General features: G+C 38.7%; 4 protein-coding genes across 8 annotated transcripts in view; all 4 read right to left on the bottom strand.

Moving 5' to 3' along the window:
- Tim8 (translocase of inner membrane 8) overlaps nucleotides 1–1,052 on the bottom strand; it is a 15,141-nt gene extending 14,089 nt beyond the window's left edge. Inside the window, exon 1 of the mRNA XM_083126272.1 lies at nucleotides 854–1,052. Within this exon, the coding sequence (XP_082982398.1) occupies nucleotides 854–964 (111 nt within the window). The 5' untranslated portion in view covers nucleotides 965–1,052. The remainder of the gene's footprint in view (nucleotides 1–853) is intronic.
- A 38,723-nt stretch (nucleotides 1,053–39,775) lies between these two features.
- LOC145990761 (LIRP-like) lies at nucleotides 39,776–73,558 on the bottom strand. Of its 2 annotated transcripts, none has more exons than XM_083126273.1 (3): nucleotides 73,499–73,558; nucleotides 45,078–45,252; nucleotides 39,776–41,149 (listed from the first exon to the last, which is right to left on the bottom strand). In XM_083126273.1, exons 2-3 carry the CDS (start codon nucleotides 45,250–45,252, stop codon nucleotides 40,959–40,961), a joined length of 366 nt encoding a protein of 121 aa, XP_082982399.1. In that variant the 5' UTR covers nucleotides 73,499–73,558; the 3' UTR covers nucleotides 39,776–40,958. The 2 variants fall into 2 exon arrangements, with proteins under 2 accessions (XP_082982399.1, XP_082982400.1); XM_083126274.1 differs by lacking the exon at nucleotides 73,499–73,558 and adding an exon at nucleotides 45,781–45,808.
- A 51,255-nt stretch (nucleotides 73,559–124,813) lies between these two features.
- Tmtc3 (Transmembrane O-mannosyltransferase targeting cadherins 3) lies at nucleotides 124,814–199,561 on the bottom strand. Of its 4 annotated transcripts, none has more exons than XM_083144218.1 (16): nucleotides 199,541–199,561; nucleotides 172,569–172,758; nucleotides 169,300–169,436; nucleotides 166,843–166,924; nucleotides 160,015–160,114; nucleotides 159,501–159,616; nucleotides 158,443–158,615; nucleotides 155,465–155,720; nucleotides 154,051–154,199; nucleotides 151,908–152,126; nucleotides 151,510–151,603; nucleotides 150,826–151,043; nucleotides 136,400–136,472; nucleotides 132,737–133,204; nucleotides 131,523–132,008; nucleotides 124,814–126,706 (listed from the first exon to the last, which is right to left on the bottom strand). In XM_083144218.1, the coding sequence occupies exons 2-15, from the start codon at nucleotides 172,752–172,754 to the stop codon at nucleotides 131,574–131,576; spliced, it is 2,706 nt and encodes a 901-aa protein (XP_083000344.1). In that variant the 5' UTR covers nucleotides 172,755–172,758; nucleotides 199,541–199,561; the 3' UTR covers nucleotides 124,814–126,706; nucleotides 131,523–131,573. The 4 variants fall into 4 exon arrangements, with proteins under 4 accessions (XP_083000344.1, XP_083000336.1, XP_083000350.1 ...); XM_083144210.1 differs by lacking the exon at nucleotides 199,541–199,561 and adding an exon at nucleotides 183,566–183,586; XM_083144224.1 differs by lacking the exon at nucleotides 199,541–199,561 and adding an exon at nucleotides 183,270–183,290.
- A 17,969-nt stretch (nucleotides 199,562–217,530) lies between these two features.
- On the bottom strand, nucleotides 217,531–242,145 carry Tsp2A (tetraspanin 2A). The gene is made up of 5 exons (XM_083144234.1): nucleotides 241,982–242,145; nucleotides 240,664–240,861; nucleotides 224,130–224,306; nucleotides 220,415–220,600; nucleotides 217,531–218,397 (listed from the first exon to the last, which is right to left on the bottom strand). Exons 1-5 carry the CDS (start codon nucleotides 242,096–242,098, stop codon nucleotides 218,329–218,331), a joined length of 747 nt encoding a protein of 248 aa, XP_083000360.1. The 5' UTR covers nucleotides 242,099–242,145; the 3' UTR covers nucleotides 217,531–218,328.
- Nucleotides 242,146–243,793: the final 1,648 nt, after the last annotated feature.

The following is a 243,793-nucleotide window of genomic DNA, read 5'->3' on the forward strand; positions in this document are numbered from 1 at the left end:
ATAACATACTATTCTGCGTTGCAGAACATTTCTTTAGGTGAAATAATGGATTTCTAACGAGAATAATGTATATTTCTTACATACGATAGCCCCACGAACCATCACGGGGATGAGGTATGCCTACTAGGTTAGGTTAGGTTCCATTAGCACTCCTTTCGTTCAATTTAGCATATACGGACATCGGATTTACAAATTCCACGGCATCTTCCACACCCGGCAACAACTTCACGACGCATCCTCGACACATCATGTTGTAGCAGCACCAATAGCGCGTATTATGCTCTCGTGCAGAAAGCAAATGGCGGCAGCAGCAATAGCGCATCGGAAATAGATTTTCGTAGAAAACTACATGCATTCGCATTAAAATGGATCAAAACTACATTCCCGAACATCAACAATGCTACAGAAAATGATTTGCGTAAGTACTTTCTCCTGTAAATTTGAAGAAATCCGTCTCCGGTATAGTAAAGTGTTACCTAAACTAGAAACAAACAAACTAAACAGTTACCAGTGAGACACAACTTTAAATTTATTTTACAGCAAAAAATCGGTATAAGTTGTATGAATTATTGACATAACAAAGTACCATAATATTTTTATTACATTCATATTTCACTTTTGTGAATTATAACACTTAATTATACTTGTACCTTTCCTGTCACATTTAATGCGTATCCAAAGAATTCTTCATGTCAACAAAATAATTTGTAACTTTTCTGTCACATCTTAATGTGTATCCAACGAATTCTTCATCTTCGCATTGAACATTGCTGTTATACAAACAAAAATGCAATTAGTGAACTTTTATTGCATCAGACTCTCGGGTATCACACAATGCAACTCATTTAATTACCTGAGCATGAAACTGAGCTTTCTGTTTCTCCAACAGAAGAAACTCTTGAAGTTCCTTATCACCAGCTTTGGGAGATGGAAAAGAGCTGTCACTAGAAAATGTATCTGACATTCTTATTTATCAGTTAACTCAACTCTTTAGAACACGTGAAAATTAAGCAGACCTCGTATAGAGTGTACCCTGTCACGCTGTATAAAAAATACGTGATTGCTCTCCTATGATTGGCATAGCAGTGTTGAGAATCTATCAAGATTCTCCCAATTATTTGTGTTCAAAATCTCACATTGTGCTGCAGTACTTCATTGTACGTACTATATTGTTCCTTTCGCTAATGACATGCTGGCAAACTTGGTGAAATACACTACATGGAAAGTCCAAACAGCGGGGGCGTGCGGGGCAGTTGCCCAACTTCTTGCCATTTTTGGCAACCAAGGTCTTTTAAGTAAACTGTCATGAAATAATGAATATAAATAGGAGAATCCACTTCATAGCACGTCGTCGCCTTGTAATCAACGGTTTTTTGTGATTGATTTATTGGTTGATTTGGAGTTTTAAGCACAATTCATGCACAGCAAGGCTAATTGGGACTGGACCTACAGTTTAAAGTGGAATCCGAACCACTATGTGCCTCCTCCGGGTATCGAACCAGGGACCCCTTAATTACAAGGCGAAGATGCTACCACTGCACCATCGGGAGGCCTCTGTAATCACGGGGTCACGGTTTCGATACCTTGTGAAGGCACATGGCACAGTGCTTCGGATTTAACTTTAAATTGTAGGTCCAGTCCCGATTAGCCTTACTGTTTAAAGTGGACTTAAAACACCAACTCAATCAATCAATCACTTCATAGCAGAAGAGTTGCCAAACATTTTTTTTTGTCAAAACTCAGATTGTGCTTGAAGCACTCTTAACAGACACCTTTTCCTACATTCAAAATACGACACAAAAAAATAAGTAGACTATAATTTACGAGATTCTGTCAATCGGGATTTCTTTACTGTAACTGCTACTTGTAATTATCTTGAACATAAATACACAGGGTGTCGCCATACACCGTTCAGAGGCGCAACCACGAATTTTTGTCTGGATGTGGGGGCAAGTACCAGGATAAACGTACCAATAATAATAATAATAATAATAATAACAATTGCACAGAGGTGCTATCGCCCCTCGATTTCAAATTTAAAAAGACATTCAGTAAAATTTGTTTGCTTAGGCCTGGGAGTCGATCGATCTAATTTATAGAAAGTTGTAAAGAGAGAATGCCATGGCGCCCTGTGAAATTATTTGAGCCCTATTAAAACACATTGCAAAAAATTGGATCTAAAAATATTATCAGAGAAGGAAGACTTCTCATAATTGATTTTCACTTAAATGCATGAAGGGAAGGAGGGAAAGGAGCGTGCACATTTGAGAAACAATTTATGTAATTTTTGCTGTTGGTTTATTATGGGTTTGATTGATTGATTTAGTTTATTTTACTTCGCGTTTTGTGCCTCTTGGGAAGATGGGTATGAGTGATGAAATGATGAAATTGATGAATGGACATTCATAAACAACCAAGCCCGAGCGGGATTCGAACCCGGGACCCTTGGGCGTCGGTTTCTTATGGGATGGATGAATTGATTATGTAATGTATTTAAATAATATATGTTGTATGTACATATGTATAAGTATTAAAGAAGCGTTGAATACGTACACAATTAGTGTTAGAATATTACACATGTATTTTCTTATTTTACTTGTGCGTCCAAGTAATACATGTAATGTGTAAAAAAATATTTATATTCGGAATGCACTTATCATGCATTTTCTGTCTTTCAAAAAAATATAGTTTGTGTGCTTTTCACCATTATTAACGTGAAATTGAATTCAAATCGTTTGTACCAACACAAATGCTATAGCACCGTTTTTTACTCCTTCTTACGTGATTTACGAGGATAATAACGTCTTTGATACTTCTACTGCTGCTTTTACTAAATAATAATAAGAATTCTAACAATGTTGTTGTTGTTATTGTTATTATTATTATTATAAATATTATTCGTACGTTTATCCTGGTATATGCTCCCCCAGGCGTTGCCACAAGCATTTATTTTTACCTCCGGATAAGATTCTGAAAGCGACAGTCTGCTATGGAAACAATCATGCCAGCTGAGGCGCTGTCAGATAATGCATATATCACTGCACGCACATATTCTTTATCGTATTTGGTGCATTTGCATATACATAGGAAAGAATTCATAAGATTTGTAAGAGATATTAACACTTCACAAGATGGCTAGTCTATACCTTGTCTTGCCACAATTTTCGTCAGTGGCAACCGTGATTCTTTATCACGTGGTTATATATGCATGTACAGGGTGTCCCACGAACGGCGCAACTGGGAATTAAGAGTGGTGTTACTTTGTAACCGAAACCTGTACATACATAAGTCATACACCAAATGTTAGCCCTGTCCAAGTAGATATTTTTAAACATAGAAACAACAAACGGGGTGCAGTGTTGTTCATGCAGTGTTGCCAAATGTAAGTGAACGTGTAAATTTATTTTTCCACAAGGCATGGAAAATTGCATGTCAAACATTCGTACGGAAATTTGGACGTCAATTTCCACCTTGGGTAGGTGGACTATTTCGCCATCTATAGTTCAGAGAAGAAAACCGATCGTTTTCGCGTATAGCCAATCCTGAAATGCCTCGTAAAGGCGTACCGGTCCAAATGGGTGTTTTAAAAAAATTATGAGTTACAGTGGCAACACTGTTGATGTTTGAAGGCAACAAAAGGTGTGTTTAGTGATGGTCTATGACATGGAAATACTGGAAACAGGAAAAAAAGAAAATGAAAATTATGGTGAAAAAAGTGTTACTTACCTACTCCTGGCAACCATGCAATGCGTGTAACAGGCAGTGTAGCTTTACAAAAGATGTTGAAAATGACAACCATTTTCCCTGAGGCATTCATCAACACGTTTTATCATGTTGGAAGCAACTTTATGCAAGGTTGATTGGTTTATATTGTTAATGGCTGTGAAAACGTTTATTTTTAGATCATCAAGTGTTCTTGGGTTATTAATGTAAACTGTTTGTTTCAAATAACCCCACAGAAAAAAAATCTGGAGACGTCAGATCCGGGGAGCGACTGGGCCATAAGTTTTTGCTTATAATGTGATCGCCAAAAAGCTCTGCCAACATGTCTAAAGTTTCATTAGACGTGTGACATGTTGCGGAGTCTTGTTGAAACCAACAATCACGTTCCAACAGAGAAATAAACTGTGTGATAAGTTCACGATAAAGTATTCCGTCAACTGTTGTGTTGAAAAAGAATGGACCGATTATTTTTCTGCGCGAAATCGCGCATCACATATCGATCTTTTGTGGATGAAGTCAGGCACGTATCCAGGAATTCCTTTCGGGGGGGGGGGGCTCAACACCATTTTTTAAGGGGTATAGTAAGAACCTCACAATTGTATGTTTAAGACCAGTGGTGGCAATTGGGTTCCAAAACGGGGGGGGGGGGGGAGTACGGTGAAAGGGAAGTTTACTTTGTCTTGGTAGACAAGGCTTAACATTAAGAGGACATCGCCATAATGTTAAGGCAAAAAAATGGGGAGCAACTATCCCTTAAAGCGTCGCCACTGTAAGGCTGTCATTTTAATCAGAAAGTGAATTCGGAACATTTTTTACCACTCGACTCTTCTGTTTCCATGCATTAACATTGTGTGCCGGAACCATCTCAGTACGTGTGTTTGTCCATTTCTTCTCATCAGGCATAAAAACATCTATGGTGTCTTTGAGTGTTTTTACGAAGCTGTTACACATGCATGGGATGGACAATCCACTCGACAACGCGAGATTTAAATTGTGAGCTGCAAACTGGACGCAGACAGCTCTCGAATATGTATCTCTGATTCGAGCCTAAACACCACTAACGTGTCTTGTCCTCCCATGTTTGCAGCTCTTATAAAAGCCGAAACCCACCAAATTGTTCAGATTCAGGCCTTAGCACTCACAAGTGTTCAAAAATGCCTGTCACAGCTTCCACTGTCTTGTCATATATCGGCACGAAACAAAGGAAGTCTTCTCGAATGCAGCTGGATCACGAAACAATTAATGCACAATCAAAACCCTTCCGTTCCCAACACATATAATGTTTCGTCTCCCAGTATGATCAAATGCTTATTCATTTATCTCCAGTGACGTGCCCAAGGAAGGGTTGGTGAGATCATAATCCCATTTGACCCAGTATTCCTTTTTTTTTTTAAAAAAAAAGAAGAAAAAAAAAGAACAACAACATCAAAGACAGGAAAAAAATGGCAAAATCAGGACTGACCACCAAAAATAGTATGCTTATCTCCTCTCCCTTCCGAAAATCCTGGTCACACCACTCTTTATCTTGGACACATTTTTCAAAATCAACTCACCAGAAGTTTTATCATTCCTTATTGGAGATTGAAGTAAGATGCGTTCTTACTGCAGGTTTGGATATAATCCTTTAGGGTGCTGTCGTCTGCCTGCCTTCACACCTAACCTTAACAAGGCCCTAATTTTCCATCCTTGTGACTTGGATTTTCAAGACTTAGGAAGGTTTCAGACCGAAGGGACACGCGATACATATAGATTGGAATGGGCCAATCAACAGCAACGATTTACACCGTAGCGATACAAAAGTCCGCACAAACCTAATTTCGACTTGTGAAATCCTCAGGCAACACGGTTTGAAATCTCCCTTATTAGGCCACTGTCATTGTCACCTCGAAGTAGTAACTCTTGTTGACCACAAGAAAAAAAATCTCCTCAACCGGTGGGAATGCTCCTCAGTTTTCTTCTCTCTCCTATATTTTCTGTGCTTGTTCACTATACAGGCAACACCTTACAATTTGATATACAGGACATGTACTATGCAGACATTTTAACGAAAAATCAGTTGAAGTCAAGGCTGGCTAGGTGGTTCAGTTGGTAGAGCCCTGATTCGGGTCCTGGTAGAGCCTGCGATTTCCGCCTAAAATGTCTACATATGCAACATCTTCTTGCTTTCTCTTCTCGACATTCATAAAATTTTCGGCTGTCTCTTTATGGTATTTAAAGTGTTTGAATGTATTTTGAACCCAGTAGGCTTAAACAAAAGTATTTTTTATAGCATGAAATTCTCGGACTGCATATACGAAATTTAGTTCTGGCAAAACTAAATCATCACTCAAAACTTTGATTTTCAGTTGATCTATGCAGCTTATTTCTGTTTTAATAAACCACTCCAAATTCCAGTACTGCTGAAATATTCACTTTAGAGAGAGAGAGAGGCCTTGATCTCTTCGGCCCTCGACCCGAACTAGCACTACATTGAAGCCCCGGAAGTTCTAATGTCGTCAATGTCTTCATTTTCGAATCACTATATCTTATAAAGCAACCAGAGGACCCTGACTGATCACTAATCGACTGTATGAATTGTCACACTTACCTCTGAAATCTCATTAACCGATTCTTTGTAGAGACGAACCGAAAAATTGAATCCGCGTATTTATATCCTCATTATATTCTAGAACGTTTTACAGATAAAACAATTCGTTAATATTGCCAGTAGTTGACTCTTCTCATTCAAGAACGTACCCTCTCCCGCCTTCCAGGGATTAGACATTACAACGAATCGCCCTACGTGTGGCGCTACCTTTGTTGTGCAGCTTCCAAATGCTGACAAGTCTCTACATAGTGCTCAAGTGCGCTGCGACAACACCGAAAGAGCAAGAAAAGTTTACGTGCAATATTATTAACAACAGGGTTATAGAACATTCTCCATCTTGCCTCGATAATTGTCAATCTCCTTAAATGATCGTCACATTATTCAGAAAGCCAAAAACCTAATTTTATCTAGTGAAAAATAAAAATAAATCCTCGAGGGGGCTCGAGCCACCTCAACCCCACCTTGGACATGTGCTATTAACAATAACAGGGTTATAGAACATTCTCTGTCTTGTCTCGATAATTATTTCTCCCAAATTATCATCACCTTATTCAAGAAGCCAAAATCCTAATTTTATCTAGTGTAAACAGAAACATTTCCTGAAGGGGGGCTCGAGCCTACTGATTCCCACCTTGGATACGTGCTATTGACAATAATAGGGTTATAGAACACTCTTCGTCTTGTCTCGATAATTATTTCTCTCAGATTTATAAATATATTATCTTCACATTATTCAAGATGCCAAAAATCTAATTTTATCTAGCGTAAATTGAAAAATTTCCTGAGGGGGGGGGGCTCGAGCCACCTCATCCCCACCTAGGATACGTGCTATTAACAATAACAGGGTTATAGAACATTCTCTGTCTTGTCTCGATAATTATTTCTCCCAAATTATCATCATCTTATTCAAGAAGCCAAAAACCTAATTTTATCTGACGTAAACTGAAAAATTTCCTGGGGAGAGGGCGAGCCCCCTGTACCCTATCTTGGATCTTGGATACGTGCTATTATCAATAACAGGGTTACGGAACATTCGCGTCTTGCCTCGATAATTATTTCTCTCCTTAAATTATTGTCACATTATTTTATTTCACACCACAAGAAACCAAAAACCTCATTTTATCTAGTGTAAACCTAAAACTTTCGGGGGGGGGTTCGAGCCCCCTAAGCCCCCCCTCTGGATACGTGCCTGGATGAAGTGATTGTTCATGTAACAAATGGGGATTGTTACTTGACCAGTGTCGAGAATTTTGACTGTTGACATTTCCATTTAAGTGGAACCATGCTTCATCCGTGAAAAAAACCTTATCCAAAATATTCACACCATTGTCTCTAATAAAATTTCTAAACCACTGGCAGTATCTTACACGTGCACCTTTGTCTGCTTCCTTCAGTTCTTGCACAGCCTGTACCTTACGCTCGGTGAGTTGTTGTTTTTGATACACCTGACTGTGCAGCAAGTTTACGAACAGATTTCCTGGGAGATTGTGATATTCTCTGCTCCACATCCTGCAGCACACCTTGTGTCAAAACTGGTGGTTGTCTGTGGTAGGGTTTGTCATTAACTAATCCTGTTTCACGAAATCTGGAAACAAGTCGATATATCGTCGAATTTTCTGGAACACTGTTATTCGGATATTTCTCGCGAAACACAGTTTTTACACTAGCGTACGATTTTGAACAAAAATAATGTTCCACAATGAACACCCTCTCTTCCAAAGAGTACTTCATTTCACAGAAGAATTCTAATCTTCCCCTACGAACAATGCGAAATGCACGGCTCAAACAGTTCTGAGTACACAACTAACTGATTCTTTTGTTCTCGTTCGGTGGGCGCTCTTATCGCATTGCATGGTTGCCAGGAGTAGGTAAGTAACACTTTTTTCACCATAATTTTCATTTTCTTTTTTTCCTGTTTCCAGTATTTCCATGTCATAGACCATCACTAAACACACCTTTTGTTGCCTTCAAACATCAACAGTGTTGCCACTGTAACTCATAATTTTTTTAAAACACCCATTTGGACCGGTACGCCTTTACGAGGCATTTCAGGATTGGCTATACGCGAAAACGATCGGTTTTCTTCTCTGAACTATAGATGGCGAAATAGTCCACCTACCCAAGGTGGAAATTGACGTCCAAATTTCCGTACGAATGTTTGACATGCAATTTTCCATGCCTTGTGGAAAAATAAATTTACACGTTCACTTACATTTGGCAACACTGCATGAACAACACTGCACCCCGTTTGTTGTTTCTATGTTTAAAAATATCTACTTGGACAGGGCTAACATTTGGTGTATGACTTATGTATGTACAGGTTTCGGTTACAAAGTAACACCACTCTTAATTCCCAGTTGCGCCGTTCGTGGGACACCCTGTAGTAGGATAGAGAATGTCGTTCCTTGAGGATTCGTAGCATCCAAATGAGCAAATCAAAAAGCCACTTTATGCTCAGATACGATAATCGGGACTGAACCTACAATTTAAAGTGGAATCTATGCCACTGTACAATATGTTTCTGCCTCTGACTGAACCTGTGACCCCTTGATTTACAATGCAAGATGAAGAGCGTCACCATCGGGGAGACCCGAAAAGAGCAAGACATGATAAAAGAAAGTCGTTTGCCTTCATGTTCTCTATACCCCCGAAAGTTTATCAGTGATGTATGGCGACATTCTGTATACACGCGATTTAGCATATAAATGGGTCCAAAGGGTCAGTGGCGTGCCCAGAATCTTCGAAAGGGATTACGTATATGTTTTTAGTAGCCAGTCCTCATTTTGCTATCTTTTCCTGACTTTGACGTTCTTTTTTTAGGAATACTGGGCCAATCCCCCCCTTTTGGCACGCCACTGCAAAGGGTCCGCCCCCGAAAAAGCTACCAAATACTAAAAATTAAACTAACGAAATAATATACTCGTGTGTGCTTTGTTTTATAATATAATGTTTGTTTCTCTCTACTATATTGATAAGAAAATAAGAATTTGAATGGGACGAGCCAGTTTTGACTACGCAGAAATAAACTAGATTATAAATGTTTCGCTTTACATCTTCGTATATGATCGTAATGGAAAACTTTTATTATCATTCGCGCACACAAATTTAGTGGGCCTTTTCAGTCGCAAAACAACAGTCAAAAACAGCTTCCGTGTTGATTTTTGAACTTTTGCCTCCTTGGGCATAGGAGAGTCCTTATGCCTGCTTCATTTCGAGATCATAATAATGCATACATATCACATTCCCTGTTACAAGGGTAGAGATATTTTTTTCTGACCTCTCACTAATTCCAATTTTTTAATTGGAGATTTCATTTAACTCGATCTTGCTTCTGAAGTGGTGTGTGATCAACGCCGGAAGAATTGTCGATTTCTCGGGTCTCCGATATTCTGTCTGACATCATTATTCAATATTAGTTTTAAAGGTTTTCCGGAGTTCGGTTACTTCTGGGCAGTGGTGGAGATGGTTCATCGCGAATGGATTTTCTGCCTCTCTCGAACGGGTGTGTTAGGTCCTTAGGAGGTAACTCTTCCAGCATCAAGAACTCTATCACTGCTCGATACATCAATTGTTGTTTGCCATGATTTGCTCACGTGGCTCATTTCCCACAGCCACAGAAGTAAGTTGTGACCCTTTCCGAAGACACTCAAATGTCAACCTCCCTTCCACGCAGTGATTTATCCACACAACCCCATCCCCACCCCAAATTTCCTGAACACTCCCCTACAATTTTCCACAAAGACCCCATTTTTTTCATATATACTATTACAACCTCCTAAAAACGAAATTACACCACCCAAATAAAACATTCTGGATAAACCTCTGCTTCCACGTAGTACATCCTGAACTGCATTTTGCAAACTAGCGGGGCTCTGGCGTTTGGACTCACAGCCAGAGGCTCGAGTAGTGTAGTCCATACATGTTTGTGATTGTTCCTTCATCCATCCCATCTTATCACCATTCATCCTCATCTCCGCGATTGGCCAAAAGTGGCAGAAAGCGAAGTAAAATAAACCAAGTCAATCAATCATAGCGACAGAGACAGCTCTGGAATGAGATAGCAGACTACAAATAATTGAGTAAATGTGTGACATGTTAACGTTATTCTATCACAATATGACATCTACATAGTCGATTTATATGATATTTTAAATTCGCCATGGACTCCTCTCGTAGATCGATGGAAAAATTTGGATAAACTCCTGTCATAAATGGTCACGTGATTCTTCAGAATCATATTTTGAATATTAATTTGCTACATTTCGCTACCTTAGGTTAAGTCATTGCCTTCCCCCGTCTACATACTTACGTATAAATTGCAATTACGAGAAGCGTGTACGAACGCATAGAGAATTAATGGCAACTGACCAGTCACCAAAATTTAAGGTATGAGGCATAAAAAGCAAGGTGAGACTAACAAGAAATAATGTTTAACAAAGCGCTGGGAGGATATTGCCGAGAAAGAAAAGATATTGTCGGTTGTAACTCATGTTATTTGGTGTGTAAGCCAAAATACTTTTTGTGGTATAGAGTTTCTACTGGAAGGTAAAAAACGAAAGGTTGTGAAAATAATACGTACATAGTTGTATGGGGTTATTTCTGAACATATTATATCAATGATGTCTCTAAATGTAAATGCATATTCTTGGGGTAAAGAAAACAAAAAGACCCCAAATACCTACATGTTGCATCTGCCCGATACCGAAAGTTTCTTTCTCAATTAGGTACACTACGTGTGTTTAGAAAACACGTCCTTGGAATGCATTTATTTTCGTATGTGCATAAAAGTCGATGTTTTTAAACGTCAGTATACATTCTGAGGTGAAGCGAGAGACTAAGGGAGAATTCACACCGAAGCGAGAAGCGACACTTGTCGCTTGACGATTTCACCGAACGAACGCAGTTTTGTCTGGCTAGGGTTACCAGATCGCTATAAGGGAAATGTAGGACATAATGTCCTAAAATGTAGGACATTGAGTCAAAATGTAGGACACAAAACATTCGCAATAAATACAAGGGTTGGATAAAAAGTAATGGCAACACTGGTAGAATTGCTACTTGACTGTATTGGCAGAGGAGCACGTGTTACATTCCTTCAAAGTAATCGCCCCTCATCTCTACGACCTTCTGTCACACGTATGGAAGGCGTCGTACACCGTCAGCGCGTCCATCTCTGTCGATGTCCCGCAGTGACCGCCCTATAGCACGTTATGATGGCTTCGCGCGTGTCGTAGTGCTTCCCGCCCAGTGGTTCCTTCATTTTGACAAAACGGTCGTCATCACACGGTCTCATACCGGTGAATACGGCGGATGTTCCAGTACCTCCCACTACCAGTTATGCAGGAGCGCCGTCACATTGTTCGCAGTGTGACACCTTGCATTGTCAAGCAGGATGATGGGACACCGTGCCGTCGCTTCCTTCTTAATGCGAGACGAAGGTGGTGTTGCAAGAAGGTGCAGAAGTATAGTGGAACCACAAGGAAAGAAACCTGCGCAGACCCCATCGCGCTGGCGGGTGGGGGAAAAGGACAGGAGGAAGGAGCTTTCAGAGCGGCCAACGGCAGTGTTGCCAGACCTATTGATTTCTCGGTAGGATTCCATAATAAACTATTGCTATGGAACCTCCAACGGCCAGCTTAAAAACACGTTTCCTGCTCATCTTACTTGAACATGGAGGGGAGATGTGGAGTGGAACTTCACTCAGCCGTGAAAAGTGCTGTTTGAACTGTGAAATTATGTCAAACGCTACTCACGGGCCTCCCCGATGGCGCAGTGGTATCGTCGTCGCCTTGTAATCAAGGGGTCCCGGGTTCGATACCCGGTGGAGGCACAAGTGGTTCGGATCCCACTTTAAACTGTAGGTCCAGTCCCGATTAGCCTTACTGTGCATAAAGTGGACTCAAAACACCAAATCAAAATCAAATCAAACGCTACTCAATTGTGCTAGGACATTATTTTATTACTTTTACTACATAACTATTTTTAGATGGCTGTATTTTATCCCACCCCAAAACTCTATTTCTATTTTAGTTATTTTACGTCGCTTTTGTGCCTCTACGGGTAAGTACGACAATATGGATGAATGAAATACTGATGAAATGGATGAAATTAGTGACACAAAAGTAGTACAGTGTCCCGGGTTCACAAACCGAAAATGAGGCTCGGTGAGGCTCGCCTTAATGGATTTCTCTCGTAAGGCATGAGCCTCATTTTCTCGCAGTGTTGCCAGCTCACCCCAAGAATATTCCACCATGTGATATTTTACAAGCGAAGCTAACCTACGAATGGGAGTTGGCAACACTGGCAACATCAATTGCGGTTCAGTGTTGCCAACTCACCTCAAGAATATTTCACTATGTGATATTTTACAGGCGAAGCTAATTTATAGTAGTAGGTGGAAGGGGCGATCCTGGGCCAGTCCTTTGACCTACTTTTTATTTTACAGTGTTGCCAACTCACCTCAAGAATATTTCACCATGTGATATTTTACAGGCGAAGCTAACCTACAAATGGGAGTTGGTAACACTGGCAACATCAATTGGCGATCAGTGTTGCCAAATCACCTCAAGAATATTTCACCATGTGATATTTGACAGGCGAAGCTAACCTACGAATGGGTGTTGGCAACACTGACTAGTGGAGGTAGCCGGGTTCACCAGCATCAATTGGCGATCAGTGTTGCCAACTTACCCCAAGAATATTTCACCATGTGATATTTTACAAGCGAAGCTAACCTACGAATGGGAGTTAGCAACACTAGCAACGTCAATTGCGGTTTAGTGTTGCCAACTCACCTCAAGAATATTTCACCATGTGATATTTGACAGGCGAAGCTAACCTACGAATAAGAGTTAGCAACACTGATTAGTGTAATCAGCTCAGTTGAGCGCCATCAATTGGCGATCAGTGTTGCCAACTCACCCCAAGAATATTTCACCATATGATATTTTACAGGCGACCTACGAATGGGAGTTGGCAATATTGACTAGTGGAGGTGCACGGTTTCACCACCATCAATTGCGGTTTAGTGTTGCCAACTCACCCCAAAAATATTCCACCATGTGATATTTTACAGACGAAGCTAACCTACAAATGGGAGTTGGCAACACTGACTAGTGTAATCAACTCGGTTCTGCGCCATCAATTGCGGTTCAGTGTTGCCAACTCACCCCAAGAATATTTTACCATATGATATTTTATTTCCAAGTCCCGGGGACACCAATGTATATCGTGATTTTTGTAAACCTCTCTCGGGAACGATGTGCCACACACACGCGCGCGCGCCTATCGGCAGATTACGTTTCGCGTATTTATTCGTTGCGCTGACACAGCGTGATGAGTAAATAATGCATTTTCTCATTTCTGAAGTACGAATGCACTTTATCGTAATCTTCCAAGTCCCGGGGGACACTAATGTTTGTATATCGCGACTTTTGTAAACCTCTCTCGGGAACGATGTGCCACACGCACGCGCGTGCTGGCGCCTCTTATTATTTTTGTATTGTGACTCAAGCAAACAAACAAATAATTTTTTTTATTTTTTTAGAATTCCTAGCCTCTAACCTCGCCAGGGTGCGTGGTGCCCAACCCAAAAAGGTTCTAACGGCTGTGGTTATGGATAACCACACCTCTGTAGAGTTTTCATGTGTTTTTTTTTTCTCTCAAACTTCCATGAAACTCTACAGAGGACCTTCGTAATGCATGCAACGTGTACTAACGACTCTAGTGTTATTTGATGTTGTAATATTTTTGGATATAGAGTTTTATTGTGAGATATGTTTATTATAATATTTTTTTGATGAAGATGGAGAATGTGTGTGTTATAAAAACTAAAGTTGCATGCTTTTTTTTTCCTAGTGTGTGTGTGTGCTTGATGTTCGACAGCATCTGAAACGATAAAAAAAGAATTTTATTGTTAATTTTCTCATGTAAAAAACAACAAAATTTTGTGCAAATTCTGATTGTCTCGTGCTATAGTGCAAAAAACTAATGAAAAAAAAGATATTGTAACTGATAATTGGTGAAATTGACATTGTAACTGATCTGAACTAGAGAAATTCGTATTATTATTGTGCTAGCACAAAATTTTTATTGTAACTGATTGTGCAAGAAAAAGATGTTAAACCTGTTAAAACTGCTCTGTGACCCTCTCGTTTTTCACGTCGTACGCGAAGGACTTCTCTGCAATCAGGATGACGCTACATACGGTGTCCTCGGGCAATGGACTGTTGAACTCGCAGACGACCTTGATGTTGGTTCGATCGTTGACCACCACCTGTTTTCTTTTTGTGGTGTTGATGACGAACATCGGCCTGCGGATTTTGAATTCGCTGGGAGTGTAGTACATGTCCACGCTTCCCTCGGTCACGCGTTTGAAAGAGGTGTAAGCTTCGTAAAGTTTGAGGTAATCATCTTTGGTCATGTCGAGGTTGTAATTCTCGCGCGGGAAGACTTCGTTGCGTCCATTTTTCAGATAAAAATTCTTGATCTTGCAGTCGTCGAATTTACTGGAATCTTTTTCCTGATTGTTATCGCGCCCGGTCTGAAAGAGCACCACGACGAAATCTGGCATGTCGAACTGTATGTTGTTGAACTGAGTCGTCACCTCGAATTCCATGTGACTTCCCGACGCCACCTTCTGCACGCACTGGTAACCGTGAAAGTGAATCGCCACCTGCGGACTCTTCAAGATCTCCGCTTTGTACTTGAGGGCGTAGTTTGTTTCGTATTCCACGATCGGCATTCTCAATTCCATGCTCCGTATGACGCACTTGGCTGCTTCGGGTAATGTGTTGGCTATCGGCGTGCCGTCGGCGTTCAAGTTGGTGTATCGCATTAGTGCGTCGTTGTCGTTGGCTGCTCTTCGAAAGGTGACGCGCAATCCTCCCTTCCACATGATCTCTTTGTAGTCCGAGAAGAATCCCGGCAGCAGACGCATGGGAAAGAGCGCTGTGTGACTTCTAGTCGATATTTTGGCCCCCGCTTCGAATCCTCCCGCCTGGTAGTATGCTGCGTCAGTTTTGGATAATTTCAATGTTCCCACTGCCGTCGACGTGATGCCTGGATAATCTATTCTGTCTATGACGGTGTTGTGTTTCCGCACCTCCACCTGCGAGAACAGGTGAGGCACGAAGTTGTCCACGAGTATCAAATTTGCATTGGGTGGAAACGCGTCTCCGCTTTCCTTCTTCACCACGTCGAATTGAAGATAGAGGTCCGCTCTGTGAGGATGAACGAACCCGTCGCCTACGTCCACGTTGTATTCGATCTCCCTGTTCGCTTCGTTGAGATTGGCGAACGTGCGACGGTTGGGAGGGAAAGATTGCAATTCGTAACTTTCGATTTGCTCCATTTTTACTATGCGTGTTATTTATTATACGTTGATCTCCACGATGGCAGTGGTCGTTGCACCTGCGAAATCCACCACGTCTCCTTTCTCGTTCGTCACCACCAACTCTATGTCGTCTATGCGGTTGCGGCATACTGGAAAATAGATCGGCGAAGAGGGTGTGTAGATGATCGGTTCCATGAATTCGGAACTGGGTTTGAATGTGGCTATGATTCCTGTCTGCTTGTGACTTCCTAACAATCCGTCCGAGGATTTCGTGATCATGCCTTCCGCCACGTTGCAGTGAACGTTTAGAGTTTCTATGGCTAGAAATTTAGGAATATTGACTGCTGTGTGCTTGATGCCAGCTTCGAGTTTGGTGTTGTTCTCGAAACCTAAAAGTTCTCCCATGGTGCCCAGGTCCACGGTCTCCGTCGCCGATAGGATTTCCACTCTGTGCGTGACCGAATTTTGAGAAAGGTACGTGCCTTTGGGTAACTGAGCTTGCAAAGTGGAAAGATTGTATTGGCCTGGCGTGACGACGATGCGTTCGCTTCCAACACTAATTTTATTATTGTGCTGCGTGACGTTAGGTATGAGGTACATGCTGTAGAATGCACGTAGAGCTACGGATTTAGGATAGACGATGTCGTCGTGCAGCGTGAGTTTCAGGATCGAAGATTCGCTCGTGAGATGGAACACGCCCATCGTGTTTCAGGTTCCACAATGCTTTCTGAAAATGTTCCACCGACGGGTTATTTATTTTAGACATGTATGCGAGAACAGAAAGGCATAGGTGGCCGCAGTTAACATCGGTGAAACCCTGGATGCGTTTGTCATTGTAGTAGAGGTTGGCAACACTGAGATACTTCACCAACCTGGCAGGCGGTGTGCCACCGAACGAATCGAAAACAAATGCATTGTTATCGTCAATTTTGAGGTAGCATATCCAATGTGTACCAGGATTTTTGTAACTGTCCAGGTTGACCACGCCATACTCCTTTTTCTTCACAGCAGAGGGTAGAGAATCGGACATGAAAACACCCCTGAAGTTTTTTATTCCCAACAGTTCGATTAGAGATTCAATATCGAAGTTGGACAGGGCTTCTTCTTTTTTTTATATTTCTTTAAAGCATCGAGGTTGCTTTTTTGTTTTTTGGTTATACCTTTCCCTTTCTTCTCCATGGCCAGGTTGTGACGTTTCTGTTCTTCCAACTCGGCTTTGTTCTTCTTCGAGTCGATGACGGTTTTCGCGATGGCGGCACTTCCGCCGGCCAAACTTCCAACAGCCCCCAATGCTGCCAGGATGGCTGGGATGCTGAATATGAAACCTCCGATTTTTTGCTGTTTCCGCGAACGCTGCAAGCGTCTCAATTGAGGTGTGCTGAGAAGTAATTTCATTCCGTGTCCTTTCATCAAGCAAGAACGTTTCTTCTCGCGTTGTTTTTTGGTGAGTAAACCATCGAGGGTACCTAGATTTTTCAGATTGGAGTAAGGTATCTGGTACACGACACCTTTGGGCTTCATGTTGATGCTCTATATGTTATCTTCACGGTATGTTATTTATATATATGTTTTGAGATTTTTTTTTGTTTTGTGTAATTTTTTTCGGTATGTTATTTATATATAAATGTTCTGAGATTTTTTTTGTTCCGTGTAATTTTTTTTTCAAGAATATACTCCGCGCAGAGCCGTTACACAAATTCTATTACGTGCTTTGTTTTCTTACCAAGAAGTTCCTTTGTACCCTTGTACACGATTTGAGTTTTGTTCTCGATTAAAATAGCTAGCTTCTCGTCGGATAACATGTTAGCGTATCGATCTGGTAAAAATAGACTGTATTGTGCGTTGAGCAACAAACGCGCCTTGGGACCATACTGGGTAGAAACAATTGAACCGGAAGTTATCGTGTAAGGTTTGTCCACTTCCAATTCCTGAATTTTTACATACTCTACTGACAAATTTAGCATTTGTTTTAATGCTTGAAAGTCACTCATTTTTTCAGTCGTCATATTGAAGAGAAATTTTCAGTGTGTGTGTTAGAGAAATTTAATTTTTTTCACAATGTGTGTTATTTATATACACTGAAGATTATTTTTTTTTTACGATGTGTGTTATTTTATATATATTTTTTTCACGAGATTTTTGTATCGAAGATTTTTTTTGTCTGTGTTAGAGGAAGAAAGTTTGTGCTTCGGAAAATGCGATAATGTGCGTGATGATATCTTCCGTCTCTTGTTTCGACTTATGCCAATCATCTGTGAATCGTCTTCTCCCCTGCCTCGCCTCGTGCAGTTCATCTAACCTATTGTTTAATTTTTCCCCTGCGACCGAAAAAAGAGTGTCGAGATCGCCGCACCTCATGCCGCTAATTTCCCGAAGATAATCCTTAACAGCCATTTCACAAGGGATGCGAAATTCCGGCGTTGATCTCGCTATGATCAAAAATTTTCTTATATCCTCACAATCTCCGTTTACTGCATGATGAATATTTTACACAGCAGTTCGTGTGGCAAGTCGGTTATACCAGACATGATGTTTTTTTTTACTGTATGTTATTTATATACCCCACCCAAGTTTTTGTTTCGTGTTCATGGCTATGGTGGTGCCCAGTGCCGCAACTCTTTCTCCCAGCGATGCGTCTCTGCTGACGAATCTTTCGAAAGCTGCGTGCTCTAACTTTCTGTCTGCTTCGTGACGTGCATCCAGATCGGTGCGAGTGGTGTTGTAAGCGATGTCGTGATCTTTGCATGCGGCGTCCAACGGATTCACACCCCTGTCTCCTCTCTTCAATCTTTTCTCGAGTTTGGTACCTGGTCCGCAGTACTGGTAGCCGGGTAAATGCATCTCGAAAGGTAACTTGTTGATGATGTCGTTCACTAGTCCCTTTCCTTCGGCCACGTTCCAGAATCTCGGAGGCAGCGTGTTGATAATTTTAATGAGGTAACCTATGCCCTTGTCGTCGTTCACGATGAAGTTGGAAAATTTTGTGCTGATCATGTCCACAATTCCTACCTTCTCGTTGTAGAAATTACGATTGCCTGCATTCTCCTCTCCTGCAATAACCAACAACCTGTCTATGAGCTTGCGCACGTCGTCCACCCACACAAACTCTTTGGGCAGGGTGTTGTAGAGTTTGACGCCGCTGCCTGTTTTCACCTGGTTCCATATCGGCTTGATGAGATTTCTGTACTTCTCGCCGCTGCTGGATTTGACCCTATTCTGCGAGGCGTCGTTGTTTTGGTACAAGGCATCCGTCATGATCAAAATTTCCTTGTAACTCTGGTAATCTTCGTCGGTGTAATCTTTCGGCTGCTTTTTGGCAACGAGTTCCCACAGTCCCACCGTACCCGGGTACCTGTTCCAACTATCCTTCTCGCCTAAATTAACTTTAATGTCGTTGCCTTCGAAGGTCACCTTCGATTTTCCAATCTTCCAAACCACACCGCCGCCTTCGTTGCTCTCCATGCTCGGATACAATCCGAACACTTCATCCTTGTCGAATTTCCCCGTGCTCAGGTAGTCTCGTGCCAAAGGTCCCAACTCGATCTTATCCAAAGACGACGACGTGCTACCTATGGCTCGACGTCGTGCCGGTACGTCCCTTAGTTCGAACGGCGTCGAAGGAATGCTTGAAATGGGCGTGGGTACGGTGTAACTTTTAGCTGCAAGTGGTACGAGTTCGTTGATCAAATTTTTATTTTGTTCCGTGACGCCTTTAATTTCTTTACCTAGATCGCTGATGGCGTCGATCACAGGTTGATCTTGACGTTTCTTCTCTTCGTAGAATCCGCGATTCTCGGATTTCCAACCTTTGAAGCGTTTCGCGAGGTAATCGCGAAGCTTGAGATTTTCATCTTCGATTTTTCGTTTCGTCACAACGTTATTTATACACGTCGTTTCTCACAACGTTGCAACGTTTAGAAAGTTGTTGATTTTGTTTCTGTATTTTCCGTCGTTGGGTTTCCTCGTCATGTCGATCGTCGCGAATCCGAAATCGTCACTGTTCCAACAGTGGGAGCAGCAGCGTTCCGAAAATTGATTGTAGTTCATGTCTCCGCCTACGTAGTCATCGTACGCGTGCTTGAGGTTGGTGTGATCTTGACGAAACAAACATATGAAATTAGCGTTGTCGCGTACTAACTGTTTTGGAATTTTGGAAAACGTTTGAGCTAGGAAGAAGCAATCTATTCCTTTGTGACGACCTTGCGTGAAAAAATTGCGAATTTCATTTTGATTTTCCAGGATGACATCGTCGAACACAACGACTGAATTTTCACGACAATCGTCGAGTGGCTTTATTTCCGAAGCGAACGTTGCAATGTCCAGACCATCGTACAGTTTCATCAGTTGCTTGTATTTCGCTTGTTCGAGACTTTTCGAAAATACGTAGAGGTGCCTGTTGTTCCAATCTAACCAATTCGGTGCGAGGAGAAAATTGTCCACGAGCAGTGTTGTTTTCCCACACCCCGAAGGACCTACGATCAGACAGCGGATGCTGTCGGGAAGCAACTCACCGTTCTTTTTTCTCGTTTGACTTTCCGAATCCGGTAAACGTTTCACCACGTTCCATGTACTTACAAGATCACTTCGTTCGCGTTGATCCAACTTTTCTCTGGAAGTCCCAGCCATTTGACAAACAGTTTGTTGCCTTTTCTACGCAATACTTTCTCGATGAGGTACGTGTCGGGATGTTTTGTTTTAGAGAGTTCCTCTTCGTAAAATCTTCCTTTCAAAATCTCACCGCTACTATCTTTTATTATATACGTGTGTCGGTTTCCGGGTAAAACTCGAACCACCGTAAAAAGTTCCGTGCTCCAATTTTTTGTGAACCCCTTCTCGAAGGTGCGTTTGAATTTGCTGATCCTCACCTGGTCTCCAATTTTGAATTTTGATTTCTTGGTAGTCGTGGGAGTGTACTTTGGACAGTAAACTGTAGAAATTAAACGCTGCTCGTCAGATTTCGTAACGTCAGCTGGCTTCATGCCTATCGTTCTGTGTACTGTATTATTATAGGTGTCGACGAGTTCCGGCAGTATGTCGACCCATTTGTAATTTCCTCGAAGCGTGAATCGTTTCCACATGTGTGTTTTCAAGGTTCGATTAAATCTTTCCACGATGCTGGCTTTGATGTGACTGAAGGTTGAATAATGTCGAATGTCGTGTTTCCGAATAAACTTTTGGAATACGGCATTGTAAAATTCTTTACCGTTGTCCGTTTGCAAAAACCGCGGTCGTCTGTCGCTTTCGCGAAAAATTGTCTTGAATGCTTCCGTGACGCACGTTCCTGTTTTGGCTTTCAAAGGTAGAGCCCATGCGAATTTCGAAAACGTGTCTATGACGGTGAGGAGGTACTTGTTGCCCTTGTTCAATTTATGCACATTTTTTAGATTGCCGCTACTCATCTCCACGAGGTCACTTTGCCAGAGGTCATCGATTCCCTTGGTTACCACAGCTAAACGTTTGTAGTTGCGGCGTGCAGGTTTATGCAATTCTTCGACGATGGCTTGCCTAGACATTTTTTAGAGATTACGTTTGAAGAGAAGCACCAGCGTGATGGGATTCAAAGAGGGTGGTACTTCGCTCGTGTTTTGAATGATCAGCTTATCGCCGGCACTCACGTCGAAAACGGTGAGATCTTCGTCTTCGTGTATTTCATATATGTTGCGCGTTTCGTTCCAACGTGCCAGAGGAATGTTTCCTGCTTTCTGAACACCACGATTCGATATCAAGGTCATGGTGGGAACGCTAGCTTTTCTGCCGTGAGACCAGTACGAAAATTCGTTTATCTGAATGGCCCCATCGAGGAGAAACTTGTAGTACGGATGATAAGGATGTAACATGTACAGTTTGTTACCTTCGACGAACGTGGAGATTCTCTGTTGATTGGGTACGCTGTTGATTTCGATGGCTTGCAGAGAATGCAGTTTAGCGAATTTAGTATCGACGCTAACGAGGTTGCTGTGAAGCTGTCCCAGTGTATTTTGTACGGGCAACAAATGTTCGACGATGCTATCCGTTACTGTAGAAAATGACGGTTTGATTTTCACTTCCACGTTCAACTGCTTGTAGTTTTCGTTGAGTTCTTGTAACTTGGCACCGAAAGAGGCCAGCGTCGATTCCTGCGTGGATTCCAACACTCCAACTTGATCTCTGATGTTGACGACGATACTCTGAAGGTTCTCGACTTGATTCAATTTCGAACTTTTCTCGGTAAGATCGTTCACGATGCTTCGCATCTCGGTAAACTGCGTGTGAAGGTCGGCGACGCTCTGCGAAGTGGGCAGCGTCGACACCAGCGAAGCAAGTTCGTCTCGAATCTGTTCCACGTTCGCCGTTTCCGTTTCCAGTCGTTTCAGCATACGTGATATGCTCCTTTTCAAAGCGTGCAATTCTTTGGAGGTGGGGAGATTGGCAACCCTACTCTCGAGATCGCTCAACGAACTTTTGATGTCGCTCGAATCGGATAGTGCCGTCACCGCCGTTTTCAATTTTTCCAAATCTTCGCTCGAAGGTACGCTCGTCCGTAACGATTCCAAGTCACCCTGTATGTTGTCCAGTACGTGATGAAAATGAGCAAGGTTCGATTCGGCGTTCAAATTTTCTAAATATTCGATCTTCTGCTGAACCGTGCTCAACGTGTCTTGTATGCTCGTCAACGCACTTGCTTCAGCGTGAATATTTTTAATTTCTTCGTTGATCAACTCCAGAGACGCCTGAAGCGTAGCGATGGTGGTTTGAATGTGTTCGAAATCTTGATAAGCCTCCAATTGAATTTTTATGTTAGCGACGCTTTTGCCGATGACCTGCAGTTCGTCTGACGATGGTAGGTTCGTCATGGTATCTTCCAAAGTCTGTAACTTGGATTTAATTTCTTCCAACGTGCTGGCGAATTCTTCTTGTAATTTGGAAACAACAACATGCAAGCGTTCTACATCAATATCCTTCACGACGGTTTGAAGTTCAGAGAAATTCTTTTCGATTGCGGAAGTTCGTTCTTCGATTTCGAGTTTCAATTTTTCCAAATCTTCATTTTTCGATTGAAATTGTTGTAATTTGGCCAAATCATTTTGAAGCTTATCCACGCTCAACTGTATATTTTGAACGTTGTCGTAAGAAGGTACGTCGACATAATTTTTTATGAGCGTTTTCAGTTCGGAATCGATTTTCAGAATGGGGTCTAGACATTGCGTTTGGAGCGTAGCAATCTCCGACTCTAAACTTTTGTTTAAGGTCTCCTGCAAAGCGATCAAATCGCTCCTCAACTTTTTAATTCTGACGTCCAACATGAGAATCTCTTCTGCGTGGTCTACACGTTTGGTGTGGCCGAAAATATCGTTAGGCATTTTGGTTAACGGTTATTTATAATAGGATAGACGATTCGTAATTCTACGAAGAGAGGAATAAGTTTGTCGTAATCTCCTAGGAGTTCAACGTATAAACAATCTCCTGCAGAAACATCGTACGTAATGTTAGAAAGCATCTTGTCGTGCTTGATTCGAAAAATGTTCTTGCCGGTAGATATTTTGATTTCGCCTACGTTTTCCGGATTCACGGTGATTTGAAGTTTTCCATCGATCGGAATTTTGTAAAAATGTAAATTGTTGTTGAAGACGTAAAACATCTTGCCCACATCGTCATCCAATTTCGTCCAAATGCTGTTAAGGTGAACAATCAGTAGACCGTTGAGTTTAGTTAACATGGAAGGTAGAAATTCATGATCTGTCGTCGCGCGGTGTACAGTCTCCATGTTGGTTTGTTTTCGGAAACCAAAGAGATTCATAGGTATGCTGGTTATTTAAAATACGGTCAAAGTTTTTTTGTAATGACAGTCAGTGTTTTTGTTTTGTAATAACTAACAAAATAATTTTTTTTTTTTTTTTTTTTGTTTTGTTTTATGAATCTTCTGTTGAAGATGGGCATATGTTGCAGGTTTTGCTTTCTGCTAAGCGATAGTGCCCCCACGGCAGTGTGTGGATTCCACACTCGAGGACGCACCTCTTGTCGTCGTTGGGATCCAGGGCAATCTTCCTCACTTTGTTGGTGGTCAACACATGGTCGACGCTCTGGATGCGCTGTTCTGCTCTTAGAACCGACGACCTGGTCTTGAGGCAATCCACGAAGTCCTCGAATGTGAGATGCTCACGAACCACCTGTCTGCCGACACCCTTGGCCTTCTTGGTAACGCTACCCTCGGCTTTGATGGTATAGGCCTTGGCGCGAAGACCTGCAAACTCGAGAATCACGTCTCCGTCCTTCTCGTCTTTGAGTTTGCCAGGCACCTTCTTGTTGCGGGCCAGGATGTCGTACTGGTTCGGCTGGGGATAGCCCGAGGTGTCGAAGAGCTCTTCAAGAGCTGGAACTGTGGCTATATCCCCGTATGCGTCGGCTGTGCGAACGTGGTACACCAAGCTGTCCGTGTCCGTGTAGAGAAGCGAGATGTTGTGGTCGTAGTGTGGACGTAATATGTCGTAGTATGTCTCGAACATGTGGAGCTTGCTCAGATCCAGAACAGTGGCTCCAACGTAGATGGGCTTGGTGAGTTTCACCACACCTTGCCTCATGTGAATCAGAGCCAGCTGCTCGTTATAGATTGTTCGAGACTTGAACAATGGACTCGCGACAAGCTGACGACATTGCTCTTTCCTCGTCACCAATTTTATGTCCACGCGATTCCGTACATTCTCCATGGTCTTGCCAAACACCGCATTATTCATGAGCTTGAAGAAATCCTTATCAAGCTCGGACGTGGCTGCGGTGCGATGTTCAGTGTTGACTTCGATATATGGACGCAACCATGGAGAATGCTCGAACTTGAGGATGCGGTGAACTACGTGGACTGTGACCCCTCGCTGCATCAACCACCGGAGATTCCGGTAGTGAAGGACGTAATTCTTCTTGGGTTCGAAATCCATGACGAGCTTCTTCTGGTTGGAATCGGGTGGACACTTGAACTCGGGTGCAGGGGGAAGATCGCAGAACGAATCCTGCAGCTTCTCGGAGAACTCAAGGTCCACCTCGGCGAAGAACCCATGTTTCGAATCGTCGAAACCTTCAACGTCGAAGTTGGAAGGGTCAGCCCACTCGAACCCTCTAAAGGGGAGTGGCTGCATCATGGAGTGCCCGTACAAGTTATTCACGTCCGTGTGCATGATGTAGCTGGACGGTTGGGTGGAGTCGTAGCCAGTAGCCATGTGATGGTTGTTGGCGCGCGCGTGCCGTTGCGACACCTGGACCATTCCACCCCGCACGGCGCGTTCCACAAACAGCATCATGTCTACGTCTGAAAGAAGCTCCAGCTTGATTTTCGTCACCAGAAACATGGCTGACCACGCCAGTCCGGGGAGACTATAGAAGTAGGCGGGGTCCAGGTGGTAGATGTTCATTGCGGTCGCCCGGAACGTCTGGAACACGTCGGCGAGGAGCGTCACATCAAGTCTGAGGTAGGCGTCGTGGTAGTCTCCGAGAGTTCGACAACCTAGCTCGCGCCACATGGACTGGGCGTGATGATATTCTTCGTCGGTGATGTTCGAGCCTCGTAGCTGACTGTAGAACTTCGCCTGGGGAGGTAGCGACGTCTCCGCAAACTTGGTAGGGTCTGTGATGTATTCGTAGGGGTAGACCCCCTTACGCCTGAAGAGACCGGCGTCCAAGTTCGGAAAATTCGCAGAGGTAATAAGCATTTGTTCGTTGCTCAGCTTCCCTGCAAGAGCATCGAGGCTGGCCGGGAGAAACCTCAGGGAGTCGAGGAAGCGAAGCTCGACGGTAGAGTCTGCTCCCGGGATCGACACTAGTTTGCTCACACTGATGTAACGCTCCTCGTTCTGGGCGAGAACGTTAATTCGCTCGTTGTCGTACCCAAGATGCTTGATCAGGTGGTGAAAATCGTACCCCGAGCCGTTGTGAAAAAACACAGGGATGAAGCGTGGGTCCCGGGCCATACGGTTGCAATCATTGCACCAAGGACCAACGTACCTACCGTTAAAGTGATCGTGGTGTCGGACTTTACGGTTGTTGGCGATGTACTCCTCGTCGCAGACAGGGCAAGTGATGGCCTCGTCGTGTCTACGTTGATCGTCGGGGGACAGTGGGAGCATAGACTTGGGAGCCAGCAGTACCTTCCCTATCTCGATGGCCTCGACAACCATCCTCTCGAGGAAGTGTTTGGCTGCGTCGGGACTACGGTACACGTAGGGCTCGGGGGCGATGTGTTGATCTCGTCGCACCACAATGTATGCGAAACTGGATGCCTCGTGGAGTTGGTAAGGGGTGGTGGAGGAAACTTCGGGATCGGGATCGCAAGTGGACAGGGGTTTGAGGAAGGCCTCGAAATCCGCGATGATGATAGCGGGGTGCTCCACCATGGCACCGTGCATGTGGAAACGCTCCACGACGCCAGGTTTGGGTAAGACTATCACCTCAGGCTTGTTGGCATTACTATAAAATTTGTGGCTAGCGAGCTTCTCGGCAGCGATGTTGCAACCTCTGATGCGCTGGTAATCCTGCCATTCTCGATTACGAAATATAGACAAGCACCTGGGGCAAACTTCTATGTGGGTTTTGTCTTTGCTCAGCTGGCTCGAAACAAGCCGAGAGAGGGAACGGATGAGGGTGTAATGGTGGTGGGTCTCGTCCTTGATGAGCAGAAGATGAATTTCTTGCACACCATCATCGTCTACGTCGCTCACCCGGATGGGGTACACCACATCTTTGTCGGTGAGGCCATAAACGTTGATGGCCAACCGAGGGTTGTGTGTACGGGTCTCGAACTTGCGAATGTCCGAAAGCGCCACCGGGTAGTCGATCCCAGCCATCGCATCTTCCAGCTCTGGCTCGTAGGGTAGGTAGTGGTTAACTCGGCGTGGTTGGTTTTTCCAGTGAACAGGGTGTAATGCTGCAAGCAGCGACCAGAGAAAGCACTTGGCGTCACTGTTCTGAATGTTCAGGACGGCCTTCTTTTCCACAATAGCAGATGGTAAGCGGACGTAGCTGGAGGCGGAGAGAGGCACAAACTTGCAAAGTTTGACGCGCAGTTCGTGAGGCTCACCACACAGCGAACCCCCCGAGCCCTTGGCTTGATGTTCTTCTTGCTTTGCCACCAGCTCCTCGACAAACTTGTTGTAAATAACCTCGAGGTTGTCGACATCCGCCAGATGCAGCGTCTTCGCCTTGGTGTTGTGGCAGAAGCTGTAAATTTCATCCGGCGGCCTTTTGTACCAGCAACGAAGCGATGCGTAGAATTTAGTAGAGGCGTGCGTAGCCAGTGCATTACTAAGAATAGAAACTATCTCTGCTCGCTTCTCCTCTAAAAAGCTACGAACATCGCAAGAGTCATCCGACAATCGGACGTAATCTCCTAATATTCCTCCGAAAGCAGACCGGTCTGCTTTTATCGCAGGCTTGATGCGTTTGGCGAGTGGTGCATTGATGGAGGCTGCTTCTGCCTTCCTCTTGGTGGAGGTCGAAGGCTGGGCCCCAGATGTATTTTCGCTTAGACAAGTAAGCTTATGCTTCTTGACATACGCAATTGTAATATGTTTATTGCATCCGGAACACAGTTCGGTGGCAGTCAAATGCTTGCCTGGCACGCAGGTGCGACAATGTCTTGCAAAATTTTTGCTTGATATGGTTGTTTTGCACACAGGGCAACTTTTCATGGAGCGCATTTTTTTTGGGTATGTTTATTTATATGTGATCTGTTGGTGATAGAGTGTTGTTTTTCTCAAATATGTGTTTTTAATCAACCCTATAAAAAAAAAATTAAAAAAAAATATAAGAAAAAATATGATTGTAGATAGAAAAAGCACAATAAATATTGTATGCATGTGTAATTCGATTTAGCTTATTTTCGCTAGACACGAATCTTCTTCAGATTTTATTACCCACTAGTATATTTTTCTACCAATCTAATAGAGGTCTGAAACTAAGAAAATGTTCTGAGACAATCTTCTCTAGAACATTCTTCCCCAAAGCTAATGTTAACAACCTGTTGTAACCTAAGCATCGTGTGTATTGCATCCGGCAAAGCCACGCTAACGCCCAAGCAGCTCGCTATTATGTACTTGCACGCTCCGGATATGCTGACGATCTTCCATCCCAGCTCGCTGTTGTGTGCCTGCATGCTCCGGTTATCTCGCTCGCTCTGAAATAAAATATAAACAAAACAAATTGTATACACCCAAGCGACCCGCTATTATGTACTTGCACGCTCCAGATGTTGGGGGGTAGGTGTATTGACGAGGCTCACCGTTGTGTAATTTTCGTCGTCCCAAGGCCTACGTATTGTTGATAGCACACGCAGAGAGGAGAGGGAGCAAAATTGTAGTTTTTTCTAGATGTGTTTGCGCCATAATACAGAAATAATAAGAGGCGCCAGCGCGCGCACGCGTGTGTGTGGCACATCGTTCCCGAGAGAGGTTTACAAAAGCCGTGTCCGGATTGGCAAGCGCTCCATCCCATTCTTCCCCGTTGCTCTCGCGTGCACTCGAAGTCGCGTCCAAGTCGTCCGAATCTGCATGTCCCCTTGTAGTACGGCTGTCACTTTTCCCGCCAGGTGTCAGCCCGAACTTCACCCACCGCGCTCTGGGGCGCAAACAAACATGACAATGATTTCCACCTAACTACTCACATTAAAAATATAACACGCTATTTCATCATTTACGTTTTCTGCATTCAGTATTATCGAAAAAATATTAAAATATAACTGAGTTTTACATCCTCTAATCAGTAAATGTTGTCTGTACAAAGTGAAAGTTAGAATATGGCTGCCAAGCGCAGCGTCACAGCGAGTTCAAGCGTGCATCTGTCGCGCCTCTCTGCTCTTCCCTCCGACTCCACGTCTACCGCAAATTCGGACAACAGAGATTGGCTGAGTCCCGGATGGAACAGCGCTCTAGGTGACATCTGCTGCTGATTCGGACGCAACCCTGGCCACTTCTATTAGTCAGTGTTGCCAACTCCCATTTGTAGGTTAGCTTCGCCTGTAAAATATCACATGATGAAATATTCTTCAGGTAAGTTGGCAACATTGAACCGCAATTGATGTTACCAGTGTTGTCAACTTCTATTTGTAGGTTAGCTTCGCCTGTAAAATATCACATGGTGAAATATTCTTCAGGTGAGTTGGCAACATTGAACCGCAATTGATGTTACCAGTGTTGTCAACTTCTATTTGTAGGTTAGCTTCGCCTGTAAAATATCACATGGTGAAATATTCTTGAGGTGAGTTGGTAACACTGAACCGTAATTGATGTTGTTAGTGTTGTTAATTCCTATTTGTAGGTTAGCTTCGCCTGTAAAATAACATGTGGTAAAATATTCTTGGGGTGAGTTGGCAACACTGAATCGCAAATAATAGCGCAGAACCCGTGCACCTCCACTGGTCAGTATTGCCAACTCCCATTTGTAGGTTAGCTTCGCCTGTGAAATATCACATGGTGAAATTTTCTTGGGGTGAGTTGGCAACACTGAATCACAAATAATAGCTCAGAACCCGTGCACCTCCACTAATCAGTGTTGGCAACTCCCATTTGTAGGTTAGCTTCGCCTGTGAAATATCACATGGTGAAATATTCTTGGGGTGAGTTGGCAACACTGATCGCCAATTGATGGCGCTCAACTGAGCTGATTACACTAATCAGTGTTGCTAACTCTTATTCGTAGGTTAGCTTCGCTTGTAAAATATCACATGGTGAAATATTCTTGGGGTGAGTTGGCAACACTGATCGCCAATTGATGCTGGTAAACCCGGCTACCTCCACTAGTCAGTGTTGCCAACTCCCATTCGTAGGTTAGCTTCGCCTGTCAAATATCACATAGTGAAATATTCTTGAGGCGAGTTGGCAACACTGCGAGAAAGCCTCAAGCGTTGCCAGCTCCTTGCTTGAGGTTAGGTTATACCCAAAAACAAAAACCTTGGTGATTTTTTCGAGTAAGGCGTTGGCAACACTGCGAGCCTCACCGAGCCTCATTTTCGGTTTGTCAACCGGCTTGGCTGTACTACTCTGTAGGTTAGCTTCGCCTGTAAAATATCACATGGTGAAATATTCTTGAGGTGAGTTGGCAACACTAAACCGCAATTGATGTTGCCAGTGTTGCCAACTCCCATTTGTAGGTTAGCTTCGCCTGTAAAATATCACATGGTGAAATATTCTTGGGGTGAGCTGGCAACACTGCGAGAAAATGAGGCTCATGCCTTACGAGAGAAATCCATTAAGGCGAGCCTCACCGAGCCTCATTTTCGGTTTGCGAACCCGGCCTCCTGTACTACTCACAAACACAGTGAAATGTACTTGCCTTACGAGGTAGAAACACTGACTTCGTAGCGTGGGCAAATTATGTTATACATGCATGTGTTTGTGGGTGTGTGTGTGTATTTCTAGCAGATGGGGAGGATGGGTGGCACCCTAGCATAAGCGTTGCTATCTTGAATTATTGAGGAACACATGCTGTCTAATTCACCAAATATATTTCACATACGTAATGCATTTTCTCATTATGGTGCAGAACGCGTGGCCACCCCTATCGATAGCTGTACACCGAACACCAGCAGAAGACAAATTGATTTGTTATTGTTAGCATTCGACTTGAAAGATTGTGGAAAATCGCCGACAACGAAAGGCGGCACGTTAGCTTCATCTGTGAACACAACTTTCTACCATTTCCTGTCATAAAAATTCTTCGCGATAATAGAGGCATCGCAAACCCCTTGTGTCGGTGCTGAGAAAGGGCAAATTTGAGGGTGTTTTCCACGCACCCTCTAACCGGAAAATGCAGAAGAGATTAAAGATGTTGGTCAGTTCCCTCGGGCGGTTTACTTTCTTTTGTTTGAAACATGTTCACTCCTGAAATGGAGATCTTCGGTTTATTTTCGCCAAGCAGAGTTCTGGGTTTAGCATCATTGTTACAAAAGTATCTGTGACGTTTACACCGTAAACAATGCGCGCCACTCCAGCAGGGGGCTTTTTCTGTGACCCTTTGCTTGGCGACTTTAGTTTATTCACACCCTATCTCGTCTCTGTCTCGTAGGTGTTGTGAACTTGATATAGTTTTAGTTATTAAATGGCTTCCTGCTCGTCTAGTGCGTCTGGAAGGCCTTTAAGGGGCCAAGCGCGGGAAATAGTTTATAATGTTGCAAAACATTTACGAGAGCAAAAAAATCTCCACAACCTTACGTATAACGTTGTCGTGTCGACCAGTGAAGCGACGGGGATATCTCAGTCGTGTGTGAAGTGTATTTTGGAAGAAGGAAAAAGTGCCATGGTAAGAGGTAAACTTAAATTTTCTACACCAACTGGAAAAAAGACGAGTCACATTAAGAAAATAGTTGTAGACGAATTTACAAAATGTGTTATAAGACGTAAAATTCACGAATGTTACGTTAACAAGAAAACAATACCTTCTCTAAACAAACTTAACAAACTTTTGAAAGATGAAAACATTCTTCATTGTGGTAAAGAATATCTCCGAAAATTATTGAAAGGAATGGGATTTAAGTGGAAAAGGTGTCAATCATCACGTAAGATTTTAATTGAAAGACCGGCAAATGTCGCGTGGAGAGCCAGATATTTGAGAGATATCAGGAAACACAGACAGAATAAAAGAAATATAGTTTACCTTGACGAAACTTATATCCATTCAACGCTATCTGTTGCATCTTGCTGGCAGTCGGCAATAGAAATTGGAAATGTAAAAGCGACTGGAAAGGGCCCAAGATTAATTATAGTACATGCAGGTGGGGAACGTGGGTTCGTTGAAAACAGTCTCTTGATTTTTCAATCAAAAAATAAAACTGGAGATTATCATGATGACATGAACTATGATAATTTTGCAAAATGGGTTCAAAACATGCTACTTCCGAATTTGCCTCCCAATTCTGTAGTTGTTCTTGACAATGCAAGTTACCATAATGTGCAGGATAACAAAAAACCGACCTCATCATCTCTTAAACAAACTATTATGGACTGGCTTAGGCATAACAATGTTGCGTTCCAAGAACCTATAACTAAGGCAGAGCTCATGCTATTAGTTAAGCATGTACCAATAGAACCAACTTACAAGATAAACAAACTGTTCGTTGATGCCGGTCATACAGTTGTGCGTTTGCCACCGTATCATCTGGACTTGTCACCTATCGAACTTGTTTGGGGTGACATAAAAGGTAGAGTCAGTGAGTGCCTATCTGAATCCCTGCAAATTAAACGTCAACTTTGTGAAAAGTTATTTTTAGAATATTCAATGGACAAGTGGAAAAAGTGTTGCGATCATGTAATTAAAATTGAAAATGAGTACTGGAGAAATGACGCTTTAATGGACGACGCTGTTGATGAACTCATTATATCTTTGAACGGGGAATCATCTGATTCGGATTCCAGCAGCTCGGAGTCGGAAACAAGCGATGCAGATATGGTATAAAGGTTACATTAAAGGTACGTAGAATTTATTATTTTATCTTTTAACATCTAAATGTAATCATGAATCTTCAATGAAGATAGTGGAAGACTGACAGCTTTGCAAAGCTTTCCCCACTCTACGCCCACCCCCCCACCCCCCCACCCCCTCATACGCGTGCGCAGACACACTGATTAGGGGAGCAAAAGCTTTGATAAATGTTCAGTCGGTAAAGAAATAACTCATTCCATCTCACTGTTTTATTGTATTGGTGGGTACCAAACGGGCGTAAAGAGTGTCAGGTACCATCGAAAATTCCCTTAGTGTAATTTTAGGCGCGTATATGTGTGTGTGTGTGTGTATAATGTGTATATATATATATTAAATGCAGCAACATAGAGGCAGCATAAATAATGAATAAAACATGTGAGTGTTAATAACAAGAAATTTGCTAGAGAACGAAGCGGCATAGTTCAATTACAATTAGTTGCTTGGAACTTTCATGGGCTTGAAAATACTTAGTTTTCTATCCTTAATATACTATTCTATACTTAAATATTTTAATTTTCTACAAAATTATATAGCCTCATGGACGTCCAGAAGGAAGTGCAAGGATGGTCGCCACCCCCTCCCCTTCTGGAAAATGAATGTTGACACAAAAGTACCCATTATTTCAGACGTATGAGTTGATTTTAGTCACAGTAATTTACATCCATTATTATAATAGGGATGTAGGAACGTGATAATTTCAAACTCAAGTGGTGTTTTCTGAGAGGTCAACATTATTGCGGGGTAATATGCCTCGTTCACCCGCCTGATAAATATACATTGTTTCCCCCTCACTGGAAGAAATCTGTGAACGTCCCCTCCCCCCAGTGCGCACGCCTATGCCGCCCCCAAGAATGTCCTTCATCCGCTACTATTAGATCATCGGATTTTGTAGCAGATCTTCTGGTTTCCCAAGGAACAATCTCCCAAATTTTTCAAATCTGACCTGGCAACACTGCCCCGAAAACCGATAACGGCAGGGAAGTTGCGCGAACGCTTTGGACGGAAGGTTTTTTTCCTTGTGGTCGAGCTTATAGGCAGCGTTGACCGTCTGCCTGAGAGACGTTGTTCTTCTTGCCTAAACATATTGTTAGGGCGCTTGCACTCTCGTCCTCTGCTTCAGAGCACTGCTGTTTTTGACTGAATAACATACAATCGCTCCCACTCACTATACTTCCTCGTCTGACATTCCTTTATCAGCCACGAAACGCTTGTGGCGCTGTAACTCACCCCTTTCACGGGACAGCAGTATTGCCATTACTATTTATCCAACCCTTGTAGTACATATTTCTATAAAAGACGTTAGAGAGTAATTTAAAATTGACACTTCTCAGTTAAAGAAAATATTTCTTAATTAATTCTTTAATGCAAAGCTTCCAAACTTGTAATCGTACTAAACAATGCACCTCTTACTAGATGTTTTAACTGATAACAGGAGCCAATTTTTCTCAAAATTTCAGGTTGAGTCAAAATATATTTATGAGAGATTGAACATTGCAAAGGTTCAACAAGTGTGTATTTTTAAAACAAGGATGGGGTGGAAGAGGTGACCCTTACCGAAAATACACACATGCCAACCTCTCTTCCACGTAGTACACTCTGGACTTTGCAAGTTTGTGAATATACCTTCATCGTTTTCATGTTATCGCCATTCATTCTCATCCTTGTGATTAGCCAAGAGTGGCAGAAACAAATAAAAAAAATAAGATTGGTTTTGGTATTTCGCCACATAGTTCAATACCGTAACTTTATCACCACTTTCTTGGAGTGTAAGACACAATGTATACCATTGGCCTACCAAGCTTTGTTCGTTTCGAATATCCAAACATGTGGTTGTCATGCAAAAATCAAGCAAAAATTAAACAACCTTGGCATAATGTCATTAACGCCTACCAAACGTTGGTTCGCACATGCAAGTTTATGCTATGTTTGTTTTCAACTTAACACCCTCTAAATTTCATTCCGCACCCCCTCAGCACCCCTATATGATTAATCCTGGCGTCGCCACTGGTGAAAGTAGTCTCTCAACATTTGTATTATGTCCTGTAATGGCAAACAAATATTCAGGAATTACCGTTATTGAAATGGTTCCAGAAGTTTCATCTTGCGTAGCTTTTAGTTGAATAACAAAAAATGTTGAGTTTTTCATGCCTTCTTTACTTTTTTTTCTTAACCTTTATTTATTCGACCCCTACATAGGTAAAGTTGGAAATTAGCAATTAAGGAAAATCATATCTATTTAATGAGAGAAAAACACCAAAAGGCCAGTTAAAATTAAAACTGAAGCTGTATAAGAGATTTTGACCTATTGTATCTATTAATAAATACTAGACTGCATTTGGCAGACTAGCGAGTCTCTGGTGTCTGTATTCACAGCCCGTATAAACTTATGTGTGGCTCGTGTTGTCGTCCCTACATGTTTGTGATTGTTCCTTCATCCATCTTATCCCACCATCATTCATCCTCATCTTCGCGATTAGCCAAAGGTGCAGAAAAGTTAAGTAAAATAAACTAAATCATTCTGATAGAAAAAATTCTTGACCACAAGTAAAATTTCTTGACAATTTATTTACATCTGGACCTACTTGTTGATTTATTTACTTTTTCTTGACTTTCATAACATTCTTGACTGGTAGACACCCTAAATAACTTTGTTCTCTAAACCCCTGATTTACAATCTAATAATGAATAAGAATGGGAAACATCTTGTTCCATCAGTATCGACCCCCAGGCAAGAAATTACCTTCATGCATTGAACAGTTACACCATCAATATGTGGCCTCAAAACTTTGTTCATTAATTGCTTCCGTTATTCTTCTAGCATATAATTTTATTCTCTTTTTGGGCAATGATTGAATATAAATATCTTCCACTATTGAGTTTGGGAGCGCAGTCCATGGGCTCGTAACTTGCATGATTTCTTTTTGTTCAACTGAAACACGTATTGTCCTAATTAATATTATGTGACGCTCAAAATGTAGGACATTTATGATACTTTTCAAATTCCTCCCGGACGCTGGACATAAGGCTAAAATGTAGAACATGTCCGGGAAAAACCGGACGTCTGGTAACCCTATGTCTGGCCTCTCATGCCGCTACGTTATGAAACGTTGCTGTTGATTGGCTCGTTTCCAAGTGGCACGTGTCGCTTTGGCCTGAAATCTCCTTTAGGAAGCTCTCAGACCTAAGCGAGAAGCGACAGGAGACAAGCAACACGGGAGTTTCTCACCGAAGGGACAATCGGAACGGAACTGCTAAAGTATACAGGGTGTCATGTAATTAGATGTATTCCTTGAAAGGGGTTAAAGTAGAGTCAAATTTGCAATATATTTGACCATATGATATCCCGTCCGAAAATTAGTAGTTTTCGAGATTATCGAATGTCTATTGTTTTTTTAATTACAATTTTTCACATAAAAATACGAATTGAGAAAAAACAGCTCATTGTACGGCACTTATTTCAGCGTTTTCTGAAAGCTAACAAATAAGTGGTTCGTTGAGAAAAAAAAAGTTTGGTCCAAATAACAATCACATGTAAGTAACGGGTGGGTCTAAACTTACAAGTAGTGATAAAAAATTCCACTCTTAGTTTACTTGCCAACGTATTAATAACAATAATGGTATGACACGAAGCGTACAAATTACTTAAATTACTTCCTTGTGTCATCAGCTATCCAACAAGGTACAAATATTGGTAACATTCACATTTGTGTACAAGAAATAATACTTCGTTCATTTTCATGTGAATGGAATCAATGAACATTACAATTAAAGAACATTACACGTCTTGCTCAAAGTGGCCACCTTCGTTACGAATGCAGGCACCCATGGTTTTTACGGACATTAGTTCTCGTAACTCGTGGTGTGATGGTGTCCTTGATGTGTTGAGCAGCTATTAAGATCCTCTTCCTGAGCTCTTCTTGCGAGTTTACCGGTGTCTTGTAATCTAAGTCTTTCATGTGGCCCCAAATGTAGAAATCGCAAGGCGTTAAATCGGGAGATCGAGCCGGCCAGGGAATTGGCCCTCCTCGGCCAATCCATTTATTTGGCTAATTTTCATCCAGCCACTGTCGCACGCTCAGGCAGAAGTGAGCTGGGCAGCTATCATGCTGGTAAATCATGTCACATGTTGTGGCTAGAGGCACATCCTCCAACAACATTGCTATCGTCGCCGCCTTGTAATCAAAGGGTCCTGGGTTCGATACCCGGTGGAGGCACAAGTGGTTCGGATCCCACTTTAAACTGTAGGTCCAGTCCCGATTAGCCTTCCTGTGCAATAAGTGGACTTAACCACAACAAACTCAACTCAACTCCAACAACATTGCCATCTCGTTCCTCAAAAAATGTTCATAAGTCATACCATTTAAGATTTGGGGCAGGAAAAATGGCCCGATCAAATGATTGTTGATGACGCCCATCCATACATTCAATGAGAATCTCACTTAACTGGCCTTATCTTTGGCTTTTTTCGGGTTCTCGCCCTTTGGCGCCCAATTATGGAAATTGCTTACACCGTTCCGGTCGAACTTTAATTCACCCGTCCATAAAATCTTGCTGAGGTAATCTAGATCTTCGAGATCAGCGTTTATTAGAAAACGACAAAAACCCATCCTCCTGGCAGGGTATGGATATGGTGCCGTATGCAAAGTGAACCAAGCTTTCCACTGACTCATGTTAAGTTGCTTGGCCACAACTCTGGTCGAATTAGTGCCGTCTCTTTGAAAACATTCCAGCATTTCCTCCTCCGCTTCAGGAGCAAACTCGCGAGATCTGCCTGCATCGCCTTGATGTCGTCGAACCGAACCAGTTTCCTGGATGCGCCGGTATGTCGTACAAAACATTCGCGCGTCTGGTAAACGGCGATTAGGGTTGAGTTGGTGTTTTAAGTCCACTTCATGCACAGGAAGGTTCAAATGCAGCCGTTGTTGAACAGCACAACAACAACATTAGCACCTATTATATCAATTATGGATTTCGTTGCGAGGCTACGCAAAGTAGATTTATGGAGATCAGCCACTTCCAACTTGAGGTAGGCTCTTAGGTGCTGCCATCTAGTGAGCGTCATTTCACTGCCATCTACTCAGCTGCATGATTCACATTTGTATCGCTTGTTTACGTGATAAGACGGTTATTGTCCTCTAGTGGGCGTACGATGTAACATGTAACGACCAAAGCTTGAGTAACAGCGGCACAGATATCCCGCTTCTAAGGAAATTAACATGAAAATGAATGAAGTATTATTTCTTGCACACAAAATGTGAATGTTAGCAACATTTATACATTTTTGGATAGTTGATGACAAGGAAGTAATTTAAGTAATTTGTACGCTTCGTGTCATATCATTATTGTTATTAATACGTTGCCAAGTAAACTAAGAGTGCAATTTTTTATCACCACTTGTAAGTTTAGACCCACCCCTTACTTACATGTGATTGTTATTTGGGCCAAACTTTTTTTTTTAACGAACCACTTATTTGTTAGCTATAAGAATACGCTGAAATAAGTGCCATACAATGAGCTGTTTTCCTCAATTCGTATTTTTATGTGGAAAATTGTAATTAAAAGAACAATAGAAATTCGATTATCTCCGAAAACTACTAATTTTCGGACGGGGTATCATATGGTCAAACCCTTTCAGGGAATACATCTAATTACAGGTCACCCTGTATAAGCAAGCACTCACTGTGCATGTGCGAACCACTGAACGAAGCGACACGATGTACGGCATTGAGAAAACTGCCCAATCAGAGTGACATATAAGCGACACGTGTAGCTTGTCGCGTCGTTTCGGTTCGAAATATTGCATTGATTACTGATGGTTCGTTCCAAAGCGACACGTGTCGATCGCTTCGGTCTGAAAACTCCCTTATGGTATGGCCTACGCGTGCCCAGCGATATAACGCATTTCATTCTAATTTCCTGTCATAACTCATTACCAGGGCTCGGAAGTTGAGGAAAAATCCTTTTTTTCCCCCTAGTGTCCAAAGACGAGGCCCAACGTAATATTGTTGATTTTGGGTCATTGTAAGCCAGAAAAAGGTGGGTTTTATTTGTCCTTTTTTGCCTTTTTCGGCGTTTTTTGGCTAATTGGTCCTTTTTTAAGCCTATGTTTAGGTCTTAACTGCCTTTTTTTTTTTTTTTGCAACTTTACCTTCTTTCGACTAGGTTTTTACTTACCATTCTCAATTCGAATCATCATCAGTTCATCACCTCTTAAACATCCTTTCTGTAGTAAAGAAATAATAAAATAAATAAATATATATTTGAACCATCCCTGAAACGAGAGAAAAACATTTTTGGTCGACTGAAGCAGGTACGGTACAAGGTCCTTTAACAGTAACTTGTCTGGAAGGTCGCGCTGTAAGTGGCAACTTTCTCTTGTTTTGAAGCTTTCAGCAAGGTGTATACGACCAGACAGCACGCGCCTGAAATGATCTCAAGTCAGATAAGGGGTGCCGGGCATATTCATTAAATATGTAATTAGAACTGAAGTTATTAATTAATTTGGATCACATTTATACGTCCTTTTTTCAGTTTTTAGGTCCTTTTTTTATATTTTTAGGTCTTTTTTTTTTGGCAATTTATAGGTCTTCAATTTCCGAGCCCTAGTTATAAGCAATAAAGGAGTATTGGATATTACACGTACTGAATTCCATCAACAAATTAATGAACTGCATAGTCGACTTGTTCGCCTGTCTAAATTGCCACAAAGTGAACAACATTCTTTCTTTTCCGTAATTTCGAGGAAAGTTTCATTGTAGGACAGAGAAGGATCTTTCGAAAAGTCGTCACAAGATATTTCAAATCATGGCGTTTCGATGTTACAGCCAACTTAAATTCAAGTTTTCAAAAATGTCGTCTAAAAAGCAGACTTTTTTATAAATTTTGGAATTTTTAAACACACATTAAAACGATTATATATATATATATATATATATATATATATATATATATATATATATATATATATCCGTGAAGAGGACACTCTAATGATTATTACGGAAATGTATAACACGTTAATATCATCTGCGTCGAACGTTAACGACGAAGAGTAATCCAGGGATGAATAATTATAAAATGGACAGTAATTTTACATATCATGCACGTACGTTGATTGAAAATAAAAATGTTGCTATATGTGTGTGTGGATCGAATTATCTATGATGTAAATTAACGTTATAATTAGAATGGTATTATTCTAGTCGGTAGGGTATCTGACTGCCACGTGAGAGTCCCAGGTTGAATTCCCGGGATGTGAGATCCCGTTGTGTGAAATGTTTCAGAAAATGTCCCTGCATAGAGCGACTCTTGGATTCGCCCGTCCTCCAATAAATGCGTACCTGGAAAATGACTGTCGGAGAATGGCGCTGATCACATCACATCCACGATGTCTGAGATCGTGAATGTATGGGGTCTTATCTCCGATAGTCCTGGTATGACATGATCGTGGAAATAATTGCATGATCATGGCAGAATACAAGTAGTTAATGGCCCATTAAAGATGTTTAGGCGCCACTGAACTACTGCAGCTAGTACATCACAATTTTCATTGAGCTTTTCATGAATTTACTTCCTAAAATATTCCAACAAGTTTTTTAATTACACGTTAAAAAAATAAAAAATTCTACTATTTTTTCCCCACTTATACGTGATTGTACAAGAAGGCATTAAGCAACAATATGACAAATAATACAACTAACTTAAGTTAAAATTGTTTAATTATTTTGAAGGCCACAAGATGATAAATAAATAAATAAATGGACAAAACTTCATGAATGATTGTCGAAATTTCACAAAGATGACAGCTACAGATAAGAAAGAAGACTAACGAAGTTCATATTCTATGGTTACCATGACGACAAGAGTTTGTTACATGGTGTAAGGAATGAGGATGAAGGAGTATACGAATGGGTGATTATATTCTTATGTTTGCGCTATATGGTGTTAAGTTTATGTGGAGATGATTAAATCCATGCTGTCACATTCGGAGTTGAATGTGTCTTTATGGTGCGTATAAACAACGCGAAATAGGACGACAAATTTATGGCGGAGTAAAGTGACCAGATGGAATATATGCTGAAAGTAAATGCGGTGGTGAAAGAGTAAAAGTTCACAAACAAGGCAATGTGTTGCAATATTTGTCAAGAAGTTTGAAACATGCAATGTTACGTATCTGAAGCTTTTACTAATGCAAGGTATTTGATTTTTGATAGTGAAGTGTTACTTATGGATAGCCACTTTCCATTTGTAACTTAGAGGCGCATACGAGGAGTGAATTTAAATATACGAACGTGTCTTTTCGTGTTCGCCTGTACTACAATGGGCGATGATGTGTTTGACAAGTCGATTCAAGAAAGAAGATAAATTCTGCGTCAAAGAGAATTCCGAATTACATCATGTTTTCGGAAATGCTGAAAATTCATGACCTCGGCGCTCTTCAATCAATGATTATGGTGTTGATAACTTACGAACCTGGCAAGAGACAGGTCCCAGCGGTTAAGGAAAAGCAATGGCTGATAGTACTGATTTGCTGATACTGGAGCATAGTATGGGACAAGAAACACTTGTTTACACTTACCATAGATATTGTACACATATAGAACAGGTCCTAATGTGACAACACTAATTTAAACACAACGTAAACGTAATATAGCAATCATCCATTCATATACTCCTTCATCCGCATTTCATGTAACAAACTCTTGTCGTCATGGTAACTACAGAATGAAAACTTTGTTAGTCTTCCTTATTATTCTGCAGCTAATAAAAGCTCGCAAACAAAAGTCATTCCTTAAGCACTTTTAAAAATTTTAGAACAGTTTTTGACGACATCGACATTCTTCCAGTGTAAAATGATCAATGGAGTTCACATTGAGTTCTTTCTTATCGTTTCCCACAGTAGCTTGACATTTCTTGAAGTGTACAACTTTTCACACAGCACTCGTAGTATACACCCGGAGACTCTCGTCTGACAATACCCGGAATCAGTTGGGTAGCGCTGGCTCGTGTACGGAATGGGAATCGGGGTGGTTCTTCATAAGTGGGCAGCCAGTAGCCTGCAGAGTTGTCCACGTCTACAAGTAAAACAAGAGGAAATAGTCTGTTAACTAATATACTACGGAGAAGTGCGGCATACTACTGATAATATAAATAATCAGAAGTTTCCCCCAACTCTTTAAATAAAAATATATTCGATATGCACTGATCTTATTAATATGTAAGTTCTTAAACCGGTAGTCATCTAATCTTGTGCATTAAGTTGTGGGTGATGATGGATGGCCATATGAATAACGCAGTAACATTCTCAGGCAGGAGGCCTAGGTTCGAATTCTAAGTAAGTTGTGGATGTTTCTGTGTGTTGGCTTTCATTTATCCTTTTCATCCTCATTCGGCATGGTTGCCCCAGGAAGGTAGATAGTTAAGGCACGTAAAACAACCAAATTACATGTATACAAGTGGTTAAGATGACAAAATATGATCGAAGGCATCATATTTAAAATATTACATAAAGTGCTCTAACACTGCTACAAAGAATATAATTCTTAAAGTCGCAGCTGGGATTTTCCTGCTGTCTTTGAAATGGCAGTCATTTTTTCGCCTAGGCTCCTGCCCCGGAAAATCAAGCGTGTCAACCAACAAAATATATTACATCATTTCTTCCTAAGTTAAAAACGTCCCATTGGCGTTACAATGTTGTATGCTATTGGGTGCTGTCGTGCCTGAAAATCGTGGTATCACATTCACGAACTAAACAATAGAGCACTTTATGCAATTACTTGTGTTTATAATATTCCTATTAATTTCAACGAAATTCTTTGTGAATTACAGTGATTGGTCGAGGTCTCTAGAGGGACCATAATCTATAACGGCAATGCTTCAGTTCACATGTTCCTTGTTTCCATGGCTGTCATCCATGAATTTTGGTTCGATTGCTGGAGCACGCATACTGTATCAGCTCGACCTTGCTCGTGGGACTACCATTTCTTCCCCAACCTGAAAAGAGAGGTGGCTCGGGAGTGTTTTGACTGTACTGATGACTGCTGTGGTTGACTATTTTGACAGCCTTCGGGAAAAAAAAAAAAACTTTTACCAGACAGAGATCAGAGCACTTCCGAAAGTGTGTAGACCTGCAAGGACCTAAAAGGCTAAACATATTTACTTCCATATAGAATGTGGTTGGACTTTTCATCTCACGCTCTTTTTCCTTCATTTTTCTTCTTTCTCCTCTCCTCTTTCTCTCTTGTCCTTTCCACTCTTTCTAACACCTTCTTCCATTCTTTGTTTAACTTCAATCCCCCATTCCAGTTCATTGTGTCTTCTTCTCTATTTCCTTGGACTCCTTCCATTTTCTCACTAGCATTTTCTTCTCCCTTCCTATCTGCTTAGCCTCATTCCACTCTATGTCATGTCCTGTTTCTCTCGTGTGTTTAAATATCGCATTTCTCTCTCCCTTAAGTCGTACATCATCCCTATGTTGTTTCAACCTGTCTTTTAGCCTCTTTTTCGTTTCTCCTATGTACACACTCTGACATTCTTTACATTTCACTTCGTAGATAATCCCTTCCTCTTCTCTCTTCTCCTTTTTCTTGTTTGCATTCTTCGCTATTCCTAAGATGCTTCTCCCTCCCTTCCTGTAAGTTTTAATGCCCGCTTTCCTAAGCACTTTGCATGGTCTTCCCCATACTCCTTATTCCAAATCTTCTCTCTTTTTCTTTCTCTTCCAATTATCCCCTGCTCCTTTTCTTTCTTCTTCTGTTTATGTCCAGTCTATCCTGCTTCTCATAGCCATTCTTTACCAGCTGTTTCCATAGGGTATTTATTTTGCCTTCTTTTTCACATTCATTTGTGCATATTTTCTTTATTCTGTCCTCCATATTCTTTATAAAATTTATTTTTGTCACCTCACTTACATCACTTCTTTTGTGGCAGAATACCCCTGCTGCACACTTCTTCTGATGCCAAGCGGTTTCAATTTCTTATCCTCTCCTCCTTTTCATCAATATATCTAGGTAGCTTAACTTGTCTTCTTCTTCTATTTCAAGTTCCAACAATATCCCTCCTTCTTCATCTTGTATTTCTTTGGCAAAAATGTCGAGCTGCCTCTTCGTTGCCTTCCATATGCCAAAACAATCGTCCACATATCTGCAAAACAGAATTATTTTGTCACCTCCTTTTTCTATCACTTTCTTTTCCCATTCATTCATAACCAATTCAGCCAATGCTGGGCTTAGGCTAGAACCTATATTCAGTTCTTCACTCATTAACATTATTTTATCTCCCATTATACTGTAACCGTTATTCCAAATGGTTTCCAGCGCCTTCACTGTGCCTCTCTCCAAACATTTTCTCAGAAACTTCTCTTGTTCGTCTTTGTGCATTTCTTTCCCCTTCAAGTCCTTCCAGTTCTTAATTTTCCTCATCAGCCTTGGAAAATGTCCAATTATAACACCATTAAGCCTTGTTTCCATGATATGAAAAACTAAATATGCTGACCAGTAAACATAACGTAACGTTTCAACCTTCTAGCAAGGTCTTCTTCAGACTCTGTATCAAGTACAAATGTTAAACGTTACGTTTAGTTTATGTTTTTAATAAAATAAATTACTGCCTTGGTCAGCATATTTATTTTTTCATATCATGGAAACAAGGCTTAATGGTGTTATAATTTCAAAAAATAGGCTAGACATTTGGCTTTATAGGGTTTCCTTCGAGGTGAGGCTCATATCAGGACTTATAGGACGCCCCTCGTATTTAGCCCTGTCCTTCATGTGGTTCACAGGGCTTGTCTCCGTACATCGTAACGGGTGATGAGTCACCTCACATTTTAATTTCAGTAAAAAAATAGCTTTTTATGCTAAATAATGCAACATTTTACTCAAGTTTTAAAACAATGGTCTATTGTTTGTGTTTCTAAACCACCAATAATGCGGAATTTGGTAGGAGAGAAGATGTTACTGTAAAAATACAGATGCATTTGGTGATTTGGATTGGGTTCCATACAAAACAGGAACGAACTGTATTGGCAGAATTTTTCCTACATCCCATAAATTACTTTCAAAAATATAAGTGTCCGCATAGTACTATTAAGAAGAATAAATAGGAATAATGAAAAAGAAATATATTATATTTTAGGAAGCAAGAAAGTATATATTTGGTATTGTACTTTTCAGAGCATTTTCAAATTAAATTAAAAGTGCGAGTGATCTTGGATCAATCCAGGCAAAAACACGGAAGGAATGAGAATGATGAAGAATTTAATATATAATTTTCGAAAAATAAAGTTAAATTTGAACTTGAAATATAGAGTAACTTACTTTATTAAATAATCTTAGAATAAAATAAAACAACACAAATACAAGGCGCATGATAACTTAAAGCAAAAGGGAATTACATGAAACAAGGTTTAATGTAGCGTTTGAGCTACTTATGAAAACTAACATTTTGTAATGCTTAAGTTAGAATTCTTAGAACACCGACCATCTTGAGAATTATACATTCTCGCAAATGCAATGTAATTCAAGACCCAATGTCTCTAACTCTTGCTCCATGACTTGCTGACATCTCCAAAAGCAATGTTCAATAAATTTCCTGTCCACGTTAAAACTTTTTTAACTTTGACAAGATGGCGTTTCTTGTTAGAAGTGCAAACCTTTGGTAAAAACTAAAGGTACTCTTGAATCACAATTACCGTGTAACATCCGAGAAATTTCACCTCCCTTTCCACAGCTCACGCAAACTAGATAAGATAATTGTGTATTTGCCTTATTACTTTAAAATTAATAAAGAAAAGAGGCAAGATGGAGTAATTTAGAGAATAAACAATCATTTGCAGATTTGTGAAGAAAAGAATAAAAAACTAAATAATAGGTTATAACGTACAGAAAATGGAGGAAGTAATTAAAACCAACAAAAGTACTTAAAAATTAATAAGACATTTCTTCCAAAGTAGAACGAAAGTTGAGCTGAACCATTTTGATATTTAAAAATGCTTCATATTCATACCTGGTAGTGACTTTTTGAACGGGCTGTTGTAAACGCCATTGCAGAGTAGGCTAAGGGCATCGGCAAGGTCCTTCCCGCAGTATCTGCCCCTCTTTTCAAGTCCAGAATGAAAGAAGTCGGACTGAGACAGCGCGTGCAGAATGCATAGAGACAAGAGAAGGAGTCGTGCGAACATCTGTACAGAGAAAACAATAAAGTTCAATTTTAATTATGCAAATAACACGCATAGCTGACATCTTATAATATCCTATATAATTTTCATACATTATAACAAAGACATATTTTTGCCATATCATTGCAGAAATAACAACTACTGTATATGAAAGTTAGTTCATTTAGAAATGTTATTTATTTAAAGAAAAGCATTAAAAGTAGTTGTAGATGTCAAGTTATTAAATAAATTATTTAGTAGGCTTTCACGCTTTGTAAATACGATTGGAATATATTTCACCTTAATTAAGAATAGTCCTGTGCGGTCTAAGACGTCAGGCTTTGGTCTGAACCCGCGCTGGTTCAAATCTCCTGGGGGAAACATTACAACTTTTCTCCTGAGATTTCGGCTTGTGTATGGGACCGGTGGCCCGAATTGCCCCTCCCTAGCGCCGGCTCTGGGCTTAACTGAACTTTTGCAATTATGCTGTATAAATGAACGAACTGTCGTAGGTAGTACTGAGGACAGTTTTCAGCCACGCAACGTACTTACCGCAGAGAGATGCTGACGGCTCCTTCTCCAGTGCACTGTGCTTCTGGCGAGAAAGATTTTTTTGAAATATTCATATTGAAAGATCAGACAGGTCAAGCAGGAGTACGGTCCATGATGTAACGAGTGTACCCATTTGACCTTTAGGTCAGTGGCGTTTGATAAGAATTCAGGACATAATAGGCATCCGTTACATTTTTAGACCTCTTGAGGAGTGAGAAATGTACGGATTGGGGTCCAAGTAGTGGTGAGGTTGGCGATTTTTTTTTTAATCAGGGTAGTCAAATTCCTCGGTACGTGACTAAAGCAAATGGAGGGAGGGGATGCTTTCAACGCTACAGAGGTAGTTTATGAATGTGCTCAGTTTCGGTTGAAACCTACATATTGGTTTATGTCATGTTCGCATGAACCTATACTCTGTTCCGAACGAAAGGAAGTCTCTGCGCAAGTAGTGACTCAAGAGAACTCGACTAATGAACTCTTGCGAGGGGGCGGGATTGCGTGGAGGGAGAAGAGCGACTGCAGTTACCAGCCTTTCCAGCAGCGTGTACTGCTTCGCTCGCCCACTCGCTTTCTCCTCTACTCTGCCTTTATGCGCGGTCTTTCTCCACAGATTCCCGGCATAGAGTATAGATCGATGTGCTCCGTTCCGGTTGAGCCCTAAAGAGGTTATTCCTACGTAAACAAACGGACTTATCGACTCTTGCTACAGGGCCAATTGACTTCCAGTTTTTTATGTGCAACAAGGGAACGAGGTGTAGTATGATCATAGCACTTGCCATCTCTTGCTGAATTTACTTTAACAGGCTTAAATATTTAACTTCATTGTTAAAACGAATATATTGGCATGAAAATGAATATGTTCGGACAGTTATTTTAGTGGTAATTATAATAAAAAAAATCTATGGTGTAGTGCCATGCAGACCCTCGATGACATTTTGGATAGCGTTCTTCAACTATAAAGGTTTAATTCAGGTAGGCCTACTCACGTTTTCCCTTCGTGGAAAACGTGAGTACCTGAATTATCTATTACCGCGTCTCTCTTTCCCATAATAAGACATATAAAGGTTTACTTTGAATTTTCTTATCTCTATATTTTCATATCTGAAAATATGAGGTTTATTATAATTTAATGGTACCTTTAGATAGTCATCATTAAAGCAAAGGACAGCCTGTTTGCTTGCTACACGTGACACGATTTATAGCTTATCTACAACGAATGTAATATAACTACTTTTTAAAGTAACGGTAACTGTAACCAGGGACGGCGCTACAGGGGGGCTAGGAGGGGCTGAAGCTCCCCCAATACAGGTCTCAGCCCACCCGAGATTTTTGTAGTATGATAGACCCATTTTGACCGAAAAATTAAAAAGTAGAAATATACGTATTCCATTATAAAACTTCCATTAGGGCTAGTGCAATGTTCAAGAACATTTTCTAGTTCGGTTAGATCGCAAGGCCATTTTATTACGATGTGTTTTAAAATTGGGGGGGGGGTGGCTGCAGCTGTGTCTGGATACCAGTGATCATTTGATAGTTATTGGCCATTCATGAGTCGCAAAACATGATACGAAATCTGCTGCCTGCCTGGTAGGTGGACGTATTCAGTGGCTGTGAGATTGTTCTTTGATTATTGGCATATACAGCTAAATGTGTACAATTTAGCCTCTATAAATCGTATTACTATATCTCGGAATATTTCTTAACAGGTGTGACAAATATTTCTTTTATAAGTAGCGTACATATAAGTATAAGTATAAGAAGCTTTATGCTTCTTTTCTTTTTGTTAGTTACTCATTCGAGTACCTACCGACAATTCTACGAGTGTTAGCCATGTTCCCTCATTGGTTTCATCGTTATATCTATCCTTAATTTCTTATCGGTACAAATATTCAAGAGGAAGATGTTAAAAATACGCAAACTACTTAATTTTTAAATGCTAAAACTTGAAAGGATTAAAATTGAGCTCCCAGCCCCGATAGTATAGCGATAAAACTGCTGCCTTGATATCAAGGTGTCCCAGGTTCGATCTTCAGTGGGGGTAACATTTTATTAAGTGGTTCGGATTCCACTGAAAGCTGTAGCTTTCTGTGCAAATAGTGGGCGTTAATACAAATCCAATCAACTAATATGGTGCTAAAATCAGCCCGCTTGTTCAATTTTATTGCTCGCAGTTCTAGTCTTACATGTTAATTAATTATCATTTGTGAGTTTAGAAAATAATTTCTGCAGTACCGTCATAGTGGTTAAATTTGATTCCGTACAGGAGAATTAACCTTTGAAGCACATCTAATTCTGATAAGTATTTATGCATAATCTATTCTGCAATAAAATTATAATCTTCAGCAGTTATTTTCAGTAATCAAAATGCCCAGTGCAAGAGTTACAACTCTATTCATTCCTTTTATGTCAATGTATTTGTCTCCTAGTGGACGGTATTTCCGCATCCTCCCCAAATTTAGCTGTAAGTTCTGAATTCCAGTCGTAAGTTATTTCATCATGCAGAGGAAAATGTATGATTAACACACTTTCTATTCAAGGGTGGTATTGTTTATTTGATGCGTAATGTATTCTATTTGTGTCGCTTTCCTGAAGCACGAAAAGCTACAATCTTTCGCCGCTCCCTTCTGTTGTGATTTGGACGTTTAGAGTTATGGCACACTATGAGGCAGAAAGACCCTTCACCAGCTGTTTGCAATGGTTGAAAAATTGCCTTTTAAGAATTTTATAAGCCTTGTGTTATTGAAATGTGTATATCCCCATCAACGGCAAATCAATAAATAACCTTCGTAATCGAATTTGTAACGAGATCTATTCTGTCCTTTGGAAAGAGCAAAATCTTTAGATTTAAATAAGTGCTCGTAAAAATAGATATATCTTATCGTAGTTTCTTGTTGTGGTTCATTTTCTTATTTTAGCCAAAAAGTACTCACGCTATTTACATACAAATAATGTTACATGTAGTATTTATACGTATATCCGACGAGTTGATAATAATTATAATAAGTGTAGTTTTTATGATGTATTTTGTACTGTTCATATAAATAGTAAGTTTGTAATATTATGCCACCCAGTAATGGCTCAGTAAAATAAAACAACACAATTATTGCATTATATTTGACATGAAAGATTTGTATCTTTGGTATATGATGGAACAAAATGCAACATCTGTGATTTATCTTTGAATATGACTGTAAAATATGTCACTGGTAAAATTATACGCAGAAAAGTATTAAGTAAATACCTTTTAGCCGGCATTAGTTAGACCCCGAGAATTTGACTCCGAAATCTGTACCCCCCCCCCCCCCCCGCTTATTTTAGGGTGGCTCCGTCACTGACTGTAACCGAGTTGCTGGCAAACTCAGTAACTTTTAAAGTAACTTCCAAATATTGGAAGTAACCAATACTAGCAAGTGAATCTCCCAAACAGGAGTAAGAAATTTTCCAGAAGGTAGATATGGATGACAATGATAAATGAAGCTTTGGTTGAAATTCTGACAGCAAACTATCCACAAGAAAATCGAGGGAGGAGCATTCCGGAAAGAAGAAACAATGCGCAAGGACCTAGTAACATGGCCACGTGACGGACGATAAAACTTCCGTGGTTCCAGATCTCCCGTAATCTTTGCTTGCCGTTTGATTACTGGCGACCTTCACAGTCGCTGCTTCGTTGTTATTCCTTCCACCGTTGCATCCATTAAGGGAGCTGCAGGACGGGCAAACGCTCGCGACAGCGATCAGTGTCATTAGGGCAGCCGGCTTATCCGACGAACTCTCGGAAATAATGCATCTAACCTAACGCTGTCGCCTTGTAATCAAGAGTTCCAGGGTTCGATCCTCAGAACAGCGCTAGGTTTGGTTAGATCCCACTTTAAATTGTAAGTCCAGTCCTAATTGGACTTAAAACAAACGTTGATTGATTTGCCCTTTTCGCTAGCTTATTGGGAACGTAAACACATCTTCATGGCAAAGTTTGTTTAATTATTAACTCTGCATAGATCAAAGTGGAAACAGAAGTCCTAAATGTGTTCCCAACTTAAGAACCCCTGATTTATTATCATGAATTCAGGTTTTAATTATTCGAATTCGAATCTGCAAAGACTGTTTGGCGAAATTTGTTCCAAGCGCACATCATGATCATAGAGTCAAATCAGAACAACATGAAGTTTAAAGCGAGAATTGAAGCACTGCGAAATATGCCTACACTGAAAATTGCACCCGGGACTCCTTGATTAGAAGTTGACTGTCATCATTATGAAAAGACCGAATTCGATTCGGATTGCAAATTTGTCGAGAAAAGTAATGGGCCTATTGATATTTCACAAACCGACACATACCAAAGAGAACATCTTAGATGTTCAATGTTCGCGCATACTTTTTATTAAAGGCAAAACTACTCAGTATATAAATTTGTAATGTTTAATGTCATGTACAGTCAAATTCAAATATTGTATTTTGTATTCTTTCGTTTCGATTTGTTTTTCTGCCTCTTTAGTCCAATTGTGACAATGAGGATGAATGATGATTAGATGGCAATGATTAATTGGAATAAGGAAGAAACCAGGAATATTCTTTCCCAAGTTCAATATACCTAAATCCGTTTCCTTCTATCTGAGAATATGCACTGCCAAGTAATCATTTTCCGTATTCTATCTTAATTTTAAGGTTGAAAAGTGATAATTGTACTACTAAAATGCCATTTTTTTTTTGTTAAAAGTAGAGAAACCCTGTAATTGTAAGTTCTACTTTACAAAATTAGTTTTTTCTTTAAAAAAACGAAATCTTAAATAGTACACTTTGTTGCTATTATTATTTTCATTATACTATTTGAATGTCCCCCACTCTTAAATAGAACATCACAGAGTGCTCAAACCGGGACTCGAACCCAAAAACCTAGGTGGCGTGATCGTGAGGGTACCACTCAACACAGCAGCTACAATGGCAAATATCTTAGTCAAATTGCCCCTATAACCTCGCAGTCCCATTCGATTAAAAAGCACAACATAAAGAGAAGTAAATTAAAATTTTGATGGATAACTTGTAAGTGACCCTTGTCACGTTGTGACAATAGAATTTCACATTAACATTATCTTTAGTTCCCGCTACATATCATAGAAGAGAACAGTCAATGGCTTTTCTTGGAAGCACCATCCCCTTCTAGGCTCACCGCAAAATTCACAAGAAACCCATCACAGCATTGCAAGTCACCACACGTTAGTAGAGAGACAATCACACGCTGCATGCATGACACGCTAATTTTAGTTGGCAATTTTCTTCTTTCCAACGACCCTTCACAATCTATTACTTCTACGTACAAGGTCAAAAAGAATTTCAATATGTAGAGTGCCCAGGAAATTCGTAAAGAAGTGACATAACTTACTTTTTAGGAGTTCAACCGACATTTTATTTTAAGTACAGAATACTGACTGACAATAATAGACCACCTGATAATATTGTGTGCACCTTTTATATCTACGAGATACACTCTGCAGTTCGACTTTTATAGCGAGCAAACAAACAACAACTGCGCGTTGGTTCACTCGTACATTAACAAAGAACACCACAGGCTATCTTCAAGTGCAACAATCACAGACTCGTCTTACACAGAATCGGCGCAGTGTTGCCAATCCACGAACTTTCGGAACAACCCTCGTATCTGAACGAAATTCTCTAGTTACACAGGGTTTGTCAATGTATTTAACTAAAAACCATTGATATGTGCTTTCACTCATCTAATCACACTTCATCTTTTCACACTCACTATGTTGACCAAAACGTTCAATACCAACTGACCACTCACACTTTTGACCGAGGTAACGCGCGACACTCCTGAGTATATAGAATATTCGTCACTGTAGAAGATGACTCCACAAGGAAGAAAGGAACCTACTGCGTGAATGTGAGTTATTTAGCCTTTAATTGAATCCGAATCATTTTTCTTTTTGGTTTGTGAGAAAGTGATTGATTGAATGAGAACCCTTGCTTATTTGAAGCTACTTTTGTTGAGTGTTTAATGTAAGAACTGAGAACCTGTAAAGTTTAATGTGATTATGTTATGACGTAACGGACAGATTAACAAGTCCTCCATCTCCTCACGGCAATATGCAGAGGCGGTTCGGGCGCCGAGTGCTGACGTAGCCCCGGCATTCTGGTCAGTACCCCTTTCCGCACCCCCAGTTTTATCTATAGTAATAATAAAAGTAATGAATGAAACTATAGTACATTTTGCAAAGAAGTAATCTCCTCCTGCAATTTCGATGGCGACAAACATGGCCAAGTACAATCCAGCCTCCATTAGCCTGTGTGCAATGTAATTATTGTGTTTAATTACTCTTCAAAAGCAATCGTTTTAAAATGCATAATATTACTGCTTCATATAGTTAGTCGCACTATAAATTAGTTTCTATAAGGGTTGCCTCAGATTTAGGCTCATTACTCACATCAGTTACTATATACATACTAGGTGTTAAAATAAGGACATTCGCAGTTAGAAACAGTGAAACATTGGGATAAGTGGATTAGTCTAGAGTAGGGATTACATCGAGTGCGTTTTAGGCGATCAGAATTAGATATGAAAGACAATGTCGGACAAATGGACACCGTGGCTACTTTGATATCATGTCACATTTCTGTCTAGATTTCTGATGGTATTTTCACTAATTGCTGTTCAGTCTCGCCAATGGCGAGTCGCATTTCTTCGTTGAGCTCTTTTATGGGTGTTGTCCGATTGGCCTCCACCAGTGACGTGCACTGAGAAGTAGCTAGTCTAGCAGAGATAGATGAATCAATCTCACATCTCTATTTATTTTCAAATCACAATATGTATTATCTTGTTAAAGCCACAGTTCATATGTAACACTTTTTCACGCGCTTCTCCTCCCTCGGTGCGATCCGCGGGTAAAGCTGGCCTAGCTCGCTCTTCCTCCGCCTCACCAGTTCTAGGTAGAGACAGCCGTCCAAAGGGAAAGGTAAGATTTCTGCCTCTACCTCCCTTGCCCCTTCGCCCCCAACTGCAATGATTGAAAGCCCGTGCTTTCAGGTCCCCCAGTCTATCTCCTATAGGACAGATAGGGGATTGGTTTCCCTTCGATTCCTTTGTAAATCCTCTAATGAACTCAGGGGGAAATGTCTGCAGTACTTATGTTCTCTGTATTTACACAACCTTTTAAACGTTGTACAATATGTATGTATAATATGCGATGTAGTTTAATTATTTATGAAATGGGAAAGTGTTATGTGCAGAAAATAATGTTATGCTTTCTTCTTCTTTTTTCAAATATGGAATATATAATGATTAAATTACAAATATGTGCTCAGGCTCTCTTTCACTCTCGTTTTAGGAGTGTTTTATTTAAATATACTAATCTCTTGTACTCTAACAGTCATAAATACGGATGTATTTATTTGGACAAGAGAACGCGCGTTCATATTGTTGTTGGTTTGGCTTATTTTACTTCGCTTTTCTGCCACATTTGATTATCACGAAAATGAGGACGAGTGATGATATGATGAAATTGATGAAGTGACCTCGATACGAACAATATAGGTCAGGATTCGAACCCGTGAAGAGCAGTGAATAATGAAATAATTTGAAATGAAAAATGTATCTCAGAACTCAAAAAGCCAAATGAATATTATTGAAGAAACTACAAAAAAGTGTGTTTTGTTACCCGTTTTGTTTCTGTGCATAAAGTGGACTTAAAACACCAAATCATCCAACCGTGAGGGAGTTCCGGTTCGAACCTCGACCTGGGCATGGGTGTTCTTTGTGTTTGTTCCTTCATTAATTTTATCGTATCATCTTCGCAATTAACCAAATGTGACAAAAAAGCGATACTAAGTAACAAAAATGATATCAAATCATTGATTGATTGCTTGATTTGGTTTATTTTACTCAGTTTTTTCCCGTAACTTTTGGCTAATCGCGAAGATGATACGATAAAATTGATGAAGGGACACACACAAATAATACCCATGGCCAAACCGAGATTCGAACCCAGGATCTCTGGCTTAGTAGTCAAATCAAATCTTTTTTTTTATTTTCGAATGGGGTGGGGATTACGTGTACTTCTTTTTAGTACTCATTCATCATTTTGCAATCTTTTCCTGTTATTGACATCCTTTTTTTAGAAATACTGAGCCCTAAAGGGGGGAGGGGCATGACACCCCCATTGAGCACGCCACTGATTGCTACCCCAAGTGTCGACGTCACTGCACGTCACTGCCTCCATCTTACCTTGCACGTAGAGCCCGCGTAAACAACCTGGCGTTATCAAATTGTGCAGTATTTTGTTTTCTCTGCTGGGAGCTCATGCAGACCGAAATAATCACGTATTTGGTGAAACGTGGTTTTCATAAAACAATAATTACCTGGAAAAGTTTCCACAGTACGCACACGTTTAGTCAATGTGTGTCGCATCATTACAGTTGATGAATCCTATATCGAAACGGTGTTGGCACATAGCAACCATAACCTGAAAACACCCTATACATATCGCATCCATCATTAACAAATCATACATAATAATTGCTGTGAGTAATTAGTCTAAATCTGATGCAAATTTTAGAGAAACATTTTTACTACCAACGGAGAGTGGAAGAAATTATTGACTACATATATTGCAAATCGACAGTAATATTAACATAAGAGACCACCAATATTTTCGTAAGTATTGCAGCGTTTATTCTTTCCCGGTTTATTTTCGTTTTGGTCGTTTCATGCCCTCTTGTTCCGGCGACAAACCCCCAGCTATGATCTGTGTTATTGTTGGTAAAAATATTTTAAATAGCAGAACATTTTTGTTGCCCCCCACCTATTACTCTGCCTCCCCCCACCCCATGGAACATATTCTAGTGTCGCCACTGATCCACACCAATCCATATAGTCAAAAGCAATGATTGAAGCACCGATACAATTCTCTTCGAATCAGATCTCGGGAACTACAGTAGCTGGAAACATGTAACGTGGAACTCCAGACATGTCTCTCTGTGATCAAATTATGTCATAGGCCATTTGCATTGGAACATCTGCATGTGCACCAATTTTAGCAACCGTGGAAAAGTCTGCGGTCTTCTTGAGTTTGCGACTCGACATAAACTCCATTGTTCTTCGCCTTGTTTCGGTCTGCTGTGATGTCATTGAATTTAATGACAGTGTCTGGATCCCACATTAAGCAAAACGAGACATGTATGGGCGTTCTGTGATCACAGTTTATCAACAGTTGCCTTCAAGTTTAGCGAAAGCGTCGCTGATAAACGCAAGCAACACCAACAATGTGTCATTTAACTCTCTGGCAGTAGGGTCAGCACAGTTATGATAAGGAGCAATGGAATTTCGTTAGGGTCTTCCATACTCTAATGATTGTAAAACGGAGGTAATGCCGTCTTTTGTTGCATCTTGAGTTCTTCATCTTCTTTTGAGGGAAACTTTTCTGAGAGAAGAAAGTATATCTTCCATCTTTAGTTGTTAGCGCGTCTGACTACCGTGCGAGGGACACGGGTTCGATCCGGGTTGGGGAGAACCTGGATTTCTTCCATCTGTTCAAGCGGCTTCGGCGCCCACCCAGCGTCGTATAAAGTGGGTACCTGGAGGAAACTCTGGGGAATAATGGCGGCCAGGGGCGTGGTGCTGATCACATCACCCCCACCTTCTGATGTGATTAAGAAAGTGTGGGGCTCTAACTCCACACCCCCTATACGCCTTCATGGCGTGGTGCAAAGCACAGGGGAGCACTTTACTTTTTATATCCTCCCATTTGGCGTCCCAATGAACACTAAAACACTCTTAAAACTTGCTTCTCTTGTAAATTGATGCAAAAATGTATGTATGTATGTATGTATGTATATATACACACGCACACGCACACGCACGCACAAACACACACAAACACACACACACACACACACACACACTACATACACAATAGTTTACATATATAAATATATGTAATATCTGCCTTTCTTGAATAATTTGGGGGCAGAGAGTGCCTTCCCCCCCCCTTCCCAATAAAGGCGGTGCCTGTGATAAAGATTGCATTAATAATGATAATGTAAACATTTAAATCCACACGGAAATCTGAGTAGCAATATTGGCACTTTCTTCAACCAATATTTTTGACACTTTTTTTGGACTTCACGTTCTTTTGCATGTGGTAGAGTGGGATGCATAAGTATTACCAAGCAAATTGTTGATCACTATTCGGTTTGTTTTACTCATCGAGAGCTTCAAGAATTGTAACGCAACGTCAAACAAGCTACTTGTAACATCTGTTCTAATACACATAAGAATACATTCATTAAGAACACGTACGATGCAAGTGAGAAACTACTGAAAATACTCATAGGCAAATTTGTCGATCATTATTTGAGCATTCCACAGTACAGACACCTCACTTCGTAGTGCCGCAATTCGCTTCTTTATACAGCATCAGGCACGTATCCAGAGGGGGGGCTCAGCGGGCTCGAGCCCCCTCCGAAATTTTTCGATTTACACTAGATAAAATGAGGTTTTTGGCTTGTGTGTGTGAAATAAAATATTGTGATTATAATTTAAGTAGAAATATAATTATCGAGGAAAGGCGAAGAATGTTCTAGAACCCTGAAGGATAACCCTGTTTTTGATAATATTGTATGTAAACTTTTCTTGCTCTTTCGGTGTTGTCGCAACGAACTTGAGCATTATTTAAAGATTTGTCAGCATTTGGAAGTTGCACAACAAAGCACTGTTGAAGGTAGCGCCATGAGTCGGGCGATTCGTTGCATTACTAAAAAAAAAAAAAAAAAAAAAAAAAAAGTGCGGAACATTCCAGAATATAATATGGATATAAATACGCGGATTCAATTTCACAGTTGGTCTGTACAACAGAATAATTCAATAAGACTTCACGAGTAAGTGTGACAGTCGATTAGTGATCAGTCAGTGTCCATTGACAGTTTTATAAGATGTAGAGATTCGGGGGGCAGGAGGGGGGGGGGAAGAGGACTAGTGACATATTTTCCTGGAAAGTGCTGAAGTCTACCACTATTAGTACAAGTTCGGGTCCAAAACTGAAGACATTGCCGACAGTGTAGACGCACTAGTTTCGGGTCATTAGCCGAAGAGATCGAAGGTCTCTATAAAGTAAATATTTCAGCAGTAATGGGCATTGGAGAATCATTTTTTTTTTTTAAGGAAAAGCTGCACAGATCGACTGAAAATCAAAGTTTTGAGTGGACGATTTATTAGTGACCGGACCAAGTTTCGTGTATGCAGTCCGAGAGTTTCGTGGGTTAAAAAAGCACTTTTAAGTCAACTGTTTTGGAAAAACACTCAAACACTAACTACCACAAAGGGGCAGCCATGAAGGCCGAAAATTTTATGAATGTCGTGAAGATAAAGCAAGAAGATATTGCATATGTGGAAATTTTAGCGGAAAAGGCAATCTCGACCATGACTCCAAAACCAGGGTCTCTGGCATATACCGTGCCATTTTTTGTTCTACCAAGTGAGCTACCGAGTCACCCTTGGCTTCGCTTGATATTTTGCTGTCTCTGTAGAGCAATGGCACGGTATGCCTGGTGGAGTCAGCATTTTCCGCTAAACTTTCTGCATAGCACATCTCTTGTGTATGCCCAACCGTAAGATGTTGCCTGTTTAATTAACAAGCACGGAAAAAGGAGATAGAATAAAACTAAGAGACATTCCCACCGGTTGACAAGATATTTTTCTTCTGTGGTCAACACGAGCTGCCGTTTCAAGGTGACAATGAGATTGACCCACCAGGTTTCACACCGAAGCTACAAGCTATACGTGTCGCTTGAGGATTTCACAAATCGAACACAGGCCTGTCGTGCCGCTACGGTGTGAAAAGTTTCTGTTGATTGGGTCACTCATTGCAAACGACGTGTGTGTGTGCCTTCGGTCTGAATTCTTCCTAAATCTTGAAGATCCAAGTCACAAGGATGGAAAATTAGGATTTTTGTTAAGGTTACGTTTCGAAGGCAGGCGACAACACCATAAAGGATCATATCCAAACCTGGGAGAACACTTCGAATGGATTGTCCATAACAGCTTCGTGAAGAGGACACACATACTCATACTGAGACCGTTTCGACACAAATACAACGTACGTACATTGCAACAGAGGACTCGAGTGATAAAAAATGTCCCGATATCACGTTCTGAAAGAAGAAAAAAACAGCAGCTTAAACAGTGGCAGATTTAGGAGACAGTTGCTCTCCATTTTTGGCCCCGCACTATGGCTTTTTAATAGTAACCTTTGTCTACCAAGAGAAAGTAAAACGGACATTGGACATACATGCTGGATAAAGAAGAGAATTGCCGCTCTAAATTAAGCAAGTGTACCCGGTGAGGCTGATAAATTAAGTTTAACTAATAAAACATCATCCAACTATTCCAGTCAGAATCATCTACTTTTGAGGTGTTCGATTCAGAGCAAGAACGGGAAAGTTACCTGAAAAGAGATATTTGATCATAATCTAAAGAGGATATTTATAGTTCATATACCTGGTAACATTGGCTAAACGTTTAATTTAGTTTTGACATTATCTTATTTTTACGAATTATCATTGTTTTTCTGTATTGTATTACAACCCAAGAAACAGCAGCCAACAAAAGTAAACATTAACAGCCATTTGTTTATAAATTAATCCGAATTTCTGTAAGAATTTTGTATTTTACAGTAATCGGAGTGTGTGTTTATCGCCTTATACGACACATTGTGTTTATAATTACATAACGATAATTAAGTAAAACTGAAGCATACTTGCAACTTTGGGTATTTGCTATTTATATATTATATCAACATTGTCGCCGACCTCCGAGACAGAGTGGCCTGCGATTCGCTCTATTAAGCCAGATGTGCATCACACATTTCATCAGCTCATCATTCACCCTAATCGTCTCAATTAATAGGAAGACGGGTCAAAAAAGTAAAAACCGAGGCAGGAAGAAAACTAACACATACTCAGGCATCGTACCTTATTCTCTGCGAATATTGCAGTGGCGTCTGCACCAGGTGGGCAAGGGTTGGCTCTAGCCTACCGTAAAATAGTATTTGCCCACACAAATAGATAAGATTTTTGAAAATCACATGTGGTTGAGTTTAATTCCCAAAAAAGCAGGACAAGAAAGAGGTTAAAGGAAAGAGGTACTAAGTTGTAGAGAGCAACAGACGAAGAGAGAAAAAGGAGAGAGAAGAGAGTTAAAAAGGAACATAGAAAGATAGAAGAAAAGAAGGGAGACAGAGAGAAATAAATATAATGAAAAGCAGAGGGAGAAAGACGGTAGCAGGGAAAGAAAGAAAAATATGTAAACAGAGGGAGAAAGATATATAAGGAGCAGAAGAAAGAAGAAATGGAATCTTAGTAGTCAACAATCTATGACAACAGTGACAGACCACACCTGAAAATATTTCGTTCACCCTGTAGCCATGGGCGTCCAGAAAGGGAGGGCAAGGCCCCCATGGAAAATGAATATTACACATATAACTCCACTTCAATCGCTGTAATTTATGTTATTATAAGGTCGTTGCAGGAACATGGTCACTTCAAACTGTAGGAGCGTTTTTTGAGGGAGTGCCTCGTTTGGGAAAAATACCTTGCTTGCTCCTCCATGGAAAATAATCTGTGGACGTCCATGCCTGGAGCCCACACGAATAATAAAAGTCTCGGAGGACGCCACTGAATATGTGTCCTACATTTTTGAACCAGAGGTAAAATTCATGCGTCTGTCAAACAGGAAATAAAATATTATCTGTGGCATTATGCGCAAATGGATGCAAGAGGAAGTTAGATAAGACAGCGCAACCCTTCCGCAATCACCGTGGTTGCATTGACAACAGTTCACTTCGCAATCACATCCTTCGGCGCCAGATAAATATCAAGAGGAAATTCTCGATGCAAACCCCAAATCCTTATCAAACCACTGGAAGATTGTTTTGACTTTCGCTGCTAAATGGTCTCGCTCGATTGATTGACCCTTATCATTGCAATGTAATCTGAGTAGCAAGTTTATACAAGCGAAATGACTGTGCTTCTTTAGATTGTTTTGATGTACTATGTCTAGACAGGCCGATTACTGGTTATTAGCAAGCCGTGAACACATTTTGCTCTAGATTCCAAAGTGCTCCACCGTCAGTCGTAGCAGAATTATTGCCATGCAGTGTGAATTATTATTATTATTATTATTATTATTATTATTATTATTATTATTATTATTATTATTATTATTTATTTTGCTTTTTTGGAGATGAGTATGGGAAATTAGTTGGAAAGCACAAGCACTAAACCAAAGGGGAGGCCCAAAATAAATACATGAATCATCAATATTTCGATTGTATTGAATGGACTAGTATATGGTTCGTATCGTAGGGACTGAAAAAACTTGAGACAAAATTCTCCATTTCGTCACTACGGTGGCCAGTCAGTCACAGGTTCAGATTCTGAAGAGAAGGTGGGTTTGGACGGCTTCCATCTACAAAGAAGCCTCCACTGGAAAATAAATTACTTGAAAAGAACCACATTGTTTTGTAATTTATGAGATATTTGAAATGTAGTACAGGCCTAAACGATATTAGACCAATTAGATAGGAGCCTAATAGTTATATATAATGTTATACCCCCCCCCCCACACACACACACACACACAATGTGGGGGCGCACGATAATAGCCTCCACACACTGGCTCAGTCGGTAACGCGTCTGACTACCATGCTCAAGGTCCCGGGTTCGATCCCCGGCCGGTTCAAATCCGGCAACTTTTCTAACGTTGGAAGCGGCCCCGGTGCCCACCCAGCGTCGAATGACATGAGTACCTGGGGGAAACCCTGGGGGGTAAAGGCGGTCTGGGGCGTGATGCTGATCACATCACCCCCACTCATGACTGGATCAAGAAAGTGTGGGCCGTTACCCCCACACCCCCTATACGCCTTCATGGCGTGGTGCTAAGCACAGGGGAGCACTTTACCTTTTACACACACATACAGGGTGTATTAAAATGCATTTCACAGCTTACAAAATGGATAAATTAGAATTCAGAAAATGTATACAATGCTGTTATGTGCCATAATGTAGCAAAACCCTTCAAGTTTGATGTATATTTCATGAACGTATTTGTATCCAAAATTGCCACTGGTAACGCCATTTATCCCCTTGAGCAGTTGCTGACGTGACGTCCGACGAAGTAGCATCTGCCGCATTTACCAATAGGAGTAACTCATAACCATAACTAGGTAAAACTTGAAATGCTTTGCTAGATTTTGGCACATCACGATGTTGTATATGTTCTCTGAATACATATTTATACCCTGTATAGTATTTACCCTATATAGTAAAGTATTTTTATACACCCTGTATACATGCTTTGGTCAGTCTACAAGACACGTGAGCATGATATCACGTGCGGAGACTGCAGCCAGTATAATCTTCGTTTACGGGCAAACTTATATATAAAAAAAGACCGCGTTCCAGTGTACTCAAAAGTATCCATGTGTTGACACATGAACGGAAAAGTACTGTTTTAAGGCAAGGGGAAGGCTTTTTAAGAGATGATTTGGAAGGAGACACGTTCTTAGACAGTTAATGATACTTCGCCTGACCTCTAACAATAACGTTGTTTTTCTTTTTCGTGGATACAATGGTCGATGGACGATGTTTGTTAAGGCTCCAGTCACGTGTAATGAGTGTGTCTGTAGGAATCTTGTACACGGTTCCTAAATTATCCACGTTATGTAACTAAAAGACACACGAGTAATAATGCTCACTGAACGCGTATTAGGTTATCAAACATGAGGAAATTTCCTGTCCTCTGTTTAACCCGTCTCCAGGGGACTAAAGATTAATATAATGTATGTTCGAAAACACGGATCCTGGGTTTGAAATCCAGGCATAAGTGTCGTTACTTTTGAATTATTTGTGGGACCAATATTTTTGCATACAATACTTTATTTGCGGATTATTTTGGGGACGCGTCCCCTCTGTTCTCCTTCTAACGACACCCATGAGCCCAACTAAGGCACAGACGTTTGTTTTTCTTCTATTCTTGTCAGTCATTCTCGTGACTAGATGATTAACGTAAAAAATGGTTAGGAGAGATACACACAAAATAAATATATCTAATAACAATTCTCATTCGTTACTACATTTTTGCTTAGAATTTCATGGCCGCTGTTTAAAACACATTTGACAAGCACATCGGTGGTTCGGAACCCACTATAAACTATAGCCGGACATGCAAGTGAAAACAAACGGATTTTGATATTCTACGTAACCCTATCCTACACTTTTAATCATCATGCATACTTGTATGTAGCAATTAAAGTAACTGTGACAATTGGTTATGTTTAGTGGAACCACAAAGAAATTATTCTTTGGTGGAACGTTTTTAAAAATTCTCTATTTTCATATTCTCTTAAGTCCGAGAGTTCAATGTTGAAAATATTTCTTGCTTTAACATCTTAGCGTATAACAATGAACATTCGTTAGTGCTGAGTGACATGAAAAGCATAACTTGCAATTTCCTCTATATTCTGAAGGATTGGTGTCGTGTTGAAGAACGCATAGCGTTAGTGGTTCTTGAGGAATTTATTGTAGTATTATTTTTATCTCTTTGGCTTTATGAACAACTAAAGTCATCGGAACATACATACTGTCTAAAAATAAAATTGCGAAATAACAACTATATTGCCCATATTCCATTCTTACAAGTGGATGCATTACAACTTACCAACTGTGCATACGTTTTCAAGGGCAATAATGGATTTGTATTTTTGTTGGTTTTCTGCTACTTTCGACTAATAGCAACCATAAGGATGAGTGATAATGGAGCAACTTTTGGCTAATTGCGAAGATGAGGATGAATGGTGATATGGTGAAATGGATGAAAGGACAATCACAAATGGATAGTACCCGGTGGATGCACAAGTGGTTCGGATCCCACATTAAACTGTAGGTCCAGTCCCGATTAGCCTTACTGTGCATAAAGTGGACTTAAAACACCAAATCAACAACAAGAAATGGATAGCACACATGAGCCCTACAGATGATTATACTGCAGTATAATCATGGCTGTGGGCCCAGACGCCAGAGCCTTGTTAGTCTGTAAAATGTAGTCCAGGATGACCACGTGGAAGGGAGATTGACATTTAGGTGTCTTTTCATAGGGCAGACCCTTACACCCCAGGATGAATGATGATTAGCTGGAATTAATGAAGGGACACTGGCAACGAACATTCATATGTAGACCGAGGGATTCGAAACCGATGACAGATTGAAAATCGAACACTTAGCGCGTTCAGCCACCGAGGCGCCTGAAATAATACAACCGTTGTTTTTACAAGTTATGTTTACAATATTGCTAAGTTTTCAAACCATTACAAAAAAATAAAAAAATATATCAAAATTCTTCATTGCACTCCTCCTTGCATAGGACTTACTTCCTGTTTCCCAAATTGATTACTAATTACTTGGTTAATATCTCAAATTTTCGACATGACCGAAAGACACTTTCGTTCGATTTTGCGTCATGATACGAACACTACATATACACACCCAAAGTCCGTCTTGCCAAAGTCTGCATCAAACTATTCAGTGGACAAGCTAAGCATACAAACGATAATGCAAGCGTCCTTCAAATGTAAACAAAAGCCGAAATACGACACTTCAATGGAATCTACGTATGACAACCCTTCTAACTCAATATTGCACCTCCAGAGGGTAATGTGCAGCAATAAATAATGCGTCTACGGTAATTTAACGGTTAATAAACAGATCCTTACCTTGCATTCTGCAACGTTTCGGCTGGTAGGTGGGTATAAAGCTTCTCTTACACACGCTGTAGTGGTCAGGGAACTCGCGCCTTCTGCTGCATGGCTGCCAACCTCGGGCATATTATCGTGCTCTGTGAGCTTTTATCTGATGTAAACAAGTCTCGGCAGCTGCAGTGCAATTTTTTTTAAGGGAACGTCCCTGGCAATTAAGGGCAATATTAAGGATACGTCCTGCCTTCGCCTGAATAAGCTTTGATTACTACGTTGAATTATTTTTAATTGTACAGGGTGTCCAAAAAGTCACGCAACCGAGATTTTGAACGTACGTACCTTTTGTACAAAAAGCGATAGAGACATGAACCTTGAGTGCACTGGGTATTAACTTTGTTTATGTGAATGTTCTTTAAACATTAAACAAGAAAATTATTTTCTACATGAACGTTCAGTATGGGGGAGAAGCTACTAAGGTGTAAAAAAGAATTTGTACAAAGTGAAAACAAACATGAATAAAATAAAGCTATGGAGTAGCTTGCAATAATTTACTATGTGCATCGATGGTCTCCGTGAGTATTTATCGAAATGATGAAAGAACGATAATTTTTAACGCATTTTATGCATTACAGGACGATTTAAGGGGTTAATTATGACATATTCATATTTTTTTTTTTTTTTTAAATTTCGAGATCTACTGGCAACGTTGGTCGTGGCAGAGGGCAGCACCAAGTGTGCCAGACATCTGGCTATGTTATTCAGTCGATGCCCAGATTAAATAAAATATTTGAAATTTATCGTACATGAGACTAACCTACCTAACCTATCTTTGTGTATTATTTATCGATAAATATGTAGTTCTCTCACTTTTAGTCATTTTTTCTTCCTCGTGGGTTTATTCGGACGAGGATGAAAAATAGATTGATTGGGACAAAACCATACCTTGCTCAGGATTCGAACATGAGACTTCTGACTTCGAAGACCGTTACTCTGACACTCTATCGCGGAGGCCGACGAATTTTCATTACTTACTATGTAACCAGTTATTTTGAACCGGATATTTTCGGGGTTACTTAAAGCTTAGCAATAGGTGATTTGCTCCGGAAATATTCTTTGCTTTAATACCTGTACTCGTAATAGTTATTGGTTACCAATCAATACTGGAGTTACAATTTAAAGTGGCATCGGAACCACCACGGGGATCTAACCCGATATCTCTTGATTGCACGGCGAAGGAGAAAGCAACTACCTTATCGTTGAGGACTATTAAGTGAGCTGTTAAGCATTGATTGATTGATTAATTTAGTGTTTTAAGTCCACTTTATGCACAGTAAGGCTAATTGGGACTGGACCTACAGTTTAAAGTGGGATCCGAACCACTATGTGCCTCCACCGGGTATCGAACCCGGGATCCTTTGATTACAAGGCGATGACGCTACCACTGCGCCATCGGTCAATTTGATATCATGTTACGTTTACGAGGTATTACATTTGTTTAATATAATCATCATCCCTCCTCTTTTTTGCGACACTTATCATATCCCAGTGGTGCTAACTTCATATGCCTTCTGAAAGGAGTTGATATGTTATTGTATTTACACAAATTGACAAAAATTGGATGAAAGCATATGAGTGGATTCAAATATATTCGAATACTAACAGTATAAACGTAGGCGCAAAAAACTGCTTAAAAAGAAATTCTCTGGAAAAAAATGCTTTGTTTAATAATTTCCTTAGAGTACAGATTTGAATCCCGGTCTGGACATGGCTGTTTTCTGTGAGCGTCTTTTCATCAATTCCATCATATCATCACTCATCCTCATCTTCTCGATCACAGAAAAGCGAAGTATAATAAACCAAATTAATCAATCAATCTCGTTTTCGATACGAGACAGAATGGCTCGTGAATGGTCTCATCTCGAAAATGTACAAATAAAATATTTAATCACTTGCAAACACTTTTTTACTTGGAATGAAGCAGTTTCCTTGAACACCAGAGGTGGCGCCAAGGGAGTGTGCAGGGGTGCTTGTATACCTATTAATTTACGTGCACAACATCGCATAGAGTCCTCTCAAAAGAATGACGGAAAATCGGCCACATTTGAGGCACGGAACAAATGAATAAGAGTTCATCTCTAAATCTACTCTTGCCTCGATGTCGCTTTGGTGTGTAACTCCCTTGTCACTTCGGTAGCTTTGAGGCCGAAGCGACGTGTCGCTCGGAAAGGAAGCCTTGCGAACTGAATACGACACAAGCTGAACGAGTCGCTCGGACTGGGCCATTTTCCGAATACTGTTCATCATGTTGCCTCGATCTGTTGTTCGTACATGCGTCACACAGAAGTGACAGACGACAAGCGACACGAAGAATTCACGCCGAAGCGGAAAGCGACGCGAGTATCTTCAGTCTAAAGTAAAACATTCACCGCAAATGAGCGAAAAACAGTCCGATGTGACTCGATGCACGGTACTGAGAAAACGACTCAGTCCGAGCGACACGCAAGCGAGAAGCGTCGTTTCTCTTCGGTTCGTAAGGTTGTATTGATTACTGAGGGTTGGTTTATAAAGAGATACGTTTCGATTATCGCCTGTCGCGTGTCGCTGCGATATGAAAATTGCCTTAGTGCAGGATGGATAATAAGTGGGAGTGGATGGAAGCCAGAAAAACAATGAGGTAAATTCCATAAATTACCTAGATGTCGGTAATCAACATACCGTAATTCAAATATTAACGTCCTTGTGACTAACGAATTTTATTTATTCTCACTATACAGCGATCAAAATGTTTCAATGTTTAAACCACTTTCGGGAATAACATTTTGAGATGTCTCCCACATTTAACTTTTTTCCCCTTTTTTTTTCTTTTAAGGGAATCATATCCTGCATTACTTTTACAGGACGAGACCTGACATACACGAGACGGAACGAACGAATGTTTTCGAGACGAGACGAAAAGAGAGACGGAAAAATGGCAGAGAACATGTGGATTGTATTTTTGTTATTTTACGTTGTTTTTAATTTGATCCGATTAACCGCGACGATGAGGATGAGTGATGATTGGGTAAAATTGATGAAGGACTCGAAATCGGGACCTTCGCTGGAGAGCTCGAAAGTTGACCACTTAGCACGAGAGACATAAGCAAAGTTTGGTTTAAGGCCACTTGATGCTCAGAGAGGCTTATGGGAACAAGCCTTACAGTTTAAGATGGGATTTGAACGACTGTGCAATGTGCCTCCGCTGCGAAACGAACCAGAGTTCCTTCATTACATGATGACTGCGCTAGCCACTAATACTATACACAGAAAGAAAGGCATAAATGGGGAAAAAGGGGAGAAGTTAGGTGTGGCCATGGCCGTAGGCAGGAAAAAAAATGGGGGGGGGGGTTTCATTCATGATTGTTCCCATGTGCGTCGCAAGAAATTTGAATAATAGAAATAATAATAATTATTAAATAATAATAATTAAAATTTCATAATAATGAACTATTTTTCAAATGTATTATTATTATTATTGTCCTTATATCCTTGAAGAGAGTTTTCTACTCGATCCATCAGATGAGTGAATATGCAGCACAACTGTTTTTTCTTGTTTTTTTTTGTACGTACGTTTCATGGAGTGTGTACTGAAATGTACAGTTATTATATTTTGTTATTAAATTTTAGATACCTTCAGGAAAAAGCTTTAAAAGTAAGAGAAACTTTAGTCATAAAGTTTATGCTGTTTGACCATTCACAAAAATTAATTTTTGGAATTTTATAAACTGTGGAACCAGTTATTCTTTGGATTAAATAGTAAAATATAACCTGGTGCTTGTATTGTAACTTCAATTTTCCGATCTAACGCTGTTTTTCTTTGGTTATTCTGTTCGAATACCAACTAACTGGACTTTATTTCCGATATTAACAATAAAACTAACAAGCGTACTGCTATTTTGTAACTTGCAATAAACGATGTCAATTCTGGGAGAGGGGGTTCTTTGGACCAGTTCGATCCCACTTTCCGACGCTCATATTGTTCCTATGCTTACCAAACAGCATTATATGAAACACTATGCACTATACAAGTATGTGTTTTATAGGACCGCATTTAGGTTAAATGTATGTACTATATCGACCGCTGGGTGAAGGATAGTGAATGTAACGCTCTACGAAGCTGGATATCCTAGGTTTGAAATCTTATCAAGGGTTTTTTTTAAAACCATATCGAACAGGGAATTAAAAAATTGGAACGGGAATTTTGGTAAAAAAAAAATAAAACATTCAAATGCTGACCAAGGCAAATTTATTGTATATAAAATATACACTAAAAACGTAACGTTTCCACCCTCTAACAGGGTGTTCTTCAGACAAAGATTCACAATAAATTGAAAGAGATCTTTATTAAAATGGAAACAAGGCTTAACAAGTGTTACCATTGGGAATTTTGGAACAATCACAAGGAAATTTTCAGTATGACACAGGAACAGCACTGGAAAGAGGACAGCAGTGAAAATGAAGGGGTTGAAGGTGAGCTGCAAGAATTAAACCCGTTTCCCTCAAATTTCAGAATTCAAAATGTTTGAAAATTCTAGCTCGATCATTTCTGCATTGTGTCCCTGTTTTATTTTTGTAATACTGAGAATAAATTTTTGAAAATTTCTTACAAATGTTGGTTTCTGAACTTTCATTAATCCAACATGCCAGAAGTTTCGGGGGGGGGGTTTGAACCCTAAACCCCCCTCTAAATACGGCCATGGGTGGGGCCACATACGCTAAAGCAGAGTTTGAAGTACATGAAGACACGTACTTTCCAAATGATAATCATTTCAATAAGGTTGAGAAATGCATCATGAAAATTTCCGGAGCAAAACAAACAACTTTCACTTGTTCAATTCTCTAATAGGGACACGACTCCAGAAAAAGTTACGAAAATAAATACATTATTGTCCTCATGCATGTTCCAACACGCCGGGGCCTTACATTCCATTAACGTTGCCAAACTATGAAACGGTAGTCTAATTTTTCTCACTCGAAATTTGCCCTTCTTTTTCCGTTACTATGCCCGTTCTTCTGCACTCTAATACAGCAATGTCTTATCCTCTTCGCCAGATGTGGTTAGAGACTGAAACACAAATATTAATTTCAGGAAGGAACTTCACTTGCTTCATGTTATGCACGAATCTTACATTTCGAGCAACTAGGAATTTTCCAATTGTCTCAATACCACAGACATCCTTTATATCACGTCAGGATGTTTCTGTCCACCATATTTTATATTTCCATCGCTAATAGTTTCTGAGAAATCGATACGTATAGGTTGGTTTGGATTGTTGACTAGAATGAACAAATAGACGGATCGTTCGGTAGGTGAAGAGATTGGTTGATTGTCACTTTTGGTTTGATTTTTATTTAACGTCGCTGAGGATGAGTGACGATATGATGGAATTGACGAAGTGGCACTTACAAAGAACACACATACCCAGGTCTGGGGATTCGAATAAGGGGCTCCTGGCGTCGTAGTAAGCTGTGATAACCACTCCGGCTTGTCAATTTTGGATAATCGCGAAGATGAGGATGAGTGATCATATGATGAAATGGATGAAGGGTCACTCGTAAAGAACACCTATGTCCAGGCAGGGATTCGAACCCGGGACCCCTGGCGTCGAAGCGTCCTGGACAGGGGAAGATGAATACTGACTGCATCAAGTAGATAATTACAATGAGCAGCATAACTTAGGGGCCTAACTTCTTTCATTTGGGGAGGGGGGTCAGAACATGAACCTCAGGTTCCAGGAGGTTAAAATAAATTTTAATAAACTTAGAAGTTTGCAAATGCCACCCATGCACCCGCAAAGTTACGTCTGTGACTACAAAAGTTTGTATTTTGGTTTCGGACTTATTGCAGCATTAAAAACGTGTCTATTGTTTGACCCCACAGACACCTGACGAAGTCGCGTTAGAATAGCATTTCCCAGGTATTTCCACAAAATTTTGGATCACACTTGCTACTTTCCGTAATACAGTAAAACCTCGTTAATCCGGACCCCGATATGCCGGACTTCGCTTAATCCGGACAGGCAGAAGGCATAAATAAATAAATAAATAAACAGAATGCAAGGTTTTTAATGTGGCTAGAAGTCAACAAGAGAACTTTTCAAAGAAAAGGCAGTCAACCACTGATGAAATTCTGTTTCCAGCAGACTTTGTACTGTACTGTATAGTGTATTTAGGCCTATTCGCTTTAAATACACCATAATAAACGTGTTTTATTGCAATAAACGGAGTTTTAATGCACTTTATACTGTTCTTTAAGGTTATTTCAGTTAATCCGGACTTTCGTTAAACCGGTCAACTTATCCCCCCATTAGTTCGGATTAACGAGGTTGTACTGTATCAAAATACACGTGTACTGTTGCCTCCGACGACCACAGTTCGATTGATTGATTGATTCGGTATCTTAAAATTTTAATTCGTACTTTGCTTTTTTGCCACTCTTGGCTAATCGCGAAGATGAGGATCATTGATGATATGATGAAATTGATGTAGAGACGCTCAGAAAGAATACCCATGCCTATTCCAGGATTCGAACCCAGAACCCTTGGCGTCGTAGCGTGCTGTGCTAACCACTTCGCCATGGAGGCTGGCACGGCCAGCGTTGGTTTATCTTACGTTGAGATATTGGTAGGTCTATAAGCCTACCAAATTTTGTATTAATAACACTTGTAGTTCCTGAGATACCGATAGTTGACAGGATGAACGGTAGACAGACGGACACAGCGTCGCATAAGGGTACTATTTAGTCAATTAAAATCGGGACATATTTTATTTCTATTGTCTAACATTTACAGAAATCTAAGATGCAATTAAACCAATCAAGAAAACAAACGCTGTATCATCTGCATAAGGGCATCTTTTCATAACAATAGTTTCGGACGAGAGTATTATTATATCCTATCCTGGACACAACACTTCCCACAATTGCCCTTGCAAATCTGTTTTTCACATTAGATGAAGCCCTGCCACACAAGGATAGTAGAATTTAACGAAAACAACGAGTGGTCAACACACAGCGTCTGGACTGTACTGCAAACTGGCCATTGAACGTTGGACTCACGTTTCAATCCAGCCAGGGCTTCCCGCGGTGGTTGTGTTTTGGTGGCGTGAGTGAGTAATGGCCCCGAGGGACCTTATCGAGGGAGGTGTAAGGGTGGGGCCGGAGGATCACCACTGCCATTCAGGAAGCGGATGGGGGATGGCATAACCCAACTGCGGGGAGCGCGGCGTGAAAAATGACGCTCGGAATACAGTGAATTGGGGAGAAATTCGATTTCGCACCGCTACCGCTTCTTACAATTGCGGAGCAGGGTTTCCATCGTGTACTTTGTAAATAATCGCACTAGTTCGGAAGAAAATTTTGCGGCGCGAACATGGGCACGCGTAGGGAGGATGAAGGCTTCATCCCCCTTTCACCCTTTCTGTTGTTTTGTATATTCTAGGCCTTGTGCTTCTTTTTCTTGGGTGCCTCCCCGATGGCGCCGTGGTAGCGTCGTCGCCTTGTACTCCAGGGATCCCGGGTTCGATACCCGGTGGAGGCGGATAGTGGTTTGGATCCCACTTTAAACTGTAGGTCCAGTCCCAATTAGCCATACTGTGCATAAAGTGGACTTAAAACACCAAATTAATTAATCTCTCTATGTTTGTCCCGCTTCTATTATCTCTCTCTGTCTCACTTCTGCTTTCCTTTCTCCCTGTGTGTCCTCCTGTTTTCTTTCTCTCTAACGCCCCTGCTTTTGCCCCTCTCTCTGTCTCTGTGTACCTGCCTCGCTTATTTATCTTCCCCTATCTCTCGATGCTTCATCTCCTTTCTTCTCTCCATTTCTATCGATTCTTTCATATCTTATCTCCCTCCTTAAAAACGTTTCTTTCTTATGATGACACGTAAACTTGAAGTGATTATATCGCGCTTGAGATTTCTTGACCCACTCCCACCCTACAAAAAATTTCTGCTGGTGCTCATTGGAGCGGATTTGATGATCATAAACGACTAGCTAATATTTAGGGAACTCACTTTTCTATTTTTTTAAAAAATAGAAGTATCTTTCAGGTTTTGAAGCTATAAAGGTCTTGTGAATGTGAAGGTTGTTGAAATTACTGGGACTTTTAACAAGGCACTGTGCGGCGGGCTCCAATTTGTCACGTCAGGTGTGAATACACGGGAATGATAATGGGGATGTTCGCTCCCCGAACTACCTGGAAACAGGAATGAAAAGGTGAAATATCATTGATAAACCAATGCATTCATTATATGTGTATGCTCTGTCCTGATATTTTGCGAAAAAGAATAAAACATTCCTGGTTGCATTTCTATGGCACGTCCCTATCATATCTTGAGAAGTCGACTCATGACCTCGTCAGCGAAGGTTCTTGGTTAGAGTCCTTGCCTGGGCATGGATGTTTCTTCTGGAATATCCTTTATCTATCTCGTTTAATTTATTATCCTCATAGTGACGTTTAGCTTAAAGAGGCAGAACAGAAAAACAAAGTAACACAATTAAGAGAGTTGCGTTGGTCCAGTTGGTAGCGTGTAGCTATGTGCTGTACGCAACATTCTCAGTGTTCAGTTTCGATTTTTTTAAACACGCCCGGTTCATTTCTTAACTGAGACAGGCAACCTCAATCCGGTGCAGGAATTCTGCAACTGTCTCAACGCTTTTCAGATGAATCCAGACAAAAAACCAAAAGATTGATGTCAGGTGGTCTGGGTGGCCAAGCTACAGGCCCACATCGACCGGTCCATTGATGACCATATTTTCTAATTAGATGCTGTCAGACAGTCACAGCAAAGTGTGCCGATAAACCATCATGCATAAACCACATGAGTGGGTATACTAACAATACATTCATATATTCCCAATTATCTCGAAAATGGTCCATAGCCTATATGGATCCATGTTTACAGATACGATTTTGCTTCTTGCGTACCCGCCCCACTCACAGTTGGGACCATTACTTATGAATCACCCTGTGTGTGTATGTGTGTGTGTGTGTGTGTACATACATACATACATACCTAGGTACATACTGACACTTAAAAATAACAAAAATATGTCTCTTCAGTTCTTTAGTTTTCAAGAAAGGTGGGTAATATTGCTTTTGAAGTGTGTAAGAAAAGTTTAACTGGGAAAGAGCCTAGAGTTTAGAGATTCGAAATCTGAAATGCCCTCATAAGTCGATCGTTTTTTAGCAACTAAACTATCCTGGAAGCTTTCGAGTAAGCGTGAAGCTACGGTTACGGCACCGGGTGCGCAATCACAATACATTCCGAAGATACTACTGTAATATTCATACATGTTGCACGTGTCCCTACAAGATTATCTTCAACGACACATCATGCCTTAAAAATATCGAAGAACGGCAAATTAATTTTGGAAATTTATGAGTTCTTCCTTTAAAAAAGACACTTGCTGTTCGTCGCCATGAATCTCTCTAGCTGTAATTGTTCCTGAGATATCGAGCGTTCATGAGTTGACCGACAGTGACAGACGAACGTTTTCTATAAGATAAATAAGATTAATATACAGTGCCACGAGATAGCATTGGATGAGTCCTTCTGGCGACAGAAAATATTTGTTAATAATTTCGTGTGATATCGGTCTCGTAATCAGGAGATCGCCGGTTGAGAATCCGCGCTCAGTTATTATGATTATGTTTTCTGTATTATTTTACAGTCACTGTGATGATATCTTTAACGAAGACCATGGACCCTCCCTTGCTCCTTTCCTTCCAGCACCCACTCCTACCCGCAAGTCGCGGTTAACGTAATGATACAATGAAGCGACGTTAAACAACAAATCCCGACCACTGACATGATCGAACGAAGCGTTAACAAGCATGCGTACATTAAAACAAGGGGGAAAAGTGACTTGCGAGAATTTACGACAGTGAACGTGTCAAACCAAGCTAACAGACAAATACATGTGACTTACCCTGGGACGGTTTGCGATGTGTCGTTCGTTCCTCGAAGCGTCGCCGGGAATGAATGCGACCACGAGGGATTGCAAGTCTATATAACAAGGCGGAACACTTGACTTCGTACGCGAGCAGACAGCCGGAGATTCGACGTGACGTAAGCACCTTGTGCTCAGTGAACCCGTCCTCATTAGCCATGAATATGCATGCATTCAGGGCTACGATTTTTCCCTCTCCCTCTATAAAATAAAAGTCCTCCACTCCCCCTTAGTTATGCTTGTAAGTGGAACTAGGGAGAATAAGATTTTCTTTCTTGTTTTCAGCTTACACTTTCAACGATACTTCAGCGAGAAAAGCACAGGCATCACACAAGTGACGAACGAAAAGGCAGCAGGAAAACGTAGCGAAAACCTTGGCAAGGGAGCGGTCAGAGTAAAGCACCACGATGCAAGGTCTCACGTTCGAACCGTGGATAATGCTGTATCATTTGAGGACTAAAAGTGGTAAACGTTGTAAGTGCCAAAAGCGAAAGTGTTGGGAAATCGTTTCGTTCCCCACATCAGTCCTCAAGATCGTGCACACTAGTAAACTCTTTACACGCCCTTTGAACTACTTAGAGAGCTACCAGCCACATTTCACGTTTACCACATTATAATGTTGACTTGTAGGTAAAAATTAGAAGGTGTATTTGAAAACGAAACATTACGGAGACAGGATGTTCTCGTCGGTTTGGAATGCAGACCTTACAAATTCCATTACTTGCCTCATCCGTGGAAAGGTACGAGCCTGACAGACGGATATGAATCGACAGGTATTGGAATTTGTATAGCGAAGCAACCGAACCGATCTGAGAAGATCGGAAGGAAATTTCGAGATCAGTTTTGGATTTGGTTTGAGTGAGTCAACATCGTGGAAGAAAGAGCGCAGGTATATACCTGGAGGACGGAAGCGTCACTCCGAACTTATAAAATAAGGGAAGGAGGAAACAATAAAGCATGACACATTTCACAGTTTAACGTGGAAAACGGTGTTTGATTTATTGTGGCACTTACAGCGTTTACCAATTTTAATCATTCTTCATCATTGTCGCGATTTACCCAAGAGTTGAAAATGCGAATTAAAATGATTGATTGATTTGGTTTATTTTACTTCGCTTTTCTGCCACTTTTGGAAAATCGCGAAGATGAGGATGAACGATGATGTGATGAAATTGATGAAGGGACACAAAAAACGCCCAGGCCAGAATTGGAACTCGGGACCCCTGGCGTTGTAGCGAGCTATGCTAACCATTCCGCCACGGAGATGACAAAATAACTGAAACATATAGATTAACAGTAACGTCAAGCCTTATAACTAATCTCAAATTTTAGGTTTCTATCCTATTTTTTTCATTTGCAGGCGCCCACCCAGCGTGGGTACCTGGGGGAAACCCTGAGGGGTAAAGGCGGTCAGGGGCGTGATGCTGATCACATCACTCCCACTCACAACCGGATCAAGAAAGTGTGGGGCGTTACCCCCACACCCCCTATACGCCTTCATGGCGTGGTGCTAAGCACAGGGGAGCACTTTACCTTTTTTATATGAAATAACAAGTTACGTCTGCGTTTCATTAAAAGCCAAAACTGATGTAGTTTTATAATGCTTAAAAAGAGCCTTGTTAGAACCTATTTTAGGTTTATGCGCCTAAATCAAACCTTTTTCTTTAGGTTCTTATAATTTCTTTTAGGTTTTGTAGGATTTTTACATCACGCAGAGGTATTGCTACGTTTGGTGACGAAAAATTCAATAACTAACGTGATTGAAACATGCTCTCTGTCGATTTACCTTCCCCCAAGTCCTTGATGTTTTTTTCAAAGTTCTAAACAAAATGTCTGGCACTACTGCTACCTGCACAGTCAAAAGTGCATAATTTCAGATTTTTTTTTTTTTAAAAAAATCAAATTTTCGCCACTGACAATCCTTCTGTTGAAAGATCATTTTCAGCATATAAGATAATCCTTACAGAAAAAAGGCAGAGTTTGACTATGGACAACAAGAAATATATAGTTAAGTAGTCGTGATGGCAGATACAAGCAGATGTTTTTTGTATTTCAACCTTTTGTTTTACCACCCGCACACAGACACACAAATACTATATATTAACAATATAAAGGGTCCGTGTGATTACAATGCATCCAAAATTTCTAATTCAATTCAATTAAACGGTATATTTAATTTAAGGTGTGGAGTTTTCATTTGGCATTTCACATACTCAGGCTCGAAATACATCTACAAACACGTCACAAATGTTATGGGATATACTATTCTAAGAATAGTTGTTAATTGTAATAGAATTTCAAACTCAAATTTACCTAATCAATTTCAATACATCCTATTTTGCAATAATCTTCCATCTGCAGAAAAGACAATACGTAACAAAGTAAACAGATTGAGAGAATTCTGTTTTATTTTCCACGCAGCTTTTTTACACGTATCCTTCCTCGTGAAAAACTTGCCTCGGCGTTTAAAAATATGTATAAATTCAATGGGATTTAGATTAATAGAAGTTGCAATTTTTCACATGTACGGAGAAAAATTCACGCATAATTACCAGAGCCAATAATTCACTCATAATTCCCGGAATTCAAGGGATTCCCAGTGAGTACCCGCCCTGGCATTGTGCAGAAAATTATACATACCGTAACGATCCGTAGTATCTTTTAATTATTATGGACAACGAACTCCAACTTCCAGTCATTCAACCATCGTTTTCCAATCAGGAAATATTCAGAAACATCACAGGGATGCAGTGTCAGACAGCACTGAAGCTCTTCCTGGTCATCAGCGGTATAAACATGCAAACGGACGAAATCCAGGGAGAGGCTACAGTCCTGACTGTGCATTTGTTTAATAAATTGAATTGCAAATAAATGTCTGGGAGGCAGAGAGTTCGGGGTCAGTTCGAATTCAGTTATTGAGGAGCAAGTTACGATTGAATAGAGAGAGAGAGGAGGAGGTTCTAGGGGAGTGTGTTAACGCTAGTCGCAAGTCAGACTCTACGTACAGTCACAGGCATAACCTCTCACGGCAGATCTTCAGTTGCAGTACAGAGACAGGTATATCCTTACATTAGCCATGCTGATCCAGTCTTTAGGGGTGTGAAACTCAAGTGTCATGTGTTGCCATTCAAGTGTGTAAATTTAGTACCTCTAGCGCCTTACCACCAAGCTCACCACGAGCAGAGAGTGCTTTACCATCAAGGATGAATGATGATTAGTGAGCTACATACCCAGCATCTCCACCACGTCTCATACCCTCTGGTATGGGGGGGGGGGGATCTTTTGGGAATGTAGCTCACTAATCATTTTATTTTGCTTTCCTCAACTATTCGGTGTTATTGTAAAACGAAAACTTAATGTTCACGTCCCTAGTTATAAAACATCGAGAGTTCAAAGAGTAAATCAACAATACTTCTTGATTCTTATAGACATTTTATCAGTTTGCGATTATAGAGATTGTGGGTTCGAATCTCGACTTAACACTTTAACTGCCATGTGTATCAAACTGATACACAGAGGTCTATTGTCGCAGAGTATGTGTATGAGATTGAAGCACAACTTGTAGGCAGTGTGTATAGTTCTCATACACACACAGCTCCCTTGAAAACAAATGTGTGTATGAATCTACTTTCTTACTATAGAGTGTGTAGAATTGTTATGCACACGGCGCAGGAAAGCAGAAATATTAACAAGTGTATTACACAGGCTACGTGCATAATAATTGTACACACCAAAATGATAATACTAATAATAATTATAATAATAATAAATCCGACATCCCACAAGAAAATGTAACATTTGGCCTTGCAGTTAGTGAGTGTTAAGCAAAACGTGGATTCCCTATTAGCATATCAACATTTCATCATCACCCAATCCTCTCGATCACTGGTTGAGCCACACTCCAATGCTCCCGTAACACCTTTCGCACACTGAAATGTTTCACGAAAGCTTCGCTTTCGGTCAGAATCGCAGTGGTCCATCCAGTAGAGCGTCTAACTGCTCCTCAGGAGACTCGGGTTTGATGTCCGAAATGGAAATTTTTCTAACAATGTTCCTGCACAAAGCAGCGGTAGGGCTCACTTAGTCTAATTTCAACGTGTACCAGAGGGTTAAAAGCGGCCGGAGCGTGGTACTGATCACACCGCCTTCATTTGTAGCTGAGATCGAGAATGCATGGGACCGCTACCTCCACATTATTATGTATCTTCATTGCATGGTACAGTCACGGACACTTCTGGGTTGTAACGACCCTATTGAAGAAGCACTGAAGCAAGCCATCCATGTCTGACCACCAAGCGCCTTGTGACTAGACAACCCAACCAGCATTCCAATTCTGCGGCTTGTATACCAATCACGGGTATACATCTCTGTAAATTGAGTAGTGATGCCAAAGAGAAATACGAGATGAAGATTGTCGATCGTAATGTCTCATGTTCTCGACATGGAATAATACTCGGTCCACATTACGTTCCATTATTTAATGTTGTTTGGAAACGAACCTGACGGACTGGGTTTATATTTTCACTCCTTGCATTACAGTAAATTCCATATTGTTCAATTACATTAATGCTTTGAACGAAAATAATGCCCAGAAAAACATCGAACACACGTTCACACCATTCTTCTCAAACACATGCACGTGAAAACAAACACACAAAGCTAAGTTTTTAACTTCCAAATGAATGTCCAAATAACAGTAAATGGAGAAGCACGTTGTGCGAAACATGTGATTTTTCACAGAAAGAATGCGTCTATTTGTGACATACGTGGTCTCTATTAATAGACAATGAAACAATTATGAGAGAAATTAACATGCTTTTTCGTCTTCAGGTGCTGAGGAAGGAAACAGACTGACTGGAAAAGAGAAGACATGGTGCTATTGATAGAGTGTTGGTTAGCGTACAGAGCTTTCATCAGCGGGGTCTAGGTTCGATCCCCACCAATGACAATTTTTTTATTCTTTTCTATTAGTGAAGAAGTATGTAATATTGTTTTCTAGGCATTTTGACGAAAGGATACGCATCAAATTTGTTCGTTTAATCTGTATTTTCATTCTTCTAATAAGTTCTCTATCGCAATGGGATATAGAGATTCTCTATCTAGGCGATGGATATCTTCTCAATGGTTACGTAGCTGCGATTCTCCAGTCCCTTCCACCCACTTGTCTTATTTATTTACTTCATTTCATATATAACGAAAACACACAGATATAGTTAGAACAAGAAACACACCTCGCGTCGAAGGTTCCAGATTCGAGTTCTGGCTTTTTTTTGCGAGGGTGATTATTCTTGTGTGTCTGTTTATCATCTTTGTCAAAAAAATATTCCTCATTATTGCCGTGATTAACCTAGGGAGAGACCAAAGCAACTGAAATAACAAAAGTACAGAAAATGCAAGACACATCTGCCTAGGCATGTTATACCTTGGCAATTAGCAATCTGAAAATTAACTTGCGTTTCAGTCGACTACTTGCGAATGAGTTTCGTGTTGTCTCGTTTGGAGTGTTGGTTATCGTGTCGGACTAGCATGCGGAGCAACCCGAGTTCGAGCCCAGCGGAAGGAAAGGTTTTTTTTTTTGTCTAATTTCATCCAACCTTATTTATAAAACTGAGGTTTCTGCAAAACCTTTTGAATTGCATGCCACTTCGTATGTTGGTAATCTGAAAGCAGCAAAGATGAAAATTTGATGTTCCGAGGCGACGATATATTTGTGTATATGTTAAAAAAAATGCAGTTATTTATTAGTGAAAAACATGCAGCCACGTGATCATTGAGAACGCTTCCTAGTTGTCAATGCTAAGATGGCAGTAGCTACAGTCTGTCAACACACACCAACTTTCACGTTTCCCGTAAAATGATTACCTTTCCACGTTTCAAAATCATGAGTGCTGTCTAAAGCAATACTTTGATACTTGCGTTTGCATGTTCGAATCTAAAGTAATACGAAACTTTTTTTCCCAACAAATGACATTGAAACCATTAATAACTGTTTGCAATGTGATATTGATATCATATATGGAAAGAATAAAAATGGAGAATTTCGCTTAATACAACTTATAAATAGGGAGCGGAAGTTGATGAAATGTCATCTTTTTTCTGACATCTCGGACACGATGCCCATTAAATATACACAATATTACACTTCATCTAGAACCCAAAAAAGGTAATTTTAAAGTGCATTTTTTTTTTGCATTTGTTGCCATTTCCCGGATTTTCGGCATTTACCCGTCATTTTTTGCAATATTCGGTATATTGTTTCATCATATTTTGGCACTTCTTTAATTTTGATAATATTCTTGAATCTTTTCACCAAGGTATATATATCTCGCAGGATTGCAATTTACGAGCAAAAGAAATGCTGAACTGGTGACAGTCTTTGTTGTGTCGGGGGAAACCACCAGGTGCCCATCTGGAGCAAACTCAGATTTAAGATCAGATAAGGAGAGGCTTGAAATACCATAGCTAGACCCCGTTTGCACTGAAAATCCTCGTTGCATATTTTAATTGAATGTGCATGTGCTATCATTTGGTGCCCTTTTTTTTAAAGCAAGATTGCATTTTGTTTAATTTCATTTTCATTTCAATTTTTAAACTGAAACTAACAAATTTAATGGTCATTTCTTGCATTTTACGTCATTTTTCCCCCATTTTTTAGGATATTCTATAGGTCATATACCTATATTTTTAGGTCATCAACTTCCGCTCCCTACTTATAAATATATTAAATTATGTGGATACCTGATGTGAAACGTACGATGCACGATCAGAGAGCCTGAATGTTGCATTGAAAACTGCAGAGAACAATGACTGACTTATGAACAGTGAAAGGTTTTTCCATGCTCCAATGGGATTTTATTTTTAACTATAAATAAACAAAGGGAGAAGGACACAGGTAGGTATGATGAACTAAATTGTAATCTAAAAGTTTTAATTGAAGAAACAAAACACGTTCGCGGTTAAAAATAAGACAAGTGGGTGTAAAGGACTGGAGAATCGCAACTACTTAACCATTGAGAAGATATCCATCGCCTAGATAGAGAATCTCTATATCCCATTGCGATAGAGAACTTATTAGAAGAATGAAAATACAGATTAAACGAACAAATTTGATGCGTATCCTTTCGTCAAAATGCCTAGAAAACAATATTACATACTTCTTCACTAATAGAAAAGAATAAAAAAATTGTCATTGGTGGGGATCGAACCTAGACCTCGCTGATGAAAGCTCTGTACGCTAACCAACACTCTATCAATAGCACCATGTCTTCTTTTTTCCAGTCAGTCTGTTTCCTTCCTCAGCACCTGAAGACGAAAAAGCATGTTAATTTCTCTCATAATTGTTTCATTGTCTATTAATAGAGACCACGTATGTCACAAATAGACGCATTCTTTCTGTGAAAAATCACATGTTTCGCACATCGTGCTTCTCCATTTACTGTTATTTGGACATTCATTTGGAAGTTAAAAACTTAGCTTTGTGTGTTTGTTTTCACGTGCATGTGTTTGAGAAGAATGGTGTGAACGTGTGTTCGATGTTTTTCTGGGCATTATTTTCGTTCAAAGCATTAATGTAATTGTACAATATGGAATTTACTGTAATGCAAGGAGTGAAAATATAAACCCAGTCCGTCAGGTTCGTTTCCAAACAACATTAAATAATGGAACATAATGTGGACCGAGTATTATTCCATGTCGAGAACATGAGACATTACGATCGACAATCTTCATCTCGTATTTCTCTTTGGCATCACTACTCAATTTACAGAGATGTATACCCGTGATTGGTATACAAGCCGCAGAATTGGAATGCTGGTTGGGTTGTCTAGTCACAAGGCGCTTGGTGGTCAGACATGGATGGCTTGCTTCAGTGCTTCTTCAATAGGGTCGTTACAACCCAGAAGTGTCCGTGACTGTACCATGCATAGGTACCTATCTACCAGCTACTTTCTACTTTCGTTTATGGTCATTTTGATAAAGTCCTTTTACATATTGTTTCAGATGTTCAAGGGAAAAGGCAATGAAGGTGGGAGAAGGTGGGATGTCCAACAAATGGAAAGGGCGATTGACGCAGTTAGGATATTGGTAGTCTATATTATATTACTTTTGTACATCTATATTCTTTATGCAAGTTCAATAAGTGTAATTCATGTACTACATATCATATATTTACATTTCTTTTCGTCTTTTCCAATTTTTGGAACTTGTCAAATGAGGGGTCCGACTTTGACCACTTTTTCTCCGTTGTTACTTTTCGTCCCTTTTTACAGAAATGCTTACTGGCAAAGCATCATGCGCTTTAAGGTGGATTAAGTTATTCAAAACGTTAGCACACATATCAAAGAACCCATTTTATTAAATTTCTAATAGAAATAATATGCCATAATGACACCAGGGATGAAAAACAAAACGGGGTCCTACTTTGGTCACTTTCCTCTACTCATGATGTTGATTGAGCATTCACAATGATACACCCTTGCCTTAACCAAGTTTGTAACCTGGGACCTTTGGTTTCGTAGCACGTTACGCTGATCACAATGCTGCGCAGACCTGGTGCGGTGTGTTTGTCTCTGCGGTAAACAATGTTCCAAGTGAAGTAGACGGGGTGGGACTAAAGGTGGGTGCCAAAAATTGGCAACTAAAGGGGGATGCAGAAACCAAACCGGAGGATTGCCCTCATCTCCCTTCAAATAACACCCTGGCTTTAACTATTACCTGGGATACCTTTTCGTTTCCACTGCGAAAATGCACTTGAATAACTACATGCGCAAATTTACTGCACCGCTTATTATTATTCCTTACTTGAGTAAATCTCAAAGAATGAATAATGCTGGAAGACAAAGAAATAAAACTAAGTTGCATAATAGGCATTGCAAAGTAGGCTCTTCTATTTGGTGGAGGAACTCCATATTTTGTATAGATCGACTTTGAGTGGCGTTAGGGCCATAAGAGTTAGAATTAGCACCCCAACTTTACATTAAAACCAGAAGGCGCATTCAAAAATATTATTCTAAGATAGTAAAATCGAGACTTGACCTACAGTTTAAATCTGGATCCGAATCTCTGTGCAATGTACCGAATACGGGAAGCCTTCATTTCAAGGTGACAGCATTATCACTTTGCCATGGGGGAGGTCCTAAGAAGTAGCATTCGTTCGCACCACTTCTGAATATGTGCAACACAACACCATATTTAGTATAATTTTTACGGTGTATTGAATGTGCTAGATCTATAGCCACTAATGAGATACTTTATTATCTTAAAACAAAATGTTTTCGCAACACTAAGTTTTGATGCTGGTTACAATAGGCTAATCTTAGCACATGGCAATTTCCAAGTCGGAAATGTTGTCATTGCTTGCTCTGTGTTAAGTTCCTTTGTGAATGTCCCTTCATTACTTATCATCTAATCTCCATTCATTTCATCATCAGCGTTGCGATTAACCTGAAGAGGAAAAAAGATGAAAAAGAGACAAAAATAAAAATAACTTTTAAGAATAAAAACATTTTCATTACAAAGTGAATACAACATATTTTAAAGATAAGAGGGGCGAATTCATTCCTAGCTGGATTGGTTGAGTGGAAACTCTTTGTCTTTAAAGAAAGGGGAAGGGGGCTCCCTAGCATGGCATTTATGCAAGTGAAATATCTATGTCTTTTTATTTTTAGCTTCACAATTGTTCAAGCAACTCGCAGTTGTAAAAAGAACAAACAGCAGGAAAAAAGAAGCAAAAAACTGTCTTGAGGACCTCCATCTTGTATCCAAGTATAAGTCCTTGCCCTCTGCTAAGGCTGAATAATCCCATACATCAACTTCAAAGAGTGCATGTCCGCCAACGCTTATAGAGCTAATTTTATCATGGTTTCTAATTGCGGCGAAGGCGTTCAGACAAAATTCCCTGTACAGCTCTCAAAGTGGTCCCCTGTGTTGAAGAAGGGAGGTGGAAAAAGCAAGATTTTTGCATTTGCTGCGCATCTGCCTCCGTTTCTGCGATCTCCGAAGCCATCCATCTCTTCGCAGGAAAACCAAGTGTCATTGACTTGTAAGGCAGCATGTGGTGGCGTACGTGTAAATGGGTCTTTGAAGGGTTGAAACCTAATTCCTCCACTTGTTCTCTTTTTAAAAAATGAAGAGCATTTGAATCCGAATTCAAAGAAACGTTCCACTTTTTTTCTATTTCTGTGAACACATGATGCGATTTCCGCTTTTTATCGTCATTACATGCCGGCAGCAATCGCGTTAACCCACTTACTCCCCAAATGTAGGTTTATTTCTAGGCGTTGCCAAATTTATCTGTATCGGTACGTTCTGCCTTGTTTTCAAGAAATTGAGGTTCTTTATGGCTGTTTGATACGAGTAGGTATTAACAGTGTGCAAATTAGACTTATTTCTCTTTGTGGCGGATACATTCATGCATAAATTCATTTAATATAATCATAAAATGCACTACTAACTGAATTAGAGCTAAGTTACAGTTACAGTTAGTATTTTTGAAATGTAACTTAGTCACGGTTAGTTAAGTTAGAAAGTAACTAGTAGCGGTGATTGAGTGTCAAACCTGGGGAGCAAAAACAGTTTACTTTGTCCTGGTAGACAAGGCTTAGCATTAAGATGCTATAGTACAAGGGCAAGAAGGGGGGGGGGCACTCCATCGCTCACCTAATTGCCGCCACTGAAATTAACTCTAAGTTATTTCTACAGTTACTTTATTCTAGACGGTTACCTAAACTCGTAGAACATATTACATGAATGAAATGGAAGCCTTTTGTCTTTTCTTTACTGATTAACTAAAATTAACATCAAATTTAATTATTTCTTCGTAATAAACCTTATATAATAAGCATGGTGTTTAGTTGGTAGGGTGTCTGACTACCACGTGGGAGACCCAGATTCTATTCGTGGGGTGTGAGATCAAAGGCAGGATTTTTTCTGAACTTCTCCCTTCTGGGAGTTAATTCACACTCAAATAAATAGTTATCTGTGAACAAAGGCGGCCGGAGGGTGGTGCTGATCACATCGACTCCAAAATGTACTTTCGGACACGGTGCAATATGCATAGGAAACTTTACCTTTTCCTTAAATCTCATATATTTAAGTATGAACATCTGTAGAAATATGAAAGTTCAAAGTTAACATTTTTATAGGCCTACATCAGAAACACTTGATGTAAAACATTTGCTCGCAAGACATTATATATGAAAACAAACGTTTTTTAAACAAACTATAATTTTGTTCATTACTGTCGAAACCTTGAGAAAAGCATCTGTAAAAGTAACTATTAATTTCGCTAATAGTTAACTGAAAAGTAACTAGTTGCAATTACTCGTAAAAGTAACTATAGTTTTTTCCAAACACTAACTGCTACATATTCGATCGTTTAGAGGGTGGCTAATATTATATTATGGGAAAATAACGCAATCTATCAATAATTACATTAAAATAATATATAATAGAGAGAGTGAGAGAGAGAGTGGTGTGTGCGTGTGTGCGTGTGTGTGTGTGAGCGCGCGCATAAAATAAGCGTACTCCCTAGAGTGGAGTGAGGATAACTCATTCAAAGGGAGGAAAAACACACCCCAGGCTAGGGTGAGTTAAACTCACCCCACTATGGGGATTATATATTTCCTCCTTTTGGGGACGTCTATTTGTGACAAGCCAAACTCACCCCAAAAGGTGAGTTTCCACACCTTTATTTTTTACAGTGTAGCACAAGAAAAGATACAACATTTCAAATGCCGCTTTGAAATGAAGCTCCGACTCACATCAATCACATTAAGATCTTTCATATTACATTGAAAAATGGAACGCTTGGTAATCAGACACTTGATACATTTGATGTTCCTTTATCCCGATGCAACATAAGCGACTCTTGTCTGATTTAATTGCTAAAGGGAGCAAAATAAAACACAAAGGCAGTTGAGAATATAAAAAGAAAGAAAGAAAGGCCTAAAGAAAAAATTTCCCCTGCGAAAGAGGAGAACCCCAGAGATTTTTGTGTTTCTTGGTCGACTCCATAGGGCTTGGGGTGCTCGAGCCCCCCCAATGTTATCGATGTGCAGACAGGCCCAAAATAATTTTGCTTAAGAGAATCTAATGTATTATTTTCTTCTCTTGTAAAGTTTCCTCTGAATTGGGCCACATGAACTTAACTTTAAATACACATTTGAAAAGTTTCTTGACCATGAACTTTGGGGAGCTGAGACCGCTAAACCATCAACTTTGGGGGGGCTATGACCAGAGACAGCAAAACACATGGCTTATTACTATATACTAAGTATATAATTATGAGTATTGTTAACATTTTTACTAAAAAGAGTTTCAAAAGAAGATGTGCATGAACTAGGAGAGTGGATGGGACATTCGGGCTACAAATGGCTCTCGCTTGACATTCAGAACGAGATCATTGATATATTAGGGAGATCTGTTTTGCGCTCCGTGGTAGCAGATATTAAAGGTCGGGAATATTTTGCTATTATGGTTGACGAAACTTGACATATCCATCCGTGAACAATTGACATTTTGCAATTTTGCCTTTACGAGATTCTGAACACTGAGGCCAAAACTTAAAAAAGGGAGTGAGTGAGTCATTCATTAATTTATTTCAGTGATCAGAGCCCCCCCCCCAATAATTTTGACAAGTCGGCGCCCCTGTTCTTGGTACAAATTAGAGCGAGCACTCCCGTTCCTTTGCCAGTAGTATAAAAGTATATATAACCAGGACCACTTACAAGTGTAGAAAAGAAGAGGCTATTTGATTGAACAATCCGATTTGCCCACACTTAAAACAATGCCAAGAGGGGCTTATACCCCAATTCTTCTAGTGTGATATGCTCTGAATTTTTAAGAATTTTGAATTCTAGTGTAGAAAAGATGAAGCCCCTCAGACAGATTTGCCCACACTTAAAACTATGCCAAGTTCCCATATCATCTTATTGTTTATAGTGTGTTTTTCTGTCAAAATCCCAGGAGGCCCAGTAGAGTGTGGTGCATAGCCCCATGGTTTTTATTGCCTTGTAATCAGGAGGCTTCTGGGTTTGAGTCCTCATAAAATGTGAAGCCTCCCCTGATGGCAAAATGTTAATATTGTTGCCTTGTAAACAAGAGGCTCGGGTTTGAGTCCTGATAAAATGTGTAAGATTGAAATACGTGTGGCAAAATAATATGTCCACACGTGAGATTTTGAGAATAATTATTGCTAGTTGATATACAACTGATAGCTCCCAGATCTGAAACCTGGTAAAAAGTGTTATACAACAGCATAAAAGAGCAAAATTATTTTATATTGGGGATCACCAGAGCCTAGTTACTGCTGTTGAACTGCCCGATCAATACAATAAGAGAAGTGTGGGCAAACATAATTAATTGCTTCCATGTTTTTTTTAATCTTTGATCAGTCCTATGTCTCGGCCAGCAATAAATTATTGCACGCCTGGGAGATTATATTTCTTGCATGCCAGCAGATATAATCTACACTGTGTCTTTTCAGAGAGAAATAACATATCATCCATCATATTATTTACTCAAAGAGAAATTCCTAGTAAAGGGAATATTGGCCTCTTTCTGTACGCCTGGGAGATTATATCTGCTGGCATGCAAGAAATATAATCTACACTGCGCCTTTTCAGGGGAAATTACATGTCATCCGTCATGTTATTAACTCAAAGAGAAATTTTTATCTACACTGTGCCTCTTTCAGGGAAAATTACTTGCCATCCATCATATTATTAACTCAAAGAGGAAATTCTTAGTAATGATAATATTGGCTTCTTGGATATTGTCATGCAAACCTGAGCACAATTCTAGTTTTGTCTTGTTGCAATAATATAAACCTGAGTCTGTAACTTACAGAATATTATTGCATATATTTCTGTATAAAAGCTTTCCTGCTGCGAGCAGAAGTGCTTTATTTGAGCTTTCCTGCCACGAGCAGAAGTGCTGTTTGATATGAGCTTTCCTGCAATACACAGGAGCTGTTTATGAGCTCTGTTGTAATGCAGAAGTGCTGTTTGATATGAGTTTTCCTGCAATATGCAGAAGTGCTGTTTGATATGAGTTTTCCTGCAATATGCAGAAGCGCTGTTTGATATAAGCTTCCCTGCCACGAGCAGAAGTGCTGTTAAATTTGGGTAAGTAATATATATAAAAGCTTTCCTGCCACGAGCAGAAGTGCTGTTTTTGAGCTTTCCTGCTGCGAGCAGAAGTGCTGTTAAATTTGGGTAAGTAATATATATAAAAGCTTTCCTGTTGCGAGCAGAAGTGCTGTAAGAGCTTCCCTGCAATGCAGAAGTGCTGTAAGAGCTTCCCTGCAATAGGCAGAAGTGCTGTGTACATAGTTCCATGGCTTATATGTTTTAAAATTAAGAGGCCCCCCCAGGTTTCAAACCTGGTAGAGTGTCTGGGCCTCCCTGACGGCAAAATGTTGGTATTATTGTCTTGTAATCAAGGGGATTCTGTGTTTGAGTCGGCCCCTCTAGAATTGCTCTGTGACTCTCTCATTTCTTACATCATAAACATATGATTTTTCACCTATGAGAATAACACTACATATGGTGTCATCAGGTAATGCCTCATGGAATTCACAGATAATTTTAATATTTGTCCTGTCATTAACCACAACTTGTTTCCTTTTTGAAGTGTTGATTACAAACATGGGTCTCTGTGCTTTGAATTCATCTGGTGTGTAATACATGTCAGTATTGCCAGTAGTGACCCTTTTGTATGATGTAAATGCCTCATATAATTTGAGGAAATCATCCTTGGACATGTCTAAATTATAATTTTCTCTAGGAAATACCTCATTTCTGCCATTTTTAAGATATATGTTCTTGATGTTGCAGTTATCAAATTTACTTGAATTTTTTTCCTGATTATTGTGTCTTCCAGTCTGAAACAATACCACCACAAAATCTGGCATGTCATATTGTATACTGGAGAATGAATTTGTAGCATCAAACTCATAATAGGTGCCAGTTGCGGGCTTCTGTACACATTGATATGTATAAAATTGTAGAGGAATCTGTGGATTTTTTATTATATCAGCTTTGTATTTAAGAGCATAACTGGCCTCATATTCAACAACCGGGATTCTTAGCTCCATAGTCTGAATAATGCATTTGCCCTCATCAGGTAGGGTATTAGGCAGAGCTTCCCCTGTAGAGTTTAATGAACTGTACCTCATCAAAGCATTATTATCATTGGCAGCTCTTCTAAATGTGATTCTTAAACCACCCTTCCACATAATATCTTTGTAATCTGAGAAGAATCCTGGCAACAGGCGCATGGGGAACAGCACTGTGTGGTTCTTAGATAATATCTTATCACCAGCCTCAAATCCACCTATTTTGTAGTAAGAAGCCTCGGTCTTGGATAATTTTAGTGTGGCCAAAGCTGTGGAGGTAATACCCGGATAATCCACTCGGTTTATAACAACACCATGTTTTCTGACCTCAATTTCAGAGAATAGATGTGGCACAAAATTGTCCACCAATCTTATGTTTGAATTTGCCGGATAATCGGTACCATCGAGTTTTACAACATCAAATTTGATGTATAGATCTGCTCTGTGGGGGTGTATAAAGCCATCCCCTACATCAAGATCAACCTCAATCTCTGTGTTGGGTTGATTTAAATTTGCAAATGTCCTCCTGTTTGGGGGAAATGATTGTAGCTCATAACTCTCAATATTTTCCATTTTTTTCTTGTATGTATTTTTATTTAAATATTAATCTCTATGATAGCAGTTGTTGTGGCTCCAGCAAAATCAACTAATTCTTCTTTTTTATTAGTGACCATCAATTCAATATAATCTATTCTATTATGGCACACAGGAAAATATAATGTTGGGGATGGATTGTAGATGATGGGCTCCATAAATTCAGAATTAGGTTTGAATGTTGCAATGATGCCAGTTTGTTTGTGAGTGCCTATGCCATTCGATTTGGTGATCATACCCTCAGCCACATTGCAGTGAATATTTAGAGTCTCTATGGCTAAGAATTTAGGTATATTAATAGCAGTATGTTTGATGGCCGGTTCAAGTTTTGTGTTGTTCTCAAAGCCTAACAGCTCTCCTATAGTACCCAGATCCACTGTTTCTGTAGCAGATACAATCTCTACTCTGTGAGTAACAGAATTTTGACTTAACACTACACCTCTGGGTAATTGAGCATTTAGAGTGGACAGATTATACTGCCCTGGAGTAATGACAATTTTTTGATCCCCTACTGCAATTTTGTTGTTGTGGTGTGTAATATTAGGGATCAAGTACATGCCATAAAATGCTCTGAGAGCTATTGTTTTGGGATACACTATACCATCATGTAATTTGAGTTTCAATATTGAACTTTGGCTGGTGAGATGGAATACCCCCATGATGTTTTAAATACCACAAGGCTTTTTGAAAATCTTCAATTGATGGTTTATTTATTTGAGACATATATCTAAGAACAGATAAACACAAATGTCCACAATTAACATCTTTGAAATTTTGAACACGGGCATTATTGTAATAAAGATTAGCTGAATTTAGATATTTTATTAAATTTTCAGGTGGAACACCTCCAAATGAATCAAACACAAATGCCTCATCTTTTAAATATTTAAGATAACAGATCCAGTGAGTGCCCTGATTTTTGTACTTATCCAAATTAACAATGCCACACTCTTTGTTGAGTGGTTGTTCTGGTAAAGAATCAGACATGTACACACCTCTAAAATTTTTGATGCCCAGTGGCTTGATTAAAGCTTCAATATCTTGGTTTGTAAGCGGCTCTTGTTTTTTTTAAACTTATTCATGGCTCTCTTCACACCTTTGCCTTGTTTCTCCATGGCCAGGTTATGGCGCCTCTGCTCATCTAATTCTGCCTTATTTTTTTTGGCATCTATTACTGTTTTTGCTATGGCAGCTGATCCCCCAGCCAAGCTCCCCACAGCCCCGAGAGCAGCTAAGATGGCCGGGATGGTAAATATAAATCCCCCCACATGTGATTTTTTTCTTGATTGCTGTAATTTTTTTAATTGGGGGGTGCTAAGCAACAATTTCATACCATGACCCTTTGCAAGGCAAGAATTTTTTTTCTTGAGCTGCTTCTTGGTCAAAAGGCTGTCAATAGTTTTAAGAGATTTGAGACCTGCATAAGGTATTTGATACATAACACCCTTGGCCTTCATTGTAGGTTTATTATATACATATTCACAACCCCCACCCCAGTTTTTGTTTGGTGTTCATAGCTATGGTGCTCCCCAATGCTGCTATTTTTTCACTTAAAGAAGCATCTTTGCTTACAAGTCTACCAAATGCAGCCTCTTCTAATTTCTTGTCTGCAACATGTCTCTTGTCAAGATCAGAATGTGTGTTGTATGCTATGTCATGGTCTCTACAAGCAGCATCTAGGGGATTAACACCAGGATCACCTCTGTTTAATCTATGGTCCAATTTTGTGCCTGGACCACAATACTGATAGCCTGGAATGTGTAGTTCAAATGGCAGCTTGTTTATAATGTCATTAACAAGCCCCCGACCCTCAGAAATATTCCAAAATTTAGGTGGTAGAGTATTAATAATTTTTATGAGATATCCAATCCCCTTAGTGTCATTCACTATAAAATTAGACAATTTTGTGCTTATCATGTCCATAATTCCAACTTTTTCATTGTAAAAATTGTGGTTGCCAGCATTTTCCTCCCCAGCTATCACCAATAACCTATCTACAAGTTTCCTGACATCATCAACCCACACAAATTCTTTGGGCAGGGTGTTGTATTGTTTGATTCCACTGCCAGTCTTGATCTGTGACCATATGGGCTTGATTAAATTATTGTATTTTGCTCCACTGCTAGACTTGACTCTTTTTTGTGTGGGATCATTGTTCTGGTATAGAGCATCTGATTTTATTAATATTTCTTTGTAATATTCATAATCTTGATCTGTATAGCTGCCAGGCCTTTTCCTAGTCATCAGTTCCCACAATCCAGGTGTGCCGGGGTACTTAACAAAAGCACCTTTTTCTCCAAGACGAGATTCTGAATATACAATCAGATCATCTCCCATAAATGTTAGTCTGAAATTGCCAATTCTATGTATGATGCTACCATCACGCTCTGTGTCAGCATATAAGCCAAAAACCTCATCTTTGTTGTCTTTAGATGTGCTTAAATATTTTTGAGCAAGAAGACCCAATTCAATAGGATCCTGAGTAGCTTCAATTCTTCTAGGAGCAATAGGACTAGGTGTATGAATACTGGAAAGTGGGGTGAATGGATAATCTAATATGTTCCTAGCAGCTACAGGTACAAGCTCTGTGATCAAATTTTGATTTTGCTCTGTAACAGTTTTGATATTTTTACCTAATTCACCAATAGCATCAATAATAGGCTGTTCTGTTTGTTTGTGTTTTTCATAGATTCCACGGTTCTCTGATTTCCATCCCTTAAATCTTTTTACAAGATAATCTCTTAATTTAAGATCATCAATGATTGGCCTTTTCATGGTTATTTATTTATGTTTCAATGTCCAGAAAATTGTTGATTTTATTTCTATATTTGCCACTATTGGGTGTTCTTGTCATATCAATTGTGACAAACCCATAACTGTCCTGGTTCCAGCACCTGCTGCAAAACTTAGAAAAATCATTGTAGCTCAAGTCCCCACCTACATATTCATCATGTATGTGTTTGAGGTTGGTATGGTCTTGATGAAACACACATATAAAATTGCTGTTGTCTCGGATCAGCTGCTTGGGTATTTTTGAAAAAGTCTGTGCCAGGTAGAAGCAATCAATGTTTTTGTGTCGGCCCTGTGTAAAGAAATTTCTAACCTTGTTTTGATTATCCAGTATAATGTCATCAAACACAACAACAGAATTATTGAGACAGTCATGAAGTGTCTTAACATCTGGTTCAAAAGTGGCAATATCCAATCCATCATATAGCTTCATCAGCTGCTGATATTTTAATTGTTCCAAGCTCTTAGAGAAGACATACAAGTGCCTGTTTTTCCAGTCTAACCAGTTGGGTGCCAATAAAAATTTATCAACCATTAGTGTAATTTTACCACAAGCAGATGGCCCAACAATAAGACACCTAATATTATCAGGCAGCAATTTTCCATTTCTCTTATTCTGCTGTTCAGGTTCTGGCAGCCTTTTTATAACATCCCAGGTGTTCATATTATTATTTTGTTTGCATCGATCCAGCTGTGTTCTGGGAGTCCTAGCCATTTGACAAGTAACTTGTTGTTTTTTCTGCGGATGATTTTTTCTATGAGATATGTGTCAGGCTGTTTAGTTTTGCTGAGCTCTTCTTCATAAAACCTGCCTTTGAGAATTTCTCCTTGGTGATCCTTTATTATATATGTGTTAAGGGTCCCAGGTTTAACTTGAACCACTGTAAATAATTCAGTGCTCCAGTTTCTTGTAAAGCCTCTTTTGAATAAGTGCTTATATTTGCTGATTCTTACTTGATCACCCACCCTGTATTTGGCTTTTCTTGTTGTTGGCTGGTATCTAGGATAATAAACAGTGCTGATCAATTTTTGCTCATCAGATGAAGTTACTTCAGAGGGTTTCATGTTGATTGTGGAATGGACAGAGTTGTTATATTTATGTAGAAGTTCTGGAAGAATATTAATCCATTTATAATTACCTTGGAGGGTAAATTGTTTATACATATGATTTTTTAAGGTTCTGTTGAATCTCTCTACAATTGAGGCCTTGAGATCACTGTAACTCGAGTAATGTTGTATTGCCTGGCTTTTAATAAATTGTTGAAACACTGAATTATAAAATTCTTTGCCATTATCTGTTTGCAAATAGCGCGGTGATCTTCCACTCTGATTGATGATTGTTCTGATGGCTTCTGTAACACATTTTCCAGTCTTGGATTTGAGTGGCACAGCCCAGGCAAATTTTGAAAATGTGTCTATTACAGTGAGTAGATATTTGTAGCCCTTGTTGATTTTGTCTAAGTTTTTCAACTGTCCACTTGCCATCTCAATCAAGTCGCTCTGCCATAAATCATCTATGCCCTTTGTGACTACTGGCAGTCTCTTAAAATTATGTCTGGCTTGTCTGTGTAATTCATCAACAATAATTTGTCTAGACATAATATGTAAACAAGAATATTGCAACTATAGGGTGTTCAGCAGCTGATACTACAGGATTTTCTAAATATAATTTGTCCCCTATTTGTATTTTAAATTCCAGAGAGCCATCATCTTCAACATATGCTGTTTCTAATGTATTGGGATCTGTAAAATCCTCCAATTCTACACTGGTGATTTTTGCTTTGTTATCAGCATTTGTTATTGATAAGGTAGGGTAGTGGTGTGCCTGTGGTTGTAGCCAATATTTGATCTTGATTGGTCTAAGTGTGCCCCCAACAAAAAACTGGTAATAAAATTGTGCAGGGGACAGCATATATATTTTGCCACCTGGTGTAAATGGTGAATCATATTCTTTGTTGGGGATGCTGTACAATTCAAGAATTACTGTATGTTTAGGATTTTCAATTATGCCGGTTATTTCTTTTTCTGCTATAAGCAATCTGCTTGTTACAGATTCAAGGTGCTCATTGATAGTCCTAACAATCTCATCGTGCCCAGGCTTGATTCTTATGTCCACAGCAAGTTTCTTGTATTGTTACACAATTTCTTGTAGCTGGGTGGCAAAAACAGACAGAGCATTTGCTTGATTGGATTCCATGGTCCCTAGCTGTTGCTTGATATTAGCTACAATTTGCTGTAAATTTTCAACAACTGCCAATTTTGAATTTTGAGCAGTAAGATCATGGACCTGTCTTCTGATATCCTCAAACAAGGCATGCAATTCATTAATATGTTGATTAGTTGGAAGAGTAGCCACTGTCTGAGTAAGTTGTTTGATCTCTGCCTGGATATTCTTGATATCTTCTGATTTCAATATGCGATTCACTGCCCTCTTTATATTTTTAAGTTCCTGTGATGTAGGCAGATTTGATACAGTATTTTGCAAAAATTCAAGTGCCAATTTCACATTGTTTAATTCAGAAGGATCAGCCACATTTTGCATAGCATTTTGGAGCAGGGCTATATCTGCCTGAGTGGGTGTTGATTGTTGTAAAATTTCAAGCTTTGTTTGGATATCATCTATCAAGTGATGAAAATGAGATAGCTCAGATTCAGTGTTGAGGTTTTCAAGCTTTGTGATTTGTTGCTGGACACTAACAAGGGTATCTACAATACCGGGCAGGCGGGATTCTAGAGTTTCTTGTACATTTGTCAAATCACTTTGCACTGCTGCTATTGTACCCTCAAGATGGGTTATGGTACTTTGAATTTTTCCAAAATCTTCATATGTTTCAAGTTGCAGCTTAATATTGGCTACACTCCGAGTTATTGCACTCAAAGCATCAGAAGATGGCAAGTTGTTCATAAAATTTTCAAGTGTCTCAATTTTTTCTTTAACCTCGGCTATGGCATTGTTCAAGGGGTCCAGATTAGGTATCTGGAGTGACTGAATCTGTTCCTTTAGAGTGGAAATCACTAGATCAAAATCTTCTTGTGATTTTATGCTTTTGACAATTGTTTGGAGCTGTGTCTGGACATTATTTATCTGCTCTTCCAATTGCTGTTTCAATTGCTCAGAGTTGGTGGCCTGGGTCTTAAATTTGGCTTGAAGAGCTGCTACAGCTTCTTCTAAACTTTGAAAATTATCCAATGTGGCCAAGTCAGTATATTTCTGAAGCAGCAATTTGAGTTCAGAATCAATTTTAAGAAGAAGGTCCATGCATTGTGATTGCAAATTTGTAATTTCTAATTGAAGACTGGCATTGAGTGTGGTTTGTAAAGCTTGTAAATCACTTCTTAATTTCTTGACTCTGACATCAAGCATCAGAATCTCATCACTGTGATCTTCATGCCTTGTATGGCCAAATATATCATTAGGCATTTTTGTTTTAGTGGTTATTTATTATTGAATATCTAATTCTTAATTCTATAAAAAAGGGTATAAGCTTGTCATAGGATCCAGGGACCTCAATATATAAGCAGTCACCAGCAGAAACAGTATAAACAGTGCCAGAAATCATGTTTGAGTGCTTAATTCTATAAATATTTCTCCCTACTGAAATTTTGACATCACCCTCAGGAGTTGTAATAAATTGTAATTGACCACCTACAGGTAATTGGTAATGATTTAAATTATTGTTAAATATGTACAATGTTTTGCCTGTTTCATCATCAACATCTGTAAGTATGCTGTTCAGACGAATAATTAACAAAGCACTTAGTTTAGATATCATATCAGAAGAGGGTTGTGGTGTTGGCAGGTCCATAATAGCCTGTTTTTTGAACCCAAATAAGTTCATAGGCATGTTTATTTATTTCAAATCATGCTCTGTAATTGAGCATTGATTCCCACTTTTCAAATCACAATGACCCCATGGTAGAGTATGTATTCCACATGATAAAATGCATCTCTTATCATCATGTGGGTCCAGAGCCACTTTTCTTACAATATTTGTAGTCAATAAGTGATCTTCACTCTGAATTCTGGATTCTGATGTTCTGATGGTGCTACATGATTTGAGGCAATTTTTGTAATCTTCAAATTCAAGCTCTTTTTCAACAGTTACTCTGCCAATGCCCTTGGCTTTTTTGGCAACAACACCACTACATGTTTCAAAACTGTACATCTTGGCCCTTAACCCAGCAAATGCCACAATAACATCACCAAGTGTCTCATCTTTTAACTTGCCAGGCACCTTTTTGTTGTGGGGTTGAATCTTTGTATGTTCACTGGTATCAAAATATTCAAGCAATGCAGGCTGTGCTATATCTTGATAAACATCTTCTGTTTGAATATCAAGAACAAAACTATCTGTGTCCATGTACATCAATTTTACACAATTACCATAAAAAGGTTTCAACACATCATAATACAATTTTAACATGTGTAATTTGGCCAATTCCAATATTACAGCCCCTACATAAATAGGTTTATCAAACTTAATCTTTGTTTTTTCATGTTGAAAAGTGCCATATTTTCATCATAAATTCTTCTATAATTGAAATTAGGCTTTGCAACCAATTTTTTGCTCAGGCTGGGGTCAGTAATTATTTTAACATCGGTATGTTTTCTGACATTTTCAATAGTTTTGCCATACACAGAATTGACCATCAATTTAAACAAGGCCTTATCAAATTGGCTCATTGCAGATGTTCGAAGCTCTGTGTTTGTATCAATATATGGCTTCAACCATTTTAAGTGCCTGAACCTCAAAACTTTGCCAATTTTGCTCACTTGAACACCATGATTCATCAGGAACTGGAGGTTTTTGTAATATATGACATAACCCTGTTTTGGCTCCAGTGTCATCATCAATTTCTTCTGTTTAGAGCCAGGTGAGCACTGAACCTCAGGAATTGGGGGCAGATCAGAAAATTTGTTATGTAAATTATCTGGAATTGTCAGATCAACCTCTAAGAAGAGGCCATAGTTACTGTCATCAAAATCCTTAAGATTCTCAATATTAAAATCTTCAACCCATTCAAGCCCTGCATATGGCAGTTTATCCATCATGGCATAACCATACAGGCTGTTTGCATCCACATACAGTATATAATTTGATGGCAGTGCTGGATCATAATCAGGAATATATTTGTTATTTGCTCTGGCATATCTCTGAGAACATTGCACCATGCCCCCTCTTATACATTGCTCCATAAACAGATACATATCTTGATCTTGGATCAGATCCAATTGCATTTTAGTGTTTAAAAACATTGCAGCCCATGCTAGGCCCGGGGCACTGTAGAAATACATTGGATCCAGTTTATAATTTTGCATGGAAGATTTTCTGAATGCCTGCAATATATCAGCTAAGAGGGTCACATCAAGTTTTAAATATGCCATGTGATAATCACCAAATGTCTGGCATTTTAAATTTTCCACATCAACTGGGCATGGTGATAATCTTCATCAGTGATTCCAGATCCTCTGATTTTGCTGTAAAATGCTTGTTGCGGTGGCAGAGAACACTCATCAAATTTAGAAAAATCTGTAACATAGTCATATGGATATACACCCTTCCGCCTAATTAATTTCAGGTCCTGATTTGGAAACAAAGCACATGTGATTTTGAATTGATCATCAGATAATTGAGTAGCCAGTGTAGCCAGGCTAGCCGATAAAATTCTGTATGAATCAAGAAATCTTAAGTGAATAGGAACACCATTAACTTTAATTATTTTGCTAATAGCAATATATTTCTCATCATTTTCAGCTAAAATATTTAAATTCTGCTTGTCAAACCCCTCGTACCTGATCAAATGATGGAAATCATAATTGGATGCACCATGGCAAAATATAGGGACAAATTTTGGTCTCTGGATCTTAATATTACAGCTATTACACAGGGCCATTAAGAATTTACCATCCGTATGAGAATGGTGTTTCACCTTGATTTTTGTATCTGAAAATTCAGAATCACATACCGGGCATTTTTCTGCATTGTTGAAATCTTCAATCTGTTTCTCTGTTAAAGGCAACATAGGTTTTGATTTTAATAAGATATTAGATGCTATGTCATAGCACTCATTTTCTATTCTATGTGCAAATTTTTTGATGGCATCTGGTCCCGTGTATGAATCTTTTTTACTAACAACACCATCCTGTACAACAACATAATAAAAACTAGAAGGTTCATGTAACTGGTATGGTGTAATTGAAGATTCATCAGGATCTGGGCTGCAGAATGCAAGAGGTTTGAGATTTGATTCAAAATCACAGACTATATATGCTGGGTGTTCCAACAAGGCTTCAAACTTTTTGAATTTTGCATTTTCACTTGGCATTGGCATCACCATATGAACAGGTTTATAGTTGCCACAGTATTTTAAATGTTCAATTAACTTGTTTTTGGCAATTTCTGCATTCACTTTACAAACCCCTTTTATTATTTTTTTACCATCAAATACAGTTAAACATCTTCTGCACAACTTAAATATTCTATTAGATTTGTCTAGTTGTGTTCTGACTAAAGCTTCAAGATTATGTATCAGAGTGTAATGATATGTGCCATCTCCTTCAATTAAGAGCAAATCAATCGGAATAGCAGATTCATCATCAAGTGTACTGATTCTGAGAGGTGCTATCAAACAATTGCCACGGCCAGTGGAACAAATAAATACATTAATAGATAATTGTTTGCCATTGATATTCCTGGCCTTTTTTTTTCAAATTTATCAATATTCTGAACAGACATTGGATATTCTAAACCCTCCATTGCTTCATCGAAATTGTGTTCATATTGTTTATAATAAGTTATTCTCTCAGGATGCCTTGAAACTGGATACAAAGCAGCTAAAATACACCACAAAAAGCATTTCTCATCATTATTTTTTATATTAACCACGGCTTGTTTGTTTTTAATATTAGCAGGTAATGGCAAATATGTAGATCCTTGTAATGGGCTGAATTCAGAAATATTAACATATACCTTGTGTGGAGAACCGCATAGGCTCCATCCAGACTCTTTTGCCGCAAATTCAGAGTGTTTAATATTCAATTGATCTATCAAACTGCTTATTATTTTGTCTGAATATGCATTTGAATATACAGGTACAGTTTCTGTTATGTGGGGCTGTGTAAATTTTGTGCCGTTTGGTTTCTTATATTGTGTAAACAATTTGAGGGACAGCTTATAAGAGCCATTTTGTGCATTTAGAATTGCCTGCACATCAGGATTTACACTGTTCAAAAAATTCTTAATACCACATCTTGGCTCTGATACAAACCGATAATCTCTTAATTGGCCATTAAAACTGCTATGGATAGGTGGTGCATAGCGTGGCTGCTTTGCCGGTCCAGCATTAACAGGTGCTTCATACTTTCTTTTCAGACCAGATGTAGATGGTTGTGAGGGCAATGTTGATGACTGTACATAAGAATTACACTTATGCCATTTGTAATATGCCTTGCTTAATATTTTATGGCATCTTGGGCACAATTTAGTAGCTTTTCTGCATTTCTTAGAGTCACAAATATGCCGGTGCCTAGACCAATTAGAACTAGATATATTTTTATTACACTGATTGCAATATTTTTGTTTTGGCATTTTTGTTGTTTATTTATATAAAATTTCCTGGTCCAAAAAAACAGAACTATGGACAATATGCCAAAACAATTATAACAGCAATACCTAGGCTCTGGTGATCCCCAATATAAAATAATTTTGCTCTTTTATGCTGTTGTATAACACTTTTTACCAGGTTTCAGATCTGGGAGCTATCAGTTGTATATCAACTAGCAATAATTATTCTCAAAATCTCACGTGTGGACATATTATTTTGCCACATGTATTTCAATCTTACACATTTTATCAGGACTCAAACCCGAGCCTCTTGTTTATAAGGCAACAATATTAACATTTTGCCATCAGGGGAGGCTTCACATTTTATGAGGACTCAAACCCAGAAGCCTCCTGATTACAAGGCAATAAAAACCATGGGGCTATGCACCACACTCTACTGGGCCTCCTGGGATTTTGACAGAAAAACATACTATAAACAATAAGATGATATGGGAACTTGGCATAGTTTTAAGTGTAGGCAAATCTGTCTGTTGAGGCTTCATCTTTTCTACACTAGAATTCAAAATTCTTAAAAATTCAGAGCATATTACACTTAAAAAATTAGGGTATAAGCCCCTCTTGGCATTGTTTTAAGTGTGGGCAAATCGGATTGTTCAATCAAATAGCCTCTTCTTTTCTACACTTGTAAGTGGTCCTGGTTATATATACTTTTGTACTACTTTTGCCCTAATGAAAGTACATGGAAGAAGGACATACGAAACAGAGTGAGACAAGATATTATTACCCTATATAATCGGAAATATATGTGCATTTTTAATTAACAGCATTAAATGTTCTTGCTGTCCAAACGTATAAAAGGAGGGGCAAGGGAAGAACAGGCTTACCTTCCAATTGATTGATTGATTAGATTACTAAAATTAATTTTAGGTGTGTCCGCTATATGCTTTGATTTACAATAACAAAACATTGTACTACCAACTGACAAATAACATTTTTCTTTCTAAAAGTATTTTCATCTTGTTATGTGAGTAATTCTTGAAATGCTAAGGTAGAAAATAATAGAATGCACAAAGTTTTTAAAATAATCGAGAACAGAGCTGTAGCGAGAGATTTCTATTTCCGTAGCGAGAATAGAATTTTCAACAAATTCACCCCTCGATGCCATTCTGTTTCTTCACATGTTTCACTGCTATTTTCCCTTACACTATCAGAACATACTATATGAGTGCAACAAGAAGAGGGTTAGGGAGATTTTCTTGAACCCGGGCAAACCATAAATCTGCTCATTATGTCCACACATTGTACAAATTCCGTCTTGCATTGCGCGATAAACGTCCTGGAAGAAAGATCATCCTTCAGCACGACAATGATCGGCCCCACTCTGATCGCTTGACATTGGAAGAAATTGCAGAATGAGGTGGAAAGTTCTTCCACAGTCTTCCTACAGCCGTGATCTGGCACCATATGATTACTATCTGCTTCGATTTGTGAAGAATGAGAATCGAATCCAGAAAGCAAACAAAAAACTGTAGATTAAGGTTATGCACTTCGTTTTTCAATAATCCAACATGGCAATTTAGAAAAAAACGTTGCTCATTAATTTTGGGATGACCCTCGTATTTACGTATGTACTTACATGTGTGTGTGTGTGTGTGTAAAAGCAGTTCTATCAACCACGTTCTTTGCCTATTCTTAATTCAATTTCAAAAAGGTAAAAGAACGTTATCCTTCGAACGGAGACTAGAGAAAGTGGCATCGTTACGATAATTATAGTGAACAACTTTGTGAATGAGAGTTTGTAGCTCCTTCCAAAAGTTTGACGTGGAAAATATTATTAGAAGAAATAAACGAAACGCCTAAGAAGGAAATTCAATCTTCATTATCACCTATATTCGTCTCGTGAAATTTTGTCTTATTATTTCAAAGTTTAGTTGCAAATTTTTTCCATAAGTTAAAAGGTTAATGAGAAAAAATTATATTATTTCTAAAACTAGAGGAAGGCAGCGGCACCCCCTGGCCCAACCTTAGCGTCGCCACTGAATTTGTAGTAAGAGGAGAGGGGGAGCAGAATGTTATCACCGGTCGTACACATTAGCAGTATTGTACGGTGAATACCATCAAGGGCGTCCGCAGGATTTTTCCAGGGAGGGGCAAGCAAGGTATGTTTTCCAAAAGGGGGGGCAAACAAGGCATATTTCCCCCAATAGTAGTGTTGCTCCCTCAAAGACACTTCTTCATATTGAAGTTATGTTCCTGCAACATCCTTCCAATAATTAACCTAAATTACTGTGACTGAAATGAAATAATATGTGTGTAATATCCATTTTCCAGGGGGACGTGCCCCCCTTCCGGCCGCCCATGAATACCGCAGATGATTGTTGTTGATTTGTAATACGTTATAATACGCATCAGCGTCATCACGCACATATGCGCACCTTGAGGCTTTGAGATCAGAGCAAGTATATAGAACAGGCTCGTGTTTGGAAAGTCACAGGTTCAAATCTCGCGGTGGCCATCTTTGCTGAATTTCCTTCACGGTTTAGCACCTTCAAATAATCGACATCACTTAATTCGACCAACCAGCTGATGCTTGCGGATTGCAAACACAAAACTCTATTTTAGAGTTGCTTAATGAGGGCAGCACTCGAAGTTCATTTGGAGCTGCAAACTCTCATCATATTGCGTTTCTACACACACCATGTAACACTTGACACCGAATGCAAGGACACTGTTTTCGCATCGCGTTCATCCTAGCGGAAAGAAAGAAACGGAGTTTTGGCACACTTTGGTCATTGTTTTGGTAGTCAACGTGAAAGATGCGCTTCGAGCAAGTATCGGAGTAGACAGCCGGAAATCGTTGCCTAAATGCGACCAGACACTGTTTCCTTCCAGCAAGGAAAACTGCATCAACAACCACGATATCGATCTATAAACAGAGCTCTTTTTCTGGTTCTTTTAGTTTTTTTTCTTTTACATGAATGCTGAAGTTTATGCACAATGGCATATTTCCAAAAAGTATAAAATATTTGAGAACAACGATTGCTTGTTACAATGTCTCTACCATACGTATTGTTAATGTGCGGTTTTTAAAACCAAGACAAAATCTTTTTGAAAAGGCAGGTAAATGAAAATGAAGATTTTTTTTTCTCTCTCTCTCTCTCTCCCATCCGCTGTTTTTCTCTCTCCCTCTCTCTCTCTTTCACTTTGTTGTTCCGTCCTCTTTCTCTTACTTTCTTTCGCTCCCTCTATCTCTGTCTTCCCATGTTGTTCGATCCTTTCTATCTCTCTCTCTCTCTCTCTCTCTCTCTCTCTCTATACATCCTGTCTTTCGTTTGCACTCCTTCTTTTTTCCCTACAGGTTTCCTTTTGTCTTCCCCCCTCTCTTTCTGTATCTCTCTCTGAATGTTGTCTCCCCTCACCCTCTCTGTCCCTTCCTTTCGCTCTCTCGCGCATACACAAGAACAGACCAGTAGCAATTCTATTACAAGTTACTTGAACTTGATACACAATGATTAATTGATATAGAAGTACAGTTTTAGGTGTCAATGCTGGAATTTAAAATGGTCCTCTTGATTACAATTTATATTATAACAAAAACTTGTTATCATTATTATTATTAGTATTGCTGTATGAAGACTAGGACAATAAAATGGGCTGGTTCATCTCTTAGTGATTTCCATGCGTTATTTTTTGTGAATATGTTGATGTAAATCTGTGTCTAATGCTTGTGTATTTCGTTTTGTTTGTGCTGCGTAAGCGTATTTGTAAATAATGTGAGCTTCAGTAATGTTTTACCACTTAGAGTTTATTTACAAAGGGTAAGGTATGCTTGTGTAAAATATAATCTATTTCACTCTATCAAAGAAAATATTCTTCTCGTATCGCAAGACCGAAAGGAGGGGGGGTTATAAAATTTTGGCCCCTAGGCTATTCTTTGTTTTGGGCCCTGCCGACATCATTGTTATTATTAGTTTTGTTGTCATGGTACTTCACTTCCATTATCTGTATTAGTAACACTTTTAAACTTTAAAATATAGACACATCTGATTAAAAATTATTCATTAAACCTCGTTTCTGTTTATAAGCGCCACTTGCACTTTGCATTTCGCCTCACAGCACCAAAACATCACACGCGCCAAAGGAAAAGATACCGACACTACATAACGGTAGCCACACTGACCTCGAACCGAGAAACAAGGATGTTGATTTCAACCGTCAATTGAATTGTAGAAACTCGAAATGTTTACATTCGTGTCTTCAAGGAACAATTGTTTATATTGTATATTTTCGTGATATTGTATGGGTGAATTTTATAGTATATATTGCTTGTGTTTCAATTAATTTCGATTTCAACCTTATCTTGCCTTGAATATTTCGCATATTTTCTTTGCGTAAAATCGTTGGTGATATATTAGTAAATTATTAGCCGGCCCCCGTGGCGGAGTGGTTAGCACATCGCGCTACGACGCCAGGGGTCCCGGATTCGAATCCCGGCCTGGGCATGTATGTTTGTGAGTGTGTCCATTAATAAATTTAAATTAATAAATTTCATGTCATCACTCTTCTCCATCTTCGCAAATTAGCCAAAAGTCGCACAAAAAGCGAAGTAAAATAAAGCAAATCAATAATTATTATTGCCATTGACAGTAATAATATAATTGAACACAAAATAAGACATTCCTAAATTAAAATACACTCTATGGCTTCGTCACAATTAGGAAATTTTACCTGTTAATTGCTTATCGAATAGGGCGCAATATTTTGACTTTATTGCTACCAAAATAAGCCCCAACTTCATAAAATATTCCACGAAATTTTAGTTAATATAAAAATAAGAAAAGGAAGAAACATGGACAACTAGCCCTTGCAGTCTCACCAGCAATGTATTCCTCTCAGATAGCCGCCAACTATACTCAACGAGGTCAGATTGGATTCCTGGTGGAGGCACATTGCACAGTGGTTAGGTTTAGAAACAGACAAAGTCTAAGAGTATACTCTTTGGTTCTGATCCCACTTTAACTATAGGTCCAATCCCGATTAGGCCGTATAAGCAGTAGGGGCGATTGATTGAGTGCCAAAACTAGGGGGCGAAAGACAATTTACTTTCTCGTGGTAGACAAGGCTTAGCATTAAGGGGCCATAGAGCGGGTGCAGGAGGTGGCAATAACCGGAGGGCAACTGCTCCCCACGTTCTCCCATAATCTCCGCCACTGCGTATGGGCATAAGGTATGGGGATTATTATGAAAAATAGTCTCTCCTCTGACTACTTAACGTGCAACTTTTCACGTGGCAAATAACTTGGTTTGCGTTCTGTACACATTAAATGTTAAAATCAGTGAAATATATTTTCTGAACAGATTAGCGGAGTGGGACTATGTATAATTATTCAACATAACAAATATACTTAACCAGAATCGATCCTAGTGCCTATTTAACCCATTCATTTTGAAAATATTTCGAATGCTTGACGACCTTCAGACATTTTGTACTATAGTACAACGTCGAGACGAGATTTAATTTAACCCATATTGGCCTTGAATTCGTATTTTTTTTAAAAAAATTCAAGCCACCTGTAGAGGCCAAATGCACCATTGCATTAGTAACAATCACACTTTTTAAAATAATCAGCGGGAAAAAAGTACTTTCAGACATTTGTATCTGGTATTAAATATCAAGAACAGTTCACAAACGTCGACTTCTTGTGTAAGCTTTTAATGTGCTTATGAAGCAGGAACGTAGCTAGGTTCATTAGTTTGATGAATGCCCAAATGTCAGATTTTTTTCTATTAATTAACTAACTCTCTAACCTCCTTAAATCCGAAGGTTCATGGCTGCAGCAACACGGGCCTTCCATCTGGCCCTATCCTGAGCAAGATCTATATACTCTTTTCCATCCCATACCAATTTCCTTTAGATCCATCTCAACATTATCCCTCCATCTTCGTCTTGGTCTTCCTACTGGTTTCTTACCATCAGGTTTCCGAACAACAAGAATCCTGTAAACTCTTCTTTCCTCTCCCATTCGTGTCACATGGCCTGCCCACCTAAGTCTTCTTGATTTAATCATTCTAATAATATCTGGACATGAATACAAATTATGTAGTTCTAAATTCTGCAACCTTCTCCACTCACCTGTCTCCTCATTTCTTTTATGCCCAAATATTTTTCTAAGGATCTTATTTTCAAATACTCTCAATTTATGTTCCTGTTTCATTGTAAGGGACCAAATTTGACATTCACATAATATTACAGGTAAAATTACTGTTTTGTATATTTTAACTTTTAGTTTCTTAGATATTAAAGGAGACGACAAAAGTTTATGAAGAGAAAAGTAACATGCATTTCCTGATTTAAGCCTGATTTTTATTTCCTCTTTAATATCGTTTTCATTTGTTAGTATTACTCCTAAGTACTTGAATTGGGAAACTGGTTCAAACGAGTTATTATCAATAATTAGATTTTGATTATTAAACCATTAAGAAAATTAACAACATTATTTTTAGGTTTTTAGAATCCTGCAGGACTTTTAAAACACGCTGTATATGTAGAGAGGTACAAGGAGTCAGAGGAGCAACCACAATTTGTCATCCATTGGCGTTGCCAGAAATTTTTATTGGCAGGTCAGCCCCAGTGTGCGAATTAACAGGGGGGATGCCGGGGATTTCCCCCCACACAATAATATTATTTTTATCCACACCCTGTAGAAAAGAGCATTGTGGACACCATTCTGAAACTGACCAATGCAGGCCCGTAGCTAGAGGGGGGGCAGCTGCCCCCCCTGAGACCATGCCTTGCCCCCCTGTGAAAAATATAGAACACATTCCCATTTTTATCTGGAATTCTCACTGTTCTTTACAATTATATCCTATATTGGTCTAGAAACTTAACAAAGACACTTATGGATTTGGTGATTCATTAAGGAACGCGTGTTGGATTCCATAATGTCGTACCAGAATTGGGAAAAAAAATTCTTTCCAGATTCAGATTTCGGAAAATGATTTCACGATTTTCAGTATCTAGACATTCTGAGTGGCCTTATATTATTATATTATTAAAGATGCGTAATGTGTTTGGATATGTTTTCTTGAATGTATTTCTATGCAGTTTGAACTGCTCAATTTTTTGTTTCCCACATCTACCTTTTGCTAATCGTGATGCATGTGGGAGGGAGAGAGAGAGAGAGAGAGGATATTTTATTTTATTTACTTAACGTCTCTTTTCTGCCACTTCTAGTTAATCGTGACTATGAGAACGAGTGATGATATGAAATTTATTTAGGGGCACTCATAAACAACATCCATGCCCAGGCTGGGGTTTGCACTGCGACCGACCACTGACGTCGCAGTGCGTTGTATAACCACCCCACCAGAGGCCTGCACAAGACCCGGAGCAGACCCGTTCGCGAGACATCGCTCCTAAAATACCATGCAACCTGCGCAACACCCTCGCTTGAGCAGCTTGTATGCCCACCTGCCCAGATCGTTCCTGGCAGGCATTGTAGACCCGCCGGGTACCCGCAGTCTTACGATAGCTAGTAGGTCTCAGTTCGTTCTTTCCATCAACTGCAGACCCCTCCCTCTGCATGACGTAGTTGCTTCGAGTAGAAACTGCACCGGGGCCACACCGTTCTGCGGTGTTGCCAACTGCAATAGATTTTCACTACTTAAAAAACGGAACTCAAAGCTTCGTAAGCCACATCACCAATGAAATTAGATTACGACTGTTGCTACTCCCCCCCCCCTACACACACACATTGAAATAGGTTTTCCGTGGCACAGGATCCATAAGTATATGTCGTAAACAACCAATATACGTATATATAGTGATATAGGGCAGGACTGAAACATGTCACGTTCGACGCTGAGGTCGCGAGTCGAACAACACACTGTTCTACTGCGAACACCAGGGCCGTAGCCAGCCAGGGGCATTGTCGTTTGGGGTGGGGGGGGGGGGCAAGTACTTGGATAAACGTGCCAACAACAACAATCGCAATAATAGTAATAAAGTAGCATGAAAGGTATTATTATCCTCATAAATCATGCAAAAAGAGGGTAGAAGTCGGTTCTCACGCATTTGTGTTGAAACAGAGGATTGGAAATATTTTTTTTCCAACACGTCAATTTCACATTAGCTAATAATGGAAAACAAGCACACAAACTGTTTTCGAAAGAAAGAAAGTGCATGATAAATGCATTCCGAATGTACATACATATGGCATGTAAAATTTCCATCTACAATATTTTCTTTTCACATGGAGCGACGTATTACATAATCAATTCATCCAACTCATAACAAACAAACATTAATAGCCAATATCACGGACCGCCATAGCATTCTCTGTTTTAAAACTTTTCTCACTTAGATCGTTCGGCGCTCAGGGCCGACTCCCGCTACCCCTTTCCTACGGCATTGAACTTGATGAGACTGTATAATATTTTATAATATATTTCTACTTTCATAAAATTTGAAATCAAGGGGTTGCAATTACCCCTCCATTCCCCCTCTGCAGGTGCCCTTGGCCGTCTGGAAGGAAAATGCAAGAAAAATATGAAAATTAATTCCATCTTGAGTACCCTTTAGCCCTGCTACTCTTTAATTCTGCTAGCCTGTTTTTTCTTGTGCTTTAATGTTTGACCCCCACCCTGACCCCTCCGCTAGACTTAATTTCCGTCCAAGGTTGTGAGCAATGCCCCCTGCCTGCCCCCCCTCTGGTTGCGCCACTGCGTGCCTGGTTAAGGCACCATGCAATGAAAAACAATTAGTTTTCAGTGAGGAGATTTTTATTTCCTCGATCATTCATTTAGATAAATGAAGCTGTAATATTGCGTGCATTTCCTGGCAATAAGATAAAAACTGCTTACAATGAACTGAAATCACTAAGTATATACTGTAAATTCTCCTTAAAGCAGAGAGCTCCTCCTAGGACTTCGTAGGATTTAGGAGCTACGTAAGTAGGCAACACTGGCTGCAGCCGTCCACGTGGTGATGAAACACCTGGAGCGACACGCTGCCGGAGGGCTGTTTCCTTCCAGCAGGTTTTGCAGGCGCCCGGGTCTTGTTGAATGCCCAGGTACCTTGTAAGCGCAGAGCGCCTTGAAGACCAAGAACCCGGGTAAAGACGCAAGTCGACTCGTTGCCGTGGGCAGGCGAGCAGGTATACCTGTCCTCGCGAGCAAGCGGGCAGTGGGTAGGTAAAAGGAAGAATATGCAGCCGTCTACACCCCACCATGGAAGTCGGCTAGTGAAAGATGTAGGACAGATTACTGGGTCAGTTATCATACATGACGAAAATGTGATAGTGTTTCACATTTATTATTTCTGTTAGAAATCAATAAAAATTGTAGTATGATGTCGGTTACATCAGGTATCTTTTGGAGTGTAAATAGAAAAGGTTCTAGGAAAGTTTTGCAATACACCTCTCATTTTCAAAATCTTTGAAAATACTTTCCACCACTTCTTCAATCTTCAAAACCATTCGTCGAACCAACTCTTCCATATTTCCTGAGGGAAGTGGGTACACTCGTCATCCCACGGCCTTAGAAGATTCTCTTCATTGGAAAACCTATTCCTTTTAGCCTGTTATTGACGTGAGGAAACAGTGCAGAGTCGCATGGCGAGGTCTGCACCATAGGCAGGATACTCCAGCACTTTCAGTCCCGTAGGTGCCAAATACTTGATGCCAACTAAGCGTCTGCCTTCGAGCGTGGACGAGTGTTTTTGAGAGCTTGAACTAGTTGGGCAGGCACTCCTCGGTGTACCACTTCGCGGTGACGGTCTTCTGTGTTAATAGCACCACGTGTTCCACAAGTCCACTTACAGTAAAGGCGACCACCATCCTCTTCTTTACTGATCGAGATTCTTGCACAGACCTTCTGATTAGAAGGGGCAAAAGCCTTGATGCAAGTTCAGTCGGGAAAGAAAATCCTCATTTTATTCTCTGTTTAGTTTCATTGCATTGGTGGGTATATATAATGCAGTAACATAGAGGCACCATAACGAATAAATAAATTATCTGTGAAATATGCTGGCATCCTTTTCAATCAAATAATTGTGTTCATACATTTAAGACAAAATAGTTTAGCAGTAAGAGTGTGAAGTACTTAGTTGTAACTTCCTTCTCTGGTAATTTACAATGCATTAGAGAAAATAATAAAATTGCGGGGCCTCCCCCATGGCGCAGTGGTAGCGTCATTACCTTGTAATCGAGGGGTCCCGGGTTCGATACCCGGTGGAGGCACAAGTGGTTCGGATCCCACTTTAAACTGTAGGTCCAGTCCCGATTAGCCTTACTGTGCATAAAGTGGACTTAAAACACCAACTCAAACCAAATAAAATTGCGAGCAAGAAATCTTTTACATCCAATTTTTTGCAAACTGAAAACAATATTGATTTAATATGGCACTAAAAATTCCCTGGGGCGCCATGGCATTCTCTTTTACATTTTTTTTTTCATTTAGATCGTTCGGCACCCAGGACCAACTCCCGCCGCCCACTAGCTACGGCTCTGAACTTGACAAAACTGCAATAAAAGCAGAAAATTTTACGAATTGTATTTTTATCTCTATAAAATTTGATATCGAGGGGGCAATTGCCCCTTTGTGTCCACCGGCAGGTGCTCTTGGCCGCCTGGAAGAAATAATGTAAGAAAGAGTATCTTGAGTATCATTTTGTCCTGTTACTCTTAGATTGTCCTGTTACTCTTAGATTGTCCTAGTCTTGCTTTCTTTAATCTCAATGTTTGTCCCCCTAGAATTTATTTCTGTCGAAGGTTGGGGAGGGGCAATGCTCTGTGGTTGCGCCACTGCACCCTCTTCCCCCGTAGTGCTTTGAACTTTAACCGCTTGAAAATACTTGATTTTCTTTAAGAGTCTAATGTCGTCTAAGATCGGTGATAAGATTCCTCTACATTAAATTTCTAGGTGAAAGTATAATAATGTAGGGACACGGAAGGGGGGGGGGCAAAGCCACCCCTCCCCCTTAGAAATCAAATGTCAACCTTAAATAATATATTTAACACGTGTAATTTGATTTTTCATAGTAATTTACATTAATGCGATGATTTCAAATTCAAATGGTGTTTTTTGGGGGACAAATATGATAAGCAACATGGGTGTGTGATATGATAAATGTATTTTATAAAGGAAAGGGTAAGTGTTGACTTCCTGTTTGCATGCTATCATTTCCATAGTATTCTATTGCTTTTATAATTTTTAGCGGCAGTAAAAATAAATGTTGCAACCGTGAAGCTAATTGGGATTGCATACATTAAGGATGGCAGATGATGCCATTTTTCGATGGCTTGTATTGTAGCATTGAAACAAGAACTGGAAGAGCAAATGTAAGAAAAGTTGTTCGCCTTGATGTCCTCAACACACTGTGAAAATTGCCCTGCGTATATAGGTTCAAAAAAGAAGACGCTGCGTTGCCAGATGTCCCGGGTTCGAATCCCGGTTTGGACATGGATGTTTGGGTTTGTCCAAAAATGTAAAAAATGACAACCTGAGAGAAAGTGAATAACAGGGCATACTACCGCTTAGGGGTATTCCTTTAAAAAATAAGAAAAGTCGGTACGGCGTTTGTATGCCACGTGGGAGACCGGGGTTCAATTCCTGGGGTGGGTGATCTAAGATCGGAATTTTTCCGGTCTTGTCCGGCATAAAACAGCTCTGGGGCTCATCCAGCCTCAAATCAATGGGTACCTGGGGGTAACTCTGGGGTGTCAAGGCTGCCGGAGCATGGTGCTGATCACATCACCTTCAATGTTTGGGAATCTATCCCCACATCCCCTAAATGTGTCTTCATGGCACGGTGCTATATACAGGAGACCTTGCCTTTTTTATAACCTAATTTTTTGCCAAAACATTCTGTCAACTCTTCTGCTGTGGAGTGGATTTTCCTAATTTTACTCATCTTAAGCCATTCTGTTTTTCACAGAAACCAGTATCAGTATTAAAAAAAACTGATATTTGGGGTTTGTACGCTTTGGTGGTGACAGGTATCCGTGAGACCTCACGCAGCAAGGATAGAGTAAGGTGAAGGAGGCCCCTTATACACTGTATAGTTGATTTCATATTATAGTCATAAAGGAACATTTTTATTATAATGTAAAGAGGATACAAAATTCCCCTGTAAACAAATTAGTATGAAATGACACCGTAATTCAAGAAGTCATTGATCAATCAAGGGGTTCCCATTTGTTTGTCGGGTGTCAAAGAAATGTGTTTTCAACAATAAAATAATACAATTCACACAATATTTTGCAAATTGGTTAACGTAACCAGTAAGCCAACATTTTCTGTAGTGATGTAAGAGTCTCCCCTTTGAAGCAAATAGGATCCGTGGTAGTCCTAAGAGACCCATATTTTAATGTACAAAAAATGTAACAGACGTTGTACGTTACAAATTTTTACAGTATCCATCAAAGTGTAGATAATATGTAACCACTATTATTCATTTTATTCGAATTTTATTGCTTAAGACAACACATTGGTGTTATTGAATTTTTGTTAGATCCGTTTATACGTAAAAATCTTGCATACTGGAAACTAGAGGGAAAACTTATGAAGCACGATTTATAAAGTTGGTACGTGTTAATCGACTATTAACATTATCGACCTGCAATCTAGTTGCCTCAGATTCGATTTTCGGTGACAGCACACTTAAATTTCAAGTAGACACAGTCCGGATTAGCCTATTTATCTTAAATTTTATACATATTTGATGTTAGACTTTTTTTCTTTTGTTCGTTGGAGTTTCACAATATCATCCCTTTCCGGTTAGTAATTGCTTTGTGTGTGTGGGGGGGGGGGGGCAACGCGTCCTCCTATGTACCCCACTATATATGCCAATGCGAAATAATATATTAAAAAATTGCCCCCTCAAGAATTGACTTTGCCCCCCCTACTAAGAATTCCTGGCTACGGGCCCGGACCAATGTCACAGAGCCAAGACAACAGGGAGATTTCCACTTTAGTTATCATGGAGTAGTGTTAATATGCTGATATTTTGCATGTATTAGTGTTCACAAGAAACTTGTAGGTAGGTTAGATGGACGTTAAGTTTGCACTTGGCAACAGAAATTTGGTCAAATTTTCGGTGTTAATAGTTCGATGGGTCTTTTTGTGTACGAGTTTGGGTTTTCTTAGAATGAAATTATACTAAGTAAGTGTTTCTAAATTCCGTGCAAATGCTATCATAAGATTTAAAGACTTAGGTTAGAACCAACGTTCTAAGGTACTGAGAACAGCAAGGCAATAGTTTCGTTCACTAACTGGTAACATACAAATTTGTATACCCAAAAAAAAACACCTCCCGAAATAAAGTCATAAATACGCCACCAAGTGGGCACCCTCCAAAGCAAAAGGCTTAATTCGCACAGTGGTCAACCCAATGATAAAACTTTAAAAATAATAATAATAATAATTAGTAGTAATGGTAGTATAAGTATGCTTAATTATTATTATAAACTAATAACCCAACAAATTAGAAATATATTATCACTATTATTATATGCTAGGGGAGACTTTTCAACTCTATTCACCACATGAATGATCCAGCACAACTGTTTTTGTCCTTTTTTAATATTTTTGGTGACACTTCCACCAACGGGAAACTACAGATTATTTGCCTTCCTTGGGGAAAGATTGGATACCTCCATGTTTAAAGCGTAATTTTAATATAGTTGATTTCAGTGCGATCATCGTGAAATAGCTGAACTACAGATTATTTACCTCCTTTAGGAAAAGATTGGATACTTCCATTTAAAAAAACGTGATTTTAATATTCATCGGGACATGGCTGAACTACAGATATTTACCTCCTCTGGGAATGATTGAAAACTTCATCTTACAAGCGAGATTTTAGAATATTTGATTTCACCGCCATTATCGGGAAGTAGCAGAACTACAAATCATGTACCTACCTCCCTTTCGAGGAATGTATCCTTTCCCAGAGAGAGGTAAATAAGCTATAGTTCAGCCATTTCCCGATGATGGCGCGGGAATCAACAATATTAAAATCACGGTTTCAACATGGAGGTATGCAATCTTTTCCAAAGGGAGGTAAAATATCTGTAGTTCAACAATTTCCCGGTAATGACGCTAGAATCAAATACATTAAAATTACACTTTTAACATGTAGGTATCCAATCTTTACCCATGGGACGTAAATAAAAATTATAGTTCAACAATTTCCCGGTGATAGCGCTGAAATCAAATATATTAAAATTATGCTTTTAACATGGATGGAGGTATCCGATCTTTTCCCATGGAAGGTAAATCTTTAGTTCAATCATTTTCAGATGACGGCGCTAGAAACGCATTTTTGAAAATCGCGCTTTGGCATCCAATCTTTCCCCATGGGAGGGAAACTTTCCAACTGAATAACAATCAGGTTTCATGCAGGGTCGGTCAGTTGTTGTGTACCCGGATTTGCAATTGTTGTTACAAATTCGGCTGTTATTTGGGGGGGGGGGCGATCGTGGCAGATGTGAAAATTTAACTCCTTTGCCAGAGATGTTGGGTCTAGGGGAGGGGGACGATCCCTGGCATTCTTGTAAGGTGCACTTGAAAAAAAAAGCCGGTTTCTGACATGTAACCTTACATTAAATCCTGACGAATGCATTACTCTCACCGCTAACTATCCCTCTCACCTTTTCTGTTAAAATATAAGAGTACACAACGTGAATGTTCCTAGCCGGCTATTAAGTGATAATATGGTGAAATTCATGAAGGGTCACTTACATGGCCCGGACTGGCCCACCAGCCAAAATCCTAGTGCATCCTTTCAGTAACACTTTTCTCCCAACTGGGCACTCTGATGAGGAAAATTGCCACCGCCCTCTTGGCAGTCCAAGTCCGACCCTGACACAAAGAAAACCCATGCCCAGGTCAGAATTCGAATTTGAGATCATGGTGTCGTAGTGCATTGTGATAGCCACTCTGCCATGGAGGGAGGTCGGGAAGTTTAGCTTCGGAACTGGGATGGCTAGAGTTTCTTTACAATTGCATGAATTTCTTACTCCACTTATTCTTTACCTTATCCTCTATTCTAAAAGGTATAGACATATTCTTCAAGGTTGACGGGAGACTTTTATTTCTAGAAAAAAAATTGGCAAGTCCTACAAGCACCAAACTATGTGGGGTTTTCAAAGGAAACCTTTCTGAGAATCCAGGCACTGCTGCCATCACTGTGTCACTTCCCCGAGTCCTTTGCCGTTGAAGGAAGATGATTACTGTCATTGACGTTGCAGGACATATTTTGTCAGTGCTTCATCTGTCTTAATTTCTTCCCTCTCATATGCTCTTCAAGCAACTCAAATCTGATAATCACTAAGGTCTAAGTCCGGACATGTAAGAACATGGAGCAAAACCCTTTCGGAGAGTTGTTGCTGTCAAATTCACCATGTGGGGCCATGCAATGTCATGGTGAAAATTACATTTGCAAACATTTCCAGTCTTTTCTTCTTACGGCACCCTTCATTAATGTGCAGTACAACTGGGCAATTAATCATGAACCTTTCCTAAAAAATCCATGTAAAGAACACCTTGCATGTCCCACTCGACAAATGTGTCCATGCAGTTCATTCGTCAGCAACAAGTATTCTTGGCCAAACCGTTGACATCATTCATACAATCCTGCCTGTAACATCCTTTATTCCTTCACAAGAAATTTGATCATACACTGCTGCTTTACAGTTAAAGACACACTACTTGCAGCATTTGTTGCCAACACTACTGCTTTGATTGATTGATTTGGTGTTTTAAGTCCATTTTATGCACAGTAAGGCTAATCAGGACTGGACCTACAGTTTAAAGTGGGATCCGAATCACTATGTGCCTCCACTGAACCATCAGGGAGGCCTTCAGACACTACTGCATGTGAGCAACCAACTTCATCTACTTGAATGCATAATACTCACTAAGGATGAAGGAGCATCCTATTTACCACTTTTTCATTCAAAAATGTCTCCGCCAATGTTGAACGACCCTTGTACATATGCAAAGAAGGACAGGCATACGATAGTTAACTATTTCCCCACACCACACAGTAACAATAGGCAAGAAATTAGATTTTTACCCCAAATGTACTCCACCTTGCTACCCTGTTTTCTGTTATAGACTTACAACTTGGAAGTAGATTTGGAATTTGTTAAATCAGGATAATATGAACATGAAGAAGAACTGGAAGACGAAATTGAAAATATTATCCTTTACTACAATGCAGGATACAGCAAGGGCTCTTACTTGGAGGAGAGGGGAGGTCTCATGTGGTCAAATATTTTGTGCATGATCTCATATTTAAAAAAAAAAAGGCTGTACATACACATATTACAAAAAGTTCCATTTTAAGGAATTATTTAAAGGATAGTGCAAACTCCTCTTTTGGACTTTGAAGTGTGTGGGAGGGAGAGGGGGGGGGGGTCAGCTCCAAAAACCAACGCCTTGGCTGCCCCAGACCAAGATTCAACAGAAAGTCACTCATATTCACTTACTAATGCTAACAATTATGGGCGTCCTGAAGGGGGGGCGCCCCCCCTGGAAAACAAGTCAACCAAAAATGACATATTTTACACATATAATTTAATTTCAGCCACAATAATGTGTGTTAATTATTGCACAAACATGATAAATTCAAATTTAAGCAATGTTTTTTGAGGGATGAACACTATTATTGGGGAAAATATGCCATGTTGGCCCCCTGGAAAAAAAAAAATACCTTCCTTGCCCCTCCATGGAAAAAATCCTGCGGACGTCTATGCTAACAATGACTACTACATTCAGATAAAATTACATTTTGAGTGCTGGAGGTTGAAGTATACATCTAAATTGTCAGTGGAGATCCAGCACCTCAAGGTCAATTGGGATTGATCAGAAATAAATAGAACAGCAATGGGACTCGATTCAATGATTATATGTGTCACCCAATGAAAAGCAAATTGGAGGGACTCAGTGGCGGCGTGCCCAGGATTTTCGAACGGAGGGGTTATGTATACTCTTCCTTGGTAGTCAGCCCTCATTTTGTCATATTTTCCTACCTTTGACGTTCTTTTTAGAAATACTGGGCAAAAAGGGGGGGTTGTAACCCCCATCAACAAAACCCCCCTTGGGCACGCCACTGGAGGGACTTGACCCTTAAAAACTTTGGCTACACTTACATGCAGGTAACTTTTAATATGAGTGGTGAACCTTGATATTATTAATCATGATTTTAATTATGCTTTGTCTTTTTCATATAACACTGAACATATATTTCATGGACTTTTCATGAAACAATAAATTTTTTAAAAAAAAATATATCCATCAAAACAATCATAAAATACTGGAAAAAACGTTTTAGACAAGAAATTGGTATAGGAGGGTAACGACTTAATATCAAGGGTATATATCGTTCTTACCGAGACAAAGAGGCGTTTCTCAGTTTTCTTGATTTTTCAGGAGAGCATTGTAAAGTTTGTGATCATGCATTATGATTGATTGTACTTTTGTTTTCAGGGGCATTGAAATGTGTCGAAGCATACAGATAGCTAAAGGGCCGTGCTTTTTGCTGTGTGTGTTTGCATTTTTGCAAATCAGTAATAATGGCTTTGTTGGCCGTTGGAAACTTTTTTTGAGATATGCCCCTTTGTGTCAGTAGGGACGATATTATTGCTTTTAATGTTGTCCCTATGGATGCTGGATGGGCCAGATATGCAGGGAAGCACAAGAGACCTCCCGATTTTGAAAAGAAAAGGAATGGAAATAAACTTGAAAATATGCAACCAATTTTGAAAGTAAATATTTTTCAGGTAATTTTGAAAATTGGATATCTCCCATTGCACCCCTAATTGTGAATATTGTTTTAAATTCTTGTCAAAATTATAAAAAAATATATCAGCAAGAAATGGTGGTTGAAGAATAATATATCCCACTCATGTTACGTATTTTTTTCTGGGAGATCAACATTTTCAAAATCAATTTTTTAAAAATAGTAACAATATGTATACGGTTTTGTCACTTCAGTATGTCTTTTTTATCGATCGAATTGTTGTTTTAAGTCACAAGCAAAATTAGGCTAATTGGGACTGAACCTACAGTTTAAAGTAGGATCCAAACTACTGTGCAATGTGCCTCCAGCATGTCATCTTAATTATGTACATAAATGAAGAAAAAGACACGAGCTGAATTATCATCTACAGTTTTCAAGAAATGAGATGTTAATTGCTGCAATGTGGTGGTGGTTTTGTTCGAAACCACTCGTCATCTAAAGATTTTGACTTGATTTTCCATGATTGGGAAAGTGTTGGAAGTGTGATAAGAGACCAACGTTGGGTTAACGTAAAGTATGGGTTTCATTGATAATCATATCTGTCACCAGAATTCATCATTGGTCCTATGCAAGGGTATTTGTTGGGAAAGCTACCAAGACTTTCGTAACAATACTGATAATCTCCCAATGTTGGGTCAACATAGCGTGCTACATGACGAGAGCTCTCGCATGATCCTGAGGTAAGGAAGCAGTAGACTTATCCTGAATTCATAACTGAGCTAAACATAGAGACTTGCTTTAATGATTAGAAGTAATGTAGAATTGTTCATTAATGAAACAAGATTACAAATTTGTAGGGGTAAGTGAGATCCTGAAAAGTTCATACCGGACTTTCACATTGGGAAATTTTTAATATTTCAAATTCTGTTCTATCCAAACCACAAAAATTTGGTCCCTCAGTGATTTATCTATATACCCCTAACACCCAACTACAATCTTTCAGACAAGTTTCTTATAATCAGTCTTAAATGTCTGTTTTGATAATAAATTTTACATTAAATTGATGATTATTTACAAAATGTTCCTGTCCAATCTGGCCTTAATATTGGTGTTCATTTGCAATATATATATATATATATATATATATATATATATATATATATATATACACTAATGAAGAAGGAGACAGTAAACACTTACCACACGAAGAGAAATTATCGCGAAATATAGAATAATTTCTCTTCGTGTGGTAAGTGTTTACTGTTTCCTTCTTCATTAGTGTTTATCCGCCCTTCTGGCACCTTTTCTGATCCTATTCCTGTGTTATATATATATATATATATATATATATATATATATATATATATATATATATATATATATATATATATATATATAATTAGGAAATACATACTTTGCTGTGAAAATTAATTTTCCTAAAAAAAAAAATCTGATAGAAGTAATATTTTACAGAGATGAGTTACGAGAGTACCATATTCTACTGTTGCGCAAGGCATATAAGGCACTAATTTCTAGCAATGAACTGCTTGATTTTGGTGTAATTATTGAAACTAAAAGTAACATGTTTAGTATGTTTGTAAATAATAATAATAATAATAATAATAATAATGTTTATTGGCTGAAATTTTATTTGCATTATTTACTTCGAGATCCAAGAAATTGAAATAGATCAGTGCATATATTTGAAATAAGGGATTCCTGTAAGGTCTACCAGTCTGGAAAAATTTACGCCTGTGCTTGGCTCCTGAAGTATTACATATCAGGTGAAAAATTTCAAACTGAAATCTAATCCTTACATCTATATATTCTTCAATTCAAACACTATCTAGCAGGGGCGGCGCGTGCCTTTTCAGGCAGGCAGGGCACATTTTTATTTTTTGGGTGGGGGAGGGGTGGGGCAGTTAACCTCTATATTCCTCTTTAAGGTTTTTGAGAGTAGTTCCTTGACATGGAGTAAGTAAATTGTTCGAACAATGGGTCACTATTTGGAATAAAATGTAACGTTTTGATCAAGATATCTCTCCAAAGAGCATTAAATACTCACTACGTAGGAATACAAAAAATCAGCAACATACGGAACAAATTACGTGAATAAAAAAAACTCGAATACTGACGTCGGAACCTTATACTCTTGCAGTAACTAAAGTTTGGGTAGATACTGGAATGATTAGGAAAATGTTACACTGTTAGCTCTGCTATAAAGGGCATGAGAAAGGAAGCAATTCCAAACGTACTTTCAACAACGACGGTGAAATCTGTGAAATGGTCAGCACCCCTCACTGCTGAGCAATAACAAAATAAAATGAAGAAGTGAAGATACTAATTACAGAAATAAGAGAAAATAAAATACCTTTCTTTCCATTTATAATGATAGAAGAGCTTCTCCAGTTTCTGCGATGAATATTTTCCTTCGTACGATGAACTGTGATGACAATGATGGTGAATGAAGCCAATATGCATCGTCTATCTCCAGGCGAGCGGCTGCTCCTCGTCTTTTAATACAGGGAGGGGGCATGGACTTAGATTCCACACAAAGTTATATAGTGCAGACTAGTTGATTCACTATAATATGCCAAAATTTCACACATTCACACTTTTAACACTGGGGGAGGGAATCTTGCTCCTCATCCTTTCTGCACCTCACGATGCCAATAATGTAAACTAATATTAATGTGTTATGTCTTTGTATAAGAAGTCCATTCTGCGGTTCTTCAAGCATGCAAACGTCTCCATTACTCTTTTGTTGAAGTCGGGAATTTCACGAACAAGTTCTTTTTCGATAGATAGCATGGCCAATGCATTTAATCTCTTCTCTTTCATGGTGTTACGCATAAAAGTTTTAATGCGCTTTAGTGTAGAGAAGCACCTTTCTGATTCCGTAACAGCTTCACAATTTCAGCGTATACTGCTTCTAAGTTGTTATGAAGGAAAAACTGAAGGAGGGAGGTTGCTCCACCACTGATTCTGAAATATTTTCTCGTGTACAACGTAGTTAGTTCAGTTTTCAACCGTGGCTTATTTAGAAAGGGGTATGCATCAACAGCAGCGTTTACCTCACATTCAGGAAATTTTAGGTCATATGTCTCAAACTTATTTGAGCTAAAAAGTGTTGAAGCCACAAGATGCCCTGTGAATGAGAAGCGCTCACGGGCTTGCGTTGTTATGGTATCGCAAACTTCTAGAGATGCCGCTAGCTTCCCTGTTGCAGAGTTCGATTCACGCCGACGTTTTGGATCACTTCCTTCCTCGGATGAACGTTCTCTTCCGGATATGCCATTTCTCACGTCCGTGATTGCATTTTCGAATTTCTTTATAGCAGCATGCACTTATACTGGGTCCGTGTTCGTTTTCTGAACTTCGGCGTACAAGTGGTCAACATGCGGCATGATTTTGTGAAAGAGTGACAGCTAATACGTAAAGGTGTTGTTTTTCAATTGATAACAGACCAGCTGCCTCTCGAATTGTCTCACCGTCGAATTCGGCACTGTGTTCTATTTTCTCAAGACATTCAATAATTTCCGTCCTGTATTCAAATATTGCGTTCACCAGTCTGCTATTGAAATTCCACCGCGTAGGCAACCGCTTGGATGCAACTGATTCTAAAGCAGCAATTCTTTGAGGTGACCTCGAAAAGAATGATGCAAAGCCAGTAAGATGCATGAAAAATGTCCTGACCCCACTTATATGCACAGTAGCCTGTTGCATGGTGAGATTTAATTGATGGGCATAGCAATGAATAAAATATGCACATTCATAATGCTTCCTAATAAGTGTTTGAACACCTGCATGTTGCCCGCTCATTACAGCTGCCCCATTGAAGCACTGAGCAATTAATTTATAGGGCTTATCTTTTAAGAACTGACCTATTTCGGATAACAATATTTCTGCAATATCCTTTGCTCTGGCACGAGCAGGATTAAAAAATCCCCAGAATCGTTCGTAAACTTTTCCAGATCTCTCGTAGAAGAAGAATCTGTAGTTTCGTCAGCCTGAATTGCAAGAAAATGAGCATTTTCTATCTGAATGCTTATTTCTTCTCTGCATACTTCCAAAATGCAGTCCAAAATTTCATTTTGAACCGTGCTTGAGGTTCCCTTAAATACACTAGCAGACTCAAGTTGGTCTTTCAATGATGAATCAAGTTCTGCCGCAAAATTTACAAGGCCAAGAAATATCCCTCTGTTAAGTGAATCTGCAGATTCATCATGACCTCTCAATGCACATTCAAATACACCGCAAAATTTAATGCAGTCTATAATAGTTGATAGAATTTTCCTGTACTTGCCAAACAATTCATTGTGCCGTTTCACTGCTATTCGATATGATGAGTCCAGTTGTTTAGCAATGCTTACACGACCCAGTAATGCAAGATCCGTACATGCATTAATGTGCAATTTGGAAGATTCGTGGCTTTTTATCTTTTCTGACAAATGTTTCATGTCCTTTATACCTGTACGTGTCCAAGCAAAGTCGCCCCCAAACAAAATACAAGGAAAGCAAAATAAAGCGCTGCGTTTATCGCAACCACAAAGCCACACTTTTCGTTGATACCAGTCCATGTTAAAATTTCGATTTACTTGCTTTCCCTTACATGTTGTTGTATGCTGAATTGAAATATTTGGTCGATGTGGTCCTAGTAGCTTTATCTGCAGTTTCTCTTCCATTGTCAATGAATTGAAAGGCGTAGATATTAAAGTTTCTACATGTTTCAATGTCATTTTATCGTCGCAAAATGTCTTCCAAAATAATGAAAAGAAATATTCTATATTCACCAAGTATCCACTAATATCAATGACTAACTTGGAAGATGATGCAGCGTTAAGTTCAGTAACAACACTTTACATTGACCATGTACCCCCAAAAATTTCGTTTATACTTACGAAGATATTCTGCATGTCAAGTTGCTGGAACACAGACACAATCACACAAATAAATAAATACGTACAATAACTATAAACTCGCGAGAAACTAATTATTTCGTAAGCGACCAATACACCCAGACGGAACGCAACGCAAACTCACACACTAACTCAAATCCAAATCCATATTACAATGGGAAGAAAGGAGGATCTTTTTGAAAATACGAGGGACTAGTTTGAGCAATAAAAAGTGTTGTCTACTTTTCAGGTCGCTGGAACAAGCGCGAAGAAAAGCATTCGAGGGATTTTTTTCTATCTTATTGCTGTAGGCTGGAAGAACAAATGAACTGCCTGCCAAGCGTTGGAAACACTGAACGAGGCAAACCTGAATGGACAGGGCACCTCGTTCACTGCCCAGAGACGGCTACGAATTTTGCGCTTTTCCATTGTGAGGGGACCGTCAGTTGGGTCCCTTGCCTATGCTGTAAATGTTTGGATCAGTCAGTGACGTCACGTCTCCAGGGCAGAGCCGAGATTGGACTCTCTCCAACAGGACGGAGAAATATATTAACCTCGCACAGGGTGCATACCCTGTAAGTCTGGTTGCAGCAACGTAGGAGTTGAGGGAAAAAACAAAAATTTTAGTTACGCGTATATGCTGTAAATGTAAATGGCGTCTCTTCAGATGAACTTTTTATGTTAAAATTGTTGTGGGGCAGTGCCCTAGTTGCCCTTTATGTAGCATCGCCACTGCTATCTAGTACATTTAGTGTTTAAATCTTGACCTCACTTTTGAAAATTCTGGGTTCGAGTCCAAGCCAAGAATGGGCATTTCGTGGTGACAGATTTACAGCTGTTAAATACAAACATTTATCTCTATCATAAAAATTAACGTAAAAGATGTAAAAAAAATGTAATATTTATAAACATACTAAATTTAGATAGAATATTGCACTTCTTTTTTAAATTTTGTACTATATTTAGTAGTAACTGAAAAGAAAATGATACAGTTTTGAAAATATTTTTTTTAACCACAGAAACCATTAAATAATATATGATAGATCATTTCATGCACTAAATACTTAATTATGTTCTTAAAAGTTTGCATAATCATTTTTTTAATGCAAATTAATATAATATGGTTATTTCAAAGGATTTTTATTTTGCCTGCAATGTCTCGTCCTTAGGAATGTGTGTTTATCTTGATGTAAGATAGAGAAAGTTCTGGGAAACCAGAAAAAAATGTCAGAGCAAAAATAAAAACCACATAAAATAACTATGTTACATTATTCTGCCTCTCCCCACTACTTATAACGATTTACTAGACGCACTAAAAAACTCCGAAAATTTAATCTTTGCTGACGATGTCAAAATTTTCAAACAAATTAAAAGCAATCATGACTGCACGAAATTACAAGACGAACTTAACGAAGTACTTGATTGGTGCAAGAACAACAAGGTTAATCTCAATCTCAAGCAATGCAAAGTGGTATCATTCACACGTAACAAACATCCCATCCAATACTCATATAACATTTCCAACGTAGAAATCCTAAGAGAGAATACTGTAGCTGATCTTAGAGTCACATTTGACAAAGTTTTAAATTTCCAGACACCCACTACGTGCATCCTCAGTGAAGCACACAGGAACCTAGGATTTGTGATGAGAATGGGTAGCCAGTTTAAGAAAAAAGAAACCTTTTTGCTACTTTACTATACATTTGTCAGATCAAAACTTGAATATGCCTCAGTCATTTGGGACCTGTTATTTATAAAGGAAATCAAAAAAATAGAGAACCTCCAAAATAAATTCTTAAGGTATTTAGTATATAAATTAGATGGCATTTATCCAAAATTCACTTCGGGTGACATCTTACGCAGCATGCTGAGTGTCCCGTCCCTTGAAAAAAGAAGAGATATGCACCAGTTAACCTTCCTTTCGAAACTTGTCAATGGAAAAATAGACTCCTCCGCACTTCTCGCAAAAATAAACTTTTATGTGCCATACTCAAAATTAAGACCCAGAAATGACCTTAAAATTTCACGCAGTAGAACCAGGATGGCTGAAACGGATCCCATGAGGAGGATGTGCACGTTGTACAATATAGTCTCCAATAATAGCCCTGACATTGATCTATTTAGACCTAAAAGCCAACATATTATGTGAACCCTGTATATAATAGCATAGTAACCAAATATGTTGTATACTTTATGATATACCACCCTTGTATTATATATTGTTGTTATGTAATGATTATTCTGTTCCGTCTTATACGTAGTTCTTTTCTCATTGTCTTTGTTTTCTCTTTACAATTCTTAATTACTTGTTTTGTCAATATGTATGTAAACTTAACTCAGTTAACTTCAAAACACTGTAACTGGGCATTTGCCCGTAGTATTTAATAAATAAATAAATAAATTCATAAATATTGAATTGTAATATTATCAGTCATTAGTATGCTTTATTTCAGCATTTTTAGGTGCTGGTACCTTGCAGCATTACAGTTTCTGCTAACTTTGACCTTGAATAATTTAACAATTACAAGACAAACAAAACTAAAAATTTTCATAGTTACTAAGTTCCATGCAGTTTCAACTTCCCAAATTTCATGAAAATCGGAGATGGTGAGGTTGGGGGCTGTGTTGATTTGGCATGGAATGACTCAGATGTAATTTGCTACACTTTGAAAGATGGAAATAAATGTATACACTCTCTTACTTAGTTTAGAATTTTTAATATACTCTTCTATATACTGTTTTACAAATTCACAATTTGTTTTCCACTTTTTGCAATTCATGCTTCCAAGGGCATGAAGGATTATCAACAGCTGAATCAGAAATTCAGGAATGGATTGAGTAAATTTTTATACCATCAAAGTTAGAAGTTTCTTAAAGATTGTCACAGCTGGTTCAGCACACTAAGGTTAGGAATGATGGTATGTACCTATTATCCGAAAACTAAAAAATAAATAAATAAAAATTAAAAACAAAAGTTTTTTGTTGTAGATTTTTGACGTAAGATTTTCATCCTGATTATACCAACATACTTTTTTCATTTGTACATATTAACTGAAAGTAATTGAATGTGGGTCATTATATTTCTTCAGCTTCTTCATCATGAACACACTTATTTTCCTGTCTTCCTGCTTTCGTTTTGATCAGTAGTATATGGGTGGTTACACTTGGCAATATACACATTAGCAATTGTTTATTTCCTAGGAAGGAAACTAAGCATTTCCACAAAGATTTTCATAGATACAAAAACCTGTTATGTCTCTGAAATGAATCTTTGCTATTAGAATATATATATGTATAAAAAAACAAGGGCAAGGAGATATATTTACATTGAAGTGTATGAATCTTTCCTTCAAAATGCACAACTTAAAATATATATCCTCCTAGAAGTCACTGAAAAGCACTATAACGAATTTTAATTAATGTATATTGTGTTTTTGCATTTTTCACTTTTCTTAAATAAAGGTATCTATGATATATATATTTATGTAATATATATCACATACAGTCTTTCACCATACACACACACACACACACACATATATATATATATATATATATATATATATATATATATATATAATTTCTTATTAAGCTTCATTCTTCCAAAACAATACATACAATTATGTGACAGTCACCCTTCACATTTACATACAATACTTTTGTTTCAACAGATGGCAACAGAGATCGATAAAAAACAAGCAAGTAGAAAACTTTTAAAGATCAGCATCGACAACAGAAAAATATAATAAAAATAAACATTTTTGCCTAGGAACAGAACACAATTGCATGTCACAATATAATATTTATAATACAACTACATCAAGCTCTCACTAAACACATCACTAGCCTCGAGCAAGTATACAATACATTTCTCTTTTTGTCATAAAGCGCTAACCTACAAATAAGAAACAGTCACCACCAATACGAAATACACTGATGACTATTCTGTATATTCTTTTATTTTTATACCTGAACGCGATACTCCATTAACATTATTTTTCGTATTACACATCTGTTTTACACAACACTTACTCTCAACATATAAAAATATTTATATTTTACAAAACTCATTTGCCTTATAAATTATTTCATTTGTACAAGGCACAAATGTACAAAAATTCAGTAATCACATTACATTTTTTCTCCTCCTGGCTTTGTTGATTTTTCTTCCTCTTCTAGTTTCAGTATGAAATATCTTTATACAAAACAATTACAATATTGTGCTACATACCACATCTTACCTCAAACCATACACAGTTTAACTTTCACATGTACACGACCGGAAGTAGTTTCCTTGCAAATTGGATACATCAGCTGCCTTGTTAAGGTTTAAGAGCTAAGATTGGGAAGCCTCAAATACAACATTAAACATTTTCTACTGGTTGTCAGCTAAACAATAACACAAATGCAGCACATCTTACCAACGTCTTAGTTTCTCTGCTAAGAAAGACCACGCTACCAGTCTTCGGAAGGCATATCCTGAAAAAGTAGATATCCATGTCAAGAAAAACAAAGAAAGGAAAAAAAAATGAAAAGAAAACACTTCTGCAGAGTATAATTCAAATGGGGCCACTCTTTTGCTGTTCAACTTTACAAATTTTTACCCTTTAATTTTACATTCCAGGTACAAGGTAGTTACTGAGAAGCCACATTCCCTCAAGTTTTCAGAATTTTAAGAAACAAATTACATTCTGCATGAGGGATAATATATTAGAATAATACACAGAGATTAAGTAATTTCTTAAAGGTTCGCACAACCACATCGTGCAATTATTAAATAAAATACAAGTTACTGCTTTTATGTTTAATTAAATGTGTGCTTTAAAAACCATTGCCAGATGCTTCCTCAGGGTAGCCCAAAGGAATAACATTAAAAGAATAAAAGCTGAATAAAAAATGGTTAAAAGGATAAAAGTCATGGGATTAAAAAATCTGCATGGTGGACACCAGCACCCTTGCGTAAGATGCACGTCACTTTTCTACCGATGTGCAACACTGGCTCTGCTTTATAGATGTGTAAAGGGAGGTTTGAACACTACAGTTATCCCATAATTACAAAACTTTCTTCTAATTTTTTCAACATAAACTCTATTATAAGGTATGCTGACATATTTTTTCATTGTTCTGTTTGTCTTTATATCCGAATCTGTTTTCTTATATTAGCTTCAATTTTATTTTCTACTTTTCATGGAAGTTCGATAATCTTATTTATTGAATATCTCTTCTGTTCTACTGTATCAATTACCCATTCTATCTCTATTTTTAGTCTGCTTTTATCCTTTCTAATGTGATTTCTTTGGTTTACTCTGAGGAAGAATCTGGTAACGGGTCTAAAGCATTGTTTTTTGGAAAGAACATGTTAAATGACATGGAAGTAGTGATTTGTGTTTTGTTTAATAATAAGTAGATTAACAATATGTATTCAGAAATCTTGGAATAAAGCTACTGGTGAATAGGGGACTCTATTTATGAATTCTGCCACTTAATTTAAGTATTGAGTACAAAGTCTAAGAAGAAACCTGTATTGTAAACTTGTACGATGAATGCCAAATGCAGCTTGTTTCTAGAAAACAGAAATTTTGGAAAAAGAACGAGAAAACTAACAGACAAATATCAAACTGCTATGGTAATTGGTTCTGCAAATATATATGATCATATCCTGTACCTACTTATTTGTTTTTTATGAAAGTTTTCAAGCACTAAAGTTTGTAAAAAAATGTGTATAAGTATGTATGTATGTATGTACGCTCACAGCATGTCTGGCTTATACATTTATGTTGATAACTTTTGGTGTATCTGATTCTGATGTGTTCCCAATGTATATATGATGCCATCTGTGCAATTTGCATGAAACACCAAATGCACAGGTGTGGCACACATGCATATAATTGCCACATGTTTTGTTAGTGGAGAACTTCAACAATCTGTGATGCAAAATTTATCAGGCTATTGACAGTGTCACACCATAAACACCAGTTAAAGTAAATGCATCAGTGGTCAACTATTTAGTGACAAAAATGACTGTCATTATTTTTTTGTCAGACACTAAAATTTAGGGATGGGCCGATATGGAATTTTGGCTGATACCGATAAAGTACCGATATAAAATTTGCCGATACCGATAACCGATATTCTACCGATCCGATATAAAATTAGAAATGGTCCTTGAAGAACCTGAAATGATCATTGATCTCCTTAATAAATGTGTGTTTCAAGGTGACTGCAGTGCAAAATAAGTTGAATATTTACACATTTACTTTTTTAGAAAGAAGGGCATGGAGATTATCCATAAAAATTACAACAAAATGGCAGAATTTTGCACTAAATTATAAGATATTTATCAATATATCGGATCGGTAAAATAATCGGTAATTTTACTGATAAACCGATACACCGATATGCCTATATCGGCCGATACCGATAGAGTACCGATTAATCGGTCCCATCCCTACTAAAATTATAACTACATAAAAGTTCTGTTCTAGAAAGCAGACTTTCTTTTACCTTATCCAATAATTTATTTCTTGTTTTATTACAACTTGTGCTCAGAAGTTTTCTTTTTGAATGTGCAGATAATTCAGCATTACTTGACACCTTGGTCTATTTTTTTATTATTATGATGTAAGACTGTAGATAGGTTAACAAAAGCATGGTTACATTCAAGAGGGCTTGAAATCTTTTGTAACTACCTCATTTATTCTGTAGCAGAAGAGTGAGAGATCAAGATGGGAGAGGACAGGTTAAACTACATTATCAAAACAAAGTCTAATATACATCCTCTTAGCAATTAAATTATTTTACATAGTCATTAAATTATTGAAAATTACCTCCATAATTGGGCATTCTGCTGGGTTCTCCTATTGGAAAAGCCCACTTATATTTGTTTTTTCTTTTAAAAAGTTGGTTTAAGACATACAGTAATTATTTCCTTTCTTGTTCAAACCAATCTGGATTGTCTGACATAAGTGAGTTTTCAAATGGCAGCCATATTACGAAGTGTCAACATCTAAGTGCCTTCACCAATATTTGACAGGTCAGATCACTAGTACTTGTCAAAGGATGGTTGAATACTGGATCTGAGCATTGTAGGAAGCTAAATTTTGAAACAATGTCGTTTTCATTGCATATAATGATCATTGGGCTTTGCCACTTGTTTAGTGTGTTCAGTATTTGAAGCAGGTGGCAAACTCCAGAGCACTCATAACATTGTGTACCAATTATTGACATAGGATTACATTTGTTAGCCAATGTAATACCCTTTTCAACTCTCAAAAATATTACAACATATAAAGCAAATTCTGTTGATAGATTGGTAAAAACATACAAAACAGAAAAAAAAAAGAATTAACTTTCAAGTAAGTTACATACCAATAATAAGAACAAAGGAAAAACACAAGTCACAACTGGCTCTTCACAACTGGCTGGCACAACTCTTTTCCAGAAAGCAAATTACCATGTTTACACAACCCTACTTGGGACTTGTAGAATATTACCAAATGTTTTCTCGTGCTGCTAGGCTTACACATTGCTTAGGTTTTATAGATTTAGCATTGACATATCAAATACCAGTACTATGGCCTTTAAATTATGGAACAGAGAAGTTTTACTAAGTAGCAGAACCTGAAATGATCCAGTTTTGGCATGGCAATTACAGAAGGTTGATCCGTCTGTATGTGTCCGATTTTAAACCTTCACCCCTGCTCACAGAATCGACCAATCTGAATGATTCAAACAGCAGGAGAAAGCCAAAGGCCTCTAGTATCGTGCCAAGTTCGCGTGTGTGTGGTGTGTGCATCATGGCTCCCAAGGTGAACCTGTTTTGGGAAGGGTACGTCGTAGCACTTTTCCACGCAAAGTTTTCCATGACACAGATTCAAAAACGGTGCGGGGAAAATGGATGTGCATTGGAGTTAACGACCATCAAGAACATAATTAATCAACATAAACACCACGACGTTCCAGCACTTCCTTCACCCACAAAGGGGAGTAGAAAGCGACCGTGTACTGTGGTGACTCCACCAGTAGCTCAGAAGGTGCGCCGAATGGCCCTACAGGAAAACCCTCCTACACAACATGTGACGGCAAGACGAGTGCACTTGCCACAGTCAACTGTGAACCACAACTTACGTGACAAATTAAAGCTCCGGATGGTATTTAAAAGTCGTGGACACTTCCTCACTGCAGCCCATCGGAGGGAGAGAAAGATTCACTGCAGGCGCCTCTATAAACGCCATCTATCTGGGGAAAAGTGGACGTTTGTTGCCACACTCGATGAAGCATGGATTTATCTATCTGATTGTAGCAAAATTCAAGCCATAACGTACACCCCAGGAGATGCAAAAACCCATCCCGACTTCATCCATCAGTGCAAAGCAAGTTTCGCGAAGGGATTTCTGATTGTCGCGGGATACTGCTATGAAGGCAAGTTAACGATTCGGCAGGTGCCTAAAAACTGCTAAATCAACTCCGCATTTTATCAGCAACATATCCTCACACTAATTTATACAGACGATTTGTCCTGTTTGTATGGAAATACAATAAATCAGGTCTGTGTGCATATGGATAAGGTCTCATCACATACATCTCGTTCTACACAGAGATTTATGCAACAAATGGCGGCAGACACCGGCATCCAGGCTATTCCCTTCCAGGACATACCAGTGAAGACACCTGTTGCCAGTCCCATGGATTTTTGCAGGTTTGGCCTATTGAAAAGAGCACTTGCATCTCGTCGTGTCACCACTGTCCGTGGCCTCTGGAAAGCCTGCCAGGAGGAGTGGCTCAAGATTCTCGTTAATGTACTTCAATGCAGCCTCCTACAATGGAAGTTACGGTGCAGGGCAATTGCCAGGACACATGGTGCTCACATCGAGGGCAACCACTGGTGGTAAGTTAGTACATGCCAAAACTGGATCTTTTTAGGTCTGCTACTTAGTGAAATTATGGCATGTGGTGTAAGTTATGCTGTATCTAACGTAAAAGGTTTGCCACAACTTTTGTCACTTGCTTCCAGTTGAAATTACCCTCAAAGAACGCACAAATAACACAGGGTTCCAACTTATCTTGCAGCTCTCTTTACATTTTCAATTATTTCGAGGATTTGAATGTTGAGGTTAACATATGAGTACTTTAATTTTTGTGAGAACATTTCAGCACTTTTCTCTCAATTTTTCAAGCCAAATACTGATATTCGTCACTGTATTTTTACAATCTTTTTAAAAAAGATAGCTGAATTTAGATATCAGCTGCAAGAGTAACTGGGGAGAAGAAAAGGAAAATAGAAGAAACAACTTACCTTCTTTTGAACCTGCACATCACATGACATAAGAAAGAACTTTTACAAATGCTAAGATGAAGGCCTACTCCTTTGCGACATCTTCTGAAGCACTTGATCGTGTGGAGGTTCAGAATCACTTGAATCTATGGAAGTCTGTTGGTTTATATCTTGTTCTGTGTTAGCACTGCTCGGATTGTCTTCGTACTCTTCATTCACATCAGCACTGTACATTCTGCTGTGATCCTCAAAGTCTGTGTAGATGTAGTCAGTGAAATCGGAATGTTCAGAAGTTTGTGGAAGTTTATCTTTTAGTTTCAACTTGGTTATTCTTGCTTGGACTATTTTCAGGTGACGGAGGACATAATCCTCATTAGGTGCAAGTTTATGAGCTTTCCCTAAGCATGCTTCAGCACGAAGCAAGTTCCCCCTTTCAACATACACCACACACAAATTGTGAAGACCCTGAACATTCTCTGGATCCAGCTGGAGAATCCTCTTGTAACACTGTAAAAACATTTTAAAAAATTACACACATTGATTTTATATAAAAAACATACACTCCAGATATATTATGGGTTAACAGACATTTTTGACTTGTCTTGGAAAAAAATGCCTAATACCTTTAGATTCATAGAACTGCAGGTAACTGTTAATAATGACTCGTTTCATTGACCATGTTCTTATCTACTATAACATATTATTGGTGCTGTATTTTCCCCTATATTCTGACATTTGTCTAAATATATTATGGAGTTTTAAAATTATGAATGTTTAAATATTGTGAAAAAAATATATATACGGTAATTGTTATCTGTGTATTCTATTCTTCTATTGTAATAATATTATATATTTTGCTTTAAATATACAATTTGAAAATCAAGCCCTTGCCACTGTAGAATGCACCTGTACAGATCTGTATACCTAACCTGTAAAAACTGTGTTAGACAGTCAGTCTTTAACATATTGCCACACACCTTGTACCTCATGTGTCTTACCAAACTAAAATAGCACATTTCATGTAGAAAAGTAAGTTGGATTCTCAGGTTCAATCCCTATTAAGTGACAATTTTCATGACTTTCATTAGTTACAGTTGCAATAGCAGCAAGCTGAAATGCAGGCTAAGAGAAGCAGATCAAAACATGTAAAGAATACCTGAATGGGCAGATCAGCACAAATACTAGTCAGTAATGAAGAGGAAGAGAAAAAGGAAGGAAGAAATAAATATACTTACGCTTTCTGCTGCATCCAGATCTTTGATATTATTAATATAAATATCTCCTAGCAAAATGAGCCCTTTTATGTGGTCAGGGTGGAACTTCACCAGTTGATTAAGAAACGGGGCTGCTTCCAGCGGTCGGTGATCATCGGCCAAGAGCAAGGCCAGATTAAAGAGAGCGCTGCGAAAGTCTTCCTTCAGTTCCACAGCCTTGCGGAACCAGTGTTCAGCACCTTCAACATCCCGATCATCCATCGCCAACATCCCCAAGTTGAAGTAGACCCGTTCGTTTTGGCTGTCTTTGTGGAGAAGCTTCAGGAGTCGTTCCCGAGCTACCTTCCTGAGTTCAACACGTCCGAGTTCCTGAAGCAAAATAGCCGAGTTCAGCAGAGCCTGCTCATGCTCAGGGTCAAACTCCAGAGCTTTGTCCAGATACGCCAAGGCTTGGGAAGCTTTTCCTTGCTCCAGGAACACTACACCGAGCTGAAAGTGAAATAATTACATGCTTCAAAGTATAATGCTTATGTATTCTGAAACTCCAAATAACAAAATGTTCATATTCTACACCATTAACTGCTTTATTTTAATTATGACATTCATTATTTCCCCTTTTATTGAATGATTTTTAAAACTATGTATTAACATAACTTTCATAAAAAAATAGTTACAGCCACCATCCCAATAACAATAGGAATTACAATTATGATCATCTCTTATTGAAAATATTTATCATCGCTAGATCTCAGATTTTAGGTTTTTAACATATTTTTTCCTTTGCAGCAGGTAAATAAGAAATAACAAGTTAATTCAGCATTTCATTAAAAAATGCAACTGACAAAGTTCTATAGTGCCTAAAATAACCAATTTTGCATGTTAGAACCTATTTTAGGTTTATGTACCTAAATTAAACCTTTTTTTAGGTTTTTATACATTTTTTTTTACGTTTTACAGGATTTTCATATATCTCAAGAGGTTCAGTTTGGTAACGATACAATTCAATAACTGGCATGTTTGAAACATGCTTCCCCTGCCCCTCCAGGTCTACGATGTTTTCCAAAGCTTTAAACAAAACAAAATGTCTGACGCCACTGTTACCTGCACACAATGGAGGCGATTAGAAGGGGCAGTTCCCCCTACATTTTGCCCCACACTATGGACCCTTAATTCTAAGCCTTGTCTATTAAGAGAAAGCAAACCCAATCGCCTCTCCTGCCTGCACAGTTTAAAGTGCAAACTTCTAATCCATGTGATCTTGCTCACTTTCGCGTCAGTTCAGTCCTTTTGTGACATTCACACCTTGCAAAGTAAAGTTTCAGCATTCAAATTTGCACCACTATGTTTCAGTTGAAAATTAATTAAAAGATAAAGATAAAATAGACCATCTGCGTGTACCTTTTTTTTTTTTTTTTTTTTTTTTTTTTTTTTTTTTTTTTTTTACAAAAATTCACACATAATAGCGACCCTGAAATTGTGCAGCAAATTATACATATGTATTCATGGTGATTGCGGTAAACGCGGTTTAAAATTACTTACGTGAAATTTAGAAGATTTCGTACTTCCGCGTTGCACAATTTAATGGTTCAATCCTATTAATTACGAAGATCCACTGTCTTCATTCACAAAGGGTACGGCGTTTGAAGCGGAGATGGTACCGCGTCACTACATTGTTTGTTCCCGGGCGGCGGTGGTTGCGATTTTTCCCGTTCGGCAGCACTAGCGCGCGCATCTTGGTTTGTGTCGTCTGCTTCCTGTTGTCCGTTGGGGGTTGGGGGGCTGGGCAGTGTTGCTTGGTAATGTGCCGTTCCTGTTTCCCGCGTGGCTGGAGGGGGGTCGAGTATGTGCATAGCATCTTTTCTTTTTCAGGTCGGGGATCTTTCTGAGGACAGGGTGCCAAGTTGGGTGCCATTGGCAGAACCATCCGCACCGTCCAAGAACGGATTAACGAACATGTAAAAGATGCCAAAAACGACACACCTAAATCAGGCCTCTCCCAACACCTCCACTCCACTAACCACACCATCTCCTCCATATCCATACTTCACCCAACCGGCTCTGTAATAGAAAACACCATCAAAGAAACCCATGCCATCATCCAGCAGAAACCAGCACTCAACCTGGACAATGGGCAAGCACACCCAACTTGGCACCCTGTCCTCAGAAAGATCCCCGACCTGAAAAAGAAAAGATGCTATGCACATACTCGACCCCCCTCCAGCCACGCGGGAAACAGGAACGGCACATTACCAAGCAACACTGCCCAGCCCCCCAACCCCCAACTGACAACGCCACCGGACAACAGGAAGCAGACGACACAAACCAAGATGCGCGCGCCAGTGCTGCCGAACGGGAAAAATCGCAACCACCGCCGCCCGGGAACAAACAATGTAGTGACGCGGTACCATCTCCGCTTCAAACGCCGTACCCTTTGTGAATGAAGACAGTGGATCTTCGTAATTAATAGGATTGAACCATTAAATTGTGCAACGCGGAAGTACGAAATCTTCTAAATTTCACGTAAGTAATATACATATGTAATTCATTTTTCATACCAACAAGTAACTTTTGCTAACAGCACAAGTATAGTAATATTTGGTATGGTCAATAAATAACCGGATTAATACCGTGAAAAAGCGAAATAAAGTGATAGGGTGATGAAACTTACGGGATATGTAGGCCAGGCTGGGGTATGCCAATGTCTGGAAGACAAGTTCCAGACTGCATCGCTAGGTGGGAGCACTAGCAGGGAAAGGAGCTTGTGTATTTGCAATTTGCCTCCAAGGTGCCAGTCAGTCATTCAGTGAGGTGAGTCATGGCATTCACAGTGTCAGGTGCAACACAGGAGGTTCAGCGATCCGTGATACAGTTTTTGATGGCAGAAGGCAACACCATAGTGAAGGTGTTCATGAACAATAGTGTATGCTGTACCATGACCAATTAATGCCGAGTTCGGTTGCAATCTCATTCAGACTAATCCCAAACACTCCTGTATGAGGTCAGCAACAGCAGAAATGGACTCATCCGTAATGGCATACTCCCCTGCGTTGTTGAGGCATCTGGCACTGTTAACGCCATGACTCACCTCACTGAATGACTGACTGGCACCTTGGAGGCAAATTGCACATACACAACCTCCCTTTCCTGCCAGTGTAACCACCAGCGACACGGTCTGGAACTCGTCTCGCAGACATGTGGCATAACCCAGCCTGGCCTACACATCCCGCAAGTTTCATCGCTCTGTCACTTTATTTTGCTTTTTCAAGGCAATTAATCCAGTTATTTATTGACCGTACTAAATACAATTTGTGGATAATTTTAAAAATGATGCATACAAATGAAATTTTGGTTCGAAAATTAACAATTGGTTGTCACATGTACCTACTAAAATTTCTTACGGTTCTTGTGAATTTTGTTAATGATTCTACCTAATTGGTAATTTTCAGTAATTTTGTACCATTTAAGTTTTTTGGAACCTACTTCAGGATTGTTTTGAGCCTAATTTAATATTTCTAGAACCAATTTCAGAATTTTTAGAACCTATTTTAGGAATTTTGAGCCTATTTTAGGAACTTAAAAGCACACTTTTTAGAACCTTAAAGTCTGAGGTCTAATCATCACACACCACGCGTGTGGTGAGTGTGGTAAAATATGAAAAGCAAGAAAAGAATGAAGGCTACTTACATTGTAGTATATATCTGGGTTGTTGCTGTCATAGAAAAGAGCTCTTTCATATACTTCTTGGGCTTCTTTAGTTCTGAAAGGAAAAAAATTGAACACATATAATCTATTTTTATGAAGCATATTTTGATATGAACCTCACGGCTCAATACACGTGTAGTTAATTTTATATATTTTTTAATATTATTTGATTGTTATTATTATTATTCTGTCCAGATTATATAGAAGCATTCATGGATTATTGCTGGATATAGAGATACACATTAGGTACTTGTGAAACTTCGGTGTTTATAATTTTGATATATTAACTGAGGGATAAAAAGTATTACTGTGTTCATAACTCCCTAATATTTTTCACTATTTGTTAAGAGAGCGTGAAAAAGCAGTCTAAGGTAATATTTCAGATGTTAATTTTCAGACCGAATGTCAAATTCAAAACATTAATTTGTTTTTTTAATCATCTTAAGAAAATGTTTATGCTCTATATTGTCACAGTTCTTGTTAACAATGAGAAGATCTAATGTGTCTTTTTTCTTTCATGCATTCAGTAAATTCAATAAGGTTGAAATTACAATGAGAAATGATTTGTGTTTAGTCTTTATTAACAGAAACGAATCTTTGCCCTTGTCAAATTTATTTCGCTTTGCTGCAACGTTATAGAAATTAAGTTTTGATATTGAGATTGTATAGATAGACATTTGTGGTTGATTAGTTTTTGGAAAAGTCGCAAGATGCATTGTGCAAATTACATCATACTATGACAGGTGAGCATTGACAAAAGGGTATACAAGTAGATGCAAAGCCCAGTCTGCATGCATTCCATCAGCATTAGCTCTGCAATAACAGGGTGTCTACCGAAATAACAAATCCAAAATTCTTGACTTTTTCATGACCTTTCTTCTCTTTTTCTTGACCTTTTTCTTAACATTTAATTTAATCACCCCCTACTTAGGTGTAGTTGGAAATTAAGAAAATATATATTTTTATATTATTAATGCATATTCAGACTTCATCCTGCATGGGAAATGGCCATAATGTTTTTACAAAACTTCACGCATGCAAGAATGTAATTCTTAGGAAAGAAAGTGAAAAATCTTAACCGCAACTCAACACAATATTAGATTTCCAAATATTCAATTTTCTCAAATCCCAGTAGACGTACAAGGTGGCGGAGGGGAATTGGAAATTTTGAATCTAGGATTAGCAACACTGTAGCACTGACATTTGTTTGGGACCAATGCGACATTATTGAGAAGGCTTTGCGTTTAGTAATGACGGTGCATTAGAGTGGTGTGGAACGTGAATTCGCTGCGACAGAATTTTATAAGAACGGTGATAGTGTGACTGCAGAGCAAAGGGTATTTCAGCAGCATTACCAGCTAGGACGTCATGGTTATGCCCCATCAGCTCATGTGATTACAACCTGGGTGCGTAATTTCGAAGAAATTGGTTCAGCCTTGAAGAAGCAGGCCCCGGGTGTCGTTCGAATGGTCCATACCCAAGTGAATATGGAATCAGTTCGACTTGCCATTGAGAGGAGCCCTCACCACTCTGTTCGACAATATGCATCAGCACTACAGTTGAGTCGAAGAAGCATACAAAGAATAATGTATGAATTACAGTTCCACCCCTATAAATTACAGATTGTGCAGCAATTATGTACATCCTCATGACCCTGTGTTGCGTAAGGGTTTGCGAACTGGAGTTGGCTAAGGTTAACAAGGATGCCAATTTCCTTAACAATTTGTGGATGTCAGAGGAAGCCCATTTCCACCTTAGCAGCTAAGTTAACAAGGAGGATTTCCATTTCCATCCTTGTCAGCTTCACGAGCGTCCATTACATAACTCCAAGGTTACAGTATCGTGTGCAGTGCCATGCCATGGTGTCATCGGCCTTAAATTTTTTTAGAAAGTGAGTAGGGCTTTGCAACGACAGTGACATCGCCTCAAGTTTGTTGCTATGCTTGAAACGTTCTCTGCACCGAAGTTGCATGATGCACATCTTCACATCAAAAAGATGTGGTTTCAGTAGACGGAGCCACGTCACATACTGCTCAACAGTCGATGGAGGCCATTCGTAAATTGCTTGCAAGGCGGGCCATTTCAAATAACGGTGACATTCCATGGCCTCCAAGATCCCCTGATCTCAGTGTTTGCAATTTCTTTCTGTGGCAACATCTCAAAAGCAAAGTGTACAGCACACGTTTTGCAATTGCTGCTGAACTGAAACAGAAGATTAAAGAAAAAATCACTGGCAGCATTCCTCGACACATGATACACTGAGCATTGCAGAGTTTCCATAGCACACTATCAGAATGTGTACGCCGAACACATCTTTCCTATGTCATCTTCAAGAAGTAAAGTGACATGAGTGCCATAGTTAATGCATTTCGATCATGCATACTCTGTACATGCATTTCCATGCATTAAATGTATCTTTCCTGTGTATATTTGTTCATTTACGTAAATTGAAATTTTCCAGTTTTCCTGCACCACCCTGTATATAAAAATGTAAATTCACTACACTGTAAAAAAAAAAAAAATAGCAAAAATTCTTGACCAAAAGCATTTCCGACTTTCTTGAGGTACCTGTTGATTTCTTGACTGGTAGACATCCTGGATAAACATCTCTAAAAACTCTTGGGAATAAAGATACATATATTTGCCACGTAAATCCATACTTCAAAGTTCATTATGATGTGGACAACAGGTTAGGATCAGCCAAAATCCTTTGAGGTTAATGACATTGGGAGCACATACGTAATGCAATAGAATCAACAGCTAAAGAAAGTATAGGATACCATAAACCGAGCAAAAGTAAGCCATGGTTTGATAATGAATGTCATAATCTAATAGAAATAAGAAATCAGGCTAGACTTAGGTGGTTAAATAACGCTGATGATACAAATCTAAACAATTATAATAGAATAAAGCGAGAAGTTAACCGCACGTTTAGAAGTAAAAAAAGAGATTACTTGAAAAGCAAAATTAACGAAATTGAAACAAACAGTAAAAATAAAAATATCAGAGATTTATATAAAAATGTAAATGAGTTTAGAAAGGGGTGGCAACCTAAAGTAAACTTGATAAAAGATAAAGACGGTGATTTTCTAGCTGACCCAAGCGATATTCTAAATAGATGGAAGAACTACCGTGTGTCCATTTCGATCTGCAGCCGAGAGATCGGGAGAAGCATGGCGGGCGGCACTGACGGAGATGCCGACATTTGCGGCCTGAAATGCCCGCTTATTTTTATGGACATATGCAGACATTTATATAAATATTGCAAAACGAGCACTAACTGGTGTTATAAGAGTATGGTTTTAATTTTAGTAGCTTAGTAGCTGTATGTGCTGATGATTTTGACACGCCCACCGCTTGTGAAACACGGCATAGAGGTTTGTTTGGAGAACGTTCTAACGCTGCACCAATATCATCGAGTTTTGCTTCGGTTAGAATCCGTCGTTTTTGCTTAGGTGTTTTAAAATTTAATGATACAGTTTCTCGTAATTTAAGGACAAGATGTCTAACCGTATCTCTGTGTGGGAGTTGAAACGCATGGGAATTTCTGTACAAATTACCTACACACGTCTCGACACGAGTTTGTTTTCACGTAGGTACGTGTCATACATAAAAAAATCTTTGTTCTAACGTGAATCTTGCGGCTGGCATTCCAATCGTCTCACTGACACGTCACACATACACACTACAATAACACAAACAAGTAACTGCAAGTAACCAAGAATAACACTCTTGCGCACAGTACGAAATTAACACGCTCTTGGTTTACATTGCTCGCCACTATATTTACAACTCTGTCTTAATCTAGCCGCGAAGGAACAAAAAACTCGAGCTCCGAGATTTCGGATTGCAAGGAAGCTCACGAACACTATTGACTTTTAACGGTTTCTTCTACAGCGTAATCTTGATACAGTGTTGCACATTCAAAACCTCCAAACGATCCCCATCGGCACAAAACTCTTTCAAGGATATAAACTTAAGCAGGACGTTACTGGTCAAAACTATGATTAAAATGTTTTATTATCTGTGGCTCTTAACATCGTTTCTAAAGCGTATTTTTTTGTGTATATAAGAGCAGAACTTGGATGAATTACAGAAGAACTTTTGCGTGTTATAACACAGGTTAGTGATCGTTTTGCAATATTTATATAAATGTCTGCATATGTCTATAAAAATAAGCGGGCATTACAGGCTGCAAATGTCGGCATCTCCGTCAGCGCCGCCCGCCACGCTTCTCCCGATCTCTCGGCTGCAGATCGAAAGGAACGCACGGTACTTTAATGACCTTTTAAATGTTCATGTAGGAGATAAATCAGAAGTAAATGAAGTCCACACAGCAGAACCTTTAGTTCCAGAACCTAACTTGACTGAAGTTAAAGATGCTATTAAAAGGCTAAAGAATAACAAAGCACCTGGCATTGATTTAATACCAGCTGAGTTAATTAAATATGGTGGAAATTCATTAATATGTCAAATTCATAAATTAATTTGTTTAATATGGAATAAAGAAGAAATCCCTCAACAGTGGAAAGAATCCATAATTGTTCCTGTGTTTAAAAAAGGTGATAAAATGAACTGCAATAATTACCGTGGAATTTCTCTACTCTCAACAACATACAAACATTATTTTAACAAGACTAACACCATATGCTAATGAAATTATAGATGATTATCAATGTGGATTTAAACGTAACAGATCAACTACAGATCAAATTTTTCACATCAGACAGACACTTGAAAAAAAGTGGGAATATAATCAAAATGTCCATCAGCTATTCATTGATTTCAAAAAAGCATATGATTCGGTCAAAAGAGATAAATTATATAATATATTAGTAGAGTTTGGAATACCTAAGAAGCTTGTTAGTATGATAAAAATATGCACCAGTGAAACAGAAAGTAAAATTCGTGTGGGTATTAATATGTCTGACAAATTTACAATTCATGATGGGTTAAAACAAGGAGATGCATTATCTCCATTGCTCTTTAATTTTGGCTTAGAATATGCTGTAAGGAAGGTAAAAGAAACTAAAGAAGGACTAAAATTAAATGGTGTGACTCAGTTGTTAGCATATGCAGATGATGTAGACTTACTGGGGGATGATGTGAATACAATTAAGAATAATGCTAAAATATTTTTCAAAACTGCTAAAGAGATAGGTTTGGAAGTTAACAAAGATAAAACTAAATATATGCTTACAGGCCGAAACCAAGTGTTAGGTAATATTCAAAATCTAATTATTGATAACAACTCGTTTGAACCAGTTTCCAAATTCAAATACTTAGGAGTAATATTAACAAATGAAAATTATATTAAAGAGGAAATAAAAGTAGGCTTAATTCAGGAAATGCACGTTACTTCTCTCTTCATAAACTTTTGTCTTCTCGTTTAATATCTAAGAAACTAAAAGTTAAAATATACAAAACAGTAATTTTGCCTGTAGTATTATATGGATGTGAAACTTGGTCCCTTACATTGAAAGAGGAACATAAATTGAGAGTATTTGAGAATAAAATCCTTAGGAAAATCTTTGGACCTAAAAGGGATGAGGAGACAGGTGAGTGGAGAAGGTTACATAATTTAGAACTACATAATTTGTATTCATGTCCAGATATTATTAGAATTTTTAAATCAAGAAGACTTAGGTGGGCAGGCCATGTGGCACGAATGGGAGAGGAAAGAGGAGTTCTTGTTGGGAAACCTGATGGTAAGAGACCTGTAGGAAGGCCAAAACGAAGATGGAGGGACAACGTTGAGATGGACCTAAGGGAAATCGGTAGGGATGGAAAAGAGTATATAGAACTTGCTCAAGATAGGGAAAGATGGAAGGCCTGTGTTGCTGCAGCCATGAACCTTCGGGTTTAAGAAGGCTAGGGAGTTAGTTAGTTAGTTAGTGCCTATTGGACACGCATTTGTCACTGTTGACCATATGTTCTCATTCTTATGCATAAATGTTATAATTTAAAATCTTCGATTTTTTTCTTCTTTCTTCAAAATTTATTCAACGACGACTTGCATATGAACATGGGCAAAGCAGCTAACTTATGAGAGATGCATTTCCACATCCCAGTCTTTCATTTTAATAGACAATGTCATCATTGGTGTGTATCTTCAGTCAGCCTACTAACATTTTTTTAATCCCAAGCACCAAGTAGAGTTCGCAACCTTCATCTCTGCATAAATCTTGCCCATACAGAAATCTAGTCATGATGCATTTTGTCGCAATACTGTAGGAAGGGGCATGTACTTAAGTTTTTGTTTGTTACTGAATGGTAGCCCATAAGCTTTGTCTTCCAGGACAAGAACAACAGGGTTATCTTCCCTGGTACTACTTCCTCCTGGCGACATACATGCAGCATTTTCTCAGACATTCATTCTAAATTGCTCTTACAAATTAGGATTCAGGTTCACCATACTCATAAAAGGAAGATTATGTATTTTTAAACAAAATTTCTGGACTGTAAATTGTAACTGAATATAACATATGCTTATATGTTCGGAAAATAAACAATGGAAAATAAACAATCTTCTGGAGAAAAGAAAGCAAAAGAAAGGTTGAAGTAACCTCCCAGAGGATGCTGATATTTATTGTTTCATATAAATTTATTTCATGCATCAACACCACCTCCGAATGACATGGGTACCTGGGGGAAACCCTGATGCTGATCACATCACCCCCACTCACGACCGGATCAAGAAAGTGTGGGGCATTTCCCCACACCCCCTATACACCTTCATGGCGTGGTGCTAAGCACAGGGAAGCACTTTACCTTGTTGTTTTTTTTTATCAACAACACCTCCATGAAGGTCCCTGTAGCTTAGTCGGCGCACATACCTGAGAGGGATCAAGAGTATTCCATTTATTTAGCCATCTGAGTTATAGCCGAATAAAACAACAATTTATTGGAAGTCTAAGCTAGTGTGGGATTATTATATTTGGCAGCTGAGTGTGTTAAAGGAAGAAATATAATAGAGAAGTGAGTAATATATATATGTACACTTCGCAACATCTTATTTGATTGCCCTGAAAGAATTCTAAGTCCCGAAATCATAAACTTAGCAACATTGCACTTCTGCTCCAGGTGAGAGTAGCCAACTTTGAGTAGGTCCTTCCACTAGACGATAAACTCTGCGGTGATAAGTTTTCAATTTAACACTTTCCATGAACTTAGAAACTATAAACCGCTATTATAATACACAATCAAACAGATATAATAAATTGGAAAAAGAACCTTGAAGGATATTTACGATTCTGCTTGCTCGACTTGAAATTTGGGGGGTTTGAAAAACTGAATAGAGTTTTTCTCCACCTGGAGGAAATTGCCATCAAGTTTGTGCAGAAAGAAGCAAATTTGTGAGGAGCTTATGCGACATTTTGTTTACAATACCTTGCATAATATCGAACAGTTCTCAAAAACATACATTTTACACGACTTATCGAGAAAATGTGCTTGAAACACAGGAAGGTGGGAGTCTTCATAAACGTCAACATGTTTTTAAGTATATAAAGTCATTAAGTTAACGTAGAGCAGTTGGTTAGGCGCTGCTATCCTTATTTTTCATCAAGCGTGAAAGGTCGCAGGTTCAAATCCCACCCTCTCCTCTTTCTGTTTTTTGCTTGCTGAACAGATACCGTTGATATTAGAATATTTAAAAAATGCATCCGATGCACACTTGAGGGACGTCCCTTCTGCGCATATTTCCCCTTAGAAGTTGGAGATTTCCAGGATTTAAAGTTAAAACTGTTCTTTTTAGTTATTGTTCATATGTTGTGTTAACACACACATCATGATTAATTCACACATCACATATATGTATTCGGGATGCAAAATGTAATGTTATTTAAGTTATGTATTGTTTGTTCTTCACTGACACCTAAAATATGGATTATTTAATTTCGATATACTAAAAAAAGATATACAGTTATGTTAAGTAGTGATGTAGTGCAGTACTGTAACGAAGGAGAGCGTTTAATGAGTTCAAATTGCTAAGATTGGTAATTTTATGTCAGTTCCTTCGTAATGACTGTTGTCAATCCCCTCACCACCATCTTACCAAGCATCTAAAACTAATAGTAAATCGCATATTAACATAAATAAATTGTTATTGCGACGAAGGCTGATTCGATAAGAAACTACTAATAAGTATTTATATAGTGAATGACAAACAAAAAATTCAAAACCTCATAATGATCATTAATTCCTCACTGCTTTGTATCTAACATGTTTGTCTTCTTTGAACAGAAAGTACGAGTATCAAATATAACAAACTTTCCGCACTAACTTTGCAATATTCGAAACCACCATTATAGACTTAGCTCTATGTAACTTGATTCTGTGCATTCCATGTGGCATGTGACTTCCTCCTATCATCGAAATAACTTTCTCTTACTATTTCCTTTCCTCTCGTGAAATATAGACACCAATGTTAACTTCTTAGCACGGTGGATAAACTTTACACCCAACGATATACTCCTGAAAAATATCCTGCCTAGGTGGAGAATCGAACCTATGACCTCCCTCGTAAGAATCAAGCATGCTACCTCTTCTCCAGGTAGCTCATTTTAAAATTTGCTACCAGTTTGAAGAAACCAATTCACACATAATGTTATATCTATAATTTCCTCATGGCAATTTTCATGAGGAAACAAATTCAGATAAAATCGAGAAACGCTGAAAGGGAAAAATGATGAACATGTCTATTGGCGTTTTGTCATATTTTGTAAATTGTGTAAAAATTCCGTGTTTTGAACAAGCAATCTTTTAGTTACGAAGTATTTTGTTGTTTGTTTAAAGTAGGAACAGGAGAGCGAAAAGGAGTCATTTGAACCAGACCCCGTTTGACAAGAAACTTCAGCTTTTTTCCAAAGACTGTATGAAAAGAGAGAGGAACGTATGAAATATAAAATTTGTGTGAAATTAAAATAATGGAAACCTTGAAAGATAATACTAACGAACTTCAAACTATGAAAAACATATTTTCGTAGTGGAAAACTCCAAGTCATTTTCGAAATATGAACTTGATGTTTTTCTTTATTATGAAGTGGAGATATGGGACGATACGATCCCTCAGCAAGAAAATTTTAAGTAAGCTACCTCCATCTTTTTCAATGGTCATAATTACTAATTAGGGTCCGAAAGTTGATGAAAAATCAACTTTTTTTCTGGCCCTTAAAAACAATGCTAAACCTGATATCATGTCCGTTTCCCTTCAGTTAGTGCCAGAAAACACTTTCTATTTTACATTTTTTTTTGCATTTTTCGGCCTTTTTTTGGCTTTTAGTTTATTTGTCAGTATTTTTAACAGTTTTTGTTGCATTTTTTTGAGGTTTACTTTTCTCCTCCCCTGTTGTTTCGTGCATTTTAAATGCATTTACTAGTAAAACTTACATATTTAGATTTCTTGACATGGTCCTTTTAGCAAATTCACCATGAATCGAAAATACGGTCAATGGAAAAGCATAATATTATTCTTAACTGAAATGTTTGGCAATGGATTAAAATACTTTGTGTGAATATCTACTTTCAGGTTCTTTTTCTGGACACTATTATCGCTTTAATCTGTAGTTTTAAAGTAAAATTTGTCACAATATACACTCTGGTATACGCGAAGCAGAACTGTATTTTCGGATGCTGGCCGACTATAGTATCATAGAAGGCCTACTCTGAAAGGAGATGAATTGGTTGATTTGGTGTTTTAAGTCAACTTTATACAGAGTAAGGCTAATCGGGACTGGACCTACAGTTTAAAGTGGAATCCGAACCGAGTGCATAAAATAACGTGAACCGTGTGGTGTAGGGGGATCGTTTGCTTATGGAATGGAAGGTCACCTACTTCTTTGCGAAATCTTTTTCGGGAAGTAAACGGCTTTGGACGAGAATGCTTATCTACGTTTCTTGGATATTTCCATTGATATTTATGCGATTTATGTCCAGCATTTCCGGATGCAGAAAGTTGACATGTAAGTTCTTAATATGTGTTAACTTATAACAGCTGAATGAAAGGAAAAGTATCTCCCAAAATCCTGCCAATCACTGAAAGATTAAAAACATTAGTAGAAGCATTACTTGAGGCATGCACAGTGGCGACGATTATGGAGTGTGGAGGGGCAGATGACCCAGCACTATGCTAAACATTATCTACCAAGGGAAAGAAACTGTCCTTGCCCTCCCCCTTCCCCCCACCTTGCCCCATCAGTTTTGAAACCCAATCGCCGCCACTGAGCATGCATCGCATAAATATTTACAGTAATATCATATAATATTATATTACGTTATTAGAATACTTCGTACTCGGTAAATAAAAAGGAAAAAATAATAAGGAAAGGGTGGGATTTGAATCTACGATGTTTCGATCTTGACGAAAACAGTAAAAAAACGAAAGTGCTTTCATCTAACCAAATACTCCAGCAGACTGCTAACAGAAAGCTCAGTAAAACACGTTAATCTCAGTTGAAGCAACATTGTGCCGGAGTTTCGAACCATTTTTCGCCAAGAACCAAGGAAAAGACACACTTTGCAGAATCGTTTGGTGTTGTGCAAGGTATCTTTACTAAACATTTCGCATAAAATCATCATAAATTTGCCTTCTTGCATTCAAATGTGACCACAATTCTTTCCAGGTGGATGAGAACCTGTTCAGTGTTTCACAATGCACATATATTTTCCTATTTTCAAATTCAGAACTAAGAATCTTGAAATATTTTCAACATTCATATTTCTACTTAACATTTTTTTTGTCTACTCATATATTTTATTACTGCTTTAGGGTATCTTTACTTTATGGAATGTGAAAGAATGAAAAAAAAAATCACGAGCATTTTCATTCAGGAAGAAGAAATGTTGCAAAGTTGGCTACTCTTAGTTGGTTCTGAAGCGCTATGCTGCCAAATTTACGAATTCCGGACTTTGAAATTTTTCAGGGCGGTCAAATAAGATGTTGCGAAGTGTACATATAAATGCATCTATAAAGTTAAAGTGAACCCTCATATGTAAATTAGTGAGCTTAAGGGCTATAGTAAAATCTGCAGGGAAGACGAGCAGAGCCATGCCTATTGTGTCAGAAAAAAGGTTGACAGTAGACTCGAGATGCCAGTCGCATGGTCATGCCTCAGTAGCTGCCGTGGTAGAGCTTTGCCGAGATGTCCCAGCAGTATTTTTATTCATTGCCTGCTGCTTGATCACCATAGCTGCTTTTTAATTTCAAGTGGCCCTATATTGTCATGTGCAAGGGCAAGACAATTGTTTAAAGTAAAGAAATGTAATTTGCAAGGGCACTCAATTTTCATATTTATAGAAAAGTACAGAGAAATTCTAGTTTCAAAATGGAAAGGAAATATTTGTGTAGTGCAAATAAAAGTCTTACTTAAAAAAAAAGGTAAAAGTGCTCCCCTGTGCTTTGCACCATGTCATGAAGGCATATAGGGAGTGTGGGGTTAGGCCTCACACTTTCTTGATTTCAGCCGAGATGGGGGTGATGTGATCAGCACCATGTCCCTGTCTGCCTTTACCCCCCAGTTTCCTCCAGGTACCCACTTTATATGATGCTGGGTGGGCTGGGCACTGCAGCAGTTTGAACAGGGGATCGAACCCTGGTCTCTCGCATCGTTCAGGACTTAATGTTTGTTGTTGAGACAATGCTAAAGAAAGAAGCACATTTGTGTGCAAGAAATGTGCAAAATTGTTTCATTATGAATGTTGTGGCTTAGAATTTCGAACTGAAAGCCACGAAGCTACCGATTTGCTTTGTAAAGATTCTGAAACATTGTTTCATCTGATCCATTACATACGTTTAAAGTGATAAAAGCCATGATTGAGGGAATTAGCAAACAGCAAATTGAAAACATGGAAACATTACAGGCTGATAATAAACGACAGGCTGACTCCATTAATAGTTTAAAGGCTGATATCTGCAAACAGTCAGAAACATTACAGGCTGATAATAAACGACAGGCTGACTCCATTAATAGTTTAAAGGCTGGTATCTGCAAACAGTCAAAAACATTACAGGCTGATAAGTGTAGACAATCTGAAACATTAAACAATGATATCGGTAGACAGTATCTAATCTATATTCTTGATAAAAGTATAAAAGTGAGGTTTTCTCATGAGACTACAACCATTCTACATTAGCTAATAAAGTCAGCTAATGAATAAATGAATGATTTGGTGTTTTAAGTCCACTTTATACACAGTAAGGCTAATCGGGACTGGACCTACAGTTTAAAATGGGATCCTAATAAAGTCAGCTCACAGACTAATTTGGAATAAAGGGGTAATATCAAATATTGGCTCGGTTATTATTACTTACCTCTTGGTGTGGTAGTTCGGGGCATAAGCTAGGCCTATGCGACCATGGGTATGCCGATAGCCATGCATTGAGGTTACGTGTTATAGTGGAGCCAAGACACTGATAAGGCAAAATCTTCACATTTGTTGAAAGTATATTTGCATTATAATTGTACATATATAATAAATCCTTTCATTTTATCTATGGCAGTAATGTGTTTTAATTTCTCTGTGTTGTGAAATATTGTCATTGCCGAACACTACCCCTGTACCCGAGTTTGTGTACTTCAGCAAGTCTCATCGTTCACCGAGGTGCATTATTCAGTTATTATTATTAAATATAATACAACGACTGAATACCTCGTAAATAATAATATATACAAAAAAAGTAGCAATGGAAAAAATGTTTGCCATATCTTTGTGGCACGTGCAATAAAACACACAAAAATACTTTGTTCAGAAGAATCATAGTCTCCTATACCAACAAGATTGCATGAAACTACTACAGTTTTATTACATATCGATAAGGTTCTGAATACCGAGATAACTAGAATGATAAAATACTTCGTGGCACTTAGTGATAACATACATCAACCTTTTGAGGACCAGAATTTTTAGGCATGAGCTTTCCGAATGTGTTGCGATGTACAAAAAAAATTGAAGCAGCATAACTACTGTATTTACTCATGTATAATGCACACTTTTTTTTCCAAAATTTTTGACCCCCAAAACTGTTGTGCATATTATGCATGGTATAGTTCGAACAGCCAACATGAAACTGAGCATGTTTTCACTGTCACTACTGTGTATAACACCTAAATGTCAACAGGCACAAATACAGATCACCAGGTTGGATTTCTTTAGTTTAAAAGAAAAAAACAAAAACGAAATGGCCATTTCGCATGATTTTTCACTTTGTATCGGAGCATTTTGAGACTGAGAAAAGCAGCACCGTTCTTGTAGAATTTGAGCGAGTGTTGCAAATTCATGACGTAATTTTGTTATCACTTTCTTCTACTACAGAATAAACAAGGAGGTTGGTGTACTAAGAAAGAAAATCATCATTTTTGATTAGTGGCAAATGGGGTGCTGGGTGGGATATTCAACTTCCAAAATTATCAAATTTTTTCCCTCAAAAATGAATTTTAATGGGCCTTTCTTTCAAAATTTGGGGACACTAGTGACATGTATTTGAAGAGCTCTTTTGTCATGATTACTTGCAAATTTGAAGCAAATTGCATCCATATGTCCAATGCCAGAGCCAGATTTCAATAACATTGTAGTCCTTTTCTTAAACACTAAAACTAACTGTATTGTTTTGTTATTTGAGAATGAAAACTACAAATTTTGCATGCACTGAGTAAAACATCGATCAGAATTTACTTTCTAATCAAGGTTCATTTGAGATAAGTCTAGTTTCTTCCCTTGGGTTCAAATTCTGACCTTGGCATGGGTGTTCTTTGTGAATGTCCATTCATCAATTCTATCACATCATCACTCATTCTCACCTTTGCGATTAGCCACAAGTGGCAGAAATGTAAAGCAAAATAAACCACATCAATCAATCATTCAATCTAGTTTCTTTCCATCAAAATTTTTGGAGGGCAGAGCTGATACTGATGCTCAAAATCTTCCCAATTCTTGCCAATACAGATGCGGATGATCGTAAATTGTCACAGTTAAAATTAGTTCAGTGTGTTGATTAAAATTAATATGCAAGTGATCCACTGCAATTATATGTATCAATGTACGACGGTGTTACATCAAAATATTCAACAATTTCATTGGAATATTAAAATAGCTGTATTTAATCATAAACTTTTCACACAACAATTGAAAAACGTTACTAATTTCCGGGATAAATACACTTTGCAAGTGGTACACAGCACTTTTGCAGACCCCACAAAATACTCAAATTCCATAAAAGTATCGGTGAATAAATTTCCAATGAGACTGTCCAATAACAGATATTGACAGTATCAACTCAGTTCTATTTAAGACATTAAATATCATTACGGAATATGGTGCAGGCAATTATAAAAGCGAAATTGCTGTCTGGTGCTTCCACATACAATTGAAAATAAAATAACTTTTAACTGATTACGGAGTCATGTTCTTACCTGTTTAGCTTGAGTAAAATGTCCCCTCTGTTTATGTATGCTTGCGTATAATCTGCACGCATGCTAATAGCTTGCCGATAGAGGAGGTCTGCTTCTTCTAACCTTGTTTCGTTTCTTGCTATTAAGTTGGCAAGATTTAAGAATACATTTAAATGATTTGGAGCTATTCGTGCTTGGTACGATTCACCTGGTTTTGCCTTCGGAAGAAGTGATTTTGCCTAAACAAAATAAACAACACAAAATTAGACAAACAAGCATGCTTGTCTTTAGACACTAATTTATTGGTCATATTTATAAGGTAAATGTGAAAAGATTTTTTTAAAAAATGTGCCTTTTCATATCTTATTGTTATTACTGCAAACATGTTACGGTGACTTGAAACAGGTTAATTAACATAAAACTCAGATTACTTTTGCTTCAGAAATAGTTTAAAATAAACAGCTTGGAAATAATGAAACTTTTAACTTTCAGTATTTTTTAAATTCCAAGTAGTGTTATTCCCATCCCACTTTTAACCCATTATTGTTACCCGTCTACTTCGTAATTAAGAAAGAAACCTTTCAAAAATTCACAGAGCATGGAATGGCACAAATTATGGATTTACAACAAACAAGTTCATAAATCTCCCTTGAAACTGCATACCTTACTTTTCTAAAAAAAAAAAAAAAAAAAAAAAAAACCTACCTTCAGGTATGCATCTTCAGCTTCTTTGAACATTTTCAGATTGTTGAATGTTCTACCAACATTGATGTGTGCTCCAATGTCATCATGTTGAACACTACAAGATGGGGAAAAAATAAAAACTTCCAAATCACATGTATTATTCAATAATAGGGGGATAGTAAATGATCAATTTGACTTTGATTGTGTCACCGAAATGAAAAATAATGCATGTCAGTTCTCAATAAAATCCTGCCAAATTGACATCAATTCTCGAGAAAATGAAACTAATGTTATCTAACTTTTATTGCTGAAAATAATGTCGCTACAGTGATATTAAAATTCAAGAAAAAACAATTTCATTCATCCAATGTAAGAATGGTATTCATGTATTCTGAGAAAGTATTCAGAAACTTTCCTACCTTACTGCTTTTTGAAAATAATCCAGGGCTTCAGAAAACCTCCCTTGACTTTCGAGAGCATGGCCAACATTGTTGAAGAGCTTTGCATTCCTCTGGTTTACCTTCAGTCCAGCCATGAAGATCGTGTACTCACTCTCCCAGTCCCAATTGCGCACATATGTTTTAGTGCCGTGCACAATTAGCAAAAAACTCAGCGACAACCAAGCAAATTTTTTGAACCTAGGAATTAGAAAAAAATATAATTTAAAAAATTAAACAGAAAATTTTTATGGTACAAACTAATGCACAAATTCCAAACAAGATAATAATTACACATTGTGCTGAAAAAATATACTTCTATCTTCTGTTTGTCTGTCAGTATAAATAAACAAACTAAAATGGATCTCTAATAAGTATACTGGTGCTGCCATCTAGACAACAGTTGTAGTAGCTTGATGCAATGGTAATGGTAGTACTAGAATAACTTGGGGAGTAGGTGTACAAAATTACACGCAGGTGGGTAAATGCGCTGACTGCTTATGTTTTGCATGTGGTGTGTGCTGATTTCACAAGGGATCCAAGAAAGGAACAGTGAGTTTGCATCAAATTTTGCACAATTGGAGATGCTGCAATGATTACACAAGTATCCGGGGAAGAAAGCTGTACATGTGTTTGAATGGCTTGCTCAGTTAAGGGCTGGTTGCATTTTAAAAATTGCAAAATCGCTCAGACCAGTGTGTATTTGCAGAAGGGAATTACTTCAAGGGTGATGGCAGCCAATAGGTGCAAGGTGAGTTTTTGACCAGATGGTAGCATTAGTCCTAAAAGTTTTGGATACCATCTCATGTGTTGAATGTTCATTAGTAATGAGCGCAGTGAAGACACCAAAAACTGTAAAATAATCACGCAAAAAATTACTTTGAAGAAAGGGGGGAGAATGGCAAGCTCACTTTATACTCAGGTGGGCTAATTGGACTACCATCAGATTAAAGATTATGTATATTCAAATTTGGACTCCAATGAAAAACTAACTAGTGCACCTACGTAAATACGAGTTACACCAAAATTTAGCTTATTCAATTCTGCGTTAAGCAATCTATGTTAACAATTTTGTGAAATATTTTTTCTTAATAGTCATACAATATGATCTTGGTCTTGTTTTGAAGCTCCTTGCAGCTGTTTTTAAAAACCCATTATAATTGTCAATTCATAATGCAAAATGAATTTTACACAGATTTTTAATGAACAGAGTAAAGATGTGTGTTGAACGTGGCAACACCACACGTTCTGTCACTGATGTGATGTTCGTTAAAAGGTGTAAAGTTTTGGCTGTCACTACGAGACTTTACTCCGTTGAATAAAAATCTGTATAAAATTGGTTTCACAATGTGAATTGGCAATTATAATGGCTGCAAGGAGCTTCAAAACAAGAACTAGATCGTATTTGTAGGACTACCTAATAGTAAGAAAAAAAGTTTCACAAAATTGATAAGAATTTTTTTTTGGCAGATTGCAAAAACCGGAAGACTAAGAATTGTGTTTAAAACCTTCCTACCTGCACTGTATTTAAATTTTTCATTTGTAGAACTTCAAAGAGAGGAGTTGTTTGGAAAATACAAAAAGAAACAACTTTTTTGTGTTCACAATAAAAAGTCGAAGGTATACTAAAAAAAAAATGTTACCATAGCTTAAGGCAGAATTGAATAAGCTAAATTTCGGTATAACTCGTATTTACATAGGTGTACTGGTTAATTTTTAATTGGAGTCCAAACTCCATAATCTTTAATCTGATAGTAGACCTACAGTTTAAAGCAGAACCCAAAACCATTATGCAATATGCCTTCACCAGAAATCAAACCAGGGACCCTTGATCATAAAGCGACAGCATTAGTCACCACAGTAGAAGGGAGGGCCAGGAAATACAATAATAATAAACCTCTGATAAAAGAGTTTTCAAAGGAGGGTCTGGATAAGTAAAAGGAAAAACAAACTAGCACAGGCTAACAAAGAATGGCATGAAGTAAAAAAAATGGGAAAACCATTATAAAAAATACAATAGTTCACCAAAAAAAAAGAGCATATCTTACTTCTTCAAGGCAGTAATTGGACATGCCAAAATGTACTCATTATAAAATAGAACTGCTAATTGAAATATAAAAATTACCTTTTCTCAGTCAACAAACTCCAGCCATAACCAATTAGCATGCAGAATCCCATTGATGGAATATACAAGATCCTCTCAGCTATTACAAATCCAACTGGGAAGAACAAGTTTGAGGCTGGCAGAAAGGGCAATATCAAAAATGCAAGACTCTGCAATAGAAAGGAGTTACATGTAACAAATGTATGGTTAAAAACTACAGCATTGCAAACATTTTAACCATAAGAGACTATTACTTTAAATTTGATTTGTAAATGCAAGACCAATTTTTCAATGCCGAAGTAATGGATGAATGAGTTAAAATTTTTGGGTGCGTCGGCACTTAAGGCCATTCTACACCCTTTAATATATTTGGGGAAATATCTACTTACCTCACAATGCTGAAGTAAGTATACTGAGAATTGAACAGCTGGTACTGTTTCACTATCAGCCAATAGGCACACATTTCAGTTTAGAAATTATCAAATTACCAATAATTTTACTTATAGTTTTCCCGTAAGCAAATGAGACTATCATTGAATGAACCATTTTCTTACCTTGATTTTGGGGAATAAATCTCTAATACACAGCTACTAATTTTTAAATGTCAAAAATCCATCCAAGTTATTAGATTTTACAGGAAATGTTCATGCTATTTTATAGGGACATATCAATTTGAAATTTTAATTGATACAACCAATAACTAGTATTTTATGGATTTGATATTTCATGTGGACAATATCCACATCAAAACTGAATTGTTTATTGAATGTGTATAACAAGAAGACTACAATAAGTTTTGATTTTGAAAGATAACCTACCTTATTTATACACTTTACAAAAACAGGGTACATGAAGTATATTTTATATTCAAATGAACAGTAACAAAAATTGCACAATTAATGCACTAAATTACAGAATATTTATAGAAATATCAGATGGTTACAATTAATGTCCCATATCTATTTTATGATGGTTGTCTGTTTTGCTAATAAATGCACATTACAAGATGACTGACACTTTAGAAAAGAAACTGTATTTGAAAGACAATGCACATGCATTTAGGATAATAAGTAAACAGCTGCATTGTGATGTTATCACAAGCAAAAGCAGATTGAACAAGATGTCCTTGCTCATGCAGGCCATGTTCCTGTTTTCAAAGAACTCCACCTGATAGATATATATACCTCTTATGCCACTCACTTTACTGTACTGTACATTTACAATATCTAAATTAATACTGTTTTCCCTCTGAAATAAATGGCACTGTGCAGTAAATAAAATGTTCCTAAGTTGAAATAATATCTGGTACAGTAACGAAGTAATCGCTGATTCTGCTTTGCCTTTTCTAACTCTTCAGGTTAATTAAGATGACAATGTAATCACATGCTCATGCTAAGCAACAGCTTCGGTACAGATTAAAGATAGTAATACATACCATTATAATAATAGTAGACTGCTGCCTGTTTTCTGACAATATACCAGTATAGGTCAATTGAAATAAAGCTGCATACGAGGTGAGGGTAGCTATGTTACGAGGGTCAAAGAATGACTCAACGAGAGGTATAGTTCCCATTGTCCAATCACAGCATAAGTCACATGGAAAGATTAGGAGCCACAGGTTAACACTAAATAAATAATTGTAGGACAGCTGTCGAGTTGGAGTGGGAGCAACGGAGGCAGGATTGTCAAATCTGGAAGTAGAACAGACAAAAAAAATATTACACACTTGCTAAGGAACTTAAATCTATACAAATGGTCCATGTAGGCATGGCCAGCTTGTCCCCCGCCCCTTTCTTTTGAGGAAAATTCAAAAAAAAGATTCCCTGGTGTTTGCCAAAAGGTCCAGCTAAGTCTTAAGCACTACAGGCTATTACCATTGCCTTGGCGTGGTACTACCGATCCATGCAAAATTCCGAAACATAAGCCTCCTGTTTCTCAGTAACTATGAGGTCAACAGAAGACAAGACAATTTTTGCATGTGTTCATACCTTGATAGCATTAACAAATACACCAAGTTTCAGTAAAATCTGAATTGCTGTGCCTCATGGCCTGGGTGATTAGACATGGAATCAGTATTCCAAAAATATTAAAAAGTTTTAGTTTAATTTATTTTATAATTTCTTTTTCTTTATTTATTTAGAGAACATGTGAAACTGCTGCCTCCAGTTTGTATTTTTAATATTTAGTATCACATTTCTGCTACTTTCGGCTAATTGTAGCAAGGAGGATGAACGGTGATGCTTTTATTTCTTTTATTTATTTATTTATTTATTTAATGAGAGGTTACAGCTTCCCTCTCTTTAAGATGAAATTGATGAAGGGACACTGACAAAGAACATCCAAACCCAGGCTGAGACTTGAAGCTGGGAACTTCAGTGGTGAAATCATAAGTTGGCCACTAAATATGCTCAACCACAGAGTTAGCCTGACTCTAGTCTCAAGAGACATGAAATTTAACTTTAAAATAGTATGTACAACTTAGAAAAAATAAAAACAACATTATATGCACTGAATGTGTACAAAAATAATATTTAACATGATTTTTTTTAAAAATGAAATTCACTGACTTTCAAGTTACTGTCATTGGATTAGTCTGTAAAGATGCCTGTGAAGTGGCAAGTAAGTGAGAAACAAAATAATCAGGGCGACTGTTTCTTTCCAAAGGTTACAATGTTTTTCAGGAATAAATTGTCATTTTTGCTGGTTCAAAATGAACTATATGTTTCTATTCATTTCTAGAGTGATACTACATTTTCTAAAATTTCTGTAGTGCAAGGAGCTGCGCTTCATTCTACACAAGCACAGTATTTAGATCAAGACACGGTAATTCTGGGAATGGCTTCATTGTTTTTCAAAGTATTCACCCTTTATATCGATACACTTTTGCATACGCTCAAACCAATTTTGAAAGCATTTTTTTCCACACTGAAGCTGATACCTCAGAAACCGCTGTTTGGAATGCGTCAACAGCTGCTTCAGGCGACACAAATCGCTCACCACGCATCTTATTTTTCATGTGTGGGAACAAAAATAAGTCATTAGGTGGTAATTCCGGTGAGTACAGACAATGAGTCATTATAACACCATTAAGCCTTGTTTCCATGATTATGAAATACTAAATATGCTGACCAAGGCAGTAATTTATTTTATTAAAAACATAAACTGCCTTGGTCAGCATATTTAGTATTTCATGAGTCATTAATTCAACATTTTTACTGGACAAGAAATCGAAGTTTGGTGTGTTGAGTGGGAACTGGCATTGTCGTGGTGAATAATAATGGAACGATTTGGGTTTGTTTTATGCAATTCATTGATGACCTCTGGCAAATTGTTGTATACCACTCAGCATTTACAGTCCTTCGATCTTCTAAAGCTATTGTTGCCACATGTCCGGTATAACCGAAGAAACAAGCAATCATTTGCTTGGCAGCACTCCTCGAACGAACAACTTTTGTTGGTTTCGGCTCACTTTGAAACACCCAAACAGTGGATCGCTGTTTAGTTTCGGGTTTGTATGAATAGATCCAAGTTTCGTCCCCTGTAACGATGTAGTACACCAAAAGTGACTTGCCTCGGTTGAATTTTTTTGAGCATTTCCTTACACCAATTTACATGAGCCTGTTTTTGAGCTTCGGTCAAGTTGTGTGGGATCCAACGGCTTGAAAGTTTTCGTACGTTCAGATGACCATGCAAAATCGTATGTATTGCTTTCATGTCAATGTTCAAGGATGCCTGAATCTATGGTATGTCACATGCCGAACTCTCTCAATCATTTCACACACAGCATTAACATTACTGGCAACAACAGACATGGATGGAAGACCTTCACAAAATTCATCACTGAGAAATGTGCGACCATGCTGGAATTCGGAAAACCAATTGTACACAGTTTTATTGGATGGTGCTTCATCTCCAAAAGCCAAATGAAGTCACTCGATGCATTGTTTCGGTGTTAAACTAATTTGAAATCATAAAAATTCATTGCCCGAAAGTGTCCACGAGAAATTTCCATTTCTCACACGAAACTACTACTTCAAACTGCTGCGAAAATAAACAAATAGGCTTAAACAAACAATCAAAGATAATTTAAACATAAAAAAGATCTATTCTTCCGATTTTTATAATAGCGGAAAACTAGCACCACTGTTTGCAGAAACTTTTCCAGCAAGCCTCGTAGTATGTTTTTCAGAAATGAAATATCAGAGCTCTAGGTTACCATGCTCTGGAAACAACACAGTGTGGTTTACGTAGCTTGCTTCTACTATTTCCTCATAACTGCTCCACCAATACCATACCAATACCAATACCATAACCATGCTTCATCAGTGAAACTGAATGTGGAAAAAAATATTCTCTTGGTTAGAAAGCTATTATGCAAAATATTTTATGAAGTTATTGTTATTACACACGTACCTAGTAAAAACAGGAAGGCGAGCACCCATTATTTGGAGCCGTGCAAGGAGGAGACAGGCCGTGGTTGCTGCTAGCACTCCCAATCTCTTGGTAACGTCAGATGTCCACGAGGGTGTTGCACCCTTTCCACTCAGCATGGACTTCACGAGGTACTGCAGGTCTCCCACATGGAGCTGGAAAGACAATTTAACCCATTCATGCTCTATATTATAAAAGATACATTATTTTACACTCTGGCTGCTTCTAAGCAGAATATTTATTATGAATAAATAATATAAGTGAATTTTGCTAGGGCTAAGCCAGTGGTACCCAAAAGGATCAGTTTAAATTTATTGTCCAGTAGTGCATACTTTGGACTCCTGGCATTCAACGTGTTCCACAAAATTCACATGCAATACTTTTGTGAGTTTAGATATCCTGGAAATTATGCAAAAATTTGTTATATGTGGGGCAAAAAGGTTTTGGAATGAAATGACAAGTATTTTAATATTCTGATCGTCTCATATGAAAATGGTGAACTGAAATGGTACAATTCCAATGGCATTTATAAATACAGAATTCTGAACTAGTTTAAATTGCTATGATTTTCAAGTGTGGTATCAGATCTATTAAATAGGGAATGGGACCGATTAATCGGTACTCTATCGGTATCGGCCAATATAGGCATATCGGGGTATCGGTTTATCGGTAAAATTACTGATTATTTTACCGATCCAATATATCGATAAATATCTGATAATTTAGTGCAAAATTCTGCCATTTCTTTGTAATTTTTATGGATAATCTCCATACCCTACTTTCTAAAAAAGTAAATGCCTAAATACGCAACTTCTCTTTCACTGCAGTCACCTTGAAACACACATTTATGAAGGAGGTCAATGAACCTTTCAGGTTCTTCAAGGACAATTTCTAATTTTATATCGGATCGGTAGAATATCGGTAGGACCATTTCTAATTTTATATCGGATTGGTAAAATATCGGTTATCGGTACTTTATCGGTATCAGCCAAAATTTCATATCGGCCCATCTATACTATTAAATATATCATCAAACTTACCTTTTGAGCTACAAACAGTTCATACACTGCACATACACCAGTTATAGTTATTCCTTGTTCCTTGCACAGCATGGCAATGGTAACACATAATGCACAGAGCATAAGATGTCTCCAACCTACAAGGAAAAAATAATGGTTAATGAGAAATTTCCAAAACATACACACCAAAAACATATATAGTATGTAAGGTCAGTTAGAAATTATTGAATTTCTACATTCCTATAAAAAAAAAAGTTCTGTATACACATTTTGGGCATTTAAAAAACTCACCCAAGGTGCAAGATAAGGGATAAAGCAGAATATTCTCAAGTTGAATAAAGGAATATTGAACAAGCTTAAGCAATACTAAAATATATCCTTAGAAAATATCAGTAATCATGACAACAATGGAATTAAGATATTAAGTAGATTAAATATAATTATGCATTGACTTAAAAAATAATCATGAGCATATATGATTACATAAGAATTTTGCTGAACATTCAAATTTCCAAACAAGATTTCCAGTGCTTACCTGTAACTCGCTTCTTCTTGGTGGACTTGGTGTAAAACATAAAGGCTGCTAGAAAGAACACAGAGGAGAGTGTCTCAGCCCTCCCAACCACTCCTGTCACCTGCAACACAAGGACGGCATTCACTATACACATGTATAACGAGAACACAAGGATATTTTGAAACATTACTCTTATGGCAGGTGAATTATAAAGTAATGCAGTATATTTATTTTGTTAAAGATAGACTGTGTTGCACGAAAATTTTGTTTACATTAATAAATTACTTGTAAAATTAACCACTGATCTTAAGCAGATTATTTTTCGCCTTAATCAATGTATGTGACAAGTGCAAACGTGCTTTTACATGTCTTTGGTAGAAACAATAATTCAGTTGTATTTGAATTTTTACTAGGTATGTACCAATATAGTTTACTGATGTAAGTGTTAGTGCAAATTTACTGATACAGATAATCTATAGCCAGTGTGCCATAGACTATGCATTGCCCACACATAATCTCTATGTAGTTACATATGGCACTATACAACTTAGAGTTTTCATAGTCTATATAGACTGTGTTTGAAATTGGAGAAGTGATAAGAAATAAAAGTGACTGCGGTTGTACTGCATAGCAGTGTCTTCAAGGACTTCTAGCAGCTTCACGGGAATTCTAGAGTTACCATACAGAACAATAGTTAGATGTGTAAAAGCCTTCAGTAAGGGGTGCCCAAATGTGACAGATGAGCCTCTGCCACATCCTCCAGTGCAAGTGAAGAACAAGTGAGGGCTGTTCTGTTTCTGAAGATGGATTGGCACCGTTGAAGTTGAATTTGTGAGTTAGCATATCAGACAGAATTGTTGCACATTGTGAAGGAAGGCCCGGAAGTGAGAAAAATTGTATTCTGCAACACATGAGCATGAAGTAGACGCTTTCTCATGCCATATCACCATGCTGGATGAGATATGTGCTAGATCATACAATCCACAAAGGACACACCAATCTAATAACCAGGACCATTACAGGTAATGTTATTCTCTTGGTATTAGTCTGATGCATATCACATCCAACACCAGACCATCACTGTACAGTCTTACTTGAAATATTCAACCACAATCTGCAACTAGTTTTGATGAATAAATAAAAATGTTTTAGCGTAACCCACCCATCATTTTGCATGATTATCTTTGAGGACCTGTTAGAGAAATTGTAGGTGAGGTGTTCAATTGATGGTGTCAGTGCTCTACCACCCATTGTACAGAGGAACACATACAATTGAAAACTATAACACACATTTTTCATGCAGTACACCACTCCATAAGAAGGATCAACCAAAACACCTGTACCCAATGGCTTCCTGCAACTACATCATTGGTAATGGGTTTTGCACAACAATGCTGGTTACTACACTGAAGAACTGGAAAGATTTGAAACAAGTACATTTTATGTATATGTAGTAATTATACATTTGAGATGAGAGTTCTTATGTAGACAGTGAGTGGTCCTGAATGGTTAATTTGTGAACGGTTTAAGTGTGGGAAGTGTCTGAGAGTTTGATAACTCACCCAACATGTTTAACAATAGGGTCTGAAAAGTGACTCAATTGAGTTTGAGATGCTTGGTTAGGTAAATTCCCCTGGCAGAGTAGGTGGGTAAATTGACTGAAAACCTCAAATTAATAGGTTTTCAAGAAGAAAGCAACATGGGACAAGCAACCCTCATCTAGTAAGTAGTAAGTGTGTTATGCTACACAAAAGAAATTGAATAATTAGGAAGTTAATGAAAGATCAGCCCCAATGAAGACTAAAAGCTTCTCTATTACTCACAGTAAATACGGAGAAACAATGCAGTCATCGGTGTTTAAAAAAAAAAATGAAAAAAAATGTATACAATCAAACTTTGTATAAATTTATACAATATATAAAAAAGTAAAAAAGGAAAGAGAAAACACTCACCAGACACTAGAAAAACTCAAATTTTCGTGGCCACAAGCTTCATATCAGTGGTAGAAAAAAAGAGCAGAAATGGAAGTTAGACACCTGAAATGTTGCCAGGCCTGGATCAAAGATGTAGAAGTACTGAAGAACTTGGTTTGTTTCACCTTGTTCAGGCCAGAGGTGTTTATAATCATGGCTGATATGAAGGCCCTCTCCCATCTTTGCATACTGAGGTGTTGGCAGATTGGGGTAAGAGGTGGATGCAGTTGTTGAAAGGGATGTTGTGATGGTTGGTATTGACGGCGACAGTAAAGTCCAGGTTTTGGGTTGAGGAACAGTGGTTGTTGATCCTGAGGTTGAGGGCAGTGGATGTTTCCTTCAGGTAAAAGCCACCACAGATGTTGCAGGTGAGAATGTAGATTAGGTTTGATGTGTGCAGGTTCCTTTGGGGTGGAGGGTGAATTTGTCAGTCACAGTGTGAGAGGTAATGAGAATGGGTCAGGTTTTGCACCTTAGACTGTTGTATTTGTGAGTGGGATGATGTTGGTTGCATGCTGAAGGGGTGTTGTGAACCAGGATGTTTTGGAAATGGGTGTATTTAAAAAAAAAAACTCTGGGCTTGTAGATAAAGATGTTTATATGTTTGGGGCCAGGGAGGAGGGATATCCATGGTTAACCAGGCCTTGGTGTAGGTGCAGATTGAAGTTCTGTCGGGAGATGGATGAAGTGTTGAGTTGAGGTATTGCCACCTGAGGGTCAGGGAGAATGGGATGTCTTTCTAGGTGTGAAATAGGTGGGAGCTGGAGAAGTGTAGGCACTGCATGTGGTTGGTGGGTTTGATGTGGATGGAGGTTTTCAAATGACCTTCCTTAACACATTGAATCCCATGCTCGTGTGCACGAGCATCCTGAATATGGCGAGTGTCCTATGCACGTGCATAGTACGGGTATAGCGCCTTGAATAACGTAGTGTGGAAAAGGGCACAGTTCTGCACGCTCTGGCTGGTTCAACTCAAAAATAATCCGCTAGAGGCGCTGGTTTTGAACCTGGTGCTTGGTATTAGTCTGCTTATAATGGAAGTAAATGGAGTTTTTGCTGCAACGTCTGATTCTTTTACATGAAGCATTTCTATGAATGTGATAATTGCTATGATATTTGGTACAGTGGTCGCGAAGATATTAACAAACATTCTAGACAGTCGACCACGTCCTGTTATCGTCATACTTTCGTTAATAATACAGGAGAAAAAATATGCATGGAATGCTCTTGGCAACTAAATTTTTGTGTATGAATTAGGTTCATTATTATTATCATCATCATCATTTCTTTTAAAGATATACACACTGAAGCATTTGTATTTTGGATATTTACTGTCTCTTTTCTTTCGCTTTAAACTAATCGCGGCGATGATGATAATGATGATATGGCGTATTCGCATGCTACTTGTTACTTCAGTCAGAAAGCTCCTTAAAGGAAGGGTGCTCAGACCTAAGCGACGTGCTACAGGGGAGTTCCCAACTAACAAGCGACATGGTGCCTTCAGTCTATTGGCAAGCGTTCGCTGTTAATTGTGCCAACAACAGATAGGCGACACGAAAAACCACAGATTACAACAACAGATCTAGGCGACACGATAAGTCACACGTGTCGCTTGTGCGTCGCTCAAACTGGGCCATTTCCTCAATAGCTTGCAACATGTTGCCGTGGTTTGTTGTTCACGCATGCATGATGCAATGAGTGTCTTGCTTTAGGGAGATTGTGCACCAAAGCGACAAGGGGGACGTGACACTTGTCGCTTGAGGATTTCACCAACCGAACGCTGGCCGGTGCTTCCCATCATGCCGTTACGATGTGAAATGTTGCTCTTGATTGGCTCGTTTCCAAGCAACAATGTTGCTTCGGTGTGAAAGTTGCCTTGGACCGAAGGACCCATGTCGCTTTGGTGTGAAATCCTCGTATTGTTTGTCGCGTGTCGCTTTGGTGTAAAATCTCCTTGAGGAAACGGTGCAGTCAGAGTTTGTGTCCCTACGGTTCAAAAGGCTGCATTGATTACGGACTGCTCGCTTCCAAGGGACACTTGTGGTTTGTCGCCTCGGTATGAAATATTATTCAGGATACTATTTATCTTCTAATAACATAGAAAAATAAAACTCTAGTACACAATTGAACACCTGACATCCGGAATAACTTTGCGATGTTTCTTCTTGTGTTACGCATGCTATTTATTTATTAATTTTATTTTACTTTTCTTTCCAAATTAATGCCATTTCGTGACTGCAAATCACTCCACAAATATAACTGTTTCTATCAATTCACGTACCGCCTTTCAAGACAAACAAATCTACATAATATATTCCAAAAACTAACAAAGCCGCATTACTTTCATAAGAAAATTAGCACCGACATTGATCGCACTGCCATCTTTGTTTCTCATCCGTCTGGGGAACCAGTTTCTTGGGTCATTTTCCACACTATGTTATTCAAGGTGCTGTAGTATGGGCAATATCACTTGAATGTTTGGAGTTACAATGCTGGACCATGCTTGTGCAGAATGTTCCTGGGAGTTCTTTTGGCATGCCTCTGCATTGTGCTGTACCCTGGTGGTAAAATTTTGAATCGACTTCTCATTGAATGGAAAGCACATTCATTTCATTGATTGCAGTACTAGGCCTATATTTTTAGTGCTTTATCATCACTCACAAACACACACACATACGCACACTTGACCATGGGTGCCCATATGGGGGCAAGGGGGGGGGGCTCGAGCTCCCCTTCCAATGGAATATAGTATGCTAACATTACTTTTTATGTTGATGACAGGATCCATTTCAGTACACCCTACATATGGAATCTTGAAGAGACCCCCCTCCCTGAGAAAACTCCTATGGGCGTCCATGCACTTGACCAATGTGTTTACTTGAAATATCGAAAGAAATGGAAAACTTATTTATTTACTTGCACACCGCCTGTGTTTTATACTAAGGGTAGTATTAGAAGTACGGACTTTTTCATTATATGAAAAACAAGGACTATGTTGAACATCTCTAGCACACGTAAGAATACACAGATTCTAATTGTTTCTTTTCTATTGTGTAGGCAAAGAAATTGCCTTTATTTTTATGTATAACACATGTATAGCAAGACCAAAAAATAAATTGTTTCACATTGTTCAAAATCACATAAAATGACCGGTTTTCTGAGATATTGCCAATTTAAAAACCCTGGGATTAAATGTGTTAATGAGCACATCCATATCCAGGAAAGTGATTTGGTTGGTGGAGTGGGTCCAGGTGAACTTGATGGAGCAGAAGTGGTTGAGATGGATAGGGAGCATGAAGATGCAGATAAAAGTCAATAAAACAGAGCCAGAGGAGGGGTTTTAAGGGGTTGGGTCTCCAGGAACTCTTGTTCAAGCTTGCCCATGAAAAGGTTGGCCTTCAAAGGTGAAATTGTTGCATGTGATGACAAGGTGGGTCAAGAAGTTAGTGCTGGGGTTGTGGGTTTCAGTCTGCCGTTGAGGTAGAATTTCATGGGGCGGAGTCCATGGTAGTGAGGTATGTTGGTGTAAAGAGAAGTAATGTCGATGGTAGCAAGGATGGTGTTTGGGAGCAATGGTGGAAGTCAACAAAGGCTAAGATTCTTTCAGAGGGTGAGTTGTAGTTGGGCATAGTGGGTCTGCCAAGGTTGCCAGGTTTGTGAATTTTGGGCAGTAGGAAAAAAGTGGTACCTATTGTGAAAACTGATACATTATGTTGGTAAACATTACTCTAGTCAGAGGCATGGCATGCATGTAACTGGTGTTACCACAGGTAACAGCACAATGTAAAGAAATTAAAAAGTTTTTCAATAAAATAACAACATTGTTAAATACATTGACCAACAACGTTGCAGCCGAGTGTATATTGCAGAAGACATTTTTTCTGCAGCAGGCCATTCCGCTACCCTCAAGAGGTAACAAGAGGAAAGGGTGCCAATGCAAGAGAACAGCGGGGAAAGACTTAGAGGCAAGTGTGCTAGGGGGTTATTCATATGCCTGTTTACGGGCCCAGTTGGCAGTTCGGTCTACCGGATCGGCAAGTGTTGTCACATTGGATTTCCAGAAAAGACCTAAATCCCACCTAAAATGGGTCTGAAGCAACAAGAGCTAGACTGCAAAGCAAAAGCTGGATTTAACTACAATTGATATGTTGTTTCAAGTCCACTTTATGCACAGTAAGGCTAATCGGGACTGGACCTACAGTTTAAAGTGGGATCCGAACCACTTGTGCCTCCACCGGGTATCGAACCCGGGACCCCTTGATTACAAGGCGACGACGCCACCACTGCACCATCGGGGAGGCCCGTAGGATTTAACTACAACTGAGACCATTTACGTAATAGACGAAAAGATAAGTACTTGATGTGATTCGTGATTTGGACAAACCTTGCTCCAAAAAACTGAGTTGGCAACAGTAGTACGTACATCTGGACTTCCCTTCCACTGCTGGAGGAAGAGGGTATTCTGTCATCTGCTCACCGCACAAAAGTCAAACTGACCAGAGAAATGTGTGGTTCTTCTTCTTTCCAAAGAAACAGATGGTTGACAATGCTCGACCACTATTCACTGGATTTTTGCGGAAACCCTCTCATGAGTGGTAGATCTTTCTAGGAGTGATTATGGCTAAATTATTGAGCGGATTGAAAAAAAAAGAACGAAATGAACAAAAATCTAGATCAAAGGCATGTTGTTGTTTTTTTTTGGGGGGGAGGGGGTAGGGTGGAGATGATAACGTCTGATGGCCGGTAACACTTTTGAAAAAGTCATGCCACACCACTGACTCTAGTTATCTTTGTTGAACATAATCAACATGTGCTGAAGCCACTATGCAAACTCTCACATTCATGCAGACATACAGTAAAGGAAATAAAAACTTACTGCTTCAGTGTGTATGGGATGGACGGCAAAAAGCATAGCAGACACAAAACTAGATATTTCAGGCAGAAACATAGAGCACATCCTAGAAAGAAAACGTGTGTTACAAAATACAATGTAAAACATTTTAAAGTTAGTAAACAACTCAACAATTATAATTATAAAGCTTAATTGATACTGAACATACCACATTTTAAAAATTGTAGCTGTATCTTGTAGCTGAACAGCTACATTTGGGAGGACTATTGCTTGAACACTTAGTTACCACATATGAAATTTAATTTGACAATACTATCATTGTTTACTGCACCAAGTGAAAGTTAAAGGAAAACAATACTATTAAATTACATACTACATCTTCAGTGTTAACAATAATCAAAATTTTATTAATATTATTATTAAAGATACACTGTTATTGATCACTTAATTTTAGACATTAAGAAGGTTTCTGGCTTTAAAATGAGGCCCTTGCCATATATGTTAGTTTTAGAAGTGTCAGGTAGTGATCACCTAATTTTATAGATGTGGTATTTACTCCTATGTTAAATGATGAATTATTTTAATATTTGGACACCTCTGGGAGGCACCCACTTCACCCTCCCCCTTAATCTGGCATGGGACAGACACATAAAGGTACTCCGACACAGCCACTAGTAAAAAAAAATAGCAAATTGTAAGGCACAAGCTGAGGTACATCCTTCCCATCAATACCAGTACTGATAGATATCATGACAATAACATTACTTCTTCTTCCACTTTTCCTGCTACTACAGTACGAGTTATTGACTCACGAAAAACCAGTATTATAAACTCTTGAGCTTCGAACTCTTCATGCTGTTCTGAACCTTTGTTTAGAGAGATGGAAGCCTGTAGTACCATTTAATGAATTGTACAGCGTTTGAAATCCACAAAGAAGTGACATTTGCTGTATTAGCCTTGGAGCTTTTGTGTAAAAGTTGTGGCATTTGATGTTGGTACATAGGATCTGGATATGTAAAAGTGGCAAGAGTTCCCTAGCAAAGATCTGACCATTCACAATTCTAAAAAGCAATTTCACATCTGAAACTTGACAGGGAAAAGAAATAAATTATTTCATGTTATTTCCAAATCAGCATACAATAAAAACTGAGCACTCGAGAGAAATATATTCATGAATATCGTCCATGAAAAATGAACGCAGAGGCCCCAGAGAACTTCCTTGAGCCATACTGGAAACTACAGGAGGCTATGATGGAAAAAAAACAGATATGATTATATTTTGCTTCCTACTGTACAAGAAATATAAAAGTAATTTAAGAGGAGGCCTATGATTGATAAATCTATTTGACAATTTATGGACAAGTTTTGCACAGAAAACATAGTCAAATGCCTTGGAAAAATTGAAGTAAATGACATCCATGCTCAATAACTTGAAAAAAATTGTCTCTAAAAAGAGAGAGAGTGAAATTATATATTTGTTGCAAAGGTTGAATTATATATAGAATTGGCCTTGGAAGAACTCTTGGGGTGGAGTCCCACCTGGAACTCACTTAACGATATAAGAAGGTTCAGTTGTGACGACACCTTTGAAAATAAAAGTTGGGGACATTTGATGGTAATTCGTGCATGGTTAGCACTGTTCAGAATTCAAAAAGCAAAACCTCTAATAAATATGTCCATTGAAATTGGTGAAGAATAGGACTCGTGTGTAGCCAAATGGCTAGTGCTCTCACCTTCAGTGCGAATTGTCCCAGGTTCAATTCCTGGTAAAACACCGCAAAAAAATGTTGGCCCTCAGAGGTGGTTCTACCATGGTCTTTAGTTAAGTATTAGAAACATATAATTATAAGACGACGTTTAAAAATTCTTGGAAAGTCCCAAGTTACAGAACAGTTTCTTCTTTAAGCATTTCTATTTTTACATGTATACCTACCTATAAAAACTGCTGCACCACAAAACAGGCAAATTGCCCAGATCAATGTCAACAGGTACTCGCAGTGACAGAAAATCAAGATCCAAAAGATGAGCTGTCATCCCTATGTCTGTTTCATCACTGGGTTATTTATCCACATGAAATCGATACAATCCAGAACAACATGTACACCGACATAATGAATGGTAAGACTATTACAAAAAAAAAAAAAAAAAAAAAAAAAGAGGTAGTGCTCCCCTGTGCTTAGCACCACACCATGAAGGCGTATAGGGGTGGGGGGTAATGCCCAACACTTTCTTGATCCGGTCGTTAGTGGGGGTGATGTGATCAGCATCATGGCCCTTACTGCCTTTCCCCCCCAGGGTTTACCCCAGGAACCCATATCATTCGATGCTGGGTGGGCACCAGGGCCGCTTCCAACGTTAGAAAAGTTCCTGGATTTGATCCGGCCGGGGATCAAACCCGGGACCTTTTAGTCAGACATGTTACCAACTGAGCCACCGTGGACTATTACACTTAATGCAATAGCTAATCACAAAATGACTTACCGGAAGTACATCAGACATACAACCCCGTGAAGAAGCATGTTTACTAGGTGATACCCCATTGGTTCCAATTGGTGAAGAAAGTAATTCCATCGGAATGTAAGAACACAAAGAGGTCGGTAGGACTTGTGACTTTGTTCCTAGCAAAGGTAAAAAAATATGTAATTAATGTAAACCTTCCATCTTTCTCTGTCAAATGTGCATTCCAGAGCATTGTGTGCTGTAAAGTACATTCATATTATTATTTTTTTATCTTAACATGGCAAACATTAAAAAAATACTTTTATGAGCATTTTACATACAGAAATATTGATTTGTTATAACAAGAGATTCCAATGTTGTATCCTCAGGATGAACAGTTATTCTGGTAATGTTTTCTATACTTTGCAATATGGGTGTTCATAAACAAAGTCTTCCAAAACTGTTTTCATTCCGACTGTTTCCTCCTTTAACACCCTATCTATTTTCATTTTTAGGTAAAAAAATAAAAATAAAAAATATTCTTATGCTCTGGGTAAATTAATCAAATATCCACAATTGGATAATTTTTAGCATTGCAATATATATGCAGCGTGTCCCATTTGAAATTTCCTATTTTTATTTTGCGATTATAAATTAATGTATATATATTTTGTTTTTTCTAGGGGCCATATAGAAGGTGAAATGTACGAGTCTTGTTGGAAATTGTTCCATATTCCAAATCAATGCCAGGTGGCAGCAGGCAGAGTGAAATGGCGACCGTCGCAGAGAAAGTACAGGTCGTTTGGTGGTACGCAGAACTTGGCTCGATTGTGGCAGTGCAATGACGATTCCTTCGGTAGTGCCAGAAAGATCCTCCCAATGCAAAGAGGATTAGAGCAAAAAGAAGATACATTTTTGGAGAATGGTTCAGTGGCAAAAAAGCACGGCGGTGGCCAACAAAGTGTATCAGCAGACAATGTGCAGGGCATTGCCAAAACATTTCAAAGAAGTCTGCGTAAGTCCATTCGTAGAGCCTCACAGGAACTGGCTATACCAAAAACAACTGTCCACAGAGTTGTGTGTAATCGTCTGAAGTTGTACGCGTACAAATTGCAATTGCTGCAAGCACTGAAACCCGATGATAAACCAAAGAGAGCGGCTTTTGCTGAAGACATGTTGGAATGCATTGAAAACGATCCCACCTTTCTGTCTTTCGTTATGTTTTCTGATGAGACCACGTTTCACATGTCAAGACATATCAATCGTCATAATGTAAGAATCTGGGGGTCAGAACCTCTCATCAGGTAATTGACTTCAAGAGAGACAGCTCTAAAATTAATGTATGGTACTCATGGAAGATGGTACAGTCATAGGACCCTTCTTCTTTGCTGAAGGTACTGTAAGGGGCATTACATACCTTGACATGTTGGAGCAGTTTGTGTTCCCACAAATTCAGCATAGGCATCCTCACATCTTTTTTCACCTCCGCACTGGCACAAAGAGGTGAGGGAAAGACTGGATAATGAGTTTCCTGGTAGGTGGATCGGAAGAGATGCACCAATTCCAAGGCCACCCAGATCGCCTGACATAACCCCTCTGGACCTCTTCTTGTGGGGGTACGTCAAGGACAGGGTGTATGCGGCAAAAGTAGCGAACATTCAGCAACTGTGTGAGCACATTGAGAATGTCATTGCAACCGTCACACCTAAAATGCTTCAGTGCACATTGAGAGAAATCGATCATCAGTTGGACGAGGCACATGTTGAAGTGGTATAATTTTTCTATACAAACTTGATGAGTCAGACGTTAATTATTTTTTTTAGTTCATTTCGATATGTCTAATATTTTGGGAGAAATAGTGCAATGAAAATAGGACATTTCAAATGGGACACGCTGTATATTTTGAAACCAATAGCTACCACAAGTTGAACTATCAATCTGAAGAAATATTCATCTTCCATTTGTATGTCCAAGTCAACAATTGAACACAATTACTAAAAAATTACTAGGTTAAAGGAATCATTCAGTGGACTGAAAGATCCTTGTACTATCTTATCGGAACATAATCATGATCAGTACATCCTTCTGTCTACGGGAGGCTGTTTGATTGATTGATTGTTTGTTTTGCTTTATTTTACTTTGCTTTTTGTGCCACTGTTGGCTAATTTGCGAAGATGGGGATGAGTGATAATATGATGAAATAGATGATTGGACACCCACAAACATCCATGCCCAAGTCGGGATTCGAACTCGGGACCTCTGGCATTGCAGCACAATATGCTAACCACTCTGCCACAGGGGGTGGCTACGTGAGCCTGTTAATTGGAAGTCAGTACTCAACATATCTTGAACCTTCCATATCTGAGAATCAACACAAGATGCAATCATGTAATTTGGTGCATTGGAAGAATATTCTGGATTGGGCCATCCACTGGTCTGTTCAAGTCAACAATTTTAACTACTTCATACTTCTTGATTACTTTAAAAAAAAAAAAAAATAGAACAGATACAAAGGAGAAATTTCATGGAGTGTTGGAAGTATACCAAATTATTGTGTAAAGTCTTGTCTGTGTTACTCTTGTGACCATTTGAAATAATTTTTCAACTGTATCATGCAATTTACTACTTGAATACGATGAAATTTCAGTACTATCTTTCATTGTCAGAAGAGCAACAGTGGAACATGCCTATAATAAAAATTATGACAGTATTATTCTTCAGAATATTGACATGTCAAATTCCGATTAGTACCCATGGAGAATATCATGATTAAACAGTACCCCTGCTCCAACTTGTCAATACTGTGATGTTCAAAATATATCCTAAAAGTACCTAAAATGTGGACAACTCAACATCTTCCATGGAGTGTTTAGTTTTTCTGACACACTGTAATTTAAAGTTCCAATTTATAATATAAATATATACTTTCAGTAATAGGTCTTTGCAATATTTCTTAAATCTGAATGTTACATACATAATTTATTTGGTCAGGTTATAATACTACGTTAAGTGTGATAAAGGTACTATATTTGCAGTGGTCAAAATTTATTTTTCTCATATTTTGACACACGTACCTTACATTTTTATCATAAGAAAGTTTAATGTAATGGGGCTTAAAAGAAATCCTATGACAGTAGGTACTTTTTCACTGAATTACACTCTCTCACAGAAGGAAAAAAATGCATATTACACTCAGTAATAACAGTTCTATTATGAGGAATGTATTCTTTGCTTGATACTATACCATCAAGTTTTTTATCTGAGTAGAAACAGCAAAACTAAGAAAGTCTTAAAATAATGAGGATACTAACTTTTTGCATAGGTGTTCCCCAAAAGTCATTATAAAACAGGTTTCTCAATGGAGTATGGGGTCGCAGATCTCTATTATCCTTGATTGCACTGATGTCATCGAAGACAAACCCACAATACAGGCTGTTGTAGTAGCATATGAGGCAGGTCAAAAATATGATTATGGACAAGGCATGTCGCAGTGCCATCTTTCTGCAATGAGATGAAAAAATTACAATTTCTACTGGATAAAACTGCATTTAATGAAAACACTAATTAGTTTACTACTGCAAGTAAATGAAAAAGTCAATGGCAGTAACATGTTTAAAAGGAAAGAATCTAAATTTTTATGGCAAATTTATATACCTACAAACTCATTTCTTTTTTTCAGTTCATTAATTCTCTAAATGCACATGCAGCCTGAAAATGAAAGGTTTGGGCTTAAAGGGGCAACTGTGTCACAAAATATATAGAATGCAATGTAGAACATTTAATCTACATTCAGTTAATTAACTCCATCCATTTCCATTGTTAACTAAAGCAATGACCGTTTTACCATAAAACTGAATCAAGTTGTATTTATATTTTAGCTTATAGGGGGGTTTCACCTGTGCCACAGAACAGTTGCACTGTGGGAAGACTGGCCATGCTTATGCAAAAGATCCCTGTAAACAGATGAAGCTGCATGTAGGTGTCAACAAGAGATACGGGGAGAATTATATTTCCAGTCACAGCTGTAAAAAAGTGTGTTGTGTTTAGCACTCAAAATGAAAACTCCAATGTGGCCTCACATTCTTTGTCAAAGCAAATTATGTCAACCAGACATACCTGTATTAAGAACTTTCTTTCCTTTTGCATTACAAATCAAGTTTAACAAAATAATTATAAATTTCTGGCCTTTGAACCTTCTTACAAAGATTTGCGGTACATCATTTCTGTGTATAACAATCAGAACCATATCATGTAGCCCAATGGTCTCAAACTGGCAGGCTGTTTGCAGTCTGGAGCCAGCTGATGAATGAATACAAAATAGATAAATCACCTTTAGTTTTCACGAATATAATATTAACATAGTAATGCTTAGCAAAGTCCTTCTCTTTATGGGACATTATTTATGAAGAATGTAAATATATTAAGCATGTGTTACCGGCCATACCCGGAAAACCTTTCCCAAGTATTACATAACTCCCGAGATCACTATAAAAGGGGTACACAACCTGCTTAGGGAGGAGAACACCACGAGGTGACCAAGGAGGTCAGGGATTCACGTCAAGTCATGAGAGCGCGACAGCTGCTGGGCCCAAGTCAGGGCCTGTCCAGAGGCAAGACCCTTCAGGCCACCCAGTGTCCAAGCTCAAGATAAGTACCTGCCGTTATATGGTGCCAATTCTTTCGCCCCTAACTTCTCCCTTTTAGTATAACTGGAGTGTTATTACTAACTTAATAAACTCAGTCAATTGCCCATTTAGTGTGTTACTTTAATTTAACTTCTCATCGCCTGTTGGTCAACGGGTCCTACCCTCCAATAGAGGGTGAAATCTTGTATGACTAGGTTTAACACCCCAAATTGAGTCTCCAGGGACCCATCCTGTGACCGAACCTTAGTTCGTAATGAAATCAAAAATAATGTGAAAAAATGTACAGATGCTCTGACATACTGCCTGAGATGGCAAGAGATGTCCTTCGCCAAGGAGAGGATTTCTGTTGAGCATTGCTGGTTGCAATGCCTACTGATGGCTGAGGAACAATAACATAAAAGCCCATTTTTTAGGGGCACCGAGCAAGACTTATACTAAATAAATACTATATGGAGTATCAAAGTTATCCTCTAACATTCTTACTTACACATTTAATAAAGACAAAATTCAAAATAAGTTCTGAAACAGTAACTTTAGTTAGACAAAGACATGTCCTTTCCACAGCACTCTTCATATAAAGTCTAGAAAAGGTCATACAAAATGTAAAAATCTGATCTGCGGGAACATTTTTCAATGGAATGAACCCGTGCCTTGAATGTGCAGATGACATAGCTGTTCTGGGGAGAAGTGAAAGCTCTGTTGAGGAGGTTATGCTGGCAATTGAAGAAGCAGTCAATGAAGTCAGATTAGAAGTTAACTTACAAAATACATGCGATTGGCAAGTAACCCAACTCAGCTCAGACAAATAGAGATTGCTCATTAAATTTATGAAGTGGTGGATATCTTCAAATATTTAAGATCACGAAAGACTCAACAATATAATGTACAGGGTGTCTCATGAAATGATCCATCATTTGTTTCTGTTTCATATGTGAGATGAAGAATGATGTCATATGTGTCATCAGTAGTTGCAGTAGCCATTGAAAAAGTCGCGTGATGAAATGTGAAGCATAATTCATGATGCTGCCGCTAGGGTGCTACAGTAGACAACATGTCGGAAAAAGGAAAACTTGCGACGTAACAGCAATCGTGCTATTTTTTGCTGAAACAAGCATTGTTGTGACTCAAGAGGCATTTTGGTGCACATTTGCATACTCGGTGGGCCCCCCTCTAAAAAAACAATCCACAAACAGCATGTTTCGAATGGAAGGACCATTATTGGAATCGAAACGTGATTGTTCCAAACCTATGTGTTTACCTGAGAAAATTGAAGCTGTTCGAGTTGCTAAGCAACGAAGTGTCGGCAAATTGGATAGTAAAGCAGAAATACAACTATGGATATCAAGACTCTGTTCAACAAATTCTTAAAACTGATCTCCATGTGTGTCCCTACAAGATTACCGTGGTGCAAAAACTTGCAAATGAACACAAACAGCAGAGAATGGCATTCGTTCATTGGGCTGAGAATAACAACGGCAACACTGAACGTTTAGTTTTCTGATGAAGCACACTTATATTTGGAGGTGTGGAAAAGAAAAAAAGCCACAATATTTCATGGAACTGAGAATTATGGTTCAAGCTTGCAGTGAAATTACAGAACTCATGTGCCGTGTAGGGTTTTTGGTAACATAGGTGTTTGCTTGACTGAGGTTACCAATAATAAAGGTGGTCATATTGAGCATGTATCACAGCAGTATATTTTTCCAAAGTGTAACCTTTTATTGATATATGTTTCATCGAAAGCTTATTTTTAATATAGTTTTTATCCAAGAACAACAATATGAGGGATCATTTCGTGCACCACCCTGTAGAACTAATATCACAAAAAAAATCAGTACGCAACAAATTATTCTTATGATTATGATTTGCTTTATTTTACTTCGCTTTTTGTGCCACTTTTGGCTAATTTGCGAAGATGGGGATGAGTGATGATCAAATTGATGAATGGACACTCACAAACATCCATGGCTAGGCCAGGATTTGAACCCGGGACCCCTGGCATCGTAGCACGATGTGCTAACCACTCCGCCATGGGGGCTGGTGTGACAAATCATGTCTCATACTTTTGTTGATATATTTTGGAATTAAATATTACTGAGGGCTTTAAAACTCAAAGACCATAATCCGACCAACCTGAAACCTGGACACTCATGGAGAGAACATCATTAATGCTGATGACTTAGGAAAGGAAAATGCTATGAAAAATATACGGACCACAATATATGGTGGAGGATGGTGAATACTTTATAATCATGAATTGAAAGAAATATATACATCTCCTGATATTATAGCTGAAATCAAGGCAAGGATATTGAGCTGGGTAGGACACCTTATTATAATGAATGACAATAGAGTAGTAAAGAAGGTATTCTCCACAAAACCTGAAGGCGACAAAGAAGAGGGTGACCCAGGATGAGATGGATAGAAGATATAGAGGGAGACTTCATTACACTAGGGATAAGAAGATGGAGACAAAAGGTGCAAGAAAGACAGGAATGGACCGGTATTGCTGAAAAGGTTAAGCCTGTACTACAAGGCACATAATGCCAAAGGAAGAACAAAATCAAAGTTGTCCCTAGTGACAAAAAAGCAAGTCAAAGTTCTTAAGTCATAAAATGTAATATTTTCTGTGTTGTATCCAGTTGGTAAAATACAAATACAATTATTTGAAGATCTAAGTGAGAGTAATTGTTGCCTGAAAGTGATTGTTTTCAATGATACATTGGATACAAATAAAACTAATTGATGAAGTATCTGTTCTTACTATTAAGCCATGATTAGAAATAATATTCTCTCTCTCACTCTGAGAGACAGAGAGAATTCATTTAAGTACCACAATAATTAGAAATCTCCCATATCATTTACAACTAACAGCTTACGAAAAAACACAAAATGTACATGGAAACATCACGTGATTAAACTTGAAGCACAGAATTAAACCTGACTTTATATCATTAAATTCAAGGTTCAAAGCTATGTAAATAAAATAAAAATTTCTAGTATTAAAGAAATTGCTAGTAAAATAAAAATTATGTTGGATCCATGCATGTACGAGATGGATTTAAAAAGAAAGGGCTGATTGATTATATGAGACAAGGAAAGTAGTGTAGCAACACTGTATTAGTGGTTACAAACACGTACATATCTACTACATTTCTCAACATAGTCACAATCATTTTCCAAGTAATTTTCATATCATTCAATAAGGTTGTCTACACCACCTGCATGGAAGTTCGCCGCCTGGGAGTTCAACCAATCCAACACTTCAGTTTCTTCAAATCGTTGAAATGCAAGTCATTCCTGAGGTGCAGGAAGACGTGATAGTCACTGGATGCACGATCCGGATTATATGGGAAAAGTTATCATTCGAACCTTTGTCTGGATAGTGAGCGCAACAGTGTGTGGTCTAGCGTTGTCATGGATAAGAACAGTTCCTGAGCGCAGCATTCCATGTCATTGGTTTTGTATCGCATGTCTACGTTTTGACAGTGTTTCAAAGTATGCCTGCGATGAGATTGTTTCCCCCTGGATCCATGAAATTCCCCCAAAAGAGCACCTTATTGGTCCAGAAAAGTTGCCACTTTTTGGCCTTTTCTGGGTGTGAACGCACGACACACTTTTCCTTCACGCATTACAACTCGGACCCTACACTTCACACAGTTCTCGATGAATGTCGGCACCATTATGACCTATTGCCTTAAGAAATCGAATCACAGACATACATCTCAACTGGTGGGATTGTAATCGCGCTCATTTTAACACGCTCCAACAGTTGACAGAGAAAATATGATTTTTTGGTCGCCAATGGACTAATGGATGTTACTGCGCAGGCATGATGCGATCACTGTTGCCAGTAACTTTTTATAAATAATCAGCCCTTTCTTTTTAAATGTGCCTCGTACAATAAGCAATAAGAATCAGTAACTCAAAATGTGGTAAATTCACATACTTCAGGAGATCATAAGTTCAATCCTCTTTAGGAATAAATTTTGCTTACTTGTAAGATAATGTTAAGCATTTTCTCCGAACCTGGTTCCCATATCAATTCCACTTCAGCCGTCACTCCTATTTTGCCACTGGACTCTCCCAGTTAGCGCATGCGTGCTTCCGTCTATGATCACAGCTTACGCAGGTGAACTGTATGTTTCATATTATTTCAACTTATGTTAAATGCTGAATATTTGTTTGCCATTCCAGGTCATAATGCAAATGGTGAGAGAATATTTTCATTAATGTCAGCACAATTATCTGCCGTCAGAAATAAATTTCTCATAGACTCTTTAAAATGTTTGGTGCTGGTTCACTATAATTTTAAAGGGTTTGACTTTTCAGAGTTTTGACTAAACCTTAAAGTTTCCTTGTACATATTGTGTGTTTTTGTAAGCTGATCAAGTTAAGCATTTCTACTTTAAATTTATAATTTGCAAAATTTTAACAACTTTCAAATTAAATGGCTTACAATAATTTTAGGCTTATGTCCTGCATAAGGGAGGAATTTGAAGAAAGAAAGAAATAATAAATATCCTATATTTTGAGCTTCACATAATTTCAATTAAGAAAATATGTGTTCGTATTTCAGTCGAACAAAGAGAATTCACATGGAACCATCATTTAGATTCATCTTCTCCAGATGGTTTTGTCTTCCTTGATCAGACAATAATGTCCTTACCATAACTTGAAATGATCCCCAAAGTTTCATTTGGGGTGGTATTTAGTTCAATAACTTTGTACTGTAGGCTATACCCCCTGCTTTAGAATCAAAATATTAAATACGAATGGAAAAATTGTAGGACGTCTGGCAATCCTAGATACCACTGATGTAGAAAGGACTGCTATAACCAAACCTACACACTTTCATGCATATTAAATTTGCAATGCACATGGTATTTTAAAATTGAAAATGTCAATTAACCCAAAATAAGCCAGAATTCTCACATTTCATTCTGTGCATAAATTTAACTTCAATGGACAATGTCAATATCGAAGCAATTATTATGAGCCATTTAATTTCAAAGCTGATAAAAATTTTGCAAATTTTAAATTTAAAGTACAAATGCTTAACATTATCTTATCCAAATATATTTCAAATAATACGAGGGCTATTTTTTTCAACCTCCGATGGCACCGGTAGGTGGCCCGTGAAGCACTAGGGAGCGGGGCATCATGCAGTGTGACTGGAATCCCCTATGCCACTACCACCACCATTGCCAAGGCCAACGTTTCAGTTGAAGCTGAGCGACGAGCCCGTAGAGATGTCTAATACAATCAACTCTCCCACCAAGTGTGAGGTGTGTAGTGTGATACAATTTCTACAGGCAGAGGGGCACAATCAATGTGGCTGCATACTGCGAGACATTGCGCAGACTACGCAGAGCCATCCAGAACAAACAGAGAGGCATGCTGGCATCAGGCATTGTCTTGCTTCATGACAATGTCCGATCGCATGTTGTTGCTTCAACCCAAGACCTTCTCCAACGATTCCACTGGGAAGTGTTTGATCACCCACCCTACAACCCAGACCTGACACTGAGTGACTTCGACCTTTTCCCGGTGATGAAGAAGTGGTTGGGAGGACTGCGCTTCCACACCAATGAGGAGCTTTGAGGCACCATGCAGACCTGGCTCAACAGACAGGTGGCACCTTTTTTTGCAGAGGGTATTGGCTTTTTCCCTTAAAGTGACAGTTTTTTGCATATCTGCAATAAAAACTAACACTTTCCAAGATGTTTCACACACTTAAAATGCAGACAACATCGAGAATTAACCACTTTTAAACATGACCATTTGAATTTTACTGACTGATGCCAAAAATTCTTTTCCCAAAGTCATGATTGAGAAGGGATTTTTTTCCCATTTTTCCAGTACCGACTTTTCAGAATCCCACACACCTCTAAAAAATGTTATGAGTAGCTGATGAAAATCAGTCAAAATAGACGAACTTGATAAGGAATATTTTACCAATTTTGCGTTTTCCAACATATTTCTTCAATTTTCTCGTATTAAGACATTTTCTGTATAATTTCGTAATTGTCTTGCATATAATCGGTTATTTTATAATTTAATCTCTGTACCTTTAGTGCAACAGATAGTTTATATTATCGATGACAGGATAAGGAAATTACAGACAGAGAAATTAAAAGAGATGCCGTCTTTTCTTACCAACTAGTACAGAACAATAATAACCTCTTTTTATTCCGCCGACAATTAATAGCCGTGCGAACATTAATGAAAAATGTCCTTCCCCTAACAATCAGTCAAAAATAAAAATAACATTCAGTACATTTGTTATCCTAGCATTCAACCTGTCCATGTAAAACCCTATATTATTTCTAAATGACGAAGCTTTGTAGATTTCCGTAAAGCCAACTTCTTGACCTGAAGAAGGGGGCAGTTGCCACTGAAACATTGTCTTCGACAAGTATATACTCACTGTACGTAAGTAAATAACAAATTTTGATTCTATGCTTATATATGATAGTAAGTCGCATGAATCCAAAATATGAAGTCTGTATCCACAACAACAATTAACAAATGGCTGCTTGCCAGGAGCATGCATGTTGGAGTATATGGAAGAGTATGCTTCTCCATTAAACATAATAGTAGTAAGTACTATGTACACATTTCAGGCAAAAATGCACAATCAACCAGATTTCAAACCCTGGTCTCTGGCATACCACGCCATTGCACTACTGTACCTTTTGACACCCTGCTGACATCGACATTGCCCCTTTAGTGAAGAGATTTGGCACAGTGTTTCAAAGGAAAGGCAACATATCCTGTTGCACGCATTGAAAGAGACAATTCCATACAGATAAAACAGCAGCAGTGAAAAATCAGGCAAAGCCCGGGCTGGCTCGGTAGCTCACTTGGTAGAACAATGGCATGAAATGCTAAAGACACAGGACCGATCTACATAGTGCAACCCCTGTGTGTGCCAAAATTTAATGTAATGAGTAAGTAATCACAAAGCAAAGGAAATGGGTGTGTAGAGAAGTGAATAGAAATCGACCCATGTTAAAAGTGTGTATGTACATTAATTATTTAAGAATTAAACAATCCAAACTTGGGCCATATTGTGTTATACTGATTGCAAGCCCAACTGGCAGCTGACCTACTTCTTGCTACATAGCTCTATCTGTCCACCAATCATCTTTGGGGAGGGGGCCTCAATGAGTGTCTACAATCTCGGGGGTGAAGTAAAAGCTCCAGGGGCAACATCGCTCTACCATTACAACATTGTCAAGCATACATCTGTTTTTGTTAGTGGTATTTATTGGTTTGTTTGTGCATGGCTTGGATGTTTTGTGTACTATTGTACAACTTTTATGCAGTAACAGCACTCTCTCTCTCTCTCCTATTTTAGAGTTTGTTTGAGAATATTCTGTGTATCCAACACTAGATTGTTTCGTTCCATCAGGAAATTTCGGTGCCTTGTGACTAGAAAATGCCCGATGTAAGTCAAAGAGATTTCAACTGATTGCTGAGTCGTTTTCTCCCAGCTGCCCAGTTGGAATTGGGAGTGGTATAGTAATTAACAGAAAAACAACACAACATATTTTGCTCAATACAAACAAACTTCCTGCCCCTAAAGCATGCATGGACTTGGTATCACATTTGCTATGAACAAGTGGCCATTCATATTAAGAGAGACAAATAAAAGAATTGTGATGAAGTTAAAATCAATTTTTGAAAACTGGTCATTTGAAAGTGGGGAATCCCCACTCCAAATATTGGAGACACACTTAAAGCTCATGGACAAAAACGAACATAACTGACTGGCACATTAATTGTGCCATGGTATGTATGGTCTCAAAATTGCATATGGCCCTTCCACGGGAAGTAGTCCTACTTCACAAAATAACATAATGACTAAATCTGGAAAATATTATTGTTTTTAATTGCATTAAGATTTAAATGGGGGTGAATGTAGAATATAGAGAATGTCTCTAATTTCGTTAATATTTGGTATACTAACTAAATTTGGCCTTCTAATCACGAATCTGTTGTTAAAATGCCGCGGACACCTCTGGAAAACGTGAAAAAAAGCTGATGCAAGCTGAATTTTTTTTTTTAAAAAAAAAGCTTTTTCGCATTGTTTTACAAACAAAATTTTAACTATGCTTGCCTAACCTAACCTGAAATGGTTCATGGGTCTATCCGTGCATGGTTTTTGAGGCTATCCCTCAATGGTTTGTGGTGCTACCCATGCATAGTTCGTGGGGCTACCTGTAAATTTTTTTTACACGGGTCCGCGGCATTTTAACAACAGATTCATGATTAGAAGGCCAAATTTAGTTAGTACACCGGTAACGGTTCCGATTGTTTTATGATTTCTCCTAGTACAAAGACTAATTATCGTAGAATTTTGGAAACCATTGTCACACGAAATTTGAACTTTCCTTAAAGTAATGAGCACTGTTTGGACTACAAAAAAAAGTTATTTATGTTGAAAAAAAACAACTTGAAAAATTACCTTATGCACTTCTCATGGACAAGATATTCTCAGTCGACAAGTGACAGTAAATATCGTAGAAGCATGGGAATGAATGTAGAAGTAAACTTTAGTAGAATGCATTTAGGGACTTTATTATAATGCTAAGGGAACCAAACCTAACCTACCTAACCACGAAAGCATATATTGAACAAAACCTTAAGTAATCACTAAAACTCCGCAGTATGTGTTAACAGACGTACATCAAAATCGAACCATGTAAAAATTGCATTCATAGCACGATGAAATGTCAATAAAACAAAAGGAACTTAGGCCTACATTTTTTCCCCACTTGTTAGCTGACATTACAAAGTACTTCATAATTCTATGAAATCAGTTCACTCCGAATATTTCAATCCAACTGCATGCCCAGAACCTTACATTTTATGTGTGAATTCACAACGTAATGCTAGAATGGCCCCAACCCAGAATTGGCATAAATGACACACTATCTCCATTGCCTGCATCCAGCATTTCATGGTTGAGCATGGCTGGTATAATGTAGATGCAGATAATAGGCTTTCAGTATATCTTCTGACTAATAGAGCAACACCAAATGTACATTAAAATAATAAATAAGGCACAGCACTTTAACAGTTAAAGGTGGACATTTGTTCCCTAACTGGACTGAATATGCATAAACCACTGGGAAATCACAAAAATACACCAAAAGTTAGAACTAGAAATTTAGAATGCATACATGGAAGTATGATTACCCACACACACACATAAGCTTGCGGTAAATTCTAAAAAAAGATATGTTGCAGTCTGATTTATTTGGTGTGGTTAAGTAAACACGACCAAACTTAAAATGCAGCATGAGTGAAATGTTCATATTTCGGTTATCACAGTCTAATAATCGGAACATTACATACCTTGAACTACCAAGTAAAATCCGCGATATCTTAAATCATTAGATTCTTGTCACGTTTATTCATTCAGATTCTCCGGATAGAATGAACACAAACAAAATTAACACTTCAACACATCCACACACACAACGAAAATCTTCTTTGTAAAATGCACTGAACCACACTTTTATGTATAGATCGAAGCAAATTCCGCTCAAAAACAATCATTGATGAATTTGTACATCACAATCTTCTTATAACCACTTGCAATGCTGTGCATGAGTGTGTTTGAAAAATATTGTATCGCACCGTAAACAAACCTGTCATGAAGTTACACTGCAGTCGCCAAACAATGTTGTGAGAAAGCACATATTTCCACACATGAGCCTATTATCCTTTCCAGTACAATGCATTAAGTTGAAAGCAACTGCATATAACATTGTGATTGTGTGTATATTCTAGGGATCAACGAAGGCGAGGCTGAAAATGAAATGCCAGTTGACTGAAAGTGACAGTTCAGCACGAACACTGGTAATCGGCACTCCCTCCAGTAGCATCTTGCTTAGCAAAACACTTACATATCATCGGCTCGCGGCACTATATGTAAAGTAATTTAGCATAGTGCTTTCCAAGCAGTTGCACGCCTTATTAGTGAGTCGATCAATGCTTGAACACGGTACTACTGCGCTTTTTCATCTCGTTCCTCCTACTTAGATGAAGAATATCCATATATCAAAATAAATTGACATAAATGCTTAGATTAATCTACAAACCTTTATCCTAAGTTGTTACCACGTTACAAATGAGTGCAGCGAAAGATGGACACTCATCTCTATTTTAATAGTATTAGTCAAACTTGACATTCGCGTAGATTACAACGATCATCATCGTGAACTGCACATCCACCATACTGCAACTCGGGTCACGTGATGCTTTGTGCTCCCGACTGCCGACAACGCTCTCTTCAAACGGAAAGCGAAACTAACAAAAGCGGCGATTCTTTAATGAAAGAGACCTGTCCTAGAAATAACGTGCATAAATCGATAAAGTCTTCATTAGACAAACTATCCTGAAATAGAATAAAAGTTGACTCGTTATCTGATGATTATTTTGCCTGGAATGACGACGAAGCAACTTAACTGAACAATATAAAATATCATGACAGCAGAATTTCTACGGAAAAATTTCGCGTTGTTTGTTTTTAATTGAGATTATTATTAGCGCAATTAATTGGTGTAACAATTATATTAATGAGCAATCGGAGACTTCGATTTTTTGCTATAAAGTTATTAGCTAGAATTGCCTCATTTCCAGCTGCTTGCGTCTTGTTTATTTATTTATTTATTTATTTGAGAAAATTTCAGATACAGCACAGGTGGCCATTTTACACTGAAATTGTCAACAATGAGAAAGCAATAATTATAATAAGCATAAAGATAAAAAAAAAAAATATGAAATAATTAAGAGTAACAAAACAACATAAAAGTGAATAGCAAATGAACAAAAAAATAATGGCACTATGTGATATTAATTACAAGTATTTCTTCTGATAGAAGACCGAAAGGCAAACTTGGAGGAAAATATATCAATACTTGAGGGGAGATCATTGTATTGTGCTGCAAGTCTATAAAAGAGAGACCTTTTTTGAATTTCTAGTCTAGGTTTTTTTGTATAAAATAACCTTGTATTGCGAGTTGTGCGCATAGGTACTCTAAAGTGGAATTCCTCAAGGAGTGTGTTGCAGCGGATTTTGCCATTCACAATTTTGTATAAGTAACTGAAATCATTCTGCAAACGTCGCTGATAAGCAGTTTGTAAGTTTAGAAAAGACAAGAGATGCAGAGATGAAAAATTGCGTAATGAGGGAACCCTGTGACGGACTATAGCTAGGAAGAAGTTACAGACTTAATCGATTCTGGAGAGGTGAGTGGGACATGCCATGGACCAGACGGGAGAGAAGTATTCTATTATTGGGGATATGAATGATTTGAAGTACAAAGTGAGGGCTGAGATGTCACTAATTTCAGTGAAACGGTAGAGTAAACCTAAGAGACGCATGGCCTTTTTTGTGGTGCATAAAATATGTTCCTCAAATGTGAGCTTTTGGTCGAAAAGAATGCCTAGGTCCTTATGAGAGGATACTGCTTTGATGTTATTGCCAGAGATGGAGTAAGATGACTTTAACAGATTCTTCTTGAGAGAGATAGTGAGAGTAGTACACTTGTCAGGATGTAATGTAAGGTCCCATGTCAGGCACCAGGAAGTAAATGTTGCTATGTCATTCTGAAGAAGATGAGTATCGTCGGAAGTGGACGATATTTGCAGGCACCCTAATGAAACGTCGCTCCACCTTGCAAAATTCCTAGCCATGACCACCGAACTAGAGTCCACCTAAAAATATTTTATCCACCCTTGAGCCCACCTTAAGAAATCATTTCTGGCGACGCCACTGGCTGTGACCGCTCCGGACTCGAACCTAGTGCATTAGATAGCAAGAAAGTAGATAAAAGTTAGGGAGTGAGAGAGAGAGAGAGAGAGAGAGAGAGAGAGAGAGAGAGAGAGAGAGAGAGAGAGAGAGACTGATTGATTGATTTGCTTTATTTTACTTCGCTTTTTGTGCCACTTTTGGCTTTGCGAGAGATGACATGATGAAATTGATGAATGGAAACCACAAACATCCATGCTCAGACTGATATTCGTAGCGCGATGTGATAACCACTTCGCCAAGGTGGCCGGCAGATATATATATATATATATATATATATATATATATATATATATATATATATATATATATATATATATATATATATATATATATATATATATATATATATATATATATATATAGAGAGAGAGAGAGAGAGAGAGAGAGAGAGAGAGAGAGAGAGAGAGAGAGAGAGAGAGAGAGAGAGAAAGGTGAGAAACAGCCAGAAAATGAGAAGCCTTGTTTCCAAGTTAATAAAACATTCAAATGCTGAGCAAGGCAAAATTGATTGTATAAAAAAATAAAGTAAGTATACACTAGAAACGAGATGCTTTGTCTGAAGAAGACCCTGTTAGAGGGTGGAAACGTTACGTTTTTAGTATCTTTATTTAATTTTTTATACAATAAATTTTTCCTTGGTCAGCATTTGAATGTTTTATCAGAAGATGAGAGAGTGATGGAAGCTGCAATAATTTCACTTTTGCGCTTAATTCCCCTGACCATTGTTCGGGGAAACCTGTCAAGTTAATTTATAAAGTAACAAAAGAATCCAAACTAAATAGGAAAAATATTCTCCAAATTTTCTCTCTATATATCTATATTAATTGGAAACATACGAACACCACAAATCTGGAAATAAATGGGTTTCATGTGACGTCAGGAAGCACATAGCCGCCATGCTTGCTGCCACTTTTATTTGTCGTTTGCAAGGAAATATCCACCACGTAGCGTTCGTTACATCTGCACCAACGGCGCGTTTGTTTTAAATCACGAATGTCTGCGTTAATATCTCCCGCCGGCCGCTTGAATTACGAATGCTTACAAGAACTGGCCGCAATCATGGCTGTTCGAACCGCAATGCAACAGTTTGTGACGTAGGTGAACAACACCTATAGTAAAACTTTGTTAAATAGTAAAAAGATTTAGTAAAAATGTTACCGTACTTGTTCTCTCTTGAACAAAACACCGGAATTTGAAATAAGTAAATATCTCTTAAAGCATATATTTAATTTAAAAAATGTTAATTTATGGATTATTCGAATCTGGATAAAGGTTCACCCAGACATTACATGGACAATTCGATGCTTTCGCTGAAATTCATACCCCTCATCAGCACTGGCGGACGCAAGGGTGTTTTTTTTCTGGAGGGGCTGGAATTGTGAAGATGTATAGTGCATAGCTGATTTCTAGGGAGCGGCATACACAATAAGATATTTTGTATATTAAAAGCTTTCCACTCTCAAAAATAGAAATTGGGGGTCATGGCGAGTTTGAATTTACCACACTGGTTTTCCCGAGTTCTTCAAGGCTTTTATTTGAAAATGTTGATTATCCCAAAATTTCGGAGGGGGCTGTAGCACCTTCAACCCCCTCTGAGTACGCCAGTGCTCACCGTGATTCTTTGGCCTAACTTCTCAAAAATATGTTGTTGTTTTTTTAGTTCAGTGGAATTATTTCGTAAATAAAAGTTAGTACAGTACATGTGAATAGGAATGGGTATCTCGATATGCGATCATTCATCTCGACATCGTCTCGGTCTAGTCTTGAGTCTCCAAATACATCGTATAAGCAATTTATACCAAATATACAGGTTATTAATAACCGATTGATTGATTGATTAAGTGACTGATTCACTTGATTTATTTTACTTTACTTTCTGCCACATTTGGCTAATCGCAAAGATTAGGACGAGTGATGATATGATGAAACTGATGAAGGAACACTGACAAAGAACGCGCATGCTCAGGCTGGGGTTCGAACCTGGGAAGCAATACAGTGGCGGGTCTGGAAGTTACAATCGGGTACCTCACTTCTCCGAGAAACAATTCTAACCTACACTTGCACGGTATTTTATGAACAATATATCGTAACGAACTGTGAAGTTCGTGGGATCTTACCAATTAATCAATGGGTGACGTAGCTTATTCATCATTCATCCTCGATGATGAGAGCATTCGTCATTAACATGACGAGTTAACGCTTGGCAGTGCGAAAGGTACAAGTAAGATTTAGGAACTTAACAACTAGAAAAGACAATGGTCACTCGTTGGGTTTTATGAACCTTTGAACCTGAATCATGGCTGGGTTTAGGATAGTTACCTGTCTATCTGACGAATGAAGACGATTTCAAAGAATAAAAATAAACTAAGTCCTCTGTTGGCTTCGTTACAGGTTGACCAGCGCGTCGTCTCACTTTTGCTCCACTCCTTTCCTAAGCTCTTCTCTCTCCTCAATCCCAATCAAAAGTCCGTCCCCTCTCAGTCTGTCTCACCTCTATATCACCCAGGCCATGGAGACCTTCCTCCATGCCGAATCGTGATTTTAACTGCCACTATGCAAACCGCTGACTCCATAGGCAGATGGAACTTCCAATTTCCTGAATACCTCAGGAGGTTTGCATAGCACAACACTGTGCATTATTTACATACCACAGAGGTTGAGACAACTGAGATAAACAAGTGAATGCCCTGGTCAACATGAAGCATTCAGAGAGGCTTTTAAAATAAAATATAATCTTATGGATTGATACCGCCGCGGAAAAAAAATCCATTTTGAAAATTTAAAAGTCAAATCACAAAGCTTGACATGACCCAGGTTCTCCAGTTTGATATATTTTCTTAAAAATTATATATATATATATATATATATATATATATAATATAAAAATATAGTACTGTGGATAGGAACCAAGCAGACTTCCATGTTCTAGAGATTAGCGTATATTGTTTTGCAAAAATTGCTTCTCAGACATAAGAAGTAACGTGGATATGCAAATAAAACATAGTTCGGATATAGAATTACACTGTAGGTCCAGTTCCGATTAGCCTATCATGAGCATAAAGTGGGTTTAAATAAAACTTTAATAAAATATTATCGATCCTGTTAAAGTTTGTGATAAAAGTCAGAACATTTGACTCTTTAAAAATAAAGTGGACTGTTTTTAGTTCGAACTCAAGGCGACACCAAAAAGTTCGAATTATCGAAAATTCGAATTACAACATTAAATATGATTTCAAGGGGAATATACTTATGCAGAGCGACCACAAGGAAAGAACCTTCGACGAAAAGTCTCCGCACACCTTTCCCTTCCTCCCTTCAACTCGGGCCATAAGAAAGCATGCTTCACTCTGCCCCTCCCCTCCACAGGAGTCGCGGGTCTGCGCAGGCTTTTTTGCTTGTGGTTCCACTATAGAATTGATCTCTGATAGGGGGAGGGGGTCACGGGTTATCAGGAGGGCTTTGTAAACCAAGTCCATTTTTTCAAAGTGTGTGTGTGGTGGGGGGGGCATTGAGTTAATATAAAACATACAATTTAGAAATATCATACAAATAATACAGTTTTTCATATCTTCTAAAACATCTCTTAAAGTGTTAATTGACTGCTATTAACATCATTCCTTACTATACACTCCATATCATTTTTGATGATACATATATTTATGTCATACAGAAAAATGAACAATATTCAATCATAGTGGCTACTTATCACAATTATTCTGATAAGGATTTTCTTGTTTTGTAAAAGAGGAAAGATCTTATTAATAGACTATCTTTGAACTTTTGTACCTGAGCTAATAAATTATATCAGGATGAATTATAATGGACTTGCCAGGAGACACTACCGCTATTGTTCTTGTTTAACTTGTTGTGTGACTGCATTGAACTAGTAAATTAACCGTGAGAAATAAATTACCCCGTGATGTGTCACATCACATTTGTTATTAGATAAATCGAGATCTCTTTTTTTTGTCAGTCGCATTAGCAAGGCCAAGTGGCTCTAATGTGATTCCACGAGCAGAAGTTGGTGGAACATCGCGCTGACACCGATATCCTAATGGATCGGCTACCCGCAGAGCGTAGATGAAGGCAGAGGAAGCATAATTGTCAGGAAATAGCTTTTAATAGGTTCAATTTGTGAATAATTGATAAATTTAGGAACTTTGAAGGACATCCCTAACGAAGTTGGGGAAGGAGGAGGGGAGACAGGGCGGTTATCATCGGGTAGAAGGCTTGTCGTCAACCGGATTTTTTTGTCGTCGCTGAAATTCCCTTTGTAGTTCGGCTTTTTTTCCCAAGTTCACTAATATTACTCTTGGAGGGAACAAATGAATAGTTGCTGGGAGATGTGTAAGAACTGATCACATTAACTTCGGGAGGAATAAATTCACGGAAGTCGAAAAAGACAAATTGTGTTTCTTTGCTTAAATATTTGAATGCGGCAACTGCGGGAATGATTTATAAACAAAGGGTGGCCTTTTTCATTAACCTGGTTGTTTTGCTTCGCTTCACTCTCAAATTATGTTCTCGTCAAGTCATTAATCTCAAGAGCGTTCCTATTTATTCACCGCACAAGGCGCTAATCAGAGGAACGATTGAAAAATTTTCAATCGTTTGAAGGCGTTTATTTACTTTGAAGCTTACTTTGTGCATAGATTCTCATCTGAGCTGGATTGGTAAATTTGCATGTATCCCTCAGGCTAGTTGCCTGTTGATATTTCACAAACTACAATAGGTAGAAATATGGAACTTTGTATGTGTCTTCAACACTGCACAGTGTAGTTCAATTCTACTATACGCGTACCATCTTTAATAACCGGATCAATTCGTTTAGTGTTGTTTAAATGGTCTTATTACAATTTTTAAACTATAAGTGCTACGTATGTATACTTAATTATTTCCTTATAGGAAAGGCTAATGTGTTGACGCGCAAATGAGTTTCTTATAAGAAAGAAATAATATCAAACAAAGTACATGCAAGTATAAGTATAGTTGCATTAGTTCCTCTCACTCCTAAACCTACGGAGTGTAGCAGGCAGAATTTCGCAAGGATTTTCGGTTACCATCCTCGACATAAATAAATCACCCTCGTTAAATCTGAGCGATATCATATCATACTTTCTTATGATTTGGCACCCATTGAAATTCGAACAAAATATTTAGAGTGGACCAGGGCTCCAACCCGGATCTATGTCATACCGCGCCATTGCTACACCAACTGAGCTACCAAGCCAGCTCCGGTTTTGCCTGAAATGCTTTCACAATTATTTTTTGTGGTTTTTACTATAACATATTCAGAAACTTCTCGCATCATCTTATTGGTGGATTTCACGTACGGTCAAAGAGAACATATTCACCCTCGAATAAGATTTTATTTTGAGAGAACCTATTTTTGATGCAATTTTTGTTGAAACTGTTTTTGCACTTTTAGTATATGAATACTCGTATATATTTTTTCAACTTTCTACCTCGGTTATTTATAACAGAGATCGTCTGATACAAGTTTCCCCAAAATTTCTCTAATTTGAAATATTTCCCTTTCAGCTTAAAACAGGCGAAATAGGATATAGTTGAACTCGCCATAAAATGGCGGTTGGATCATAAATCACATTATCGTGTAGTGATAAGACATTAGGTGAAACGGGAATGTGCGTCTCCGATATAATGGTTCTGGGTTCTATTCGCGCTGGAGGCCCTGTAATGATTAGTTTTGTGCATAAAGTGGACAGAAAGCAACCAAATTCTCTGATATAAGAATGCATAATTGAAGGCATAACAGAGTTTTATTGCCAAATCAACCAGATAGGAAACTTGAACGTTAGTAGGAGATTGCCCTCTTTTCTTTTACGTGAGTGACGAGACCCATTACGGCTCAGCATCCAAGGTAACAGAAGAGAGAATTTTCTGTCAGCGTCCGCAGGGCATAAATCAGTCCGTAGGTACATTTCTTCGAACCCTGTCTCCAGGAATATGTTCCTTCGTCCTTAAAGTGTTAGAGAAAACGGAAAGAAGCTAGAGAGAGAGAGGGAGAGAGAGAGAGAGAGAGAGAGAGAGAGAGAGAGAGAGAGAGAGAGAGAGAGAGGCGCAGGGGCAATGATTCCTGAGTGCAACCTCATCACTCACCTTCAAGATGCTTGGCCAGTCACGGAAAATTCAATTCGCCTCACCATGCTTGGAGACACGTCGAAGGAAACAATATTTTCTTGCAACGATTGAAAAAAATCGCTGGAGAAGGTTTCTATCTTCAGGCTATTGATCTTTTTTTCTCTCCCTCCTTCCCAATCGTTTTTTTTATTGCATTCTCCATGCTCCTGTGTAGGCAGACGGGAGAAAAAAGAAAACTTGAAAGATGCCTACCTCTATATTTCCAAGTTCGCGTCTTCCTCGATGAAATGCAACATCGATCATGAATATTTTCCCTTATTCCGTATCCTGGAAGGTGCGCAGCACCTCGTGCGGTTGTGTAATGCGGGAAGTTGTAAACAGGCTGAATCCTCTTTCCGAGCCGCAAAGATTGTTGTTCCTCCACTTTCCGTGTTTGTTTTTGTTATTTCAAGTCTCGAGGCTCCTACCCCTCAGGTCAATCGTATCTATAAGTATGAATGATGGCGCCCGGATTTAAACCATGTTACTTGGCTCCGTAATGCAAATCTCTTCTCTGCCATATCTCTCTCTCCATTTTTCCGGTACAAACCAACAATTCACGTCCTACAGGGATTTTTAATGAGAAAAAAAACGCTTACCAAACTTCATTAATTCATCAGCCTGTATGTTGCTGCTCTCCATCATGAAACAACCACATATAACGGAAAATGATTAAATCCATTTCCGTTGCGAAACAGTTGATGAAACGCACTGGAAAGCCATGGGTTCTGGTCTGGGTTGAATCCAGAAGAGGGCATGTCTGCTTCTCGTCCATTCATTTATCTTCAGTTAGGAGAGTGTAAGAAGTGAGACAAATAATACGGAATTCAATATTAATATTGTACTGCACAGAGTATTTGATTTGGTTTGGGATATTTTGCTTCCACTTTTGGTTAATCGCGACGATGAGGATGGATGATAATATGATGAAAATGATGAAGAGACGCTCACAAAGAACAATCATGCTCAGGATTCAAAGACCTGGCGTCGTGGCGCGCTATTTAATTCTATTCACTCCGCCACAAAGGTTGGCTACTGCACAGAATAAAAGTTGTCAATTTATGCAGATATATTAGTAAGAGCCTGCAAATCTGTTTAGACGTGAATTTGCATATTTAATATTTTTGCTTCACTGCTGTATTTTTTTTGGTTAATCGCGACGATGTATTTTTCTTTATTTTTGCGTCGCTTTTCTGACTATTGCTTAATGGGGAAGAAACTGAAGGAACATTCACAACGGAACACTCATGCATAGGCTGGTAATCGAACCCGGATCGACCATTTCTTCAACGTGCTTCGGGGACCAAGGCGGAAGGAATTCTGTTGTGCGACTTGTTTATCATGTGTGTGTTGTGTGTGAGTTTGGAGAAGGGAGGGTGGGGGGTTCGTGTGTGTTAGAGGAAAAAAAACTTTTTTTCGTTCACGGAAGGGACGTGTCTTTCTGGTTTCGTTATCGGCTGAAAAGTTTCTCGCCTGAGTTCTTCGTGGACACAAGAGTCTAGTTCGTTTTGTTATTGGATCAAATGCTCTTCCTTTTCACTCATAGTTGATTGTTTACAAGGTTTCGTTATCGAACTTAACGGGCTAACGATTTCTACCTCCTGGGTTAACGGAAGGAAAAAGAATTCTGCTATATTTTTGCTGTCAAGTTACGTTTCTTAACTTTCATCTGATATTTGCTCTTTTTGGGCACCAAGTCCTCTAATACCAAGTTAAGAAAATAATTACTTGAATTCTATTCACGAATTTTCGGCGAGATTTTCAAACGAAAATCAAGTAACCTAAATCAAGAACTCATGAGCATTCTGTCACTCATTCAATGTGACGTTGCACAGCAAGCTCCACATACTCAACGCTTTTTTACTTTCATGCGCATGCGCATATTTCTTGGCGCATTCCTCTGTGCAGAGGCTACAGTGTAGAATCACTGAGACTGACTGGCATCAGGATTAAGTTCCAAAGGAACGCTATACGTATATGGGGTGTAAGGGGTGCTCCTTCCACGTAGTGCACCCAACAGTCAATCTTACTTCCACGTAGTACACCCTGGACTGCAGACTAACGAGGCTCTCGCGACTGGCCCCATGGCCAGTATAATTTTGTTTGTGTTGTCCTGTGTTTTGTCCTTATTTGTGCTGAGTGCTCCTTGACAGCCTCAGCTTTTAACGAAAGTCAGAAGATTTTAATATTTTATGATTTTAGTTCTGCAACGTTAGAGTTGTTATGTGTAACGAAAAGGGGCTGGACCCCGTATAATGTGACGGATGCAAAATAGCCTTAGTGCTGACGCACCCAAAATTTTAAATTCAAATTCAAATTCAAATTCTATACGTATATGCATTGTGAAAGTTGTTCGTCGAGTATGTTTTCGTACCAATTTCACCAGTATTTCATCTCAACTGTACCATGCGAGTATTAGAATCATTGGAGTGCGTTAGTAAATAAGAATTTCTAAGAAATTAGATAATGATTTATAATCTGCAAGAGTTTACCGTAAAAGTTGTTCGGGAGGATGTGTAACTGTATTCATTGTTACATCTTTGTGTGTGTCTGTGTGTGCAATACGCTAACATTTTAACATGATAAAAATCTAAGCTAAATATGTCTGCTCAATCCTTTTTCATGCAACTTTCAGAAACATAATGCACAATTACTAACGTATTTTATGTATTGATTGATTGTTTTGGTGTTTTAAGTCCACTTTTGTGCACAGTAAGGCTAATCGGGACTGGACCTACAATTTAAAGTGGGATCCGAGCCACTATGTGCCTCCACCGGGTATCGAATCCGGGACCCCTTGATTACAAGGCTACGACGCTACCACTGAGCCATTGGGGAGGCCCTTGTAATTCATGTACTTTCTTAGTTGGTCGCATGAGCAGATTAAGGAGAGGGGGGTGGGCTATCACCTCTTCAGCTGTACCGAGGCAGAAATAAGTAAATGTGTGCAGGACGGGAAGTAAGAAAATATCCCGATGGGGAAAACTACCCCATTTCCCGACTAAGTCGGAACATTTTTGGTACGAGATATCTACGGAAATTTGCGACACTGTGAAAATCTCGATGTGTACACACTTTTCCGTCTGCAGTGATTATTTTCTCATATCTGTAATGATAACTGCAATTTCCAAAGAATTTTTGACACTCATAATGCGGAAAACCTCAGGAATTTAGTTACTTTTTATACATCGACGTTTCCCGAAGTCGGGACCGAACATGATTTTTTTTCGATACCGCTTACTTTGAGCAATAAGTGTTAGTTCATTACAGTTACATACCAGCAATAAAGGAGGGGGAAGGTCATTAATGAGGATTAAAACATCCTTCAACCAAGCCTTATAAAAATATTGATTGCTTGAATTTTTGTTTTAAGATCACTTTATGCACGGGTAGGTTAATCAGGACTGAACCTACAGTTTAAAGTGGGATCCGAACCACTGTGCAATGTTCCTTCATCGGGTATCGAACCCGGGACCCTTTGGTTACAAGAAGACGACGTTACCACTATACCATCGGAGAGGTTAAAAAGAAATTGAACACAAGTGCGTGATAAGGAAGTAAAATTGAGGACCAAGCAGAAAAGAAAAAAAGAAGTCACAACATTCTTCTTCGTCATGACCATCCTTCCCTACTCACCCTTACGAAATTTCAGAGCACGCCACTGGCCCATTGCAAGAAGCGGAAAAGCGTGTCTCGTTCGGATTAACGATGCCACAAAGAAATCTGATTCCAGAGGGTGTACTCACAAAACTCCGTGAAAACGATGCTCATGCTGTTGTCCAATTAATCACTAAGTAGATAACAGCGAACGAAACGGAGTTAAAGAGCCGGCCTCGAGAGTGAAGAAACCACAGATTCAAGTCAGCATCCTTGCTTATCTGTCTCTTAAACCGACCGAACGAGATGAGGAAGACAGTTCCGGGGAGGCGTAAAGGCTTTAAGGAGAAGATTAATGTTGAAGCAACGAGACATAGAAACAACTTGGCGCAGAAAAACAAGATTAAGAAGATTCTGAGCTATCCGAGTACAGCAGCAACAACAGCGCACCCATCATGTTCGATTACCGTGAGAAAGTGCTGGGGAAAGGTTTTACTCTCTCTCTCTCTCTCTCTCTCTTTCTCTCCATCCTTCTCCCTCCCTCTCTCTCTATTGATCCCTTCACGAGTGAACTTGTGTATAGAGTTTCTTCCGTCCTTGGATGAAACAAGAAAGAAAGAAGAAGATGACATCTACAAGCGATTTTCTCGACTCTTACACAAGAATCGCTCCAGGTGACAGGAGAAGTTCACCGGAAAGGACTGGTTCTGGAGTTTTAAAAGACGCAACAATGAGTTGGGATCGGTTCCGCTACTCATATTGATTAAATTCCGCTTTAATTTCCAAATTCTTCTCTTTTCGTTTCATTTTTTCTCTCTCTCTCTCTCTCTCTCTCTCGTTTGTTCCTCTTGCCAGGGAGGGGATTGCATTGCGTCGATATTAATTTCCATGTTTTTGTGTTTTTGAATTATGTTTTGATTACCCTTGGTTCTTTTATCCTTTAAATCCCCTGGCTTAACATCAATGTTTTCTCTCTCTCTTTTGATGCTTATACTTTTCCCATGCCTTTCATGAAACGCCGAGTAAGATTTTCACAATGATGATTAGAAAGTCAATCTTTCGAAAGAAAATTCAGGAAAAGGTAAAAGCACACAATGTAAATAAATCAAAGTAATTTAAAGCACCGCTATTGTCATTTACCCTGAATCATAAAATGATTTCAACTACGATATCTCCTTGCGATTATATGCATCATTCAAGAGATCTCCATATCGCGTACCTGGCTGATATCTGGTTTCTATCATAGATTGCCTTACCATCATTCGCTTGCAAAATAATGTCATATGTTATTGCTTGGTATCACTCTAACACGAAATATGTGCACAGTTCTTCCTTGTGTTACATGCATTTTAAAATAGAGAGTGATTTTTCAGTAACCCTGCATTAGCTTCTGGCAATATTGTACACGTCTCTGTCCAAATTATATAATTTTTTGTTGGTTTCTCTCTTCCTTTTCCATCTTTCAAAGTTAAATAAAAATACCTATTGTAAATGTCTTACTTTTATGTGATACTTTTATTTTTCTTTATTGTATTCCTTCTTTCCCGAATACAAGTTGCAGTGAAATATTTTTAAATATTTTTCACTGTACATTATTTTGTGTGTTTTGCGTTTTCAATTGGTAGATATGCTTTTTTTCGTACTAGAGACTAGGGCATACTAAAAGTTTTAAGATTCCCTAGGTCATTAACTGAAATCAAAGAGCGTCCGTCACTACCAAGTTGAGTTATCTTTGATATCCTTCAGTACAGAACAAGAACGGAGCTTAACAGTCTAAAGGTGGATTCTATAAGAATGGCTCCAAAATTCATTCGTGAAAAAATAAGGCTTTCTCATAGATTTTGATGATTGGAAATAATAATTTATAATAATGACTATACTGTACTTCCACTACTACTTAAGCGACCTTATATCAACGACTTGTGGTAGTCTAGTTATTGGTAATAGTTTCGTGGCTATTAAATGAATGCGAATATCTAGGCAACATCGAAATCAAACCACACGAAGATTCACGTGAATACCCTAGAAGGAATTCTAAGCAGATGTATTTTTTCAGATATTGGAATACCATAGCGGTTTTTAGAAAACACGAGGACATTTTGAAAACTGCTTCAGGCCGTCGCTACTACAAGTGATGTCCAGAATGGAAAGGTCATGTTTTCATATTGGATTGTGCGATCGGTGCTGCCGCGATTGTGGTGAAATGTAAAAGAATCGCCGTTTTGTACAGTTATTTTTTTACTTTGTAGCTCTAATCTGAATAAGTTTCACATGAAAGCAGAGGTGATGACACGTAGGTACATATTGCGATAACACCCGAGAACCTAAATGAAAACAATCCTGGAGAAAAGAGGAAAGGCTTATGGATATCGGAAATTAAAAAGGTATTTGTGGAAAGAGTAGGCAGAGGAAGATCATGTCAATATTTAGTCCGGGAGCACAGGTAATCTTCATCTAGCGCTGCTCCTAAAATGAAAAAAAAAAGAAAATACTGCCAGTTGAGCAGAAATAAGGAAGAGGATAAGTTACTTCCACCCCTCCCCAGTAAAAGCAAAGTTATCGTCCTATTCCCCTCGACAATCTGTATTTCTGGCGACGAGCTCTATTTCACCTGGTTAGATGAGAACGTGGAGCAGTGGGTGTCGCCTCACCTTAGAATCTCGTCGAAACGAGTTCCGCTCCCCCCACACCCCCACATAATTTGGAGTTGAGAACTTGTTCCCAGAATGCAATTCGTCAGCATCCACGTTGGCGTCGAAAGGGAGAGGGTAGGGTTGGGGATATAAATTTCTTGCGAGTTGCCCAATGCTTGAAACTTTATTTGACAAACTACGTAAGAAAAAAAGGATCTTTCTCTTTTTGTCGCTTAAGCTTCAACTTCGAGTGATAAAGCAGGAGGTTCACCAGCGAAAAATATTTTACTTTTAGTGTCCTGTCACGCTGGAGGTGAATACTTTCTGAACACTTTCTTCAACTTGTCACAGGCTCTTGTTCTACAGAAAGGGGTTAGATAGAATGAGGCATAGAACCTAGAATGTTTCGTTATTTCCAACCATAGCATGGTCAGATTAAGCGAGGTAGACGAGCCATCGCAAACCCCTCCTCTCAGAGATGTCAAAAGTAACAAAATCATCGATTAACATAAGATTTCATTTGATTTATTTATCTTCACTTTTCTGACACTGTTGGCTAATCGCGAAGATGGGGATGAAGTGTTGCAAGGTGAAATTGATGAAAGAACAATCACAAACACAAATGGACAACATACAACACAGGTCACATAGAGGATTATACTGGCCGTCAGTCCAGTCGCCAGAGCCTCGATAGTCTGAAAAATGCATTCCACTGTGTACCGATTAACATAAGAGTCAATGACGATAGCACCGCCTCAAATTGACGTGTAAAGCCAAGCGTTCATCACCAAAGACGACGTGTAAAACAGCTGACGAGAGCTGGAAAAAAAACACTCGATCCCAGAACAGAGAGATAGTCGTTGATCCGTTACTCCACCTATCTCTTACAAATAATATTTCTCTCTCTTTCTATAAATGACATAAAACGGAGTTCCAGTCATGAATGTTATTTAAACAAACAGTATAACGTGCGCCCACACCCCCTATACGCCTTCATGGCGTGGTGCTATGCACAGGGGAACACTTTACCTTTGTATAACGTGCGCCAAATAGTGGGTAGTTACACTTAGTGATACGATTCTGAAAGATTTTGTATTTCAAATTCAAAATATTCAACAATAACACTGTAACATCTGAATTAAAAAACTAAAAATATGCACTGCCATTCGCAGCACAAAAAGCCCTAAGCTTTGGTTATTATTATGTCCTGGAAGACGTAAGAAGCAAAGGAAAATCAAAGCATATATTATTTTATACTTCTTGATAAAAAAAACACTTGGTTACAATGTTGATAAAATATTAACAGCAAGAGAAATGAAAGAGAAAAAAACGAGAAGCAGAAATGTAAGTTGCAAAGGCAACTATGACTTTTGCTTTCGCATATTATATATATCTTACCAACGCCAATATCTAGCAAACAAGAAAGAAAAACTCACCAAGAGACAATTTCCCAAAGTGTTCTTTTATCCCATTTACATATATACCTTCTTTCCCAACTGGAATTTCCAATAGTTTTCAGTTTTCAACTTGAAGGCAACCTCGACATTTGACAAATATTGTACAACACAGTTGCCAGATCCGAGACACGCAACTGCAAGTCACATTTACTCAATTGCTACTGAACACTGAAATGTACATTGGCCAAACGAGAAGAAACCAATTCATTACTACTCTTCAGATACCAGAAAAAAATGGCAGCAAATAATGGTAATGCGTTGTTATCATCGCAATAGTCTTTCGTAATCGCCTTTCTACGTTACTTGCCACTTTCGAAACCAATTCATTACCTCGAGTGCTTCGTAATAGCCGATACAGTTCGGAGTGAATTAAACACATGCTCCTACAGTCCCGCACGGACAGTGTGATGTATTTGCCCGATGTACGCAGGAGACAGCTCGGTCGGGAGGGAAGGGTGTTTCGGATCACGCAAGCCAATTCTTGAGCTGCGTTGGTTAACCCCTCGCGTTATTCTTACCAGACTCTTTGGCACATTGGGACGATCAATTTATCCTGTACTGCGTGGTAGCTTCAGTTAGTGGGATCAGTGTCGTGATAACCACAAAATAAAAGAGAAGAAGTAATTTATGACGTCACTAAAGTATGTGATAAATGAGAGTCCTCCAAGAAACAAAAGACACGTGCATTATCAGGGGTGAACAGAATGTGAAACACAGAGATGTGATCGTAGAAATAACTATGCGTAATTACACAGTCAGAATCTCTTTGTGTTCCCAGATCTGTCAGCTGGGTACAAGCCAAGAAGCATAAATTTCTTGGATGTAAGGGGTGGTCCTTTCGGAAAGCACCCAAATAAATATCAACTCCCTTACACATACGCGTACGTAGTATGCATGAACTACATTGTACAGACTAATGAGGATCTGGCGTCTGAACTCACAGTCAATATGATCCTTTGTGGGGCTTGACTTGTGTCTTGTCCATGAGTGTTTGTGACATAGGCGGAGTTCTGGAGGGGCCAGGGGGGCCTGCCCCCAAACTTAAAAAAGACTAAAAAAATAACACATGATTAAGTTCAGTTACTGCATTTTTGTTGTGAAGTCACACCCCAAATCTTGACGTTTGTCATGATGGCAAGTGCGGTAATTGCGCCTCAATAGCGGGTCTTAGACGATTTGATTGATGTGTACAGTTTGAAGAAAGAAGAAAGTAAAATGACTTTGTGTTGAGTCAACAGTTAATGCTGAGACATTAAAAGAACTTGTCAATTTAATTTTTCTAAAATTACTGAAGCTTACTATTGTACCGTAACTTTTTAAAAGTAATACGAGTATTGTATCAATAAAAAATTAATGAAATGCAAAATGCAATAATCGTACTGTTCTGCTTCTTTTAAAACTGACAACCAATATACTAATTAATATTTGTTTATTTAAGCGAGGAAATTTAACATTTTCAAATCTAAAAGGCCTAAAACTTAGTGTTTTTAAGTTGTTTTTTTTTAAAAAAAAAAAAATCCGGGGAAGGCCTCCGGACCCTTATAATCTGGAGGATATTCAATAACCCTCAGGTACATCATATGCTTCTCCCAGAGTCTACCCCCCCCCAAAGCAAAAGCTCAAACTCCGGCCATGGTTTGTGATTGTCTCTTCATCTATTTCAGCGTATCACCATTCATTCACAGCTTCGAGATTAGCCCAAAGTGACAGAAAAGTTATGTAAAACAACCAAATAAATCAATATACAAATCAATTAAAGCACCACTTTCTGTGCTTGTTGCAGGAAACAATAATCCTTCTTGTCTCGTCCCCAGATAATAAAACTCAAATGGAAATAGCTGTATTTCCAACGCTACTGTGCCTAAAAGTAGTTATTGCACCCCCCCCCCCCCCACACTCCCGTGCACACACAGATACACCAAGACAATCATGGCGGGGAGAGTTTGCTAGTGGTATACGGCGATAGCGCTTATAGTCGTGTATGGGTAGGTACCCAAAATAAAACTTTTTCCCATGTGTGTTTGCGGTTGCCCCATCTTTCAAATTCATCCAATCTTCTTGCATCCTCATTGTCGCGATTACCCGTATGGCCATGTTAAGAGAAGGTGTGTGACTGGTAGTGAGGTTGTATAATTCGTGTACTATGGTTTTCTTTTTTAAATGAATCGGTTGTTCCACATATGGGTCTTTCTGTGCAGTGTGATGATACCCGCAATGCAAATGGAAAAAATACCAGTTACAAAACATACACACAATACAATACATACTGGGATGACTTCTTGGGCTTTGGACCATTTGATTAAATCCTGTAAGTCATCCCAGTGTAGAATTGAAGCACATGTGGTCCCTTCTCCCCCAAAATTAGAAGCAGTAGCATAAATGGAGCAAAAATTTGTATAGCATCATTGGGGAAGGGGGTGCCGTGGAGTAATTGGTTAAAGTACCGGATTTGTATTAAAATCACAGGACTGTCGTAGGCTGGATTCCCACCACTGGCAAAATAAATTTTACTTGACGAGAGTAAGCGCAGTGTTACAATAAGTGTCAAGTCCAATTAACATTGGATGTATTGCATTCATTACTTATCACTTGAGAAAAGTAACTAGTTACAGTTAGCATCATTCGAAATAATTCGTTACTTCCAATTACTGGTGATTTTCTCTTTCAAATTCAAGCAGTTCTTGATCAGCGATGTTGTGTTACAGATTAATGTATTAAAAAATAAACAGGAAAAACCTCACAATGTAAATTAGTTACACGAACTCTGCCAAGTAGACAGTTCCTACGTGAATTCTGTTTCCCTTCCAAACCAAGCCGCAATCCTGTCTTTGCTTTCCCTTCGGAAAGGAGGAGGGAGAGGGGGGGGGGAGAGTTTGCAACCTGATGTTAGACGGAAATCAGCCCTCGTGCCGTGTAAGATTCTAATTTTCCAACCACGGAACAAATCAATAAACACTTCTCATCTATCAAATTTCGATCCGGGTTACGCTCAGAGGCATAGGCTTTGGGGGAGTTACGCTAGGGACCAGAAACTGTGGATCAGAAATAGCGGATCATGTCTCACGCAGATGCACCCGCGGGTAATGAAGTTAGTAAAATCTATCAAACAATTCATGACACGGAAGGATTCTTCTGTTAACTGCTCCCACCAACCCTCCCCTCCCACCTGGATTTCCTCTTCAATTTCCTCACGAAGCTCGTAGCTTCCCCACGAAAGCATCCCGCTTGCTCCCAGAGGAAAACCGAAATTCGAAAACGTTAATCAATATCAAATTTTCTGGCTGTTGGTATCAAGGTGACTAAAGACTTAAGCTGGACGTGGGAAGAAAACCTCTTCATTTCCGACAAGATATTGCCATCTCAGTCAGTAACTTTTTATGTAGAAGATGACCAGTTCTCGATTGATTTTCCTTCGCTTTTCAGCCACTTTTGACTCATCGCGAAGATGAGGATGAATGGCGATAAGGATGAAGGATGAAGGAACAATCACAGTGACGACACAACGCGAATCCCACAGAGGATTATACTGGTCGTGGATTGAGGCGCCAGCCCCTCGTTGTGAAGCAAAGTGAGGTTGATTTTTAGGTGCCTTCAGCAACAAAGCCAAACGTTCGGCCACTGAGCCGACTTTCTGTTTCTCCCTCTCTGTTACATAAACATACTATTCACATACAGGATATCGTTCTACAACACCGACAAACAAACCATCAGGACTAACAACTTTTTTGCGACGCTTTCCAAATAATTTAGCCTTTATGCATGCAACCACTAGTCACATATTCACGGTTGCCACTGTCAGTTATATTTTCTATCAAAAAATAACAATTTCTTTAACACGGACAGACTGTAACTAATCACTGGAAAAGAATGCAGAACTTAGTGGACATACGTACATTCAATGCAAAAATATAAATCTGGCAATACATGCGTGTCTGGGGGGAGGCAAGTACCAGGATAAACGTACCAAAGCTTTATTATTATTATTATTACTACTACTACTACCAGTCGTAGTATTAGTGGTAGTATCAATGACGTTATTATCCTCATAAATTACTCAAAAGGGGTAGAAGTCTGTGCTAAAGCATTTGTTTGGAACAAACGATTTGAAATATTTTTTTCAACACCGTCAATTTCACATTAGCTAATAATGGAAATCAAGCACACAAACTGTATTTTTGAATGGCAGAAAAAGAATGATAAATGCATTCCCAAGATTCATGTGTAACTTTCATGTACAACATATGTTCAGGGGCGGCGCCAGGGGCGCGAGAGTGGGTGTTTGCGCAAACACCTATCCAGTGTCATATTATGTCATGTTGTTGTCATATTGAGGGCAGAATGTTAGTTACTGAAGTGAGACTGCTGTTATTATTTACAACAGGCAAGCATTGATCCTACTCTCAGATTCCCATTTATTTACTGTACTGTAAGATCAGCGGCCTTGCCTTTATTTAATCAGATTTGTTGTTTGTGTATGTTTGTGATTTTTGAATAATGTATATAGCTCAGTCAGGCTCAGTGTTAGTTGTATGTTTTCCTATGCTCTGTTCATACACGGTTTTCTTGTCCGCCTACTTGTTCTTCCTCTTTTCTTCAAGTCGCATTGGAACAAAAATTTCAGTTGCTTCCAAGCATCATCAGGTCGTTCTCGGAAAATTATTTAACGCGAGTTTTATCGTGACGGTAGTTTCCTTGTTAATTCGTTCTATTTGTTATAGTAAACGTACCATTTTAGACTTTTTCAAAGACTGTTACGAAGAGGCCAAAAATTTGCGAAGAAAAGTTATAGTTCGTTATTGTGGACAGTGCGACCCAAGCGATTTTAACTAAGAAGTTGCTGTGTACTTATAGTTTTGTCCCGATACCACATCATCTGGGCAGACGAAAGGTAGGCTATGGATTATCCATTATGTAAAACGAAAAGAGGGGGTAACAAAGCAATGGAACATTTTCAGAAAGAGAAGTAGAAAAAAAAGTGAATTGATAATTACATAAAAGTGACTACATGATTTAGTATTTATTGTGTTATTTTCTTTTCAAATTGCAGAACTTTAGGTTGCATAGTACCGATTTGTTTCCTTTACCCAACGCACGCAAACTGAACACTCAGCAGTTGTTGTAATTATACAACGCATTTAACATTTGATTAATAACTGAATTGCGTACCTTAACTGCTTGTGCCTTGTACTCAAGGGATACCGAATTCGATACCCGGTGGAGGCACATAGTGGTTCGGATCCCATTTTAAACTGTAGGTCCAGTCCCGATTAGTCTATCAAGTGGACTTAAAACAATGGATGTCAATCTAAAGTGTACATTTCAGTCACGGTCATTTATGTTAATTATTATAAGAGCGTTGCAGGAACAAGATAACTTCAAACCGAAGATTTTTTAGAGAGAGAGTGAGCAACGCTATTAGGGGGGGTGGGGGTGGGGATATTCCTCTCCGTGGAAAAATGCCTTTACTTGCTTACCTCTCTATGAAAAAAAATCCCCCAGCCCTCCATATATGCCATTGACCTTCCTTGAACACGCTGTTCTTTTCAAATTTCCAAACGTCGTTGTTGTGCTAAAATCAGGCAAAAATGAAGCAAGTCGCTAGTATTGTTCACTTTCATTAGCATATTATCATAGATGGCTACTAAATGTTAATTGGTATTTGATTTAGGGACATATTTTGTGTTTTCTTTATTTTCAACGTCGCACCCCCTAAATTTCATTCCGCACCCCCTCAGCACCCCCAGGTGATTAATCCTGGCGCCGCCGCTGCATATGTTTTACACATGTGCAACATGGAGCGACATACAATATGAAAATACATATGCAACAAGCTAACACTGAATTGTGTATGTATTCAAAGCTTATTCAATGCAAATATATAACACATATTATTTAAATACATTACAATACATAAACAAAAAACTGCGAGCGAACCGAGCAAGAAAATTTTTAGATCCAATTTTTGCAATTGAAAACAATATTGATTTAATAGGGTGCAAATAATTTCACTGGATGCCATGACATCACTCTTTTACAACTTTTTTTTTAGATCATTCGACGCCCATGGCCGACTCCCGCCGCCCCTAACTACAGCTCTGAACTTGACGAAAACGAGAAAAGGAGATAGTGTGAGCGAAGCAAGCAAGAAAATTTTACAAATTGACTTTTTATTTGCATAAAATTTTAAATCGAAGGGGTAATTGCTCCTCTGTGCTCCCCTGCAGGTGTCTTTGGCCGTCAATGTTTGTGCCCCCTTGCCCCCTTGAATTGACTTCCGTCGAAGGTTTGGAGGGAGGCAATGACCCCCTACCTCCCTGTGGTTGCGTCACTGTATAATACAGAGATATTTAAGCAATATATGTTTACTTCAGATACTTTAGGCTCAGTGCCATTAGGCCTATTAGTCAACCTCATTCTGCACAGTTTGTCTGCTCGACTAACCTTGTATTAATTAATGCGAATACCACGCCCCCTCTCTATCCAAACGGATTCTGAAGGCATAAAATGTGGTGAATTGTTTGCTAGTTTAAGCATGGGGTGATAAGTTAGTGATTCATTTCAACCCTATCGCAGCGATAACCCACAGGTACGTAGAAAACTAAACATAATAACCAAAACTAACAAGTAACAAGCAATAACGATCCCCCCATTTTTGTGTGAAGATATATAGAATTGGTATAAAATTTTGTCTCCCCAAAAATTCCCATGAGAAACCTCCCTGTGGGCACCGTGGCAACCATGATCCTGTGTCGTATGGATGCATGCATACATCAGGATAAAGAATACTCTTTTCTTAATGAAGCTTCCAAAAAATCAATATATAAGAAACAGTTGTTCCATTTATGTCCTCTTACACGCTGTAAAAGATCGTAGGTGTTGTATGCCGACACCTTGTATATAATGCTACTCAATATACTCGAGTGCTTCGGTAAAATTAAGTGACTGAGTTGAATATCATCAGCGTACTGGGGAGAAATTGTACTCAACGATAGAGATATAGGTGAAATAAGGAGCATAATAATGATAACCACGGCTCGGAGTATGCATGGCATCTGAGTGGCATGCCACTTGAAAGCATCAAGAAAGAAACGAAGCTTTTCACACCTAAGAGAAACAACACGCTGCACATGTCGCTTGTCACTTGATGGTAACTCGGACAGGTCGTTTCTTCCAAAGCGTGCTTCGTCTCGTCCCGGTCTGCTTATTGTGCAACACACCACATTACTTCTCATGCGCAATGAATGCTTTTCCAGACTGAGTGCCTTCTCAGGTGTGAGCAATGTGTAGTGAAGTGCCATTTGCCTCTTCGGCGTGAAATCATCCTTATATAGTTGTTTTTAAAGACAAGAAAAAAATCTCATAAAATTAGAGGAATGAGATGTCTAACTTGCAAACCCGAGTAAGAGAAAGATGTCAAAGTGAAAATTCTGGAAACATGACAGTGATATCAAGACACAATCAAATTGACTACTACTATTAGAGAAAAAAATCCGCGTGGCACACACAGTCGTCCACTGGCAACCCTGAATACTCTAAGAAAGTACCTGTACGACTTTGATGCGTAGTGATCCATTATTTGAAAAGTTATCGAACGAAACATAGGGGGAGGAAATGATGCCATTAAATATGGAAATTTCAATGTGGGTAGAGAAACATATTTATAGATTCTTGCGCAACAGAGTAAGTGAAGACACAACACGTATTTCGCGCTTAAAAATCCTGCGTCGTTTTACCAGTTTGCACATGGATCGATTTTATTTACTTGAGCTCCTATAAATTCCTCTTCTCCACTTCTAGTTTAACCTTTGCAACCGTCACATGACACCGACGTCAACAGAAAAGCACTCGGGGTACGTGCATGACAATTTTCATTAGTTTCTATTGTCATAATAATTGGAAAAATCTCGGAAACGCAATGGACAATTGGAAAACAGCACCGTGAAGCGACGAAAATTCCAGCTCGTATCTTACGATGGAAGGGAAAAAATGTACAGTAATTCCGACAGATATCAACAGATGGCTCTAGCGTACGGTGACACTAGCGCCGCCACAGGCGCGATGGAACTACTGCGATGCTGGACATAGCTGCCGACTCTATTCTTTTCTTACCGTTTCTAGTGGCATTTTGGAAACTGTCCAAAAGTGATACTTTGATTTGATTTGAGTTATTTTACTTCGCTTCTTATGCCACCTTTGGATAATTTGCGAAGATGGGGATGAGTGATGATATGATTCAATTGATGAATAGACATCACAAACGTCCATGCCCAAGCCAGGATTCGAACCCGGGACCCCTGGCGTCGTAGCGCGATGTGCTAACCACTCTTCTTCTTCTTTTTTTTTTAAAAAAGGAAATACCCCCTACACGGAGGTATCCCCCACCATTCACTCTTTTTCTCAATTTTACACTTTTCAATTCTTACATTTTCTTTGTTTCTTATCAACTGGACGAACACAAATACCCATGCCTTACCCGGGACTCGAACCCAGAACCCCTGGCGTTGTAGCGCGCTCTGCTAACCACTTCGCCACGGTGGTCGACACCACTCCGCCACGGGGCCGGCTCCAAAAGTGATACGAATGTTGTGAGATGTAGTGCCAGAAAACTTTATGGTAAAGAATTTTATAATGAAAGGGCATAAAGTGCTATGTTTTACGTATTTCCAGGTCATTCTTTTATTTTTTGAAATCTTAGTCAAGCCCTTGTGGACACGCCAAGGTGTACCGTTCAACCCTTCTGTCCCCCAATGTTCTAAATCGAGTTCCAGACAATAATTATTTTTCCACAAACCCCGAACACTAAATTCTGGTGTTAAGTTTCCATTTAGATCCATAAAAATTACCTTACAGTCTCCCTTTCCAGTTGGAAAATTCAGGTTAAATCCTTGCAGGACTGAGTGTGAGTGTCACGTTGTCCTTGTCTCATCTATTCATTTATATTTACTTTCAGGATTAATCAAAAGAGGTAGAAAAGTGGCCTAAAATAACCAAATATAAACAACCCAAAAATATATGTACACTAGAAAGTTATTACTTCAATCCGACGCAGCTAAACACTTACGGAAAAGAAGGAAGAAACTAACTTGATACAGCTCTGATACAGAGATACCGCAGAAAATTCTTCAAATATCATCACAGATATAGAATTTCCTATATCGTAGCTGTAGGCGGACAACAACGTGACGTAAATGAGACCATTTAAGTGGTAGATAAAGGATAAAATCGAACATAGTGTAATAAGGATGAATATTTATTGTTTGTAATTTTACGTTGCTTCTCTACCTACACGACGAATGAATAACGAAATGATCAAACACAACTTGGTTGACTTGGTGTTTTAAGTCCACTTTATGCACAGTAAGGCTAATCGGGACTGGACCTACAGTTTAAAGTGGGATCCGAACCACTTGTGCCTCCACCGGGTATCGAACCCGGGACCCCTTGATTACAAGGCGGCGACGCTACCACTGCGCCATCGTGGAAGCCCATGATCAAACACAAGTGACAGTGTTCAGCCAGTATTGCAACATAGGCTTCGCAGCGCGCTACACTGACCATTACGCCACACAGGTGATGAAGGATGCACTACACGTTAAACGGCATATAAAGTGTTCTTGTAACTTTACGGAGCGGTGACCAGAGTAACAACCGCGAGCATTCTGTAGGCTAAAGTCGGTATAGTGATGTTTGGTTTACAATCTCAAAGTTTTTAATCTTCTATTTCATTACATGTATTTTTAAAAAATATATTTTGGTTGCTAATATATTGTGTATTAACGTTCGAACTTCTGATATTTTTCTGTATTTCTATCTGCCACTCTACTCCCTCCTAAATTTTTATGTTGTCGCTTCTGACCAAGAAAGTTTGAATGACGAACGCTGGCCCAACGTGCACTCTTCCATGCAGTGGCGGCTCGTGGTGATCCAAAGTGGAGGGGCGATAGCTCACAAATTTGCTTTATTTTACTTCGCCTTTTGTGTCACATTTGGCTAATTTGCGAAGATGGGGGTGAGTGATATGATGAAATTGATGAATGGACACTCACAAAATTCATGCCCAGGCCGGGATTCGAACACGGAACCCCTGGCGTCGTAGCGCGATGTGCTAAACCACTCCGCCACTGGGGCCGGCAAAAATTTGCTCTACTAGTAATGTAAGTTTAAATGATGAATTTCGTATAACAGCCAACGTGTTAAGAAATTGATACGTTCGTGTTTACCGAATATCATGTTTTACACGTTTTAAATTAATAATTATTTAACAGTAATGCAAAGAAAATGGAAGAAGAAATATAATTCTAACAGATTTAGTCGTTTAACAGAGGGGAAAATTGAGAAGAAGGTATATTAATTTTTACACAACTTGAGAAGCACAATGAAGAATATTTACGTGCATTGATCGTGAAAATTTCTAGTAAAAAGTTTCACAGAAAATGTCTCCTGTCCAACATGACTAATTGATATGTGAAATAGGGCACCAAAATATATATCTCACTGGAAAGGTGATATCTGTGTCACCAGAAGCTCTAGTAAAAACTTCAAACTTACCAGAAATGTTCAGACATGCTTGTAACTGAAATTCATCCTTCTGTCCTTCAACGCGAAATTTGCAAGTGAACTCACGACCTCCCTTCTTTGACACTTGTTCTATATTCAAATTCGGACTAGATTTTTTATGTTTATTTTTTCATCCAGACTTCGACTTCTGGTAGAAAAACTTCGCACCAACAATTTCTCCACACTGTTCATCGCGACAAATGCACAACTACAGCACACAACTACCGAAAAGGCTTCACTTTTCCATGGAAAACGAAGAAACAACAAGTGTCAATACTATCGCCTTCCCATCCGGTCGTTTTATTGCTTCGGGGTTGCCAGACAATTTTGCCAAATTCTAAGATATTTGTAGTTCACAGGTTCCTGTAGCGGCTTTTGGTGAGTTTAGATGACGAGTTTCTAATTTATTTAACATCCGCCTTGAAAAGAAATTGGAGAACTTTGTCACATTATCAGGATTTTTTTCAAACGTGCTAATCAAAATATATACTTAAATCTACATGATGTACTCCACATCATTGTAATCCAAATGAATGGCTTATTGCAGAAAGGGACCTGAGTCACTTTTGCACAATTCTGAGAAAAACAATGAAAAATCGAATAATATTAATAGTGTAAGAAAGAAATGTGCCGTTGTTGGCTCAAATATTCAACATAATGAATAGTTAATTTTGCACCCCTCAATGCACCCCCCTGCAGTATGCTGCTAGACACAGTGGAGATGAAAAAATTAACTCCGATACCTCAAAAATGTGACTCAGGTCCCTTTCTGCAATAAGCCATTCAAATGTACTTTTCACTAAACTCAGAAAAAATACAACGCATATATACGATAATTTTGCGTGTAACAAGAATCTATAGCCGACTTCCATGGCTAGCATACCGTATTATAAAGCCAGGGCTCCTGGGTTCGAATCCCGGCATGAGTATATGGGTTCTTTGCGAGTGTCCCTGCATCAATGTCATTATATCATCACTCATCCTCATCGTCGTGATTACCGAAAAGTAGCAGAAAGCGACGGTAAATAACAAAAACCATGCAAGAGTCTGTACTTTTCCAGTTAACGACATTTTCTTATCTCATTGGAAATTGAGTTATTTATTGCTCTACTCTTATGTCATAAATGAATAAGATTATGAAATACAGAATATTTTTTTCAACGGTTGGTAATTTTCTTTCTTATGTTAACTTCATTGCTTCTGGCAACTCTTCATTGTTTACCGTTCTGCGGAGAGAGGGCCAGTTTCGCCTAGGGGGTGGGTTTCGGACGACAAACCCTCCGTCCTCCCAGCCAGAGATCCCGCGCGCTATATTCCTTGTCCCGCGCGTGTTATTCCCACAGTTCCCGCGCCTCTTACCCCTCGCAGCCGCGCCTGAGAATGCTCTACGTCTCGTAAACTGGGAGGACGCCGCCCCGCCAGATTTCTCTCGAAGTTCCGTATTTGCCCGCACGGTGGCGTGCAAACTTTGCAATTGTCGCGGAAGAATGAATACAGAACCGACTAACCAACGATCTAAAAGCAATGGAATATTTGCAATTCAGACAATGTAAAAGCTAATATATAAATGTTAATGTAATGTTAGTTCACTTGTGGTTGCACACGGCAGTGCGGCGTCCGTATCGTCCTTATGACCGGCCGCCCCTGCTTCCATGTCAAAAGTTGTTATGCCTCACGGGCTGAGTCAGCTTTCAAATGCAATCTAGGTACATACTGGTCTCGTCAGTTGGCAACCTCGATTCTGAGAGCAACATCTTCGCCAAATAGGAGTGGAAAGCAAAGGACCCTGTTAGTGGGTTTTCCTGTGTGAAATTGAATTAGTGTGATTGCTCTGCTAGCGTCATCCTCTCTAGGACAAACGTTGGAGCGGCTGCAGTGTTCTAATGCCTCGAGAATCGTGCCGACGGAAAACCATACACAGCGGAAAACAAGTTATTAGGGCCCCGAGTTTGCCAGATTCCCTCGCGGTGTCTCTGCGTGCGTTTCATTAATTTTAACGAAAGAGGAAGGGAGGGGGATATAATGCGTTAATTGCAAGGATTCATTATTTTCTTTTAATATAACGTGGTTGGAATTTGATTAAGAGACCTGTTTTGAGTTACTTGACGTGGAGGAGGTGTTGTGTAAACTGCATACAGATAAACAGCGTTCTTTTCGTGTGGGTTTAAACACACGGTGCAAACCAGAAGTAAATTTCAATCTCTGTGAGGGATAATTTTACCCCCTCCCCCAAACGATATAATGAAACAATTAACTTTTCGTGTTTACAAACATCACAAGTACAATTACTAGCATTTCATCGAACTATTATAAAACAGGCAGTAATGACTGTACTCAATTTATTATCAATAAATACTTAATAACATTTTATGTATTTTACAGTACCATTACGTAAAAAAAGAGTAAATAGTATGAATTTAATAGGAGACCTCTCTTTTCTTTATACATTCGTGCATTAAATGCTTGCACAAGAAAACATTAGTTGAACCGTTTGCGAAAGTTTATATGAATAAAACTCGTGAAAGTTTTAAAATTATTAGTTCGATAGAAACAAACCATGGTCTTCGGCAGAAATTTTCGTAGGAGAATCAGGCCATTGGTAAAAACTTGAATAGTAGATTTAATAACAACAATAATAAACAATTATCATAGTTATGATTATTATACAATAACTATTACAAACTAATAAAATTAAACAATTTTATTACAAATTTATCATTAATTATTACCTTGGGAAGTCTTTGCTACTCGATCCACCAGACGAGTGAATATCCAGCACAACTGTTTTCCATTTTTTTTACATTCCATACAGTTAGTGTACTGAAATGCATAGTTATTCTATTTTGTTATTAAGCTAATAGAGATTTTACACATAAAGTTTATATTTTTTGACTTCTGAGATAAGCCTCAAAATTTTGCAATTTTATAAATTATGGAACCATTTATTCTTTGATTTAAATGATTTAAATGGTAGAATATGAACACATAATCTCGTTCCTGAATATTACACTATATTCTTTCGATAAAACACAGTTTATACTTTGGTTATTCTGCTCCAATACTAATTAACTGAAATTTATTCAGTTATCATCTATATATATATAAAAATGGATGTATGTGTGTGTGTGTGTGTGTGTGTGTGTGTGTGTGTATGTTTGTTCCGGCATAACTCTCGAACGCCTGGAGCAATTTCAACCAAAATCTTGGTGCACGTATCACTTGCAATCTGGAAAGAAAATTTTTGGGGTAAGACACCCCTGGCACCCCTAGGGGAGGGGTGTGAAGGGGTGACATGTAAAAATATCAAGAACAACCGATATTAAATTTCGCACAAACAGACATCCGTAACTCTATGCAATCCGCACAACGATAGTGTTTCTCGGGTTGTCTAACATTCAGGCTGTGTTGCGAATGGAATCCATAGTTTTCGTGACACTCCCAATGCGGTTCAACTTCAATTACATCACCTATCGGCAAGGGGTGAGAGGGGATGGAAAATAATATGCCACAAATGACCTAGATTGGTCTCGAATCCATAATTTTCGGAGTCGCTAAGCTAATTGGAGACATCACGATCACATTTAAAATTAGTTACATTTTACACTATAGTTAGAATTCATCATTTTCCTCTAATACAATATTTAGATAAATAAATACCCGGGCAACGCTGGGTAATCAGCTAGTTAACAATAAAAGTAACAAGCTTTCTGAAATTTTGTAACTTGAAATGAGCGAATTTCCATAGAAAGTCGACAGACTGGATCCACCTTTCTACCAAAGACCATGATAGAGTTCATTTTATTGTATATTGGAACTTCTTGACTAATAAATAGAGGCACATAATTTTGGTAAATAAAGAAGCATAATTTCAGTATAAAATTATTTCGTAACAAAACATGGTCACAAAATGCATCTCACACCTTTCAAACACATGAGAAATTAACACTACAATATGTTTTTTGACCTTTCGTCTCTTCGTCAAAAACGAAATATGCATGCCCCTACTAATAAGGTTTTTTTTTCCAAAATTCAGTAAAAATGCATGATGATTAAAAATTCAGAAGACCCAGAAGTAGAACAGTGAATGTTCGGCCATGATATTAGTGTGAGAAAATTAATGATATTGCAGTTATTAATTATCTTAATGTTTCCCTCTAGTTATTGTTCGAGAGTAATAGTAGTAGCAGTAGTAGCAATAAATAACGTTAATAGCAATACTACTACTACTTCATCACCACCACCACCACCAAAAATAATATTACCAAGAACAACAAATAATGTGTATTAATCTGTTCCCACTGGGTAAAGAAGATGGGGCTGTGCATATGGCATCAGAAGCTATATGTGGACTGGTAATGCAATTTAAGTAGGCACATACGATCCACATGAGCATGAAATTAACATTACTGATTATCCCACACTGACTGATTGATTTAAAGCTGATTTTAATGCTATACTGTTGCACAGAAGCGCACAAAGGGGTGGTTATGATATTTTGTCTCCCCTTTAGATATAATTTCAGGGAATATTCGCTCCATTTTTTTTAGTCAAAATTAACTTAAATGTGTGTTTTTTAAGCTTTTGAATTCACCCATTTAAAATATTCCTGGGTGCGCACATTCAAACAAAAGCCTTCTTTTAGCTCTTATTTGATTGGTTGTTTCGTTTAATCAGCGTAACCAACTTGTATCATTAGGTAAACTGCGATTCATTGGTTTGCTTTATTTTACTTCGTTTTTTGTGCCCCTTTTGGCTAATTTGCCAAGGATGGGGATGAGTGAAGATATGATGAAATTGATGAATGGATACTCACAATCATCCATGCCCAAGCCAGGATTCCAACCCGGGACCCCTGGCGTCGTAGCGCGATGTGCTAACCACTCCGCCACGGGGGGCGGCAGGTAAACTAGGAGGAGGAAGGTGGGAGGATAAACGAAGGAACAGAAATGTACTGATCTTCGTTATCAGTGACGTGCGGTGACGTCGACACTTGGGGTAGCAGTCAGTGGCGTGCTCAAGGGGGGGGGGTTGGTGTGAGTCACACCCCTTCTCCCTTTAGGGCCAGTATTCCTTCAAAAAAGAAGAATGTCAATAACAGGAAAAGATTGCAAAATTATGAATGAGTACTAGAAAAAAGTACACGTAACCCCCACCCACATTCGAAAATAAAAAACTATTTGATTTGACTCTAAGCCAGAGATCCTGGGTTCGAATCTCGGATTGGCCATTTGTGTTCTTTGTGTGTGTTCCTTCATCTATTTTGTTGTACCAAAGGTGGCGGAAAAGCGAAGTAAAATAAACCAATTTGAGCAATCAATCAATGATTGATTTGATTTCATTTTTGTTACTTAGCGTCGTTTTTTTGTCACATTTGGTTAATTGTGAAGATGATACGATGAAACTGATGAAGGGACGAGCACAGGGAACGCCCATGCCCGGGTCGGGGTTCGAACCCGGAACGCCTGGTGTCGTAGCGCGCTGTGATAACCACTCCCCCGCGCTTGGTTGATTTGGTGACAGGAAACAAAACACAACACACTTTTTTGTAGTTTCTTCAATGATATTCATTTGACTTTTTGAGTTCTGAGATACATTTTTCATTCCAAATTATTTCATTATTCACTGCAACACATAGGACAAGAATGCGCACTCATCACGGGTTCGAATCCTGGCCTGGATTGTTCACATGAGGTCCCTTCACCAATTTCATCATATCATCACTCATCCTCATTTTCGCGATAACCAAATGTGGCAGAAAAGCGAAGTAAAATAAACAAACCAACAACAATATGAACACGCGTTCTCTTGCCCAAATAAATACATCCGTATTTATGACTGTTACAGGCCAATATATTAGTATATTTAAATAAAACACTACTAAAACGAGAGTCAGAGAGAGCCTGAGCACATATTTGTAATTTAATCATTATATATTCCATATTTGAAAAAGAAAAAAAGAAAGAAAGAAAGCATAACATTATTGTCTGCACATAACACGTTCCCATTTTATAAACAATAAAACTACATCCCATATTATGCATACACACATATTGTACAACGTTTGATTTGATTTGATTTAGTTTATTTTACTTCGCGTTTTGTGCCTCTTGGCTAATTTGCGAAGATGGGGATGAGTGATGAAATGATGAAATTGATGAATGGACATTCACAAACAACCAAGCCCGACCGGGATTCGAACCCAGGACCCTTGGCGTCGCAGCGCGATGTGCTAACCACTCGGCCACAGGGTCGGGCATATTGTACAACGTGTAAAAGGTTGTGTAAATACAGAGAACATAAGTACTGCAGAAAATTTTACCCTGTGTTCTTTAGAGGATTTACAAAAAAATTATGAGAAACCAATCCCCTATCTGTCCTATAGGAGATAGACTGGGGGACCTGAAAGCCTGGGCTTTCAACCATTGCAGCGGGGAGCGTGGGGGCAAGGGAAGTAGAGGTAGAAATCTTCCTTTTCCTTGGGCCGGCCGTTTCTACCTGGAAACTGGCCTGGCTGAAGAAGAGCGAGCTAGGGTATCCAGCCTGCTTTGCCCGCGGAGAACACCGATGGACGAGAAGTGCGTGGAAAAGAAGGTGTTGCATATAAGCTGTGGTGGCTTTAACAAGACAATAAATATTGTGATTTGAATATAATTCGAGATGTGAGATTGATTGATCTATCTCTGCTAGACTAGCTACTCCTCAGTGCACGTCACTGTTCGTTATAGGGACTATCCCAGCATTTACCTGGATTGAACCATATGATAACAACGAACAAATCCAGTAAGTAATACCAGGTGCAGGTGCTTGAACCATTATCTGCAACTGTACCCAAGATATCGATATAGGACGTGACGTCACAAGGGCATTTCTTTCAGCGTTTCCAATTAGTAACATACAATAAGCAACTTACAGATATCGATCGAGCTCTGGATCAAAAGGCACAAGAGCACTTACTGAACTTCTGTAAAAAATATAGCTAATTACTTTAACAGACCAGCATAAAATGTATTGCCTTCCTTGTTCAAACATACTTAATGTTTTCTCGCATTGGAGTGTTTCTCTAGTTAGTGAGCTTCTATCTGGTGGGAAATTGAGAAAGTAGGAAGATTTTTACAAGTCTTCAATTGTCACACATCACTCTATTCCACCATGTAAAGTCTATATCAACAGATCTTACACCGAAAGTGCATACAGCTTTTACAAGAGAACTGGAATTACCACTGCATGTAAACGGATCTAATGCTCTAAAGCAAACTGTTCACAAGATATGTGACGAAATCGTTTTTTATTTTTTAAATCAGTATTACGCAGTCCAAAATATTTATTACCATGATGTGTATGACATGCAAATGAATTACCATCAAACACAGAACAAAGTATACTACGTTAAGTACATATATTTATTTTCTCTAATTATGAGCATACAAGTTGTACTTTTGTTTACAATAAACCTACTTATGAACTTCAGATTTACATTAAAACAAAATGCACAGGTATAAAATATAATTTCTAAAGTAATGGAAACCAAAATCTGGAGTAATTCTTCTAGATGGTGCGCATTTGTTTATTTAATAATTTGCTTTTTTGGGGACTATGCCCATACAAAACTGAAATTCTTGTTTATATCGCTAACATAATGTGTAAAAAATCAATTATTGTAGCAATCACTTACATGGACGAGAGTTTCGTAAATAATGCTTGATGTTGCTCTTTAAAACATTATTTTCTTGTTTTATTTGTACATAATTTAATATTGCCGAAAGACGGACCAAATCACTATTTTTATCTGTTCTTATATCATACTATTTACTAATGTTCTTCATCATGTAGTTTTACGCTACATACCTCGCTGATTTTTTAATGTTCCACAAATCACAGAACAAAATCTACTCTTGAAAAACTCAGAAAAAACACTTGTTAATTGTAAGACTCGTGTTAACATGCATTAATAAATTGTACATCCAGCAGCCACAGTTTCTATTTAACTGTTCGTTTCGATGCCTGATTGATTACTATTTTAGACTGCCTTCACATTGGTGTCTTTTTGTTAGCACCCATTTTCCTATCCTTTTAGTAACTATTTTCCTGCTTAATTGAGAGTTTTTAGTACCCACGATCGCCTTACATGTAATACCTTACTGGACCACACACACACACGGAAACACATAGTTACATTGTTGAGTTATAGTTCTTATGCAGGGAATGAATATCTAATCGAACTGTTGTTTCTCCTTAGTTGATGCTTGAATCTGGACTGCAGCTATCGCAATGGACATCACCTGTAGGTGAAACAATAACGATTAAGGAATGACGTATTTGATGCAACGTGACCATGACCATTCTATTACATTCCATGAAATATCCAGTTTTCAACTGCATTCATTTCTCAAAATGACATTTTGAATTTTGGAACTCATCTCTTACGTAATTTTTATTAAATAAAACAGCTCCCTAGCTAGATATTTTGGCGCCCTATGCAGGATTGTGGTTTTGCGCCTTTGTGCGTCCTTCGATATTTTTCTTCTTGTCTCATGGTTTGTGATATTTACATCCTACATGTCTTGGAATGAGGAAACAAAGAAATAATAATCACTAAAAAAAATATATGTTATATTTAAGGATTCGTGGTTGCATTTCTGATTTTTAAAAAAGTTTTGTATATTTAAGAGTATTTCAGTTCAGTCTTAGTGCCTGAAGAACATCTTTAAAAACGTACTATTACTACCCATACAGCACACAAATATCCAGGAACAGTGACGGAGATTGGGTTCCAAAACTAGGGGGCAAGGTGCAAAAAATGGGGAGAGAAGTACAGTTTACTTTTCCTTGGTACAAAGGTTTAGCATAGTACGGGGAAAAAGTGGACGTCTAATGGACGTCTTCTGGATATTTGTGACGAAATTCTGGACATCCATACGATGTCCCGGAATGCCCAGTAGACATCCATAGGACATCCGAAGGATGTTTTGGACAGTTTCGGACATGGATTCAAGTGATAGGGACATTATCTGGATGTTTTTATTTCATTGAGCATAAGGGTATATTCCAGACTAAAAATGTACCTAATCTGGACATTTTGCTGATATTTTTCGCACATAACTTTGGATACGAAAACAAGATTTATGGACTGGATTTACACAAATCGAGGACCTCGGGTACATGTATGCTTGTAACAAGTACTCCACTCTCTCTACCTCTCACTCTCAGTCACCAATTCACTCACTCTCTCTCTCTCTCTCTCTCATACACACACACACACACACATACACACACACGCACTGATGCACACAAATTCACACACACACAACAACATATCCGAGAAATACTTTGTATTCACACGCGTATCAATGATAAGCAGAGTATGCAGAGCTTATTCTTCACTAACACGGCTAAGCAAATTAACTTCCTCAATATAAACTCGCGTCTGGCGTTGTGTTCGAGACACCAAGAAAGCTTCGTGGCAAATAAAGTTTCGCCTGGCCTGGCGCGCATGCGTGACTCACTGAAAGGACAACGGGCCTACTGAACGACGCAATTCCTTTGGGAGATATTTTTTAAGTTACGTTTTATGGTACTGCATCACAGAATTTGAGTCCTAACATAATTAACTTGAGACTGGAAACTATGAACGAATCTTTACACGAATATCAAAACATTTATGTCAAATTTTTATTAACATGTGGACGTAATACCACATAATCCCATAAATATCCAGGACAGGGGATTCCCTGGACATCTGAAATGGAAGATTCTATGGATATCCAGGACGGGATATCCCATGGACGTCCCATGGATATCCAGAGCTCGATATCCAGGACTGGATATCCATAGGACGTCTATCAGATATCTACAATATCCCTGGATCTGATCTGGACATTGTGGATATTCTATGGACGTTCCTTGGAGATGTGTGCTTTATGGGTAGTCCTTTGGGAAACAGAAAATATCAGCAGTGTGTTACCAGAATATACCTCTGAGAAGTATAAATTTCTCCATCGCATATTCTGACTTTGTTGTCTTTTTTTTTACATTTAAAAGAAGCTTTGAACGGCGCCCTGTGCATATCGTCCTAGGCTTCAGCCTCCCTAGCCTAACCCTTACTTGCTACGGGCCTCAAACAAGAATATCAATATTCAAGATGCGATGTAGCTTGAAAGGCATACTTGTTTTTTGTTACATTTATGCTCTTCTGCTTAATTATTTTAGTTAAAGACAACAGATAAGCAGAATAGAGTCCAATATTAAATACTACGTCATCACGTGTAATGTAATTTAAGCAACAGAGTTTTCACATACCTGTAGGAAGCATAAGAAGAGAGTCACACCAGCTGTCCAAGCGGCCTTTCCCTCGAGGTACCAAGTGATCTCGTCCTTGCACCCGTAGAAGAAAACATTCCCGGTGACCGTGTCCCTGCATTCGGAGGGAATGGGCTTCTTCAAAGCGGTGTAGTCCTCCCCTCCTTCGGCACCGCAGCAGCCAACCTACGAGGAAACACAAAATAATTAATTACTTTTGCTAGCATGTCCAGGAACAAGTCAAAGAGTTAAACTTATCTCACAAGTCAAGAGTCTCCCTCACGGAGACAACTAAATGAATCAGACACATGTGTGTATTTTAGAACATTTTACGTCACGCTGTCTTAGGCCACGCTTTTCTAAGACCCATTTTGATTGATTGAGTTGGGTTTTAAATCCACATTATGTACAGTAAGGCTAATCGGGACTCGACCTACAGTTTAAAGTGGAATACGAACCACTATGTGCCTCCGCTTGATTATAAGGCGACGACGCTACCACTGCGCCATCGGGAGCCCCTGATACATTTTGAATGCACCACCATTCCTTTCTTCTTGCTGTTAACATTTCCGTTCATGTATCATCGAGTGTTCATTGCACTCCACATAGGAAGCTTAGATGCTAAACTACTGTACAGAATTACATCTTTCTATCTCAAATAGCTCTTTATTCACAGTGATTTATATTATACACAACCACTAACATCTTCCAAAATTTTCCCAATACCTCCTAAAATTTCTCACAGACGTCTAGTTTACACACAAAACTCGAAAGGCATCAATTCAATGTTGGTTTCTTGGGAACAATCGTGCGTGATCTGTTGTATTGATGCATCACAATGAACAGTAGCTGGCAAAAGTACCACTTCTTGCAATCTATGTGTATTTAGATGCACTCAAAGCAGTGGCGTATGCTGGTTCTAACGAGTGGGTAATCTCCGACCCTTGATCCTCAAACTCCAAAAGTTTCCGTGTAATTTATGTCAGGATCCATATTGGATTTAGGAATATTGTGTCGGAATGTTTGTCTTATTGCTACGACCACAATCAATTAATTCTCGTTATTGCAGTTTAATGTACGTGTAGAATTTCAAATAGGAAGACAGTATTATAAAGCTATAAAAAAACAGCCTGTGAAATATAAAATGAAAGACGTGCATAAAAACCCGCAATATTAATTTAAGTGCAAAATTCAACTTACTCCAGGACCCGATTACTTGTGCCGTACCACATCCAAAGCACGCTGTTTGTCCAGTTGCACGTCAATACGTGTCTGTGCGAAAGATTGCAGCTTAACAAAGGAAGTTATGCGACTTTTGGATTTTTCATGTTTGGCACAAGCGCTGCAAAGATTACAGTATCAGCCACGCGTCCATACATTCTTTTCAGCCCCGAAAAGTAAGCACGGCCAACAAAAAAGCAAAGCTTATTAACACTTATACTTCCTGTCAACCATGGTGTTTTGTCATAATTTGCTTGCGAAAATGCCTCACATATTCCCGATTTTTGTCTGTGTGTAGAAAGAAGTTCAAGCGATTTCACTGGACTACCTTTATTAACAATTTGCAACTTCTCCTGAAAAGATCTTGTTCCAAAAGATTTCACCAGCAAATCTTGTGTCACATCCATTACCCTTTAACACAGCACTATCACGACAAACACTAACACCTAAATAAATAATAAACACGAAGCACAGCACGAAGCCAACGACTACACGCATTCAGTTTCACGCGCCAAGCTTCTGTTGTTGTGTTCCTGGCTCAGAATGATTCTCCCTATGAATGATAAAAAAAATCCCTTTCCGAGCTCGAAATGACAGGTTTTAAAAGTTCGTATCATTGCAGGCCAGAGCCAGAATTTTATTTCGAGATGGGGATCATCTCTTATTAGCAGCCGCCACATAAAGTTGAAACAGTGGGGTTAGAAGTCCTGAAGATGAATCTCAGATTATTACAACGTATTATGCAAGGTGTTTAATCCTGCCAATGAAGTAAAATTAATTTCCACTATACACTTTTTAAATTAGATATTTGTAGGATTTCGGGGAGGGGGGTTTCAGCCCCCCGAGTCCTCCACCTGACTACGTGCCTGATGTGTTTTTTTTTTCGTTTTATGTTTAATTCGTTCCTCTTCATCACTATTAATCTAAAGAGGCGGAATATAGCAACTTAAATTAACTAATATATATATAATTTATTTTTGATATCTTTCCCTTTAAAAAATATTCAGTTCCGTGAAAGAAGTATTCTCGCTGCTTTTGAAGATTCGAGAGGGGGAAACAATCACTATTTTTGTAAATACAAGGATGGGGGGAGTCAGCATATAAGTGCTTTAATTGCTTAAGCTTTGAATTTTAATTTAGTTTGCGTCATCTTCAATATTTAAGCTTTTTCCTTTTGATAAATTTATGTTCAAGTAACAGAAATCAGCAAGACAGAAGCAAATGTAAAGTGAAAATTAGCGTAGAATTGTTTTGCCCATGTTATTCAATTTTCCTGTTCTTCCCATTCTACCGGGTATGTTTTCCCTAGTTCAGCGGAGGGAACGAAAAAGGCTCTGAAGGTTGAGAGTGCGACCGGTGGACTCTCACAAGAAGGAGCTTACCCTGGCCACGGAATCACCGCGCCTGAGAAGCAGTGTTTCCTCCCCCTCTTTCCTCTCTCCTCGCCAAGGGTTGTAAGGGAAGCGGGAGGAATGACGTCAGGGTGAGATTCCCTGAAGTCATTCCACCGGCTGGAGAAAGGTCCCCGGACATTCAGCGGCAAACGGTTGGAAGCATTCGCGCGCTGGAAGCAAAGAAATGTATGCATCGAAATTGGTTTGGAAGAATATTGCGAAGAAATGTGTGTATATATATATATATATATATTTTTTTTTAAAAAAAAAAAAAGAAATACAGCCGGGTCATCTGCGATTACCTAGATGACCCAGAGTATACGCCGCTGACCCAAAGAGCATCATTAGCAGCTCATGACCTTAATGTGTTGCTGGAGTCAAGAAAAGTATGCATATTTGTGTCAATTGATACATTTTGAGTTCTCTGTATATGTTTGTTTAGGCGCTAAATTTATAATTACATCCCCTAAAAAGTATTTTATGCAACTGCAGAGTTTGCATATTCCCTTGTAGAGGTAATTCACATGTGCACAGTACCTATCTCTGTTCTCACAAGTAATAGATCGTGGTTTCCTACAATTTTCTGGCTTGGGGTGTGAATACAAGTATGTTCATTTCTAGAAATTAATTAAGTTATAACATATTTTTACAGCCACTTACTTCAACATTTAATAGCATTTATACCGATACATGTGAAGAAAACTATGACGTAAAACACCTTTCACCATCGAATGAAACAAGGAAATATTCAGTAATTGCGCTCCAGACCATGCAATTTTTATGAAACCAAATGTACAGGGTGGGCCAAAAGTAGGCGTACAATATATTTGTGATAGGATAATGTATACCTACTTTTCGCCCAGCCTGTATATATAAAAAAGGTCGAGGAATGTTGGCGAAGACTCGTATTTAACAACACGTATATGTAGCCTGTCGGACCACAGAAGTGAACAGATACAAAAAAGGTAGAGAATAGATTCTCTGTAGCGTAAAACACTATAATTGTGACACACTTTAAAAACTATTTAAAGTTGTCATGCTCTTTCGAATCACCTTGTCTAAAACGAATATGAATTGACTTTCGTGTTTTTTCTACTCACATTCTCCTGTATCATTTTCAAGATGTTCTTGTTGGTTTCTCTGTCGGAGTACATGATCAATTCCCTCATCTTCGAAGCGATCACTGGTCCTATCTTTGATTTGTAAGATCCGTTGTCAAGCAGAACAGCGGCACCAGCCAGTCCGAGTATGAAGCACAGCACATCAAGTCCAATGAACTGCAAGGATAGAAAATATGCGCGTGTCAAACCAACACAATAGAGCTAGATGCTGCAAAATAGTAAAAATTAACCAAGTAAATCGAACCTGGAATAAAAATGGTCCATAATGAGGAACACAGTAATGGTTAAGATACATTAATTTTAGCGAAATGTCAAGAACACGTGGCAATGCTATAATGTATATTACATGGGAACAACAATGTGACTGTTTGGAAGTTATCACAGAAATATTTGTGTGGGAGGCTGACGACGTTCATATAAAATTGATTAAGCAATAATAATAATAAATCAGCAATAACAATTATTATAATTTTAAAATATTATAATTAAAATTATTATTATTATTATTACTGCACCCTGAGAGAACACCTTTCACAGGGAATACTAAATAAATGAGCGAAGATCTGACACATCTCTTTAATTTTGTTTTCAAGTTGTTGTTTTTAAAGTTCAAACCATTAATACATTGAAATATACTGTATATTAATTACACTGGGGAACAGTGAAATTGCGGCACAGTGTTTGAGAGCTAATTTAGGGCAACTTTCATGCTACTGAATAATGATATAATAATATATTTCCTGAATTGGCTCTAATTTATGAAATAAATGCAACTAAACCAAAATGGCGGAAACATAAGACATACATATAAATAAACTTCCAACAACAATTTAATATTTCTTTTTGTGATTACAATCATTGTTATAAAAATAAATTTATATAGGCCTATGATCAAAATAATTAAGAAAATATGTACACAATGACGTAACAAACTATGTGAAACGTTTTCTATACGATTTCCTGCTGTATTGCTTTTGAGGACAATCCCTCTGTAAGCTCCAACAGTAGTCGGCCATCACGTGGCGATCCCACCGTCCCTGGTACCTTTCTTCCATTATCCTTATATCCTGATGGAACCTTTCTCCCCGTTCTTCACTAAAATCATCAACGTTCTCAGGGAATCTGTCAATGTGGCTATGTAGAAAATGTATGTTCACACTCATATTAGCTCCCAATTTCTCAAAATTTTTCAACATATTTCCAACTATATCGGGGTACTTTTCTGCTCTGTGATTCCCCAAAAAGTTTTTGACGACGGACACAAAGCTCAGTCAGGCCTCAGATTCGATGTAAGACATGTAAGTTGTAAAATTGGCATCATTTATGAGTGTACGAATTTGTGGTGGTCCGTCAAAGATTCCTGCCTTCAATTTTTCAATACTTAGTCCTGGAAAAGTGTGGCATATATATTTGAAACAAGCACCACTTGTATCTAAGGCCTTGACAAACTGTTTTATCAACCCAAGTTTAATATGCATTGGCGGAATGATGATTCTGTCCCTATCTATCAGCGGTTCATGAATGATATTAGCTTTTCCCACTAATATTTTCCCTTGGGGGCCAAACTTTTATCGTCCAATGCTTTTCTCTAGCACGACTATCCCACAAACATAGGAAACAGGGATACTTTGTGTACCCACTTTGTTGTCCTAGTAAAAAAATCACAATCTTCAAATCCACACACACGAGCCACTTATGTTCAGCATATTCAATTTTTTTCTAAAACCATTTTTATGTTTTGGTATTCTTCCTTAAGCTTTGTTGAGTGTCCGATATATTGCCTAGCAATGCTTCATAAGTTGCCTAGCAACAATTTACAAATAAATAAATAAGATTATTATGGGAATTTCAGCCCATTATCAAATTTTGATATTACCGAGAAAAGCGTAGAGTAATTTTACCTCCTATATTTTCCATGGTGTGTTTATTTTTATAACTGGAGTCAATTCAACTGAACCAATCATACAATTGTCAATAACAGCTGTTTTGTGTGCTGAAACTGTTATTAAACTTTATGCCGCAAAATAAAATTTTTTTTTTGTTCCCCAGTGTTATCATTCTCTGTTAGATCTTCTATCCACATCAACCAAGGAAAATCTTTGAACGCTAAGAGAACATTTTGGTCACGAATTTTGTGTTGTGCAAACGTTCACTAAGAAATCTCATTTTTGGGAATTGGAACACTCTCTCTCACGAAATTATTTATTTATTGGATTAACTGGTAGAATACGAAACGTCAACTTCTGACCTTGTTTCTGCATTTTACACTCTACTATGCTACGTGATCTGGTTTTAGGAACATAATCAGCAAAAGCTGGGGAAAAGTGGCCTTATGCAACGCTTCAGTTCGTCTGGGTCCACTATAGGCATCTCAGGTATCACAACTGAAGTCAAAATAACAACAAAATAGTTGACTGATCGATTTACTAAATGATAGCTCAAGGCAAGAAAATCAACTCGTCTGGCAGTAAGAAACAACATTCGATCAAAAGTAATCTGTCGATATCTCGAAAACTAGCCAATGTGAAGATCTAAAACTTTCTGCAATTGAAGCCCTAGTAAGTACCAGGTGGTTATAATTAAAGTGACGGTGTTCAGAGTGGTACAGCACGGGCTGTAATGAGAGTAGCAGTCTGAAACTTCGTAGATATGCTAATGAAGCAATGCGCTCGCGAATTATGAAAAAAGTTCCAATTCTCGCCACCAGGGTAAAAAATGGCGCTGTAAGCAGTCAAAACGTGGAATTTTCCGTAACTCTGACGTCAAAGTCGGTGCCTAACCATTGTGTGAGCTCCCTGGTTGTTGTTGGTGACGCTTGTTGCTTTTTCCTTTAATAATGTTCATGTAATTCGAATAGTGAAATTGTAGCGATATTTTATTACAAAGAGTATTGTTTTCTGCGATTTATAGTGTTTTTCCTGTAGCTATACCAAGTTTTGACTGCTTACAGCGCCATTTTTTTACCCTGGTGGCGAGAATTGGAACTATTTTTTGTGCATAATTCGCGAGCGCATTGCTTCATTAGCATATCTACGAAGTTTCAGACTGCTAGTCTCATTACAGCGAGTGCTGTACCACTCTGAACACCGTCACTTTAATTATAACCACCTGGTACTACATAACTTATATTAATAAGAATGTCAGCCTGCCTGTGGGAATTAAACAACAATTTGAAAGTCAGCAATTGACACATTTTAAACATCGTTGTATTTCAGAAAGAAACATTTCCAGTTATAAATACTAAATTTGGTGAGTGAAAAGAACTTATTTTCATCTTGATACGACATCGGCCCTTCAATTTGAATTAGTGTTGCCCACGAGACGAGACTTTGGCCTGTCTCGTCTCGTGGAGCCTCGTGGAAATGCTGTCTCGTCTCGAAAATATTCGTTTGTCTTATGCCACATGGTCAATCTCGTCTCGTCTCGAATTTTTAAAAGCCTGTCCCGTCTCGTCCCGTGGGCAACACTAATTTGAATGTTCCACACTCGAAACGAATTGATTCATATCAATTTCACAGAAACTACTAAAGACGGAAACATAAAATTCGGTGGACAGAAACACATCTGACTTCTACTAAACTAACGTGACACAAAGAATCTCGATCGGATTGTCTGTCTATCTACGGCAATCAAACAATCGATACATGTTCAACCTTCGGTATCATCTCACAATTAAAGCTACGAATGAGGTCTATGCAATTTTGTTGTGCTGAAAGATATATAAAAAAATATCAACTTAATTCTAGAAAGATTTTCCCAATTGATTTTATTTTATTTTTGTTACTTTTTCTTGCTTTTCATGCCACTTTTGACTAATCGCGCGGATGAGGATGAATGATGATATGATGACAATGATGACAACTGACAAGACAACAGCAATACCCAGGCCGTGATTCGAACCCGATACCCTTGCTGTTGTAGTGAGCTGTGCTAACCACTCCGACACGATGGTTGGCAATTTTCCCGATTATTAGTTCGTCTTGTTCATGTCAACAATAGAACCGTTCGATATCTCTTGACTGCATGGAAGCTACTACATCTAAAGAATACAGTATTTCGTGAACTGAAAGATACCAGGTGCTGGTATAGTTGGATACTAAATATATCGGCCGTCCATATGTTCTTATAGCAAGTTATTCGTAATCAATAGAAGGAATATATTTTGTGGGAAACTACAATTGCTGCAAAGGCAAAGTGTCGTGTACGGACTAAGATTCAAATGCAAATTAATTATGATATAAATTATCCTCATTATCTGTTTGTTAAAAATTCTTTATCCAATAAAACGGAGGATATGTCGATCTACTGGTCAGTACCCATGGGGCATTACTTGGTATCCTGCTCTATCTTGCTTCACTTGGGTTACTCTGCTAGAATACTAATTAACTGACATTTAAATCTTTGATCTACCTACGAGCATAACTATAAAAGTTTTATAACGGAAAATCACGCCTTACAGATTAACAAATCTGATTAAAATAATTATAGATTAAATTATTCCAATTAAGACACGTATTCAGTATAATTCTATACTTAGTATAATTTGAACTAAGGCAAGGTGCAAGTGGATGATGTTTAATGTTGCATTTGGCCACGACAAATCGTCTCTGAAACAGCATTTGTATATGTTCTTATGGACATTAACGGAAAAAAAGAACTTTTGATCTAGTGGACCGATTGAGCAGAAATTCAAGACCATGGTAAAACACATTCTAAAAGTCAAGATTCTGAAGTTTAATAAAAATCGAGTGAAGGATAAAGCCGTAATTGAGGATCAAAAATCACAGAAGATAAGAAAAGGGCGCTTGAGAAGATAGCATTCACGCTGAGCTGTCCTACTTTCCATGCTGATGGACAATGAGCGGGTCAATCACCTAATCTCGTCAAGGGTGCATTTCATCAATACAGGGGTAGATGGCGGATAACAAGTTTTTCTGGAGGGAAAGTAGAAAAGGACTTAAGCATAGAGGCTAGACATGGAAGTCTTCGCGCGAAGCTGAAAGAAAACACAGTACTAGTGGAATATTCGTTCGGATCGCATCCGTGCTAGCTGATTTCGCAAAAGAGTCTTTGTTAGTTTTCGAAACGTTGAACAGCCACATCATGGGTGAGTAGATCGCTACAGAGCCGCAAGGGGCTTTTCCCCTTCCGATCGCGCCTACGTCTGCGACAAAATTCCATCAGTCGTCGCGAGAATTTGATTACCGCCGTGATAAATTATAGCCCGATAATTTCATAACATCATAGAAACGCCGCCCGAACTATATTTAAAGATAACCGCCGCATGCGTAGCCCTGTGAACTCTGATTTTCAATGTGTGAGAGATCGTGAACTGTTGATATGCTGAACCATTGTTGAAGTGCCAAACCATTGTTGAAGTGCCAATCCAGATCCATTGTCGAGATGTCGATCCATTGTTGAGATGCCGAACCATTGTTGAGATGCTGAACCATTGTTGATGTGCCAATCCACTGTTGAGATGCCGAACCATTGTTGAGATGCTGAACCATTGATGAGATGTCGATCCATTGTTGAGCGAACTCAAGATCCTTGCTTCAACGAAGATTACTCCAGAGAAAGGAAGAGAGGAATACGGGTTGACAATCGTAAGTTAAGTACTGGAAGTGAAAGTGATTCCGTTAGTCGAGTGTCCATCTGAGATGTCATCCCAGGTAGCTATGACCCAAGTCCAGCCGTAAGGTAAGAAAGCATTTTATGAACGTCGGAGACCATTCCAGAATATCGGCGCGTTATTCTAAATATAGGATTACACAAGATTCCGTAGCCAAATTGACATAAACATTATCTACTTCGCATATTAACAAGTAATAATCATTTGAGTATAATTATCAGTCCTAAAATCACATTGCTTTGAGAAAAAATTGCTAACAACCGTCTTTAACTAAAAGCCAGACAATGATATTATTCCAGAAAAAATGAAAGTATTTGTAGTAGAATTAGTATTGTGTAATCTGCCGATGAATGTGTGAGTGAGTGTGTGGTTTGTGCGTAAGAGGGCAGCCTGTATACTATAAATTGATTTATTTAATTATATAGATTTCACACCCATTTTGTCGTGTTACGTAATTTACAGAATAGAATAATATAACGGTATAAACAAAGTTACCTCGCTTTAAAGGTCCAACTGCGTAAACGCGATCCCTGAGACCATATTTATTATGATATGATTCTATTCCTTATGGCTTAAATTACAGTTATACTTGACATTATTGAACTAATTAATTTGTGTACATTTTACTTTAATTGATTACCACTGAACCCGTCGTCGCGGCTTTTTACAAGATGGCGCCCGAACATGCGACAGGGCAGGCCGAACATGCGACAGGGCAGGTCGAACATGCGATAGGACAGGTCGAACATAGTTACGTTTAGGCTAATGTGTCGTATTTGCGTTCTAAATCAGCTGATCAGATAGGTAGGCCTGAGTGGTCTGTGGTAACTGCATAGGAATATGTTAAGATAATCGTAGCCAATATGCAAGCTATGGATAGGAAAGTAAACTGTTTCATTTGTTGTTGCTAGTATAATTGTAATTTCAAGGATTGAAATTTGATTGAGAATTTTTATAAGCCATAAACTTGCCATGTTTAGCGACGGGACGTTAAAGCGAAAGGAGCTTGTGAGGAAAATTTATTAAGCTAAATAATAGAGTTATAGCAATGAACGCGTAACCAAATTAATTGAAGGTGAATAATTACGTAACAAACACAAACTTAGGATGTTTATCATTTATTGAGGTATTCTGGAATATTTGCATGTTTTGTTTATTGTATTTTGATATTTGTAGTGGTTAGTGTAGTTAAAGAGTATATAGAGGATTTTGTGAATACTATTATGTTGCATGTGTGTGTATATATATTTTGGGCTTATCGATCAACAATTAAATGGGCGAAGAATTAAATTTTTGGGCAATCCGGCGGTACGGAAAACGACTAGGCCGATGGAAGAAAGTGGAACCCCGTAGGCTCTATTTATGAAAAAGAAAAGAGAAATTTATATCTCGCTGCGAGAACGCATCGAATCCAAGGAAGAAGAGAGAGAGAATAACGACCGAGCAGAAGGGTGATGGAGAGAATAACTCGACAAAGGAAGAAGATTGAAGAAATGGACAATCGAAAGGAAGGAGAGGAAGTGACGTTACTGGAAGGCGACCAGGAAGGAGAAAGCAACCGTGCTCCGGAGAATACCGTTATCCCTGAAAGTGAGCAGCCAACGGCAGTGTTACCAACCCAAGGCACCATGGATGTTCAAGCGATAATGGCGCTCTTCACTACGATGATGAAGCAACAAGAAGAAGAGAAAGAACGTCGAAGAGAGGAGAAAGAAAGGAAGAGGAAATTGGAAGAACAAGAGAAAGAAAGGAAGAGAAAATTGGAAGCAGAAGAGAAAGAAAAGCAAAAAGAATTGCGAAGAAGAGAGAAAGAACAACGACACCGAGAGATGATGGATCAGTTTCTACAAGCATTAAAAAAGAATGATGAGAAAATAGAAAAGGTCCAAGAAGAGTGTGTTGAAAGACATCGTGATAACTCGAAAGACATTGAGAACCTGGAAAAAACAGTGGAAACTGAAGTCAGGCAGATCCATGAACACCTGGCACACCTGGGAGAGAAGATAGAAGAAAAGAAGAATGACGTGGAAAAGAGAATGGAAGAGGAATTCCGAATGGTTGATCGTCGACTTGCAGCGGATTCCAGAATGGTGGAAGAAAGATTCGGACAAATCGAAACAAAGATGACCTCAGAACAACAGCAATGGAGGAAGATAAAAAACATGACGCAAGACTTACGCCAAGACGTCACACGAATCAAAGAAACGATGCAGAGAGAGACTTCTTCAATCGTTATTACGTCACCACGAACAAGGAACGAGGAAGACCAGCGAGAAACAACGCCCCTGGCGACATCAGCACAGGAACCATCTCGATCGGGGAGTCCGTCCACAGGCGATGACGTCATGGAGCAGGATAGCAGTTGCTCGCGAGTCCACTCCGTGGTACAGACCAGTGTGGCCACCTCGGAAATAGGCAGGCGTTCCATCTTCTCGAAGTTTTCACTGGACAACTTTATGATTTTCGACCAAGAGAAGACAGAAACTTTGCCATCCACGTTTCTTCAAGAATTCAAAAGAGATTGCATTTTATATGGGATTCACGAAGAGGATTACCTGAAGCTCATCCAGAAACTTCTTCGCGGTTCCGCACGCATTTGGTTAGACCACCAGGTACCAGCGTTCAAGACTTTTAGCACCTTCGAAAAAGCTTTCATTGAACAATTTCAGTGCAGATCATTGGTAGAGAGGAAGGTTACCCAGTTAAGAAACAAGCGGTACGACGTCAACGGAAAGCTCACATACAAACAGTTTTTCTGGCAGAGGGTGAATGAATTCCGTTCGCTTAAGCCCGGAACCGAAGTGATAGAAATCCTCACGGCCATCAGAGCGATGTACCCGAGCTATGTACAGAGGCAGCTTACAGGAGATGTGTTAGAAAATTTTGACCGAATGTCGCTTATCCTTGAAGACATGGATTTGCTGAAGGAGAACGAAAAACATCGATGGGAAGATCAATCAAGCAGAAGAGGGAATAATAATTTTGATAGGAAGAGAGGAGAAAATTTTCCACGAGTGCAAATGGCGACTACACGCAATACATACAATGGACGTCGACAACAATTCAATCGACAAGAACAATCGCAGTACAGTCCTCCAAGACAGCGAGACAGGGATGCCAAAGGCTCGAATCGAGGGAACTACCGTGGAGGCAGACAGAACACGAACGCAGGCTACCGAGGGCGTGGCGACATACGATTTTCAAACCAGGAGGAAGACAATCGTATGGAAGAAGGCAGAACACAAGCTATTCATTTAGTAAGAACCGCCTACAACAATGAGAAGCAAGAAACTGAAGAACAATGGCCTCAACCATCAACGAGTAGGGGACTCAATCCCAACGCGCCAGATTACCAGTCAGGTACTCGTCGGGATAACAGCCACGGCGCAAGAGCGGAAAACTAACACCTTCCGACGACAGCTCGGCTCGTGTCGGCGGAGAATCTGAGATGCAAAAGGTTCTAGAGCCACAATCCTCACCTGTGAATCGACGACACAAAATGACAGACATAGAAGTAAGAAGTTGTTGGTTCATAAATAACTTATGAGAAGATGATGATGAAAGCGATGCTGCAGAGAATTCGAGCAGGAAATTATGGCCATCTCAAACGCCTCAAATACAGTTAAAAATAGGAGAACACTCTATTAATGCCATCGTGGACACTGGGTCGGAATTGAACTTATGTGGGGAACAGATCTGGAAGAAAATCTCTAAGGATATAACGAAACCGCAGCTTAGTAGCAGTAAGGACATTAGGCTAGTAGATTTCTCAGGCAAGGTTAGACAGCGACCACTAGGGCACGTGGTAGTAGGTGGCAAAATAGGAGATATGGAGACTCTAATAGATTTTTACGTCGTTCGAGAATTGAATGTGGATGCTATTTTAGGCATGGAGTTCCTTATACAGTATAGCGCAGATTTGAACCTACGTAGAGGGACGTTACGTTTATGTGACGACGCCAGTCAGCAGGAAGCTGAATTTATAAATAATAGAATGTACTTCCCAGAGGAAGGAAAGTGTTTTAATGTTACAGAAAATTGCGCTACCTTAAGCCCTGAGGAAAAAATTGATGTATTAGTGTCTAATCTCAACGAAATAAACATGGAAGCCCGAGAGAAATTCAGAAACGTCCTACGAGAGCATGCAGAGATATTTTCAGAGAAACCAGGCAGACGCAGAGTATACACTCATGAGATCAAAGTTGAAGGTGGCGAACCAGTCGTGTCACGTGTATATCCAGTGGCCTACTCCTACAGGGGCGAAATAAGAAAGCAGTTGAGACAGATGTTAGATTGGGACATCATTAGACCGTCGAATTCTTGTCATCTCAATCCTCTACTGGTTGTTAAAAAACCGGGAGGTAAAGGATTACGTTTGTGTATCGACTTTCGCCGACTGAATCAGCGTTGCAAACTACAACGTGTAAAAACACTGAATCTTAACGAAATATTACAAATTTTTCATGGCAAAAAGATTTTTTCAAAGTTGGACGCTAATAGTGGGTTTTGGCAGCTGAACCTATCCGAGCAAAGCAAGCCTTATACTGCCTTTCTATTTGAAAATCAATTGTATGAATTCCAAACCATGCCTTTCGGATTATCAAATGGCGTTCAAGGTTTCACCAATGCAATGAACGCAGTGCTAGGAGCCGAAGTTAGTGGATTTTGCCTAGCGTACGTGGATGATTTGATCATTTTTTCAGAGGATATAGAAACACATCTAATTCACCTCGATACTGTTCTCAGTAAACTTCATGACGCAGGAATGACAATTCAACTGGATAAATCAGAGTTTTTCAAAACACAAATTGAATACCTTGGCCACATAGTAAATGAAAATGGAATTCAACAGCATCCCAAACGTTTCGAGACGATCAAGCAGCTTAAAAAACCGACCTCAATTAAAGGAGTTCAGAAACTATTAGGAGTCTTTCAATGGCATAAGAAGTTCATTGACCAGTTCGCACAGATGGCAGCACCGCTGTATGAACTTTTGAAGCAGAATCGGAAGTGGAAATGGACTGAGGCACAGCAGCAGAGTATGGATGCTCTAAAAGAAGCTGTCTGCAAGGAACTGCAATTATATCACCCAGATTTTAACGACACCTTCTACGTGCAATGTGATGCGAGTATGTTAGCGCTAGGCAGTTGCCTATATCAAATCAAGGATGGGGAAAAGAGGATAATTCAATATGCAAGTCGAGCCTTGAGAGGGGCTGAGAAACGGTACAGCATAAACGAACTGGAATGCTTGGCCATCATTTGGTCTATCCAGAAATTCCACATTTATCTGGCAGGAAGGGAATTTATTGTGGTAACAGACCATAAAAATCTGCAGTTTCTAAATCAAGCAAAAAATTGGAATAGTAGGCTAACGAGGTGGAGTCTCCAGCTTCAAGGCTATAATTTTAAGATCCAGCATTGTAAAGGGAAGGACAACATTGTTCCGGATTCACTGTCACGCTACTGTGAAGGTGAAGGTGTGACTACAGCACACGTCAACCATGTAATCATTGGCCAGCCATACCTCCAGATGTACACCGCCGAAAAACTAGCGGAAGAGCAAAGGAAAGATCCAGCCTTTCAAGGGATTTTTCAAGTACTCGATGGCAACACTGACGACGGAGATCGGCGAGAGAGAAGAGTGCGTGAGTTTTTTCGCCTCGAGAACGGCATTCTAGTACGCAGCGATTTCCATAACAACGGGCAGATAAAGATCTGCATACCAAACCACCTCACAGCCCAGATGTTGCAGGAGTGTCACGAAGATTCAGGGCACTTTGGATTTGAGAAGACCTGGAAACTTCTGTCACCTTTGTATTATTGGAGCTCGATGAGAAAGGATCTGAAAAAATGGCTTAGGAACTGTGAACGATGCGCCGAAACCAAGCCACAAAAGCAAGGCAGAAATCATATTATTACATCTCTAAGGGCGACAAAGGCACGAGATATTGTGGCGGTGGACTTAGTTGGCCCCTTACCAGTGTCAAAAGGAAGAGAGAGATATCTATTTACAATCATGGACTTGGCAACCAGATATCTAGTGGCTTATCCAATCAGATCGACTAACACCAAACTCTTACTTAAATATCTAACAAAATTTTATTTTGTTCATCTGGGAAAACCGACTTGTATCTTGAGCGACAGAGGCCCACAGTTTGTTAGTAAGGAATGGAAAGAAACACTGGAGAAGTATAACGTTAATATTATGCTAACTGCACCCTATCATCCATCTTCGAATCCCGTAGAGAGAGCCCATTCAGAGATAAATAGGTTAATGCGAGTGTTCTGTGGAGAGAACCATTCCACCTGGAGCGAACACGTAACTTCCATAGTATTGCTACTAAATTACACTGTATGCACATCACTGGGGAGCTCACCCGCAGAACTTTTTCTTGGTCAAGACAACAATAGTACACTTCTGCAGCACTTCGGAATCAAAGAAGAAAGACAAGAAACACCGTGGAAAGAAAAACTGATAGCTGCCGAAACGAGAGTCCGAGAACTAAAACAGAAGAGGAACCAGAAAAGTAGTAAAATTGGGGAAGAAATCAAGGAAAATGATCTTGTATTTATAAAAAGCCACTATCTGAGCTCACAAGTTGATAAAAAGATAAGTAAATTCTTTAACCTATACGAAGGACCGTATATTTGTTGTGGAAGATTAGGAAATAACATCTTAAAACTCACAAACTGCAAAAATGGCAAAGAAACTACACCTCAGCACATCGATAATGTAAAAAAATGGAATTGTTCGACAGAAAAGAGAGATTCGTGGTTTCAACAGCTAAAAAGGAACCAAACAAATCCTACCAACGACCAAGCTGCAAGCTAAATGTAGAGAAACTTGTATATAGCAAATATCTATATATATCATAGTCTAAATATATATATATATATAACATAATGAAGTAAAAAGTTTAAAGAATTGTTAATTAAAGTAATCACATTTATATAACCATGTCTACATGATGAAAACTAAATTAGTTATAAGTATATAATTTTCCATGTTTTAGTCAAGTTATGAAAATTGATTTATGCATATAATCATTATATTTAAGTGTTGTAATTGCACTCATTTGAGAAAATCAAGCGTAGGTATGTCTTAAGGTTTTACATATAAGTTCACTTATTCGACGAATGAGAAATATTTAATATTCATTTGCAAATATTTAATATGTAAGGTAATGATTTATAGTAATGATAATTGTGCTTATGTGATATTGTGATATTGGTTATGAAAATGGTGTAAACAGTCCAGGGTTCGAGTCCCTGATTCGGACGTGTTAAATTTAAGAAAAGGTAGGCATAATTTTACGTTATTATGAAATTTATTGTGGGATGAATTTTCCTCTAGTCAGCAAAGCTAATTCCAGAAAAAAATTCATGTGTAAGAGGGGGAAAGTTTATAACGGAAAATCACGCCTTACAGATTAACAAATCTGATTAAAATAATTATAGATTAAATTATTCCAATTAAGACACGTATTCAGTATAATTCTATACTTAGTATAATTTGAACTAAGGCAAGGTGCAAGTGGATGATGTTTAATGTTGCATTTGGCCACGACAAATCGTCTCTGAAACAGCATTTGTATATGTTCTTATGGACATTAACGGAAAAAAAGAACTTTTGATCTAGTGGACCGATTGAGCAGAAATTCAAGACCATGGTAAAACACATTCTAAAAGTCAAGATTCTGAAGTTTAATAAAAATCGAGTGAAGGATAAAGCCGTAATTGAGGATCAAAAATCACAGAAGATAAGAAAAGGGCGCTTGAGAAGATAGCATTCACGCTGAGCTGTCCTACTTTCCATGCTGATGGACAATGAGCGGGTCAATCACCTAATCTCGTCAAGGGTGCATTTCATCAATACAGGGGTAGATGGCGGATAACAAGTTTTTCTGGAGGGAAAGTAGAAAAGGACTTAAGCATAGAGGCTAGACATGGAAGTCTTCGCGCGAAGCTGAAAGAAAACACAGTACTAGTGGAATATTCGTTCGGATCGCATCCGTGCTAGCTGATTTCGCAAAAGAGTCTTTGTTAGTTTTCGAAACGTTGAACAGCCACATCATGGGTGAGTAGATCGCTACAGAGCCGCAAGGGGCTTTTCCCCTTCCGATCGCGCCTACGTCTGCGACAAAATTCCATCAGTCGTCGCGAGAATTTGATTACCGCCGTGATAAATTATAGCCCGATAATTTCATAACATCATAGAAACGCCGCCCGAACTATATTTAAAGATAACCGCCGCATGCGTAGCCCTGTGAACTCTGATTTTCAATGTGTGAGAGATCGTGAACTGTTGATATGCTGAACCATTGTTGAAGTGCCAAACCATTGTTGAAGTGCCAATCCAGATCCATTGTCGAGATGTCGATCCATTGTTGAGATGCCGAACCATTGTTGAGATGCTGAACCATTGTTGATGTGCCAATCCACTGTTGAGATGCCGAACCATTGTTGAGATGCTGAACCATTGATGAGATGTCGATCCATTGTTGAGCGAACTCAAGATCCTTGCTTCAACGAAGATTACTCCAGAGAAAGGAAGAGAGGAATACGGGTTGACAATCGTAAGTTAAGTACTGGAAGTGAAAGTGATTCCGTTAGTCGAGTGTCCATCTGAGATGTCATCCCAGGTAGCTATGACCCAAGTCCAGCCGTAAGGTAAGAAAGCATTTTATGAACGTCGGAGACCATTCCAGAATATCGGCGCGTTATTCTAAATATAGGATTACACAAGATTCCGTAGCCAAATTGACATAAACATTATCTACTTCGCATATTAACAAGTAATAATCATTTGAGTATAATTATCAGTCCTAAAATCACATTGCTTTGAGAAAAAATTGCTAACAACCGTCTTTAACTAAAAGCCAGACAATGATATTATTCCAGAAAAAATGAAAGTATTTGTAGTAGAATTAGTATTGTGTAATCTGCCGATGAATGTGTGAGTGAGTGTGTGGTTTGTGCGTAAGAGGGCAGCCTGTATACTATAAATTGATTTATTTAATTATATAGATTTCACACCCATTTTGTCGTGTTACGTAATTTACAGAATAGAATAATATAACGGTATAAACAAAGTTACCTCGCTTTAAAGGTCCAACTGCGTAAACGCGATCCCTGAGACCATATTTATTATGATATGATTCTATTCCTTATGGCTTAAATTACAGTTATACTTGACATTATTGAACTAATTAATTTGTGTACATTTTACTTTAATTGATTACCACTGAACCCGTCGTCGCGGCTTTTTACAGTTTTCCTTTTTGGTTCAATGAAGTGAACGAAGTTAATTTCCGCAACTGGGGAGACGGGTTCCCTCCAGTAGATATTTGTGAGAGTAAATGGTTTTTATATAGTTTTATTGTTTTCTTGTAGTTAATAATAATAATATAATAGTAACATGCATTTCCTGTTCATTTCTGATTCCCCACTAAAGTAAAAATTTCAATTCACACGATACACATACTTTAAAGAAAGCTCCTGCCGAATAATCCTCTCAATGCGTAATTTACATGTCTGATTTTCGTAATGGATGCACAAAATTAATTGAAATGTTTAATTTCCAACAATAACCAAACGCTACTTGGGCGATTCTAGGATTAGGGGACAATTTAAAGTCTATGGCAATAGATACTAAGCTTGTGGAATAATTCTAAACATTTTTCCACGTGCGAGGAATACAACCCTGTATGGAACACCAATTATAATGAAAAACATGTTAAAAAATAAGAGATAAAAAAATATACATGCAATTTGTCATTAGCATGTAAAATGCGTATTAAATACGCCTGGCATGGCGTAATAAAGCTGAAGTGCATTTTTCCTAAATGTAACTTTTATTTATGAAGTATTATTTTATATAAATGTTACATTTTCTTTATCAAGTAAATTTTTTGTATAAACTAAGTGTGATAATTCATAATACCATGAAAAGAAAAAAAACAATCAACATTACAATAGAATGGGGATGCGAATAAACTTTTAACCCCTAGATCCTATGTAATAGGCATGGCCAAATTTTAATTTCATTTTTGAATGGCAGGGATATTATTTTTCTTTAGTAATATTACATATGGCAACATTATTTCAAGCTACTGTGAGTGACCATGCACTTTGGAGAAATTTTGTTTGACAGATATTTTTGTTCTGAAACCAAGGCCAGTATATTAATTGGTTGTCACTGGCAAGGGCTAACTATAATTCGGCAGACTAATAATAAAGCTATATTAAAATTAGGATTTACTTGTTGAATGATTTGAAATGAGAAGCCCAAACCTTGGGGTATTTCAACCCAACATCCTGAAGAGAAAAATTAAAAATCCCTGGTTTGTCATTAGCGTGGACACGACTAGAGTCATAGCATAGACAAAATGCCATTAGCATGGAGCATGAAACTTTCAATCATTACATAAAACGTTATTAGTCAAAATTCAGTTTTCCTGCCTACATAGCATCATACACATCTAGTATCAAGAAGAAAAGAAAATTCATAACATTTCGATCTTCAAAAAAAATCTTTTTCTAACGTCAAAGTGTCTCCTAAATATAGAATCACCCACTTATGCAATTCTTGCTGATAATGAAGGATATACGGTTCATCCAGTTCCTGCACCACGTTCTACAATTGAAATGGTTTGTTTGTTTGTTTGACGTGGTGTTTTAAGTCCACTTTATGCACAGTAAGGCTAATCGGGACTGGACCTACAGTTTAAAGTGCGATCCAAACCACTATGTGCCTCCACCGGGAATCAAACCCGGGATTCCATGATTTCAAGGCGATACAATTGAAATGGGGCGGCACATATTTTATGAGTATTGCTATGGTTTACACATATTCTGGAGGGATAGCGGAGTACTTACGATCTTGAGGAGGAAAGAGGTTGTTGCAAACGTCCCGCAGCACCCCAAGAAGGAGATGGCCACGACGATGATCCCCGCGATCATGAGGATGTAGGAGCCGATCCAGAACTGCTGGAGCTGCAGGGCATCGATCCACTCTTGGAAGTCAGGGTTGAGTCGAATGTACACGGCTAAACTGAATACGGTTACTCCAAGGATCTGTAAGAAGAGGAAGGTACGATGTCATCAGTGTATTGCACGGCGACTCCCGACGACAATAGTCCTTACCTATGAAAGGAACTTTGTTAAATGAGTGCCCAGAAAAAAGAAAATGTATTTGTTAGAATTAACCAAAAATATTTACTTATATTTTGGTAACCATAAAAATGCACGAAGTGCTTTATTAATTTTGGCAATTTAGATTAAACCATGTGCTAATGAAACAGATGGGCTGATTTGACTAGAAATACTAAAGACAGCTGTTTTCACGAACAATCATTTGTGAACAACAAAGATTTGCTACCAGTATTATACATATGTGGTGCTGGTGGAGGTACTAAATTATATATTACCACGTCCCTATTTGTTAGTGAAGCAAATTTCGTGAATATTATAGAAACAAATTGAACACAATTGAAACTCCCCCTCCCCCGCCGGATTTATTTTGAAGGAGGCTAGGCCAATTCTGTGATTTGTATTGTGTACTGCAAAACTAAAAGAAAAAATCGGAATCATTTGGGAACTTCACTTTTATTCTTCAGCCGTAAACTCATTCTATGTCGCTTCCAGGCATGTTACATTCTATGCTTGTACACTTGATCAAAATAGTATTTTACAGTTATCGATGATGTAGAAAAATATGGTACTCTTCACTCACAAGCCTTAAAAATTTACTTGTATTTGGATGACTATGGTTGAAATTATTTGCTTAATATGAATAGAATAGTGGTTTTTTTAATAAAATTCATGTCTTTCTTTTTGTAGCTGTGCAAATTTATCTCTAGTCGGGCAAGCTTCACGATTACACATCTAGGACGTTCATAATATATAAGCAGTACTTAATACAGTAAGAAGTCACTTCCCCTCCCACTTTTTTTTGTCCGAGGAGATTTGGGGAAAACTCAATCCCAATATCCAATTATCTTGATGTGGATGACACTGGCACGATTTACACAGAAAATATTACTCGTTCTATCCAAATTCCCTCAGTGATACTTGCCCTTAACACGAAAGGCTACGCCCATCCTGCAGCACAAAGAGGTTATAAAATGGTGAACCACGACACAAAAGATGACACTTTTAACATACGAACGACGAATGAAACTTAAGAAATGCTTACCCATGTGCACGCTAAGAATCCCAGAAGGGTGTAATTCAGGTATTTAATCTTGTTGTCCAAGCTGAGGCCTCTTCCGAAACCTTTTCCGAATCCTTTCCCGAATCCTTTCCCCGCCATTTTGATGGAAACTACGACTCGATTGAGTGTGTTTCAAACAACGAACCCTGTCGATACAGAAAGGAGCTTGCGATTAGATAAGGTGTTATCTACTTATCTTTCTTTGTGTAAATATTCTACGCTAGGTGTATAGAAATAACGCTTGGAAATGGTGAAATGTACCACGTAGGCGTTATCTCGTCGTAAGATCTACCGGAAGTATGAATTGCCCACTCACTGCTGAGGAATTTGAGCAGGTAACTTTGGATATTGAAACTTCCTTCTGTACATTTGATATTCCTTACAAGGCAGTGGCAATTCTAGAAGGTGGAAGAGGTTGAACCCAAGTTTTGTAGTTTGTTCTTTCTTGTGTAGCAACTGCGGTGGTCAAGTCGGTATGGCGTTTGATTGCCACGTAGAAGACACGGAATAGGTGGGTGGGTGATTTAGGTTCGGGACTTTTACGGCCTTGTTCCTACATAGAGCGACTTTGTGGTTAATCCGACCTGGGTGGGCACCCCTGGGGAGTAAAGGTGTCGGTGCTGATCACATCACCCTAAAAAATGGCCGAGATCGAGAATATGTAGGGCCTTATCTCCACATCCCCCTATATGTGACTTCATGCCACATATGAAGCAGCTGCATTATTTACATTTTCGGCCAAGGTTCAGAATAGAATATCAAGATGCCGAGGATGAGGTGTGCCGAAAAGGGATCTGATGGGAGTTGAAACCCCGTTTTATACAAAGAAAACAACAAAGAACAGATGAATGAAAAACTGAAAGATAGTCCTCTTTCATGAACATGTGACTGTTCCCATGGAAAGTATTCTCGCTCATTTCTTGCTGACAACACTGTACTGCCTCTCATATGCACTACACGAGGAAAGTTGGAAATATCGTACACCGTAAAAAATGAATGGAAAGAAGCATATCCACCAACTAAACATCAATGACAGATTTACATAACCTGAATATATTTTTACATATGATGACGAATAAAACTTTCGTGAAATATCCTCAAAAATACTCTTGAAAAGGGAGGAGAAAGAAGGTGTAGGCAAGGAGGGCAAGAAATCTGCATAGGAAAAAGGTGGTTTTATCCCTCTTACTTCTCACACAGAGAAGGTAGTGAAGGGGAAATAAAAAAAAGCAAATATACAATTTTTGTCCCTTCTAGAAATACAGACGTATGTGAAATTGCGTTACGAAGTAGTAGGTAGAAGTCTGGTACGTTGGCTCTGAATAGGGTCATGAACTAGCATCATTTACAAATCGGCGTGGGTGGGGCAACGTTTCAGTTCCTATCGAAAAGGGCGATACGTTTTATGGGTTGTGCTTTGTCCATGAAATCAGAGGCTTATCTGACAGCGTAGTCATTTGTTGACAACCTGATTCAACCGAAGCGTGTGCAGGAAGAAAAAAAATGTGAGCGATAACGGACGGAATTTAAAGCTGGAACTCGCTTCTGATAAGCGGTCAAGATATTGCATTGTTTATGGGGACAAATGAGTACAAATATATAACTTAGTTGGTCTAGCGCTTATTGGTAAGCACTGAAAAGTAAAGTGTCCTCAGTTGGGATTCTTTTTCCCATGGTTTTTTTTAGATAGGAGCCTGCAACCTTTCGATCTTACCTTATAGTTCGGCAGCACTGAGACAAACCTGGTTTTTGCCTTATTGACTTTTTCAAAAAATATATATTGCTAGTATGTAG

This window comes from Lepisma saccharinum, chromosome 1 (genome assembly GCF_977018435.1).
Source record: "Lepisma saccharinum chromosome 1, izLepSacc3.1, whole genome shotgun sequence".
Lineage (NCBI taxonomy): Eukaryota > Metazoa > Arthropoda > Insecta > Zygentoma > Lepismatidae > Lepisma > Lepisma saccharinum.

Bases quoted from the DNA above. Each gene is read 5' to 3' on its own strand.
- LOC145990761 (XM_083126273.1), bottom strand. From the start codon at position 45,252: ATGTTCGCACGACTCCTTCTCTTGTCTCTATGCATTCTGCACGCGCTG. The intron at 41,150-45,077 runs GTATGAATATGA...TTTTACTTGTAG, and splicing joins GTTCAAAAAGTCACTACCAG to ACGTGGACAACTCTGCAGGC.
- Tmtc3 (XM_083144218.1), bottom strand. From the start codon at position 172,754: ATGGCACTGCGACATGCCTTGTCCATAATCATATTTTTGACCTGCCTC. The intron at 169,437-172,568 runs GTTAGTATCCTC...TACCTTTGCTAG, and splicing joins GGGGAACACCTATGCAAAAA to GAACAAAGTCACAAGTCCTA. The intron at 132,009-132,736 runs GTAAGTATATTT...ATGTTTTTACAG, and splicing joins ATCTGGATGCAGCAGAAAGC to TGTTACAAGAGGATTCTCCA.
- Tsp2A (XM_083144234.1), bottom strand. From the start codon at position 242,098: ATGGCGGGGAAAGGATTCGGGAAAGGATTCGGAAAAGGTTTCGGAAGA. The intron at 240,862-241,981 runs GTAAGCATTTCT...CTCTTCTTACAG, and splicing joins GATTCTTAGCGTGCACATGG to ATCCTTGGAGTAACCGTATT. The intron at 224,307-240,663 runs GTAAGTACTCCG...CTATCCTTGCAG, and splicing joins CCTCTTTCCTCCTCAAGATC to TTCATTGGACTTGATGTGCT.